This window comes from Oculina patagonica, chromosome 6 (assembly GCF_052425735.1).
Source record: "Oculina patagonica isolate OP01 chromosome 6, crgOcupat, whole genome shotgun sequence".
In the NCBI taxonomy this organism is placed as follows: domain Eukaryota; kingdom Metazoa; phylum Cnidaria; class Anthozoa; order Scleractinia; family Oculinidae; genus Oculina; species Oculina patagonica.
In genome coordinates this window covers 10,355,113-10,643,470 of record NC_135763.1, presented here as the reverse complement: position 1 = coordinate 10,643,470, position 288,358 = coordinate 10,355,113, and the positions used below count along the sequence as shown (strand labels likewise).

The following is a 288,358-nucleotide window of genomic DNA, read 5'->3' as shown; positions in this document are numbered from 1 at the left end:
AACTCGAAAGGAAGCAACTATTTCGATTAAAGGCAAGCGTCAAAGTTTACCATTTTTAACCAAGCCAAAGTATATAAGTCGCAAAGCGCCCATCCGTCGCGACTGACAAATACAGCATTTCCTCAGCGAAAATAAAAAAAAAATGCTTCAACTGAAAGACGTTTGAATTCTTCCATGATATGTTCGAACAACAATGCCCAGGATAAACCTTCTACTCACACTAACTTCATGCAAAAAGTTGATATCTCGAAGAGATCTTTGATCATAATGAGCATGCCATTAACCCTTCAACCTGTTTGTGAGATCAACATGGAATTTTTCCTAGTAGATTTAACACTTACATATATAAGGTACTTGAAATTGGTAAGGAGAATTAAAAACTAAAGCTTGGAACTCAAAGGCACAATGTAAAATGAGAATACCAAACGACAGACGTCTTTTTTCGTTCTTTATTCTTCTCTTGCTCGAGCGAGAGGCGGCTCAGATTAAATCGATCGACCAAAAAATTCCATACTGATGACCTTACTCTAGAGAAAGCCATGTATTGTCTCTGACTAGTTGTAACTGACACGCGATAATTCAAAACCATGCAAAATCTCGAGCGGGCGATAAATTTATCTCGCGAAAAAAGACGTCTGTCAAGGCTGGCAAGAGGACCAAGACCCTATAGCGTATCGTTCCATCTTAAGGCCATAAGTTTTTTATTGTGCACTTTGTGCACTTGCTGAGTTTATAGGTACTTGGACAGTACCCGGGGTACCATTTTCAGTACTGCCAACGGCACCACCATGTATATTGCGAACACAAGGGCAGCAGGCTGTGATGACATTCCAGTAGCCTTTACGGTACTTCTTCATGGTGAGACCATACAGCACCGGATTGACGCAGCTGTTGAAGAACACCAGCAAGACACTCACGTTCATCCAGGTGGTTCCCTGTGTGGCATGGCCAAGGATGAACAACAGGTACGTCACCTGGTTAGGCGTCCAGCACAGCATCAACGTCAACGTAGCAATGGCGGCAACCTTGGTGATCTTCTTGCGCAGAGCGTCGCCATGTTCACGTCCCACTTCAGACCCCGTCTTCATTTTGTAAATGACGTGCAGGTACAAACCAGCGATGATTGAGAATGGAATGATACTCTTCATCAGAAATCCAACCACGCCGGTCACTTTCAAATTAGCGCCTTTTCCATAAGAGCACCGTTTACCCGCGGGATTCTCGGGATGAATGCGCACCGCTGGTGAAGAACCCATGATGGTGACAATGGCCAAGATGTAGCAAGCCATGACGCCTATCACTGCACGTTTGGTGTTAATTTTGTGCATGTACTGAGATGGTCTAACTACAGCAAGCCAACGCTCGAACGTGAGAAGGACACACAGGTTCATGGACGCCAGACCAATCATAAAGAGGGCCATGCGACCATAAAGCACCTGGCAATACAGCCATAGGGCAGAGGTACTCTTAGGCTCAGGAATGGTAATTGCGAACGTGTACCCTGGGCATAGGAACAGGAATATTGCCGTTATCACATCTGTGAGCGCAAGAGCGAAGATGATAACAGTGTAAGGCTTCTTGAACAACACTTTCCTCTGACTGTAAAGAAACAGGCAGAGGATTGAGTTGCCGACAAACGCAACAACAGCTATGATCCAATAGGCGACTTGCTTCAGTGTGCCAAGGGTTACTGCTTGATTGGAACTGCTGGTTGGCGACAGAGGAAGTGACGTGTTGTTATTGGACGCCATACTTTCTTCCAGACAGCAGTTAGATTAGATGTTTTGGTGTTTGTTTGTTTTTTTCAAGAATCTGAGCAGAAACTACACGGCAATAAGACTTCTTCCTTTGACCAACTAAGATCTTGACAACTTTTACTGTTACTCGGGCTCTTTTTCTTTCCCACAGTTTCGTTGACTTTTGCTTGGTTTGGTTTTGTTAAGTATGGAATTTTGTCACAGGAAGGTTCAGTTCACTCGTCTTTAAAAGTAAACTACTCCAACTCTTTCCTCCAAGTTACATGCACTTGTTTCTGTTTATTAAATGCAGTTGGTTCAATCCTGAAAGAAAAGTAGTTACTATAAATTAGGCTCTCGAAACCATTGAATTGAAAAGGGTTATCGTAACCTTCCGATTATTAGCTCCCTCCACCCCCTAGATAGCCCCCCCCCCCTCCCTCAAAAAAATCGAGTTTTCTTCCTCGTTGCCGCCACGTTGATTTTGTAACCACGTTTCGTTGTTCCACCGGCATTGATTCCTGGGAGCCAGGCCTCCTATCAGTAGATTACCCCTGACTTTGATATTTTTTTCAGGAAACGCATCCGACCGTCAAAAGGAGAAAAAAATGGATAGCCTTAAGGCGCGTTTACACGACAGAGAAATTTGGGTACGGACCTGTCACAAAAAGGGTCCGGACCTTACCACTTTTGTAGAGAAACAGTCAAGCGCTAAATTGTCACACGGAAAAATAATGTCGCTATAATATTTCCCACTGTTTGGTAAAGCAAAATAAATCGCCTTCAAAACATTTCTAGAATCGTTTAGATATCGATCCAGGCAGACGGCTCTTCAGGGTGCATTTTTTTCTTGAAATCAAAGTCCTTTAAGCTGGGCAATTCTTTGTTATATTTCTTTAAAAGAGGTTCGGCGTGCTGTGATGTTGAAAGACTGAAACGTGACAAAGAAATTGTTAATTGTCTGTTATCGTTTTAATTTTTTTAAAAAAAATAATCATACCTCTATAAAAGATTGTTATTGATATGGAAATTAGCTTCGTCTAAATTACAGAAATTTGGCTAAAAAAAATGTCCCTGAGAAATTTCCTAAAAAGTACTCCCGCCGTTTTCAGTAAATCACAACACTGCTAATGAAAACACAAATTTTCCTGTCGTTTATAAACTCAATTTTTCAAAAATGGTGAAAAAATTTACCTCAAGTATTTTTTTAGGCTACAATTGTAATTGATGTGTATTCATATGATCATTTTCATCTGACGTCACTACTACAGCGCTGGTATTAATCTTCACGAGTTGCAGATATCATAACAACAATATTCATGCACATTCGATAGAGTCGTTGTCTGTAATGCTTTGTGTTGATTTTGACATTTTTGATGAGACCCCGGTTGCGTTTTTAAAGTAATTCAGGGAACATTTTTCCGTATTATTCTCAAAATTTCCTGGCACTCCTTATATAAACATTTTCAAAAAAAATGATTAAAAGGATATTTTTTCCCGGCTGGCGAGGTTATCGCTGTTGGTAGCATGAAAACGAAAACCTGTAAGCGAAACCTTTTTTTCAGATGTGCTACAATATTTCTGATACAACACCATTTTAAAATTTCTGAGATTATTATCCATTTCCGAAGTGAAAATGCTAATTTTCTTTATATTTTACCGTCCTTTTTTTGTCCTGCATTATGGTTTATAGTCAGAGTTGAGGAAAACGACGTTTTGTCTTTTGATATGTTCAAAATCTGTTTATGGTCTTTCTTTTAGCTTCGAAAGAATTAAAGAATCAACGTTGATAAAAAAGAAGCGATGTTTTTGCAGGTACAGGGCCGTAACCAGACCTTTGCCATAGCCGAGGCAAGATCTTGCTAGTGGGTTCTGGGCGGCATGCCCTCCAGAAAATTTTGAAATCTAGAAGCTATAAATATCTTTTAAAGACATTTTTCATGAGGTATTTCTTGAGAAAAATCAATCTTGTTCAATTGGGGATTATTTTGCCAACAAAACATATTTTCTTTTTGGGTAAAAATTAAGACCAGGCAAGTGCCTCGTCTTGCCTCTTGCTAGTTACGGAGTCGTTACGGCTCTGAGCCTGGTATCAGAAGATTTAAAGAAGGTATATCATTTGGCCGATCATCAAGTCTTGTCTTTCGATTTCTCAGCTCAGTCCCTTTTATCTTCGGAAAGCTTTGAACACGAAAAAAAGCCAAGTGAGTCTTTGGAGTCTTCTACTGAGACACTCGCTTATAGCAACGCCCTGTGACGTGCATTGGACTTTCGTAGCATAGTCAGAGTAATAGAAGTCTTGTTCCTCATTTGTGTTCTTCTATTTTTGCAATCTTCCTAACCCCAGTTTTGTAATTTTAAACTTGTGACTTGAAATTAGTATAAATTATATGTGAAAATCGTCACCAAGACTGTAAAGTGTCGTGCGGTCAAATGAAACAAGTCTACAGCCCACGGCAAAAAAGGTAAGGACTTAACGAAAATCTTTAAGGGATATAAAAGCATCATAATAAAACGAGGAAGACAGTACGGCCTATGAACATTTAACTCATATCAGCAGATTAAAGGGACCGCGTCACGGATTTTAGCCAAAATTAGGCATAGGAAATGACCATCAAATTCGTTTAAACATATAACATAGCCTCTTAAAACAGTGAATGAATATTTAAATAACACACCAAATGCAAAAGAAGATACGGATAGCCAAAAGTGTCGAAGATTGAAACGGATTGCGATATGGGTTTTTAAAATTTGGTCTGGCGGGACAGTTTTCAAAGTTAATTTTGTCTGCTTGTAATTTTAAATTTAACGCCCGAGACGGACACATTTGGCTGCAATGAAGCTTTGGTTTTGTCATTTAGAATCATAAATTAATTTCTTTGCAAACATTTACTTTCATAGCGATAATTTGACAAAATGTAATAACATTAAACTAGCCTAGCCGTGAAAAAGTCTCTTTAACAGTGAAGTAAACTTTCTTTAGTTACTTCAGTTAGTCTAAGGGTATTTACCAGATGCCGTTTTCCTTCCTTTAAAACTTGCTTAAAATTTCTGCCTCCCTTTCTCCTCTACACACTCAGTTCTGACTTGATGTATGTGAAGGTCTGCGTAGGTGGAACTCAAGTATTTTGAAATAACCAGACTGAAATCTTTTTGAAATATAGCCTCCGTGCATTTTTGAAAAAAATGATTTATGATGCGGAAGATTAAGACATAAACTGGACCTAAAACTTTTAATAGCACCGTTCATATCATGCCAGGCACAATCAGACGTAAATTCATCAATTATGGTATTCAAATTCATAATAAGAAAGCGATCAGACGTAACATCAATCTCCTAAACTTCAATTTGATAGAATTGTTTAGCATCACAAAGCCAGAAAAAATGAAAAAAAATTGCACCTAAAGGGAGCATTAAATAGATGGATTTTAGTTGTTGTCTTTCTTTTGAAACATTTCTAAAAAGGGAGACTCAAGCTTTGAATAGGTCTTTAGGCCTTGCGATTCATTGAGAAATAATTATCTGTCAATATTTCCTGTTTTAAAATTTCGAGAGCATCGCAGCACGTAAGCTACTTCATTTTCGTTACAACAGCATCACAACTGTGGATCACGTTTCGATTTAAAGCTCAAAATATTATTTATTCCAGCTGACTGTCTTTAAATGTTTTCTGATGCTAATTCCTAGGATTTGATTTTTGCCAATCACCTGTCTGCTCGATCAAAGTTTAAGAAGGACTTCGATTAAAATATTAATGTTTGTTGCTTTGACAGAGGTAATGGTTTTTTTTTCACTTTGTGCTCAATCTGCAGTTCATATGTATACACAATCTGTAAGCTGTCTGCTCAACAGCTTACTGATCATTGTGGCGATCAAAGTTTAAGAAGGACTTCCATAGGCGTACGGGCTGGGGGGGCAGGGGGGGGCTGCAGCCCCCCCCCCTCCCAAATTTTGGGCAACTCAGATTTTTTGGGCAGCAAGAGAAATTTGGGCAAAGCCCGTTTTAAAAGAAGTTTTTTCTTCGAAGAGATAGTTATTTTCTATTTTAACCTGAAGTCAGCTAGTTAAAGCAGTTAAATTCACATGAGGCAGTGGTTTCTTAGCACAGTGGTTTCTTAGGGGTCATGTGTTGATATACATAATATTATTTGTAATTTTTTTTACTGTTGGGCACTGTACTGCAAATATCTGTCACAGTTAAACACATGATAAAGAAAGCTTCTCCGCGTTGCCAAATTTTACAAAATCGACGGCGAGATTCTGGAAGCCGAGCAGAAAATGCGCGCGAGTTTTCGTCGTGTGCGCGGATTAGACTACATGACTGTTTCAGAAATGCTGGAGGCAATGCAAGAGAATGATCTATTTGATAAGTTTTCAGAGTTTCCTTACGTGGTTCATATCCATGTAGTGATACCTGCTACGTACATCGTGTTCTGCAGAACGATCATTCAGTGCGTTGCACAGATTGAAAACTTACCTCCGCAGCACCTGACGGGGTGACAACGTGTAGTAAGGCCAATAAGGCCAAGTAAAATTACAAAACAAATGTTTCTCGTCCCCTCCCGCTTCATCTTTTTGGGGCCGCCTCTCTTTTGTTATTATTTGTTTTTGGAAAAGGTAGAACGATCAAAAACTTTCACTTTGTACGGAGTAAGATATGGCTTTTGTCTGCGTTTAAATACAAATTAAGACCAAAACTTTAAATACTTGTTACGCTGGTCCGTACTGGATAGGTCAAATACCTTGCAGGATTTATTTTGGAAGTTCGCTTTTGGCCTGGAGAATTTCACGATGGAGGAAAAAACATCGACATTCGAACAACACAGGTATGGAATGCAACAAAATAATAAAAAATTAAAATATACCAAAAAATGGACGACGACAGACGAGAAACATTTTTTTTTTACTTGGCCTAAATTATTACTTGTAATCACACTTGTATTAGCATTTGATGGGCATATTCCAACTCTGTAGTCAACAATGACATGGATTGTATTGTTAATATCTTCGGCCGTCGAAATAGTAGGGACAGCTATTTCTTTTAACGTGTTTTATGAGCTCATATGATAGATTATTATGTAAGAATTTTTCACTTCATTTGTAAGCCTATGTTAGTGCATCGTATGACCCTCGTTTCTTCTCGACTGTTTCGTAAAAATTTGGGCAACTTGCGAAATTTTTTTGGGCAAATGTCTCGCCGCCCCCCCTGGCAAAAATTGCCCGTACGCCTATGAGGACTTCGATTAAAATATATTAATGTTTGTTGCTTTAACAAAGATAATGGTTTTTTCACTTTGTGCTCAATCTGCAGATCATATGTATAATCTGTACAATCTGTAAGCTGTCTGCTCAACAGCTTACTGATCCGGCATTGTAGCGATCAAAGTTTAAGAAGGACTTCAATTAAAATATTAATGTTTGTTGCTTTAACAAAGATAATGGTTTTTTCACTTTGTGCTCAATCTGCAGCTCATATGTATACACAATCTGCAAGCTGTCTGCTCAACAGCTTACTGATCCGGCATTGTAGCGATCAAAGTTTAAGAAGGACTTCGATTAAAATATTAATGTTTGTTGCTTTAACAAAGATAATGGTTTTTTCACTTTGTGCTCAATCTGCAGTTCATATGTATACACAATCTGTAAGCTGTCTGCTCAACAGCTTACTGATCCAGCATTGTAACGATCAAAGTTTAAGAAGGACTTCGATTAAAATATTAATGTTTGTTGCTTTAACAAAGATAATGGTTTTTTCACTTTGTGCTCAATCTGCAGTTCATATGTATACACAATCTGCAAGCTGTCTGCTCAACAGCTTACTGATCCGGCATTGTAGCGATCAAAGTTTAAGAAGGACTTCGATTAAAATATTAATGTTTGTTGCTTTGACAGAGGTAATGGTTTTTTCACTTTGTGCTCAATCTGCAGTTCATATGGATACACAATCTGTAAGCTGTCTGCTCAACAGCTTACTGATCCGGCATTGTAGCGATCAAAGTTTAAGAAGGACTTCAATTAAAATATTAATGTTTGTTGCTTTGACAGAGGTAATGGTTTTTTCACTTTGTGCTCAATCTGCAGTTCATATGGATACACAATCTGTAAGCTGTCTGCTCAACAGCTTACTGATCCGGCATTGTAGCAATCAAAGTTTAAGAAGGACTTCAATTAAAATATTAATGTTTGTTGCTTTGACAGAGGTAATGGTTTTTTCACTTTGTGCTCAATCTGCAGTTCATATGGATACACAATCTGTAAGCTGTCTGCTCAACAGCTTACTGATCCGGCATTGTAGCGATCAAAGTTTAAGAAGGACTTCGATTAAAATATAAATGTTTGTTGCTTTGACAGAGGTAATGGTTTTTTTCACTTTGTGCTCAATCTGCAGTTCATATGTGTACACAATTTGTTACTTTTTTATTAACATGTAAATATATATTGATAGGAATGTATTAGTTTTCTAGTTATCCCCAGAGTTGAGTTATACCTATTGTTATAATAGCAAGAATATCCTGATTTGTTGTAAAAACTCGTGAAGAAGGTCCATTTCACATTCAAAATCACCAGACCGGCCGGCCAGTTCTGTCTAATGGGAAGTGCCCGAAGTTTAAAGGTTAAATCGCCGTGCGCTTTGTAGAAACTTCAAAATGTATCAGTTCTCGCTAGCATACCTTCAACATTTGCTTCAGTGTATTCCAATGTATCTTGGCTGCTAGAAAAGTCCTTCGTGCGTTTGAAAATCTGCAAACTTATTTGAAATTCAGTTTTCAATCACCGCCTTGCTTATGGAAGAAATAATACGTGTGCCTACTATAAAAATATACCCCGATGCACTTAGCGGAGAATTCATTAGGAAGGATGCCGAAAGAATCCGAGACAATGAGCACTAAAACATTTATTTTAAAGCTTCCATGCGGTAGCAACACGAAATGCACTTTACGGAAACAAAAGGACTTATTCAGTTGTTATACCTACCGCGCGCGTAATCAGGAAACTGCGTGTCAATTTGGGCTGTTGTCTAAAGCGTTTTTAGATAATGGTCGAAGCTGGGTAATGCATTATGAATATAGTAAAACTTGCTAAATTCGCGCGTGAAAGCCAACTAACAATTGCGTTTTTCGCTGCCGTCAATAATTAATAATAATGGCGACTGCCAAAAAACTCTCGCGACTGACAAAACTGTGGCCCTCGGTTTGCTGATCGAAGTGGAATTTAGAAGTGTTGGTTTTTTTTGGAGGGAGGAAAACTGGACAACCCAACAAACTCCGGACACGAACCCGGGGCTCACTGGTGGGAAGCGAGCGCTCTCACCACTGTGCCATCCCTGCTCCTATTGAAAAACAGAAATCGATTTCGAAATCTACCAATTCAAACCGACAAAGGAGTTCTTTTGAGCCTTGCAAAATATATGACTTGTGCAGATATAAAAAACATAAATATCACCATTTCATGTTTACTTTTACTTTGTAATGATAAGTTATTTAACGCTTAAATTTTCGAATCAAGTTAAACAAAAAAGAAATCCATTAAAGTAACAGCACCCACGGTACAATAGTTAAATGCTATGTTATTGAGTGATGTATTTAACACTCAAAACAGGGAAACAAGTTGAAAATATGCGCATCGAAGTAAATTCGAGATGTTTGGGAATCCATATTGAACCACTGCATCAAGTGTTCTATTTAACAAATCGACCACATTTTCCATGGTCTACACTCCTATAGACCATAGAAATGACGTCAGAAAATGTTCAAAACTCAAGTGGAACCACGAGGCGTTAGCCGAGTGGTTTCACTGCAAAGTTTAGGACATTTGTGGCGTCATTTCTATGGTCTATTAGAGTGTAGACCATGGAAAAATGTGGTCGATTTGTTTTATACCATAACAAACTCGAACAAGTATTTATCAAAAGCGATGCCTGAGTGAGCGTAAAGAAACTTTGCCGGTGGGACGTAAAGATTCCGGAAGATTCCGGTCCGACGCGTAAAAACGACAATGATACAAAAGAAGATGAACAAGAATTCAAAGAATAACAATTTTAATTACCTTTTCCTCTCTCGTTGAGTGTGTGCCTATCGCTTGAAGCGAGCAAGATTATTTTTATTTCTGAAGATCTTGTTAGCACTCGTTCACTGAACATCGACAGTCTCTGAGTCTCCTGCCGGTTCGCTAGCACCGTTCTTCTCAGTTAGACCAAAAATTCAAAAGCCTGGTCAATTTTCTTTCGATAGATCACCTAACTAGAAGTCCAATCCTGAATTCCGAAAAAAAATACCCTTATGTGCCCTTGATTCAAACAAAACACGATAAAATTCGCTTTCATTCATGGAGACCAAACTTATACATCTTTCAGCCCGCGCGTGTGCGCGCGTGGTGATCTGACGTCACTTTCATGGTCTATACTCTCATCGACCATAACTTTGGACCAATCAGCGCGCGAGAATTCTCTAGGTTATGGTATAATTATCTCTTTCCAAGCGCCATCATGGTAGTGAACTTATTAAACAAGAAGCTTGAGAAGCTTAAAATCGGCCGGTTAATAATTAACTATCCGCTTTGACTTGAAGGCAGGGTTCAGTACAGCAAAAACAACGAAACAGTTACTTAAGTAACACTCAGTCCGACTGGGTTTGCGTAAGTCACACGGTTTGCATGAGCTGTATTAGTGTGCATAACATAATATCTAGAATGTTGTCAAGACTGCATTACTACTTAATGACATAATGGTCTAAATTTATTAATGTATTTCGCACAATACCAATAAATGATTGACTCGACGACTAGAAAATATAAATTTTTAACACTTAGCAATAATTTAAGGCGGGTTTCACCTGAAGGCCGTACGCTTTTCGGTATTTTCCAGCCATTATACTTTGATGAGACAGTACTACAACTCTTTATCGGGTAACTACTAGTCAAGAAAATGATCACAACTTGTTGACCATTGATTGGACATTTGTTTCATAACATTACTGTAATAGCAATTGTTGAAGAATTGTAGTACTGACCCAAAGTATAAGGACTGGGAAATACTGAAACCCATTTTGCAGGACCTCTCTGGATACCAGCCACTGTGCTGAATGGGCCACCATTTCATAAATAAAGTTTTACCTCCACTTACCTTACCTTACCTAACCTAACAACCACCTTAAGGTGGGGTTCTACCTGAATTTAAATGAAATTTTAAGAGGTTTAAATAAAGAAGGGATTGAATAAAAAAAATGGAAACATCATAAAACAGTTGACCCACATGCAAGAGCACTCCAGGTTGTCTAACTTCAAATTCTAATTTCAAAATCACATTAAATTTTTAATATTTCTTTTTTGTCTTAATTTTACTAAACCTTTTAGAAAAACTATCACCTCTCAAACATCCCCAAAAATGACCCAAAAATTTACAAAATACCTCAATACATAGATATATGGAATGAGTGAAGCTTTCTTGGATTCCTTGAACCGCGAACGAGGTCTGGTGGGCGGGGAGAGAGAGAGCCTGGGAACGAGGTTGATTTTCCCTCCCTTTCCCTCTCCTTAGCCTTTCACCCTACCAGTATATAATAAAGAAGCGTTAAAGCTTTTCATAATTGCAAATCAGGGCTGTCAATAATTTTTCAAGTAGACGTCTTGACTTGGAAAGTAAGCGGCAGGGTACTTTTCGAGCGCCATAGGCGCGAGCCCCTAGGGGCCTTGCCCCCACCAGAAAAAAATGGAAATATTCTTGGTTTTCACATGACGACATCAAAATTCTAAAATCCAGATATCTCGAGATACCTAACGTCCTTAATATATATCTTATTGAAGGTTTTCAGCTCGATAGCATCCGCCGTCTTTAAGATATAACATTTTAAATTTCGGAGTTTCGCGCCACACGATATCAAAATGGCCGCCTGAAGGCTGTCACGTATACTTGTTATTCGGGGTTCCACTGCAGTTGCGGTTTTACGAGAAGTGTTTATGTGAATGTTTACGTGTTCATGAAGGTCAACTGACCGCTTTTTATAGCGGAAGTAAATGCCAGATGTTTTCATTGATTTCTGGCGGCCATGTTGGAGCCCCTTCACACGAACTACAACAATGCGTCTCCACACTGTGCTCTCTAATTTTGTGTGGAACATCTTGACGGATAACTCAAGTACGGAATACCGTACGGAATTGAAACTATCTTTGACTATCTAGTAATTTTCCATAACCTGTAATATTCTTGTATTTTTGGACTCAATGGCGTTGGATTTATTTTTTAGTAGCGCGTGACAGTATGGTTACGGCATTTTTCATTCAATGTTTGTATACATTTGCTGCCCGTTTAAGTATCCTTTTTTCTTGGTTTTTCGTTAGTAGACGTACTAATCTGTACCAAGCAATTAGAGAGTAAGGGAAATTTGCCTTAGGGATAAAAGGGTAGCAAATATTTCGTGCACAATATTTTCACGTCTATAAATACTTCAAGCAGTTGAATGAAAACCCGTTTTCTTCTTATCAATGAGAACCACTTTCAAATAATTAATACATGAAAAATAACAATCAGATCAGAAGGAAGGAAGGAAGGAACCTTTTGAATTATTTGAAGACTTCCAAAGCCGTGACATTGTGCATCCAAGCCGCGATAAAATTTAATTAAAACAACAATGGGCGTCAAAAGTCCTTGAGACAGTTGGATGAAATTGATACTAATTTAAAATTCCCGTTTTTTCACCTTTAATCTGCTGCCGCTTCTAAACCATTCCCCCTCCCCCTTTTTCAATGTTGTAATCAAACGAGGCAAGTCTTGCAGATAACAAATACAACATTGTTTCGGGGGAAGGGGGTTACATTGAAGGGGTGAGGGGTAAAATTTGTCCAAGGTACTTTTCCAAGTATTTTCACCGATTATTTTCGCGCATTTTAGAACTGCGATCGCCTTGTGTGACGGTGTCACGCAACTGGTACGTAAAACGTCACATGCCCGTGACTCTGACGGCTTTTCACGTTATTATTGACGATATTATTCATTTAATCGCGTAAAAATGCATGCAATTGAATGGAATCGCAACTATCCGTGATTGTTCAACAAACAGCTTGTCAATAACATGCGAAAAACGGCTTCTTTGCTCGAAATGAACGGGTAACCACGAGTAACCACGGGTAACCAAAATAATTGAGAAACAAGATACTCTTATTCCTTTTAATTTGTTTGGTTACCCGTGGTTACCCGTGGTAACCCGTTATGTTATATATCAGAAAAATGCGCCTAGTCCACCGAACATTGTATTTCCATGGATTCTTAGTTTGCACTTATAATTATTGCAAAAAGCTAGATTTCCCTTTCAGACAATGGGCGTCAAAAGTCCTTGAGACAGTTGGATGAAATTGATACTAATTTAAAATTCCCGTTTTTTCACCTTTAATCTGCTGCCGCTTCTAAACCACTCCCCCTCCCCCCTTTTCAATGTTGTACTCAAACGAGGCAAGTCTTGCAGATAACAAATACAACATTGTTTCGGGGGAAGGGGGTTACATTGAAGGGGTGAGGGGTAAAATTTGTCCAAGGTACTTTTCCAAGTATTTTCACCGATTATTTTCGCGCATTTTAGAACTGCGATCGCCTTGTGTGACGGTGTCACGCAACTGGTACGTAAAACGTCACATGCCCGTGACTCTGACGGCTTTTCACGTTATTATTGACGATATTATTCATTTAATCGCGTAAAAATGCATGCAATTGAATGGAATCGCAACTATCCGTGATTGTTCAACAAACAGCTTGTCAATAACATGCGAAAAACGGCTTCTTTGCTCGAAATGAACGGGTAACCACGAGTAACCACGGGTAACCAAAATAATTGAGAAACAAGATACTCTTATTCCTTTTAATTTGTTTGGTTACCCGTGGTTACCCGTGGTAACCCGTTATGTTATATATCAGAAAAATGCGCCTAGTCCACCGAACATTGTATTTCCATGGATTCTTAGTTTGCACTTATAATTATTGCAAAAAGCTAGATTTCCCTTTCAGACAATGGGCGTCAAAAGTCCTTGAGACAGTTGGATGAAATTGATACTAATTTAAAATTCCCGTTTTTTCACCTTTAATCTGCTGCCGCTTCTAAACCACTCCCCCTCCCCTCTTTTCAATGTTGTACCCAAACGAGGCAAGTCTTGCAGATAACAAATACAACATTGTTTCGGGGGAAGGGGGTTATATTGAAGGGGTGAGGGGTAAAATTTGTCCAAGGTACTCAAAAAGTGCAGACTGTCTCAACACTTTTGGCGCTCATTGAACATCAATTATTCAAAGTTTCCATTTTTAAGTCCATTTTTTCAATTGATAGATTTACCCATCTTGTGAAAAATACCATTCAAGTTCCAACCAATACTGTACATTGCCAATGTTTTGCTGAAGTCTTCAAAAGTGTCTTATTAACCAAATCTAAAATATTTCCAAAACATGCTGTGTAAACATTCTACTCTTTGCGACAGGTGACTTTGACGGCCAACTGTGCGGAAATGAAAATCGACACACTTCTTGCTAAATAAAAAACAGTTTTAACGTGGAGTCCGCCTCAAAAAATGTACCGCCAGATCACACCGCTATTTGTAAAAACCAGCAAAGCGTCTAGTTTGCCTCAAAAACATTGCGTGACATGAATGACGTTACCTCTTTTATTTACAAAAATAGCTTCAACTTGTCAAAGCAACTACAGTTTCACAATGGTGAATTGCCTAAAGGCTGTCACGTATGCTTAAAAAAATGCCTCATCCTGTGATTTTTAACAATCTGGACAGTTGACACGTTCTTGAAGGAGAACTGTCCGCTTTTTATAGCAGAAGTGAATGCTAGATGTTTTCATTGATTTCCGGCGGCCATGTTGGAGCCCCTTCACACGGGCCATACTGTGCCCTCTGAATTTGCGTGAAACATTTTGACAAGTAACTCGAGTATGGATTACCGTACAGACCTGAGACTTGGACACGTAGGTTATCTAGTAATTTTCTACAACCTGTAATATTCTTGATTTTTTTGACACAATAGTATGGATTTACTTTTTAACAGCGCGTGACAGTAGCGTTACTGGCGTGACAGTGAAAACCAGCAATATGACATTTTCGTTAGTGATTATATTAAGGGCCTGATTACATGAGCCGGGCTGGCTCGGTTTGCCGAGATCTCGGCACGTCTGTTAAACGCAACAAAAATCAACTTCGCAATTACATGACAACCGGGCCAGCCCGGTTAGCCGAGATCTCGGTATCGCGATGCCGGGATCTCGGCTAGCCGGGCTGAAAATTTTCCATGTAATCGCGTTAACCGGGCCAGCCCGGCTAAGCGGGCCAGCATTAATTTTCTCTTCCGAGCACAATATCCGACGAAAAAATCAATGCTTCTTCTTCTAAATAGGATGTAGAGGTAACGTAACCCATCCAGCTGCATAAGTGCAAAAAATTAACCACCAAATTGCCGGAAAAAGGTGATTAAGATCATTCGTGCTCTGCAAACCGGGCCAGCCCGGCTAACCGGGCTCATGTAATACCGGGCTGAAAGTCATCTCGGCAAACCGAGCCAGCCCGGCTCATGTAATCAGGCCCTAAGGGAGTGACTTCTGCAACGCAGCACCCTCAAGCTCAATAGTTGTTAGCAAAGTAACTCAAACAATACCTCATGCATATGTAAGCTAACACAACAGAATGCAAACAGAAAAAGGAACAAAATGAAAAATTGAAGTTAAGTCAGAGTAACTTGAGGCTGAACTAGGCTTAGAAATTGGCCTTACCGAGGATGAACTTTGTTAAAATGTTATGCATAAAAATTTTTGGTAGACGTTTTACTGACATGTTCAGGTGAAGGACAAAACTCCTCCTTTGAGTTAGTTTAAGGTTTGAGGCTAGGGCATACCCCTCTTGGTAATTTTTTTTTATTTAGTATTTTGGGGGGAAGGGAAAGTCAATCAAAAGGGGGGAAACAAATCCCTTTTCGTTCTTAAATGTCTTTGTGGTCGGTGTTATAATCATGATTTGTTTGGCGTTGTATTCAAAAAGTGCTAAATAGTTCTTGAAAAAACAGGGAGACGTTTCGGGAAAACCCCTTCATCAATCTCAAATGAGCCATTGATAAAATCAAACGTATGTTACTATTTGCGGGCGCAATATCGTGTATGTGCTTAAACATGTTGCGCGCGCGAGCCTTAGCAAAAAGAGAAACTAATAAAAATGAAACTCAATGTTCAAACACCCTAGGGGGTAGTGTTTTCAGCTGGAAGATCAGTCGTTTCTCTTCGCGTTGTCGTTCTGCCGTTAGCACTAATTAGAATTTTTTGAATACATTATTTACACGAATTGAAAGTCAAAGTGCTACACTGCATCACTTTATTTATCTTCTAAATCTATTTATTATCATTATCGTTTCCCTTGTGTAGGTATAAGGGAATGCCAAGGAAATCTTTGAAGAAATGCTTTTTGTTCGTTTTTAAGAAGGAGTGCAGAGTCATCATTTTCTGTCTGAAAATGGTTAGCAAATGGCTAGCAATAGTCCTGCAAAGGAAAATTGTGAGAAAAAATTCCTGCAAGCAGTTCAACGTCCAAAAAATTCCTGCAAGCAAACTAAACCAAAGAATAATATCAAAACGCAACTTCAAGCAGTTTTAATGTACATATCAACAATATAACCTACTCTTCTATCAGTTTAATTAATTTTAGCATTTCGCATGTATTGATGCTTTTAGTCAGGAAATAACCCGTTTGAAAAAGCAGATCCTTGAATCAGGTCATTACAGCTGATCTCCTTTCATTTGTGGAAAGCCTTATTTCAAATGTCCAAAAAATTTAAAATAATAGAATTTTACTATAACAAATCTTCAACTGAATCTTTCTTTTGAGACAATATCATTATTAAACAAGACAGTGAAACAAGGCCACCCACATAACATTTATATCTTGTCTGTATGGTACTTAAAATTCATTATATCTGATCTCTCTTTTTGTATGTCCCCAGACACACTTTAAATGTTAAGATTTAATAAATTCAATGCGCATTGGTGGTTCACCAAGATAATCGAGCATCGTAAATCCTGTCCACGACCAACACACTTGTGGTTTTTTTTTAACGTTGGAAGCAAATCTGGCAGTCTGTCGATTAGACAAATATTCTTTATCTACGACCGAGAAAACAACACCGTATGGCCACCGAACATCTCGTACTATAAAGAATGGTGTCGTCCAATACAAGAAAGTTGAAAGGATAATTAGTGGCAGGCCAACACGGACTCCCCCCGTGGTTTGTTGTTGCGACGCAATATAGCATTTATTTAAATTTTCGCTCTAACGAGCATGTCCTTGAGAGATTTACCTCTCTTAAAAGATATCTTCGGAGGCCTTGTGAATATATTTTTCAGCAACGACTGATTTTGTATTAAACACCAGTTTTCCATTAATATTCGTTTAAGTTCGCGTACTGCTGGGTGGTATGTAGTCACAAATGGCAGTATTTTCCTGTCAGTTTTTTTTTATTGTTGTTTTGTTGGAGTGCCGAATGCATGTCTACTGGCGAAGTTGACTCCTGCTAGAGACCTCTCTATAAAGTCATTTGGATAGCCACGCGCTATAAGGCGCAATATGAAGTTAGAGAGGCTATCTTCAAATTTTGTTTTTGAAGAGTTTGTTCTAAGTAGCCATGTTGCTTCGCCTTTTATTTTAATTATAAGAAAGCCTCTTTTAACACCCGGTGGGTGACACGAGCTCAAAGTGGAAAGGAAAGGCCGTTTAACAACAAAACAGCTTTGTCACGGCACTCAGCTTGATGTCACATACGACGGAAAACTCAAATATTCAAATTGCTCTGTTTTAAAAACGAATGACACTATCGATCTGGAAATTTGCAAAAATATATATTTTTAGTTTATCTTTCGCCTAATGACAACGAAAATTTAGCAGGCCTAGTGAAGTTTGATTTCAGAATTTTATGACGTAACATGAAAACCAAGAATTGGAATATTTCTGTCGGCTTAAAGTGTGTCTTGATTTCTAGGATAGATTCTGTGTTAAATCTATCTCCTTTATAAACTACTGGGTCCAGGAAAATTAATTCGTTCTGTGAAATTTCAGCTGTAAATTTAATTGTGGGGTGGAATTTGTTGGCTTGTTCAATGGGCGTGATGATAAAGGGAAAAAACGTCATCAATGTATCGTTTTCATTTTCTTGGTTTGATTTTGCTTTGGCGAATAAGTCTTGTTTCAATGTCTGCCATAAAGATGTTGGTAAATGCAACTGCCAATTTTGTACCCATGTCAGTTCCATGAGTTTGGAGATAGTTATCGCCATTAAATTGGAAATAATTTTCCTTTAAGTTTAAACCAAGCATTTCCTTCAGGAAGTGGGTTGGGATAGGAGGGTTGTTATTGTGAAACGTTTCGTATGCTTTGCATACTATTTCCATTCCCTCTTCATGTGGTATATAAGTGTACAAGCTGGTTACATCCATAGATACTAGAATTGTATTCTGCTGTATCTTTGTTTTTTCCACAAAGTTGATAAAGTCCGTAGTATTCTTGGTATAGGATTGTTGTTTTTAAGCAATTGATTGGAGTAATCTACCAACGAAAGATGAGATTCTTTCAGTTGGGCCCTTACACCCGGAGATGATTGGTCTTCCCACCGGTTTCGGCTTGTGGATTTTTGTGAGGGCGTAGAATACTGGTATTCTAGGTGGGGAGGGCGTTTGTAAAAGCCATAATTTTTCTTGTCATGTCATCTATGTGTTGACCTCTGTCGGAAAAAATTCGCTTATTAGTTATTAAAATCTGCTGTTCATTAAAATCCACGTAATCCACCGACATAACCACAACTAAAAAAAGGCTGAAATAAAACATCGCTTTGCTATACGGACGCCTTAATTAACCTTCTAAGAACCTGTTTAATTTCGTAAATATGACAAACCTGTCTTTTATCACTCATGGATGAGTTGATGAGCAAACATCACCTGTGCAGAAAGGAAAATTAAGGGAAAGAGGAAGACGAAAATGTCAGTAAACTTGACATAAACATCCGTTGTTAAAGCCACAACTAAACTAGTGCAAGACGTAATAAACTAACTCAAGAAAATTGAAAAGAATTCTGAAGTTTTCAATTAGAAACAAAATCTCCTTTCTTTCTATGTCGGAATGAAAAAAGAAATATTTTTCTATTCTGAAACAAAATTTGCTTAATTGCATCCCCACTGTTACTATGTATTTTCGGTTGTTATGGAGCAAAAGCTTTCGTCGTTCTGGAATAAAAAACGTCCGTGAGAAACCTGTAATTTCAATTCTTCTGGAGCAAAAAAGCGGGAGTTTTAATTTCAAGACCATTTTATTTAAGAGAAAATTAAGTCAGAGACATTTAATCACGCATTAAACGTGTAACTGTTACAGTTGGAATTAACAGAACGCTAGGTTTTTGCTGTTCTTGCCTTTGAAAGTTTTTCTCGGAACGAAAATTTCAGTCCTAGATCTGTTGTTGAAATATAAATACTTCTTTACATCCAAATTTGCATTCCACAAAAAATTACCGACATAGCAGTAAATTAAACTCTAAAATAAAACGTCACTTTGTTATACTGACGCCTTAATTAGTACCTAATTTAAAGAACCCGTTTATATTAATTTCGTAAATATGACAAACTTGTCTTTTAACACTCACGGATGAGTTGATGAGGAAACATCACCTGTGCAGAAAGGTAAACTGAGGGAAAGCGGAAGACGAAACTGTCAGTAAACTTGACATAAACATCCGTTATTTAAGCCATAACCGAACTAGTGCAAAATTGAAAAGAACTCTTAAGTTTTTATTTAGAAAAACCCATCATCGCATTTGTTGTTTTCTTAAGTCACGAATCTTCTTTCTATCACTATGTCAGAATGAAAATATATTTTTTTTTTTTCTATTCTAAAACAAAGTATACTTAATTGCATAATCACTGTTTCTATGTATTTTCGGTTGTTATGGAGCAAAAACTTCGGTTGCCGGTTCTGAAAGAAAAACATTATGAGGAAAACCTGTAATTTCAATTCTTCTGGAATGAGAAAGGGGGATTTATTTAAGGGAACATTATTTGAGAGACGTTTAATCACACAATAAACGTCTAACTGTTAAAGTTGGAATAAACAGAACGCTAGGTCTTTGCTGTACTTGCCTTTGAGTCATTAGTCAGAGAGAAAAAAGAAAAGAAATGTTTTTCTAATCTGAAACAAATTATGCTCAATTACACCACCACTGTTTATTTACTTTCTAATATTTGTTTTCGTGTTGTCTGCTCCATTTAATAATTCATCAGGAGTAATAGACTTCCCCTGCGAGAGGTAAACAATAACCGCCCACTTTTTGTGAAGAATCGCACAACACAGTTTATCGCCGTACGAAGAACTCTTCAAGAGATAACCTCCAAGAGAAGACAAGATGGGCCGTCCCTTCCCTGCACTTTCTTTGCTGTTCGTAACAGTTCTTTGGGGAGGCTGGCTTCACTGCTCCACGGTTGCCGACTGCCATCGTAAGTATTTTTTCCATTTATCGACTTCATCCAAGCTTAGTTTAAGGTTACACTTAGAACAGCTTTCCAACTAGCTGATACGAAATACCCTTAGGTTAAATTCTTTACCGAAAAATAAAATCAAAAGTTCGCTGAATTAGTTCGCTGAGGGCGAATGTTGGTTTACATTGTGATAATTTGGCTTTCGTACGTTTACAAAATTCAATTTGTGTACATTATACAATATAACGTTCTTCCCAAAAAATTGTCTTAGCTTCCTCGTTATATCTACAATAAAAATCGGCTTGCAACTGGTCGTCGATGTGAGCTCAAAATTCGTTGCGACTGAAAAAGGTTTTAGTGAACGCTCCGGAACTTTCTCGTTGAGACCACCGCGGAGTTATTCGCCGTGTTGAATTCTAACAGCCAGAGGATCCACTGTTTTTGATTCCACTAAAACAAAGGCCTGCGAAGGTAGAGGTTCCTTTAAAATACTCTTCGACAAAAACAAGTTTTTAATTTCACAGTAATCATACAAGAACTTTTTAAATTGAAGAGACCTCGAACATTTTTTTTAATATGTAAGACGAATAATCAAGTGATGAGCGGTTCATTAAAAAAATCCGATAATACGGGATGTTGCTTAAACATTTTCCTCACTGTTTTTACTTTTACTGTTGTTCGACTATTGTGCGAACGTTGAACTAAAAATTTCAGTAATCTAACAGCTTACACGCGTTTTTTCGGCACGTTTTATCTGCAACTGATTTCGATTTAAAGAAAAGCCCCAGCAACAAGAAATAATGCCTAAATATTGATTTCGGTAGCTTCAATGTTTAGGCAGACTGAATTCGAATGCTAAATATTACGTTCGATAACTCAAGGAAAGCAATGGGCTGTGTGGAGGTGAAATTAACATGATTAATGCAGGTTAAAATACGCCATAAACTTCTGTTTCACTCTTCTTTTACGAACTGCCATTTAAGATGTACCCAAATTAGAATTTGTTTTTAAGAGTCGTGTCTGATTCTATCGGAAATATTTGGTAAAGCTCTGGCGTCAGTTGAGTCGCTTGAAAACAAAATCTACCAAAAGAACGCGTGGAGACGCCTTATACCTTTTAATTCTACAATGGAAAAGACGATGCAATTGTTTAAATTCGAAATGTGCGTCCGTTTGAGAGCAGAAAATTTTTGTTTCTAGTGAGAGAAGGTGTTAGTTCTTCAAAGACAGCCCAACCGACTAAGTTAAGTTAATTTTAATGACGTATAACTAAATAAGTCAGTATTTTTGAGTAATTCCGAGAGTACGACATTCAGCGCAATTCAACAGAAAAGAAAACGATTGATGTCGTTTTTTCGGTTTTCAGTACATTTTCATTTTTTCTTTCTATCGACCTAGAATAAGAAGTAGCTCAATGGGAGAAATGATAAGTGAGACAACGCCTTTGTTTGCATTTAATCATTCTGCCCTGAAAACAAGTTCTCAACTTTCGACAAGTGTAAAACGTATTAATGAAAATATAGTTTCATTCCTCTCTCTTAAGGAGTTCTTTTAAAACACTGACATGCAACCTATCTTGAGAAAGCGAGCGGTTTTCTAGGCTGGTTCGACAGCAAATTGTCGAATCTGGTTATTCCATGGAACACCATATTTTTCATCAAATTAAAGCCAAGCTGCAGGTGTCCATCAACAAAGTGTCCATTAACAAAGTTCGCAATGAAAATAGTTCTTTCTTTTATATTCCTAAAAAGCTTAGAGAAATTGCTATTTTATTCCAACGAATTCGAATTTTGTCTTTGTTCAACCTTTTCCTGAATTTTGTTCATACTTTTGATAATTGATAATAGGCCAATTCTGTCAATCACAGGTGTGATAACAGATCAAATTGGACTCCGCTCATTTGTATTACCATATTTCAATTCGAAAAAGAGCTAACGCTCTCGAAATGTCTTACTTAGCTTTTATTATTAGAAATTTAGATTTAAGAAAGAAATTTGCAATCTTTCAAGTGCGGTCGCTTTAAAAAAATGTACTGGTTAATAAGAAAATTCTCAGGCCGGCTATGTTAAATGTTACAATCAAATCCCGTTTTACCCGTTTTCGATGCGAAATATTTTGCCTCGCTCACCAAAAACCCTCCATGGCTTTAGTGTTTAGAGAGTCATTTCGGTGTCTGCATAGAGTTTTTAACAATTACACATTCAATATTCAGCTCGTCGTGCCAGGGCAGGTTTGCCGGCACCATAGAAGCGCTAGAAGCTAGCAAATACTCTGGAAAACTTCCAAGATCGAAGGCGCCAGCCAGATAAAATGAGCATTCTTGTTTTAAGGCTTCAAACTCAACATTGATTTGCAAATTTAAGACATTTCAAGACCCTTTTTAAGGAAGAAAAAAAGTGAAATTTCCTGTTGGGTCTTGCTCTGGACTCCGAGTCGATGCATTCACTTATTAAACTTGTAACTTAAATTTAAATTAAACTTGTACTTGTACTCGGAATTTTTTTCCGAGTTTTTCAGTTAATGCAAAATTTATCATGCTATATTTCTACATAAAGACTCACTTGGGCAACTAATAAATTGATTTTAATTTTCAGGTCGCCCTATCAGGACAAAAGTAGCCATGGCCAGGGATACTGAAGGTAACTGGCTCCTTTTTCAGTGCCCTTAATTAAAGAAAACGGATATTTTTTCACTGTAAGGGCGTCCTTTGAGTCATATAATGAATCCTTTATTGACATAGCTTGTTCGGTCAAAATGGCGGGACATTGGGCTCGTTCTTGTTTTGCGTGTTGGACCTCGTCTTCGTATGTTGTATTTTAACTCTCCCTACTGACTCGACAAAATACAGCACAACCAATTATACAGCGACAAATGGAAGTACTAGAATAAAACTGAATATTGGAAAACAAAGTGATATAAGTAGGGACGCGTAAAAATTAAATTGACGCGTAAAAGCATACGTAAATACACGAAGTCATATTTTACACTACCAAATACATTAATTTATTGGTAAATTAGCTATCTTTGTTATATATTTGTGTTCCTAACAACTATTATTTGTATAATTTGCAGGACTCTGCCGTCGTCTTTATTTTGTCACAAAGATTGATGGGCACGCTCTACAGGGTCACGTTTTTAAGAACCTTTCACTATTTGTGGTACCGGAAATGCGTAGTGTCTGTACTCATGAATGCCTTATGGAGCCCGTGTGTGTATCCATGAACATCGGTCCACCAATTAAAGACGAATTTATCTGCGAACTTAGCTATTCAGACCACCTGTTGCACCCTAACGATGTTAAACCACGAGAAGGCTTCATGTATCTAGGCACTGAGGTGATATATTTACATTCAATCGACAATATATTCGTTTCTGAATTTGATTCAGTTCCTTAAGCAAATTTTAGATATAAAAGTGAAGCGCTGGGGCAAAATGAATTTATAACTAGAACTAAAGCGTTGTCCTTTTATTCTCAACAGAACCCATGCTTCCATAACCCATGTCATCACGATTCCTGCTGTCTGAACGGATTTACAGACAAAGGATATCTCTGTGAATGTCAAGCTGGTTACACAGGAAAACAATGTGAAAACGGTAAGGCCAACGGCGCTTACGAGTAGAATTATTACGCATGCTTTATTTGTTTCGTGTGAATTATGAAAGGACCGTTTTCTTTTTCTGGCTTTTTGGGAGACCGGACAAATTGCGCAGGTATCTATAACATAAATACCGTATTTATTCGATTTAACGCCTCCCTCGAATAAACGCCGCATCATGATGCGGCCTTTACTCCAATAATAGAGCCATAAAGCAAATCCAGTAACAATCAAGCTTGAGCAAGCCTTAAAATATATTCCTTGATTGTAACAATGTTTAAGATATTGAAGATGACTTTTTAAGACAAGCACTAAAACATTTCTCTGTTTTTAAAATTCAAATGTTCAGTTACCATACTATTGTTAGTAAGAAATAAATTGAATTTTAAATAAACGCCACCCTCGTATAAACGCTTCCCTCGAATAAACGCCGCACTCGAATCACGAAAAAATTTACTAAACGCCGTCGCGTTTAATCGAATAAATACGGTAAATGACTTTTAAACGTCACGCTTTATAAACACATCTTCTAACAGCTTCCATGATGATTGATTCTAGAGCCAGCTTTTTGAAAATTCAGCCTAGATGCTTACTTTAGCGGCTATACAATCGAACAGGCCTTTAATATTCACCAAAAGTATAAAAATTAAAAAGGCGCTCCAGAACCTTTTATATTAATATAATTAAAAAAGTATGTCTGTTTGCGAAGCAACTAGGGATTATGCGGAAACAGATTCAGACGTTTTAATAATTTCCACGAGTGGCTCAGGCGCAAGTAAAAGTTAATAGAAAAACGCCTGCAATTCACCATTTTTGTCTAGATATCGACGAGTGTACAATGAAGATAGACAACTGCACTGGGAACGCCATATGCAATAATACTGAAGGATCTTTCGACTGTTTGTGCAAGCCTGGTTTTTCGGGAGACGGGATAAATTGTGCAGGTATAAATGACATACCTAAATTATTTTTAAACGTCACGCTTTATATTCTTCGATAAGACACTGAGACACATCTTCAAACGCTTTCATGAAGATTAATTTTAGAGCCACCGTCTTGGAAATTAAGCCTTTCTGCTTACTTTGGCGGCTATACAATCGGACAGGACTTTTTTATTATTCACTCAAAGTATAAAAATTAAAAGGGCTCTTTACAGTCTTTTTCATCAATATAACTAAAGAAATATGTCTGTTTGCGAAGCAACTATAGGGATTATGCGGAAACAGGTCGGATGTTTTTGTAATTTCCACGAGTCGCTCAGGCACTAGCAAAAGTTAAAGAAAAACGCCTTCTGTTAAATATAATGATGATAAAATTGGTACCGATGATGAAATATTGAATGAGCGCAAGTACAAATTCAACCTACTTATCTGCAATTCACCATTTTTGTTTAGATATCGACGAGTGTGCTATGAAAATAGACAATTGCAGCCAGAACGCCAAGTGTAATAATACTGAAGGATCTTTCAACTGCTCGTGCAAGCCTGGTTTTTCGGGAGACGGAATCAATTGCGCAGGTATCTATAACATACCTAAATGATTTTTAAACGTCACGCTTTATATTCTTAGATATCACACATCCTCTAGCAGCTTTCATGATGATTAATTCTAGAGCAAACCTTCTTGGAAATTCAGCCTTTCTGCTTACTTTGGCGGCCATGCAATGGAGCAGGCCTTGTTTAACTATTCACTTGAAGAATAAAATTTAAAGGGCTTTTTAGAGTCTTTTTTTTTATCAATATCATTGAAGAAATAAGTGTGTTTGTGAAACAATTATGGATTATGCGGAAACAGATCGGATGTTTTTGCAATTTCCACGAGTGGCTCAGGCACTAGCAAAAGTTATAGAAAAACGCCTTCTGTTAAATATAATGATGATAAATTTGGTACCGATGATGAAATATTGAATGAGCGCAAGTACAAATTCAACCTACTTATCTGAAACTCACCATTTTTGTTTAGATATCGACGAGTGTGCTATGAAAATAGACAATTGCAGCCAGAACGCCATGTGCAATAATACTGAAGGATCTTTCAACTGTTCGTGCAAGCCTGGTTTTTCGGGAGACGGGATAAATTGTGCAGGTATCTATAACATACCTAAATTATATTTAAACGTCACGCTTTATATTCTTAGATATCACACATCCTCTAGCAGCTTTCATGATGATTAATTCTAGAGCCACCATCTTGGAAATCCAGCCTAGCAGCTAACTTTGGCGGCCATACAATCAAACAGGCCTTTTTACTATTAACTTGAAGTTTAAAATTAAAGGGAATTTCAGAGTCTTGTCGATCAATAGAATTAAAGAAATATGTCTGTTTGTAAAACAATTAGGGTTTACGTGGAAACAGGTCGGACGTTTTAGAAATTTACACGAGTGGCTAAGGCACAAGTCAAAGTTATAGAATAACGCATTCTTTTAAATAAAATAATGATAAAATTGGTAACGATAATGAAATATCAAGAGAGAACCTACTTACCTGCAATTCACTATTTTTGTTTAGATATCGACGAGTGTACAATGAAGATAGACAACTGCAGTGAGAACGCCATGTGTAATAATACTGAAGGATCTTTCAATTGCTCGTGCAAGCCTGGTTTTTTGGGAGACGGGATAAATTGTGCAGGTATCTATAACATACCTAAATGATTTTTAAACGTCACGCTTTATTATCTTAGATATCACACATCCTCTAGCAGCTTTCATGATGATTGATTCAAGAGCAAACCTTCTTGGAAATTCAGCCTTTCTGCTTACTTTGGCGGCCATGCAATGGAGCAGGCCTTGTTTAACTATTCACTTGAAGAATAAAATTTAAAAGGCTTTTTAGAGTCTTTTTTTATCAATATCATTGAAGAAATATGTGTGTTTGTGAAACAATTATGGATTATGCGGAAACAGATCGGATGTTTTTGCAATTTCCACGAGTGGCTCAGGCACTAGCAAAAGTTATAGAAAAACGCCTTCTGTTAAATATAATGATGATAAATTTGGTACCGATGATGAAATATTGAATGAGCGCAAGTACAAATTCAACCTACTTATCTGAAATTCACCATTTTTGTTTAGATATCGACGAGTGTGCTATGAAAATAGACAATTGCAGCCAGAACGCCATGTGCAATAATACTGAAGGATCTTTCAACTGTTCGTGCAAGCCTGGTTTTTTCGGAGACGGGATAAATTGTGCAGGTATCTATAACATACCTAAATTATATTTAAACGTCACGCTTTATTTTCTTCGATTAGACACATCTTCTAACAGCTATCGTGATGATTGATTCTAGAGCCGCCATCTTGGAAATTCAGCCTAGCAGCTAACTTTGGCGGCCATACAATCAAACAGGCCTTTTTACTATTAACTTGAAGTTTAAAATTAAAGGGAATTTCAGAGTCTTGTCGATCAATAGAATTAAAGAAATATGTCTGTTTGTAAAACAATTAGGGTTTACGTGGAAACAGGTCGGACGTTTTAGAAATTTACACGAGTGGCTAAGGCACAAGTCAAAGTTATGGAATAACGCCTTCTTTTAAATAAAATAATGATAAAATTGGTAACGATAATAAAATATCAAGAGAGAACCTAATTACCTGCAATTCACTATTTTTGTTTAGATATCGACGAGTGTGCTATGAAGATAGACAACTGCAGTGAGAACGCCAAGTGCAATAACACTGAAGGATCTTTCAACTGTACGTGCAAGCCTGGTTTTTCGGGAGACGGCATTTATTGCACAGGTATTAATAACATACCTAAATGATTTTCAAACTTCACGCTTAATATATTCTTCGATAACACGCATCTTCTAACACGCATCTTCTGATGACTGATTCTAGGACAACCATCTTGGAAATTCGGCCTGTCTGTTTGCGAAGCAACTATAGGGATTATGCGGAAACAGATCGGATGTTTTTGTAATTTCCACGAGTGGCTCAGGCACTAGCAAAAGTTATAGAAAAACGCCTTCTGTTAAATATAATGATGATAAATTTGGTACCGATGATGAAATATTGAATGAGCGCAAGTACAAATTCAACCTACTTATCTGCAATTCACCATTTTTGTTTAGATGTCGACGAGTGTGCTATGAAAATAGACAATTGCAGCCAGAACGCCAAGTGTAATAATACTGAAGGATCTTTCAACTGCTCGTGCAAGCCTGGTTTTTCGGGAGACGGAATCAATTGCGCAGGTATCTATAACATACCTAAATGATTTTTAAACGTCACGCTTTATATTCTTAGATATCACACATCCTCTAGCAGCTTTCATGATGATTGATTCTAGAGCAAACCTTCTTGGAAATTCAGCCTTTCTGCTTACTTTGCCGGCCATGCAATGGAGCAGGCCTTGTTTAACTATTCACTTGAAGAATAAAATTAAAGGGCTTTTTAGAGTCTTTTTTTATCAATATCATTGAAGAAATATGTGTGTTTGTGAAACAATTATGGATTATGCGGAAACAGATCGGATGTTTTTGCAATTTCCACGAGTGGCTCAGGCACTAGCAAAAGTTATAGAAAAACGCCTTCTGTTAAATATAATGATGATAAATTTGGTACCGATGATGAAATATTGAATGAGCGCAAGTACAAATTCAACCTACTTATCTGAAATTCACCATTTTTGTTTAGATATCGATGAGTGTGCTATGAAAATAGACAATTGCAGCCAGAACGCCATGTGCAATAATACTGAAGGATCTTTCAACTGTTCGTGCAAGCCTGGTTTTTTCGGAGACGGGATAAATTGTGCAGGTATCTATAACATACCTAAATTATATTTAAACGTCACGCTTTATTTTTTCGATTAGACACATCTTCTAACAGCTATCGTGATGATTGATTCTAGAGCCGCCATCTTGGAAATTCAGCCTAGCAGCTAACTTTGGCGGCTATACAATCGAACAGCCTTTTTACTATTAACTTTAAGTTTAAAATTAAAGGGAATTTCAGAGTATTGTTGATCAATAGAATTAAAGAAATATGTCTGTTTGTAAAACAATTAAGGATTACGTGGAAACAGGTCGGAGGTTTTAGTTATTAACACGAGTGACTCAGGCACAAGTAAAAGTTATAGAATAACGGCTTCTGTCAAAAAAATAATGATAAAATTGGTAACGATAATGAAATATTGAATGAGCGCAGGTACAAATCAAACCTACCTATCTGAAATTCACTATTTTTGTTTAGATATCGACGAGTGTGCTATGAAGATAGACAACTGCAGTGAGAACGCCAAGTGCAATAACACTGAAGGATCTTTCAACTGTACGTGCAAGCCTGGTTTTTCGGGAGACGGCATTTATTGCACAGGTATTAATAACATACCTAAATGATTTTCAAACTTCACGCTTAATATATTCTTCGATAACACGCATCTTCTAACACGCATCTTCTGATGACTGATTCTAGGACAACCATCTTGGAAATTCAGCCTTTCTGCTTACTTTGGTGGTTATACAATTGAACAGGCCTTTTTTTACTATTCATTCAAAGCAAAAAAATATATATAAAAGGGCGCTCCAAAGCTTTTTTTTTTTATTAATATAATTAAAGAAATATGTCTGTTTGTGAAGCATCTAGGGATTATACCGAAACAGATCGTGTAATATCCAATGTAACATCAGGTTGCGCATGTGCATAAACATCCTTGACGGTGCTACGTGTTTACAGATGTAGTCAGCACAAATGTTGTTTATTAAAGCATTTATTCAGACAAAGACTCGCGGTTATTACACTGGCGAAGAGGAAAAACACGCTCGACGAAGCACCAGTAGCAGAGAAGAAAGCAAGAGAAACCTTGCAAGAGAGGTTTGAAGCCCAGCGAGAGAGGCAAGCAAGAAAAATACTGCAACGACGAAAGGAGATATTCGAAGAGGTGCCTGAAGGTGAAGCAGTGACATGATGTTCACCCTTGGTGGTTCAACCAAAGCCGAAGTTCAACGCTGCAGACAAGGAAAAACTTGATCCGCACATGGACGGAGCTAGCGTGGACCTCAGGGTACCCAACCAATTCATGGAGAGACACAGGATCACCGGAGACTGAATGTTGAGGACTTTATGTACAAATTTCATGACTGTACTGTCTTCTCCAAGCTTGACATGATGCAGGGATACCACCAACTCCTGCTCGATACAGAATTCAGGAAGATTGCTACTTTCAGCACATGTTGGGGGAACATGCGACCGAAACGTCTGATCTTTGGAGCAAAAGCATCACAAGATCTCTTTGATGAAGCCATCTACCGAATATTTTGAGACATACCTAAGTGCCTCAACCACCGGGATGATATCCTGCTAGGAGGAAGAAACATGGAGGAGCACAACAAGACGTTGGAAGCAGTTCTGCAGAGAGCAGTGGAGTTTGGAGTCAAGTTCAACCCTGACAAGTGCCAGTTTGGAGTCGAGGAGATAGAATTCTATGGACACAAGTTCACAAAGGATGGGCTAAAACTAGACCCAGAGAAAATTAGAGCTGTAAAAGAAAGCAGCCCACCAGAATCAAAAGAAGCTGCGAGACTCCCAAGATATGCATCACTAACCGCACCCTTGCGAAAGCTGACCCATAAAGACGCAAAGTTCAATTGGGGAGCAGAAGAAAACGAAGCATTTAAGAAGCTGAAGGCAAGCATAACAAGTGAAAGCACAGTGACATACTTCAACCCAGCTAAACCAATCGTTGTGAGAGTGGAAGCCAGCTACCATGAAGGACCCTCAGCTTGATTATTTCAGGAGACAGGCAGCGGTCTCCAGCCAGTCCACTTCAATAGTCGCACTATGACTGACAGAGAGAAAAGATACAGCCAGACAGAGAAAGATGCCCTGTCAGTACGTTGGGCAAAGAAATGGTTCAGCAATTACCTCCTTGGAGCACCAAAATTCAAGATCATCACAGCTCATAAGCCACTTTTTCCACTGTTTAACAAGGCGACCATGCGACTCCCACCAAGAAACGAGAAGTGGGTTATGGGAATGCAAGATGTCGACTTTGAGCTAATCTATGAACCTGGAAAGGACGATGCAGATCCAATCGAATTCCTATCAAGACACCCACTGCCAGAGAAAGGAAAGAATGCTGTAGAGAGAGTAAACAAGTACGTCGTGACAGCTGAACATGCTGTTGCTGCTTAACAAGTCAGAGCAGATTGCTAATCTCAACGGCAGAAATTGCAGCACAGCTATTCAAGAAATGCTGACAGGCTACCGCTCAACATCACACCCTTCCACGGGAGTAACACCATATCACCATATCCTCATGAACAGACAGGTCAGAACCGAATAAGACCATCAAATGAGAGAGGGTAGTGCATCAAATGAGAGAGGGTAGTAAGAATGCTCGTGACACGGCCATTAATGAGAGGGATGAGAAATACAAAGAAAAGGGCAAACAGAATGCTGAGAACAGGAACACCAAGGAAAACAACTTCATTGTAGGAGACCATGTACTGTTGAAGCAAAAGAAGAGGAACAAACAGTCCACAGCTTATGAACCAGCATTCTACATTGTAACTCGAACCGACGGATCAAGCATTGCAGCACGAAGGATCACGGATGGACGGGAAGTGTATGGAGATGCAAGCCAGTTCAAGATTGCTAACGCGTTAACCCAGGACAATGCCAGCGAAGAAAGGGACAACCAGGAAAAGGAACCAACCTCAGAGGATTGGAGAGAGAAAATCCTGTTTAATGCCAACCCCCAGTCAGTCCAAGAGCAGACCATCACTAGCACAGAGGAGTTCATTACTAGCACTGCTGAAACCAGCAGCAGCGACAAACCAGCAGCTGTAACCAGACCAAGGCGCGATCGGAGACAAACCAGACTATCTGAAAGACTACGTTACCTAAAAAAAGTGGAAACATGGAATGTAGAGACATTTTCTATTCAAGCTTAGAACATTGAACATTTAGGACATTGTTTTCTAGTTGAGTTTATTTTTTCTTAAGAAAGAGACTGTCTCCGAACAAAGGGAGAAATGTAATATCCAATGTAATATCAGGTTGCGCATGCAAATAACATCCTTGTAGACACCCCTCTGTAACAGACCTGGTGACACCTAATTTTCCACCAGGTTTTCAACATCATACATGCAAAACTCTGTGACCCAGTATGCAATAAACTTAGCGGGGTAATCGTGCACAATTTTCCACACCGATGTCGCCTAACGGCTGTAGATGACACCGTCGTTTTTTTCGCATTGTACGTAAACAACTGAAGTAATGTACTCTTTGTATCCTGCTCTTACACGGAGAAAAGTAGCAATGGAGAAACAGAATCGAATAAAGGCATCGACCTTTTTTTATAAGAAGTCCTTTTTGCGATCCCCGAGCGTTCTTTGTATCGAACCGCACTACCGTTACCGACAATGAGCCAATGAGTCACCCTACTATTACACTGTCAGTTCGCACTTGGACTTGAATTAGTCAACGGGAATATATTCCCAAAATCCTCTGAAATTTTCGCACGTTTTTATCCATCAGAGTATCATACACGACACACAATGCATGCAGAAGCGATGACGAACCAAAGAACAAATTCCGCCGACCGCCTTATGATATAAGGCGATGGACTGACGTTATCGCCTTAAAATGATTACACTGCCTTTAGATCAGTAGATGCATGTTACTTTTCCAGTTCTTAGCAGGCCTGTAGGTAGGATTTAAAACGACGGTTCTTCAGAGCGCCAAAGATCTTAAAGATGCAATCGTGTGAGCGCCGAAGATATAAGCTACTGGGGGTCCAGGGGGCATGCCTCCCCGGGAAATTTTTGAAAAATTAGACAGGCCGAAATCACATTTCGTGCGTTTTAAAGGGAATTTCATATACAACTAGGTAGCTTAAAGTAAATAAAAAAACCATGATTATTACTAGACCTTTTCATTTAAATTCAAAGCTCCTTATTTTTGGAAGGGGAGCGCGCTTCACCAGGCAACCACTTAAATTCCCTAAACCGCGCGTCGAAGGACTTTGAGAAAGTCTAGGTAAATGTTAATTCAGCAAGATATTCGAAATATTTCAAAGAAATTGGAAGAACGTTTCGTGGGATCATTTTCTCGACTCCCTAGTTTGAACGTCTCTCAAGCCCTGCTAATCTGAATACAAGTTTAATTTATTATCAAAAGAGCCTAGCACCAAGAGACAGTTTAGGCGCCCCTATTAAAATTTAAATTGTGTCGCCCGTTTACCGTTAAAGTTGCGAAATGTTTAAAATGCCGGCCCTTATTCGTTGATCCATTTATTAGGGGGTCAAGGCATAAAAAAATCAAAAAAAGAAAACTGTTTGCTTATATCTTTTACAGGTCGAATAAATTGTCTCTTTCTTCGGATTTAGCGAGCAATGAAAAATACGTATTAATAACTGCTGTCCTCCAGCTAGGCATCAAAAGTTTCTTGAAGTTTCATGCAGGTGAAAGCTACACAAAGTAATATTTCGACAGTACTTACAATTTGAGGCAGCTTAATTAAAAATTACCGTAATACACCACTTAAATGATCTTGAATGTACTTGAATAACTCGCGTAGTTTTTACATCACATTGTGCCGGCGGGCTGCAAAGTTAAACACGATATTTTATACATCAAACGCCTCTTAAACTGCTCGAGGCTGCTTAATCGACGGAAAAAAGCCGCTTAATACTCACCAAGAGTTATGTCGGTCAAGCTGATTATCTTCTGCGTAGTTATTCGATAAAACGCCGTAGAAAGCCGGATCAAAAATACTTCCACACATTTATTTTGGTCCGCGCGCGCTGTTCAAATCATGCACTCTGAATCATTCACAAGCTCGTGTTACATACAGAAAAGGAAACCGATATGTTTTGTTTCTTCAGTGACGTGCATGACAGCAGAACAAGCGACAAAAACAATAGACAAAAGTTAACAATTGCTAATATTTACATCAAGTTATAGTCAATTATTAAATCATCTTTTTGCCGCGTGTCAGGAGAAAGATTTTGGTTGATTTTTCCTGACCAGGTAAGCAAAATTCTTCACCGGGGAGAAATAAAATTGACCAGGAATTTTTCAGATAATCACCAGGGACCAGGGAGGTCAAATTTCCACCAGGGAGGGCAAAATAACCCACCAGGTCGGGTTTCACCAGGTCTGTTACAGAGGGGTGTTTGTAGTGCCACGTGTTTACAGATGTAGTCAGCACAATTGTTGTTTATTAAAGCATTTATGCAGACAAAGACTCGCGGTTTTTACAGATCGGACGTTTAGGTAATTTCCACGAGTGGCTCAGACACTAGCAAAAGTTATAGAAAAACGATTAGACACATCTTCAAACGCTTTCATGATGATTGATTTCGGAAATTAAGCCTTTCTGCTTACTTTGGCGGCTATACAATCGAACAGACCTTTAATATTCATCCAAAGTATAAAAATTAAAAGGGCGCTCCAGAACCTTTTATATTAATATAGGGTCAATATAATTAAAGAAGTATGTCTGTTTGTGAAGCAACTAGGGATTATGCGGGAACAGATAAGACGTTTTAATAATTTCCACGATTGGCTCAGGCACAAGTAAAAGTTACAGAAAAAAACGCCTGCAATTCGCCATTTTTGTTTAGATATCGACGAATGTGCAATGAAGATAGACAACTGCACTGGGAACGCCATATGTAATAATACTGAAGGATCTTTTAATTGTTCGTGCAAGCCTGGTTTTTCGGGAGACGGGATGAATTGCACAGGTAACTATAACATGCCTAAATGATTTTTAAACGTCACGCTTATTTTCTTCCAAAACACACATCTTCTAACAGCTATCCTGATAATTGATTCTTAAGTCACCATCTTAAAAATTCAGCCTAGCTGCTTACTTTGGAGGCCATGCAATGGAGCAGGCCTTTTTTACTATTCAAGTAAAGTATAAAATTTAAAGGGCTTTTCAGAGCCTTTTTTATCGATATAATTAAAGAAATATGCCTGTTTGTAAAACAATAGGGGATTATGCAAAAACAGATCAGACGATTTAGTAATTTCCGCGAGTGGCTCAGGCACAAGAAAAAATTATAGAAAAACGCCTTCTGTTAATTACAATAATGATATAATTGGTAACGATAATGAACTATTGAATGAGCGCGAGTAAAAATCAAACCTAGCTATGTGAAATTCACCCTTTTTGTTTAGATATCGACGAGTGTGCTATGAAGATAGACAACTGCAGTGAGAACGCCATGTGTAATAATACCAAAGGATCTTTCAGTTGTTCTTGCAAGCCTGGTTTTTCGGGAGACGGGATAAATTGTGCAGGTATCAATAACAAACCTAAATGATTATTAAACTTCACGCGTTTTTCTTCAATAACACACATCTTTTAACAGCTATCTCGATAATTGATGCTCAAGCCACCATCTTAAAAATTCAGCCTAGCTGCTTAATTTGGCGGCCATGCAATCGAACAGGCCTTTTCAAACTATTCACTTGGTGTATACAATTTAAAGAGCTATTCAAAGGATATTTTAGTTAGAAAGTTAAATCAATCTAAACTTGAGCAAATGTGATACACAGCCCGGTATCAGGTACTAACCCCAGCGAAGTATTTGTTTCGTGCGGACTTAGTAAGAAAATAAGGCAATTTCGGTTCATGTAGCATTCCTTTTCTGAGTGCTACTGCGATTAAGCTAAGTTCTCTTATTTTCTTTCGCGCCGCATAATTAAAGAACAAATAAGAACACCGCAAAAGCAGTGTGATGACAGGTTAAGGAGACTGGTATGGAGAAGGTTGATATATGAAGTAAAACGAGTAAAATTATTGTACATGCTTTCTTTGTTTTACGTGAATTGCGAAAGGCCCGTTTTCATTTTCTTTTTAAAAAAAAATGAAATTAGTTAACAAGAAATTTCTCTTTAACTTTTAGAAGTACCTTAAAAGGTATCTTCTAAGAAAGAGCCAGGCTGTCTACTATGGCAGCTACACAATCGTCCGCTCCACGGACTGACAAAACTGCCCGGAGCTCTGTAGCAATGCAAAAGATAGGTTTAGGCCACACTGCGCGTCTATGTGACGGATATGAACTCTCAGCCGGGGCGCCGTTTAACGGACTGATAAACGGACTCCCCAGAGTTTACGAAGATTTCCGACCATTTTCATCATTTAATCTCTTATACTTAAGCCTTGCAACGGTAACCATCTCGTTTACTTAATGTTAGTAACAAAACCGAATAATCCTCAATAAGAAATAACTTTAAGATATATTCACTTTTTTGTCGATCCTTCAATATCCGTACAAGAAATCAAGACAGGCAGGTAAAAGCTTGTATTTAACCTTGTTTTCTTTATTACCCAGCGTTCAGCGCGTTCTTTACAAATCTCGGTGCGAGTGGAAGATATGGTCCAACATCACTTGGTAGTCACTACACAGGACAGGATCATGACGGTCAGGTGACTCTGTCCAGCGGTATCCAACAGTGGACTGTGCCGTACAGTGGTGACTACACGATAGAAGCACTAGGAGCAGCAGGGGGCTACGATACATTCAGTGCTCAGTACCGAGGAAGAGGAGTAAGAATGATTGGAACATTCAGTTTATACCAAGGGGAGATCATCCAAATACTTGTTGGCCAAGAAGGAGGAATCAACAGTAAATCTTATAGTTCTGGAGGCGGTGGCGGTACATTTGTAGTGAGAGGAAGCAGCACGTCTTTGATAATAGCTGGAGGTGGAGGTGGCATCTCGACAATAGGGTCAAGACATGCAGGATGTGATGCCAGCACGAGCACAACAGGGAATCCTGGGTACCAGTCATGGTCAGGGGGGAGCAATGGACATGGCGCACAGGTTGCTGATGATAGTGTTTCAGGTAACAATATATTATGTGATCAGTTTCACTTCAGCAAAATCAGTTATTACAGCAGACATAATCTGGCTCATTACAAACAATTAACAATTATTGGATGAGGTTGAGCATGATAGCGATAATTATCAAGGCCAAAGTTTGTGTTATCTGCCGAAGCCGAAGGCTGAGGCGGATAACACAAACTGAGGCCTTGATAATTATCGCTATCATGCGAAAACCGAATCCAATAATTGTTTTATTATGCACATTCCTGAGCTGCACTTGTAAAGACAAGAGCGCGCACAAAAACTATTGTCTGTAGGTGTGACGTCACTTCTACATATGTAAAATCTAATGTCTGTAGGTATGACGTAAGAAAAACAGCAAGCAAGAATTAGCTGCGTGCTTATAGCCAATCAAAATCAAGCTGGTGACACCAATGTATAATAATAATTATTATCATGTTAGTGAAAGTGTACTCATCACTCAAGTATGTGCAATTCCAATCTCCAGGCTTAGGTACCCACAAGCTTAGTAGTGGACAGCTGTTTCGACCAACTTTCTCTCGTTATCCTCAAACGCAGAGCTGGCGACTCCTATGTAGGGCGAAACAACTGTTCACTGCTAGGCTTGTGGGAACCTCAGTCCGGAAATGAGCAAATGTACAAACTTGAGAGTTGTGAGCCTATTTTCACTAATATGATATGCTTTTCTTCACCCTCTTTACATCCTTTCAAAATCCTTTTCACCTTTCTTTGTAGTTCAAACCGTTTACTATAATAGTTACTTACAGTCAAACCTTCCGTAAGTGACCACCCCACATGACAAGCCTGAAGGTCAGACCACAAGGGGTTTAAATGTTTTCAGACTGTTCGCGCTTTGTGTCATTTCGGAGGCTTACACATGTAATCTAAGAGATTTTGGTGCTTCCTGTGCAGTTTCGAAGTCGTATAATAGCAACGTTACGATAAAACAATAGTCACTCGTGAACATCGGATGTGAGAAATAAAATTATCCACAGGTAACAACAAACTTAAATTCATCGTCACATCGAGGTTGTAATGCATCTTATTACCTATTTGGCGCTTTAAGTGGACCTGGCCGCTTACCAAAGGTAGTCGCAGTCGTAAAAAGACAGGTTTCGAATGAGATGATTTGAAAAGTAAAATTTTCGTATTTTCTAAAAATGGCCGCTTACGACAAAAGCTCGCTTACCAGAGATGGGTGCGCAAAGAGGTTCGACGGTGTGTGCATCATGTCTAATTTTGTTGCTCATGCATGATAACAAGCGTTTTCGTATTAAACAGAAAAGAAAGAGATTTTAAGAATTGTAAATTAAAAAGTTTAAGGCATCGTCTTTTTCCTTAACGCTAGCGTGCGAACTTCTATAGCGATGATGTCATTCTCAGCAACAGGTTGTTTGACAGTATTTCGTCGTTGTATCCAGGCGACGCTATGACGACAAAGAAATATTCCGCCTTGCTATTCCCGTCCTGGTCGAGTGTTTGCTCTTTAATTTTATGCGGCGCAGTACAGAAAGCGGTATCATGCATGCAAAAGTGTAAACGATTAAAACATTTGGTAATCAATAATGGGACGATTAGAAAGGAAGGAGAGACTCATCTCATGTTAGCGATCTGTCAATATGTGAATAGTAATAATGCATATTCGTTTGAAAGCATGGTTATTTCGATTCGAAGCATGCGGTTTGTCCTTGCCCCACGTTACAACTAGGAAATGTTGCAAGAGCGCAATTGTCGATTTTGCGTTGATTCCTTCAACATTTGTATTTTCAGTACTTATATAATAACTTGCCTTTAAAATATTTAGTGAATAAAGCATTATGATAACCGGTCAGATTTCGGCAGGGAAAATGATTGTTACGGATTTTTTAAAACAAATACTGAAGACAAGAATATTCTACACTCAACCTCAGCCGCGTACACAACAAAAGTTGTACAACCTGTATATGCACCCGATTTCTGTTGTGGATTGAGCGGTATAAGTAGCCTTTGGGAAGAAATGGAGCATTTTAATAGAAGAAGAAACATTAGCAGCTAGTACCAACTATATGTTAAGTAGATCTTGAATTTTTCAAAGTCGATCCGTCGTCAATGCCAAGAAAAAGTGTTTTCAATCTTAAATTTGAACAGTACGATTACAATTTTATATACAAATCTTGTTTGCTGGTCCGGGCCTACCCCGTTTTTATTCAAACACTCTCGGCAAGGCCCGATTGAGCGAACATTGTTCGTACCTACCCCCTGACTTTTTTTAGGAAAGAACAGCCCTCCCCACCCCCACTCTTTTTTGACCACTTCCGGATCACCATTGGTAGCTGGGTCCCAGGGGGGTACTCGGGGTTTCAAGTGACGGGGATGATCGAAGGATTTTTTTGGGTTTGAATTTTTCGATTCCGGGATTTTTTCGGGTAGGAAAATTTGGCAAGTATTTTTTTTGATTTGAGTAGGGATGTTTTTGGGTATTCAAAACAATCTGAAGATTTGTTGTAGTGCCTTAGCTGTGTAGTTCTGTGAATAAAGTACAAACAATCGTGTTTTGCTGTTGATTTTTGAGGGGTCAATTTTTGATCTAGGGATTTTTTTGGGTTATGTTGGAAACCCTAGGGATTTTTTTGGGTCTTGATTTTTGCTCCCATTCGATCATCCCCGTCACTTAAAATCCCGAGTACCCCCCCTGGGAGCTGGGTGTGAAAATAGAAACTGTTTTCTTGAATACAGTCTGGTTTATATATAAATTATATTTTTACCTTATTTTGTCCAAATTCACTTATCCTGCATCCCTTCCTTCTTTTTCATAAAAGTTTAAAAAAATCATTTATTAAATATTCAGCACTGAATTGATAACATTATTATATTGCGTCTGAAACGTGCTAATAAGATACTGAAATAATAGCGCTAAAACAAAGCTTTCAGATATAATGCTCCTTAAATATAAATATTGGACAGAGTCAAATCTTCACATTTTTCAGGTGGCGGCGGTGGCGGTTTTTACTCCAGCGGAAGAAGTGGAAAGAATTTTGGTGGTACCGTGGGAACAGGCGGAGAAGGCGGTAAGGGCTTTCTTCAGGGAGGAGTGGGTGGAAGAGCCGAGTATAACAATGCTGACGGAGGATTTGGCGGTGGTGGTGGTGCTTATGGAGGCGGAGGAGGTGGTGGAGGCGGAGGATACTCTGGTGGAAGCAGTGGAGATAATGATTTTGACTCCTGTGGAGGAGGGGGAGGATCTTACAACATCGGAAAATATCAGCAAAATGAATGTTGTTATAAAACATCCGGTCATGGTCAGGTCACCATTACATTTCTGCAGTAAACTTAAAACCACGTGCCACAACAAATAAATCACACTAGTTACTATTATGAGATGTTGTCATCAATTTCATATTCAAATGTAACGGATAGCGCGAAACTTATTATGTGCTATATTTAGCGCAAAATGAAAACGTCTGCATGTTCAAAATTATTAAAAGAGTGCCAAGCGTTCATTTCGGATAAAGTAAAGTAGTGAGGTATTCTAAATAGTTTATAGTGCGAATGGATTCGAAAATTGAAAGATGCGTTTCGACCTCAAGATGGAAAATTGTTCCCGCATATCTTTAACCATAGTTAATAGAGGGAAATGGTTAGGAATCCCGACAAAGTTCTTTGTTGTATGTTTTTGTTCGCTATTTTGGGGGTTGACCCTGCACAAAACCTGAGAAAATACAATAGGTGGTTACGTGTGTTCATGTAACTTACCAATAAAAACATTGCGATTACGTAATTCATGCATAGTGTATGAGCGCAAAACAAAAGATGTGCAGGGTCGTGGACCTTCCAACATAAATCTTGGCCTCTTTGTTTACTCCTTTGATGTTTGCCGGGCTTCCTAACCATTTCCCTATAATAACTATGCTTTAACACAATGTTTTTTTTAAATATAATAATTACTTCACGCTATCCGTTGATCATTAGCTATCACTAGTGCTACACTTCTGCTTAATGACCTACAGCTTTTAGTATTATTATATATAGAAGCCTCGAAAGTAAAAATGTAGAAAACGAACAGCTGAACTAAAAACGACTCATAGAGCATTGATCATTACCAGGCGTAGAATCAGACAAATTTAGAAACCAAACAAATTGAAAAATACCCCCATTCATAGTTTACTTACACGTTCAGTTCGTTTTAATAATAATAATAATAATAATACTTTATTTATATAGCGTTATTTCTATCTCTAACCAATAGCGCTTTACAAGTTATTTACAATTAAAAATTACATATCTATATTAAAAAGTTACAATTTGTATATAATAAAAAGAATAAAAGATCAATAAAAGAATTAAAACGAATAAAAAGACTAACTAAACAAGCGTTAATGATCCCGACAATCGAGAAATCTATTCAGTCTAATTTGTGAATGTGAGATTTTCTCTCCAATCTACTCATGTTCGATTTCATTTTATGCTAGCTAGAGTTTTGGAGAACATTATGAGCTGCGCCGTTCCATTTTTCATTCCGCTGGATGAGTTTATGCCCAGTTGTGGCGCGTTCTTGTTAATAAATTGTAATTACATTGACTCTCAGTTGTTTGTTTACATCTAAACAGTGTAACACCTCGCTTGTAATGTTTGTTGTGATATGAACTGGGCAAACGGGAATGTCTATCATTCATGTTATCTAGCCTGGCGGACGTATAAGATAAATCAAAGATCTCTTCGAGATATCGACTTTTTTGCATGAAGTTAGTATGAGTAGAAGGTTTATCCTGGGCATTGTTGTTCGAACATATCATGTAATATATCAAACACGAGAGGCAGTGTTTCATCGGGATATCCAAACACCAAGAAGAGAGTTGAAAATACGACGCGCAGCGGAGTAATTTTGACGAAATTCGAGGTGTTTGGATAGCTGATGAAACACTGTCTCGAGTGTTTGATATATCTTCTCAATCGAAACAAAAACTACGGAGTAAATGGAGAAATAAAATCGTAAAAATCTATGCTAATTAAGATGGGGTTTCCAAACCACCGTCACGGTTATAACTTTCTTTGTTTTAACTTGATGAATTATTAATGAGTTTGAGAAGGAAGAATTCAAACGTCTGTCAGTTCAAGCATTTTTTTTTTATTTTCGCGGAGGAAATGCTGTATTTGTCAGTCGCGACGGCTGGGCGCTTTGCGATTCATATACTTTGGCTTGGTTAAAAATGGTAAACTTTGACGCTTGCCTTTATTTGAAATAGTTGTTTCCTTTCGAGTTAGAAAGATTTCTACTCGACTTAAGGTCGCGCAGGACCCTTGCAATCATTAGTATGTATTTATTTTAAGAGATGCACGAACTGCCGGACGACTGAAGCCGACAACAAACGAAATATTCATGAGAATGTTTGTTTTTAAACTCTTTTGTACAAGTAATTACTAGTAATTGTTCTCAGCTTTGTGCCACGTGCGCTGGAACATAAGGAATTATAATAATTAGATTCACAGCTTTGAATATATCACACGTTGTTGTAAACATTGACTCGGAAGGTCTTCGGAAGCCTCAAAACCTGCAATTTTGTGTCCAAGTTTTCTCCGCCGATATAGAATTTCAAGAGTTGATTCGCGAGGAACATAAACTTGGTGAACTCTATTGTGCTATGACTAGAGCGAATTTTTAAATTTCCTTCTCAAAATGAAGATAGCACGTTTCAAAGTTTAGATTTCACATTTTTGCTCTCTTAGAAGTCATTAACTTGTAGCAGTTTTTGAAATCGAAAATTTCGTTCTAGCCATAGCACAAAAGAGGTTATGATTTACCACTAAGCTATATAATCAATTTGGTGCGCTGTTCTAGCTGAAAACTTGGACACAAAATCGCATTATCTGCAGTTAAACATTTAAGGGCTTGTAACATCACAGACAACGGTCATATCTCAGTAAAAGGACAATCGTGATGTAATTCCATCATCCCCGAATATCCTCGTTAAATTTTAGAGGAATCGATGTTCAAAATGTAGTGAATTAAAGCTTTGCAAGATAGCACTCCGTCAAGAAATTTGCCTAACGAATTTATTAATGAGCCAGGGTCCCGCGCGACCTTAACCGAAAAGGAAAAGGTATTTTTTTACATATATTTTAACGTTAACTTCAGTATAGCCAAAGAAAGGGCAAGCTAGCGATAAGAGCCACATTACTCTTAGACTCAATTTATAAGGGGTTGTATGGCAATGAAATAATTTGTTTTACTATACGATGTATAAATTCGAACGTTTCATGAATAAAATTGACTTACACTGTTGCTGTGTCGTGTTCTTTCTTGTCAGGGAAACGATGTTGGCCAGTTTGATCGCCCAGCTGACGTCACATACATTGATGATGACGAGATTCTGGTGGCAGATGAATTGAATCACCGAATACAGCAGATTAATCGGTGAGGGTAAGAGGCGGAATGAGTTTGCGGAATGGCATGTGGCATGAGTTGCGGAATGGCATAATTATGCGGAATGTAACTTACGCGGAATGATTCATTGACATAAATTATACTAAAAAGCGCGCCAAATTTTAAAAGAGAAGCCGCCTTATTAAATACTGCTGGCTCAAACAATCAAGGACTGAGCAGTATGGACGAGGAAACTTCCATAGAACATCGTTGTAAAGATCATTTTACCGTTCAAATCACCGATTTACGCCGAACAGAAGCAGAGAAATTATTTTCGCTATTTGCCGTGACGCTTCCGAGGACTTGAATTATCGACTAGCTGGCGTTGGCTGAGTACAGTGTGAGTAGTTCTGTTAACATGAATGAAAACTCTCGTCTATTTGCCTCAAAATACAGAACGATATTCGTTGTAAAGCTACGTACTTCAAGGCAAGACACACAACTGTCAAGTTTTACCCATTTGAAGAGAAGTTTTAAAAAAGACAACGCATTTAAATAAATGAAAGCAAGTGACGTGTTGTTACTTGCCCGCGAAATAATGTGTGACCGTGTCACTGCCTTGTTCCAGGAATCGTTTCTTTCTAAATCAAAACTTGCTAGGGGTGGGAAAAAGCTAGTAGTTTCATTGAAGACAACTACTTTTGGTATATTTCTAGCTTTTTATTACAGCGATGAAAAGATCGTGACACGGCTTTTCCGCTGGTGTGACACTATTTACACCGCAGTGGATTTTATCGATGTGCGTCTCGTGATCTTTGCGGTAAAATAAAATGTATGTTTAGCGAATGATTTTCTTTTCCTAAGAGAAAGCCAAGTATTTACAACAAGTAGGCAGTGATAATTACTCGCCGGATTCCTTATCTGCCTTATCGGTAAATCTGCAATGCGAGCTAGATTTGAAATACGATAGCTTGTTTTTACCGTGCAGTGACTATAGTCACTATATGAAAGTTTCGCTCTACTCGATCGGCGGTCGGTTGCCGCTTTTCAGTTAATGTTCAAGTCTTCCACTGAGTTTATATAGTCTTCATAATAGGAGGCGAAAACCGGGAGCGTTGCGTCATTTCAGCCCGAGCGGCTGCGAAGGAGACTAACGAAAAGCAGGGCTAGTAGACTTCTAATGAAACAAATACGCCGTAGTGTTCGAAATCTCTCTGCTTTGTACCCTCTAATTACTGAAGCTGAGATGACATCCGCCAAAACTGGACTTTCTGTCGATGTTTTGTTTAACTTATACAGTATTAATGAATATTAATACAAACTGATGTATCCGAGGCATTTTTCGGTTCGTATAAAGATCTACGGTCGGTTGCTTTTCCGTCGCTGTTTTTATCTTTTGACTAAAAGCGATAAACCGTCCACAGAATGGGAAATCCTTAGCATTGGGAAAACACTGGCCGCCGTGAAGAACATCATACGACTCTATGCTATCTTTAATCGATTGTCGGTAAGCCCGCAGTATTTAATAAGGCGGCTGCTCTTTAAAAATTGGCGCGCTCTTCAGTAAAATTTATGTCAATGAGTCATTCCGCGTAAATTACATTCCGCATAATTATGCCATTCCGCAAGTCATGCCACATGCCATTCCGCAAACTCATTCCGCCTTCTACCCTCACCGCAGATTAATGTACAGACAGGGAAATGAGTGAAAAGGTTTGGAAAGCTTGGAACAGGAGACGGAGAGTTTAGGAGTCCAGCCAGTGTTTGCATGGATGATAAAGGACACGTTGATGTGGCCGAGTACAGCAACAACAGAATTCAGGTCTTAACAAATAGTCCGGCGGCTTAGCTCCTGAATTGTGCGATTTTTGATACAAGCACCAAACTTTGCAGGATTACAAGCATTCGCATACTAATCAATTCTTGATATAGTGCCAACGCCAATTTCCTATTTTCAGCTAGTAAACAGCAATGAAATTTTCAGCCGAGAGGCCCCCTGCCCCCCTCCCCACAAAGTATTTCTTCTTGTATTTTTATAAACCTTTTATTGTTGATTTTTATTCATAAATACAGATATCAATGCTTTTAATTAGGCTTACAATTGTTATTTTTTACCATCTGTTTGATACCAACAATTTAATAGGAAATTATTGCATGGAAAAAGATTTTTCGTTCCCCGCCCTCTGCTCCCTCGCGTCTTTCGTTTTGCGCTAGCGTCCAGGTCTCTCGATCGGTGAACCGTTCGCTAACAGAAGAAAAAAAGGAAAATAGAGGGCTGTGAACAGTCTAAATTACAGCATTTCATTCTAAATTTTATACGTGCGACTTGGTATCACTAATTGGCATAATAGTATTTGTCTATAAACCAGGACAAACAAATATTTCACGAAATTTCATTGATTTTAACCCTATCCAGACTGGGAGGGACGGAACGTGCCCTCGCTGACTTTGAACGCTTATAACTTTTTCAAGATTCAACCAAACGCTACCAAACTTTGCGAGTTTATCTAAAGTTTATCTGGAAATAATTTGGTAGGGTGAGTTGTTGTGTCAGGAACTTGACGTCACCATAGCAACGGCATTTTGACAGGCATGTTTTCCCAATTTTGTGATTTTCGTGTTTCTATTAATGAAAAATAATTTTAATGCAATTATTTTCATCCTTTTACGGTTTTTAAGCACAGTTTTTTTTTTATTTTGAGTACTTTACAGTAATTTTGGGCGGTTTTATGACGTTTTGGAAAAAAATTGAAATCCAAGATGGCGGATCCAAAATGGCGGCTGTTTTAACATTATGATGTAATTGTCAAGTCATGTGACGTCATCTTTAAATGTGACGTATACCAAAAGATACGAGTTTGAACATACTATATATTCCCTAAGTTTCATTGTGATTGCTGAAATATTCTGGAAGTTACGGAGGTCTGAAAAGATCCAAAAAAGCCCGGTCTGAATAGGGTTAATAAATTAAGGTTTCCATGGAAACCGGTGTTTTTCGGGCTTGGCACTATATCTGAAAAAGTTTCTGTTGGTGACGACTTTCATTGTGCCAAGTTTCATGCTTGTATCAAAAAGTGCACAATTCAAGTAAAATTTCGAGCTAAGCCGCCGGACTAAAACGATGGTGCATCTGTGTTAAAATTTGGACATAGCGGCCCAGAAAAACTGGACAAACCTCTCGGTTGTGTTCATCACAAAAACACTTTCATTGTATCTGATAGCAACAATAACTGTTTGAAAGTTTTTGACGGTTCGGGGAGATTTTTGTACGAGATTGGAGAAGAAGGCGGGGCAGATGGGCAGTTTAAAGAACCTTTGGGCTTGTGTAGACAAATATGACAATCTTCTAGTATGTGACAGACTCAATGGTCGGATTCAACAATTTACAGCGGATGGTACTTTCACTGGAAAGACAGCTATTAATCTAAAACTAAAGTGGCCCTGGGGAATAACCACAATGTCAGATGATCTCATTTTGATCACCGACTTCATAAGGAAAGAAGTATGTATAATGAATTAGATAAACAGATGCATAGCGAAATTAAAAAAAAAAACAGCAAAAATAAACCTTTACTACGCTGTGGGACTTGTCTGGCTTCTTAAACGAACTTCAGTTGTTATGTTGTTTCGTTTAAATGCAAGGCCCAGGTCAAACGACGAACTTCACATGAGAGGAACTAAATTACAGTCTTGTCTAAATTTGTTTATTAAGTTTATTTCATGCAAAGATCGACGTTTGTCCCACAGTCAATCTTCACACGTTCTTTCGTCTAAAGCAGACGGATGGAACTTGTTGGTCGATCTTAGTTCAGTCAGACGAACTCAACTGAGTCAAATGTCGAATTTATCATTGAACGATCGCTCCAGCAGTTTTATTTTCTTATCATTGAATATAGAATCTAATAAACACAGTTACACCACTTGCGTTTAAACAAATTCAAAATCGGCCAGTGGCAGTGTCTAGATCAGTTGATCATAAGCCCAACGATTCCATTTAACTCTCAATTTGTAGTTTCACATTGTAGGGAACTTCTAGTCAACTAGCTATTTTTGACTTCCTTAACCGAAAAGGAAAAGGTATTTTTTTATATATATTTTAACGTTAACTTGTAACGCGCGCTACCTAGCCCGCGCGCAGCATTATTTGATTAAATAATAGATAGGAGTCTACGCGCGCTCTGATTGGCTAAAAACCTATGTTTTATCAGAGTATAAAACATAGAAAAATCATGTTTTATTGTTTTTCGTCAGCTTTCCTCGAGTGCTTCGCGCGTCGTTGACTGTTCGTTGGCTATAACCACTCGTATCCAACAAGGGCGAATGGAATAATTGTTTTATTAAATTCCTTTTTAAGTATAAATCCACTGGACATTTCATTTTGATGTAAACGAAGTGAGGCGGGAAAAATTGTGGCGCGGTGTCCACTGCTTGAGTTGAATGAAACTCGCAAGGAAAGCGAGCGAGAGAGTTTTCTTTCGAAGATTTTCTTCGACAATCTCCTCTTAAATCGTCTATTCATGCTGGAACTTGATTGTGACAACAATTTAAAAGGTTTACGGGAATATCCGAAGCAATAGCTTTTCTGGAAATTATACGCCTTGTTCAAGTCGAACGAAGCAAGGGACGGATGTCATCGAGACTACTATATTATGCTGAGACGAAATTGCACTCGGTGCAGTCGGTGAAGTTTACCGAAGTTCAAAAAGACAAGATCAAGATTAAAAGGTAACAAACTTACCTGAAATGCTTAGCCTTATTTTACGTCGAATACTGAATGAAATTGTGTCAGTTTTCTAGTCTTCCCGTAAACTATTTTCTGCTTTTCATCTTTGTTTACTCGCTCTTGTTGTACATATTTTTAATTAAACTTTTCACTCGCGGTGTCTAAAATCTGTATCATAAAGCAAAGAAAGAAGCCTAAGCCATGTTTTATACTGTCATAAAACACTCCGGGCATTTGAGAACACTCGAGAAATGTAGAAAACATTCGCCTGCGGCTCATGTTTTCTACATTTCCCTAGTGTTCTCAAATGAACGTCGTGTTTTATGACAGTATAAAACATGGCTTAGGCTTCTTTATTTGTTAATTATAATATAGATAGGAGTCTAAAATGCCCGTCGTGTTTTATGACAGTATAAAACATGGCTTAGGCTTCTTTATTTGTTAAGTAATAGTAGCGTCTCACGCCAGCTTACGCGTATTTGTGTAACGGTTTAAACCGCCTTTCATCAGTTGCCCTGATGAAGTGTTTTTAATAAACACGAAATATCGGCAAAGTCGACTTTCCAGTTTTTATGACACATATATTTTTTTTCTGGATTCTATATCGCGACAGAGGATGTTGTTGATTAATTTTAACGTTAACTTCAGTATAGCCAAAGAAAGGCCAAGCTAACGATAAGAGCCACATTACTCTTAGACTCAATTTATAAGGGTTTGTATGGCAATGAAATAATTTGTTTTACTATACGATGTATAAATTCGAACGTTTTATGAATAAAATTGACTTACACTGTTGCTGTGTCGTGTTCTTTCTTGTTTGCCAGCTCTTCGGGCCAATTTGAAGTGATTTTGATGAGTTAAAACTTTTCGTAATTTTGAACAAGTGTACTTTATTTAATATTCCCAAGGCTGAAACCATTATCATTGTCAAATGTGACCCGTAAATGATAAGATTTACATTATGGAACATTACCAGTTGAATTAATTTCAATAAATACACAAAAACAATATTAAGCTGAGCAAATTGCATTTGAGGGCTTTATTTGCATTATTTTTGACAGAAACTGCAGCCATATTTAGTAACGTACCCCGATTTTTCAGAGCAGTCGTAAAACTGTCGTAAAACTAAAATTAGAATTACTACATCTGGCCAAATAAAACGAATGCTAATATCTCAATGAGCCAATCAAAACGCGAGGCAAAAAAATGCAACCAGTGCCCTCCGCGAGAAAACGCGCGCATTTTTTTGAGACACTTTCAATCAAATATATTTTTTTTTTTTGGCGAGGAAAATTGGCCAATTTTTATGTGATAAATATATTTGTTGACAAAAAAATGCGTTAGCTTTTATGTGACAAATAAAGTTGTCACATACGAAAATTGCTCGAGTTGACGACTCGTCACATAAAATGTAGCAAATATTGCGTTAGCATACGTGGTTCCCAATCTCCCAATCTCTCACTGGGTACAGTGCGTGAGTATCTTCGTGCTTATCTCTGCTGTCCAACGTCATTACTGGCGTTCTAATTTTTGAACTGCTGACAAATACCGTAAAATTCCGGTTATAAGCGACTCCGCTTATAAGCCCCCCCCCCCCCCGGTTATAGGCCCATCTACCTGGAAACAAAAAAATACATCCGATTATAAGCCCCCCCGATATAAGCCCCCCTCTGCCGGTTGACAGTATTGAACAAGGCTAAATGTTGCTTTATTATGCGTTTTTAACTTAAAAACGTATTTCAATCAACAGTCCCGTGGCTCGTTTCGAAACGTTTTTTTTCATTCCGCGTATAAGCCCTCCCAGATATAAGCCCCTCCGCTTATAGGCCCACCCAAAACCCCTTACGAAGTTGTATAAGCCCAGGGCTTATAACCGGAATTTTACGGTATTTGTTGTGTCATCTACACGATCAAATATACTTGTTTCATAAAATAATTGCCGGTGTAAACCCGACTGAAGGCAAACTGCTTCCAACTTTTCAACTAGGTAAAAACCTTGTTATGTTGATTGGTCTAAGCGCGATGCACACCTTTTATGAGCCAATCATAGAGCTCGACAAACCCATTAAAAACATAACTAACGCACATCAGTCAATAAAAAAACTGCTCTATCCTCCAAAATAACCAATCTATCGTAGGCATAAAGATGGCGACTGGTACATTTACCTATAACTCTTAGCTCACTTATAACCTAAAACGCTTATAACAACGCAGATATAAGATCTAAAACCTTCAAAACTGGCATGCAAAATGTTGTTATTCAGTCCGAAAAAATATGGCTTTTTAGGTTCCTTTTGGCTGTGTTAGGTTGGCAAGGCACTGTGGTAAAATGTACAGCCGCCATCGTTTTTCTTACGGTGGATTACAATTAAGTCCGGCATGTCTTGTTCGTTGCTTCTTTTTTATATAAAAAATCGTAATAAAATTAAATGTGCATTCCTGCATGTTCTTTCAGTTCTTTTCACCAAGAAATCTTTTTATCGTACTTGTACATTTCTTTTTTCTAGTTCCCAAACAAATTTGTCATGCGCTTTTTACATGAGCCGCTGGCTCGGGTAGAGAGGGCAACCTCATCCCGCGCCATGACATTAATAAATTGATTGATTGATTTTTCGTCCAGATATCACAGATGAAACATTTTCAGTTGGCATGTTTGTTTATAATGCATCATTTCAAGCGTTACTTCTATGTTTTTGAGGAAAACTATTTTTCCTCTTTCAAATAATACAAAACAATGAACTTGGTACACTGACTTCTGCTTGCCTATCTAAATTCAATAACTAATAACTAATAATTTCTTCACAGCATATTTTTAAATATTGAATAATTTCTCATTTCTTATATCATAGCCTATACATATGAATTGCAAAAATGTAACCTAACTAATGATTAAAATTTCCAGAGAAAGAGAGCATTTTTCTTCCTCTTCAAATTGGCCTGAATGTTTCCAGGTACACTTTAAACTCCGTCTGTCATTTACATCCACTCTGCATTTTGATGGCGGTTAGTTTCTTCTTCAGCGGTAGTGACGAATGGTCTTGTCAATTTTCGATTTCAAAGTCTATAAGAAAAGTAGTACATTTATGATTAAACAGAGTATGACCTCAAAGTAAACCAGGGCTATTATTAAGGGCCGTAGCCCGTACCACCTGTTACGGCTAAGTTCACTTGATGTTACAGGTGAATAAATGAAATAAAAATAAATAAATTGCTATATAAATTTAGAGTCGAAGCCACATCAGCTCTAGCTGGTTTTCATGCTGGTCCTTTTTTCAGGTCGAACTGGAATTTGGAAATGTTGGTTTTTCAGAGGATGGAAAACCGGAGAACGCAGAGAAAAACCCTCGAAGCAAGGCGAGAACCAACAACAAACTCAACCCACATTTGATAGGGGGGGATCCCGGGGAAATTGGGGGGGGGGGGGCGCTTTTTCCCCTTTGCCTCCCCCCCCCCCCCCCATAAATTTGGTTACCCCCTTTAAATGATACAAAAAAGTGCTAAGGACCCGAGCATTAAAAAATAACAAAAAAAAATACAGGTGAAGATGTCGATTCAGTGGTGTTATGCTACTTCAGTGTAATGGCTGCTTAAAAACTTAAGTGACATGGCCCTGTAACCAACAGTACCAAGAGATAGCAAACCAAAAAAAAGACTAACGACAGCTCAGATGGATGACAACAATACTGTGGTAATGACCTGCCAAAATAGTAAATGAATATTGCGGGGACATGCAAACGGACATCCTCCTCCTTTACAAAACGGTTGTTTCACAACAGTTTATGACTTCTTTCTCCCTTAAAGAAAAACAACCAACCTCAAGCTCTGACTTGTTTTTCGAAACAATCTCATATGTAGGAGCCGCAAGGTCAATAGTTGAACCCTCATCCTAGAAAAAGGAATCATTGCTTAAGACAATAATTTAAACATTAAATCAGTTAAAAAGGCAAAATTCAACCATAAATAAAAAATCATCGATATACCGAGACAAAAACGTAACAAAACTCACGCGCAAATACGACCGTAAAACTTCAATAATACCCCCCACCCCCCAAAAATCCTAGACGCAAGAGCTATTTTGATAATTATCCCCACCCCTCTCTCCCTTCCACCCGTTTTAGCCAAAAGTCCCTTCGATTATATGCAGTTTCTTGGTGTTGCGAATGCTGTGATCATCAAATAAGGTTAAACAAAGGATACAAAAAACACCAATACATACATACATACAAATTTTATTAACCCATCCCTGACGAGGCTATTCAAAGTCATTTGCATAGTACTTTATTATGCATGCAGGTCATAAGTCCCGTGGAAATGGCTAATTATCCCCATGGCTCTCTCCCATTGGTGTAGCGGTGCAATATTAACCGTTCCCTTCAGCGTGCACCTCAGTTCTAGGTCTTTCGACGGTAAAACACCACGACTACAGTTCAAATGTCGCGCCCCGCCCTCCCTCCCTTAGCGATCTGTGTTCGGTGCATCAACTTCCAGCGGAGCGTATATTTTGTCTTCGGGCGTATGTACCTTGTTTTTGTTTCTTCCGCGTTTGCTGTTGACCGCTTTGTATTCCAGAACGCCCGAAGAAAAAAAATCCCCCGCTCCGCCGGTGACACTCTGTGTCGCTTATGGCTTCACCGGAGTTTCGCTCTCCATATCTTAGCCATATAACAATGACAGCAGAAATAATATACCGTATTTACTCGAATAGCGCCGCGGCGCTTTTTAATTTCGCGCCTCGTGCGGCGCTTTTCGGGGCGGCGCTTATTTGGGGCGGCGCTTATTGCGCCACAAGATCTGACCTTTTACAGGAATTGAAAATAGCGTCTTTTGATTGTCAGTATTCGTTTCTTGCTGGGGGTGGTGCTAGCTGTCCTTGCATGTCCGCGGCCCTCACCATTACAGAACTACGATTGTAAGAATGTTGGATAGAAAAACTAATGGGCGAGCGGTTAAACAATCACTTTTGATGGAAGAAATGTCAGGTTGTTGGTATTGTGGACTGTAGCGTTGTTTTGTTAAACGAAATTCCTCGAATAGCGCCGCATCGGGACGCGGCGCTTACTTTTTGTCCCAAATGCGGCGCTTATTCGAGGGCGGCGCTTATTCGGGGGCGGCGCTTATTCAGCAAATACGGTGGTACTTTTCAGAGTTAAATAAATACATATACTTAAACCTATAAATACATATTATAAATATACTATGAATATAATAAAAATTAAAATTAATTAACATAAGAATTCCGTTAAAAGTAGACGCTTCAAGAATTGTTTAAATTCTCTCTTGGATTGGCAAAGTTTAAGTTTGGGTGTTGGAGAGTTCCAAAGACTACCAACCTGATAGTAAAAGGTTTTCTGTCCACTAGCAGATCTGAAAAGTGGGATATCAAGAGCTTGTGCGTTTCTAGTAGAGCGCATTGACACGTCGGAGCGTTTAATGAACTGCTCAGTCAAGTAACCTGGGGCACTCCCTGTCATGCACTTAAAGCACATGATTGCTTGACGATAGTAAAGTTGGTCTCTGACTGGAAGCCATTAACTACAGCACAATAAATAAATACCTTATTGTTACTTATTTTCGCGGGACTTAATTTTCGCGATTTTCGCGATTTTCAAAAAATCGCGAAATTAAAGACCCGCGAAAATTTATTTTAAACGTTTTCTATTGTATTTTTTATGTAATTACGTATTTTTGGTCAAATCGCGAAAATTACCTATCATCAGTCTCCTATTGGAGAGTTGGTTTGTCTTTTGTCGTTTAACAAACTTCCAATCTTACGGTTACCACACAGCTACAACTGCGAGTCTTTACCTTATGGGAGTCTTGTTTGATGATAAGTGCATTTGTTGCAATAAAAGGAAACCCCGTAATGTTCTCGTACAAACAACTCCATCTTAGTTTCCAACCGAGCCAAAACTTTCTTTGGTACAAATTTAGTATCCGCCTGCAAAAGGTTACACAAGACCATTAATTGATAAGCTTTGTACTTCTAAATGTGCGTCCTCGCCATCTATAGCCAACATAATATAACTTCCTGATGTTTCAGCTATTCACTGAGTATTCAACAAATTTAATCATTATTTTAAGTGAAATGGTGACTTGAATAAAGTGAAACTAAATGAAGAAGCGTTCTCAAGTCAAATACAGTGGAACCCCGATATAACGATCTTCGATATAACGATATTCCCGATATAACGATGAATATGTTATGTCCCGGTAATAGTAAAATGTATGGGACGGAACCCCGATATAACGATTCCTCGATATAACGATATAATTTTACTGCCCCCTTGGCATATCGTTATATCGGGGTTCCACTGTACTCGGAAAAAGATTTTCCGAGTTCCCCCAACGGGAGTCGAACCCATGACCTTATTCTGGAAGGTCGTGGGTTCGACTCCCGTTGGGGGAACTCGGAAAATCTTTTTTCTGAGTATTTGACTTGAGTACGCTTCTTCTTTTATTTTCACTTTATCCAGGTCACCATTCCACTTAACATTTATTCACATTTATCATTTCGACATATTGAGCCTTGCAGCTATGGCAGGACATGCGTCACACGTAAGAACCTAGTATATGACCTCGCTCACCACGAGTCTCCCATAGCTCAGTGGTTAGAGTGTCCTACCGGTATTCTGGAAGGTCATGGGTTCGACTCCCATTGGGGGAACTCGGAAAATCGTTTTCGAGTATTTGACTTGAGAACGCTTCTTCATTTATTTTGAAATCATTATTGCTTGGTTTTCTGTACTGAAGGTATGATTTTAAGCTAAAAAGAGACGACGATTTACAAACCTGTCAGTCAAAAGGATAACTACACTCGAGTCTTCTTCCGTAATGCTCATGTGGTCAACATAGACATCATCAAGTGAATCTAAGCTCTGGTGGAGTGAATAGGTGGCAATCAATTCTTTTTTTTTCCAATAAAAAAGCTTTATTGGTGTCAGTGCTTACAGTACAAGAAAACAATAAACCAACTAGTCCAGACCCTGAACTCTCCCTTCCGCGCGCCCCCTACAGGGGCCGAACCCAGGCGCGCGAAGAGAGAGTGCAGAGTAACTTGCATGACAATCAATTCAGGTGAACAAATTTGTCACACAACAAAGAAATGTCTCTTGCTCACTCACAAGCTTTATTGCTGCATCAAACTCTACACCAACAATTACTTAAACAAATCAATTTAGCAGAGTGTAGTCCAGTTAAAAGGGAGAATTTCTTGTAAGCGAAACCAACAAATAGTTTTCTAAAACAACGTTTGTAAAGTAAACATTTCTCAATTTTTTTTCTTAATAGCTGTAAGGGAGTGCAGTTCCAAATATTTATTCCTACAGTATCACTAACTTTAACCAAAATGCCAACTGTATATTGCATAATTAAGGCAAAAATAACAACTGGACTACGAGCCCGAGATTTCTATGAGGGAATAGTCAACGAGGCACAGTCAAGTGACTATCGCTCAAAGAATACGATAGCCTGAATTTCAGACATCCCTCTGTGGTCGCCTACTCCCCAGAAGAGACGTCTGAACACATCTGGCCCTAATGCCGTCCGGTGACGTCACTACCCGAAAACCGGGTAGTGATTTTAATTGGTTGATTTAAAAATTATTTGCATAATTATGTGAAATTATGACTAAATTTTACGCGGGAGGATTGTAATTTGAAAACGTTTGCAAAGAGTTCCCAGAAATGAATTTATAAGTAATTTACCTTGAGTTTTTTACCTACGGATGAAGAATAGTAATGGAAACCGGTAGGTTTTAAGTTGGAGACATTCGTCGCTTCGACATGCAGTGTTTTGCCAAATTTATACGTATTCTTGTTTTGTCAACAAAGCCGCTCGACGCTTATGTCCTGCAGCCTCGATGAGCCAGTGATTTCTGAACTCAGTGACCACGGTCAAGAAGGATATTTTTGTATTGAATTCCGTTTCTTGATGCCTCTGTAACCGTCTAAATTGATTCATTTAAGTACTCACGAGTGTGTTGTATTTGTCCGCTGCGTTACATTATATTTTGATCGCTAGATAAAGCAAATCAGTTAAATCGGATCCGTAAACGAATATAGCCTACATCCATTTGTCTCAAGTTTTCAACAGTTTACTATTAAAACATATTTATACCCTGTAATCCTTTATTGAAGCTTTTTTTCTTTCACAAATTCATGGCCTCGACAGAAACTTTTCCGCATGAATTAAACCAAAGTGTAGTGACGTCACCGGACGGCATTAGGGCCAGATGTGTTCAGACGTCCCTTCTGGGGAGTAGGCGACCACAGAGGGATGTCTGAAATTCAGGCTAAGAATACGAGGGCGAGTAGTTTAATTGTCTTAGTAGACACTAAAAAGGATTTACTCTTTTAAACTTTTTATCCCTTTAAGAGAGCAACGTGCACGATGAGATTCGCGGATTTCCAACAGAACCCTAAAACAAAATTAGGATACAAGAACACCCAAAATAAACCTTTACATTCTCACCTTCAAGATTCCATTGCCTTTAGCGTCATGTTCTGAAAACGGCTTCAGAGGCTTAAGAAAAATGCAAGAAAAACTCAAATTACTATCGGAATGTTTTAAAATTAAAATTAAACTTTGCTTTTCCGTTGACACGATTAACGATGTATACTTCCGATTTTCATCTTCCTTTTTTAATTTTTCAACACATTTCGTCATTTGATCATCCGTTCTTCTCTGCGGCTTCAACAATCTATTTTTCATTTCATTCATTTTTGTCCACACTATTTTGGAGGGGTTATTTTTTCAAAGACCAACCTTTATTTGTCAGACACATTGAAAGATATCTCTAACGTGAATCTGAAAGGCCCCAATCTATTTCACCCATCATATATAACATTATCAGCTTTCTCGTGTTGCTTTCTTTACCATATTAGGAGCTGTATAGCGAGGAAGTCTCATCCGGCAAGCGATGTCCTCGCCGTTCTGTTCAGCTGACCTGCAAAACAAACCAAGAAGACAGCAGTCATTCTCCGACAAAAACATTTCTTTGACATCTACGTTACAGCCAACCTTTATGTAACTTCAGAAACATAGAAACAACAAGCGGGTAGAACGGCGGTCTTCGGTCAACATTCGCGGGTAACAGTGCACTGGTACCTTCTGACGTCACAGATGTATGCAATGTTGCCCGCTCAGAGACTTTTGGCGGGGAACATTTTTATCGTTAGATGTAATGTGATCTCGAAGTAGTCAATGAGAACGCGCGATCTTTGGGAAGAAATAACAGCTATATAACACAGTAAGGAGAATTCAAATTTAGAGCTTTGGGCTTATAGGGTTATGGTTATAATCTTACAACATTATCGATTCCTTTAAATTCAGCGTTCGGGAACGGCATTGTCAAATAGTTGGTCCGTCGGTCTTTCGGTCCGTCGATAGAGCCCTCCGTCCGTCGGTTGCCTGGTCGGTCCATCTGTCAAACCGTTGGCACCTCGGTCAGTCAGTCAGTCACTCAGTCGGTCAATCAATCACACGCTTGTGTGTAAAAAAATCACAATTGAAAACATTTTACCTTCTCACTCCATCAAGTGTAAAGCTGACCATGTCAATAACTCCTCCTGCTGGATGTGTAAGCAGTCCAAGCAGACCTTTTCCGATTCCCTTGAAGAACCCCTCCACACCCTCAGAACGAGCGCCTAGCAAGCAAAAACAACACAAACAACATTTGAGGAGAAAACTGTGCACCATTTTATTTAATAGTAATAATAGTACTTAAAGATGAATTACAGTCCGTACTGCGCAATCTCGGCTGCAATGTTTATGTGAGCCTCACAAACAAAGCAAAACTAAAAAACGTGACAAACACCTGTTTCTTCTTATTCGCCGATTCCTTGCGAACAAAAAAACAAGTGAGACCTGACGCTATTTCCCGACGTTCAGCTCATCGAAGTTCTGAACGAAGCGAACTGTAATGGCGGACTAAAAACTTCATGTATGCTGTCACCGAAGTGTAACGTTCCGAATTCAAAACAAAACGTAAACAAACCCCGAGTCTGCGCAGTACGGACTGGAAATCAGCTTTAAGTAGAGCTGGCAGTTTCCCTATGATCGATTGAGTCTATTATATGATCATAACCAAGTTCGGTTGTAAAGTGTGATTGTTAAAAAGTAAAGTCTGCGTCGTGCCAAGTGGCCCATACCACCGGAGCTTATCCCCTTCTCTTTACCATTAAGAGACTACAACAATTTCTGCTTTCCTTAGATGGCATGCTAGTCCATCACAAGGGTTACCCCCCCCCCCCCCTGCATTAGGTTCGCCGGTACCCATTTATACACCTAGGTGGAGAGAAGCACTATGAGAGTGAAATGTCTTGTCCAAGAACACAACACAGTGACCCCTGCCAGGGCTTGAACCCGGACCACAAGAACCGAAGTCCAGCGCGCTAACCATTAGCCCCCGAAAAGTGCGACTGAGGTCATGTTAAGTAAACGTACCTTCCACAGGTTTGACTACTACACCAGTCACTCCAAAGAAGAGACCCTGCAATGACATGCATTCAAATCAAACGGCACTCATGGAAACTTGATTCCTGGTGTCCTTTTTCACCAGTTCATATACAGTTGCCAGTTTTCCTCATTCGCATCAAATCAGCGAATGTCAATAACAAAAGATCAACAAGGTCAACTTACCATAAACAGACTCTTTCCTCCCATTATCAGTCCTTGACCGATGCCCTGAGGCCCTCTGTGCATGCGCAGTCGTCTCCGCTATAGGAAAAAAGGAAACATAGCTGGTTTGAGGGACGTCTCCCGTAAATGCTGCCAGAGGGATCAGGTCAATATATGATATACAGCTAATTCGAAAAAGGTTGTCGGAAAAAAGCACAAAAGCGCACGCGAAAAGACCGAAAAGTGGTCTGGGTATTCACTTGAATTTTGCATATTGGCATAAAGTTTGTATTTTTGCACGTGACAATTTTGTTTTTTTCTCTCAGGGGGGCCTTTTTCTGAAGCTTTACTTTTACTGTCGCATATCTTTGAGTTTTGAAAAAATTCTTTTAAAACTCAGCGTGGCTAGAAGTACCCTGTTTCCACATGTCTGAAGAAAAAGAAAACGTGCAAATTCGCGTTTGTTATCGTATTAGTATCCAGCACGTGTAGCAGCTCACAACTTCTACCCATTCTGCCTTTCGGTCTTGTCGAGTGCGCTTTTGTACTTTTTCCGACAACCTTTCTCGAATTAGCTGTAACTTAAACCTGATTACGGCTAAACTATTGATTATTTATTTGCTTGTTTGTTTGTTAATTTGTTTCTGTTTGTTTATTTCTCTTAGAGTATATATGTTAAGCTGAAGGGGCTACTTGACGAAGTAATAAAAAAGGTCAGAGGGAGCACATAGTAAAAAACATGGACGGGGAAAGATCGAGCTGCCTTGAGGGAAACTACGTTTAAGTCATATCTTGTCAAGACCAGAGCGCTTTCCAGTAGTATGAAAAACCCTGTAAGAGGTTTTTATCAACTGGAACGGAACCATTTTTCGACAAAGGAAATGGAAGGCGACCAATGTGTACCATTTGTCAGAGTTGACTTTTTCTCGACATACTTTTGCGAAACAACCCGTATATTCCATCGAGGAGTATGGAGCTAGTTTGACCAAGCAAATGGTACAGTGCTATTCCGATCCTTTCAGTAAAAACGAAAAAAGGATACTTTTCTGGTGGTAATATTTTTTTCCAAAAAAATAACAAGAAGGACCATTCTATTTTATTTCCTACAAAAACCGTTTTTCTAAGCGCTCTGAGCTTCTCCTACTTATCTTAATGCTTTTGGCGAGAATGATTAATGGCTTTGGACTTTACCGCAGTCATTAGAAGAACACTTTACTTGGACTTAACCAAGTTACATACCATCTGAAAATTCGAGTCAAATGAAAGCGTAGCTACTGCTTGTCCCAACGAGCCAGTGATACGAGAAAACGCTCCTGCGGTGCCACCTTAAAGGAACAAATTAAAAACAGTCAAAAGTTACCACTGACAAATAGCACACTTGTCACGAACATGGAAAAATAGGCAGCGAGAGATATAATTATGTGACAGTATCGATAAACACATGCTTCAAAGATAAAACTTTACTCAGATATCAATTCATTTACTGGCTCTTTCATAGGGTCGTGCATTGAACTAGTTTAATTAGTTAGCAAAATTAATTAAACTACAGTATCTAACTAAAATAATTAACAATACATGATTATACAAAAAAATAAAAAACTATCCTTAATTAACTATCATTAAATCAGGTGAAATTAAAGACATGATATAAAAGAGCTAAGAGTGGACTGTAGAACAGAACCGCGATATTAAAAACTTCGTTTGTGCAGGAATCGAATAACAAGGTAACTAATAGTTTGAAAAAGATTATTCAACATGACTCGAGCTATGGGATAAAGAAAAAATCTGAGTCCCCGACAATCAACCCATGGCCTCCCAGATACCCGCGTATGGGCGCTCTAACCGTAAAGTCTGAGCTACGAGGAGACTCGTTGTGAGCTGGGCCATTTACTAGGTTGATATATGACACGCGTCCTGCATACTGCTACACATCTTGATGGGATTCTCGACATTGCAGATCCCCCCAGCAGTATGCAAGACGCGTGTCCCATATATCAACCTAGGCACTTGAGAGTAAATGGCCCAGCTCACAACGAGTCTCTCGTAGCTCAGTTGGTTAGAGCGCCCAACCGGTATCTGGGAGGCCATGGGTTCGATTCCCGTCGGGGACTCAGATTTTTTTCTTTGTCCCACGCTCGTGTCATTGAATTTCTTCACTATTTATCACCGAGCTTGAAATTACCATCTTTATATTTCTAAGGTACTATTATTTTGAAGAGACCATAGGAGACCTAAGCTATGCGATAAAAATAAACCTACAATATCTTTTGGCTCCCAGTACGTATAAACATTCAATAATAGCCTTCTAATATACCTATTACGTGTCCCAACAAACTCTTCACACCACGAGCTACTCCTTCAGCAAACCCGCCAGGTCCTGCAATGATACCCTGAGAGAGAAATAATGAAAAAGGGTTTATATACAATACTGTGCAAAAGTAATGTAAAAGAATTTTGTCTAACTTCGTAATTTGTTCCCACGAAATTTCAAGGTGGGAGGATTCGAATCACCTAAAAACGAAAGTTGGACGAAATTTCGCTAATCCACGCATTATAACACGTATCAACAATAAACAACTATTTCATCAATCGCAAATGGAAATTTTTAGCGTGTACCTCACAGCATCAGTAAATAAACAATTTGATCAGTTGCCTCGTGCCCGCAAATAACAAGATTTTTATCCATTTTATGATGGAAGCTTCATATTTTATACTTCTGTTATGAAGCTAAATACCTTCGCTAAAATTTTTTATCAAAGGGCGTATTGGCAAGCTAAGATTAGCCGACACACCTTTCCTGTTTTCCCAGAAATTCTACATTCAGAAAAATACCTACCTGTGAACTTGTTTTTGTCTTTCTTGCGACCTTGACTACTACTTTCCTTAATTAGAACCAAGGCAAACTTTGCCTTAAAAATAGTCGTATTTTTCTAGTTTCGATTGGTTAATCTAGGCTTGCCTTAGGATTTAGTCAGCTGCATACGCTTGGGATGTGCATCCGAGTACTTTGTTTCTAGCCACCTGGCTAAGGCTTGGCTGTCATCCCGAGCGTACCCTAAGATGCCATAAAAGCTTGCACATTGTAGATTTAGTTTAGCTTAGCTTTGCTTGCTTGCTAGCTTGTTAGTTGGCCAGATTGCTTAAGAAGAAGATTAAAGATTCTCGTTACCTTTCGTATTCAAGCGAGTGCTCTTCTACACTTAATAATAATAATAAAAACTTTATTTATCCTGAGGGCCAATCAGTGATATTTGATCACTGGTTCTGGGATCAGCATAGGTAAAATACATCTATTCTTAAATTGTGAAGGTTATAGTAGAAGGTTCATTCACAAAAAGTCAAAAGATTACATCTAAACTCAAAAAAACCAAGGCATCACCTCTCACCTGGTAAGGCTCGTAGAAAAAGTCTCTCACTCCCTCGCCAATCCCGTGAATCAGTGCGTACGGGTTACCAAGCACATCAAGACCCAGTACAAGGACATAGACCTGCCGAACACCCTGCGAGAGAGACATTAAGTTCAGAATACCAAATCTTTTTTTGATTTTCACATAATTTACAGTAACTTCTGCGAATTTAGTGGCACATCAAAATAATAGACCATTTCCGAGTTTCTCTTTGCCTCTGTTTTAAAACGAGTCTACGTGCGAAACCATTCATATGAAAATGAGTTTCACCGTCAGGTCCATTTTCATGCAAATCAAACTCATTTTCATTTCAATGGTTTTGCACGTATACTCGTTATGAAACAGAGGCAAAGGGTAACTCGGAAATAGCCCATTGTCACCACGTCCGCATGGCAATAGAATGGCATTCATTGCTAGCTGTTAACTGTAATTCTTGTTATTAAGATAAGATATGTAATATCCATTTTAGTCGCATGAACCAAATACATTTGTCTGGAGTGAAAAGAGTATATGCTATTCGTAGATATTAGCTACAGAAAAAGAAAACGTGCGGTACCGTACAGATAGTCCAACTATTGTTACAAAAAAACAACTAGGAAACAAATAGTATAAAAAGGTAACGACTGTTATGCCATTTGCTATTTTGCGGCTTCAAGTATCCTGATTTGTTAAAAATCTTATGTTTCTGTAAATAAGAAGACTAAGAATTTAATAAAATAAACATGAATAATACTGGCACAAGATTTACCTGCATAGTATAATGTCGCCTGATCTGAGCAACAAGATTCTCTTGAGTCAAAAATACACTGACGCGTTCAAAATATGCCATCCTGCAAGAACAAATAATACGCTATTTACAAAGGCAAAGGCACCGGAAGGTTGGTACGCGAGTAACGCTTTGCAGGGTTGTAACCAGGTATATTTTTTAATTGCTGATCCCAAATTTTAGCTCTAAATTTTGTTTCTGATCCCCAAAATGTGGCAACATTTAATCCCTGATTCCATTCTGATCCCATCTGATTGGCCGATCCGGATCCCATGACTTGTGACCCGGGATCCCGGGTCTATGATCCCGATCCCGAGGCTGTGATCCCGATCCCAAGGCTGTGATCCCTCGTCCCATTTACCTGGTTACGACCCTGGATTTGAGAGGTGTCTGCTTACGTATTTGGCATAGGCAGACTCTATAAGAAGCCGTGTTGACTTCAATGTTCTTACTTTAATTGTGCATCGTTAATGTCTGTTAGTGTTGCCCCGATGGAATCAACGAAGAAGTCCAACAGGTCCTGAGCAAAAGCCTGGTCTTCATCCTCTTCGTCAAACGAAGACGCCAGTGAAAAACTGAGATTGATCTAACGAAGAACAATCCCGAAATTAGTACGTCCACCGACATTAAATAAATGTTCATCACTCGGCTAGTAACAGCATAAAGTAGACAGAACAACAAGAAATGAGAAGGCCCAATCGAAAACAGAGATGGCCATTTTCTTATAACGGGTATATCGGTATTGCGGAAACTGTTGTTGGTTAGCTATTGTGCTGTTGTTCAGGTATTCTTTATTGCCTTTTGAATCATTTGTTTTATGTCACTTGGTGATCAAACCATCGCCAACATCAAGAAACTGCTCCCTTTATAGCCTCAGTCAACACAGGCCACAAGTGTTCTGTCGACACAGATATTAAGCCACGCTGGTTATATTAAATGAGATAATGGCTAAATCACACAAGTGACAAACGACAGACCATTTTGTATTTAGCTATTCAAACACATTAACTTCTGTATTATCTATTTATTTTTAAAATGTAACTTCTTATTCTATGAAATTATATTATTCCAAACGGGGGTTTCTTTCTCCTACGAAGATTATTCAGAGGAAATCTCAAAGGTCTCATTTACTAATTATAAGCGGATATAAAACTGAACATTGAAATCACCAACACAACCCTCTTCGCGGCGACTATTTTAGACAATCTACAACTATCGAAATAAGGGAAATGGTCAAAACTATTGTACTCAGACAGGACCCACCACTCTGCAAAAAGACAGGTGGTCTCTTTACGTACACCCCCCCCCCCCCCCCCCTAATAGATGGTGTCTTGTTTGTATAGCCCCCACTCTATCAGGAGTAAAAACTAACAAAAATATTCAAACCTCCTTGTGCCATTTCTCCAGCAAGGCAAGCTTCATGCAAACCTCATATGAAAGTCTCAACTCAAACTTAAATGCCAATAAATTTTGTCCATTTGGCTTACCAGACAAATGGTATCTTGCATAGCCCCCCTACCCCTACACAAGGTGGGACTTCGCCGTGTACACTTGTTATAACCACTTCCCTAATGCCATGCCATAAAGGAGAGACAATGTATTACGATCGGAAAATAAAACCAGCATACCTTGAGTGGGGACAAATGAAAGTACTCTAGAAAAACTTTTTGCGTCTCCAGTGCAGCCTGCAGTCAAAACATTCAATTGCATGTTAGACCAATACTCTTTTATTTTTATTTTATACTGTAACTATGGTTGGTTAACTACGAAAAGTATGAACTAGTATCACTGAGGTACAAGCGCAATAAAACGAGACATACTTTGACTGCCTCTGTTTCCCTCAATGGCACGGCGACTCGTTTCATGTCTTCTTCAAAATAGTTTTCCTAAATGAAGTCAAAATATATATACTAATAATTGGTACTTTCGTGTGTTTTTTTTTCAAGCACTGAAATAAGAAGCCCAAGGGTCAAGAAAGAAATACAGTTTAAAAAAACCGATAACCAGAATGCACAACTACACGACTGTGGCGACAAACAAAACCAAATAAACAATTATACATTGCACATGCTCTTTTCTGTACCACATCAATTAATTGTGGCATGAACCACGACATAATACCTCCTCCAGAAGTTCTTTCTGTTGGCTGAAAAAGCTAGTCATGGATATAATCAATCCCTTGTCAATTTTAACATTCATCTCCTGAACCAACGCCTTGGCATACCTAAGAGGAAAAACAAGACGAAGACCATTCAAAATTGAACACTTCTACTGGGAAGCTACATATGTTCATTGCTTAATTGTTAAGTTAAGTTTGTCTCGTGTCGATCTTCTGATCAACAACGGCTTTTTAGAGGTCAAGGTCAGCCCAGGCATATTTTACATAGGTTTATTCAGTTTTGATATTCGTTTCGTCTTTTGCTTTTCCATGGTAGTCATGTTTCGGTCTCTTGCTGCCTTGGTTGGCCCCGCGGTTTAAGTGTGATATGCTCTTCGCTGTTCTTCGCGATGTACTCCCCTGTTGGTTGTCTGGTTTTGGTGTAGCGCTCGTCTTGTTCCTGCGACCAGGAATCCAAATTCTCACTTTAGGTATTTAGCTGGTCCCTTGGCTTTTGTCTGATCAGTTGTCGGCCGATGTTGATCATAGAAGAAAAAGTCCTGAGAAAACGGTGCAGTACAGTACCCTAAAACACTTCCTCTTCAGCAACTGTAAACAATTTTTTGAAAGCAAGAGTAAAATGTGCCACTTTGTACTTACTTGATGTGATACATGCCCTCTTTTGGAACTTGGTGGTAAATCACTGACACCTCGATAAAAGGCTTGAACCCTGAAAGAAGGGAGTTTGTACAGTTTGAATGCTGTCGTCGAGCAGCTTCATTATAATTCAATGTAAATAGAAGGCATACGGATGGTTCTTTGAAGACTGGCCTAGTTGTTCTGCATACCCAAAATTTTGTGCCGAATTTTTTAATTCATACGAAACGGAACAACAAGGTAGTCTTGCACTGGATAATGTTTAAATTGTAGGAGCCTATCCATGACCTCGTGGATAAACAAATAAAAAAGTCTTGATCGCGTTTTATTCTGTTATAAAACACGCAAGGAAGTGACGAGAATACGAAAGAAGTGTAGGGTGAAACACGAGCCGCATTTCTCCCCCTTTTTTCGACTTTTTTTCTTGTTTACAAGCAAAAGGAAGGAGAATAGCGGTTAAGTTAAGTAATCTCGAACCACATTCTTGTTAACTCTCAAGGGACTGTTTTAATTTCTCAAGGGAATACTTCCCGCTATGGGTGATAAGAAAGCGTGAATTGTAAAGTGTCACTCTAAATTAAAGTTGTGCTTCAGCACTTCCGTTCTTGTAGAAAAAACGTGACTTGTCAAATTAACAAACGTTATATAACAATTAAAAACGTGAGTAGCCCAAATCTTACGTGACACAACCAATTAAGAATGTGAGGGGTTCAGCGCTCTAAGGCAACGAAGTTTAAAACGATTAAGAACGCAATTTGTACTGGTACAAGTCTTCAGGCGCTTATATTAATTTAACCTAAAACGATTAACAACGCAAATTTGTACTGGCACAAGTCTTTCAAACACTAAAACGTTGCTAATAGTTAACCAAAGGAAACTCATTTCGTGACAATTGATTATTTCTGCTGAGTTGCACAATTTAGAATTGCAACATTCAATGCAGGTGTGAAGTGATATTTACAAGTTTTTTTGTAGCCTGTTGTGAAATTACTTCCGGCGGAAGCAGTAAACACTAAAAGTTTTTGCTTGTGTTCAGAACTTAATGCATCGCCAGTAGAAAAAAAACAGCAACTGTATTACTGGAAATGTAGTCGTTAGAAATGGCATGTGTAGCCGTAAGGTAAAGAATAACGCGAGGAGAAGCGGCTTTTGCAGTAATATCCAAACGAAAATTTACTCCTAAATGTGGGGTTAAGATTGCGTGACGAGACAAAAGGTAACTCTGTCGTGCGTAACCTTTATCGGGAACCCTGCATTAAGCCGAGTAGAAATCTTTCTAACTCGAAAGGAAACAACTATTTCGATTAAAGGCAAGCGTCAAAGTTAACCATTTTTAACCAAGCCAAAGTATATGAGTCGCAAAGCGCCAAGCCGTCGCGACTGACAAATACAGCATTTCCTCCGCGAAAATAAAAAAAAAATGCTTGAACTGAAAGACGTTTGAATTCTTCTTCTATGATATGTTCGAACAACAATGCCCAGGATTAACCTTCTACTCATACTAACTTTATGCAAAAAAAGTCGATATCTCGAAGAGATCTTTGATTTTCCGTGCTCTCGTTACCTCATTGAATGCTTTATTTAACAATTAGACCACGAGCCCGAGTTTTCTATGAGTTTTCTATTTCTATAGTTTACGTACCAGACTTTTGAATGACGGAGGCTGGAAGTGGAGATGGATAAAGGGCAACAGGAAAAACTGTACCAATCTGCTGATTATCGATCTGAAAGTAAATGAACAGTTTTGGATTACTTTGGAGACGAGGAGCATTACAACTAAAAACGAACTCCACTGAAGGTACACTTGTAGTTTCAATAAACAAATTAGCTGCAGCTTGGCTCGCCTGGTTTTCCTCTCGAAATCGTCAGATACAGACAACCCTAGTACGCATCTCCTGTGGTACGCTGCAGCACAAAATCAGCAAAGGCAGACATGTTTTACCTGAATACGGTGCATTTTACAATGTAAACTGTGGTAATGGTCCGAGCTTGTGTAGTTTAACCACAGAGCGGGTTCAAAAAGTCTTCGAATGGCACCTCTATAAGGACGAGTCATACTCATCGAGTTGAAGTTAACCTGTAGAAAGTAAATAAACGAGCTCGATATTTTGAGTTTTATTACATTCAAATTGAAAGAAACCTCAAAATGATAATGGTTTTCTAATGTAGAAATACACCAAAAAGAAGTACAATGAATGAAGAGAAGGGAGTTGGCCTTCTCTCAGGGCGACTGTAAGCATTTTTGGGTAGAGAAGAGGGAGTTGGGCCTCCTCTCCGACTGGAGGGACTCGGCCTTTACTAACCTAATTCCAGGGGGAAGAGATTGGAGAGAGTTGGGCATCCGAAAATTAAGTCTATGGGGGCAAGAGTGAAAGAAACTTCAAAATAATAGTTTTCTAATGTAGAAAAACACCAAAAAATAATAATAAACCACAATTAAACAAGAATGGTTACATCCCTAAAGTGCTTAACACTCAAATCAATTTGTTTGCTCACCTCCCTGTCTTCCAAAGCGACTTCCCCAGCATTATTTCTCCACGCATCTTCTAACCAAGTTGACCACTCTAGATTGAGGGTCTTCCATCTTCCAGGGGATCTCTCTACTTGCCACACTGACGACGAGCTGTGGCGGCAACAATTTACAATAAGAAATAGAGAACACTTTCCCTCTTTTAATATAGTAAAAGTTTGAAAGAAAACACCAAAGTTTGGTCTCATCCTTGGTGTAAGAACCTTTGAAACTCACTGTTGACATGAAACAACAGCCAAGATTACAAAAAACCTTCATATAATTCCGAGCAGGAAACCAATGGCTCCAAAACAAAAAATACAGGTTCCTACACCGAGGTAAACCCTCTTGGGAAGTGTTTAAACAGCCTTTCCAAGTTCTCCTGAACTTACACAAGGGTTCTCGACTTGATAGAAATACGAAGAAAAGTTTTAAAGGGAACCTCCACTCTTACGGCAAGTTAACGTTGAATTGTTTGAAATAATGTCCAGTAAATTTCAAATTTTACAGGACATGGGAAAAGTATCATTTAAAAGCAACAAAAAGTGGAAAAGATGATTGCTTTTAAATGTCCCGCGCGCCGCTATTTTGGATTTTATGACGTGTTATGGTTGCCCAATTGTTTCACACAATAGATCATCTGCTTTATAACAATAGAGGGAACCTTTACACGTCATAAAATCCAAAATAAAAAAAATGGCGGCGCGCGGGAAATTTAAAAGCGATAATCTTATCCACTTTTTGTTGCTATTAAATTTTGTTTCTCATTGTCCTCGTAAAATTTGGAATTTAGGCATTATTTCAAACAATTCAGCCTCAACTTGTCGTAAGAGTGGAGGTTCCCTTAAATATATTTGTTTAGAAATTACTGCGAGGAAACAAACCGAAAGATTACTTCCTTATTGCTTAATAATTTAAGAGCCTTAGAACATGCAACACTTATAATAGGCCCAGGCCAAACGTCGGACCTCACGAGACTAACTTAATCTAAATTGCAGTTTTGGTCGACCCAAACAGGTAAAGCTCGACCGTTACGTCAAACGTCGAACATAATTCGTCGAACCGACGGTCGAACCAAAATCAGAGCAGCACGATCGAATATTTCGAGGCTAAAAATACATTAACATACAAATTGAAAATTTATTAATTAAGTGCCATTCATGAAAAGATCGACGTTTGTCCCACAGTCGATCTTCACACGTTCTATCCATTTGAAGAAGACGGATAGAACGTGTTGGTCGATCTTAATTCAATGGGACGAACTCAACTGAGTCAAACATCGAACTTATTATGAAATTAATTCGCTCAGCTTAGTTCGTTTCATGTCAAGTTCGACGTTTGGCCCGGGCCTTAGAATCACAGACCTGGCCAAGGTAATGTATGCTACTTCATCGGGTTTGCTGTTGACTAGCGACAAACCAACTCCATCCAGTGACATGAACACCTCCATGTTGACAATCTCATAGTCACAACACTAGAAGTAAAAAAAGATAACAATGAACTGTCAACAAAACTGTCAAAGTACTTTGTTACTTGAGTTCCCAGTGCAGGGCCACCAAGTGTTGACTGACCTATGATGTTTTAGGAAGCTTCTCTGTTTGTTAGAGATGAACAATTTCATGAGGTTAGATTTTATCACCTGAACAAATTGCTGAGAACAAATTATGACCAAGTAAATTTTATTTGGAAACTCTGTAACATGTGAACAGATCTTGCACCAACCTTACGAGCAAGGCAAGAAAGACTCTCATCATCGGCAAATATCAGCACTCTCTGAAGGCCGTCCATTACGGACACCCAGTGTATAGTTTTCTTAACCCTGTGGTACATCGGCCCATCAACATTATCTAACAAATCCTGATCCATTCCCTCGGGTACAGCGTATGATGACCCACAATGCAGTCCACATGTGGTGTCTCTGCCTTCCAACTGCTTCCGGTCATCTTTGACTGGAGGAGAACTCTCATCTAGCTCCACTCGAATTTCACCAAAATCGTCCTGTAATTAAAATAAATGCACGATTGGTTTTAGATTCGCTTTTAAAAAAGCGAAACTAAAACCAAATTGGACGAAAAAGTGCTTATTTTGATTAGTTGTAATGAAAATATTTTAACAGGATCCTCCGTTCACAGAGGTGGTTTTCAAATATAAAACCATCTAAAATATAAAACAATGTAAAAAAAAAGGTCTAAAAGGTCTATTTCAACACTTTTAAAAAAAAATTGTTCACTAACAGAATTTAAGTCGATCAAGAGATTTGAAGTTACAATGTCTTCAGGAAAGGAATTCCATTCTATAACTAGCTGTTGTTAGTAAGAAAAAATTTAAACCATCCTGATGGGCTTTCTGGGTTCCCTTTGTGTTACGTTGCAAGTATACCTCCGCGGGAATATTAACCAAGTTACACGTGAGTCTATATGAGAAGAATAGCTCCGTTACTCTTCCTCGTGATTCAAGATTTTCCCTTTGAAGATCATGTCTTTACACTTCGTTACCTTGTTTACTGGAGCTTCAATTGGCTTATCTATTCCCGTGTAGGGTTTCCAGAGGAGTTTTCTGACACCTAAAGGGTCATCCCATGTGTAGAGGATCATTTGCTTGGAATCTAGAACCGTGACTTGTCCAGAGTCTCTGCAAATCATACGCACAAAGTCAGAAGGAAAGGAACCTCGAAGAACAGTCATGAATGCACTGTGATAGTATTTCCATGTTATGTTATGCTTCCGTGAAGAGAGTGAAACCTAAAAAGTGCAAACAAAACCTGACAAGACATGTTATCAAGAATTCTCTTTTCACGAAGTAGAAAGTAGTTAACCTTATTGAGAAAGATATTGTTCAGTCAGTGACACAAGCTACTCGGAAAAAATTCTGAATTCTCCCACCAGGAGTCGAACTTATGATCTTTCACACACCGGTCGGACGCATTACCACTGAGCTACAGGAGACTTTAGGGACCTAGGCCATATAGCTAGGTTCAAAGTTATATGGTTCAGTACACGAAAGGTCATAGATTCGACTCCTGTTGGGAGAACTTGAAACCGTTTCCGAGTAGCTTGTGTCACTGACAGAATAATACCTTTCTCGTTTTCCTTCTTTATTCTTCTTTAGTTTCCATAGTATATTTTTCCCTCCTAAATGGTACGAAGAATGCACTCAAGCCCCGACCAAAAATTCACGGTGAGTAACAGGCGATATTCAAAGCAACATCATAACAAATAATATACTAAAAACCTTTTTATAATAATTTTTTTACAGAAAGCTTTTAGTCATTTCGAAGCTTTTAAGCTAAAACCGCATCGCTGTCTGGAGTTCTCATACAGCCGTACTTACTTCTGATGAAACCGGATTGGAATGTTGTCACACAGGTTTTCAATCCTGATCGTAGCAATTCCAGGGGAGTAGGGTGTTACCACAATAGTTGTTACAGCGTCTTCAACTTCGCCATGAACGTCAACAGTGAGGGCCTGTAGCTCGGGAATCCGCAGAACTGTTGTGTGTGACGAGTTGAAATTGAACGGCTTTGAGATCACGTTTGACATGGTTGGTTTCAAAACGATAGAACTGGACTTGTCATTGGGCCAAAATGGTTTGCTCTACAGATGAATTAGAAATCAGATGTTATTTTCGATTTTTGCTAGGAATTGCGTGGTGGTCTAATGATTAGTGCGCTGGACACAAGATCGAGTGGTCCGGGTTCGAGCCCTGGTCATCGTTTTATTGGGCGACACTTACCTTTCATATTGCCTCTCTCCACCCAGGTGTATAAATGGGCACAGGCAATTTAATGCTGGGGGTAGCCCTGCGATGGACAAGCATCCCACCCAGGGGAAGTCGGAATACTCCTTTCGCTTATGCTACGGAAACCGGGATAAGCTCCGGCTGTATGGGCCACTTGGCTCGGACACAGACTTTACCTTACCTAGGAATCGATAAAACCACAACAACCGGAAAGGAAAGTCAACGTGACAGTAAAGTTTCCTCTGCTGAAATGCAACACGCGAACCATTTTAAAAGCCACCGCGCCGTCAAAGGTTTTGTAGCAAAATAAGACTTGCTTAGGAAATCCTTTAAATATCTTTTTATATCTGATTACTCACCTCCCCTGGCTCCACAACAAACCACAAAGCATTTTTGCGCCTGTTTTCAATAAAAGACACCGAGATCTAGGAAAAAATATCACCAAGAATGTTAGTTAGAACGAAACACAATGATAGGTCACGGCTTAAAGCTACTTGAGATTTACGTCAAGGGTAAAGTTTTAATTCACAATGAAAACAAACAACCAAACAAACTTACCTCTGTATTGTTGATGATGACGTATTTTGGAGTCAGCGTCACAATCTTCGTCAGTCCGGTTCTTGACATTTCAATTTGCAGAATAAACTGGCGAACAAATGGGGGAAGAAAGAGATGAAAGAAGAGAAATGAAAGAAAATGGAATCCGAGATGAGATGGCTCGTACCGACACCTGTCATCTTACCTCAAACTTCATGGAATCGCCAGCTTTGCACGTCACTTTTCCAGAATCCCCAACAGCATCTAAAGAAAACTTGCTCGACCAAGGTTGTCCCGGTAGTCTCAGCTTGGCCTACCAGATGTAATGGAACAATTAAAAATTCCTGAGAATAATATTATAAAAGATTCTTCTGAAGAATCGTCAAAGTATACATTTCTGTCCACTGTACTTGACACTGTAACCAGCCCCCCCCCCCCCCCCCCCTCAAAAACAATCCCGAAAATATGCCCTCCCGAATATACAGTTGAACCCCGCTATTTCGAATCGTCAAGGGAAACCAAAAATAGTTTGAAATAGCCGATAGTTAATAACTGAAGGGCAAATCCAAGGGAAATGGGTTTTAGCTCGAAATAACGGGGAATTTGAAAATAACTGAGTTCGAATTAGCGGGGTCTAACTGTTAATCCATGGGCCGCTTAGATTTGGTTATATGTCTTAAAGAAAGATGTATCTTTTCCGATTATAAGCCCCATATTGTTGAGCTAGTTTGTATTTTACGTTGTTAAAGATTGCTCAGAACGACTGTGGAACTTGTTTTTGGTTTCATATCGGTATGGTTAAAGAGCAGTGGCGGATCCAGACATTCAGGTAAGTTGGGGGGGGGGGGATCATCCAGACCCCGGAATGAGGGGGAGGCCCACTCTCAAAATAATTTTTCTTGGTCCTTACGGTCCTTTGTTTGGCCCAAAAATAAGGTGTGGCCCGGGCCCCTCCCCAAATTGTTTAAACTCAAATATCCATCCGAAAATAAGATCGCACCCCCTCCCCTCCGTATATAAGTCCTCCCCGAAATTAACGATGAGCAAGCGTTAGCCCAGCGCTTACAGTATTTTCGAATTTCACGGTATGTAAGACATCGACAATAAACTTAACAAACTTACCTTTCTGTAAGACCTTCCAATGAAATTGAAAAGAAGTGGATGTTTTTCCACAGCTGACTGCTGGTAAACTTGCTTAGTTTTTGACACCTGTGTCAAACAAATTTTAAAAAAGACAGAAGCTCGTGGCACTTTTAAAATATACAAGAAACAATCAGTGAAAGTGTACAAACCACAACATAGAGAAATTTCCAACTTTTGGTCTGGTTTTCGTTTGCTCAACTTTCAGTTGTCAGACGTGTTCCAACCAATCAGGGCAAAGAAGCTAAATCCCATCCAATCAGGAACAGAAATCGTCATCTGATGCGCGTTTTCCCGCGTTGACGGTGTTTACATGCTTCGTTTGTGTTCTGATTGGTTCACAGCCTTATTCGCGAGTGTTATTATTGGCCAGTGATAACTTTGATTTTAATCTTACGAAGTCATAAAAATGTAAACAACCTTTGATGTATTACTTACCCTGTACTCAACGTGTAATCCTGTTTTGTTGATGAGCCAGTATGGAGAGTAGATAAACAGTTCTCTTGTTCCAGATTGATGCATTGTTACTACTCCTAGAGACTGATAAAGAAATGATAACATTTGTTTTCGTATAGTTTTGTTTTTCACTCGACACTTCGTAGTCTGTAGTTAAACAAGGAAGTCGCAAAATGCTGCGGCCTCGCCTTTTACAGCTTTTTACAAATGTAAATTGCATCTTAGATAGCATGCCCAACTTACAACTTGTTTTGTTATTTCCTCCTGAGATTGCATTGGCAATTCTAGGAATTTGTAACGTTCTTTTCTCACCGCCAAATGTCCAATCCAGTTGACTTCTTTGTAACCTGTAAGCTACACAACAGAGAAACAAAACAACAGTTTTAAAAGGCTCTTGTCAAAAGCGATCAAACTAAAACTAAATTTCTATATCGCTGCTACATTTGTTAAGTGGTGCATTGAGCTTTCTCGCTTGTCTGACTAACTGACTGACTGATGGCCGGACGGACGGACGGACGGACGGACGGACGGACGGACGACGGACGGACGGACGGACGGATTATCAAATGGACCGACGGAAACCGACTGACTGACTGATGGATGGACCGACGGACGTACAGACTGACCGACTGATTGTTTTTACTAGTTAATACTGCAGTACCGTTATGGTTATTTGGCAGGAATCTCCTGGACACTGATTGACAAAAGGCACTTTATCTCCAGGAAGAACAAATTTATCCTCACCACCTTTATCCTGTTAAATAAAAAGAAAAATCAATTCCGGCAGGTCGATCAAGATTAAGGTCATAAGTTTGAACGAAGATGGATTTTTGATAGAAATTTACTCACGAGTCTCGCACGGATTTGAGTATTTTACACACGAGTGAAGTATACTTACCTGGGTTGAGAGTACTAGCTCAAAAGGAAGTTTATTGTGCAGCACTAGGGGAGGGTACAGGTGGATCACGTGATGGGGAGAGTCAGTTGGCAATTTGCTGAAGTTGTCTGCCTGACACAGAGCCTAAAAAACAAAAAAACATGAAATGACAAGTGACAATGAAGACCATGCGTTTAAGGAAATCTCTCTTTCTATATACTTCTTTTTGCTTTATAGCTGATATTATTAAAAACTAGCAATGGTATATTGCAATTCCTGCATTTTGATTGGTTAACAGACAATGGTATACGAGCTCATATACCATTGACACAAATATGGTAGCCGATACTCGTCCACAAAAACAGCTCGGGAGCTCAAATATTGCAATTCTTTGGGAGTTTATAATAAAACAATTATTCCACTCGCGCTTGTTGCATATAAGATCGTTATAGCCAACTCGGCGCTACATTGTATGCGCCTCGTTGACAATCTACCATCTTATATCCAACGCGCGCTCGTGGAATAATTGTTAAGTATACAAGCCATAAAGGGAAACGTCACAGCAATAAAAAATGTTTAAAAACAACATTCAAACGTGTCGAGATTATAATCGTTTGTGTTACATGTGATTACGATAAATGAGCAATCAAAATCAATATCGAAATTACCTTATAAAGGACACAACAGTATTTTCTGTAGAACGTACAGGTTAATTAAAATGATCAAGTCAAATCGCAGTCTTCCGACGCTAAAGTAAAGACCAAAAAGACCGTGATTGTCTCAAAATCAGCAATAGCGAGATAGAGCGATTTTCGATTGAGTGTCGTGAAACCAAAACCAAAGTACTCACCCTGGCCAATCATAAAGGACACAGGCAATCCAGTAAACCAATCAAAACTCGATGCAAATTCATGTAGTCGGCACGAAGCGCGGGAAAGCGTGTGTGAGCGAGTGACGATTGGTTTTGGTTTTACTTCTGATTGGTTGAGAACGTAATGCGATTTTTTTGAACCAATCACTCAACATAGTAATGCAAAACGAAAGTAACTGCGGATTATTTTCGACAAGAGGAACTCGCAGTGTGGGCTTAACGTAAAACCATTTCTTGGGACGAACGTTGGTAGTCTGTAGGGGAAATTTTTATTCCTTATTACTCCGCTGGCCGGCCTCACTCCTCGCTCGTGCGTCCCATCCGCCCCTTCCCGCAGTCCCTCCTTGCTCTCCCGCCTCTTCTCCCCCCCGGCACACTCCTGTCCCTTCGGCCGCCCCCCATTTTGCTCCTCTCCGCCCCTCAGCCTGCGCCCGTCCGCTGCAGTCGCTCCGCACCTCGCTTAGACCTCCCTCTCTCTTCTGCTCTCCCTCTTTCGGTATTTTTGGGGTATCGATCTTTTTCAGCAGACCGTTCTCCTCAACGCGACCAACTGCCCCGCCCGCCTCGCGCTCTCCCCCTTTCCTCCCCGGCCCTTGGGTTGTGCTTGCGTTGTGGTCTCTGGCGTGTTTTTCCGCTGATTTCATGCTGCGATGTTCTACTTCGAATACGTGTTGCGAAAATTTCATGTAATAAGGTAGCTCGGGACTTGCAATGATAAACCTTCTTTTACAATGTTGAGATAATTTCAACAAAACCAGGAGTATTCACGAAAAGATCAGAGGGAACTGTGCATATACGGTTTTTATACCTTGATGAAGAAAGCAGACGAATGCTGTGAATCCTTCACCGAAGAACAAGCCAACACACAAGAGGGTTCTTCCTTGGTAAACGTGCTCCAGGATAGCGCCGAAGATGATATATTATAGCTAAAGGAGAATAAGTCGTGAATTGAATTAGACAAGCTGTACCCTACAGGCATCAGCTCCATATCGCTGCAGTACGAAGTTCCTACACGTTCTTTAACTAAATTACGCAGTATGTTCTTTATTATGGCCACTCAAATGCAGAAAAATGTGTCCCACCTTTGACACTCATTAATATGATTTGCTTTGATTTATGATTCGCCTGGGTTTATTACGCTGTAAATCATAAATAAAACAAAATACTCGATTGTGATTAGTTCTTAACACGACCTATTTTTCACCAAATTGGAGCGCAAGCACTTAAGGTGTCCAATAACAAAATTCGCGTGCTGCGCTTACGCTTCATTTAATTCCTTCTTGTGACTTAACACTCCTATACAATCCTTTAGATTCATTGTCATAGTTAACTGGGAGTCTGGCCGCTCGGCAGCGGAGAGCATTCTAGCACATGTTTAACCCTCGTGGTTCAATGGCTAGTTCTTAACCTTCCCCCCCCCCCCCCCCCCCCCCCCCCTCCACTACCACCACTGGATTTACCAGGGTTCCTTTCCAGGTAAGTCTATTACATTTCTCCACTGAGAAATCAGTGTGGCAAGTGCCAGGAGGTTGACGGTTGCCATGGTAATCCTTGCATTTGCAATTTGCCTGTTTTCATTTTTCTGGTCACCCAGGTCACTTGCACTGAGGTGGCACCTACTCTCCAAACTTTGCTTATCGACAAGTTAAAGGGGCCGTGTCACGGATTTTAGCCAAACTTAGGCACAATAAATGACAATCAAATTCGTTTAAATATAAAAAAAAATAACCTCTTAAAACAGTGAAGGAATATTGAAATAACACACCAAATGCAAAACAAGGTGCGGATGGCCAAAGTGTTGAAGATTGAAACGGATTGATATGGGTTTTTGAAATATGGTCCTTGTCTGCTTGTAACTTTAAATTATTACGCCAGGGGACACATTTGACTGCAATAAAGCTATGGTTTTGTCATTTAGAATCATAGAATTAATTTCTTTGCAAACATTTAGTTTCATAGCGAATATTTGACAAAATTTAATAACATAAAATTAACTTAGCCGTGACACAGTCCCTTTCAGTTATGATCAGTTGGTAACAGGACTTCGTTTCGTCCAATTCCTCTCGGAACTATGGTTGTCTCCTAACCTAAGTTTCTAAACTGGGAAATCAAATGTATCGTATCAAGCTCCGGGCTGCACTTACTTGGCATCACTGGGTTTCACGTAAAGCTGATCATTGTATGCTTCATATAAAGGAACGTTCTGCACACCAGACGATTCAACAGTAAAGAGTTTCACATTATGCTCTTCATTAGAGTCCGACGATTCTTTCCGCCGCACGAAAAGGTCCACAGGAACTTGAAGGTGATTTTGAACCTGAAATATTGTTGGACACATATATTGTTTATCAAACAATAGGCCTTACGCATGATAACGTCATAAGCTCAAAATTCACCACCAAGCCTCGTTTACGCAAATTATTCGCATCCTTTCGCCACCTTCATGCAGTTTTCACGTGGGTATTCTTTTCATCTTTGCTGCTTTGGGATTTCGTTCATGATAATATTTACAAGTTTGCACTTTGAAAGCGAGGCTTGGTGGTGAAACAAGCCAGGTTGACGTAAACATGCATTAGGGCTATTAAGGTCATTGCCCTGTATTGCATTGCGCATCCTTACTGCGCAGTATTTTACGCGTAATAAGCGCGCGCACATAAACAAAATGGCGGCTTTTTTCTATGACGCTTAGTCCGCTACAAAAATAGATCGTCTCTTTCTCGTAAACGAGTATGGTGACCTATCAATTTTTTCTCAGATTTTGGATGCAGCGATCAAGTTTTTTCTGTCAAACGAAAACAGATCAATTCCTATGTTTGAAAAATAGATTATCATTGGAAATGTGTACTTTGCCAGTACTCGCAAGGGAATTATTTTAAAAGGAATTATGTGGTATATACAAGGTCTTCCTGCTCCTAAACGAAGAGTTTGGTCAAAGATCTATGTTCAGTTCTATTTCGGGGCAATGACCTTAAGGATTTACACCACGAATTACATTAATTTAAAAACTCTCTCAAAATTATGACTGTCAGCCTTTAGGCGAGTGCAACCAACAAATTTCTCCTCACCATAACAACACTTAACCAAAAGAAAAGGTTACGAGAATTAACAAAATGATCACCAAAGCTTTGATCTTTTAACAAATTCTTCCAACTAATACCATAGGAAAATGGATGAAAATCAGTCAGTAGAATTTGTATGTGGATATTGGGGTTAAAGGGTTAATTGCTTGAACTTTCAGACGATTACTCATTTATTATACAACTGAGAAAATAATGACGCGTGCACATCAATTTGCCTGCTTTCAGCTAATGACAATGAAGTAATTCTCTCAGTCTTCTAACAAGGTTATTCATTTATCCATTAGCAAAAGGTACTTGTAAGATAAATTTGACATCTTACCTGAAGTGGCGACCGAATTGTGACTGTCTTACGACCATTTTTAATTTCTACCTGAACGGCAAGGTACCAGTTATGATTTGCCTGTGAAACACCAAATAGTAGGGTCAAAAGTCGAGAGTATTGTCAACAATAACTTAAGTCATTTTTAATCCAACTTTACACATAGAAGCATGGGGTGAACGAATTTTGTAGCGAGAGCCAAATGTTATTGAGACCCAGCTCTTGGGGAAATTAAAATATTAGTATTAAAATGCAATTGTATTAGCCAAGGGACTGAAAGACACGGAACAAGCATGAAGTACACTGTGCCAACAGCAATTCCACACCGACATTTCAAAATTCTGCGCAAAAGCTCATAACATCTCTCAATGGTGTAAAAATACATTGTCTCAATTTTCTGTGATATTTGACATCTTGGGTCCTGTCCAATCAGACAACACCATACTAGGCATTCTGACAAATTGAAATATTATCTCTCTTGTCATGAAAATGGACAAAGCTCAGTGAAACACAATTTTGAATAGGCCATTTCTGAGTTACCCTTTGCCTCCATTTCGAAACGAGTCTACGTGCGAAACCATTCATATGAAAATGAGTTTCACCTACGGGTCCATTTTCATCCAAATCAAGCTCATTTTCATTTGAATGGTTTCGCACGTAGACTCGTTTTGAAACAGAGGCAAAGGGTAACTCGGAAATGGCCTATTGAACGTATTCCTCCATTCATACTAAAGGAAAAGGTAATTACCTCACGGAGCACGGCATCCTTTGGAGACAGTTTATGCAAATACGATCCTGAGCGTGCAATGGAGATGGATGACACATTGTAAAATCCATCAACCTAAGAATAAAGATAATTAAAAGAAACATATGAAAAATGAATTGTCAATCATTCAAAGAAGCGGCGTTACGTAATATTGCACCTTACAAAGTTGAGCCCGAACGCGAAATCTTTCAAGTTCTCTTTGCGCAATAGTCTCAAACGTCTCTATTGTAACATACTTTCCGTGGAAGGTTTGTCATCATCGGTTTGCTTTAAGTTGTACCTTAAAATGCTGATCATAACTGGACTATTAAGCACTTAAAACCAAAATTAAGGGTGTTTTAACAGGTTATATTGTTGCTATGGGAACCAGTGACGTCAAGAAAATAACCACAACATATTCACCAATGATGGCAAACATTGGGCATTTTTTGATACCATTATTGTAGCATCAATTGATAAAGATTTGTGATACTGACCAGTCAAAATATAAGAGCTGGAAAGTGCTAAAAAACGATACCAGCCACCTTAAGAGAGTTAACTACATTAGGTGTAAATCCTACGGTAGAATGTGGTAACTTCCTAAATCAGATAATAGGGCTAGTAAAGGAGAAATAGAACTCACTGTCAGAGAGATAATGTTGTCGTCGTCCATATCAGCATCAGGTCCTATTATTTCACTGTCTTTGTCGTTGTTCTCTGCAGCGTGACGTGGTGCAACAATTCCACCAAACAGAGAACCGATATTGGCTATGGTATGACCCACTTGAGTTTCTGCAAGACCTGAAGGTATTAAAGGACCGTGTCACAGTTTTTGGCCGAACTTGGGAATAGGAAATGACCATTAAATTTGTTTAAAAATATAAACGTCTTAAAACAGCGAAAGAACATTTCAATAACACAGCAAATTTAAAAGAAGGCACGGATGTAAAATAATGACGCCCGGGAGACACATTTGGCTGCAATGAAGCTATGGTTTTTTCAGTTCGAATCACAGAACTAATTTCTTTACAACATTTAGTTTCATAGCAAATATTTGACAAAATTTATAACATATAGTTAAAGAAGCCGTGACATTGTCCCTTTAAACGAAAAACTGTCTCTTTTGTTTTATACATGATTACTCTGACTACATATATTCCAGACATTGGTGTTCGTATAACATCCGAAACGCTATCGGACACGCAGATGAAGTGTAACGTCGGGTTAACTATATTTAAGTCTCACGTCAGGGTTATACCTCATTTCGAAAACGAGGTTCTTCGAGCAGATCGAATTGTTGACAGGGACCGTAACGATAGATCGGTTACGAATTTGACTCATGTATTTCTTTTAACCGTGAGTATAAAAAACAAAACTAGGCTCGTTTTAAGTAGAAACCTTTATCTCGTTATGTGAGATGACAATTTTCAGGTGGCTAAACGCCTACGAAAGTGGTTTGAAACATACATTGAGAACTAAGCGAGTACCAACATTTATTTTGTAAAAAAGCCATAAAAGTAAGACGGCATTGAGCCACATTGAAGCTTGTACGACCGTTATGGAAAATATAGCCCATTATTATTCAACACATCCGCCTGCCCAATATGGTCAAATGTTCACGTCGTCTCCGTCTCAGATTCCTGCGATTCGTAGGCGTCGTCCTCTGTGCGCTGCAACAGTTTTTTTTTCTCTGTGTTTCGTTGACGTGATAATACAATATCCTGCTCAATCTCGGTCTCTGACCCCCGCCTCGGCCTCGTCGGCTAAGTTCAGGCGAATTCCCCGAGGATAATTGTTAATATGAACCTCACCCAAGTTCAATAACATCTTCGTGCTTCCTAGGCGCTGGCAGCCATAAAAATGCAGCTGTTTTGTGCTTCTTGACTTTCGACGGTATTGTGAAGCACACGATTGAGGCTGGATTACCTAACTTTACGTTTCTTCACTTACCAGCAGTGGAATGAGGATCATCTCTCTCTTCAAGTTCTTCTGGAGGTGGACGGGCACTCAACATTTCTGCATCGTTGCTCGTCTTTGTAACAATGGCTTCATCTTCCGGTATCTGATCTACGCTACGACTTGAAGGTGACTCAGGGCGTCGAGGAGGCATTACAGTCTTCCCATTAGTCCCTACGCCTGACTCTAGAGAATAGCTCTTCTTAAGACATTTTGTCTTGCCTAGGTGTTCACCAATTTGGAAGAGGGCCGGATTCTGTAGAGAGAGCTTCCGTTGTCTGATGGCTTCCAGGGATATTGGCTCTGAAGAAGCTCGTTTTCTTCTTATTTTGTGCAGTTTTTCTCTGAGGTGGTTAAAAAGAGGCTCAGACAAGATACGCTTAAGGTCCAAAGGTGAAGATTTTTGTCTGTTACCCAGGTCTACTGCGACATCTGCAAGGCTGTGCTGTCTGACAGAAGGCCGCTTTGGAATTTTCTGTCGAACCGTTAGTTGATCACCATCTGAGACCTGATGACACGAAAACAAAAAAAAATGTCAAACAATTAATTAAAAAATCACGAAAAAGGCAAACTTGTAGGCATTAAACACAAAAAAAAAATGTATAGTTACATTGCAAACGTTTGAGTAAAACAAACAGCTTAATGTAATATATTCATAAAAAATAAAAAATAAAGCTTCACCTGATAAATCGTTTAAATACATTTGCAATGTAAGCGTTTATAAAAAATACTCTTACGTAGCAATTAACCTGCACAAAACTTTCTATTTACAATAACCAAAACTGACGTGTTTCTATCAGTTTTGACGTAATAAACTGTTCGCATGTTTAAGTGGATAATGGAACATTCTCTGTGTGGAGAGTATAGGCATTCTACGAAAGGGGTTTGAGTATTGCACTATTTCATGCACGCGTACAATTGACACGTCCAGTGTGCATGGTGTGAGTTGTTGTGAATCATATATACGTTCCTTAAAGCCCGGGGCAAACGAAGATGAGAGTTGACGAAAGTTCAAACTCTCGCTCTCCTTGGCATGAAACTCTCATGCGCTCTCATCGACTTTGAACGTGCTCAAATTTTCACGAGACATGAGAGTTTGACGGCTCTCGTTCTCGTTTGGTCCGGTTGATGATGTCGGAGACTGACAAACTCCAGGAGTCAACTCCCATCCTCGTTTAGTTCGGGATAAAATGAATGTCAGGTAAAAATCATTTCAAATTAGTTTGATTTGAATTTTTCTTTATTCCAGATTTATTATTATTATCATTTAACCAATAAAAGTAAATATATAAAACAATCTCTACACCACGACAAGATACAAGTTTTATTAGTTCGTCGCCTAGAAGAAAGAATGTAAGTCTACCCAATTGGTGCCCCTCCATACTCAGTGACGTACCTGAAGTTTAGCGCTTACTGTCACTGATGAATGAACTCCAAGCTAAAACAAAAGGTACACAAATCAGTAACGAATACGGAAAGTACCAAATGTACAACAAAAAAGCAAAGATGGTCAAAGCCATCATTGTCGTTGTCTGGAATTGTTCTGGCGGCTTTCCTTGTCGTTTTCGTTTTTCTTTTCGTTGTCGTTGTTCTTCTTGTCGTTGTTGTTGTCAGTGAGGTGAAAGTCCCGATTCAATTAATGACGTCAATTTTTAGTTGAGTGTTGTAAAACCAGACCAATGTATTCACCCTGGCCAATCACAAAGGACACACATCATCTAGTGAGCCAATCAATTCTCTAAACAGACATGCACCAAGCGGGAAGCGCGGGAAAGCGTACGCGATCGAGTCACAATTGGTTTTAGTTTAAATCGTGATTGGTCAAAAAAAGTCGCGTCAGTTTTTAAATCAATCACAAAGCGTAGTAATGCAAACCCAAAGTATGCGTGAATTACTTTCTACACTCCAGTGAAAATCGCTGTAATGCGACTTGTAGGTCTAGTAACGCAAACAAAATATCGTTACAGGGCAAAACAGTCCAGCTTCCCGGTTAGAGATGATTCATCTTTCTCTTCCCATTCTTTTGATTGTCTTAACGGCGACTCATTCTCGGTGATTTCGTCGCTCCGTGAGTGGTCCTGCGACGATTTCCCACTTTTCTTCTCCTCTCTTTTGTTTCGGGTGGCCCGAGCATTGAGGATCATGTTGACATTTGGGTGCGTTCATTCAGGCCGAATTCCCCGTCCTGTCGCGTGCGCGACACAATCCCATCTCATGGTCGCCGTGACTTCATTCATCAGTGGATTGCTGAACTCATTTTCCTCGTGGCGCTGAGCTGGTGACTGTAAAGGACGTGGAAGTGGTGTGGAATTGATATCACACTTTCGTATTTGTTAAGCGACAAACCCTGCATCACCAAGCCAAGACAAAAAAAAAAACGATATAAAGGGAAACGTTGACGAAACTGAGATCGGACATGTGAAATTTTACTACTTTCTTAGTCCAGCTTTTCACATCTTACCTACCTCATTATGAATAGCAAATGTTGGCCCTGGAACTGTTCTAAGCTTCTTACTTCTATCCACTGTCCATAGCTACGCAAAACAAATAAAACAAACAATGATACCACAGTTGGTTATAAAAAAAAGCTACAATTTGTCTGAATCTAACATTCAAACTGACATTAGCCTAAGAGAAACAATGAGCCTGAAAGAAAGGAAACAATTCAGAAAGAAACGTGAAATACAGTACGCCAATGGTACTTTTTTCAGTTATCTGAAATGAAAGTAGCGTTAAGACGCCCCATACGGTATCATTCAGCAAAATACAGCCTAAATTTGTGAAGAAAAAAAATAGCAATCGAATTCAAAACTTTGGTGGCCGCGTGGTACATGGCAACACTCTACTATAATACCTCGCTCAGTTCAGTTAGGATCTGTATAGCTTTCGGGGTAACAGTCAGCTGCATGACATCATGTGAATTGATGACTATATAAGTGGCTTGCGTCTGTCTATCGCGGTCTGCAGCGTCGACTTCATCCGGTGGTGCATCTACAGAGTCTAGACCATGCTCGCTTTTGGCGGAGGGGTCTATGAATGCTCTTTGCGTTGACTGGACAAAGGTGGTCAAAGCCCCTTCATAGTCAAGATCATCTTCATCGTCAGATGTGGTGCCAGTTGGATAGTAGCGCCGCTTTTGTCTCTTTCCTGGCCTGCAATGAGAGATCAGTTATTTCCCCTTAAAAGTATTTACACGGTTATTTTTTTTCTGTCTGAAGTCACCGATCGTGCCCTTCACGGCCTGGCCAAATGGAGTTGCAAGTAGTAGCAAGTTGAACATGTGTAAATACTTGTGTTGAGTGGCCAAACCGACTCGTAAGTTATCTAGCAAGGGAACGCAAAGTTGTCTAAAAAGCCATTTCAAGATACCGCACCCGCTGCAATCCAGTACTTGAAGTAAAGAACATTACTCCCATTGGGTGGTAATCAACTTCCGCCGACTAGCGCACAAGTTTTGATACCGGCCAAAGTAAACGCAAGTCATCGCAAAAAACAAGTGCACGCAAGTTGTGGCCAAAAACAGTAGCAGGTCCAAACAAATGCATAGCCTGCGCATACTTGTGACTCCGTTTGGCCAAGCCTTTAAGTCTAAGCCACGCTTTCAAGTTTAGGGTTAGCAGGTTTAACCTCTCAATCTCGTAGGGAAACGGCTTTTCAGTTACGGGGTCTCTACGGGTTAACGAAAAATTGAAGATGAAATCTGAGTCGATAACCCATTCAGACACATGTTCAGCGGTGAATCGTACTATCGGCTTTCCCACAGAATGAGATCAATCCATCATTACTCTCCTTTTCACAAAGACCACTATGGAAAGCGATTATATGATCCTCCATACGACTAACCCATAACGGTACGTACAGCAACTCACGTAAAGCACTATAGGACGAAAAGTATCAGCATAACCCACTGACCGGGCATTAGGCAAACTGGGAATTTGATTGGCTACGCAAGAGCGGTCTAATTTTCGATAGCCTGCCTTAGAGCGACGCGCAAGTAAAATTGCCGAAATCGCAAATAAATACTACAAAAGAAATCCCACTTTGACATAACTTTTTGTTAAATAGATCGATCTCTGGATTATGCTTAGACCATTTCCGAGTTACCCTTTGCCTCTGTCTCAAAACGAGCCTACGTGCGAAACCATTCATATGAAAATGAGTTTCACCTACAGGCCCATTTTCACGCAAATCAAACTCATTTTCATTTGAATTGTTTCGCACGTAGACTCGTTTTGAAACAGAGGCAAAGGGTAACTCGGAAATGGCCTATTGAACAGCTCGTTAACTCTTACCATCCACGCCTTCCAGAACACCTTAACGAAGACAATCGCTGAGATCGTCTGAAGGAAGACCTTTTTTGAGCAAGAGAGCGCAAACCAGAATCGGTAACATCTCCAGATCGCGAAGCATCTGTTTTGTCTCGAGGAGGACCATCACACGATTCCACGTCTTTTGGAGAGAAGCTTGATACATAACCTTCAGCCAGAAAAAGCTAAAGAGGAAACATTCGCTACTTTAGAAACTAGAAGGGGCCTTTACTTTAACAACCTTAAATGTACTCTTGCACTTACATAAAAACATTGATACAAAGATAAAATTAAACAAAGTAAGAGTACTGGCTGCCTGGAATAACCATAAGGGCTAGTGGAGCCAGGCAGCCAGTTGACACCGTTACTGTTATTGCACCGTTACTGGGTGCAATTAAGAAGGGGGAAGCCCTATTGCCCCCAGCGACTGCGAAATAAAACTTGTCCCAGGTTTATAGTTTCTTTAGTGGGATTTGATTTTATATACTTACAGCGTTTTCAATTAACGTTGTCAGATCAAAGCTTAAAGCTTAAAGACAAGACCGAATGGTGGTCTGGGTATTCACTGGAATTTTGCATATTGGTCTATAGGGAATGTACAAGTTTGTATTTTGCACGTGAAGAATTCATGAATTTGTTTTCCTCTCAGGAGGTCTTTTTTCTGTAGCTTTACTTTCACTGTAGAGTGGCTTTAAGTTTTGAAAAGTCTTAAAGTTTCTTGTTAGAACATGTCTGCAGAGAAAGAATAAGTGCAAATTCGCGTTTGTCATGTCATTATTTTCTATTAGTATTTAACATGTGCAGTTGCTCTCTTCTTCTACCCATACAACTTTTCGGTCCTGTCTTTAAGTTTTGGTCGGGGAAACGTTTATTGAAATATATGTATCACAATGACCACTTTTGGCCGTTTATTTCTGGTAAACGAGGAGTATAGATAGTTAATTGGTAATTACTGTGGGAATAAGCGTTTACCTTAAGTTGTACTTCCCACATAGTCTTCTCGTCCTCGACCATTACCGGCTCCAGCAATGGTTCCCAGGCCGCCAGACACTCATTGTAGTAAGAAACTTGCACAGCTACATCTGCTTCTACTTTGAGCTAATTTAAAAACAAAATCGAATCCCAGCAAGTCTTAACAACAAACATCAACTCTGAACTGGAAAATATTTCCTTGATTTACCATGAAGAAAATAACCTTTCGTTTGAAGATAATTTTCTGAGAATTTGACGGCCTTCACACGACAAACTAAAGTTGGCAAACTCAAGTTGGTGTGTGTGAATGAAACAACAACAGTTGGCAAACAAGTTGGTGAGAATAGAGACAAGTTCTATTTTGTCGCCAACAGTTGGCCAACTTGTTTGCCGTTGTTGCGTCGTTCACACACACCAACTTGAGTTTGCCAACACGAGTTGGCCAATAGTTTGTCGTGTGAAGGCCGCTTTATCTCACTTTGGGTGTATTGGAAAACCCTCATCTTCGAGTTTCGTTTTTGTTGGATTTGCTATTATGCATACCATCACGTTACCTGCGCTGCCCAATCAGATACTTTTGCGGAAACGAAAGAACGAACCAACAGCAAAGGAACATGGGCACCTTCAATCTCGTTCACCAAAACCACTTGAACTTCTTTTGTTGTTAAACTCAGCTAATGACGAAAAAAAATGACGTTGGATAAATGATGTTATAGATAGTTGTGTAAATAAATATGCACCTCGATTTACACTTTGACTGAGCTAGGTAACATAGGTAAAAAGTCTGCGTTGAAGCCTAGTGGCCCATCAGGGCGGATCTTATCCCACTTTCAGTAGCATGAAGCGACTAGGAGTATTTCTACTCCTCCCTGGATGGGATGCTAGTCTATCGCAGGGTTACCCAAGTACTATGAGAGAAAAGCGTCTTGCCCAAGAACACAACGCAGTGACGTCAGCCAAGGCTCGAGCTGGACCGTCAGAGTCCGGCGCACTAACTTTTAGACCACAGCGTTTCGCAAGGGGAGGATTGTTATTAAAGTAAAAGTGTTATTCCAAGCTTGAGAATAGAAGTCCAAACATTAACATGTTTTACCTTATCACCAGTTGATTTCCGTGTCACCAACTTGGGTTTGGAATCTTCAGTTGCTATAAACGAAATATTGTGAGATATGTGTCATTAGTTTATAAACAAAACAGAACTTCGTTTTGTATTTTAATTTAGCGTGGCTTGGAAAAATTATCATGCAAAAAATTGAACAAATGGCACATAATAAGCATATTACCTTTTTTCTTATACCAATATTCGGCCGAGGCTGATTTAGTATCCCACAAGTCAGTTGGAGCAGCTATGACCTCTTGTCCTGTTGTCTGAACACTTTCGTCAACCTTAACAATGTACAAAAAGAAATATGTTGGTTTAGGTAAGTTTAAATGTGATTTGGTTTTCTGAGTTCTAAATTTGATTGATAATGAGGGAAAAACCCTAAATTACCTTTCACAGTACACGTGCATCCTTCCACCAAGGAAGGGTCAATTAATTTTTAGGGAAATCCAACGAAAATGGCAGTGGTAGGCTGCTATATACCAGTTTCCCATTCAGGAGAAGTTGCACGCTACGAAACCGGTATTACCGGCTAACCAGTGGTTAACTTTTGTAGCATAGTACTCATAAATGCGGGAAGGTCAATTTACCCAAGTCATTTTGGTGCAATTTCTTTTGCAATTACCACTGCGATTTTTGTCGCCCTAGCGCTGCAACCAGCTGTAATTTCAATACGATATCGCTAGAATTTCTATGAAACGCGGGACCCCCGGGGATATTAAAGTGAAATTACTATCGAATCGCACTGAAATCGCAGCTGGTTTACACGGTTTTCCAATTTGCAACTAACGGGCGGTAAAAATCGCACTGGAAAACTCAATCACAGACACGTGACAATTATTAGTGAAGGACGACGAAGCTTTGATATCGTAAGGCAGTATGTCCCACACAGTTGATGCCGCCATCGAAAACGAACGGCCCCCATAGCCTTTTAGATTAAATCAAATCATAATGCAGGTCAAAGGGACAAACCAACCTTTTGCTGTCCAGTTAGCGCTGTAACTACATTACTAACAGTGGTCAGGAGTCCAGGAGAGAAGTCAAACACCATCTCCTCTAATGTTATAGCAATGTCCTGACCACCTTCACTAGTAGCAGGTGTTAAGTACTTGAACGTTAGGGAACAAGGATTCAAAACCTGAAAGAAACATTTACTTGTTATTGATCGCCAAACTATATAAAAATTGCTTTATTTCGCGGGACTTAATTTTCAAAAAAGCGCGAAATTAAGACCCGTCCGCGAGAAAAAAGTTATCGCGAAATTGAAAATACTGCCCTAAGAAGACTTATCGTTAATGATGACCTGTGCAGTAAAATGTAGCAAAAAAAAAAAAAAACATGTTAACCAGAGTCTACTTCCTTGTGAATGCAGATTAGCGAAATTTAGTTCCTTTCAACGATATCGCAAAATTTAAGCCCCACAAAGATAAGATAAACAGAAAAAATGTCCACCTGGATAAAAAACCAAACAAACCCCTGCTTATATTCAGCAAAAATTGTGACTGGTCATTCTGCAAATGACTGGAGAATAAAGTGTTCTCTATGTCCAATTCACAACACAATTCATGAAATGTAAATTTCTAAGTTACCTTGTAAGATGTCCTCTTCACATCAGGAAACTGCGAAGCTTGCATTTGGAGATTTGTCAGATTTGCAGAAAGCACCTGCTTCACGTCTTCCAAGTTGAAATTAAACTCCACCTCCGCCTAAATTTACGAAAATGTTAGTTTTCTTTTTTTTTCTTTTATAAATGAAAGAACGCGCCAAAATACAGTACTTTACTTATAAGCACTGTTTTACTCCTTTCATAAATCTATAAATCTATCACAATTACCCGCGAAAAGAAATGTGCTAATAATAAATAACATATATCTTATTCAACATATAAAGTAGCAAACTTATAGCAAGCACAGAATTGTAACTAACACAGCCAAGATAAAGCGAATTATTATAATTAGATATAATAATAATAGAAGGCTTAAAATATCCCATTCTAACATTAGCGGACATCTCAGTTAAAGAAGGTAGCTAACAAACAAGACTTTTTTTATTCTTGGCTACATTCACGGCCCTTGCAACAAAATTCAATAGAGAAATGCTAAGAAAAAAAAGTGTTAATAAGCTGCATACTGTTAGAACGATCCATCTGCATTTATAGCAAAGCATGTTCATTTATTTTCACAGTAGTTCATACTTGAATTTATATGTTTAGTTTCTTACTTTTTTAGTCTGCTGCGTCGGCAGGCAAGCCAAACACTTTGTTGATTACCAACTCGAAGCTGATAAAGGTAAATACATCGTCATATTGAATTTGGAAAGCTATCGTTTCAAGTATTAGCCCTTCACTTGTCCTTCGTCATAGCAAAGTTATGGAGCGCTAACAAACAAAACGTCAGTTTCCCAAATTCGGTATGACGACTGGTTTACCTTTATCGACTTCTGGTTAATTGGGGGGGGGGTTTTGGGCGGGGGGGGGGGGGGGAAAGAGGGGGGGGGTTTTTTTTTTTTTTTTTTTTTTTTTTTTTTTTTTTTTTCTGCTTTTTTTTTTTTTTTTTTTTTTTTTTTTTTAAATAAAAATTTAAACCAAAAAATTTTTTTTTTTTTTTATTTTTTTTTTTTTATTTTTTCGAATTCTTAAGATTTGTTGTTATTGTTTTGTATTCTGTCTGATGTATTTTGTCCGTTATAGAAAATAACCAAGTTCGCGACGCCCTGCGAGTCACGTATTACTAGTTTATTTCAACTTACCTGGACAATAAGTGCCTCGCTATCGCTCCTTGTGGCATCTGACAGTAAGACAATGTCTGGCTCCTTTACCACGCCATGAACAGAAATCTTCATCTGGCTCCCTTGAGCAGGCAATGGTGCAGCATCTACCTGGCTGAAAGTCCTAGTTGCAGCGATAACTTTACTTTCAAGCCTATGCAATGTCCCATCTCCGTCCCCTATAGCAGGATCAGAGACTCGAACAGGGGCAGTATCGAGCGATGTTTGGCTGGCGGTTGTAACATGATGCTGTTGCTGATTATGCAAGTCGGATGTTTGGGTGGTGAAGAACTCCAGTAAGGGTAGTAGAAACGGAAAGTTTACAAAGATTGTAGCATTTTGTAAGGAGATGTCGACTGAGAACAAAGAACAACAACTGTAAAAATAATACTTACTTTGAAGCAATATATTAAACACGAGAGACAGCATTTTATCAGTTTTCCAAACACCGAGAAAAAAGGTGCGCAACTTAGTATTTTTGACGAAATTCGATGAGTTTGGCTTTGCGGTGGTCAACACATTCTCAAGTGTTTAAGATCACTGAGAAAAGTAACAGGTTCTACTACCTGATACAAATTTATTTTTAAAGAACTGTCAAAACTAATAACAAACCTTTCATCTCCCCTGAGGGCAACTGGCAGAAAACTATGTCACACATTTCTTTGGAAGAAGATTTTGTAACACTGGCATATGTCGCCATTTTCTTGTCGATTAACCTTTGGGCAAAAATGAAAATATTATATCAGTCACATAAAGGACGCGAACCTATGACAGAAGAATCTGTTTCACACTCACCATATAAAAATGCCGAACTTCATGAGCAAATTCTTAACCAAGCAAACCTTTTTCAAAAGCATTTGTTTCACACTTACCTTGGAAAGGCAGAAATTGTTCCTTTTCTAACGTCTTCGACCACACAGCCATTCAGCATACAATGAATCTGAACAGAGCTGTCACTGGGCAAGACAACAGTCACCACACTTTTGTCCACTTCACACAAACATAACCTTGTCGCTGGTTCGCAAAACGACGACTGGGAATCAAAAGGATCCTGCAAAAGTTAAACACATTAAATGTACCTCGCAGTAATCTTTAACAACACTTAAACAAGAAATATACATTGCTATAAAATTAGAAGAGATTTCTTGGTCCTTATTGACTTCAAGTCTCCTTTTAAAGTGACTCCTAACAGTACTGTCATGATTAAACAGATATAGTAAAGTCATCAGAGTTACCAGAGTGTCAAGCAAAATTATTTTTAACGTGAATTTGAGTGGGTGGCTTTTACAGAGACAGCCTCTTAAAAAAGCAAGCACAACTACTTTAAGAAAAACGGTGAAGTGTCACGGTATATAACATACTTCCAACTCTGTCACTCATTTGCTGTGTCCGTAAAAAAATAATCAACAATTCTATCACAAACACATTGTTCAGTATCTTAATAACTAGCTAGGAAGGCATGCTGCCTTGGGACCTTCACCGTCACGTCCAGTAACAGTGAAAAGACGTCAAGATGCTTAACAGCAAAGAAAGAGTTGTGGGCAACATGCCTATCATAATAGCTTATAAAACACATCTCTTTACCTTGGGACCTTGTGTGACCCTACAATACTTTGTTGTAAAATTAAATGCTCTATATCATTGCATATAACATACCAGTGTTCTCTCGTTACTGTATAGAGTAAGACTCGCTCCAACAAGATCAAATGAGAATACCATCTGATCCCACACTGTAACGGCAGCTTCTTCAGGTGCGCCAGGTTCTATAAAGAAAGACCACCCGATAATCGTGTGTAACGTGGTTTACTGAAAAAAGCAGTTATACTTCCTTTATAAAAGAACAATAATAGTGTCAATACTATGCAGTAAAATTTAAGTCTCCACATAAGTTCCACTACCAACATGGCGGCTGGAAACAGCTGCAGGGTTTAGATTTCAGTAATAGGGTGAAGTAGGTGGGAACCACGCGGGAGGTCCCTCCACACATTCACTCTTCGGCATCTTCTTCCGGGCCGTTTTCTCTGACTCTTTCTATCACTATGGACATTCCAACTGATATTTTTTACTTCAAACTTTCCGGGAATGCATCTCGTCACACTTCTTTGCTGTTCGGTCTCGCTAGTCTCTTTTTTGTTGTTTTTTTCCCTCCCACTGCTATTGTAGTGTCAATGAAAGATTAAAATAAATTCGCGCTCCAAATAGAAAACAAAAACAAAACAATCACACCTGCTGAAGTATTAGATGCATTGGTAGGTTCAATGTGTTCTGTTTGCTCCTCCGCCATGTTTTGAGATGGTTGCTTTTCCTCTAAAAAAACGAACGACATCGGAAGTTTACTTTTTGTTTATCTTCACAACAAATAAATGGATGATCACTCAGTTAATACTCCTTATATTAATTACAACAAACACGCGTTTTTACCTTCCATCACAAAAAAACTATCAGATTCTTTTAGATTTTCTTGGAAAAGTGTGGCGAGAACGTGATAATCTTGTTGTCCCAGGTTCATCTATAGGGGGGAAAAGAAAGAAAAATAACAGAATTCAGACATTTGATGCAACAGCCCCGAACTTAACTTTTAAAACATTGCCAGAAAAAACACAACAGTGCAACATTCACTTGAATGCATACGTGACTGGACAAAAAAGGAAAAAAAAAAAAAGGTAGGGAAAAAGAATGCGTAAAAGGGGTAGATAGATAAAAAAGAAATAATGTGTTGAAAAGAGCGAATCCATATTTGTTCGGGTGAACTCGTCAACAGTTTGTCATACACCAGGACAGAAAGCTCTAAATGAAAGTTTCTACGGTATGTAGTTCTAGGAAGTCGTTAAGTAGTACTCCTTTGCCAAACGGAGGGCCAAATTTAAGGAATTTAAAAGTCTGATCGCGCTGACATAATTCCATATTTTCGTTTTAAAAGCAATATTAAAGACAGTAGTCACAAAAAGTGGTATAAAAAATACCTTAACAAAGTCCAAGGTGGCGGAGCATTCTAGAATAGGGACGTCTTGGCAAGAAGTCAACAGTGAACGTTTTATGTTCGCATCAAGTTTTATTGGCTCGATGAGATGCCGCTTGATAACAGCAGATGAACTCAAATCCATGACACCTCTACAACCAGATAGAATAGATAAGAAAAACATCTGTTATTCTCTGAGAAACATTCCTAACTTGTTCACTGGTATAGTGTGATCGTCGGGTGAGAGTTGTTTTGAACAGAAATGTTCTTGGTGACTGACGAAAGAAAGTCATCTAAAGCGTCGAGTGAAAATTGTTTGTCAGTCAATGTTGTTGCAGAATTCTGGTCTTTAAAGCCTAAAAAGTATTCCAGTAGAGACTACCAATCCGGTATGTTGGTTTTATTCCACTACTTGAATCTATTAACTCCAATTTCCTTAAGGCCTCGGATGAAAAACACCTCCAGGTCCTAACCATCCTACCTCGTTAGTTGCACTGATTGTAGGGACAATTCCATGACATCAAATACAGTCTCCCTGTTGTCGTGTTCATTTGGCAATGGGAGAAGATCAAATTCATTCTGAAGATCCAGATGTCCCAGATCAACAAGAAGCATGTCCACCGAGTGCGAGTGGCGTGGAATTATAATGAGTGGAGCACTGATGGCCACTTGCAACCCAATGCGGGTTCCTTGGCTTTGTAGTGACTCTATCTGTAGAAATGGCAATTCAAATTGTTAGGAAAATGTTCCTATGGTTGGAGAGATTCAGCCACAGTTTGTACAGCATAGCAAGTTAGTCAGAGACTTCAATGAAGTGATAGATGCAAATTCAGACGACGTGACATAACACTAGGGGAAACACTGCAAGTTTGGAGACCGTAGATGCTTATGATAGCGATGCGACAAACATAAGAATAAGAATGAGGATGAGGAGAAGGAAGAGCAAAAGGAAGAAATGGAGGAAGAGGATGTGGACGAGGATAAGGATTAAGATGAGAATGAATAAGTGAATGAGGATGAGGACGAGGATGTGGATAAGAATAAGGACCACGATTTGGACAAATATGAAGATGTTCAAGATGAGGACGAGGATGAGGATGAGAATAAGGATGTGGATAGGGATGAAGCTGAAAATGAGGGTGTGGTGGAGGAAAAGAATGCAGGTGAGGACTATGATGTCGATAAGAATAAGGAAAGGGATAAGGAGAAGATAAAATGATGATGGGAGGAGGTTAAAGATGAGGTTGAAGATAAAGTTGAAGACGAGGACGAGGATGTAGGCTGAGGTGAGGACGAGGATGAGGATAAAGATGACGGCGATAAATATAAGATTGTCATTAAGGACAAGGATTTGGATGAGGATGAGCGAGGGGATAAGGGAAGGATGTGGATGAAGATAAAGATGGGGTGCGAATAAAGATTAGGATCAGGATGTCAGTAAAGATGAGGATGAAGACGAGGATGTGGTTTATTTGGTTTATTTATTTTTTGCCACACAAACAAAAAAATAGAAAAACAAGAAAAAACGGACAATAGTAAGAAAAGGCGAGGGAACGGGGCGCGGCCCCAAGAAGGTACTGAGTAAGAAGTAGCTTAGTTCACAGTGAGGGCGAATTCAGGTGGAAGGAAAAAGGGCCGAGAAGAGAAGCGGAAGCCGCTAGCGGGAGTGCGTAAAACGATGGATGAGTGAGTGATTATCTCAATTGAGGGGAATGCGTAAGAGAACATAAACAAGAGCAAAAGAAATCTGAAATGTGGAGAACATGAAGATGAGAATGCAGATAAATAACAACGAGTAAGGGGATGGGGATGAGGATGGGAATAGGGGGAGGAAGAGGATAAAGATGACAACAGGGTTTGAGATGAGGACGAGGCTAGGTATAAGAATGGGGATGGATATAAGGGATAGAGGAGGAGGAAAAGGAGGAGAAGGAGCAGGAGGACCAAGAAGCGGCTAAGGGGGAGAATGACAACGATGAGGATGGCAGTGACGATTGGTATGAAGGTGAGAAAGAAGATAAGGAGGAGGATGTAGACGAGGCGGCCGAGGATGAGGAGGAAGACGGGATGAGGCTGAGGATCTGGATAAGGATAAAAATGAAGATGTGGACGAGGATAAGAAAAGGGATGAGGAATGACATGAGGGTGAGTAAGAGAGTGTTGGGTTTGTGTAAAAAGGATGTGGACAATAAAGAGATAGAAGATGAGGATGAGGAAGAGAAACAGTGTACGCGAGGACGAGGTCGATGATGAAGATCATAGGACTACAAGGCAATAATACAGAAATTAATACAACATTTACCTGTTCAGTTGCCGCTCTTTGTGCAGTTGCCTTCACATATTCAGTTGATTGAGGACTTGTTAAGGGCTCGACAAATTGCTTTTGAAAGATGAGAAATCAACAGAATGCTAAGCATTTAAAAACATGTCAACAGTTTCAGAGCAATGTATACCTTCTAGCACGGTTAGAATTTCAGGATGATCGTTTATAAAACAAAGATACAAAAACCATCTCGATGACAGAAACATATTCTTCAAAGCTAGCAACACTCACCAACAATTCAGTAATGAATCGATACAGGAAGACAATGTTTATCTTGCCAATGTTCAACTCAAGGTTTCCATCGGGTCTTGTAAGGTCAGTAGTGCTTGGCTCATTTATCTTTGGTTGGTTTGTATTGTTGAAGTATTTGAACTGAAAGGAAGATATTTTTCCAAACAAAGGTAACGTAAGTGGTAACTTATATCCGTGTTTTGTTGCTTTAAATATATTCAAGAGACAATTACAAGAAAGTTTTGCATCAAGTATGGCAACACATCTAAGGCCTATAACCCTATACGCGAGTTAAGTTTTTAATAAATATAAATACGTAACGATTCTGGAAAAATACGTTCCAAGACTAAAGATCTTTCTTTTCATAGCGGAATTTATTCAGGTCACTCAATTTATCATACAGTGACCTGAATGATGAACAATATAAGCGAAACAAAAAAAAAAATAAAAAAAAAGAAAAAAAAAAAAGTGAACGTCTAAGAAAAACTCTCCTTGTAAGCATGAAATTTTACACGCAAAACCCAAATCTACTTTCCTTTAATTAATTCGCATCCATTGGTCAACTTGTGTCTATTCTTACCTCCAAGTCAAAGACATTTTCATTCTCCACAGAGATAATCTGACAACACAAACCAGAAAAGATACTAAACAATATGTATGTAAAGACCTCAAACAATAATAATTACATACCATCGAGACCATGAATGGTTCACTTGCGACAATGGCTGAATAACACACCGACACTTATTGAGCAGTGTAGGTAATACGTTTTAAGGTAAAAGTTAAAGAATTCATTTGATTTAAAATTGAAAAAAAAAATGCCCAGGAAACGAATTCTACTTTGAATTTGGTATTACACAAATTTGACAAAAAATGTCTACAAAAGCCTTTCTTGAGCAAGTAACCTTGACCTCAAAAATGACGATTTTAATTTCATTTACTGATGAGTCGGTTAATTTTTTTTTCTAGAGCACATGAACAAAAAATGCCACGCTCGACTATGTCAACTCTCCTCTGTGGACTATGTTGTCCAACAGATGAACCACGAGGCTCACACTGACCAATCACGCAATGAGAAAGGTCAACAATCTCTACAAATCTAAGCTGCTTGCGCGAAATGCCAAAAGATTTCAATTCACGTCATTAAAATTATACTTTACCTTTGGATAATACGAATTGGCATTAAGATCGACGACTGATAGATCATTCTGCCTGTAACAAAACAATAGCGAAGACTTGTCTCTCTATTTTGTCGCTTACAATGACTCCTCTGATCCCTCGAAACTTCCTTTGCGGGCCGTCGCAGCCCAACACGTATTGCTCTGGTGCACTGACTTTTGTTACCTCAAGTGTTACATCCTAAAGTGTGATTGTGCATTATGTTATGGGGCGTCTTTTTTTGGTGTGTCCCTTTTTAATTTACCAGACAACATTTCGCAATGCCTTTTTTTTCTCGGCAACAGCACACAAATTCAAATGTCAAACCACAACAAAACCTAATCACTTTTAATCCCTTGTAATCGCTTCTCGCTTTCCAAAAGGACAATAGAAAGAGCTCTACAGTCTATTAACAGTGCACCAACCAAACTCACCTGGACTTTAAAACAAGTCCACCTTCCCATAAAAGTAACTCTGCTGTCAGACCTACACAACAGACGTTTGTTAGGTTTGATAAACTATCCTTACAAAAAAATACAGTCATTTAATGCTGGAAGCATACACTCTCTCTGTAACAGATTGTCTGCATGGCTTGAAGTTGAAATCACACTTAAGGTAGCCCCTACAAGCATGGTCAGTTATGGTCTAAACTTACTTTAAAGTAGTTATTGCATTTACAGCATATATACTTCTTTATACTTGTCATTCATCCGTCAGGTGTTGTCATTCATCCGATAGGTGTTTTAAAGGGCCACTTGGTCACACTAGTAAAGTCTTAAGTGCGAAATGGTACCATGAAACGCAAATAGTGATCCACTAATGACGACAGTGGTTAAAATAACTGGAGGTATCTTCATTAAATTTGGTTAACAACGTAAATTGACTTGCCTTCACAGACTAAGCTGAGGCTGATGGATATTTGTATCCTGCATATTACAGCGTGTTTGTTTGCTTCAATCACTGCGGGTAGTTAATTTGACCAAGCAAGATATTTCCCAATTACATGTAAGTTCACATACCTCGGACCTTGATATCAGCCAAATTCTTGTGGGAGTGTCTCACAAGAATATCCACTTCTGACAGCGCTGCCTCGACTTTGAGACTAACAGTGCTTTGTGCCTTTTGACCTGTTTCTGGGCTGCTTTGACTGTCTAACGTTGGAACACTTGATGTGTCTCCAAGACTGAAATGTAACAAGTTGATTCCTATAAGTATTTACGTGACCTTTGACATTAACTCAACAGTTAACTTTATCCAATAGTCTTTACAGTTAATGTGGTTCTGACTTGACAGGTCTTTGGGTGAAACACTAGTTTAAAATCATTCAACATGCTCCATGTAACGGGCATTATGTTCTTCTTCACGTGGTACTGTTGTTTTGTTAGTGTTTTGAATAGGAAAAAAGTGGGGTTTTGTGGGGGGGGGGTGTTTCTATTCAAGTGTGGACATGGCCGCTCTCGGGAGTGAGAAGCTGACTTGACAAAAGTGAAAAAAAACCCAAAATCAAACTTGATTTAACATCAGATTTTAACGAGCACCATTTTTCTGACAGAACATGCTCAATGATTTCTCTCTGCGATAACTCTAAGAACGTAGTGTTACCTGGAAATAAGAGCAAGGCCATGCAATTGCAAATCCATCAATGCTTTATGCAAGCAGTCGATTTTCAGCTTAGAAAAAGTCACTTTTATTTGCTGCTCTATGGTGCAGAATGTTGATTCAAATTCTGGACATCTGGGATCCACCTAAAGAAAGAAAATATTATCAATGTTTTAAAAAGGATAAAGCCAGCGTCAGCCCGAGCTGTAATTCTACTAACATGGCCTAAATGATTCTTTAACATATTGTCATCATTTCTTATTAAAGGAAAAAATTACCAAAAGCCAAGGAAGGTGACTAAGTATTAATCAAAATTGTTTTGTACATCGTTTATTTCATGGAAAATCATTTAACGATACTCACCCTTTTGTATGAAACTGAAATAAGATCTGCATGCCGGGAAGAAGACAACAGTCTTACTGGTGCGCCATTTACGTCTAAATAAGAAAAAAAAAAACAAGCTTAACGCAGATTGATGAAAATATGATCGAACAAGCTACAGCTTACAAACCAAGTAACATTTCAACAAAAACACAGAAAGAAATATCCTGAAGCCATGAAAATTAATCTTTATTAATCGCTAAAAATTATACTAATAGCACTTCAAAACAGAACCTCCGGATGTGCCTTGCATGTACTCAGAATGACAAAATAGACGGAAGGAGTTGATTTCTATATGTTTTAAAATTTGCGAAATCTATACATTGCTGACAAGTCCACCTTTTTGGCACCACATTTTATTTTACCACTGTATGGCTTGACACAAATAAAATCTGCTTTTTGAGGCAGGTATAGATAAAGATCAATTATGATCAATAAGTGATACCACAAAGTTTCTTTTTCAATTTGTGCCTAAAACATTTACATGGGAATGTTAAATGGACGTTTTGGCAATCTTTTTATTTTCACGTCAGCAACAATCCAAGAGACTGTACCTTCATTTAGATGATCAAGTAATTCAATTGTCCCAAGTTTTGCAGATGCATTAAGAATCCATGTTTCCATTGTAACAGTGGCGCTCATGTTGTTTGTCTCAAGAACCAAATAAGGCTTAGGAACTCCATCGACAATTTTGGGAGAACTTATCAGAACCTGGAGGGAAAAATCGGTCTTGCATTAGTAAGCACGGTACAGCAACAACAGATCTATAAATGTAATCTAGCCTAGACAAATACCATAATACAACTCAGTTAACAAAATAAAAAGGAACGAACAGGAATGATCCAAATTGGCTAGGATGAAGACGGATCACAAACGACGAGCTTGAAAACAATATTAGAGTAGAAATTTCAAAATGCAAAGGACTTTTCTTCCATGACATATCTACGAACAAAATATTTTTCAAAATGATTTGTCAGTTAACAAACTGTGGAAGCAATTTTCAGCTTAAAAAAAATACACCAACCTTGCTTATAGTAAAGTGGCATTTAACATTTGGTACTTCTTCCATGGACTTGGCATCTGTCTTGTCCAAAGAATCTTAAAGGCAAACACCCACACGTTTCTTAACATTGTTCACAACAAATTCCGCAGAATTGAACCATTATTTTTAACTGAGGCAACACCAATTCAAGGCACTCCATATCATAAGAAAGCGTTAAGACTGTGTTTGAGACAAGTAGCCCCTCAGGTAAGCGCATTTATGGAAAGGCAGGGTTCCTTTGAAATTAGAAAAACTCGGACGCATTCCTTGACACACGTGACTGTTATACAAAGATGTTTTTCTCACACATTGGGAGCATTTCTGTATTTATTATTTAAAGTTTGAGCAACTCTTGAACAATTCTTTTGTCTTCAGGTTTCACGCTGTTTCTATTCATTCAGTATCAATTACTATGAATGCATCCCTGAGCGGAGTCCCAATTATCTAGAATGGCAAACAAAATACAGCATAATACCGGTAACTCAAACTCTGAGGGAAACAAAAAAACAGTTCGAGTTAGCGGGGTTTCCAGTTATCGGAGTCGATTGGATATCTAATTTGCCAAGTTAATAATATTGATAGTTTACTGATTTTTCCGCACTTCAGTATTAAGTACAGTGCAAATTAGAAACTGTAACACGATTATTTATTCTTATGATAAGAACGGGAAATGACCATGAAATACGTCATCTGTTCGCTGCACTAATAAAAATCAAATTGGTGTAGTGTTAATTTTAGTGTTTAAATCCGATTGCATGACAAGAAGAGATAATGGGATATTTCAATGGGCATCCGTGGCGAGTTGCAAAAAGCAAAGTTCGCTCCCTCGTCCCCAGGCGCCGATTGGCCGAGCGTTGAGGCGGTAAGGCGGGAAAACAGGGAGCGCAGGGGTTGATAGTTAGGGATCGAGCCGCCTGCATCAGGCCCAGAACACCAAGCGAACCGTGCTTGTCAGTCCCACAATGCCAAGCGAACCGTGCACGACAACGGAGGAGGACGCCTGGGGACGAAACAGCAGAGTTCGAGTTATCGCGGTAAAATTTTGATTAAAGGAAACGAACTTTAGCTCGGGTTAGCGGGGGAGTTCGAGTTATCCGAGTTCAAGTTACCGGGGTTCTACTGTACATACAATGGAAAGGAAGCAAACATTACATACCTGTCTCTGGAGCTACCTGTGTCTCCTGCTGCTCCTGTTGTGGCATTACATCCGCTTTAGGAACAGATTGAAGTTCTGTTTGAACAAATGTTTAAGAGCCAAATTACTCAAATTGCACGTTCAAGTTGCTTACGTATCAATGACTGTACTACTGTCTGGTGCACGAGTAGAGACTGAACTAAAGACGGCACTGTTTTATAACTGGCAAAATGCGGAATGAAAGCCATGTGTTTTGATTTGCAGTGATGGTATGTTCCTAACATTTAGTCAGCCAATTTTTTAAGTAACATACAGATGTAGACAACTGTAACTGAATCCTTGCTGGATGCTCGTAGCCATTTTTCCTTTCCTTTTACGTCCTGCATCCATAGTAAAGAAAATTATTTAATGTTGCTGTATTGTGAGAAATGAATGCCATAAAACAGCTGAATCTCGATAAATCGTCCCTTCAAGGGGAGTGAAAATGGCTCAAGTTGTCGGGAACTTCGAGTTGTCGAGGCTGCAATTAGCAAAATAAAAGACCTGGAGAACAAAAGGTAAGAGGTAGTGGGAAGTTTGAGTTACAGTCAACTCTCGTTATAGCGGACACGCTCGGGGCGTCGTTTAGTGTCCGTTATAGCGAGAGTCCGTAATAGCGGGAGTCATTTCCAGTCAAACCTCTTTCGCCGGGGATCTGGATTTTGTCCGTAATAGCGGGATGTCCGCAAGGCGAGAGTTGACTGTATCGGGATTCTTTTGGATTTTCCTTACCACCTATCACCTTTTTAAGTCATATTATTAAAACAACAATCAACAGCCAAGTTACTAACAAGCATTTTTCCACTTGTTACAAGTGATAATGCAATACCGTAGAATTCCGGTTATAAGCCCTGGGCTTATACAACTTCGTAAGGGGTTTTGGGTGGGCTTATAAGCGGAGGGGCTTATATCCGGGAGGGCTTATAAGCGGAATGAAAAAATCGTTTCGAAAAGAGCCACGGGAGTGTTGATCGAAATACCTTTTTTAAGTTAAAAACGCATAATAAAGCAACATTTAGCCCTGTTCAGTACGGTCATCCGGTAGAGGGGGCTTATATCCGGGGGGGCTTATAATCGGATGTATTTTTTTGTTTCGAGATAGATGGGCCTATAACCCGAGGGGCTTATAAGCGGGGGGGCTTATAACCGGAATTTTACGGTATGCATCAAGACGATACTTGCCATGCTGGCCCTCCAACAAGTTGTCATTCAAAACCATCATCAACATCTGGAAATCATTGACTCCTAAATTTATCTGTGAAATAATTGTAATGAAAAATATGGTAACATTTCTCATAAAAGAAAATGCAACAACAAATGCTCAAAGGCATTGAATGCAGAAGGAAATGAAAAGCACGGGGTATTCCTGACGAACAGTGGCGAGGGGGGAGAGGGGGCGCTCAGCGCTCTTGAAAATAATTTTTCTCGGCTCTTGGGGCCTTAATTTGGTCCTAAAACAAGGTGGGGGGCCTGGCCCCCCGGGGCCCTTCCCTAAATCCGCCACTGAACAGTATGGTAAAATAGCATGCAAGGTACTTTTTAGATATTTGTAGGACACCATGCGCTTCCTCGGACGTGAAGAAAGCGCTTCCTTGAACTTTGAACTTTATTGAACTTTGTTTTCCATGAATGGTTACAAAATTCCTTGCCCCCGCACTAGTAAAGACAACTAATCGAGACGGGGGCAAGGGTTAAAATCAAAACGAAGTTTACACACTACAATACAGAAAATGAGAAAAAGAAATATAAACAAAAGATAAATTAATTAATTAATTAATTAATTAATTAATAAGTGAAAAGTAAACTAACAATATTATAAATTACACACACACACGAAAAGCTATAAGGTAATAAATAATAACTAGGTACGATATACGATTGTTACTGTTTTTTGCAACATGCATAGTGTGTACGCATTAACACAGTCGCCATAAACGCAGCAAAAATAAAAGCACAAAACAGGTGACATGCATACCTTGAACAACTCCAAATTCCCCTCGACTTCAATTAGAGGAAGGTTACTCTTCTCTAAGTTCAGTCGTCTCTTTACAATCACACTCAACTCAACTGGTTCAATCAGATATTCACTAAGGTGTTTCTCTTCTTCAGAATTGCTACATAACAGAAAAATCAATAAGTAAAACAGTGTCCTTTGAACGTTCATGTTGCTACGATTACCAGACTGGGCGCATTTTATGAGGTCAAGGTTTAATAAGTCCACGTTTCAAGCAACCAGGAGTATTTTAACCCCCCCCCCCCCCCCCCCCCCCCCCCCAAATCAATTTGATGTTAGTCCATTGCACATTTAAATCGATGGTAACCTGCCCAGGGCTCGAGCTCGGACCACTCGATCCGGAGTTTACACACCATACCACCATGCTTTTTTTTATTGAATGAAATACAAACATTTAAAGTAAATCGACACACACACACAAAAAAAAATACAGGAAAAAAAGTATATAAAAAATTAAAGGAATAAAAGTACAACAAAGGAAAGGAAAATTACAAGTTCACTTGTTTACATGAATATTTAAAAACAATATATTATATATTTAGTGCCTACCTCTCTTACTTAATTAACGCTAACTGAACTTTAATTTAGAAAAAAAAAACTGTAATTAATAACAAAGATTAAATAAGTTCTGGACAAAAAAGAGAAGCAATTGTCCCTTACTCTGATACCACCATGCTTCCTTCTTTAACAATTACCGTATTTATTCGATTAAACGCCGCGGCGTTTAACAAATTTTTCGTGTTTCGAGTGCGGCGTTTATACGAGGGCGGCATTTATTTAAAATTCAATTTATTTCTTGCTAATAAAAGTATGCATGGTAACTGATCAATTGAACTTTTAAAAGAGAAAATGTTTTATTGCTTGTCTCAAAGGGCATTAACAATAACTTAAAACATTGTTACAATCGAGGAAAACAACTTTTAGGACTTGCCTAAACTTGATTACTACTGTATTTGCTGTTTAACCTTATTATTGGAATGATGCGACGTTTATTCGAGGGCAGCGTTTGTTATATTAATTTTCTGCCCTTATGTGCGGCGTTCATTCGAGAGAGGCGTTTAATCGAATAAATACGGTAACTTTCAGACTTTTCAACTACTCTTTAAAAACACATGCATTTTAATCTTGTAATAAAATCACACTTGACAATGACACAATGTTCGGCATACCCTGAAACTTGAAATGAACTTAGTCTCACATCCATGCGGTCAATAAGGCCATATTGGGACGAGCTGACTATGGAATTACTGATATGCAACTGACCGAGGTCTGCAATGAGCTTCTCGCTCGATCTTGAATTGCAGGGGACGATAATTTGTGGTGCCTTTACGGAAATATTCAATCCAATCTTTGCGCCCTGTTTGTGGATGTGCTGAACCTATAAAGCAAACAACACCAACATAACTAGCGAATACAGGGTCTTTGATTGTCAACAATTGAAAGGGCTTTGTCACGAATTCTACCAGATTTTTGAAGGAAACCTAAATGTAATAGTCCACTTTCATTACAAATTGCTATATAAGAGTAATGACACTGTTAACGAGCATATTTGTCTTCGGATGGCTCGGAAAGATATGGATTGCAACTTGAACAATTAAGGCTTAACTTTTCAAGTTGTTTCCGCGCGTCTTCAAAGAATCAATATTCATAGCCGTAGCTTGATTTCTATCCGCAAATTAAGGTTATATCTTCCGTTAGATGTTCAAAGATGATGATTTTCATGGGTTAAGTTGCCTATCACTAATTTCAAAACAAATCTGCGAAATCCCCGTGACGTAGCTCCCTTATATATGATACTCACTGCACTGTTGTGAGCTGACGATATTTCTGTCATTGGCGATGTGAAAGGGCCTGCATTTCTCGACTAAGCAAAGAGCAATGCCAGCAAAACCCTAGCAGGTTTAACGAAGCCAGATAAGTCACTAGATAAGAAACAGACAAAGAGCTTCGCAAAGAGCTTCGCAAGTAGTAGGAGTAGTAGCAGTGACTTTGCAAGTTCAATGATGCCGGACAAGTAAGGGAGAATAAAGAGCTGTCACGACTCAGTGTGAGTGGGAATGCATCCCCCTTGCAAGTTTAACCAAGCAAACACGTAAATAATGAAGAGGTTTAAGCAACTTAGGAGGTTAATAGGCAAAGAACAAAGCAGAAACCAGAGAAGTGCAAATACAAATCTTCCAGACTTGAAGAAGGCATAAGTGATGGTAGACTGGCTTAACTTGGGTATAATAATAATAATAATCTTGAATATGTAATATCATTACTCATCAATCAATCAATGAAACGCATACAGTTGGCAAGGCATGAAGACAGCTACAGAAACAACATAGTTTAATGCAGTACACTGTTGAATAAAATGGCATCCATTTCCTCGTAAATTTCCTATTTCTAAATCCACACTTAAGACAATATGCCCGAAAAAATTAACAGTTCGGTATACAAATGAACTGGAAGACAGTGATATTCAGGCTTATCTTATGCCAAATAAGTCTTTATCGCTGCTACCAATACCAGACAGGAATGCGTTTAAAAAGAACATTGCTCAAATTTATTTCAAAAGTAAGGCCAGATGTAATTATTGCCTTAAGTTAATTTAGAAATCTTCCGTTGGGCTATTTACACCTCTAGAACCAACGCACTTACCTGGTTCAAAACAACTTTCTGTGTAACTTCTTGGGCGTATGCAACTGTTTCCGGACTGACAAGAGCTTGAAGGAAATTCTTAAAATGACGCAAGCAACAGTTGAAAAGAGTAATTGCAAACAAAGCTAATAATTATGGCTGCACATTGAAACTGTACCAAGCACTTGAACTGCACCAAGCACTAACAAGAATAACAAGTTTGGTAGCAAGTGAACAGTGTTGTACAATGCAACATAGCACCTAAAATTATTGATATTCAAGTTCTCAAATATGAAAAAATAGTAAAAATACACTCACCTGAAGATGGGCCATGAAATACCCAAGGAAGACAAATCGAAGCTTTCCAAGTTTTACATCGATAGAGAAATCTAGCGCTGTCGGATCCTGATCCGCGAAGGCACCTTGCAAAGACTTGTTGAAGATTGTTACCTTGGGGCAAAATACAAGAGAAATCTGTAGACATATGCTACATTCAACAAAATTACTGGATTCTGATTTTAGTTGCCCAGGGCACCCATTTTTTAACAGCTCTTGCTGACGGGTTTACCCTAGTTAAATATATTCAATTAATTCGAAACTGTACTACACAAGAGTGCCTATTACTCTTTTTTTTGAAGTAGACACGAAGTTTTCCGAAGGTTTTATAATTTGGCCAAGACGTTTCCAAAATTGACCCGAAGTAGTCCGAAGAATTCAAGCCTACCGTTGCAAATGGTCATGATTTGTAGTACGGTTATAAGCTCGAAATAAAGGCTCTTGTAATATTGAGAACTTTCAAAACTCGTACTTGTTAATCACAAATAATACTCGAGGTCAAAACAACTCACCTTGCAGTCAAAAACTGTGTTATCTGCCAGATCTAAAATCTTTTAAAGGAATAGAATGCATACAGATTACATTTGAATTCGGTAAAATGGTGTTCGCAAAATTGTGTTATTACTACAAAGCAATGTAACCAACTGAGAAAATTACACAATAAGTTTTACCACTAATAGAAACTGAAAACAAACACGACGCTATAAGGTCAAGCTGCCACTGTACGAGACTTATCTGACGTAAAGTAAACAAAGCCAACGATTTCGCTCTTACTTGAGGATATAACGTTTCTTCTGTGAGATCTTCAATACCTAAGTCCTCCAACCTGACAGACAAAGGGTTCGCTTTAGTTCTGATTTTGAACAGAGTTAAAACTTGCAACATTATGGATATCAAATATACGATGAAGTAAAATTAAAATACTACAATGGCTTACCTAAGGACAAAATTAGGAATTTAAGCAAGCCACAACAGCAACGGCAACGGCTAACCGCCGACCGGTTAGCTCAGTTCGTAGTGCGCCGGACTACCTAACTAATGAGTTTGTTGTTGGTTCTCGCCTTGCTCCGAGGGTTTTTCTCCGGGTTCTCCGGTTTTCCTCCCTCCAGAAAAACCAACACTTCCAAATTCCAATTCGACCTGGACAGAGGACCCGCATGAAAACCAGCTAGCGCTGATGTGGCTTCCTCTCTAAATATAGTAATTTATTTTATTTATTTATTTATTTAATTGCCATCGATTGGTATCGATTGATCGAATGGATTTCCGATGATCGATTATAATCAATTGATCAGGCCGGGAAGAAAGGTATAAATAAACAGGTAGATCATATGTCTGGACCGTTGCACGGTCGCGAAGTAGAAATCTTTGATTGTTGTAGAGAGGCAGCTACTAATTAGTTCGATGACACACTACAGAAAAAACACACTACAAAAAAAAATATCTTTACATTTCCATTTACACTTACTTGGTTGTAATGTTTGTCTCAGCAGTAAACACATCTATCTTAACATCAAGCCCTGCGAGTGAATCATAAACACAATCATTATTACTATAACATATCCTAAGTGGATAACACAAACACAGAAACAACTGTGAAAGATGAAATATTCAGCATGTCGCGAGCATGGGACAAAGAAAATCTGAGTCCCCGACAGGAATTGAACCCATGACCTCCCAGATACCGGGCGGACGCTCTAGCCACTGAGCCACGAGAACTTATGGTGAGCAAGGTTGTTAACTGTTGTTAAGCCAAATATTTAATGAAAAATGAAAAAAAAATACCTGTCACAACCACCTTTCCAACATGGCGATCCATAGAACTAAGAATGACAGTTACTTCTTCTACTTGTGCAACAATTTTGAAGCTGACCGCGTCAGAATCAGTGTCTGGTTTCTCGTCTGTACTTTTGCTCCTCATTAGCCCTACCATAAGCAATTAAAACAGCAAATACAATTAGAGCAGTTTTCAATTGAGTGTCGTAAAACCAAAACCATAGTAATTACTCTGGCCAATCATAAAGGCCACAGACAATCCAGTGAACCAATCAAAACTCGAAGCAAATACATGTAGCCGACACGAAGCGCGGGAAAACGTGCGCGAGCGAGTCACGATTGGTTTTGGTTTTAGTTCTGATTGGCTGAGAAAGTGGCGCGAGATTTTTAAGCCAATCACTAAGCGTAGCAATGCAAAACCAAAGCAAACGCAATAAACTTTCGACACTCAAGTGAAAACCGCTCTAAAACATCAAATGCAATTATAAGGTTGTGTGCACCAGTTTTGTTGTTAGTGTGGGAGAATTTTGTGTGCTAGAAAACAAAGTGTCCCTTAAGCAAATCTCCCCTGCAGCATAATTCATTCTGGTAGCTTGCTGGATAGCAACGAACAATTTCGAATTTTACGAATAAACAAAACAAAAGAACAGTTTGAACAGTTAACTGGTATGAATCCCTTGATTATGAAAGTCAACTCACAACGTTTATTTAAAACTGTTTAGGGAAAACTTTTTATATAAACTGGTCTGAAAAACCATTTATAGTTTAGCCTTTTTGCTGTGAAATACCGTTAATTAATTTCACCAGATTTTCGGGGGGTTTTTAAAAGAAAAACTTATTTTGTATTTTTTTCCTGTAGAAGCTATTACCTTTTGTAACAACAGAGCTGTCAGGTTGATCTTCTTCTGTAATTGTCTCCAACAATCGTTGAGGAACAGCTGCCCACTCAGGTTTACCACCAGTGCTACGAATGAATTAAGAATTCCAAAGCCATAAACTTCTGCATTACACCCGAAATTGATAAGGTGGTATATTTGAAGTCTTTATAGCCTTTAGCAATTAAACGTTTTAACTACTTCACTGTTTAGCTTGTCTTATTGCATAATCGGGGATATTGCAAAGTGCCTTCAAAAATCTTTGAGTGACGTCATTATCATCACTGAAGGCATTCTTGCACATCGAGCAAAATATATAATGTGCATTACCTCCTTAAGTAAATGAAGTTATTTCTTTCATTTCTGAGTTCATTAAAGTTGAAGTATCTTCCTACGCGATACCAAACAGCATTTTTGTTTTAATTTCGTGAAAGGAATGCACCTAAGAAGCCTTTGAGGTTACCTTTGAAATAGATTGAGCACAAACATTTGAAAACTTGCTATGGCCTCTTGTTTGGCAGTCAATTTCAAAGAGCTGAACTTCATTTCTACCAGCTGCTCGATGGAGTGAAACTTTCCCTTAAACTCTGGGCCTGTGGGGTCAGCCTAAAACATCAAACCAAAAAAAGAATAATTAAGAAGGAATTGCGTTGTTCACTAGGAAGCACATTAATGTACAATTGCCATAAAACCTTGAGAAGTTAACAAACGTGATGTTAGTGAAAATAAAAACACTTGTTACAACAGACGAAACGGTCGAGGAACGGTGTCTATGACATGTTCGTACAGCAACAATTACACGAGGGAATAAAATTGGAAATATTGAGGAAGAAATGTTATTTTAAATTTAAGGGTGCTTTCCAGTAGTCTGAGGACTGACCGTCCAGTCTGGTAGTTTTGAATGTGAAATGGGCCTTTTCCGCGAGATTTTCCCACAAATCCACCACAACAGTGTATAGTGTTTACGCATTGACTGATTTGACAGGAGAAATCTGACTAGCAACGGAATTCCTTTCTCGAATATACCGGTCTGGCCGGCATGTTCTGACTAATGGAAGGCGCCCTAAGTTATCATTGTAGGTATTGAAAGCAGGCTTTTAACCACCAGTTTAAGAGCAAACTGTTGTCAGCCCAGTATTTCATTTATTAATAAACAGCAGGAATCCCTCTACGATGTTTTTTTGGTCGACATTCTCAGTTTGTCCTTTTCTGCTGTGGCCAAAGTAATTGATTGTAAACATCGTCTTCCTCGGCTTTATTGTGTGCTCGTACCTTCGGACACGTTCATTTGAATCTTTGGTCGCCCATCTGGTCGTGGTATCGTGTTCGTTCTCCGGTGGCGCAGCTCCTCGTGAGATTCGATTGAACCTCAAAAATTCATTCTCCGCCAACTTATTCCTCTATTTATTCCACAAAAAACAGAGAATGTACACACGAAATCCTCCAAGTGAGAACTTCATGTCACTGTGACGAATTCCACTGCATGACTAATATGAGGCATTAAAGAATGCTCTTATTGTTCTTTAGAGCTTACCTTGACGTAATTGATGGTAATCCAATCATTTGTTGCAGAGGAGGTCAGAACGCAAAGGTTTGAGCCATCAATATCTGCATTTATAGGAACAAGAAGTATCTTACTTAATGAAGAAATTATTGCCCCGCAGGGTTTTGGCCCGGGCCCCCGAGGGGCATCATGCCGCGTGCGGCTGTGTTCCCTCTCGGTCGCGCCCGCAGTGGTCGGTGTCGACTCGGTCTGCGCGTCACGGTTGCACGTGGCACGTCACGGTGGCGTGGGGGGGGGAGGGGGGGGGCTCTCCCGGCATGTGTGGCCGGTCAGGGTGAACTGTGCGGGTCGGGGCCTCCGGCCTGCGTTCGGTGGCTCGGTTCCTTCCTTTTGTCTTTCTGCGTGACGGCCTGTCCCTGGGGCCTCTTGTCGGTCCCTCCGACGATTTCGGAGCGGCATCAGGCGTCTCGGGCATTGTGATTCCTCCGGCGGCGTGCTGGGGTTCGCATCCTTTTCTGTGTCTTCTCGTGTCCCTTCCCATTTTTGGCCTCATATCGTCGTTCTGTTCCTCGCTGAGTCGCTCTGAGTGGTGTCGCCGGCCCATTCCGCGGTCCCGGCCACGCATCGGGTCCGTCCCCGGTAGCGACGGACTTTTCTGGTCTGCGGCTGCGGTCCCCCACCACCACTGCGATGTCGTGCTGTTGCGTCTGTTTTGATTCCGTTCATAATTTCTCCTGTCTCTTCTGATGTGAGGATGGCGCGATCATCGTTGAACTTCGGGGGCACCTGTGTCAGCTATTTCTAGTTAAGTTTATTGTTACTCCGTCACCTCTACTAACTATGGTTAATTGTAGAACAAATATGTTTTGTATATATCTTGCAAAATTCATTCAAAAGAAATCAAAACCGTGTTGGTGGCTTAGATATCTGATCTTACTTAGCATTTTTTTTTCTTCATCTACTCCTAAGATAAAGTTTCAATTGAGAAGAGATCTCAAAACTTGAGATGGTGTTTTGTTGGATTTTAAAAGACCTCGAAATTCGTCAAAAATACTCCGTTGCTTGTCGAATTTCCAGGTCTCTTCGGTGTTTGGACATTTAATGATACATAGTGTTTTGTGTTTGATAATAAGTTCATACCTATTGATGAAAAGGCACCAATAAACAACAGAGGATAGTTAAACTGTTGGTTGCGCTTTATAGCGAGATGTTTGCGAACATAGAAAATAAAACTTGACATCAATTTCCATCAAATATCGGTCCTAAACTATCACAGCACAATCATTTTTTAATTAAAACCGGCGAACTACCTTTCCAGTGGTTATCAAGCATCTGAATAAACCCAAGTTTAACTTCAGCGTGAATGTCCCACGAATGAACAATCAAATGTGCTCCAAGATCTCTTATCTCCAGAATCAGATACGGATCATCACTCGTAGACTGTTCACTTGCCTTGTCCACTGTGATAAGAAGCTGAAAAAAGACCACGCTTTTATTAAAGGGGCAGTGTCACCAACATTTAGTTCTTCTTGAAAATTCAATGAAGGTGTTAGTATTAATTGGAAAACCACTAATAGTGGCCTGGCCTTGCTAATATGTACTGTACTAGTCATGAAAATTGTTAAACAGTGGTTTGGTTACGGACTGGTATGAAAAAGTGGTCTAAACCTTGAAAAAGTCGGGCCGAAATTTTTAAGTTTGACATGGAAGAAAATTTCACAAAAAACATTTATCACGGTTTATTCACATCTTTAAGAATGAATTTCTGCCTTCTTTTGTTGTTCAAAGGTTACTTTGTTGATCAGTGAGTGCTCCCTCATAATTCTAGTATAGTTTACACAAAAACGTAGAAGACTTTTCGTGACACTGTCCCTCTATTCCATCCTTATACTTTATATATCTAATATTTTTCCACCATGAGAACATAATAACAAGGCCATTAGGAAAAAATCTTCAACTTGTACTCATCTGCTTCAAGATGAACTTTTATGACGCCCTCTAAAAATAAAGGTTGAGTTATCCAACCAGATTTTGCTAGCCCGTTGATGCTCAGATTAACACGAATCCATTGTATATGTACCTTTTCAATTGTAAAATCTCCTGCTAATTTGATCTTGTCAACGTCGTGGGTCTCCTTAACAACAGCCTGGTCATCTTCAGCACTGCAAAAAAACAACAAATACAATGTAAACATTATAAAGCAGAGAAGGTCACATTAACACTTAGCAATTGACGAGAACTGAAATGATGCCACTTAAACACAGAAACTGTTTGAATGCTTCCCGATTGTATTAATTAGTCTGTTGGTACAACAGTACATAACATGCAAAGCTATCCAAAATTGTCCGACACACTGATAAATAAAAACACTCAGATTTGGTATTGTCAGTTACGTACCAAAAGCCGCAAAAAAATACTAGAAAAACTCGCAGTTAAAAAAATGAAGCAACATTCTTCTGTTTTTCCGCCTAAATTTCATTTTAAAGAAGAAATTTGTTGAACAATTTGGCTATAAACAATTGATTGCAAACAATCAATGCGTAGTTTACAAATTTGAGTGTAATCTGTGCGACGCAGATTATGTCGGTACACCACCCGACATTTACACCAACGCATCAACGAACACAAATACTCTGCAATCGGGAAACACCTGGAGAAACATGGTCTATCGAAGGCTGATTTGGACGAGAAACAATTCTCTGTTTTAAAAAATGCAGATCAAAGTTTGATTGTTTAATTTTTCAAATGTTGTTCATTAGAGAATTGAACCCTCAGCTAAATACTCAGAAAAACTCTATTTGCGCAAAACTCTTTACGTGACTGCATGCGAATACCTTATTACATCATCATGACATTTTTTTTTTTACTTTTTATCCGTGTCTCTTAGGAATTTCTTATACATTTATAGTCGTACCTAATTTCTTATTCATTTTTGACTTGATAATGACGTTAAGCGAACGTCGAAACGTCGTCGCCTTTTTTAAAACGTTTTTAACCAAGATGGTTATAAATTTTTCTATTTTATCGCAATGTTTTGTAGTCGAATTAGTTAGAATTAGTTATCGCACACACCGTTCCTCTGGAAGATTCTCTTCTGTGTCATACCAAACATCTTCATCTGTAATGAAGGAATGACGAGATATTAATCACAGGTGTACAACAGAGGCCCCTTTAATACAAATGCGTTTCCGTTTATGCATTTTCGCATATCCTCCACCAGGGCCGTAGCTAGCAAGTGGCAAGACGAGGCACTTGCCACGTCTAGATTTTAAACCAATATTTTTTTAAAAAATACGTTGAGGTGGGAAAATGATCCCCAGTTGAACATGATTGATTTTTCTGATTTTCGTGAAAATGCTGAAAATAGTTTCTCAGAGCTTCTAGACTTTAAAATTTTCTCTCTAGGCCCCGCTAGCGGCTCGTGCCTTCGACACCCACAACTTATGCCTCGTCTATGCCAGAATTCTGGTCAAGACCCTGACTTCCACACTAATATGATAAAAACACTCATGGTTTTTATCGCAGTCGCATACGTTTGAAACGCTGTTCAGAGTGGGAAGATTAAGAAATGGAGCGCTATCGTATCATTGTCGACGGGAAGCGGGGACTTTGGTAAACGCTGTGTTTTCGATTATATCATTGTGGAGGATAGGCGAAATAACATCGACAACAACGCATCAGGGAAAAAAAAACAAATCCTTGTTAACGAGACATGGCTAAAACGGTATCAGCCACAAATACCAAGTACTTTATATCCAAAAGAGAAATTGTTGTGGTTTTCAAAGATACGCGAATTCTGAAGTTCAACACCCAACCAACGCTTGCGCTTTTCGCTGCCGTCATTCATTATTATGAAGACAGCCAACGAAAAACAGAAACAAACAATGTAAATCGAAATCAACCAATCACAACTAACATATGTAACCTTTTGGCCCGGTTGGTAAACTGCTGTTTCCCAAGAGGTCTGCTAAGAAGATTGGCGGCAGCAAAAAGCGCAAACTGTACGCGTCGGCTGAGGTTTGAATTTCTGAGTTCGCAATTACCACATGCATCAAGATTTTTTTTTTTGCGTATTTTGCTTCGGTCTCTAAATATTGATCTGTTGTTTGTCTGAAAGCGAAGTGACTATTGCTATACTGGGCATGATCTTTTAACTCCCACTTACACCTACCTTCAGTACTGTGTAGACGTGCCACCATTACATTATTAAACAAGGCTTGAAGATCGCTTGCCTCCTCTAAAGAAAGAGTAGAGGAGCTATGTTTCCACTCATTCTGTTGAGAGGCAATTACAATTGAAATAAGTCATAGATCGGGCTCCAATTTTCCCGGTGGGTATGCGAAATAAGCCTCAGTATTCTTGTGAGTCTGAGTGACAGCAAGAACCCGGCGTGCCAAATCGATGGAATTCGATAATCGATAAAATCGATTGTAATCGATAATAATCGATAGCAATTAATAGCAATTAAAATCGATGAACCAAAGAGTTGCGAGTATCGATTTTCATCGATTTTCATCAATTGTCATCGATTTTTATCGATTATATCGATTTTCAGTTGCAATCGTTTAATAATTATTTTAGATACGTTTTCGCTAGGCATTGGCAATTGAGTCTAACCTATTGTACTTTTTCCTCTTCACAAAAAGTGATCTGTTGTGCAATTGCTGCTTTTCCTCTAAATGTGTAAAAATTACGAAACACTTGACTTCTTCAATTAAGAAGAGACCCGGCCATTTCCCCATTTTCCACGTATAGACTGACTTCACTCCGGGCTTAACTATCAAAGGTTCGCAGGAGCTTTCACTGGTATCCAACTCTACCGAAAACTCTATCAAAATAACAACACTCTTGGGCAATGCTAGCTCTTTTTATTTTGTTTAATCATGAAAAGGCGATTTAAATTCCATCAGAATGGGCACTCGTGCTAGCCCTTCACAATAGCCTCTATTATTAGTACGTTCATTTCGTGCTTTGTTTGACTCGCAGAACTTCGATTTGACTAACTTAGTGAAAGGATGCATAACGTATCGCCTTACAAATGTTGCAAGAATTGATAAATGGTTCATTGATTTATTATAACTGATAATAATCAATAAAATCGATTAAAATCGATACAATTAAGAGGACGTGAATTGTGAGTATCGATTTTCATCGATTAATGGAACCAATCGATATTAATCGATTGATTTTTATCGACTATATTGATTATATCGATTGGTTTCCGATGATCGATTTTCATCGATTGGACAGGCCGGGCAAGAAATACTTAAAGGGGCAGTATCACAAGAGACCAGTTTACACAAGCGATTTTTGTCGCGCAACTCAATGCAGTTTTTGTCGCGCCGAAGTTGCATCAAGTTTCGAACAGGTTCGAAACTCCTGCGACTCGCTGCGATTTTATTGCCTCTAGTTTTCACGCGTGCAAACTCGCGGCCATTGCCAAAGTTGCATGAAGTCGCTGCGATATCGCGGCGACATGATGCAACTTCGACGCGACAAAAATTGCATTGAGTTGCGCGACAAAAATCGCCTGTGTAAACGGGCCTTTTTAGGTTTCTGTGTAAACTTTGCTAAAATTATGAGGGTACATAACCTTTGAACAACAACAAAAAGGCATAAATTAATTCTTCAAGGTGTAAATTAACGCAATCAATCGTTTTTAAGTGATTTTCTTCCAAGTAACACTGTCAATCTTGAAAATGTCGGCCTGACTGTTTCAATTTTTAGGCAATTGATGGCAGTATGTGGTACGGTGAAGTTGAAACGCCTTGCACTGACTCCCACTTAAAATCTTTGAAAAAAAAGTCATTTGACAGAAGGCAATGAAAATTGATAAAATATCGCAGTAAACGCAATCAATCGTTTTTAAGTGATTTTCTTCCAAGCAACACTGTCAATCTTGAAAACATCGGCCCGACCTTTTCAAGTTTTAGGCCACAACTGTCCTATCTGTCCGTAGCCAAACCACCTTTTAACAATAAGTGGATTTGCAATTAATACCAACACGTTTATTGCATCTTCAAGTAGCACGAAATCATGGTGATACCGTCCCTTTAAGTGGGGGCAAGTGAAACTGAAATTTAGTGGCCCACTGGGCAAGTGGATTCCAATTTTTTTCCTTCCCTGTGAGAACCATTAAAGGGTCAAGTTGCTTTACCTTCGAAAGGACGTCAGCCCGCTTTTCCTCCAATAAGGAAGGTTGTTGCACTCCAAAGGGCAGATGATCTAAGAACTTTGAAAACATTTGTTCATTGTAATAAGTGGCAATGTAAATGATTCGAAAACAAAACAGCGAAGATACGGCAAAGCTACGGAGACTTTAATGCACAAAGGCCGACAAAATAAAAATAAGCTCTCATACCTTCATCAACTTCTTGAATTTTTCATCCGATAGCTTGAGATGTACAGATGGCAGAACTGATGATATTTTAAATCTAATTGACAAAATCACAAAAATTAGCATTCCAAAAATCCCACTTTAGAACAAATTTAATACATACTAGACAGTAAAACATATTTCTTGCTCAAAAAATATGTGACATGTTACAAGGAGGCAGCGTCAAGGAGGCAGCGTGCATGGCCTAGTGGTTAAGGGCGCTGGACTCGTAAACTGGAGGTCTTAGGTTCAAATCCACCCCCCTGCCAGTAGATGGATTTGTGTTCGGTGGTCCCGAATTCAACTCCTCTGCGCTTTGTAAATAGCCAACTGGTCAGTCTCCTGCGAGTTGGGATTTTTAACAAGTTTCTGTTTGATTTACAGTATTTGTTTCCTAAGATTTACAGTGTCAGTGGATGAGCCACTTTGATTTCCATTTTTCATCATTTATCATCATCATCATCATAATTATTATTATTATTGTTATTATTATTATTATTATTATTATTATTATTATTATTATTATTATTATTATTGCTATTTGTTTTAAGTTATATTGTTGATATATTTAAAATAATACTTGACTCGCGAACAAAAGAAGCTGTTTACTTACTGTGGCAATTCTGAGTTATCAGAAGTTATGCTTTTCTGTAACTGAAGTTTTAAGGCAATTGATGGCAGTATGTGGTACGGTGAAGTTGAAACGCCTTGCACTGACTCCCAGTTAAAACCTTCGAAAAAGAATTATTTTACAGATATCAGTAAAGATCGGTAAAACATCGCAGTGAACTGGTCACTACATAGTAATTAGTATTAATGTTATTGGCCGTTTGTGTGCTAGAGACGTTAAAGCCGTCTGAGACGTTAAAGCTGTCTCGAGACGACATTAACTTCTAGTACAAAAACGGTAAATAAGACGGTCGCCTTTAACGTCTGATGGCTTTAACGTCTTTTCGTGAGAGCGTCTGAACGTCCAGACGCTCTTATCGGACAGGACGTCGTTAACTTGTATAAAAACAGTAAATAAGACAGACGCCTTTAACGTCTGATGGCTTTAACGCCTTCGTGTCCAGTGTCCTCCGAGTGTAGAACTTTGTCTTTTTTTTTTCTGAAAAGCTGTCTACTAAATGCGTCCCGTTTTTATACCAGACGCCTTAAACGTCTTTGGCGGTAAAGACGTCTAGGCGACCTTATCGTCTCTAGCATAAAAACGGTCATTCTTTATTATGAGTTTACCTGTTTTCTGTTAGAGCTATCTAACACTGATGCAACTTACTGTATTTGTTTTGTAACGGGGCAATAACTTTTGCAAGATCATCAACCAACTCCGTCTCAGCTACTTACTCTTGTCAAAAATCATAACTTGAACATCATCCAAAGTCACCTCGAACTTGTCATAGAACATTTCCTCTAACTCGTGATCTGAAGCTTTCTAAAAGATGCAGTAAAACAATAAATAAATCAAACGCTGTCCATATTAATAACTGTGTTCTCCTTGAAAACTGTGTGTGGGATACAAGTTCAAACTGGCTATAATTCATCAAATATATTGTTGTGCATAGTTGTGTGGATAGTCCATGTCGACAAAGTAAAACATCAGGACTATTTATACGAGAAAAAATAAGAAGCGCCTTAAATAAGCCACAGCCTAAATATCAACACGTAAACTGGGCGTATGAATGGCACAAAATCCACCCTTGCGACTAAAACAAGGCGCATCTTAAACAGGGCGTGGGTTATTTTGGACTACGGTTTTCAACTGGTGTTCTTTTCCTCCCAAGCTGAAACGTTTGCACTCATAAGGTTTCTCTCCCGAGTGTGTTCTTTTATGTTCCCTTAGCTTTCCTGCTTGATTAAAACGTTTCTCACACTGGTTGCATTCATAGGGCCACGTCAAGGGCTTCTCTCCTGTGTGAGTCTTTTTATGTTGCTTTAGATTTCCTGCCTGATTAAAACGTTTCAACTGGTGTTCTTTTTTTCAACTGGTGTTCGTATAAACGGGTCATGGTGACTCATGGACTTGTTTGCGTCTCAACGAAGACGCACACTGGCCGTATAAATGGTACAAAATCTCACTTCGCGACTAAAACATGGCTCTTATTCGCATCTTATTTTTCTGATAGGTCTCTAAAGAAGGAATAGTCATTTCACTAAAAGCATGCTTCAAGAACTTTCCATTAAACCTTACATTACACACAGTTACTCTGCTTCAACTTCAACATATTCACATAATTTGCCTGATACGTACTCTTACACTTGCGTCCCGAGAGGCCAAATTACTGACCACCTTGAGATGCCCCAAGTCAACTGCCAAAACACTCCCATCCCTAAAAGAACGCACAAAAGAACAGACATTACATCAATCAATACCTATCTTTATTCTGTTTGGTTGGCTAAAAAAAATGCGCTCTCGGTATAGTGGAGCACAATTTTATTACAATGTTGTGAAAGTCGATTTACAGTCACTTGCAGAAATCATTGCATTGTGGCGATTTAGTAGTTGTTAAAATTACTGATCTTATGGTGAATCTGTTGGCTGTCAGCTGGTTACCATCATCCAGATGGTGCAATCTAGACATCTACACGGCTTATTTATATACACAGTTTACGGGACATATACACGGCTAATCTGTTTCACCCTTTTGATTAAAGGGGGTTTAAAGGAACTGTGTAACGGATTTGAGTCAAATTTAGGCACGGGAAATGGCCATCAAATTCGGTGAAATATTAAAAATTACAGTGAAGGAATATTTCAGTAAAGTGAAGAACATCAAAACAGATTGCGATATAGGTTTTTGACATACTTTTGGGCTCAGTGTTCAAACAGTTTTCAAAGTTAATCTCGTTTGCTTGTAAAAAGTACAGGAGAAACATTTGGTTGTCATGAAGCTATGGTTTTGTCACTTAGATCCATACAAGTAATTTCATTTAAATAGTTTCATAGCGAGTATTTGGCAAAAGTTAATAAAATATACTTAACTCAGCCGTAACACAATTTCTTTAAGGCTCGTTGAACAATACATACCTTTGCAAAGTTCCGTATTCAGGAATGACAACGAAAGGTGACCTCACATCCACGTCAAGGTATGTCACCTTTAAAAATAAGAAAGCAAACTTGACATTTAATACTACTATACCGTGTGCGAATTGTAACACCTAAATTTCTCTGAGATAAATGCGAATACAAAATGAACAAAAATGCAAGATTTTTCTCGAGTTCATGTACAACGCACAGAATTTTACAACCCATGAAATTGTGGTGTGCAGTACCTCAATACTTTGGAACTGAAATTATTTTACTGGAGGTAATGAGCAATCAAATGTATCTCTTATCAGAAATAATCACTAAGTCATTCCGATAATCTGAAACAAGCACATGTTTATTTTATTGTCTAACCTCATGTTGAGCAATTGCGTACTCTAAACCTGCTCTGGTCCACATTTTCAATTGCTGGAGCTTGTTGGCTGCTGCCACCTCAAGTCTAAATTTACATGATTAAAAATTTGATAGAAGGTTTTATATATAACCAGACAGACAGACAGACAGGCAGTTGTCACAGATGTCAAGGGCAAGCGGGGATGGCGCAGTGGTGAGAGCGCTCGCCTCCCACCAATGTGGCCCGGGTTCGATTCCAGGACCCAGCATCATGTGTGGGTTGGGTTTGTTGTTGGTTCTCATCCTTGCTCCGAGGGTTCTCCACAAAAATCAACACTTACAAATTCCAATTCGATCGGGAATCCGAGGGCCACAAGTTTGTCAGTCACAAGACTGTTATGTACAACCCGCATGAAATAATGCCACTGAATATAACCACGAAGATGGACATTAGTTTATGCACAAAACATCTACCTATTGACATAACATCTTGACTACTTGACTTACGGTGATGGAAATTTCACAAATATCGTAATAATAGATTCTTGAGATTAATCAAGGAATTAAACGGCGAAAACCATGTAGGGACTTTTTCTGAGACGCATTTCAGAACAGGGCTCGAGACTAACTTTTTGGCTAACTAGCCAAGTGGCTAGTGACAGCTTTGATTTCACTAGCCAAAACGTATTTTCTACTAGCCATAATTTTAAGCATAGTTCTTTTTAGGGTTTAGGATGAAAACAATGTCCGATAATGTTGAAACCTTTAGCCGTAAAATGTTCCTTAAATCTTCACGGTTTTTTTTTTTCCTTAAAAATTGGGCTTTGTTCTTCACTATAAAAATTGTACATGTACATGCGTTTTTGTCAACTAGAATTTTGTTTAAAGCTTCACATTCTATAATGTCAACAGTTTACTTGTTAGTATAATTATTCTCTGAGAGACGATTTTAATAAGTGCGGTTTCTTGCCACTAATGCCTGATTTTTTCACTAGCCGTTTTGGCTAGTGAAAGGCCAAAAGCTACTACCCAAAACTGCATTTTTACTAGCCATTGGCTAGTTGGCTACCGTTAGTCTCGAGCCCTGTCAGAAGAATATATCAAAACCAAAACTATGAATCTACCATTACCATAACGAAGATATAGATACACTATACATCACAAGAACTTTATCCAATATCAAAATAAAAAGAACAATACTTTACTCGTGTGTTCAATGCAAAACACACACATGGGAGTTACCGGTTGTGGCACAACTTGCAAAAAAAACCGCTCGGGCTCGCCTGGCTCGCTGGCTCGCCAGCCTCGCCTCGCTATTTTTTGCAAGTTGTGTCCACAACCGGTAACTCTCATGTGTGTGGGGGTCGCAATGCCAAAACTCTCATGTGTGTGGGGCCCGCAAGGCCAGCCCTTTTGTGTGCGGGGCTCGCAAGGCCAACCCTGTGCTAGGAATAAATATCAATTGAACAAATATTTTTAAGGTATATACACCGAAAAATGGCTGCCGCAAGATATTCGTCAGAAGTTTTGCAAGCTATGATGGAGGAAAACCTCCGTGAATTTCAAGAAAACCCCCAAAGAAATTTAACTTTTTTATTGGCCCACACCGATTTTAACGAATGGCTCCGTGTATGGAAAATGAACATACCGGAAGCTAACGAAAACAACAAAGATCTTTACACTTTTGCAAGAAAAAACAAAAAAAAGTTTTATGAGCTTTTGGTAAGCGAAATTGATGACTTACAAAATTTAAAAGCAAGCTTTGGACTTGAAGTCAAATTTTCAAAAAAAATAGACGGTGAGACGCAACACATGGAACACTATTTCAGAGAAAGTGAACCACACCTTTTTTTAAAAAACGACAAAGACCAAATAAAAAAAGAGTTTGACAAATTTATTGACAAAGCAAAGGGAGAAATTGAGGGTTGGTCAGAGAACGGCTCTGGGTGGGCCATTGAAAGAATAACAAATGCGTACATCAACGTTGCGCGTTATCAGCCATTGAGAGGAGGAACTTATTTGCCTTTGCCCCCAAAGTTGGCAAACAAGAAAGCAATTATTAACGTGCAAAACAGAGATAACCAATGCCTAAAATGGGCTTTGAGAGCTGCATTATTTCCTCCAAGAGATGGGAAAAATCCACAAAGAACAAGCAGATACCCAGTTGACGACGGCATTAACTACAATGGAATCAATTTTCCAACTCCACTAAAGCAGATTGACAGGCTTGAGGCGCAAAATAAAAACCTTGCAATAAATGTGCTTGGGTGGGACTCAGAAGACGAATGTGTGATACCTTTAAGATTAAGCGAAAAAGAAAATAGCATTCCCCGTATATTTCTTATGTTGATTGAGTCAGGATTAACACAGCACTACTGTTTTATAAAAAGAGTAAGTGCTTTGTTACATGACCAAACCGGAGATCAGCATAAAAAACACTTTTGCATGATGTGCTTGACAGGTTTTACAAGAGAAGACTTGCTCGAAAAGCACAAAAAATATTGCAATGGCGCTAAAGGCAGACCAACAAGAATCGAAATGCCGGAGAAGGGGAAAAACACTCTTTCTTTTAAAAACTACCACAAACAAATGAAAGCGCCTTACCAAATTTACGCCGACTTGGAGGCACTGCTAAGGCCAATAGAAGGGTGTAAACGCGAAACGGCCGAGGAGCGCCAGAAAAGAAAAGACCTTGGTGAAGAAGTGAAAGACATGAAGCCGAGTTACACAGACAAAAGAGAACAGCACGAGGCATGCGGATTTGCTTACACAGTTGTAAGGAGTGATGGTGAACACGAAAAAACATTTGTGTACAGAGGACAAAACGCCGTTGAAGTATTTTTGAACTGTCTTTTAAGTGAAGAAAGAAAAATAAGATATGAATTGTCAAAGCCAAAACCTCTTGTGATGACGGCAAAAGACTGGGTAAACTTCAAAAATGCAACCAATTGCCACATTTGCGAAGAAACGCTAATGAAACAAAACTTTTTGGACTCTTTGCCAGTTTGGATTGGAAACAAAAAGGAGCTTAATTACTTTGGGCAGATGCACAAAAAATGTTATTACAGAAAGGAAAAAGAGGTAAAAAACCTGGATACCGAAACCCACTATAAGCTAAAAAAGCTTGAAAAAGAAACACACAAATTAGCAGCGAAAAACCAAAAAAACTGCTTAGCGTGCCACAAGCCGCTTATCCAGCCGAACTACAAGGATGTGGTAAAAGACCATTGCCACATAACAGGCAAGTTTCGAGGAGCCGCACACAACATTTGTAACTTTATGATGCGATTAGATCCGAAAAAGGTCCAAATACCAGTTGCATTTCACAACCTGAGGGGTTATGATGCGCACCATTTAATGCAGTCAATTTCAAAGATTTCAAAAGAGGCACAGAAAGAAGTAAAATGTGTTGCAAACAACATGGAAAAATACATCACATTTTCACTTGGCAAACTGCGTTTTATAGACAGCTTAAACTTTCTTAAAGGAAGTCTTGATTCACTTGTAAAAGCGATGCCGAAGGAGGAATTAAATATAACAAAATCTAATTCAACACAGTCGTCTGATGAAAGTTTTGAACTTCTTTGCAAAAAGGGAATCTATCCTTACGAATACATGGACTCATGGGAAAGATTTAGCGAAACAAGTTTGCCTGAAAAAGAAAAGTTTTACAGCAAACTTAATGATGAGAACATAACGGATAAAGAGTACGAACACGCGCAAAACGTGTGGGAAACCTTTGGCTGCCAGACCCTGGGCGACTACCACGATTTGTACGTTAAGACTGACGTGACCCTGTTAGCCGACGTCTTTGAAAGCTTCCGAAAACTCTGTCTTGAGAAGTACGGGTTGGATCCCGCGAATTATTACACGACGCCAGGCCTTGCTTGGGACGCACTCTTGAAAAAGACAGGCGTGGAGCTTGAGTTACTTACAGACTATGAAATGCATCTTTTTGTCGAAAGGGGAATAAGAGGCGGGATTTCGATGGTAAGCAAGAGGTATGCAAAGGCGAACAACCCTTATGTTGAGGGATTTGACCCGAGCCAGCCAAAAAAATACATAACGTACCTCGATGCGAATAACCTTTACGGGTGGGCAATGAGCAAGCCGCTTCCAAAAAGTGGATTTAGATGGAAAAAGGTTATGCCAACAGAAAAAGAAATAACGACAAAAAAAGAGTATGCAAAAGCTGGATGGATTTTAGAGGTGGACTTGGAATACCCGAAAGAGCTGCATGACGCCCACAACAGCTATCCATTAGCACCAGAGAAAAAGAAAATAAACAAAGAAATGTTTTCGCCTTACCAAAACAAAACAATAAAAAATCTTGATTTGCACCCGCCAGACACCGAAAAGCTTGTTTCAACTCTTGAAGACAAAACCAATTACGTCGTGCATTACCGAAACTTGCAGTTTTATCTAAAACAGGGAATGAAACTCAAAAAAGTGCACAGGGTCTTAGAGTTTGAACAAGAGGCGTGGATGGAGCCGTACATCCGGATGAACACAGAATTCCGAAAAGAAGCGAAAAGCGTCTTTGAAAAGAACTTTTACAAGCTAATGAATAACTCAGTTTTTGGAAAAACAATGGAAAACTTGAGAAACCGTGTAGACATAAGAATAGTGCGCAGCGACGAAAAAAAGAAAATAAGAAAATTAGTTGCAAGCCCATTGTATTCAAGGCATGTGATGTTTTCAAACGATCTGGTTGGAATAGACATGCGAAAAAGTAAGCTTTTTCTTAATAAACCGGTCTACACAGGCATGACCATCCTTGACGTAAGCAAGCTATGCATGTATGACTTCTTTTACAACCATCTGAAAAAGGAGTACGGAGAGCGTTGCGAGCTTTTGTATACAGACACAGACAGCCTTTTGCTTGAGATAGAAACAGAAGACGTTTACGCGGACATGGCAAAAAACATTGACAAGTACGACACAAGCGACTACCCAGAAGAGCATTCACTTCATTCAAACGAAAACAAAAAGGTGTTGGGAAAAATGAAAGACGAATGCGCAGGAAAACTAATTTCAGAGTGTGTTTGTTTGAGGCCAAAAATGTATTCAATAATGACAGAAGACAAAAAAAATATAAAAAAAGCAAAGGGGGTAAAAGAGTGTGTGACAAAGAATAAGATAGATCATGAAAACTTCAAAGATACACTTTTTCAAAACAAGGAAAGCTTTCACGAAATGCACATGCTAAGAAGCTTTAAGCATGAGTTGTGTTCGATAGTGGTGAACAAAAAATCGCTATCCTCCTTTGACTCAAAGCGATGGATATGCGAAGACGGAATAAACACGCTCGCATACGGGTATAAGTTTTGCGAAACAAAGCCTACATAAACATAACGTTTAGAGCTTTTCTGAGCCCAAGGGGCTCAAGCACTAAGTGCTTGGTGGTAACTGTGTATTTGGAGGAATAACAAGCAATTCTTCACGCACGAAGCCGCGCTTTGGACCATCGGGCAAGTAATAAAGAACTGGCTGATTAGGTTTAGTAACAGACCTTTCAATGCTGTAGACTTTTAATGACCAAATCGGATCTGTAGCCCTTTTTACGCCGCCTTCCAGCTCGCCAGGTTGGTAGAGATAGCGCACATTAACGAGAGAGGGTATTTTTTTTCTTTCTTGCCAACAGGCCTTGTATATTTTGAGGACGGTTTGGACGAAACAGCCTTTTCTTTGATTGCAGTAGCAGGTTTTTTTCCAGTAAGACTGGTAACTTCGTTGTTCAGAGCGGTAACAACTTCGGGAAGCCTTTTTACCCACGCTGTCGACCGCTGGCCAGATGGCAGGTTCATCTCGACACCGTACTGATAACCAAACAGGCGCCCTGCCAGTGTTTGATTAAAACGTTCAACAATAGCTTGATCTCTGTGAATGTTAACACGCCCGCGTCTAATATAGGTTTTGTGATTTTCCATTTCTTTAGTAACAGCTCCCATGAATTCGCGACCAGGGTCAACTTGAAGCATCTGTGGCCATTTTAGTGCACTTCGCCTGTAAATTGTCTGAAAACCTTTTGCAACCTCAGTTGAATCTTTGGAGGACAAAGGCTCGGCCTCTTTGAAACGGCTGGCAACGTCAACAACAGTCAGCGCGTATTTGTAAACTTTTCGCCCTCGCGGCAGTTTGTCGTGTGGCAGAAAAAGAAGGTCCGCCTGGTGGACCGCGTTAGGGGTAGAAACATCGAATTTTGGGCGAGGAACGTATCGTGGTGCCGGAAGGTAGATCTGCCAAAGGGCCTGCTTAACTAGCCACTTTTTTGCGGCATCTTCGGAAACCTTGGCCACCTCGGCTAATTTTTTTATCGCTGCAATTCCCTTCCAGTAGCCCTGGGGGCTATAGTAGACTTTCGAGATCTTTGCATCCATGCGTATACAAGAAAAAAAAGAAACGTTTAAAGAAACCGAAAGGCAGCGTACCCAAGAGCAAGAGCGCCTGCGCCAACGAACATCAGTTCACCTTGTTTCTGCTGCTCGCTTGGCTGATAAAAATCAGAGAACTTGGGTTCTTTCGGAGGAATCATTTGTTTGTCAGGATGTGCCTGGTTGTAGAGTTTGAAAGCGTAGTCTGTGTTCGTAAAGTTCTGTTTCGCTTGCTGTTTGATCTCATTGTTGGTTTCGATCCAGTCGAGAAGCTTCGTGCGGTCGCGAGAGTACTTCGCGTAAGCTGCCTGGTAAGCCTCGAGAGCTTTGTCGTGTCTTTCTTTTTCTTTCAAAGCGGCGTCATCTCCGCCACCCAAAGCTCGAGCAAGATAGTTGCCGCCAATGAAAGCAGCAGCGTTCAAGATAGCTCCGCCAGCCATAATCGCTACGCTTGCCATTGTGTGTTTTTGTTCTTATATTATGATATTTTTTTTTAATTGGTGGGGAGAATTTTCTGGTCCTCGAGATACTGTTTAAGTGCAACGCTGCCAGCCATGACGGCTGTGAACTTTACATAGTTCATAAAACTGCTGCTTGGGTCGGATGTGAAGTTTTCTTTTACAACTTTTTTGGCAGCCCAGCCGATTCCGGCGGCGAGACCTGTAATGGTGGCGGCATCCATGAGCGTTTTCACGAGCTTGTTGTCGGACATGGCGGTTCAGTATAAAATAATAAAAAATATTCAATTGAAAAATTTTTTTGTTTATTCTTCACCGTTTTGCGAAGCAAAGTTTGCAACTTCTTCACCAGATTCAACTTCTTTTGTTTTTTTTATACCTCTTTTAAAAATTGTATCCTCATCCTTTTGCACCCGAATAGCGGTTTTAACGCAAGTTTTGGAAAATTCAAACCAAAGTAATGCAATACCAGCCATAGCTGCACCTTTAACAAGGTTGTCAAGAATAAAACCAAGGGACATTGTCGGTATAATAAATGAAAAATAAATGTTCAAAAGAAATTTTTTAATCCATCGGACGGATTCCTCTTTGTTTGCGAGGTCTAATGGCATTTTGGATTGTCGAAGGCGTGTCTGAAGAACGCGTTGCAACCCTTCCAATACTTTCTGCTGTAACTGGTGTGTCATCAGTTATAAGAGTTGGCGGAGCTTTAAATGTTGGACTTCTTTTTTCGTTGACAAAGGCTTTGATGTCTTCGCGTTTCACATAAGTTGTAACGATTGCACCGCCGATACCAAGCAAAGATATCCATTGATTTGTGGTGAGACCGCTTGATTGCGGCTGAGCCTCGGGCGGAGCTGGTTCCGTTACGGCCGGTGGTGTTACATTTCGCTTTGCAGCCGCAGATTTCTTTTCCTTTTCTTTTGCAATTATTGCAGCAGCCTCAACAGCAGCTTTTTTCTGTGCTTCACGAGCCTGTTTTGTTTTTTCAGCTGCAAGCTTGCCAGCAGCAACTCGCTTTGGATTTTTGGCAGGCTTTGTTGCTGGAGTTGTTGAAGTAACTTGTTTCTGTTCTTCTTGAGCGATCGGAGTTTGTTCGAGCTCGGCCATAATATAATTAGAAAAAAATAATATTTAAATGAACAATGCTCAGCAAACTTTTTTGCTAAGCAATTGCTAAGCATTGTTCAGTAATTACTTAGCATTTTCTTAGCATTGCTCAGAAAAATCTTCAGTAGTTGGTGTTTCAGCGCCATGGCGCTGGGACTCAAGAGTCCCTTTGGTTTGCAACTTTGTCGGGACCCCTTGGGCGTCTTTGACGCGTGCTGCGCACGTCCCCGCGCCTGGCGCGGCTTCGTTTAAATCAATGTGCTTTGTTGTGATGAGCGCAGCATTTGCAACGGCAAGAAAGCGGCCGCATTTCAAAGCCAGACCGCCTGCCAAAGTGGACAGCTCTTTGCTGATGATGTAGTCGTTTTTGAGTTCCTTCTGATAATCATTGACGTCCTTGATATTTACGGCCATACCAACGACTTTAGTAACAAGAAAAATAAAGCTGTCAATCAAGCTGTCGGTTGTTTTGGATCCAACGTATGCCTCATATCTCTTTAAGTACTTTTCAACTTCTTTATCTGTCAAGCGCTTCACCTGCTCGTGTGTCAGTTGCACACCGATTGCTTCTTTGGCTTTTCCTGTTGAAACAAGGATTGCAAGCTGTTCACGCAAAGCAGGAATGTCAGGGCCTTGAATGAGTGCCATAGCGCTTTCTGTACTTTCTGGTTCAGCTCCTAGCAGTTCCATTACGGAAGCTAATTCTTGTTCACTTGCAGCGCCCTTGACGCTCTCGGGAGGAGAAGTTGCGAACGGGTCAGCCATTTATTACTCTAAAAAATATGTTCAATAAGAAAATTTTGTGCCGTAAGGGTGGCGATGAGAAATGACAAGATGCGAAAACTTATTTTTTTTTAGCTTTAAAATGATTTCTTTGTAATCCTCATTGGCAAGTTCGCCAGCGTAATCCTCAAAGATTGCCTTCGTGGTCTTGGCAGAGGGGGTGTAAAAGAAAACGATTGCCGCAACATTTTCGCGGAATGAGGATGTTATGCTTGTCAATTTTTGAGTTAACACCCATATGCTCAAGCCTGCGTGGCGAGCAGAGAAAGCAAGATTCACCAACTCCCCTGTTCTTCCTTTTACATCTTTCGAAGCAGCACAGTCGTCGAGGATGATAAGCGTGTTCGTACCCTCAAAAAGAAATCTTGAAAGCCTTAACCAAGATTCCACCTCGTGCTGCTCGCAAATGAAAACAAAAAATCGAATATCTTCCTCAGCAAAGCGATAATAAGTCTTGTTGTGCTCGAAAGTCGGGCAGATGAGCACGATGTAGTCAAACTTGCCTCGGAAAGGGCCACAAAGCTGATTGACCACGTATCTTGTTTTTCCTGAGTTCGTTGGTCCCACAATGAGGGCGTTGAAGGGTATATTGGCAGGATCCATCTTCGTTCGTATATGTACCTAAGGTACACTTTTTCAAAGAAAAAATTATAAAAGCACAGATTCTAACTGCCTGCCAAGTATATTCATTTGGGCGTCGCTGATTACGTAAATGTGGCAGTTCAAATTACCTGAGCCGCTTGCTTTCCTCTCTAGCTCAAGCTGGACACCGTCCTTTGTGTTCACAAGGCGCGTGCCGCTTCCGTGCATCGAGTGGTCAGCCATGGAACGCAGATCAATAAGAAGGCCAAACTTGTCTTCTGTGTAAAACTTTTGCAGAGTCATGTGCTGCGTTTTATTTTTTTCTTTCATGTAGAATCTTTTAACTTCTCCCCAAATGTCCATTCCTTCGATGCCGTTGTTGTACAGCATGTTTGGCGAGCCGTTGACAGTGATGCTTACTTTTGTAAGGTCCGGGTTAATGTACTTTTCCGAGCTCCTTGCACCTTTGTTATATTGCTCAATAAATAGGAGCAAGATACCTTTCATGGACCTCCTCTGCGGGTTGACCCTTAGATTAAGACGTGTGTCGGAGCCTTTTGCAAAAGTCACCACTTTAACACGCTGGATGTGGTCGTAAGCGAACTCTTTGCCGCCCGAATAAGCGCTGAACGCTTCATCTGCAATTTCCTTGCTTCTTATCATCTCGTACTCCAGCTGGATGTTTGTCAACTTGTATTTCAGTTTTGTTGTATCTGAGCCTCTGACCACATGTTCGGCTGCCGCGAGCTTCAGTTCGAACACAAGATCGTTGTATAGTGCCTGAGGATAAAATGCCCCATGGTCAGTTAAAATCTGGTGATCCAGACGGATGCGGTATTTATTACCATATAGCTCATTCAGCTTTTTTTCTGCTTCGACTCCTGAAGTTTTCTTATCGCCAGCATTTGAGCGAATTTTGTTAAGGTCCTCGCTCTGAATGCCCTCTGGCACCCTGTCGTCGCGCTCCTCCTGCGAAAGGAAAAAATCCTCAAATATTTTGTAGATGCCATAGCCAACCGTGTCCTGCACGACGGTGCCTTCGTACTTTACAACAAAATCGTCGACCAGAGCTCGGCTGACGTTGTCAACCAGAAAGTTGTTGGCATGGCCTCCGCTCAAGTCGATGTTGAAGCGCAGCGCCAGCGAGCCAGGCACAATGACCTCGTTTTCGTTCAGCTTGGGCACTGAAACATACAACGTTTCCTCTGGATTGGCTTCTGTGCGGTCAAAAGTGATTCGTTTTACCGCGCGCTCGGCTTTCAGTGCGCCGAGTATTTTCTCTGTGCGTCCCGGTCGAAGGTTTTCTTGAACAGCAGCCATCTCTCGATTGGTTTTATTGTTAAATTGAAAAGTTTAATTTAAAAATATATATATATAAATTAAGCGATGGCAACAGGTGGTGGTGATTTTGGATTCGAGGACCCTGATTTGGACCAAGATCTTGACCACAACAGTGATAACGATGATGAAGAGGAACAAGAGGTCGACACAACCCGACCATTTCAGCCCGGGGAGGCATCCACACCCTACCATGGGGGTGAACAACATGAAATGCAAACGATGCAGCACGAACAGAGCGGGCTGCCAGACACATCCTACGAAGAAACACCTTTTTTGGGAAGCTTTATTCATCAAGATGACAAACCGGCAATGATTGACAGAGCTAAAGATTTTATCAAAAGAAAATTCCCCAAAGTGAACTTCGCAAAATTAGGCCCAATAGGTTTTAGCAAAAAGAGTGGCAATGAAACTACAATTGTATCCTTTGGATCAAAAGGTGGCGAGACCGAAATTTTCAAAAAAGACGGAACTGGCCTTCTCAAAAAATTCACAAACAAGTTTAAAGCCCCCCTTGGGCCAGAAGCGGAATCTCTGATTGCTCAAGACAATGAAGAAATAAGAGAAATGAGACCAAGATTAAGAGAAGCTGAAAGTCAAATACAACAGGCAGAAACAATTGACATGCAGAAAGAAAAAGCCACCCAAGAAGTAGAAGATTTCAGAATAAGAATCGAGCGAATAGATGCCAAGATGGAACAACTTGGGTCAAATGTTGAAAATGAATCAGAATTGCGCAGACTTAAGCAACTGAAAAAAAATCTTGAAAAGGATTTTGAAAACAAAAAAAAAGAAGTTGCTGCTCTTGAAAAACAAGCTAAGCAGAAGGCAGAAGAACAAACACGAGTCGACCAACTAAGGGCAAGCCTCGCTGCCATAGAGAGCAGAAGAAACACTTTGCAAGAAAGGCTCAACGACACAAGAGCGTTGGATGATCTAAAAGAGAAAGAAGCCAAGCTGAAGCAACAAAACGAGGAAGATCAAGCTGTTATAGAGGATGAGAATGCCTCCCCCACTGACAAACAAGCCGCGGAAGAAAGAGTTGCGGAAAGAACCGAGGAGCTCGGGCGTTTACAAACGCAGATTGCAGAAAGAGAAAGGGCGCTTCCACTTCGTGAGAGGATCAAAGAGATCTTCAAAAAACATGGCGTGACATTAACAGCAATACTTCTGGCTGCTGGTGTCACGATTGGTTCTGTTATTGGAGCCATTACAAACGCGTTGAAGGCAACCGGCAAAGCGTTGGGGAAAGGCCTAAGTGATATTGGCTCAAAGGTAGCATCAGCTCTGCCTGGTCTCATTGGTTCGATTGCGAAATTTCTTTTCAAAACCGCTGGTCAAGTAATTGGATTTCTTGCAGAGCACACCTGGCTGCTTATCCTTGCTGTGGTTGCTTTTCTTGTTGAAAAATACATCAAAAAGAGACGTTAACGCATAAGGGTGTAGAGCAAAGCTGCTGCTCCAACCGCGCCAACAGCAACAGTTGCTTTGTTTATTTCGTGTGAATCATTGGCTACGGCCTTCGTAGCTTTAGCGCTTTGCGCGTTGCTAGCTGGTGTTTCAGCAGCGCTTGCGGCGGGTGCCTGATTTTTTTTTGCTGTGGCGCTCTTGTGTATAGGATTTGAAGGGTGGCTGTTTGGTGGGTTGATTTTTGATTTTCCTCCGGCCATCAGTTTAAGAGCTGCTTTTTTTGTAGCTTTATTAACCTCATCATTCACTCCTAATTTCATCCCAACAACAGCCTGCTTAAGCTGGTTATTGTAACCAACAACGCTTTCTGTGTTTATCACCATACGAGCGGGCATCAGCCAGGCACCTGGGCAGACTGCAAGGTTAAGCCGAACCTTAGCTTCGTCGATGGCTAGTTGGTATCTTTGGACCGACTTTGCCAGATCAGGTTGCCTTATAGCGTCTTCAACCAACACGAGGAACTCACTTTGCGCTTCCTTTGCACGGCCGCCTGTTCCAAGTATGCTACTTCGAACGTTCACCTGCGAACCGAGAATACAGTAGACAAAAGCCTCTATCGACTGGTTTACTCTCGACAAACCTGCCTGAGTAAGCCCTTCAGTGCCGTTAGGACAAAACCAGTCTGCCTGTGCATATGCAGCGTCGTCTGGCTCGATGTATTGAATCAAGTTACCTTTGCTTGCAGTTCCACCTTCATCCGAAAATTTATCGTAATCGGGGTATTTTGCTCCAGTTTTGTTTGGTCCAATGTTAGTAATCCAGATATAAACGTTACCAAGTCCGTGGTTTGCGCCTGTTGTGAAACGGAAATCGCTTGACGGGTCGACACCGAACTCAGCGCATATTCTTTTGTAAGAAGCCACGTCGTACTTGTTGTCGAACTGGCTAAAAGTGGGGTCGCCTGGCAAGGCGCTTACGCTCTGAATTCCCCCCATCTGAAACAATATTCGCCTTATCGTGAAATAAACGTGAAAAAGATAAAAATTACGCACAATCGGTGGCAAGCTAAGAGCTGAGTGCTCTTCATCGAAAATATCTCGACTTATACCGCAGCCTGTTGTCGCGCACCATACCGCAAAGTTAAGTTGCTGTGGCCAATAGGCCATATTTTGGCTAGCAAGCCACCTTTTTGACTCTTTTCCTGATGTATGCTTCAGTTTTGTTTTTTGAAAAATCTCTCTTAATTTCGTTGTGAAATATTGGTCTGGTGTGACGTAGATGTTTATTTGGCTGTTAAATATTTTTTTCAAACTTGGTGCGGCTTCGTGAAATCCAACAGCTGGAATTGGCAAAGATGAGCCTTTTGCGCCGCTTGGTGACAGCTGTTGTGGAAAACCGCCTGAAATTTGATTCACCCCCAGTGCTTTTTTCATCTCTGGGCTCCAATATTTGCTGTCAGAGCCAAAAACATTTATCAAATGGCCTTGCCCTGCCTTGTAATAAATGTCTGCCGTTGCTGTGTGGTTGTACGCGAACTCAACCTGTGCAACAAATTTTGTTCGGTCAGCGTTTGGATATTTTGCAAGAAAAGGTTTCCATGCATTGTCTTTTGCCGCTTTAGAAATTGTAGTTGCTTCTGGGGTTTTCATCCACTTCATAAAACCTCTTGTTTTTGCATCCATGGTCCTCTTTTATATTAAACATTTTTTATTTTTATTTAATATAAAAATGGTTGTGCTGACTGTTACCACAAAAGAAAATCCGAACACTGTTTATTTTGACCAGCCTATTCCAAAACCAAGCTATATCCGGCTTTTAAGTTGTTCTCTTTACAACAGCTGGAATAGTTTGGAAAAGGATGGAATAGTTTTTTATAAACAAGTGAACAAGGAAGAGAAGGCGCGTTATATAAGGCAAGGAAACTTCTCACTCGATGACATTGGGAGTATTTTTGAAAAAGGATTTCCAGAGAAAAACATGTTTTCTGTAACAAAAGGCATTGCAGGTCGTTCATTGATAATAAAAGCAAAAGAGCCCAATTTAAAAGCTTTTGGACTGAACGAAAGTCTTATTAAGTTCTTTAATTTGCCTGGGTTTGAGAATTACGCAAGTATTGAAAAGGAATTTTTTGAAACAATTGAGGTAAATAATGTTTCAAATCCTAAAAATTACTTCATCAACTGTGACCTTATCGACAAGCAACAAAGCTTGCTAAATGGTAAGCCATCAAGCCTTTTAGCGTTTTTTGACATACGTGGAAAACCGTATGAAAAAGTTTATTACCAAAATACACATTTTAACGTCTTGCGCGACGTTTCTGCTGAAGAAAATGTATCATCTCTGACTCTTTCGATTAGAGATGAGAATGGAAAGCCATTCGATTTTAACGGCACAAATCTTACATATGAGTTGGAATTGAATTAAATTAAATACAAAAATAACTTTTATGTATACGAGACCATGTCATCTGCTAATGTTCTCCCGAGTGCCCCTGCTTATGGTGATCGCGAAGAAACACAACTTTATCCAAGCCTCCCAACAAATGCCGAGAATTTTCGGCTGACTGAAATAAGTAAAATTGAAAAAGAAATATCCGCTGAAGCTGAGCATTACAGGCTTGTGTTAAAAAAATATAAAAAAGTCCGGAAAGTTATTCACTATTCCGTGGTCTGTCTTGGCGCCGTGACGGCAGCTCTGTCTTCTGGAGCTGTTGCCACTTCACTTACTGGTGTTGGAATTGTTATCGGCGTTCCTGTTGCAGCAGTAGCAGGTATATCTGGCGCAGCTTCCACTGGCCTGTCAGTTATCAACAAAAAGCTTGAACGTAAAGTTAATAAGCACTCAAGAATCCTCGCTCTGGCTGTTGCAAAACATGACTCGATAAACAGCTCTGTCTCACAAGCTCTGAATGATAATCTTGTTTCTGACAAAGAGTTTCAACTGATCACACGAGAAATGCAAAATTATCGCCAACTTAAAGATACTTTACGCTCAAACTTTGCAAAAAAACAAACAAATTCACTCCAGCCAGACATCGGAAAAATTCGGGAAGAAATCAAGAGAGAAGAACGCAAAAGATTGGAAAAAAAACTTCTCGAAAGTGCCACCGACATTTCGAAATAAAATTTCAGTCCAATAAAACATTTTTTCATTTTATAAAAGAATGATTGTCTGCGCTCATCTTGTCGTTTACTTTGTGTTTGAATATTTCACGCCCGAGTGTCAAAAAAATATTCGATACATAACCCGCGATGTTGTTAATTGCCTGAACGAGGCAAAATAAAAGGTTACAGCGCACTTAAAGTGACTTTCAGCCGAGTCGAAAGGATTAAATCTGAGTGTGCAAAAAATACAATTAAGTTGAAGCGAACAGCGAGAAATTGCGTGACCCACAGCGGCATGCAAATTTTTTTGTGTGTTTGCGTGCGTGGGTGTACAAAGTCGGGGTATTACCCGAATGATATTTTTAGACGGTGTAATATCATGACTCATCGCCAATGACAAACACCGGCTGTGGTGTTTGTCAAATTCCCTCTCTACGACTGTTTTAATCAGGAGTCTTTTCTTTCAATTTCTGATCTTTTGCAAGTTGATTATCGAATTTTTTGCTTTAGCCGTTTAAAGCTTGATTAACACATCGGCTTGTTTACAATCATGTCGCTTTAGAATATTCTGGACTTCCGGTACGTCACACACACATGCCAAACATGCCGATTCGCCATTGATTTTCAGCGTTTTTAAAAAAATTTTTTTTTCGTGAAAAAAAAAATCACAAGCGAACAGGAATGTGTGGTGCGATTTGGAATGTCCTTTCTATTGTGCGATTTGGAATGTGCTGTATAAGCAAAAATAATTTTACACAGGATTTTTTTTTTCAATTGTCTGGTTGTTAAAACAGTTCAATTTAATATGATCTATCTTATAAAATATTATTTTTTTGGCTTTTAGGTTCCAAAATTTGGTTATGGTGTTTGCTTAAAAAATACATCCCTGACGCCATTTCTATTTATCGGTTTATATTCTAAAAATGCACCCATGACGGCATTTCTATAACTGAGCTCTGTCCTCTAAAAACTCCTAAAAAAAAAAACAATTAGATTACGTCAAGGGGGTTTTCCGTTTCTTGACAGCAATACACCCACGCAATCAAAGTCATTGTTGTGACTTTCTGTGTTGCTGCAATAATTTATGCACTCACCGGAGCGTGCAAGTCTTGTTTAGCTTGTTAAAACGTTTGCGACAACACTGCTGTCTAATTTTTTTAATTTTTCAATCAGCTCGTCTGTTAAAAAGATTGTTATTTGTTTTTCATTTTCTTTAGTTTTTTTGTAGGTTGTAAACGCTTTTCCATGAGATCTTTTCAAGTTTTTCTTTACACTCAAGTTAATTTCTCCAGTTCTCCCTCTTCCCATCTTCGTTTACTCAATAAGAGCATTTGTTCAATAGGAATTGTTTCTGGCACAGCAATTAAAGGTTGGTTGTAATTTAATACAATGGCGCCATACAACGATTGGTACACTGTCGGGTCCGGCGAATCTGCTTCAGGAAGTTAGGAATGTGAAAGCCACTCACATTTTCCTCCTTTCACACAAAAGGGCTGGCCTTGCGGGCCCCACACACATGAGAGTTTTGGCATTGCGACCCCCACACACATGAGAGTTACCGGTTGTGGACACAACTTGCAAAAAATAGCGAGGCGAGGCTGGCGAGCCAGCGAGCCAGGCGAGCCCGAGCGGTTTTTTTTGCAAGTTGTGCCACAACCGGTAACTCTCATGTGTGTAAAACAGTTACCTATGCGTTTCATTTAGTGCAGTAACCAAAGACAAAGATACATTCACTTACTCTTGAAGCTTGGTGTTTTCTGGCATGTGGAAGAATGCAACAATTTTATCAATGGTGTGCTATTAGAAGAAAAAAAAAGACAAAAAATGAAAAACAGTAATAGTCTTTGTCTAACCAAACCAGCAAAAATCTTCTTTCAGTGGAATAGCTAGTCTTTATCCAAACGGGGTTTGATATTTCATAAAGGTACAAAACTACAAAAAAAGCAGAAGTTTAAAAACAATTGATGGCATACATAATTTTATGCATAACTTACTGAATCATAGATTGCCTCAATGGGTTCCACCTTCAAGGATACTGCATAGTCTGCATTGAGTTCAAGAGGCTTAGTTTCCAATGTACACTCTATTAAAGCTGTACCAAGCCCTAAATTAAACGAAAAAAGGAACGGTCGCCAATTTCCAAGGACTGTCACAACAAAAAAGGCAGTAAAGTGTTTTTACTGAGCATTCCCACTCACTGTTAAGAGACGTTTTGGATGAAACAAGACACGGCTTGTTTACTTTGTCGTCTTCTGAAGAGCCAAGCATCTTAAATTTGTTAATCTTGGCATGAAACCTTGTTACAAAAACAAAATCAAATTACAGTGTGAATGGAATGGAATTCATTCTCTTTTATATATTTAGAGTTCATAAAGTTTTGTATTGGTAATCGTATGAATAAGAGTGTAAATAAAGAATGACATTACGAGTTAAATATTTGAAAATTCTCAAGATAAGGTGAGTTCATTTTGAAAAAAAAATAAACTTTCACTAGTAGTGTTAATTCTTAATTGCTCGGTGCTTTTAACACCTCGGTACACGTGCAAAGATATCGCCTAGGAGTGGAGATTGCCGACTTATTGTCAATAATAAAAACTATAATAATTGTACCTCGATCTTGTCTACGATTAGAAGAGACCAAGATCTGGACAAGACTTTTACTAGGTTGCCCATATGATGTGAAGGTGCTTTGATGTGGAATGTCGGTAAGTATGTAGAAATCTCATGGTAATTTAGGAAAAAGTCGAAATTTGGACAAGATTTCGGCGAGGTAAATAAGTTCTTCTTTGATAAAAGACATTACGAAAAGATATTGCTGCCTTATGTAGTGTTTCATGCTGCTTTAAGCAAATTTGTTGCACCATTGCCCACAAACTTGCAGAGACGGTCCCAATTAAGGTCTTGGTGAATTAGACGAAACTTCGTCAACCTGGAACAGATAAATTCCCAACTGCAATTTGACAAAATTTCGTCCAATTTTTTAAACGTTCACATAAATGTTGTACCAAGTTCACGGTTTTGGCAAATTTGACAAAATTTCGACAAAATTGCCAAACTAGAAATTTGTAATAAAGATAAGATGTTCTACATGACACGAGCATGGGAGAAAGAAAAATTCTGAGTCCCCGACGGGAATCGAACCCATGGCCTCCCAGATACCGGTTGGGCGCTCTAACCAACTGAGCTACGAGAGACTCGTTGTGAGCTGGGCCATTTTACTAGGTTGATATGTGACACGCGTCCTGCATACTGCTAGGATCAGCAATGTCGAATTCATCAAGTTTTGTAGTAAATAATAAAGATGGTAAATTTTAAGCTCGGTAATAAATAATAAAGATAAGATGTTCTACATGACACGAGCATGGGACAAAGAAAAATTCTGAGTCCCCGACGGAAATTTACCATCTTTATTATTTACTACAAAACTTGATGAATTAGACATTGCTGATCCTAGCAGTATGCAGGACGCGTGTCACATATCAACCTAGTAAAATGGCCCAGCTCACAACGAGTCTCTCGTAGCTCAGTTGGTTAGAGCGCCCAACCGGTATCTGGGAGGCCATGGGTTCGATTCCCGTCGGGGACTCAGAATTTTTCTTTGTCCCATGCTCGTGTCATGTAGAACATCTTATCTTTATTATTTATTACCGAGCTTAAAATTTACCATCTTTATTATTTACTACAAACTTTGATGAATTCGACATTGCTGATCCTAGCAGTATGCAGGACGCGTGTCACATATCAACCTAGTAAAATGGGCCAGCTCACAATGAGTCTCTCGTAGCTCAGTTGGTTAGAGCGCCCAACCGGTATCTGGGAGGCCATGGGTTCGATTCCCGTCGGGGACTCAGAATTTTTCTTTGTCCCATGCTCGTGTCATGTAGAACATCTTATCTTTATTATTTATTACCGAGCTTAAAATTTACCATCTTTATTATTTACTACAAAACTTGATGAATTCGACATTGCTGATCCTAGCAGTATGCAGGACGCGTGTCACATATCAACCTAGTAAAATGGCCCAGCTCACAACGAGTCTCTCGTAGCTCAGTTGGTTAGAGCGCCCAACCGGTATCTGGGAGGCCATGGGTTCGATTCCCGTCGGGGACTCAGAATTTTTTCTTTGTCCCATGCTCGTGTCATGTAGAACATCTTATCTTTATTATTTATTACCGAGCTTAAAATTTACCATCTTTATTATTTACTAGAAATTTGTAGTTTCAACAGCTGCGACTAATTTGACTAATTTTCCGATTTTGGCGAAATGTTCTTAAATTAGTAACATTTGAACGGTTTTATTACTTGGACAAGATTGACACTTTAGCCGGGCAAAATAATTACAACAAATCCACATGTTTAAGATTTTTGGCCGTTTTGGAGCCTTTCACTTTCATCGGGCCGTTAAAGCAAATTTATTTGCACTAGCTGCAATTTGCAAATACCTTTAAATCTGACATTTTAGCAACTTCGCCCTTTTCGTCAAACAATGTTTTTTGTCAAGTTGGCCAATTTTGTTATAGTGGTCATTTCTTAACATATGATATGGCAGACACAGTGCGTGTATTACCGCAATCATTGTGAGAAGTACGCCGAGGATTGTAGCATGTTAATCTCACGGTAAGTTACGCTAGAGGACTTAGCATCTTGCATCGCAACAAAGTCTCCAAACAAGTTGGCCAAACACTGTTAACATAACCTAGTGTAACTTCACCTTTTATAGCCTGTTCCAGGCGTTCGGTTAGTTGGGAAGCGGTGCGAGGAACGGCGAGCGAGAAAAGGGCGAGGGGACTAAGGAGAGGGGGCTCGTTCTTCTCCCCGCCACCCACTCTTAATTTTTTTTTTTCGCTCGCCATTTTTCGCGCTTCCCAACTAACCGAACGCCTGGAATAGGCTACACCTTTAAGTAAAAGTAACTCATTTAGCTTACTCACCGAAAAGCTCCCTGAGCTGGTCTGTGTTCCAAAGTTGCCTCAAATCCTTCTGTGTCAAGCTGAGCTATTTCACTAAAAAAAAAATTAACATAACAAGCTTGAGACAATAAGGAACAATAAGTATACTGATGCAATTACAGCAAGCTTGTAAAGTTTATTTCAACTAGTTGCATGGCTTTAATGAAAACAATTGTTGCAAAATAACCAACAAGGGTATTACTCACCTATTCTTTGTGTCAAAGAGTACTAAGGTACATCTGTCGAGGTTGAATGTTATTCTTGACTTTATGAACTGCAGTGAATGAATAAAAATTAAAAAATATTTAAAAACATTGGAGCTATAAATCTGTAAGTGAAAACGAACAAAAAGCACTGGCCAAACGGTAACGCAAGTGGACGAAAGTGGACGCAAGTAGACGTGAGTTCAACTTGCGTACAGACTTCCGTTGGGTGGCCGAGCGGACATGCAAGTTTAGTCGCAAGTCCACGCAAGTTTGAAAAAAAGTCATTTAAAATGCTACGAGGTGCAATTCAGTATTTGAAGTAAACTGCAAAAAATGCGTTGACTTGCGATGGGTGGCCAAACGGTGAAAAAATTACGTTAACTTAACAGCAAATTTGATCTGCAAAAAATGCAATAGAATAACACAACGGAAAACAAATGTAAAATTTATATAGACCAAATAGATAAGTAAGATTGTGAAGGGTTATATTTTACATGTACATTAGTGCCATTATAGAAACACAAAAAGACAGAATCTTTATGTATTAGAAGTCCTAAGCGGGAAAAATTACTGCACATGTTTTAACACATTTTTTAGAATACTAGGATTTTTAAACATATGGCTGTGAGTAAATTTTAAACACCTATCGGCAGTTGAAAACAGTTGATCTTAGACAGCACTGATTGGATTTTTTGCAGAAATAAAGATTTTATTATCTAAGAAGCAATACAGGGCAATTGTGTTCTTCTCACCTCCGTGGGGTATTTCACTCGTACACTTTCGTTGTAGTCGATAGCTTTATACAGCTTATCTTTTTCCTCGGCGGGAAGTGCTGCAACTGACAGATTTGACCAAAGTTCTTTTTCTGTACAAAATACAAAACAGTTAATGTAAATGCAATTTTGTTTACCCATGTAACACGGAAGCGCTGTCAAGAGCAACAATCCTCGACAAAACTAGTTGAGACAAACACATATCACATACTTTTCGGCAATGTCTTGACTTACGAACGGATAAAAAATAGTCTATCCCCTCTCCCCCTAGGCCCTGCTCAATGTTGTTTCATGGGGTTTACAATTCACCCAGCTTTGGGCTCCTACTTGGTGTAGAAGCACAGAACACGTCACAATAGAACAATGCCTCGCAAACCTATTGTTTTTATTTTATTCCTCGTTCTTTCGTTCTTTTGTTCTCTAATGTTATAGGTGAACTGTGTCTTCTACACGAAGTAAGAGCCCAGCTTTGTTTTAAAAAAAAACACAAAAACATTGGCAACAACGAAACCGGGGAGGCGGGAATGAGCTGTGGTACCTAAATTGTGGAAATTTGGCCAAGTGTCTCAACAGTTTTGTCCAGGATTGTAGTTCTTGAGTGTAGGGTCATAGAGATCGAATTGGAATTTGGAAGTATTGGCTTTTGTGGAGGGATGAAAATTGGAGAACCCAGAGAAGATTCTTGGAGCAAGGATAAGAACAGACAAGAAACGCAGTAATGAATCAATCAGTAAATAATCCTCAAATGTTACACAAATTTCAAAAACAAGCACATCTTTCAAACATCAATTGTTTCGTTTTAAAGAAACATAATCAAACAAAGCCATTTTATTAGCAAAAGAGGATGGATAACAATGGTAAAAATGCAGATCAATTTACAACTTGAGCAAACTTAAAAGCCTAACAACTCAAATTTTCACATTTGTTAATTTTCAGAAAACTCACTCTAAAATATCTTGAGACAAGAACTCCCAAAACAAATTGTTTTCTATATTTATTAGTTAGCAAAAGAGGTGACAAAATCTTACATTACAGCTAATTATAAAAGGTTGGAGTTAAACCCAATAGCAGTGCTCTTTTTATGTACCTTATTCTCACTTAATTTCGCGAGTACTAAATTTCGCGATTTTCGCGATTTTGAAAAATTTGCGAAATTTAATACTCGCGAAATATAGGACAGGCGAAGTTTAAAATCGCGAAATTTAATATGGTACTGAAAATATAAAAAACAATGAAACTCGATGTGTTTTATCATAGTTATTCCAACATGTCTGTCCTAAACATGTCATGTTTAGGAGTTTTTTTGTTGAATTTTGTCCATTAGTTATCTCCCACTCTATCAGTTGCACTGTTCGAACTGTTCTCTTTTCTCTTCAAAATCTCGCTCTTGCAGTCGTAGATAAACCTATCAGGTAATCAGACTGTTGAACACCTTATGTTTTGTTACGTGTATATTGCTTTGCTTGTTGTTTTTACGATGACTTTGTTTCGAGGTCAAAGCTTCATATTGAAGAATAGATAAAAATCGCGAAATTTAATACACTCCAATTGTACCTTCCTCTCAAAATCGCGAAATTATGTACTCGCGAAATAGGGCTCTTGATTTCTCGCGAAATTTAGTAAGAATAAGGTAACACAATGCATTCACGCACCTTGCTTGTCTTTATCCATAATTCCTTCATAGTCAGTAGCGCTTCCAGAACCAATACCCAGCCACAACCACCAGGGTTTTGACTTGTGTTTTTTGCTTGGATTGAACCTTTCGCTGGGAGGAACCTGGTTAAAATTGGTAATGATACATTACACCACAACTAAAAATAGGAAATATAAAGGTAATCACAAGAAAACAACTGCAGTCCGTTGTAAGTTTGAATATAGTTTGAGTACTCTGAGTTCCAAGTTAGACCCCACTCAGATCGGACAACAAAACATGTAACGCTGAATAACTCTTAAGAGAAAACGGGCAAAGTTTGCCATGACAAAAAAAAATAAGTGAAACAAAAAATCGAAATATTGTCTCCATGAAAAGAAAAAGACATCAAAACGAGCTAAGACTTTTTATCATTGGGGAGGGGGTGAATAGAACAAACTTTGTAAATTTGTATTTTTATATAGTTTTAATGTGTAAGTAGTTAACGGATATAATAATATTGTTATTTATATTTTACTTATTTTATTTTTATTTTTTAATATATATTTCACTTGTTTCTCGAAAAAACTAGCTTGTCTTAGCTATATTAAATTCGAGGATAAATAAAGTTTTATGTATATGTATATGTAACGACTGCTTTAACTATTATTAACACTTTTATTTATCAGGTGCCTTCTGCAGCTGCTATCCGTCCATTAAGTGATCTCACTCGACCACCCAACCCATGGAGACATGAAAATAGGCCAGACCACAACACCAGGGCCTACATCCCCTACTCTTTGTGAACAATAGATGTAGGTTCTTTAAATTCCCTTACACAAACTGGCGAAGTCTGGTTACCATGGTTACAATGAATATATATTTATTGTTACCGATCAAAAAGATATCAATTTAATACTAACAATATTTTACGATTTCCATGAAAACTGTTATGACATCACAAACAATTTCAAACTGAAACTGAATCAACAGTTGCACTGCATAAACACTATGATTTTTCCTACGATATTACAGTACTTAAAGTACTTCAAATTCTCATGTTAAACTACCTCTAATTCTGCTTGTCTCCGTGCAATCAAAATACTTGGAATATCAAGTTTATCCTCCAGTGACTAAAAGAAAGAGGATTGAGAAATAATCAGGCAACCAGTTTTGATTAATGACACTTTCTTTGGAGAGTAGAAGATTAAAGCAATTCCTTATACCAGTACCTGGATGCTGGTTGACACATATGACTCTTCATCTTCACTCAAACCCTTCAACTTTCTTTTCCAAAGTTCTTTGTACAAATTATACTTTTTCCTAAAAAGAGAAAAATGGACAATTGTTTTCAAAGCTTTATTCATGGTTAGCTTCAGAGAATAGAAGTACACCCAAAAGAAACAGACGGACTACTGAGTTCTCCCAAACAAACTTGCATGTTTGCACAAGATTGTGAAAACACAAAGCGGTCATCTTCTCTAGCTTGAATGTAAAAAAAAACAGGAGGTTATAACCAAACACACAAACTACCTGCAACCTCATGCAAAACAGGTCGACGTGCCAACACAAGTTGAATATTTACCAAGGTTTGCACTTTAAGAACATTCGTACTAAAATCTTCCAACATTGCAATTTTTCTTAAATTTTCACCAATGCTTGTTCACGAGCTACTTTTGTCAGAAATGTAAAAAATGGGGGTCACCGAATTCATTTCCGCGATACGCCTATCTTAAAGGTGGCGCTCGTTTAGATAAACTTGACTTCGTCACTCGATATGACCTCTGCGACTTCTTGCAACAAAAAATTTGAAATGAATTTATGCAGGCCAACTTTCTTTGTGCAAATTTGTTTGATTGGGTCTATTGAACAAATGTATTTTACTTTTAGAGACTCTTAGAGAAAACCTTGTGTTTAACAGTCGGATTTGCAAACGTTCAAATCAGCAAAATGCTGCAAAATGTAACTGATCAATCGCACGCGAAAAGAGAAAATGAAAAAATCATAACTTTCAAATTTGGCTCATTTTCTGTTAATCGTTAGAGATTTATCCAAAAATTATATAAATCCCGAAAAAAAATGGGGATCACCGACAATTTAAGGGAAGAAACTGCAAGCGAAGTTAAACCACCACCCTATATGTAAACTAAGTGTGCAGTAGGATGCACATAAACGTTTATATCGCGAATGTCCTTAAAATATTTTTCAACGTTGACTGGACAAGGGTGCATGTTGGAAGCTTGCACATTGCTCTTAGTTTGGAACTGAACTACTCGCCCTCATTTCTTATATATAAATAATTTAACCAGACTGCGCCTCGTTGGCAATTCGATTCGCTCACAGTTAACTCAGGCGCATTGTCTAATTTTTAAATAGAAACAATTAAGATAGTTTGGGAGAACTCGAAAAAGTACACCTTCGTACGTCATTTTTCGTTCTCCCAGACTTCCACTCGTGTTTTTATATAGTGTAACTTGATAAAAACAGGGAAAACGTTTTTTTTTTTTTTTTAATGTTAAAACGTTTTACAGAATTTGAATAGCACTTTCCACCAAAGATTGTCTCAAATTGTTTGCACACGAAGTTGTCTGACAACCAGTGACCTCGTAATCTCCTCATCACTACAGTTGAATTCCGATAACTCGAACCTTCAAGGGAAATCGAAAATAGTTCGAATTATCGGGAGTTCGAGTTATCGAGAGTAAAATTAGTAAGAAAATGGCCTAAAGGGGAATTAAAAAAGGTCGTGTTAGCGGGAGGTTCGAGTTATTGAGGGTTTGAGTTATCGGGATTCGACTGTACATAGATTACAACCAATATCAGCTTCCATTTAAGTCTGGTTATAATTTTAAAATCGCCGTCCATGTTATATGATCAAAAATCTGCAATATTAAATAATGATAAAAATAACTCTTGTGATCTTTTCGTAACGTTCATGTAAACACCTTAGATATTGTGAGCTTTTTCATCTGGTTTAGCTCCTCGCAATCGTAGACAGACAAATCAGATGCACTACCATTCTTATCTATAAATGGCTTATACAAACATCATGAGGTCGACTGATCCTTAACAACGGCAAGGAAGACTTGGCAGGAGAAACTAAAACTACTTCGCTAGTCTGTACCTGTGTTCCTTTATGCGTCTCCATGACCAGCATCTAATTTTCTCCTCGCAAATTGCCGTGTATGCGTATTTCCACCTGCAAATTTTATTTTAAGTTTAATATTTAGTACCATACACTGTACTTGGAAGATATATATCTATTTAAAAAAAGGCTTTTTGTTAAAGTTTAGTTTCAACCTTATTTATAGAGAAGTTGACGCAATGGAATAATGGATTGAAAATGTATTGATATAGCTGTGATTCATTCTTGGGTGTTGAATGGTAAGAGTGGTTTTCTTTCGAGTGTCATAAAGCCAAAACTAAAGTAATCACTCTAGCCAACCACAAAAGACACATACAATCCAATGAACCAATCAAAATTTGAAGCAAATACATGTAGCAAACGTGAAGTGCGGGAAAACGCGCATGAGCGAGGCACAATCAGTTTGGTTTTACGTCTGACTAGATGAAAAAGGGGCGCGAGATTTTTAAACCAATAGCTACATGTGCAAGTGTGGTAATGCAAACCAAAACAAATGCGAATTACCTTTTAATAACAGTAATATTAACTATGTTTAAGTTTACCATGCAGTTGGGTCCACTCTGACTGGCAATGTTGGTTGATATTTCTGGTAGAGTTGATTGACAGCCATCAACTCAAATGATTCAATCAAATCCATCACGTTGTGAAACTACAAGCAGTATATATATAGCGAGATAAGTTTTTAGAATAAAATGCAAGTACAAAATTTCCTTTATTTCTATGAAACTTTACTGAAAACAGTTTACTTACGGGCACATTTGCAAACGCTTTCAGAAAGGATGTGGACCTTGTAAGTGGCCTAACTCGCTACGAGTCTCCCTGTAGAGGGCCAGGAGCGTCATAAGTTCGACTCCTATTCGGTAATCAGATTATTTTGTCCCATACTCGTGACAGCAGAATTTATATCTTTCTCGACTTCAAAAACATTTTAGATCAAGCCAAAGGCATAACTACACACCAGTGTCAACATACTTAGGAATGGAATTTTTTCTAGTTTGACGGAGCAATATCATGTACCGTACAAGTACATAAATGTGAAGAACAAGGGGTCTGAAGGCACGTGAACAAGAAAAAAATTATTCCAGTCTCAAGAATCGGGTAAAATTTAATTGTCACCACTTCTGGTCTGGAAAAACTAATAAAAAGACATCGTTCTGAAATGATCAATATATTGTACACATCATTTCCTTTCTTAGTTCATTTTACTTACCTGGTTCTGTGAGAATGCCAATGACAGCTCCTGCTGTAACACCTCGATTAAAAGCTGATTAAGCAAATATATATACATTATGGTAACAATTAGCATAACTAAGTGATGTATAGCTATCTTAAAATGACCAGTTTATCTCATGGTAGTATACTGCCTACAGCCAAGCCAGTGCAATGTGCAGATACTGTGTACGGCATTTATCACTCTGTGTTAAACTTTGTTAACCTTGTTAAAAGTGCAATTTCAGATAGAACTTGTTGAGACACACCTATACACATAGCTTGCATGGCACTTGGTAGAAACTACCCTGAAAATTAATATTTCCCAACTTCCCGCCGCAGTAATGTTAACCTTCAAACTCAAGCAAAATTGAGGGAGAGAAAAAAATGAATAATGAGATTTCAATGAAAACTTGGCTTTTATTGATGATAATCTAGATGTTACATGAAAGTTCTCTCCTTGAGTATCAAAAGAGTTCCTTAATTTGATCCAGTTAACAACTAAAACAAAATGCCAATTGCTTTTAAAACCTACTGACACTAAGTTTAAAGTTATCCGTCGTTTACCTTTGGTGTATCAAGCACTATTTCTGATGATTGGTCCATAATGACATGGCACTCTGCAGACAAGGGCTTCAAAACTATCCGGAAAAATAATTAACACAATCACTGCAGATGCTAACCTTTTATTTAAAAGTTTAATAAACACACTTCCTCAATGAATTTATAAGGCGGTGCTAGATACATGATACATACTGAATTCATAATCAGATGGAGTGCTTCCTTTGCTCGAAACACCACGACTCATTCGATCCTGCAAAAACAATTACAGCAATGATAATTAAAACTAAAAACATGTTTTCACAAGTTTTACTGGTTCAAACACTGTTTAATCACGGTCAGCGTTAAGATAACAGCTTAAAATGCTTTGCACTGGCTGCGCCTTCTGATTGGCTAAAAAAAGTGAGTGACATGCGTTGACCAATCAAAGCAGAATTTAAGTCACCAAGAATTCTTGAATTTGTATTGAAGATTTTGCCTAAAGAAGTGTTTTGTTATTAAGCCATATGAACCATATTATTAGCTCATGGAAATCATTTAAAAGCAAAAAGCAACAATCCCCACTAATTTCTATTTTTTGTGTGTGTTTTGAGATTTACATCAATTCACAATTCGAGAATCTAATTCATTAAATGTTATACCTGTAATTAATCATTTACCTTCCAAGAATATTGTGTGCCAAAAAACTGGGCTGCCTTCAGATTGGTGTTCCAGTACACAGACAAGCAGTCAAGACTCACTATCTATAAATTGACAAAGTTTTAAACTATCAGCTGTTGGCTTACAGATATGCTGCATTTCTAATAAATTTCAGAAATAGCAATAACATCTAGAGATTAAAAACTGAACATTCTGTTGGAATCATTGACCACGGTACAATTGTAAACAGGCGTGGCAGCATGTGATTTTCATGTAATACGTACAAGACCCAAGATTAATCATCAACCACGCTGGATGATGAACAACTTAACAACAGTTAGCCTGAATGGCAACATGAATCAAGTGACAAGCCGTTCATTATTTGTACCAATCACAAGATTCTGAAGATACATGAGATACTAAGGATTCCCTGCTTTGACTGAGACTAAGCTTTCCAAGACTCTGAGACAACATTTTTCTCATTTCAAGACTATGTGGCAACATTCCTTGTAACATTCTCTATGTAAACAGTCTTGGATAAAATAATTAGTTCTGATCTGAATGAAAACACCCATTTTTTTTTAAAAATTCCTCTTTCCCCTAATTTAAATGCATACCTTGTATATTGTCTTTGTTGATGCATCCACAACACACTCCTGCCACAATTCATTTGTTGTCTAAAACAATATGAGGATTACTTATTAAGAATCACTTAAGAATGGTAGCCTTATGAGGGGTATTGAATGATCTTTGCTCGCATGCGAGCATGCGAGCATGGCGTTTTCCTTTGCGAGCATGAGCATTGACAAATGTTAGCCTTGCGAGCAACAAGCACTTTCAAAAAGCTACCTTCACTTAAAACCAAGCATGCAAGCACTTGTTAAAATATGCCACCCTGAGCATACCGCCCCACTAAACCCACTAAAATTTTCGAGATTCCAAGCAGAACCCCTTTTTTGCGAGAACTACAAAATTTTGATGGACCATTCATGACCCCTCTTATGGGTGTTGTGTTAGTCTCCAGATCAACTGGTCAAGTGGCCCAGGATCATTGTGCTGTACTTAGGTTAGGACACGTGACTCTCACAGTGATTCTCTTCATACAGGAGCATGTACGGAACATGCTAGGTACCCACAACCAGTTAGCCTAAAGACAACCTCACAAAATGTTGGGGATAACCTGTCACGAATAAGTAATCCATCTGGACGGAGTTAAAGGGACTATGTCACAGACTTAACCAGAATTGGAACCGCCAAAATTTGTATTTGTGTTGCATGAAACCTAAAAATAATGGCACATTTTTACTAAAAATGGCTATATTAGAGCATTAAGTCTTTTAACTAGGATCTTTGGCTGCGCATGCCTCGGATGGAAACGGATTGCAATTTGAAAACGTTAGGCAAACGTTTTCAAATTGTTTCTGCGCGTCTTAAAAAATGGATATTGTTTGCTGTAGCTTGATTTCTATCCGCAAATTAAGGTTATATCTTCCTTTAGATGTTCAAAGATAATGTTTTTATGGATTAGTTGCCTACCACTTATTTCAGAACAGTTTTGAATAAAAAACTGTGAAATCCCCGTGACATAGTCTCTTTAAGCGAGGGGTAATGCATCTTATTACAAAGTCCTATTTTCTTCGTTCCACGAAAACTGAGGATAAACCTTCCACTAATGGCAAAGGAGTTATTCCAAACTTGTATCAGGGGGTAAAAAAAACTGGCAGCAACAGTTTCAAATATTTTGCAATAAAAGTCCTGTAGCTCACCTCAGCTGAGAGATTTTGAAGAGTAAACCCCACAGCAAATGGGGTATCTGGAGATGTTACCTGTCAGAAAAACGCTGGCAATAAGTCTGACTATAAAATTCTCTCTATATTTTATCTTTTTCCTCTTCTTCTTCCACGTAACTTACCTCCTTCAATAGTGAAGATTCTCGTGAGTATTAAAATAAACAACTACTTAACAAAATAAATAAATACTATTCAAATTAAAGAAAGGCTTAAATGCTATGAATAAAAATAGATACAAAAAAAAGTCAAAGTCAGCATCGTTTGCTTAGCGCTTGATCAGACGGCAGGCATTTCTTAAAGGGCGTCAAGTTTGGTGCATTAACTGTTTCATTGGCCAGGCTGTTCCATTCTCGTATCGTTCTCGGGAAAAATGAGTACATGTGGTAGTCCATGGCAATCAAGCCTTCATGAATTTTATACATCATGCAGAGTCTAAGTGTCTGTCTCCTAGTTTGAAGGGAAGTCCAGCCGAGCTCATATAGCGTGTCCCCTACGCTATAGATGTGTTGTTGTATCTGCCAAGGACAAATCTCGCTGCCCGACGCTGCACCATCTCGAGCTTATAGATGTTTCCCTGTGTGTATGGATCCCAAACGGTGCAGGCATACTCGAGGGTAGGTCGGACCAGTGTTTTGTAGGCAGTGGACTTGAGTGCAGTAGAGTTAATCTTTAGATTCCTTTTCAGGAATCCAAGAGTTCTATTAGCTTTACTTGTGATGTTGTCGATGTTTTTGTTCCATCTTAGGTCTGATGCTATAGTAACTCCAAGGTATTTGGCTGCGTCGGCCGTTGCCAATGTCTTACCATGGAGAATATAGTCATTTTGTAACATAGCACGCTTGCTTCCTACTCTAAGTACTTCACACTTGTCTGGATGGAACTCCATTTTTCATAGGGTTTCCCATTCGGCTGACTTGTCTAGGTCTCTTTGGAGAACTTGGGTGTCACTGTCTGAGTGAATGGTCAGGTAGATCGACAATGGTGTCATCAGCAAATAGTCTGATGTTAGAGACAAGGGATTCAGGTAAGTCATTTATAAAAAAGAGGAATAAGCATGGACCCAAGACAGAACCTTGTGGTGCACCAGAGAGTACTTCAGTGTCGTCCGATGATTCTCCTTCAGGGACAACTCTCTGCGTTCTGCCAGTTAGGAAGGATTGGACCCAATTGTTTGTCCTGCCACCAATTCCATAATACTTTAGCTTGGTAACAAGACGAGGATGGCTTTGATGGTGCACTTCCTTGAACTAAAATAACTGTTAAGGCAAAAGACTGTGCATAAAGCCAAAAGTGCCCTGAAGAAGAACAGCAGAGGAATACCAGAAGGGATAAGCCAAAACAGTGGTTTGGTAGCTACAGAGAAGCTTTATTGATCAGTGGCATGCATGTATCCTTGTAAATAAGTTAAAGACCTAAGTAATATAATTTTAAATGAAAAACAGTCAAATTACACAGCTGTACTTGATACATTCAATGCTAATTATACAGCCCTAAAGCTAATCTAACTTTACAATGGAGCCTATACTACACATACCTTATCTTCATAACGAAAGTGAATGTTCTTTACTGATATCTATAAAATAAAATTAATACACAGAGCGCTGAATATTGCACTTTAATATCATGAAATTCGACTTCATTTACAAGATACGAGGTTGTTTATCTATGTTAAGTCAAATGGAGTCTATTCTCTGAGATTACCTTTCATGCAGTTTTAACTTACCTTTAGGTTTTTTACAACTTGTGCCACAAATTTGTCAACAAAGGAATCTGAACCATCTGCAGCATCGTTTGTCTCTCCTAAATAAAATGCCACAAGTATTAACTTCTTTTCTTTTTGGGTAGATGATGGAACCTTAGTAAGTTCATTAAAACTATACACAGTTTTACAACATGGTTCATGCTGATTCTACAACATTGCAGTTTTTTCTATATTTTTCACAGTATTTGATGCAAGTAAAGGGTTCAAGGAGTGTCAACCCTTGTAGACACAATGTAGACACAAGCTTGCAAAAATTATAACGAAAACAAGTTGCACAATCACTTGCATCATCTCCTGGGTGATTGCCGTTTTTTTTTAGAGGCAGGAGTTCCCATTTTAGTGTATACTACCAAAAGAAACATTTGTTTTCCTTCCCATGTCCCCAACAATGATCATTGAGGGTTTCTTCTCTAGACCTGGACAGCGAACCATTAATTGCAAAAAAAAACTTCCAGACAATTTGGTTGAAAAATCAAATGGTTTGAAAAATTTTGGAAAGTTTGACAAAAAAACATGAATATTAAATGGCGGTCAGCTAATTTATACCACCATACAAGGTCATTGCTGTTATATTGTCTGTCTTCGTTTTGTTCCTTTTGTTTTTTAGGAAATAATGTATTCTTGTTACTTGGACTTAACCCGTGTGAAAATTTCATGTTCTATAATCCATTTGGATTCCACAATGCGCCAGGCACATTTCAGCGACTTATTGGTTGGCCCACCGCCAACAACAACAGTTCTTAAACAGTTTCAGGTAAACAATTCCATGTATTGGCGGGGTATTAATAACCAGAAAAACTGAATTGCTATTAAAACAGAAACTCTCAATAAATTTGTTGCAAACAATTTAACCCTGAAAACATGAACTAATTCGGCAGCTGTTTTTTGTGACTGCTGAACGTTTCGGACTTTCCATCAAAAGTAGTGTGATAATGACATTTTTAATACATTTATTTGAGTGAGGACTGTTATAAAATAACCATTACTATGTATGAAGCGAGACAAATTGTAAGCCAAATTTCTTTGAAACAAAATAAAATTTAGGTACCAGTAGCTGTAGGATAGAACTACCCCAATATTACATGCATGTAAACTGTGTAGAACATGCAGTTTACATGTGTTTTGTGCGTATGTTGGTGCTGGAACGCATGCAAGCTGTACTGCGCCTTCTTTACAGCTTTTAAGGCACTGTTAACATATTCATAACATAATTCTTTCATAAATAAATTCCTATGCAATCCCCACTGCAAGTTATTTAGTTAGACTGAGCTAACCTTCAGAAGCAGTTATGTCCGTTTCTCCCATTCTCTGTTCAATCTGAGCAAGTCGTTTTCTTTTGGCAGCAATTTCAGATTCTTTTGCCCTCTCAGGGTCATATTTTCTGTCTATGGAGAAAAACAAACAGAGAATATGGCAAAAAAGATTCATCCATTTTTTTTAACCAATGAACTAGTGTTATTCTTATTAACCTTAAGATGGCCAATAGTATACAACATGTTAATTAAGTGTTACAGTAATAATAACATGAGTGTACCTGTAAGGTAATTTGCCATGATTTTTCTATATTTATTAGCTGTCATCTTTATCACCAATTGTAAAATTCATTAAATATTCATGCGGGTGCAAGCCAATCCCAGTACCATATTCAGATCACATGTACACAACTGTAAACCCCAATACAAATCAAACAATAGAATTAACTTTTGATACAAACTCCTGCTCAGCTAATTAGTATTCATTAACTTTTGATACAGATCTGTACTGATTCGCATAACAATACTTTGCATTCAATTTATTGTTTTCATTTCACAAGTAGAATAAAATATGAGCGGGAGATCTGTATGGGCGTTTACAATGGCTCGCCTATCGGCTCGCCATTGTAAACGCCCATACAGATCTCCCGCTCATATTTTATCTACTACTTAAAAAGCAGGCTTGCTTGACAGCCTAGTGCAGCTGTTACCTTACCTCGTATCGGTCCTGCCAGCAAATACACATCATGAACTGTTATGTTAAATGGTTCAGAATACAGGTTGGTCCATGGAATTGTCAAAGAGATTTTACCTGTAATTTGAAAGAGTACTGGGTGTTGAGTTGTAAATGTTTATACTACTATTTTAAATAAACAAGTAGGCGTTATTTGTCTAAAGGCAGCATGTGTATTTCTTCTTCACCTCCCACTTTAAATAACTATGCTAATTGCAGGAGGTGGTAAAGCATTGTAAAATTCTTCAGTGAAATAAAGGCTTTGTTTACACAGACACAGTTTCAAATCAACTTGGTTTCATGACTTTAACACTGCATCAAAAACGACACAGTTTCAAAATAGTTACACGAAACCTATCTAACCATTTTCCAAGTGTTTTGGAATGTGGGTGTCTACGCAAGCGCTGCACTCCATGTGAGGTTCACCATGTTTAATACTCTTGACAAACCAGCTTATTTTGTGCCCAAACAGTAACCGTTTTCAAATCGATGCGAATTCACCATTTACCGGACCAATGAAGACAATTTATCATTTTGAAAACGCTCCACTTTTTACAGCCATGTAAGCAAAAGGTGCAATCGCACCAATCTTTGGTGAGCCCCTCCTGCCTCAAAGTACAAATTAAGAGTTCCAAAAACTGACCCTTTTCAGAAGGAATGTGTTCTTTTTGTGGAGAAAGGTGACATCATTTGTCTAGTACAGTGGAACCCCGATATAACGATCTTCGATATAACGATATTCCCGATATAAAGATGAATATGTTATGTCCCGGCAATAGTAAAATGTATGGGACGAAACCCCGATATAACGATTCCTCGATATAACGATATAATTTTACTGCCCCCTTGGCATATCGTTATATCGGGGTTCCACTGTAACGGCTACTGGTTACTATTCACATGTGCATAGGTTTATACTATGGCCCTTATTACTGTATCATGACAGCAGTCTATTGGCCCATCAGTGAATACTCTTCAAGAGTGAAATCTATCTTGTACTCGGCTGGTTATTCAGACTTATTCAGGGCATGATTTCCAGATTGCTGCGGCCACAGCTGCAGTCTCCTAGGCATCCTGACCCTACGCTGTTGAACTATGAGAACCAGGTGGGTGCCATGTGAATTGCTGTATAGGATGTGGCCTTCCAGCCATGAGCTCACCTCCTTAAGTTGCTCCCCAACTTGGTGGTCATCAATTCAGGCAGTCACCGTTCAAACTATAGTCACCATGCCCACTCCAACTGACAAACAAGGAATCCGCAGATTCCTAGGAGCCATCAACTATCTCAGTAAGTTCTGCCCACAGTTCAGCAGCGTCACTCAACCTCTACGCAACCTCACCAGAGAGGACACACCATTTTTATGATCAACAAAACACCAACAAGCCTTTGATGAAGTAAAAGCTCTCGCCACCTCCGCACCATGCCTGGCATACTATGATGTTAATGCACCAGTTGTCCTTCAAGTGGACGCTTCAAACTATGGTCTTGGAGCAACACTCCTGTAGCGTAGCAAACAACACGGTGACAGCACCCTTGACGAGTCTTCCTTACAACACATCGCATACAGCTCCAAGAGCCTAATCCCAACCGCGCAGCGTTATGCTCAGATTGAAAAAAATGCCTGGCCATAGTTGAAACCTTCAACAAATTTGACCAGTGGCTTCTGCGAAAAACAAACATCACCATCCACACTGACCACCAACCCCTTCAATCAAACTTCCAGAAGGACCTGGCCTCAGCACCGAAACGCCTGCAGAAGATGACGCTTTTCCTACAATGTGACAATTTAATTTTACTGTGGTGTACAGAAAAGGTTCTTCATTACACATACAGTAAACACCCGCGTGTAAGAACCTACAATTTTCTAAGTTTGGCAAAATAGGTTCTTGTATTTGAGGGTAGTTATTGGTAATTAAGCTAAGTAGGTTCTTAATAAGGTTCTTAATTTCTAAGGAGGAGCCTTAGTTTTTGATTGTACGAGAAGAAAAAAAATGGGTTTGGTCCTTCATTATGCAGCATTTATTCATAACTGTATTGCTTCAAGCCTCATGCAAGGTCCAAAGAAGACAATTACAGTCTATGTAAATCTGTCTTTTCTTTATTTGTAAATAAAGTTTGGGATGTTCTGTTAAAAATGTTCATAAAAATTTTCTATAACCCACATATAAGAACCTGCTGAAATTTGCTTGGCTAAACAGGTTCTTATATTTTGGGGTATTAAAATGGCAAATTTCTGCCAGCAGGTTCTTAAACCACTAGGTTCTTACACGCGGGTGTTTACTGTAGCAGACACCCTGTCCAGAGCCCCATGTCAAGAAGCAGCCGCAACTCCCTCCATACCTGAAACCTTTCAAGCTTTTCGCGCGCATCTTTCTCACTTGGACCCCTCCTCGCCAGCCCTAACTGACATAACTCGTGAACAGCTACAAAAAGCCACAGCATCATGCTGAGACATGCAACTGCTAGAACAGTACATTGTCTATGGTTGGGCACCAACTAAAGAGCACCTACCCCACCAACTTCAGGCCTTCTGGCATTTTCGTGAAGAACTCAGTGTTGCAGATGGTTTCCTCCTCAAATCTACTCATGCCATCGTCCCTACTTCCCTGCGACCAAGCATGCTGAGCAAAATCCACCAGTCCCACAGAGGCGCCGAATACTGTCTTCGTTTTGCTAGAGAAGCAGTTATTTGGCCAACCATGTCTAAAGACATAGAAACATATTGTCAGACATACCCTACCTGTGTGCAGTATGGAATGCAAGCCACCACTGAGCTTATGCTCTCACATTCTAGCTACCCCCACACTGTCTTGGCAATTTGTCTCAGTAGATATATTCGAGTTTGAACATAAGCAGTACTTGGTCACAGTGGACCATTTCAGCGATTTCTATGAATTGGACCTGCTGATCAACACTCAATCCACCACCATTGTTGAAATCACCAAAGCCCACTTTGCCCGCCACAGCATACCGCTGCGTTGTCTCACAGACAATGGCCCTCAGTTCATCTCAAACGAACATAAGAAATTTGCCCAAATGCATGGTGGGTTTGAACACATCACATCCTCACCCTACTGGTCTCACAGCAACGGCAAAGATGAGGCAGCAGTACATGATGCCAATCTACTCTAAGAAGTCCCACGATGTCTACCTGGCTCTACTCAACATATGGAAATATACACTTCTTGTGGCTACTCCTTCTCCCCAGCCCTGAGGTTAATGAGCAGATGTACTCGCTCTACACTGCCACTTTCAGAAAACCTGCTCAAACTCGAACCTGCAGATCCTTTAACAGCCAGCTCGGAAATCACTCTCTGCAGAGAAGCCTCTAACGCTCAATATGACAAGTACGCACAACCTACCCTGATGCCACTACCATTCGGCTCCCATGCTTATGCAAATCCTCGCTCATCTTAACGGGAGGCTCCTGGCTCTATGGTCGGGTCATCGACAATCCATCGCCACGTTCATATAACATAGACACAGGCAATGTCATCCTCCACCGAAACACGGCCCAATTGCGACCAGCAGCACCTCCACGGAATATCCCTCTGCAGTCTCCACCATTGCCATCCTTTCAGCCTTCCCTACCAGGAACATCGGCCAATCCTACTGCCACCACTCCACTCCACATACGCCCGATCAGCCACCAGCAGCAGTCTCCCCTCAAGCTGAATGGCACACCCCTTTGCCCGCCACGGAGTCTATACCACAGCTCCTAGAGCAGCAAACAAGTGAGAGCTCTCCTGGTGCTGACCCACAGACCCCAGAGATGCATCAATCTACCAGATCAGGAAGGCCAATCCGAAAGCCAAAGAAGTTTTAGGACTTTGTCCTTTACTAGAAAGCATAGACAACTGAATTGTTCCACACAAAAACAGTGCTTAGGCTACCTCACAGGAGGAACATAATTATTACAAGTGTTTTATTTTCATATCTCTGAGACACTGGTTTGCATTTGTGTCAAATTTCAGAGACGTTCTTTATATGCATTTTTTGTTTCAGAGAGGGGGGTGTCACGTTACTGTTGTGTTACTCACTATTTGATTATGTCATGTTTTCTAGAGTTTTCAGATGAACTCATGCTCGTGTCAGTTCTAGGGAATAAAATAGTCAATATGGCCTTCGGTGTGTCTTCGTTATTCATCGACTCAGCACAGCATAACACACCCGGATTTATAAATGGGTACTGGCAAACTAATGCTGGGGAGAAACCCTGCAATGGACTAGCATCCCATCCAGGGGAAAGCAGCATCTTTTTAATCCTTTAACTACATTTTAAGTGTACTTGTATATTACAGTCTGGAATGCAGTCTATTGCTTCCCACAAGTCAACAAATACATAAATGGCAGCTTCACTGAATTGTACAACAATTTGTGAGCTAATTATATAACCATAACTTAATTAGTAATAATTTGATGAAATAATATAATAATTCAATGCAATCTAACAATTTCACTGGTAGGTGATAACAAACTCTTTATAAAGCAATGAATATTATTAATAATTATGTCAATTATGTCAATAATGCCCTTCATTAGCAGGCCTTAGGAAGTTCCAGGGCTCGAAATAATGGCCGGTCATCGGACAATGTCCGGACCGATTGGGGAGTTGACCGGTCAACCTTTTGTCTTGCCGGTCATGTTGACTGGTCACATTCGATTATATTGAAAATGAAATAAATTAAAAATGTCCATGCTGTTCAGTAATTATCAGTATGTAGCGAGTCGCCATGTATTGCCTAACTTTGAACTGAAATGCTGGGTGAATTGCATACGATAATAATGATATGTAACGTGTTATGGGTTAGTCTTACAAACAGTGTATCTAATACACTTAAGCTTATTTTCATTTCGCAGCTTTAATTTATTTTTATTGTTGACAATGAGTGCTTTAAAGTGCTCTAAGTTTTATGCAACGACTTTTTTGGAAATATATGATGTCAGTTTTGGTTCAGGGGCCCTTGCCCCTCTTATTTCCCTCTTACTTCAAGCCCTGGGAACAGACACATAACCTAAGTATGCAGTGCATGCATTTACTGAGAAGTACTTACCAACATAACCATGGGTCACCTCCACTGGAAGATGAAAACCATCCTTCAAAACAACATTGAACAACAGAATAAGTTACTATGCAGTGAAAAAAAAAACTAAGTGAATCGTTAATGCAAAAATAATTGTTATTCCCTTAGAAGTCATACAACTTGTAAAGAATGAAAGAAGCTACACAGGTTTGTGTCACTTAAAAAAACAAGAAAAGGTTCTGATATGTCAAGTACATAAAGCCATCATTTATTTTTCAGAGGAGCACACAATTCCTGACCCCATAGATTTAAATTGGATCAATTTAGGTTCCTGGGAAACTGCTCACCTACCCCTCCCCAAACCTAACATTTTGCCCAAAGCGATAAGTAAGGGTTAATGTTAGGTTTGGGGAGGGGTAGGTGAGAAGTTTCCCAGAAACCTAAATTGATCCTTTAAATTTATATTGTCAAACTATAAAAAAAAGTACAAAATATTGATGTCGAACTATATGAACCATACACCATCTACAAACATAGGGTGCATAGCAGGGACCTTCAGATCAAAACTCTGGTTCTGCCCAATTAGATTTTCCCTTGCATTTGCATTTTTCTTTTGTTTTTACAGTGAAAAGAGGTTGAATTTTGATTTCATTTGGATGTTGCCATCACTTCCTATCTCTAGCATTTTCTAGGAATTAAAGGTGCTGTATTAAACTCCTTAAGTATAATCTTATGGGTTCTTTCTCTGTTAAAACTCACCAATGCATCATCTCTTAATTCAAGATCTGTAAGAACAACATTTCCTGAACAGAAGGAAAAATATTAAACTGTGATAAGTAACCACCCATTTTCACTGTTAAACTGTAGTTCCCTACATATATAACCCCCCCCCCCCTGACTATGTTGTAAAAGAGCATTTCCCCAATTCCTCAAACTGACTTTTGTTTCCCTTGGAGCTTCAATAAATAAGGGAGAAGCCACAAGCCAAGCAGCCCACACTGCCGGAGCTTATCCCGGTTTCCGTAGCATTAAGAGGCTAGGAATATTTCTACTCCCCCCTGAATGGGATGCTAGTCCTTGCAGGGTTCCCACCTCCCCCCCCCCCAGCATTATGTCACCGGTACCCATTTATACACCTGGGTGGAGAGAGGCACCATGAGAGTAAAGTTTCTTGCCCAAGAACACAACACAAGTGACCCCGGCCGGGGCTCGAACTCGGACCGCTCGATCCGGAGTCCGGCGCTCTAACCATTAGGCCACCACGCCTCCCATAAATAAGGATTCCATTGTAATTCCTACTACATTATTACATAAAAATTTCCCCACAGTAAATAGGAAATCCAGGTTTTCTCTTACCCCTTAAAGGCACAATGTCACAGATTTTAACAGATTTTTGAACAGCCAAATTTATATTATTTTGTGTCGTAGGAAACTTACAAATAATGGTCCATTTTAATTAACAATAACGCTATTTTAGAGCACTAACACTGTTTTAAAAGTGTTTGGCTGCGGATGGCCCTGATGGAAATGGATTGCAATTTGAAAACGTTAGCCAACGATTTCAAGTTGTTTGAGCGTGCCTTCAAAAATATCGATATTTATAGCCGAAATGTGATTTCTATCCCCAAATAAAAGTTATATCTTCAGTTAAATGTTCAAAGATAATGTTTTTCATGGACCAACACAACTCCTCAGAGGACACTAGTAAGGCCTGGTTCACACTAGCGACATAAAGAAAAGTTGGTCTTTTCCTTTGCTGTTATGCTTATGTCATTATGTTCCAACTATGTCATTTCGGTTATGTTATGTTGTTCACACTGGTGACATAAAACATCAACATAAGGTGTTTTTTGCATTTGCGTTACCTTGCTGTTATGTCACTAGTGTGAACCAGGCCTAACTGTTTATTAGCACTAACAGCAAAAGAAATTCTCTTCAAATAATTACATTACTGATACTCACAGCTACAATAATACATCTAATGACCTATATACATTTCCACTGCTTGTATACAGTGCTACATGTTAATTTAAATTAATTCAAAAGACAAACCCTTAACGCAATTTAATTGAATGAAAACTTATTATAATTGCTGCCTAAAAATCAGCACGGTTCAATAATTCTCGACAACAAAAATAAAATGTAACGCAATACCACTCATAAGTCACGCTTTATGCCTGCAAATATGAGCTTATACGAACAAAGCAAAATATAAACAAACAATGCAAATTCTCATGTATCTACCGCTACCAGGAAAACTGATCATTACATAGAAAACTGTACGTCTGTTAAAGCTTTATCCGAGAACGAATGAGCTCTCGTTGTAAAACCATTTTCTACGTGTCACCTATTTGCCACGGACGTGCGTGACGGCTCACAGTACGGCTCAATTTCAGTAATTTGCGCAATCCCTCCTTCAACGATTAACAAATGTGTAAAGAAGAAACATATAGTAGCTACATTATTTGTTTTGTTTCGTGTTTGATTTGTTATGATATAACTGATATTAGCTTAATCGTGCGTTGTCTTACCTTTCAAAATGCCAAGATTGAGATTCGAGCTGTCTAGATCCTTGATGTATTTTCCAAGAATTCCATTTAGAATGGACGCAACGAGGGACTCGAACATCTTTCCACTCGATAATTTAGCTACAGTGGTGAAGCAGCAATATTCCTTTCACAGACAAGCTCGATTGTTTGGCAGTATGGGAGCGGTACGTGTTGTATTGTCAAACAAATTATTTACGTTGTTCTCAGCCTTACATGGTTTCTCTTGACATCGACAACGCGAGACGATGGTCTCGCTCAGTCCTTCCATTAATCGAGGCGCTGAATATTTGCATTGTCTGTACAAAGCCGAAATGACGGACCAGTATGCTGCGTTTGCTAGAAAGCAACTGCACTGCCCAACATCGAAATGAATCGCTGACAACAAACAACGTATTCCTTGCACAGATGAAATCGAACTGCGGGCGAATCCCGGAACGCGGCCTGCAAAAGAAAAGACTGGGTCGAGTTGTTTTGAATGGGAGCGAGGCTTCGCGTTGCTTCGCGCGTGGTTCTATCAATGACGTCAGATCGTCAAAGCTCGAAAATTTGACGATCAGACGTCAGATCACAGATAACTTGCTGGCCGATACAGTAAAATGGCTCAATAAACTTTTAAGATGACGAATTTCAGGTTTGAAGATCGCTATAAAAAACTTAATGTTGATCGAATGCTCATAAATCGGCCAGTGGCCTATATATAGCTAGTGGATGATGACGTCAGATCGTCAAACTTTTAGAGATTTAACGATCTGAATTAATCTGACGTCAGAAAACTGCTGGCCGATATGACGCGGCTCAAAAAACTTCCAAGATGGCGGAATTTGAAACGCAATTTTCAGGTCTGTTAAAAGATCGCTGAACAAAACTTTAAGCGGTAGCCCATTGATCTCAAATGCGTATACCGGAGCGCCCCTTTAAATGATCAAGGGGCCATAGGCACGTATGGCCCCGTTTTGATTTGACTGTTTCTCTACAAGTGGTCGTCAGGTCCAGATCAATTTTTTGACGGGTCCGTACCCAAATTTTTCTGTCGTGTAAACGCGCCTCGACCGTTCGGTGGTTCTGTTCGAGATATATTGAAGGTCCTTTAAAATATCTCAATGTCAGTTCTCCCAACCCTTTTGTTAAACTCCAACTCGTGAAATCGAATTCCTTCTCTTTGATATACCTACAGCCTGAAAACGATATCCCTTTGAAAGGAGCCTCCCCGTATTGTCCACTCAAGAAGTACCCCTCCCCCTGGGTACAATTCCAAGAACCTTCTTCTCAGTAGGGTTAACCTGAGATCATGCCCTTCCTCCCTAATTGTCACTCCGGGGAAAGAGTCTTTTTTTCCCTCTCCCTTTCGAAAAAGAAAAAAGAACGGCTGATCGCAGGTTAAGTAGGATTCGAGAGACTGGCATTGAGAACTACAGTGGAACTCCGGAAACTCAAACTCTGAAGGAAAACAAGAAACAGTTCGAGTTAGCGGGGATGATTTGAGCTATCGGAGTCGTATGAAAATTCAATTTGCCATCTTAATAATTGATAGTTTATTGATTTTTCAGTATACAGTTCGAATACAGTACAGTGCAAATTAAACTATCTCGTCAGAAACTGTATGCATTAGAGTGAATTCGTGTAACCCGTTTTTATATGTAAATGCGCCGTGTAATATTTAAATGAGCTGTACAGGAAAACAGAAAATTGCGGACAAATCGTAATTATTTGCATGTGGAAGTCAGGTTAAAATTCAAGCATTTACCAATATGTAATCAAAGGCTCTTCGAGCAACCTCATGGTAATTTGGTAATTCGATGAAGTGCCGACCTTCGCATTTTTTTCTAAATAAGTGTCCAATAAAGTAATTCAATCTCATTTTATTTGCGTTTGAATGGCTTATTTTTCCACATGAGTTGCGTCATTGATGGTTCGTGCTCTCAGGTTTCGTAGCGCTATTCAGTTTTCACCACAAAAATATTTACCGGTTAGTGTATTACCTTTGATCATTTTTAGCGTTAAGTAAATTTGTTTTGTGAATATCTATACTTATTTGTCAGCACGTATAGCGTTATTTTTGAGCAGCGGATAAAATTCGAGAGAAAGATACGCCCGAGCACTTCGTGTTTCTGCTCGACTCAAAAAGATGAAAAACAGATGACGTGACACGAGGTGACGTCACGCGAAACAGAAACGTGCTGTGGATTCAAGCTGTGGATGTGGTGTTAACTACAACATGTCACATGGCGAGCGTAATAATTTTTTAACCGTAACTACGTGTAACTCACAGCTGCTATCAGTAATGTCACAATTTCACTTAATTTGCCTTTCAATGTTTTCTTGCGTGAATGGGTCATTGATAGTTTTTTTTTCTTCAAATAAGCGTTCAATAATGTGCCTTTGAATGTTTTATTTTTCCATGGGAATTGTGTCATTGATGGTTCGTGCTCTCAGGCTTCGTAGCGCGAATTCTATTTCATCACAAAAGTGTAACCTTTGATCCATTTAGCATTAGGTAAATTTGTTTTGTGGATATGTTTACTTTTCTGTCAGCACGTATAGCGTTATTTTGAGCAGCGAATAAAACTTGAGAAAGATGCGCGTTTCTGCACGACTCAAAAAGATGAAAAACGGATGACGTGACACGAAGATAATGTGACGCGAAACAAAATCGTGCAGCATGAATGTTGTGTTTACAATAAAGACGCGGTAACTGCATGTAGCTTATAGCTGCTATCAGTTATGTCACAATCTCACTTCATTTGCGTTTGAATGTTTTCTGAGGTGAATGGGTCATTGATAGAGTATGCTCTACGGCTTCGTAGAGCGAATTCTATTCTCTTTTATCACCAGAGGATAAGTGTAATTGATCCTCTTTCGATTTGTTTTGTAAAAATTCAACCTTGTTCCCTGAAAGAGAGAGACCCTGGGAATGAGGTTATAGGATAATTTGTTTTTGATTGACATGTGCTGAATGGCGTTTTAAACAACCTTTCTGTCAGCACGTTAATGCATGAATTAATTGCGGTTTAATATCAGAATGGAGTGACGGAAACACGTCACTTCAAGTTCGCGAATCATCACTACACCTCATTACCATTCGGTAAAAACGGGGCTTAAAATTTATCATGCCTTGAATTGTCTTGCGATTTTAGACAAACATTTTATATTCAACATCCCGTAAAGAATCGATAAAGAAAAACAAATTAAACTTGACTGTAACACAATTCTGCGCGAGCAATCCAATGGGGAGCTTAAGCAAATCACGATGACAAACAACTTTTGTTTAGCAAACAAAAGATTTAATGAGCAGGAAAATAGCTGTGCACGTGTTCTATTACTCTTGGCAAATTTCTTTCTCATCTTCTGAAAAACAACAATGTGAAATGACTAAATCCTGCGTGATTTGAACCAGACCGCTAATTTTCGATTTAGGTTGAACATGTTCTTGAAGTGCTTAAAGAAAGACACGTCCTGTTTATACTTATTTTCTGTATAACTATTAAAGTGATTTCTTTGAGGTTTTCTGACCACTCGTGTATTGTTTTATACACGGATCCAGAGTTTCAGACTTCCGGTCCAAATTCAAAAGAAAAGTGAGACTCATTAAGTCAGGCTATTGTGTTTTGCGATGTTTAACAATGGTCTGACTTAATGAGTACTCACGTTTCCTTTGAAACATTAGAATATTATACGACTCATTAACATATAAAAAACGGGTTACACGAATTCACTCTATTCTTACGATAAAATCAGGAAATGATGTCAAATACGTGATTTGTTCGTTGCACTAAGAAAAACTTGTTACTGTAGTTAAGTGTTTTTAAACGGATTTAAAAATCCGATTACTGTTAATTATCTAATAAACGCCTGGGGCGTCTTTAAAATTTTAGGGGCGCTTGGAGGGGCGTTAAATAGATATGATCATTTGTATGATGCGTTTATTTTACTTCAAAATAAGACGCAGAGCAAAATAGATAACAGAGAGTTTGTGAGTAGGAGACTAATCTATTCTGCGCTAATTCAAAGCCAGGAGATGTCGTTCATTAGATACGAAGCGTTTATTTGAGAGTTGGTGTTTATTACATCATTTACGGTACACGACAAGAAGGATAATTAGAGGAATATTTCAATGGGTTTCTCAAAAAAAATTAGAAGAATATTTCAATGGGTTTCGTAGCGAATTGCAATAACCAGAATAAGAGTTCGAGTTAGCGGGGGCTGACTCGCCCCCAGTCGTCTCTTATGCGAAAATTGCAAGACGCGAAGGATGATGGATGATCCTATGATTCCCTCCGTGTTTTTCCGTCGACTCAATACGGACTCAAAAGACGACTGGGGACGAGTCAGTAGCGGGGGAGTTCGAGTTATCTGAGTTCGAGTTCGGGGTTCTACAATGTACTGCACAAGGTTGCACCCCGGGTGGCACCTCAGCAGAGGCTCTAGGGTGGAAATTCTAGTCCTAAATGAAAACCACAACACACCAAAATACAACTCCGGGGAGAGACAAGTTTATTTACATAATTCCCATCAACTAAGTCTGTACTAGACTGCACAGTATAATTACTTGAACAGACTGCAGTAACCGATGTCCAAATCCAAAATGGCGGCTTGTCCGGACCAGCCGCCATCTTGGACATGTACGCCGAGTAGAACCCGGGGAAGAGAATTACAGAATCACACAACGATTACATATACTTTGAAAGAACTGACAATTTCGAAGCCTGGAATGGGTTTCATACAAAATATGATCGTCGAACTATATAATTTAATGACAAAAACCTTCACCTAAATATCCCTAACAGAAACAAATACTATTTTCCTATTAAGCTTTTTAATCTCGTCGCTACAGTACAATCACAATGTTGTCAGTTTGTCGGCGTCGTTTTTGTCGTTAGTTTGACTAAAGCCAGGTAGAAGACCAAGAGATATAAAACACGCGAACTCTATTCACAAAATGTTCTTTAGGTTTTTTAACATTTGCGTTACAAATGTTTCTTTTATCCGCTCGTTGGAGCGAGCTGAAAGAGAAAACGCCGTATAATTAACACGCACCCATTAAAGACCAGTACATACATACTGGCTGTGTATAAACTTTATACATACAAAATTTCTGAAAAACAGTACAGAAATATAGAAAAATAGGCTGGTATGATTTGTTCAGTATAAAAGTTTTGTTTTTTTCGTTTACAAATTGGCGCGTTAGAATCGCTACTGGGCAAAATAAGGTTTCTTGTTTACATCTATAACGGTTCTACTTTTTACATGTCGTTTTGAAAAAAAGAATTCCCCAAGGAATTTATGAACGGTACGGTAAATCTTCACTGATACACAACAAAAATGACTGAATATCAAACTGGTGATTTTAGTGTTTTGTTGTTCTTTGCGTCTAGGACTCAAACGCACCAAACCATCTCTTGGCTAGACAAAGAGATATTTTTTTTACGTTCTGTAATGTTTTTGATCGGGCTTTATTCTTTTATCTAACCAAGAGTTAATATTTCTATCCGGTTTTAAACCATTAGGCGTATGAAATTATTGCTAACATTCTATTAATTACTTTGCTGAAAGGAAAATTCCTAATCTCTCGCACGATATAATTAAAGTATTTTCATAATTATTAAATTCTGCAATCAGCAGTCATTGATAAAGTACAATTTTCTGACGCCAAAACAAAATAAATTTAAATGGATTTTTTTTTCTGTTTTCTTTTTTCCTACGTTTTGTGAGTTCATTATGAATGCAATTCCATAAATACTTATAACAATACACCACCAAAACTTGAATGGTTCACTGCAATTATTTTAGCCTGCAAAACTGCCTTTCTCCACTCATGAAAGAACTGTCCGCGTACGAGAGAAAGCCCTAGTGTAGCTTCTGGTCGCCAAGAAGCCTCTTTGGTTTTTAACTCGAGCAAATCGCGTACATAGTACCCTTCAGCACACCAAAATTATTTGTCACCATCAAGCGAGCCCGCGATAATTGCATTCTCCATGCTGACGTCATAACATCCGGGAAGTTTTTTGCAAGAGAGTTTTCTCAATGAACGTCATAATATCCGGGACGTTTTCACAATGGAATTTCCAAAGCTGTACTCGTACCCTCTCGCACTATTGGTGTCATAAACATGTGACGATGATGATTATGATGACTTGGTTCACCAAACACAGCTGCCGTGCAAAGAAAACGGTGGTTTTGCAGGCTAATTATTTATCGACTGCTCATCAAGAACTTATAAACAAGGTTCTTTGTATTTTACGCGTACAAAAATTCAATTACAAAAGGACGGCCGCTAGAAAAACTGTCAGGCCTAAATTTTATTTAGGTGACTTTTTCGTCGTTCTTCGCTGAGCCAGCAGCGAAGCATGAACTGGTTTGAGGCGCTTGTTGTCGGGGGAAGAGAGCGCGGAAAAGGTGGCCTTGACTGCTTCCTTGATTCTTGACACGCTGCTGACTTGGTGGAGTCTGTGCTGAGGAAGCTGGAAGCGGCTCACAACCCACGGGTGTTGAAGAACCTGAAACGGAGCACAGAACGGAAGGTTAGCGTACAATAAAAGCAAGCTTGTGAGCAGAGTCTAACACAGACAAATCGAAAAATATATTGTGGTATAACAGAGCGGTTTTCCAATTGAGTGTCGAAAGCAATTCGCGTTTGCTTTGGTTTTGCATTTTTACGCTTAGTGATTGGTTTAAAAAAACTCGCGCCACTTTCCCAGCCAATCAGAAGTAAAACCAAAACTAATGGTGAATCGCGCACACACGTTTTCCCGCGCTTCGCACCGGCTACATGTATTTGCTTCGAGTTTTGATTGGTTCACTGAATTGTCGATTTGCTTCGTGATTGGCCAGAGTAATTACTTTGGTTTTGGTTTTACGATAACAATTCATAATAAAAATAATTCATTTCTAGAACAGCTCAATTGAACCTTGAAAGCTGCCCTAATGGCAAATAAATATCAACAAGTAAACGGTACAGTCAGCGAAAACAATCAGCAAAGTCCCCGAAAATTTAGTTTCCAAAAAAAAAACAGATCGGCTTAAGAACCATTTTATTTCATAAACGGTACAGTGTTCTGTTCTATTACTGGAAATTTTACCCCATGGGTGCAAAATCACCGATACTCGATGGTCCAGCCTGGACGCCAGGCACTAGGGAGAAGTCAAAAAGTTTTTTCTTAAAAGTACCCAAATATTGTCTAGTTTTGCGAAACGTTTCGGCAATGTCCCCTTCTGCAGTCGCCAAAGTATCTCACAGAATCTCTCTAATTTATCTAGTTTTAATAATGAATAGATAATAATAATATTTAGTTCGCCCTTACCTGTTTCGCTGTTAGTCTCAGTCTTGGATTGACGTGAAGCATTTGTCTCACCAAGTCCTAAAATAGCAATCAAAAGAACGTCAAGGGAGAAAAAGAAAGTAACAATGAAACCTTTCACATTTCATTGCTTTTTACTTCAACAAATTCGAAGTAAGGTTTACAAGCGAATTGTAGAAAGTAGGGAATTCAACCAGTTTTTTCTATGGACAAGGTGACTACAACAGAGGTTCGAAACTCACAAAGGAGTTGGTTTAGGCGGAATATGAGCATAAAAGTATATGTAATCGTCGATAAATGCAAGGAAAAGGGACTTGATTAAACTCTGAACTCTCCTCAACAACATTCTAAATATATCGAAAATAGTATTGAGAATTTCGATGCTCATATAAGGACTTATGATGTAATGGTTACCTTTGCAACGTCTGATATACTGTCCCATGCTCCGCCCACAAGTGAATACTTCCCTTCACCTATTCTCGACAAGATAACTGTCGCAGAATCTTCAGGGCCGACAGCAAATGGCGTTTGTCTGATAATAAGAGACGAGAAGGGACTTTAAGTTATACAAAATTCTTTCCAAAAAATAGGACAGCATGTTTTCTTACACTACATTGAAGGGGCTGATTTTTACTTACTGGGGGAGAAGATCCACTAGGGGAACTTCACTTGTCTGGAGAGTGACCATTCAAACCCAGTCAGTGTCACGGAAACCCTAGTGTGCGGCCATCAAATGAAAGCTATTGAGCACTGCTTTCAAGCGGTACTGTTTATTATTATGTAAAAGGTGGTTCTAACATTTTACTATGTGGATTAAACCCTAGTGTGTGACCATGCACATTAAAGCTATTGAGCGGCACTTGCATGCACTCCTGCTTATTGTGTTGTTCAAGGTTGTTGGAACTTTTAAGTCTGTGGTTGAAACCCTAATGTGCGACCATTCAATTTAAAGCTATTGAGCAGTAGTTTCATGTGGTAATGTTTAGTCTGGTTTTCGAGGTGTTCCTAACTTTTAACTTTGTAGATGTTTGTCTATAAGCTTACACATAGAACACTCACCCTGCCAGCATAGTGTAAAGAAGCACACCAAGACTCCAGATATCACAAGCGGCATCGTAACCCTGTTTCTTTAGAACCTCAGGAGCCACGAAATTAGCCGTGTAACATGGCGTCATTAGCAGGCCATTTGTCGCTCTGATTTGCTTAGCAAACCCAAAGTCGACTATTCTTAGAGACTCTACGCTTCCACTGTCGTCTGCATACATGATGTTGCTTGGTTTCAAGTCCCTGTGGACAACCTGTACGAGATAATTAATTTGATATAATTTAACATAAATTAGCATGACCCCCCGGCACCCGGTATACAGACATGCGCTAGCTTCGACACCGATGGCACATGTTGCAAACTGTTTAACGTTCATTGTTCGCAATCCCTTTCAACCTCCCCCGATCAGCGCAATTTTCACGTGAGTGTCGAACATAATTCGCGTTCGCGTTGGTTTTGCATTGCTACGCTGAGTGATTGGTTTAAAAAACTCACACCACTTTCTCGACCAATCAGAGGTAAAGCAAAACCAATCGTGACTCGCTCACGCACGTTTTCCCACGCCTCGTGTCGACTAAACGAATTTGCTTCGAGTTTTGATTGGTTCACTGGATTATCTGTGTCCTGGGATTGGCCACAGTGATAACTTTGGTTTTAGTTTTACGACACTCAATCGAAAATCACTTTAAGCATCCTTATTCCTTTTTGGTTTCTTTAGTATTTTTCTACCTTAAGAAAACTATCATTTTGAGGTTTTGTTGGGCTTAAAACACTTTTTTCAAAAGATACAATCATCCAATATATCGTTCTAAAGCTCCATCAAGCTGAAGGGTTTTTTTGTGATACATGTACGTTAGCTTGCAGATTAGACGAATGAAAATTTTAACCTACCCCTTCCTCATGGAGGAAACTAAATGTGCTAGCCAGTGTGTACATAATCATGGCAGCTTCTCTTTCTGAAAGACTCTTGTGTTTAAGAATTCTGTCCAGAAGCTCCCCGCCTCTCATCAGCTCCATCACCATAAACATGTTTTTGCCATCATCGTACACCTAAGAAAAAAAGACAGATTTTACTGTGATGACAAAGCTAAAGGATCCAAATCTCACTCCTGTGAATTGATGTTGACACTGCCAAAGTACACAGAGTTGTTTTAAAACATAGACAAAGTGTTTCAGTACATTTTCTTTAACGACAAAGTGACGTGTACCTGTTGTGGTTCAATTTTTTCCTTGGTACAATTTGGTATTTTTCTTTGTTCTGGTGTATGGTAACATTATGATAATAAATGTAAAACAAGGCAAAAACCAAATTGTACCACAGGTAAAATTGAACCACAACATCCCAACTGCCTTCAGGAATATTTTTCAAACTAGCATACTCAGCACTGCACATAATCTAAAACTAGCAGCACTAATTTTGCCACTCATAGGAATTAAGCAATCCCGAACATATGTAATTTGTGATAACCACATTAGGCATGAAAATAAGAAAGACCTGGAGGATTCTGTAAGTTGTTAAGTATTCATGTAACATAAGCCTGAACTTACATCTCTGAGATGAATCACATTTTGATGGCTTCCATATCGTAAAAGGATCTGAAGAGAGAAATGCCGATTACTTGACAAAAGTCAAAAAAAGAATTTTGCAATACTCTAATTTTCCTTGATAAGTTTAATATGTAGATTGAAGTAAACAAAATTTAGAAACTTGTGATATTATATTGTGATTATAACTAGTGAGAACACGATACAAAATTGAATGAAGACAGAAATAAGTAATTTTGTATTGAAATCCTTACCTCAATTTCTTCAGTGGGATCTCTTTTACTCTTGTCTACAATCTGCAAAAATATAAAATCAGAATCAATTGAATTAAAAAATGATACTGATAATGATGATGACGATACTATAGCCCATGCATGAGTAAACAGGTACCTTATTACGTTAATTTCGCGAAATTAAAGTGACGCAAACAATAAGTGTCGCGAACATAACATAACGCGAAAATTAAGTGACTCACATGATGTCAATTATCAAAAAAAATAAGTTTAGTACCACTGAAGGAAGAAATTTTCAATGGAAATGGATGTTGTCGTCAATTGACTCGAACAATAGCTCATGCACGTACAAGCATGGCCTACTTGTAGACATTGTGGGAACTGCTCTGTTGTTGCTATTACCGAGATTTAGTGCTGCCCTTGCGTTTTTGTTAATTTTGACGTTATTGTTCCTTTAATGAAGATGCTTCATTTACAAGTTCAAGGGCATGTTAAATAATATTGCCACGGAAATGTAAATTGTGTCTTACTCAAAAACGCAAAATTAAACTGATTCAAAATACAAAATTTTTGTAAAATCGCGAAATTTAAGTGTCGCGAAATATGCTCACTTCCAAATCGCGAAATTAACGTGTCGCGAAAAATTTCATGTATTAAGGTAACATGTATTTCAACACCCTTCCGCTACCACATCCCAAACTTGAGTTTTCACTTACACAAAGTGCACGTACACCCATGCGATTTGAAAAAATTTGGACTACCTGGGCAGTGATGTAGCTAAGAAAACGGCACTAAGCCAGCTCATCAACAAGCCCAGCTGGCTCTTTAAACATTTACCCAGCCCTTTGCAACATCCCTGCCTGGGGAAAGTTACTTGAGAACAATGACATGCTTGCAAAACTCTCATACAACTTATCCTGGGTGGTTGGTGAATTTTTAAACTGATGTACATGTGCAATCACAAAATAACGATTCAGGAAAAAAAATCCTACCTTAACTGCATACTCTCCTCCTGACGCTTTGTGAACACATTTTCTACATACTGAGAATGAACCTCTTCCAATTTCCTGTGCAGGAAAGAAAAAAATGTTATAAAAAGACTGCAAAAAAAGACCCGCTGCAAGCTCCTTGTTTTACTACTTTACTACTCAGTGAAATCTCCTAGTTGATGGTTAACCCTTTGGAATTTTCACAGGTACAGTTTAGCACCATGTTGAGAAAAAGATTTTTAAATCTTCACAAATTTACATAAACACTATACACCTGTGACTTTGCCGAAACATACCAACTTGTGGTTTGTATCAAAATTAGCATTTACAGTGTATAACATGGCATTGCACAAGTTTTTTTAATGTACCGACTTACCTGCTTAATTTCGTATTCTTCAAGAATGGATGTTGTTCTAATCTGAAATATGCCACGGACTGGCTGTAAAACAGAACGATGAACAATTTAACATTAATAATTAGTTAATATCAAGCTTATTTTGAACTTATGCCTATTAATTAATTTTCCTTGTAAATTTATACCAGAAGATTAAGATGGTTTGGCCATGTCAGTTGAATGGGTTGTTCCACGATCAGGAAAGACTTCCTAAAGCTTTATTGGAAATTATGGAGGCCTGAGAATGCCAAGCAAAGAAGGGGGAGGTGTCACAATCGGTGGAGAGACATCGTGGAGCTGGATGCCAACTTAGCTGGAATGGATCAAGATCTGGAGTCCATGGCAGCAGACAGAGCACAATGGTGGGACATGCTCGCACTATGGGTGTCATAACACTGTGTTGTTTAGAATGATGATTGATGATGATGATGAGATGATGATGATGATGATGATGAAGGTGCATTTATAACAAATTAAAAGTTACTGTTTCCATCTTTAGTCTTACTTTATGGTCTGTTTCCATTTTGTCTGATCCATTAGATGCTACTTGTGATGACTCTTCCTGTTAACAGATAGCAAAGAAAATAAAAATATATGCATTATTTCTTTCACGCCTTGTATGTGCTGTGGTTAAGTTCTTCCTTTTTTCAACTTTTTTCAAACCAGTTTTGACTTTTATTTCCCTTTGTTTCAGATCATGATAATGAATATGAGACAACGAAAAAAATTTAAACTGATTTGAAAAATTTTAAACCAAAGATGAATATATGCCATAACTTGTGTGTTGTGGTTCAATTTTACCTTTGCTACAAATTATTTGGTATTTTCCTAGATGTTCTGGCGTATGGACAAAGAAAATTACCAAATTGTACCAAGGGTAAAACTAAACCACAACATATGTACACAGGCTACAAAATTATTTGACTGCAATAATCAAAGAACTACACGAACATGCAAGTATCAGGGACGGCGGAGCAATTTTCCAAGTGGGGGGGCTGACTAGTGACTTGAAGTGGGGGGGGGGGGCTTAACAGACTTTTCTCTTAGTAAGTCTTTATTTTTTCGGATAAAAAGCCCCCCAGCCCCCCCCCCCCGGGCTCTGCCATGCCTGAGTATACAAAGCCAAAGGGTGAAAGAGATCTTGGATAACACAGGCAAGTAAATTATATGTATTTCAATATTTCAATTATTAGAAGGATGTATTTCTTTTTTACTCTTTTCACACCCAAAACATACAAGAACCAAGGAGGAGATCTCATATGAGAAACTTAAGCTGATTATTTGTGCTTGTTCATAACCCTTGCTCTTTGACTCCTCCCAAAGTAGAATAAGCTGTAGCTTACTTGTACAAGAACAGGGTCCACAAAACTGAATCCTCTGAAAAGCTGGTGACAAGTTGCACTTGGGGGGACAGCAGGAGAATCTACATAAAGCAATAAAAATCAGTCAACGTACACATCAACAAAAATAAATGAATAAATAAATACATACATATAGCTAAATACAGTGTACAACTGAAAATGGACTCATTTTGCCTGGCTACTAGTAGCTAGCATGCAAGAACATTTTTCCTTTGAATTTTACTATATGTCACAATTTGCTTGTTAAACTAATTATAATGACATTTAAATACCTTGTGGTGTTTTAGACGTGAATTCAGGATCAAAATAAAATGCGTCATCTGCTCTTCCAGCAGCTGGCTTGAAAGGCGGCTTTAGTTCCTTTTTCATTAATCTCTGTTGTACACAAATATAACATACAATTTTTTAGGAACAAAATTTACAAATCCTGAGAAATGCAACCAGAAAGATCAAATGAATGAATTAAAGACAAAATAATTTACTATGTACCTCCCAGTCAATGGATGAAAAGAACACATGCGCCTTGATGTCTTCAATACCATTCTCACCAACACCTGAAAACAATTTCCAAAATGCACCATTAGAAAATGCACCTTGACTTGCCAATATCCAACCATCTTGACCTCACATTTGGTTAATAACTCACATTATTTTGTTAGTTGACAGACTTTTCACACTTACTTACCTAATCTGTTCGTAGGATTTCTTTTGAAAAGCATTCTCAGCAGACTTTGCGCATCTGGTGATAAGAACTGAGGCATACCAAGCTTCGCTCTGTTATTTAAAAGAATAGAATAAAAAGTTAATTGAACACCAGCAACATAATTATCTCACTTCAACACTTAATAAATATAATTTAAATGTATATTAATTAATATTCATTTTATCAGCAGCAACACTTTATGGTACCACATTTCAACAATTGGATGCATAATCCTAAAACAAAGAATATTTAATTCACTAATTGCATTAAATTACTTACTTTAAGATCATATTCATTGTATCCTTTCTGTCTTTGCCTTGAAATGGCAGAGCCCCTGTCAACATCTCATACTGAAATTGCAAAAAGGAATGCCAAGGTTAAGGGGTGTGTGTTATGAGCCTACCAGTATTATTAGTAACAGGATACTTTGAAAACATAACTACAGTAACAGACACCTCACCCGGTATTGGTCCCGTCTTTGCCATTTTTCAGTCATTTTCCTGTAACTAAGCTTACAATAAGATGGACACCCCTCTATGACAGACAGATGGAGCCAGTCTCAGCAGTGTCCATCTCAGAAAGAGTTGACTGTATGTCATACATTTAAACAATCATAAAACATAGGTAAGTTAACTGACCATGAGGACTCCATAAGACCACCAGTCAGCAGCTTGTGTGTGACCTCTTCTGTTGACCACCTGAAAGTAGAAGGAAGAAAACAGATATTTATAAAAATTCTGAGCACAAAATTAGTACATTTTCGGATCAATCAGTCATGTATTTATTTTGCATGAGGCTATATATGTAAACTAGTGGTAACCACAGGTTAGAAAGTGCGGGCCTCAATGCAGTTAAGAGAAGGTACTGGGAGGGAAGTGTTTTTAAATCACTGGACAAAAGAAAATTATTCCGAGTAAGGTCGAGTAACGCGTCACGCTTAAGTCACGAATGTTTTTTATCGTTTCCTATTGCCGCGAACCAATCAGAGTTGTTTTTTTGATTGACAGTTTTGCGAAGTGTAGTCAAGCACGCGGTGTGAATTGAGATGTGATTTTCCTCCGTCGGCAAACTCGCTGTGTTGTCAGTGTAATAAGGAATTTCTCGAGAATAACCGTTGTTGGAATCATTCGCTTTGCCGTAGTTTGTCTGTGATACAATCACAGCAGATCTTCTCAAAAGCAACACCTATAAAACAACGTCTGCAAAACGTAATGTCTGCAAGACAGAAGCCTCGATCTAATGTGACAAACTGTTGATTTTTCGCATTCTTATCGCTCTTGGAGACAAGATTGTTCTCTTCCGGTGTTACGACAAACTGTCGTGATTGACACATTTTTTGCATTCCGATCGTTCTTAGTGGAAGAACAAAATTTTCAACTTCCGGTTTGCAGATAGCCTTTATAAACGTGGCACGCACGCGTAATACGCAATCCGCTGGTCACTGTCAAGATTAGGGTTGCGGGCCTCTCTTGGGCCCGCAACAAAGGCAGTTTACTCTCTCGACTGATTACAACTGACATTGACTAACTTATTACATAGAGCAGGCATTCCTCAGGCATTTTATTAACAATAACTTATTTTTAATAATACTGCACATGGTTATGTTACTTAATTGTGTACTAAGCACTAACCACTAAGTAAACACAAAGGGAAAGATATTATAAAGGTTGAAAAGACGTTTACCTCTGGTGCCATGTATTCTACTGTTCCACAGAATGAATATGTCTTCTGGTCATATTCAGATTCCTTTGAAAGACCAAAGTCTACAATACAAAGCAAAGAAATGTAAACAAACAATCAAGCAAACAAACTTGAAAACTAACAATCCAGACATCTACCACTGACAACTTCTTGTTCAACATTTTTTCATCACTTCAAGCTCTAACTGTGAGCACTTCTCCTTTTATGTGGATCACACATCATTTATCATGCTCAGAAATCAACTCAATTTACTTCAGAAAAGGTTCATTAGGCTACACACAAATAAACATTTTCAAAGTGAGACTGGTCAAACATTGATTAACAATCTTTGACAATTATTTTGCTGTTAACGTCCAGAAATCTTTACTTGTACAAAATGTACATGGTATTACTCAATTTACTCATTCAGTGCATTAAATAACAATTTCTATTTTATTGGCACCCATTGTAGATTGAGAGATTTGTACTTAAAAAATCAAATAACACTTTCAAGAGACATTTTTGTAGACGACCAACCTGTTAAAGTAACATGACCAGATGCATCTAGAAGAATACTAAAAAACAACAAAGAGAATGAGACATTGAAATTAATACACAATACTTAATGGCACATTTTGCAACACAACTATAATGCATCTCTCATTCCTGAGATCTACAAACTGCCTGCATGAATAAATTATAACTAAATTTAATTAGTAAGAGTTGATCATGATTGGCTATAGTTGGGTCTCAGATCAAAACCAGGCAAATTAAAAGAAAACTTCTGATGATTTGGCAAGGGCTCACATCAATCAGTCATTGGAAAATTTTCCTTATCGACATCTTGCCTTTTAAAACTTATCAGGGAACTTGTTACTCCCTAATGTTCGGATGAAAGTACCAAACTTTGGTACTTCAGTGAGTGACCTATTACCAGTAAATTTTTGTTGGGTATGTGCTGCTGGCCTCTCAGAACCCCTACCCCATTATAGTCTTATTCTATGGCCAATTATAGACCCCGTCTTAGTCACTTTTGGGTAAATTTAATTTTTACGACCCCAACTTAGTCACTTTCTGGGAGCTGTTTGTCAAATATTAAACAACAGCAATAAATACGGTAACTTTTTTTCGGAAAATATTTCCGTTTATAAATCACAACTTGCCAGATTTTCGTACTCTCAAAATCCCGGAAAAGTGTGACCCCATTCTAGTCACCCTAAAAAAATGCTTGAAATGGCGAACCCATTGTAGTCAGTCCAGTCGTGAAAATGCGACCCCATCCAGTGGCACATCCCCATTAGCCCATTTATAGGAAGTGCCCCCCCCCCCCCCTATACTCAACCTGTGACATCTGTACTTGATCCCAATTTAGCCCGCATTATGTGTTAGCCTATTGGGTGTCGCATTAGGAAACAGTAGTACATGCAAGCCAGATAAACTAACATTAAATAAAACTCAAAAACAAGCACAGACATACTTTTCAGGTTTTAGATCTCTATAAATAATTCCTATTTTGTGAAGATGATCGAGGGCCAAAGCCAGCTCAGCCAAGTAAAATTTTACATCTTCTTCTGTGAACATTATCTGTTGGAAAAGGGCATAAATTATGTAGCATCAAAACTTCACCAAGACAAAATTAGAAAGGTAATCATATCTTTATCCTGGGCGGGGGGACTCCCATATGAAAGGGCGGGGTTGCTCGTTGCTTTTCATATGGGAGTTTCCCGGGGATGTTGATATACATGTATTGAAATAAATCATCTTTGATTTACAGGTATTATTAGTTGCCAAATTCTGGTTTACCTCTTTAGACAATCTTGTGAACAAATCACCTCCTCTCAGGAAATCAAGGATCAAGTAGACTTTGCCTTCTGTTTGGAAAGCTGGCAAACAAGAGAAAATATGTTATAAATTGCTGTCACATTACATTTTAAAAGAAAAAATATATAAGAAAGCACACACTGAAAAGTTGCACTTCCCTAAGCTGTTAACACAATGGTATCGGGAAATATAATTTATGTTTGGATTTAACCAAACTAAACGAGTAATTTTCCTTTTTTTTACTCAAAGTGTCTTCTAAATAAAGAAATTGAAAACATTTTTCTGTGTTTCCATCCAGTTTATAGAATCACTTATGAAAGTTTTGGAGAACTCCAAAAAGCTGCGGAAACACTTGCATCCACAAAAAAGCCCACAGCTTGTATATATATTTCTCAGAGCATTTCTCAATCTTCCAAACACTTTAACTTCCACTCATGTTTCTAAAACTCAATAGAAACACAGAAATTTCAATTTCGTTTATAAAAAAATCAGTCTCGTGTTTCAATTGTCTATACAAATTAAACACTTCAGAGTGATAAAAACATCTTAAAGTTTAAAATTCTTTATGTATAAGTAGTTTTAACCCACATAATTTCCCAAATAAATTATTTAAACTTAGTATTTTTTGAACAAAAAAAGAATTTATTACTGAACATGTCTTTATTTTGTGTGTCCTTTGTAAAACACAGGAACCATGTGGGAATATAAAGATTTGTAAATGACAACATACTCAATATATATACCCCATTTACGACAACAATCTAAACTTCTTTAGTATATAATCCAGGTAAAAGCTTTGCATTTTAAACAGAAAGAAAATTACCCAGTAAAACTAAAACTTCATAACAAAAATAGTTACACCCAGCATTACAACGAGTTATCCAGCCACATTTTTGTCTTAATTTTTACTCTAAGATCATTATCAGGATAATAATGGACTTATATTCTTACAGACATTTTACTTCAATCAATGTGAAGTGCATTTTGGTTTCGATAAAGCAAAATAAAAAAATTGTTATGATTGCACTCACCGTAGTGGAGTTTTACAATGAATGGATGTTGAACATCCACAAGGATATCTCTTTCTTTCTTAGTTCTCAAGCGATCGCGAACTGCAGGGAACAAAATGAGCAACAAACATAATAAGCATTCAAACCCCTTCAAAAAGGTCAACAAATTGAAATTACTGATATTATGCAAAATAGCAAATCTGATTGTAGTGAAAAGGATTTTCAAAAAAACAATACATATTGGCATTTAACAAGCTGAGTAATTCTGGTAATTCGATTTTTCCAATAGCGACTCCGTTCGATAGAGCGAAAGAAAAGAAGGCGAAAAAATTTTCGAATAAAATATCCAATATCAAAGATGTACATTTCATCTTCCTCTCACGCAAACTTGTAGCTTGGATAAGAACAACACTTCGTAAAACGAGTTTTCATGTACAAAAAAGTACACTCTATTGGAAACTGAAACGATTCAAAAATCGGGAACATACGGTAAAGTCAACATACGCAACAAATTGCATTTGAAGCTCACCTTTCAGCGTTGCCTTCTTGAGAACTTTCATGGCGTATAAATTTCCCGCATCAGCGTCGGTCAACTTGCGCACCAAAAATACCTAAAACAATACATTTAATAGCTTGTCATCTGTGCGAAAAGCGGTTTGCTGGTGGTTTACACAACGATGAATGAGGTTCAAACTGCAGGGCCATATACAAATAGCGGAGAGACGATAAATAAAGATTAATGCATAAAATGACCAGAATTGGGCAGATTAAACTTGACAAATGGTCGCGCGAACACAAGCGTTCCAAAGGGAGATTATGCATTTCACCTTGAACAGATGATGTTTAGACTTCAGCATGGGACCACATTAAAAAATTACCTTGCCAAAGGAACCTTGCCCAAGTACTTTGAGCAATTCAAACTGCGACGGATCGGCCTTCTGAAAGCCCTTCGAATTTGCAAATTCTTCGGATACATCGATGAGGGAAGACGTCTCTTCGATGGGCTGTGAACAGAAAAGAAAACAGTCAGCTTGCATAAAGCGACATTCGTCTCGACAAACACAGCAAAAGTTATTCATATTTTGCGATAAAAGTACGCTTACTCCATTTTTATTTTCGTCAGTCATTTCTTCGTCTGCAACCTAAGAGAGTGGGAATATTACATTTGCCCGTGTGAGCTTCGACCCTTGAACATAAAATCGAAATTGAAAATTCAAACTTCACTGCCAATTTGTCAGCGCGCAAAATCACCTCGCTCTCTTCATGAACTTTCATTTTCTGCCAAGGGTCGGCTAAATACGCCAAAGGCATGTTGAATTCCTCGGCGCTTTCCCACCAAAACCGTCTTCTTGCGTTCAAACGATATTCCACACTGTATGTCTCAAAACACAGTCTGGTTGTGCGAAATGCGACTTTCAGAACGAGGCTCTGCTAAGCCACGCCAAAAAATGCATTTCTCGTCTCTTTCACGACCGGAAGCGGAAATGGAACGAACGCTCTTATAGGTAGGAACAAAATGAGATCAGAGTCAACGCAAATCAACAGCGTTTGTTTATCATCTGACTAGCATCAGAGGTGAAGGATGTACGCAGGGAAATAGTTACATAAGCGTGGTCCATGACGAACAACACGAAATATTTTAATAATTATGGACGCGTAAAGAACTCAAATAATACTAAATTAAAATTATCAAACGTGGGCTTTTCGATCATGTATAGTGAAAATAAAATTCATTTAGAATGACTCCTTTTGTTAACATGAAAAGATATTTTAGTTTTGAAAGGAGAATTGACTAATATTAAAGATTAAACAAAACATGTCATCTTTAAATATACTTATGATTAATAACGCAATCGTATGTTATTGCGAAAATTCTTCAAAAATAAAATACAGAAGCTATGAAAGGTTTTTAAAGCGTTTACCAGCGAAATCGTATTGTCTTTGACTCGACTGATAACTTAAACCCTACCACTATAAAACTACATAATCATTTCGCTCCGACACGAGGATAACATTCGACTGATAGAGTGTTTCAATGTTTACCAACGAGTCACGGAATGGTGGGCTTCTCGTGCTGTGTTCGACCGGCAAAGCACGCCTAGTCAACCGATTTCACCTTCCCTTCGCCGATACTGTTTCAATTTCGCTTCTGAATGAAGTATTCACAAAGCAGGATTGTCGATAATCCAACATTAAATCGCCTTACTAAGACGAGCAAGCGATTCAACGCGCTTTCACATGTAGTCTAAACTTAGACACTGGGGAATAAAACCATACCTCCTTGTTCACCATCTCTCGACAATTTCCCCGAGTCTTTGATAGCTCTTGCTATTTTCCACAATAAATAAAACAACGATCGCACAAAGCAGATTCTTTTCTAAATGTCTGTAGACGCGAAGGACAGTCCAATATGACTTTACGATTCTGCGGCACGTAGGGTAGTATCGGTGAATGTTTATTTTAATGTCACACACTGAAATTTGCATAAGGAACATCTCGACACTTCCGGAACTTTCATTTGTCTTGCACGTGACGTCATCCATGTCAAGCCAAATCCCTTTTATGGACGCCCAATTTTGTTTCGTGGTTTCCGTGCTGTAGAACTTATTCACTGGATCATGGAAATATGCCAAGCTGTGTGTTTCTATGACTGCTTTGAATATACTAAAAGGGTAAATATATCTATTTCTCGGATAAACAGCATCGCAACTCCTGGTCTATTTATAGCGTTGACAACATTTGCACTCAAGCCCGTTTTCAAGGGAACCAAGAAACATTCAGCGGGTTTCGAAAAGGAAATTGAAAGGCGTTTCAGTTACATTTACACATAAAAGGCGATAATTTCCGATATTTTTTTTATCTTAGGCGGGTGGGAAAAAAGTAAAAGCTTTTAAAAATAAATCAGTTCGCGTTGGAGAACTTTTTCAGCAAAAAAAACTGCGCGATCGTAACTAAACAATACAATGCAAAAAAAGAGACAAGCTACCGAAGAACACTCAGATAATTTTAAAATCCCTGACAGCATAAATTTTGTCGTAAAAATAGTGACCCCTATAGTCCATACAAAGTCTGCTGTCTTCAGTGTAGCTAAGGTTCAGTGCACGAGATATAGAGGTCACGAGATATAGAGCAGAAGCGCCACTTAAGAGAATCTTTAAATATACACATACAAGGCCTTGAATTGAGGGTGTTGAAACTGGTGCTTGCACTCGAGAGATTAGCCGGCGAGAACAGATCATCTTTCGCCTGTTGTCACAGAAATATAGCCTGCGAAAACCTGCGATCAGGCGTTTTTTTTCCCTTGTAGTGGGGAGGGAGGGCATGATTTCAGGTAAAGCCTGCGAGAGTTATCTTCACAGCCATCTAATCTAAAGAGAACGGAAAGGGAAATGGAGACTGCAGGTGAAAACCATTGTCAACAAAAATATATATATTCATATGACGCGTTTTTTGGCTAATAACGTGTAAATATAGCTGGAAGGAAAATGATTAAACTTGTCGCCAACTCGTGACAGGCTACAGGCCTTTTTCCTGCTCGAGGGACGAAGTACAAATTCACCACCGCACAAGTTAACCGCGTTGTTAGATTTGTCGCATTTTTCACATTTTTATCGGGATTAACTTCTAAGTATTGGCGCTCACAGTCCAAAAGAATAAAGCGTGTTGAAGTGTGTGACTTCCCGACGTTTCCGTTTATTTCAGACAGAGCTCCTAATAGTCAGCGATTGGCGCCAGGCAGCGGAAATGATACTAGATTTTTACTTTTACTATACCTACCACTGGTAAAATTACTTACTGAATGCTATTGAAACTATTTAATTGATTTCAGTCGCATGGAAAAATATATCATGTTTTATACTCTGCCGATCAAAGGCTTTCTTAGTCCTAACTGCCCGTAACCGATATAGCTAGGTACAATGTGTGGTTAATATCTACTGAAGCAACTAAATTGTTCAATGGTTTTGTTGTTTATGTTGTTGTTGTTGCAATTGTTGTTAGCGAGTTGCGCAAAAATTGCCAAATTTAGTGCTCGCTAAAATTTGTCTCCATCAAATTTAATACTCGTTTCATATAAGTACCCCCCCCCCCTCCAAACCCCAACGGGGAAACAAAATTTTAACGCATAGTCGACTTGAAAATGATCGTTCAATTTCAAGTGAAAACGAACGTGAATTTGCAAGGACCACCGTGACAAAATAGAAGTACCGGATCCCCTCACTGTAGAGGATCTAATCAGCTATAACTAAATAACGAATAAAGAAAAAATCGCAAGGCCCGATTCAATTTGGAATTTCAATACAGTCCCAAACCGTTGAATTGGCCTTGCAATTTCAAGTGAGTTTGTTCTTTCATAGCTTTATGTTCATAAAAAAAAACTGGTTTACACGATATCATTAACTTTTTTAAAAAAAAATAAATTAAATAAGTCTCTTTATCTTCCTCTGAAAAAAAAATCGCTTAAATTAGTAGCTGCTAATAATAGTAACCTTAAAGTGTTTAGATAACACTATTTCACCTGCTGCTATTAGTTAGGGTGTGAAAAATTTATCACTATTTCCGGGTAACGAGAGCTTGAAGAGCCACTAAAAAGCTCATTTTCACTTCTTGCAAGATTCGAGCAATCCGTCCGTGTTCGCAGGCTATGATCGAGGAAGTTTCTTGAAAGTCTTGAAAGAAAGACCGCTTTCGTCAGTAGAGGAAAAAGAAAGACAGAAAACCTTTGGAACTAACCTATTATCTTTTGTTCAACGCATTTGGTTCGTTGGTTAATTCATCGAACGCGAGTTAGCCTGCTTTGCAGGCGCCGTAGTTTCGAGAGCGCGTATGGGAAACGCGAAAGGCGCGAGGGGGCCACCGCCCACTCTTTTAAACGCGCTAAAAAAACGTACACAGACGCCTGCTACGCAGGTTAAAAGCGAGTGGAAACTAAAAAGCCGATCAAACTTCTCAGCTTTTTTCGTACTCCCTGTTCTTCGTGCTGCTCCCGACGCTCCCGACTATTGCCCGAGCGCCTTGGGGCAGGCTATACTTTGGGACCGCAACCAGGGTATACAGTGAACTCGATCTAGGGCGGACACGTCCACACTCAAAATTTAAAATGTCCACTTTATGTGTCCGCCTCCCGGCGGTCCGCCTTTATTCAGTGGACAGTGTATAAAAGCTGACCCGTCCCCAGTCGTCTTTTGAGTCCGTCTTGAGTCAAAAAGGATGAGTCAGGTATAAAAGTACCTGTCACGCTTACTCAGTCAGTGTTACCAGATTCGTGACCTTGACACGCCAAGACGTAATAAAAGGCGGCCAGACAATAACGGTGTTCGGGGGTGTGATAAGAGGACGTGGGCGCGCTACGAACAATGACTAACATGGTACGTGCCGCTATAGTTCATCTAGCCGAGGGCGTAAATGACACACACATTGAAATGAACTAAATGAATTAACTCTCTGGATAGATCTAGCGTCGATTTCGTTCGCATTTAACTGGGAACATGATAGCAACACACTATGTTAGCTGTGTTTAGCGCTTTGATCGCGTTTTATCTCAAATTGCCAGCAAAACCGCCTTTGAAACACAGGCAAAGTAAACGGCCATCGAAAGTTCCAGAAACCGTCCCCACCCTCCACTCCCCACTAAATTGTGCATGACAAAGTTAGTCAAGGGAGTCGAAGCGTGACGTATGCGCGTACCAGAATATTAACTTCGCTTTTTGTTTACGTGCTTTCAGTAAAATGCCCGTCGTGTTATTGGGAAATTTGAGACGTGAGTAATTTTTCGATTGCAACATCGGCTTTTGTTTAACCACTCTTTCTGAAGTGCGATTTTTTTTTTCATTTTCAAGATTTCCACTCCCACAGAATAGAAAACAAAATCGGTTCCGTCGGTCAGCCTAAAGGTTCAGTTATTTATTCTAAAAATACAAATAGGTGAAATTAATATTTCTTAAGAATTGTATCTTCTGGATGGTTAGAAGAAAGGAGGTATGCACGGGCTACAATTGTACGAGAAACCACGAGTTGGATCTGTTACAAACGATGTTTAGTCATGTTTAGTGAATCAAATCAGCAAAGAATTGCCTGTTGTTTTTGTTTTTATTAACATGCGTTCCGGTAAAAATACTTCCCGCAATTATTGACGCCAAAAGGGTGCTCCATTAAAAACAAAATCAAACGGAAATGTCGGAAAATCGCACACTTCAACAAGCTTAGTGACTATTGAATATTAGCGCAACTATTTGTGTGTTAATCCCACAGCCAAATTATTAAATCTCCTCAGTTATTTGAAACCGAAATTCAGAAATGTACCCAAGTTATCATGACTAGCAAGAGATCCAATCAATGAAATTTTCTCAGGAGGGTCCAGGAGCTATCATAAAGAAATTCGAAAAAGAACGCCTGATCGCAGATTTGAGTCAGATCACATCTGATCGTGACAAAAAATAAGAAAGGAAACTGAAGGAAAAGTTTAAGCCACGATATCACAGCTAACGTACCTTAGTTCAATAAGTTGATATCGTTTTTTCTTTACTATTGCCCGATGTTTAGATGTCGTTAAACATCTTGATCAGGCTTTTGTGCTGGATTATAGTTTTGATTCGCTGTATGCTCGATACAGTAATAGCCTGACTCGGTCCTGCCGCTGTAGGAAAGTCTATTGAATTCTTTAATTTCCTTACGCTCAGAAAGTCGACAAACTCGAGCTTGGCAACTCGGTCTAACCTATTGGACCGACTTGTGTGCCAAGATGAACCAGGTTCCAATTTTCCCCGCAGACGAAACCGTTTACCGTTATTATTTCTCTCTGTTTTGCAAGTAATACCAGTTAAATACACCCCCCCCCCCCCCCGTACCCCTCTCCCATCTTAAACGCCCGTAAAATTACGCGACTGTGAAAACAGAGTCGAGTCGAACTGCGTGCATGGAAAGTAAGTTTCTTTCAATCATAACATGCCGTTGTTTATTACGGGATTAAAAATAATCTGTGTGAGGATTAGATAATTCTCAATTATATCATGATCACGAGTTCGATTTTTCTTCATATGCTTTAGTTTGTAGAATACACTAATCCGTGGGAGAGATACTGACAACTTAATTCCTTTTGACCTACAATGGAACATAATAACAGGCAAATTGGGCACTGAAAAATAGGCAGTATTTAAAACGGACGCCGTTTTCCCACTATATAAACAATGAGACTTTTAAAGTTAGAGGGATTATCCGGTAATATTACTTCAATTGCCTCTTGTGAAGCACTTTATTCAATAACATCACGTCTATCTGAAGTACATACGTGTTTTTTGTTATTTCTCCCTCTTATATATGTAGTATGTTTGTTTTTATTTACTTTACTCCCCACTTAGTAAAATTAACGAGTTGACGTGAGTTTTTTTTCCGTGCCTCACTTCCGGCTAATTGACGTCATAACAAGTAGATCAGCGGGGTGTTGCTACAAGAGACACACTAAGACCACTAAAGCTCACTATCAATTTGTGTTTTAAAATAACAGTTTACCACACCGCCATCAGGTTTATGTTTTACTTATGTTGAACAAAGCACGAAAGAAATAAGCTATCACAAATGGCTAACTGTAGACTTATTTAATAAACTGGCTAACAGTCATGATTTTTAGCATAATTTCGCGTTTGGACTTTTGAGAGCATAATGACGCAAAACGCTCTATATTTACAAGTATCCATGGTGAGCATAAGTGCCGAGCAAAATTGGTCATTTAATTACGAGGAAACATGCCGGGAAACAGAGTGGTAGCCTAGGAATCTTTACAATTTACTTTTCTAGATATTTACAAACGCCTTTTTCTATGATTTTATCCATCCGCTATTCAGTGTGATAGTGAATTTAAAGTTTTTTATTTTACAGAAGATTTTTCAAATAAACAGCCCTGAGTTATTTAAAATATGGTACGTTAATCGTGGTTAATCTTTTAAAGTGCCTATGAGGCGGGCCGGGGCCGCCGCGGCCCGCGCAAGCCCGCGGCCCCCTCCGCTCCCCCGTGTGTCACCCTCGGTGGGGGTGGCGCCCGGGGCCACCACGTGGGGCGCGGCCCTTTCTTCTGGGGCCATCTTGGCCTCGGTTCCTCTCTGCTTTAAGTGAGTCTATATTGTTCAAGTTTTTATTGCGGACCATGTTTATAATACCGGAAACACGCAATCACAGCTTGTTGGCGTAAAAAGGACTTGCACCTGAGACTCGCGTGTCACTACGTCAATGTAAGTTACTTCTTTTGGAGTTTTAGTAAAATATTTCCTTTTACGACCGGAAAAAAAAACACACGGAATAGGCAATATGGCTTGTTTAAAATAAACTTGAATTTAGAAAAACTTTGACATAGTATTTTGGATAAAACAGTTGTGCCAGTAAAAAGAAGGTAGGCATGGGGGTACTGGATTCTTAAAGGGACTATGTCAAGGGGATTTCGAAGATTTTTGGTCTAAACTGTTCTGAAATAAGTGGCAGGCAACTTAACCCATGAAAAACATTAACTTTGAACATCTAAAAGAAGATATAACCTTAATTTGGGGATATAAATCAAACTTCGGGAGTATAAATTTAATATCGACTTTTTTTTTAAGACGTAGCCTAACAGTATTTTAAGTTGCAATCCATTTCCATCAAAGCCATCCGCAGCCAAACGGGGTTGTAAACAGTTTCACAGTGCTCTAATATTTCTAATATAGCAATTGTAAATAAAAATGGACCACTATTTTTAGGTTTCCTCCGACAGAAAAAAATATAAATTTTGGCTGTTCAAAAATCTGTTTAAATCCGGGACATAGACCATTTAAAAAGGGCTGTCTGATACGGGACAGCAATCAAATCATGCATTTATGACCAGTAAAGCGGCCTTCACACGACAAACTAAGTACTAAGGGCGCGTTCGTTTGGGAATATTCTGTAATAAGAAAAAATTCGGAATATATTCCGGCTACTTCTGTTCCTGGGAGCAGAATAGCCAAATGGAAATCCAAGTATGCTAGAATATAGGAAGAACACCCAAACGAACGCTAATTCGCATGATTCCAATTATTCTTATTCCGGATTGATCCTAAACGAACGCGCCCTACAATTGGCAAACTCCTGTTGGCAAACTCAAATTAGTGTGTGAACGACAAAGTAATCATGCATTTGCTTGAAACTACCATTTTTGGAAACGTTCACTCTCTAAACATTAGCTTCTTATTGCGTTTAGTGGTTGAGGTATGAGCATTTAAATTTTTCATTCGTCCAAAACAAGCCATCTTATTTTGCGTCAATTTGTAGTGACAAAATTACGGTCCAAAAGTTTACCCTTGCGTGGGCTGTAAGTGTAATCCTTCCCTCCTGGCATCAGTTCCTTCCAAGCAACCTTAGAAAATAATGCTTGGTCATAACTTTGAAGGAGAATGCCTTATATAGAAGAATTTATTTCGTTTACACATTTCTTTCGAAACGCATCAAAATGAACCTTTCTTTTTGCGCAACTGATTTAACAAATTTGATTTCATGCGGTTATTTTCAGTACATCCCTTAAAAATGACTGAATATGTCGTCGTATTAGGTCGTTTAAGTTCATATGAATCTGGAAGGGATATTTTGATGTATTGTTCGACATGTTTCGAACCACGAACATGGCTCAAAAAGTCCACAAAGAGATCAGGAAATAAAGACGGAGAAAAACGACAGACCAATGTCACAATTCGCCCAGTTTTCCTGGTAAATCATGTCGGCTCCGTTTCGAAACCAAACCTCTAATCGCGTATGATGATAGTGGAGTACAAATGTTTGGACTTCAGCATGGGAGGGTCGACCAGTTGTGAAAATCTACATGCGGGAAGACACGGACCATTAGTTCTCGGTCAGAACTACAGAAGTCATGTTAGAAGGTCTGGATATGATTGGGTGCTGGAAATGAAATAATTGAACTGAAAACTCGGTTGCAGCCTTCAAATCAGCCCTGGCCGCCCACCAGTGACAACCAAAGACCATTTTAATTTTAATTTTCCTTTTATATTTATTTCACTTACACATGTAGATCGCACTATTTTTCGACACCTGCACCACACTTTATTTGCGCGATGGAAAACCTTGGCAAAACCTTATATTCATCAATAAATAAATCGCATTTATTTACTCACAAATTTTCTTCGATTTCCCAGGTAGCTTCAGGTATCAGTTAAAATTTCAGCCATTTCTCAGCTATCAGTAAATTTTGCAGATCTCAATTTCAGTTATCAGTTGAAAAACGGGTCACTGTTCAGCTGACACAAGATCAAGTGAGGTCACTTTTCACTATGCTCCACGGAGCTTGACTAGGTGTTTCCCAGCAAAGCTTTATACCGGATGCTCTACCCCAAGGTCTAAAACATCACCCTTTTATTTTCATTTTTCCCGGAGAAGGTAACCCTTTCACCTAAATCGTACCACTTTCACCTAAATTAGACACACTGCTTCCGTTAAAATATCGTGGAAATCAGTCCTGGGCGCTTTCTATCCAACTAATAATACTGGTTTGAAATTCCGGGTATTCCGTGTGGCGAATGGAACAGTATTTTCTGGTTAGTGCTCACGTTCCAAGTTTTGCTCGAATTGGAAGCGCCCTTGACTATGTGGACACGTTCGATTCTGGCTCGAAAAAACTGGGCCCGAGCAGAATGGTCGAATGGAAGGGAATTTTCCAGTTGTTTCGGTTTTTCTGAATTTTTAGGACAACCTCGCGAAGTTGTCGTAAAATTGCGGAACTTTATTCCGGGAAATTTATATTCCATTCCCATCCCAACCAAGAATATCCGGAATTTTTGGTTGAATGGAGAGCGCCCCCTTTTCGGGCGCTTTGGGCGAAGCTATCTAATTCCGAAACTGATTGGGATCGTATTTTCGACGACAGCAGTCGAGCTATTGAGGTCTGCTTCCCCAGGCCCAAGTCCAGTCCCTAAACTCTCCCTTCCCCTGCCCTACATGAAGCGCAGGGAAGGGAGAGTCCGGGGACTGTCTGTCCCCAGCTGAAGTACCTGAATCTTCTGTCAACTTTAATCCTTAACAGCGGCTGTCGCTACGAACGTTATCTCATTGGCCCGTTTTGGTCATGTGATATTAGAATTTGGCGGGGAATACGCACGCCATCTTGTTCGATCTGATTGTCAGCTCGAGTTTACCACGAGGGGAAATTATTTTCACTCTTTGTCATGTCGGGATCGCCGAAAGAAAATGGTACGGATATAAAAAGATTAATTTGTTGTGATCGTACAAGATAAGAAGCTTGATGTTTGTTTTGTTTCTGTTTAAGAACCTTTCGACGACGCGGTCGAAGAAAGGATTATCAATGAAGAATACAAAATCTGGAAAAAGAACACACCGTTTTTGTACGATTTGGTGATGACCCATGCTCTGGAATGGCCAAGCCTTACTGTACAGTGGCTACCTGACGTTACAAAGTAAGTGTGTTTAGTTCAATTGATTTTGTTAGCTTGTAAGCTTGAATCGATCGAAGAATATGATCAATCTTGCTATTTTTGTTGGTTTCAATTTGAATACTGCATGTATACCACTGTACAATTTCGTGGGAGTTTTTGTACCCTTGTGTCGCTGTTGTTCGTAAATAAATTTCTGGGGATTTAGCTCTTTTAATTATCAAAGTTTAGAATAATACTTTCGAGTAATAGTATTGTACATACAATAATTATCTTACGATTAATTTGCAAAAATAAGTTCATATAAACGCTTTGAAAATTAAGCTTATGAGCTTGAAAATGAGTTACAGTTTGAGTTAATTGTGCGACTGGATTGCCTTCATTCAAATAGAAAAAGATTCGATACGTAAAAAAGCTTCGGTGTTGTTTTTTGTGGCAAGTTTGCATTTCCGGTTACAAAACCTGGTTTTGCTGTGTGCAGTAAATAAACAGTATAAAACTTAACATAAGCTTATTACACCTAAGATTACTTTGCTTACTTTGCAGGCCAGAAGGAAAGGATTATTCTGTACATAGAATCATTCTTGGGACCCACACGTATGTCACACACTATTGTTATGATGTTCTAATATTAGTAGCATCTGCCCCTCTTTAAATCACCTGATGGATTTCTGCGGATAACTCTGCAACCTGGATGTTTGACGTGAAATCAATAAAACTCTATCAAGGCAGGCAAAAACTGGCCATTCTGTTTCAGTTGAGATGCTACAGTGGAACTCCAATTTCTTGAACCTGCAAAAGAAACAAAACGTGATTTGAAAAATCGGGGAGTTCCAGAAATTGAAAGCAAAATAGCAACTTTTCGAGTGCGAGAGGGGAAATAACTTTTGGTTCTACAAGTAGTAATCAAGAGGCTCTGAAAAATCGTGGGTCCGTGAAATCCTGATTCCACTGTAGATACATCTTCATTTACTCGGCTTCAGGATTTTTTTTTCTGTGGTCTTGGGTTTTTTTTTTTTTCAATTTACCAGGACCAGGCAGGGTGGGTTTTAAGGTTAGGTTTTACTAGGTCCGTTTACAGATGAGTGTATAAAAATTTCAATATGATGTCTGAAATGTTGGGTAACTGATATTGAGTCTTCACCACAATAACCTGTTGAAAAATTAAAAAGGATTTTTTTCTTGTGTGCAGGCAAGTAAATGTAACTTATGCTATCCTTACAGTACCACTCAAATGTAAGTTGACAGTCTCGACTCGATCCTTGAGACTTGATACTCGAGACTCGATCCTTGCATCTCAAAGTTCGAGGGTCTTGAGGATCGAGAAACAAGGTGGTCTCGAATATTCATAACTTGAAAGGCTTTCGAGGAAACAATTTATTTCTCGAGGAAAGAATAAAAGCCGCTTGCACCTCATGTACAAGTGTTTCGCGTCCATCTTCAGGACATGAAATATAAACTTTCCCCCACATGTAACATTCGACAGTACGATATATTCGCGCTGATCGTAATTCCGTTTACTTACCTAAAAGTACTGACACATACTCATCCTTGAAAGCCGTGATCGACGAATTAAATTTAGAAAAGGACGCGAAAAGAACCTGTAGTTCAAACTTGTGCTCTCCCGTGTCAATGTTTGAACCTGCCGCCGTAAGTGCATGTTTTCAACCACAAAGATATTTCAGTTATTAGTTTTCAAGTTCATCCTGAGTTTTCGCAAATAAATCTACAAATTTAATTTCTATCACAAAATGTTCTGTAATTCAGCATCTGAAGCATTTGATGCGAAAACGATGTAATTGCGACGAATCTTATAAGCTGAGCCGTAGAATAGCACTGCAACACAAAATCACGCAACAATAATTCAAAACATTTAGTGGTATCGTGTCTAGCTCGAAATTCCGACTAAAAAGAAACATGTTTTATTTATTTTGTTTAACTCGTTTACTAAGTAAATCTATACTTCGAAACCTCAAACTTTCTTCATTACAAAGTGGTAAATGAAGCCAAAACATCAATGAACTTCGAATATGATTATAAATGTAAACAAACAATTCAACGTTGCATTGAAACTAAATTTGCATAGCGCAGAAAATCATATGTTTGATATGTTTTTAAAAAACTTCTTGAATGAAATTTGTCTAAATTAATGTCAGAGATAATGCATTGAAGAAATCGAGTCTAATCATCTTGGTTTTTAGGAATAGTGAGTGATCTAAACAATTATGTCTGCGCCGCTAAAAAAATGGCAAAATTTGTATATGTCAGAAGTAATTTGAAACCTATGAAAAACACAATCAATGTAAACATTGCCGCACGAAAGTATATATTTTCTACATTCACGTAACTGCAGAAAACAATTTTTAGGCAAACGTGACACAACACATGTGTATCATATAATCCATGTTTACATTAAAATTGGCGGTGTATTAAATTTTCGATTCTCAAGCGCGTGTTGCCAAAGGATGAGTTGCCTGCATGCCGGCTTTGACTGAGACTTTTTCAAAACCCGTTCCCAGTAGTTAAGTCATCTGGCAGAAAACGGCTTGCCCGGTTCTCTCGACTTTGTCTTTCACTATCGCAACTTTGTCGTTCATTTATCAAATAGTGTCAAGTGTAGTGTCGTCACTACTATCGTGACTTTGTCGCTCATTTATCGAATAGTGTCAAGTGAAGTGTTGTCACTCACTTTCGTGACTTTGTCGCTCATTTATCGATTAGTGTCAAGTCTGGCTTCGGCGGTGTACAACACTCGAAAGTGCGGCCCGCTTGAGCAATTTTATTCTCGAGGAATCATTCAAGCGACAAGCTCATAATTTTTCTCAACTCGAGACTCGAAACTCAAAATTTTCAAGTTTCGAGGATCGAGGCTCGAGGGACTGTCAACTTACATTTGAGCGGTACTGTATAAATTATTTTCAGGTCTGATGAGCAGAATCACTTGGTTATAGCAAGTGTTCAGGTTCCTAATGATGATACTCAGCTTGACACAAGCCACTACGACAGTGAAAAAGGAGGTAACATTGCTGTTTGACCCATTCTCTATGCTAAATCAATGGCTTAACTCTTTCCTGGTCAAAACAGCTCTTAATTATTAAATAGATGCCTGTTTTCATTTATTTACTGGGCAGACGGGGCACAAGACTCCATTTAAAATTGTGACTGAGATGTGGGTAGGAAATTAATGTTTTAACACAAACTACTCAAAGGCACCAGAGTTTTATGTTTTGGACATGGTTGAAATTTATTTTACATCAAACCTTTGAAGGGTACCAAGATGGCTCTATCAACCACCTTCTTGTACAGGTTTACTTTAAATACCCTGCAATACAGGTGTGGTCCTTGCACAGTGTAGCACAGTCTGTGCTATGACATTTTTGAAAACGAAAGAACCAAAGGAGTGAAATTTTATTGTTTATATATATCACATGGAAATGCACCATGGTAAACATGCCTTCTCTGTTACTTTGTTTTATTCACAGAATTTGGAGGATTTGGCTCTGTCAGCGGAAAAATAGAAATAGAAATTAAGATCAACCATGAAGGTGAAGTCAACAGGTAAAAAACTTAATCGGGGGTTTTGATAACATTTGCAGTAAGCAGCTGGTTTGAGTAGAAAAACTAAATGTTTGAAAGAATCTTTCTTTAGGGAAGGGGTCATAACAAGTGTGCTCGACAAGGACCCACCTTGTGTAGGGGAAGGGGGGCTATGCAAGATACCACCTGTCTGGTAAGCCAAATGGACAAAATTAAAAAATTAAAAATTTGAGTTGAGACTTTCATATTAGGTGTGCATGTAGCTTGTCCTGCTGGAGAAATGGCACAAGGAGGTTTTAATCTTTTTCTTAGTTTCTACTCCTGATAGAGTGGGGGCTATACAAACAAGACACCATCTTTGAAGGTGGGGTACATGAAGAGACCACCCATCCTTTTGCAGAGTGGTGGGTCCTGTCTGAGTACAATAGTTTTGACCATTTCCCTTAATTACTTCAATTTAGGGAAAAAAAGAAGCCAACTTGATGAGTGAGGTAGAGTGTGTAGCTGATGCTTTTCAACAACCATGGGGGCTTATTAAAAGCACTGTTTAGTCCAGCCAACTTAATTATTCTTCTTCCCTCAGTGTTAACTAAACTATTTTAGCTTTGAGCTATTTTTGAAATTAAATTAATAGTCTTTTTAAATATATACATACTTATTGTTTATTCTAGAGCTCGGTATATGCCACAAAATCCTTGTATTATTGCAACAAAGACCCCGACAGCAGATGTTCTTGTTTTTGACTACACTAAGCACCCTTCAAAACCAGGTATGATTCTCATGCTTTGACTACCACTGTACGAAATGTGTAGGGCAAATGTAGGGCAATTTAAAATGTAAGGCAGTTCCAAGTTGCCTTTTTCCTCTGTGTCAAAACGGGTCTTTGTTCGAAAACATTCATATGAAAATGCGTGTCACCTGCACATTGATTTTCATGCAGTTCAAAACTCATTTTCATAGGAAAAGTTTTACATGAGGACTCATTTTTTTTAAAACAGGAGCAAAATGTAACTTGGAAATGGCCTAGTAAATATGGCAGTTGGTGCTTTGCCTTTAGAAACATGGTTTTAGTTTTAAACAAAGTATTAAATCACTTGAACTAAAAGAGTGTACTTTACTGAGGAAACTAATATCAGCATAACTGCAATACAGTTGGTCAGTGGCAGATGGTCAGTCGGTCAGTCAATCGCGATTTCGTTAGGTAACGTTCGTTTCCCCTGGAGGTTTGAGAAATTGTAATTCTACTGTGCTCTAAATAATTTTGAACTATTTATTTACGTTGCACAACTGTGTGTCATCTTGTAGTGTTTCTTACAGTTTGTATTGTTTAATCGTTAGACCCTAATGGTGAATGCCGCCCTGATATCAGACTCAAGGGCCACACTAAAGAAGGTTATGGCTTGTCTTGGAATCCAAATCTGAATGGCAATCTTTTGAGTGCTTCTGATGACTATGTAAGTCAGTATAAATTGCAACTATATACCTGCCAACTTTTTCTGGGTCAAAGGCGTGAGATTTTTATCCTGAGAGTGCCAGGATTTCCGAAGACAATACGACAATGTCCGAAGTTTTCCGAAGACGTCCGAAGTATTCCGAAGACGTTCCGAACATCTCCCGATCCCAGTGCGTGGACATGTTTTGCTAAACACGACCTCGTTCCCAATGCTTTTTTTCGTCAAAACTCTGTCATTTCGGGGAAGGTATCGCCATTAACTCATTTTACATGGAGTTTTATTTTCTCACACTGGTTTGAGATTACATTTTTTGGAAAATGTGTCGTTTTTGGTTGTAATAACTCACATTTTTCGACTAGGCGTGAGAAATTGGTTCGTAAGCGTGAGTTGGCGTGAGATCAAAGTTTTCAACTCGTAGGCGTGAGACTCACGCCCAAGGCGTGAGAGTTGGCAGGTATACAACTATGACAAAAATATTTACACATAGGTGGTACAGTGCAACATTAATGGGTGTTTTGTACCAAAACAGTCACATGATCAAAAATCTGCCATGCTGGATAGCAAGCTTAATGCACTAGGAGCAGTGTACAAACGTTAGTAAGCTGTATTAATGTGGCTTCTTTCTTCTACAGACTGTGTGTCTTTGGGATATAAGCAACATTGCAAAGGTACAAATCAATAACATTACACGTACACAGTGTTCTTGTGTCTGTTACATTTGTGAATTATTTTGATTTATATTGACATCTTATTATATTTCTACTAACAAAACTTCTTTTGTTGAAATAGGAGGCAAAAACAATGGAAGCAGTGCGGATATTCAATGGACACACAGCTGTTGTCGAGGTATCTCAATGAGGGCAGAGTTTGCATTTGTTTACCTTTGGTAGCTGATTAAGCACAGGTGCTAACGGACCATGCCAAGCATTCAAAAATTACAAACAAATATTTCAAATTAAACATAACAAGGTTAAAAATCGCAACTGCCAAAAGGCGAACCAGTTGGCTATTTACAAGCATGGCCGAGAAGTTGAACTGGGGTCTACTGTGAAACAACTCCTGGTAGAAGTCAGAAGGAGACTTTAACCCTCTACCTCCATGCCCTAACCACTCAGCCATGCTGACTCCTCAGTGTGATAATTTCCTTCTGCTGTATCAGAGTCAAATAAATTTATCCACCTTTTTTTCTTTCTTTTTTTTCCATTACAGGATGTATCATGGCATCTTTTACATGAGAGTTTATTTGGATCAGTAGCCGACGACCACAAGCTTATGATGTGAGTATGATAGGGAATAAAGTTAATAATGACAAAGTCTTCTTTTGCATTTTCAGTGATTGGGAGAGAAATGCAGAGAAAGCTTTGTTTCCTTTTCCATATTTATGTCAAGTTAGGTGGCTACTTGTGTTTGAAGCTGGTATCAGACAGGTTATTTGATTATTATCATACATAAAGCTAGAAGCTACCTGTATGAGCTTTTATTTTTAAATGTTTGCCAGGTCATATATTGTAACAGCTTTATTTAGCCTCTCTATGAAACTATGTGACAGTGTAAGTAGTCAGTGCAGTTCACAGCCAAATAAATATCTCAACTGTTTAAATTCATGAAAAGCAAACTGTTGTTGAAAGAATAACAAGGAAAATTTAGGATTGTTTGAATTTGTTTTCAATGTTGTGCTGTTTGTTCTGGACCCCACAATTGAATCTTGACTTCAATCTTGAGATCTTTGTTTTTCCATGGTAATCATCGTGCCTTCAATTTCTTCGGAAAGACCCATAGAGGGGCTCTCCATACCCCCACCCCCACCCCCCCCCCCCCCAAAAAAAAAAAAAAAAAAAAAACTGGAAGTTCAGATTTTTTATTTATTTCCCTGTCTTTTAGGGGACTAATGAATGATTTCAACATAACTTTACATTTATTCCCCCAGTTGGGACACACGTTCAACCAGCAGCTCCAAAGCAACACACACAGTCGATGCCCACACCGCTGAAGTGAGTGCAATAAACTTTAAGTACCTTCTGTATCCCGCAACATTTAAAGAAACGATATTTAGTATGTGTGGTGAAATTGATTATATTCATGTTATTTTTCGTAGGTAAACTGTTTGTCATTTAACCCATACAGTGAGTTCATTCTTGCAACAGGATCTGCAGACAAGGTGATAATAGTAATTTAAATTACCTGTAGGGCAGTTTCTAAAATCCAGTTGCAATTACTATTAATAACAAACAGAGAAACAGTGTTTACGGGAATATCGAGACACAAAAAAGATGGTTTCTTCAATCATATAGTAGACCTAATACACCATTTTAATAAGTCAAGGAACCATTTTGAATTTTATTTTTCCACAAATGACGTCATTAATAAAATATTCAAAATGACACCTTGGCCTATTACAATGGTAGATACTCTATTTTAATACCTCGAGGCACAAATGAATATTTCATTAACGACGTCATTCGCGGAAAGTTAAATATTCAAAATGGCGTCTTGACTTATTAAAATAGTGTATAGCAGTAAGATGTTTCTTGGCAAGTTACATGACAGTAACTGAAGATAACAGTGATCTTATCACATTCTCGTTGTATTGCCTGATAAATTACAAGTGAAAAAATCCATGCCGATGACATAGGATTGCAACAATCAGTAAACCCTCTCTGATTGGTCCTACTCAGTTGTAATTTTCCATATCAATAAAAAAAATTAATCAATCAGAGGTACTACAGGGTTCCTTGTACAGCAATACAACAATGTACATCGTCATTATGAAATTTCCATGAATGATGAAAATGAGCGTGCGATATTATACTTACCTGAGAAAGAGTTACAATTTTTCGATGTTGTGTTGAACAAATCTGTTCTGATCTGAAATCTTCACTAACTTGTTTTATTTGATTTTTTTCTACTCGTTAGACTGTTGCATTGTGGGATTTGAGGAATCTCAAACTTAAGCTGCATTCATTTGAATCGCACAAAGACGAAATATTCCAGGTATGTTGAAAAATGATACCATGACACACTGGTTGGTATGCCTGTTTAATTTCTGGGGAGGTAGTGAAAAAAATAAAAAAATAAATGGGAGAACATTTCTGCTAAATATACAGAGTTTGTTCAAGTTTTGTGGTAAACACTTACAACAGAATTGATATTGGGATTAAAGGAAGTTGTGATTGAAAAACAGTACAATAATAATAATTATTTTCTCTCGCCACTCAGGTTAATCCCATCCAAGGGAAGTAGCAGTTCTTAAAACTAATAGCTGTTACATGTATGAAAACTGGAGCTATAGCTATAAAGCAATGCCAATGATATATTCAGAAAGCGTTTCAAAAAAATCATGTCAATGCAAACATTTTTTTTTTTTTTTTTTTTAAAAATTAAAAAAAAAAAAAAAACAGGTCCAGTGGTCTCCACACAATGAGACAATCCTAGCTTCCAGCGGCACAGACAGAAGACTTCATGTATGGGACTTAAGGTAATTTGTCTTATAATTTGTCTTATAACTTAGAATGCAGCTACTTGAACCAAGCCACTTGGATTCAACAGAAATAACCAATCAAAATGTTAATTGAGAACATAGGATAGTGACTTTTTTCGTAAGAAGATGGCGACATCAAGAAGAGCCACTATGTGGAAGATGCCACCATAAATTCCTATTTAATTTATTTTTATTTTTATATATTTTATTTAAACCAACCAATATCATTGAAGAATGCATAACTAACACAAAAAAAAAAAAAAATACAACATTATTTGCAGTACATGCATTTTGATTGTTGCTGGCTTATATTGTTCACATCAATGAGCTAACCGTGCCTGGTTTATGTAATGTTTAATAAATGAGCAGCAGTGTTTTATCAAGTTTAAAACATGAGGCGCAGCCGAGTGTTTTAGACTTGATAAAACACGAACTGCGAATTTTTTGAATGGCTTAAAAAATTTTCTGATTTAGATCAACTCATTCTTGCACTAATATTTAGATTTGGGGTAAATTTGGCCTAGAAAACTGGACGTAAAGTTTAGCCGTGTCTTTATCAGATATAAAGGAGAAGCCACGAGGCAAGCGGCCCACACTGCCGAAGCTTATCCCGGTTTCCGTAGCATTAAGCGGCTAGGAATATTTCTACTCCCCCCTGAATGGGATGCTAGTCCATTGCAGCGTTCCCCCCCAGCATTATGTCGCCGGTACCCATTTATACACCTGGGTGGAGAGAGGCACTATGGGAGTAAAGTGTCTTGCCCAAGAACACAACACAAGTGACCCCGGCCAGGGCTCGAACTCGGACCGCTCGATCCGGAGTCCGGCGCACTAACCATTAGGCCACCGCGCCTCCCAGTATATAAATATAAAGACACTCATTAAACATTAATTTCTTTTGTATTTTATTTATGAATTATTAATGAATATTTTAAAACAATTTAATTTTAGTCTAGATATACAAAATTTATTAATAAACAAAGTTTGTTTAATTGGTAGCAAAATTGGTGAGGAACAGTCATCAGAAGATGCTGAAGATGGACCTCCAGAACTTCTGGTATGCAATGCTTTGTTGTTAATCATTGATTGTACAGCCTTTGAGAAAGTGAGACTCTTTACATTTTTAGCTCATAGATGACATAGGCATGCCATGAGATTTAGTAATGGACCTCAATGGCACTCACTCACTCCATCCTGTTAAACAATTACCGGTGATTTATGCATTAAACCTGGATTCATCCAGTTTATCCATGAGCTTATCCATGGAGCCAAGAAAGAGCTCTTAATATTATTAAATAGCATTCCTAGTGTACAGTTGACTTTAGAACCACATCAAGTCATCTGATTGGGCGGAATGCAAAAGAAAAAGGGCAAGATATTATCACCATCAGTTGGTTTAAACCTCACTAGTTATCAGTGTTGCTTTGTAACAATGTCTTGCCAGACAATGCCATTATAGAAGGAATGTTGATATGTCCGGAAGTCATGTTGATCACTGCATGGCTCTGATCTGGCATTTCTTCTAACTTGTTTTTTGTTTGTTTTCTTTATGACATTTTAGGCTGAAAATATTTATAACAACGAAGAACTTGATCCATGAGTTTATCCAGTTTATCCAAGACCCTTTGATTTAAAGAAAAGTGCATTGTATGGCACATTTTTATTCCTTTCAAATATAGTACAAACTGTTTTTTTCTTTTTAAATTGTTTTAGTTCATTCACGGTGGTCACACAGCCAAAATCTCAGACTTTTCTTGGAATCCAAATGAGCCGTGGGTATTGTGCAGTGTCTCCGAGGACAATATCATGCAAGTGTGGCAAATGGTAAGAAGTAATAGACCTTTTTAGCTATGAATGAAATTGCCCATTTCAGGTCATGTGATACTCTCTAGAGAGTTGTTCTTTTGTCCATCTGGAAATTACCTAATTACATGAACTTTTCGCGACACGTTAATTTCGCGATTTTGAGGTGCACGTATTTCGCAACACTTAAATATTGCGATTTTGCAAAAAATTTGTATTTTGAATCACTTTAATTTCACGTTTTTGAGTGAGAGACAATTTACATTTTCTTGGCAATATATTTTGACATGCCTTTGAATTATATAAAACGACTTCATCAAAGGAACAATAACGTCAAAATTAACAAAAACACAGAGGGGGACTTAATATCGGCAATAGCAACAACAAGGCAGTTCTCACAATGTCTACAAGTGAGTCAATTGACGACAACATCCATTTACATTGATTACTGACATGCGAGTCACTTAATATTCGCGTCATGTTATGTTCGCGACACTTATTGTTCGCGTCACTTTAATTTCGCGATTTTTTTTAGAATCGCGAAATTCGCGAAATTAAAGTGAAATTTCATGTAATAAGTTATTCATTCATATTTTCTATTTGGATTTGTAAAAATTTGAAAGAAATAATTCTCAAGGGTAACATTCATGGTCTGAAATTGGAAAAGCAAACAAACAAAGCTAAAGAGGTCTATAAATCAGAAAATACTAGTATCATTTGTTTTCTTTGCCACCGTCTATGGACAGGTTGCAACTTCAAAAATATTTACATCAAGGAAATTGTTTACTTTATTTTAGTTGGATCATGATTGATAGTAATTAACATGTATGCACAAGTGGTGAATTGATCTGTTCTAATGTCAACAGAGACAACAAATACAGCTTTAGCGCACTCAGTCTTGCAGAGCATTTTCTAAATATTACACGTAATGCAGGCTTTTAAAAATGCTGTGAAATTTTTGTGATACTCTGACAGTAAAAATCTGTCCTCAGATTTCTCCATAAAAATTTTTAGTCAGTCTCCTGTTATAAACAATTACCTCATTATAGGAATATAATGAAGCATTTTAACAACGCGAACAAAATTAATGCATAATAAAATTAACGGGAATTTAAGAAAAGTTCTGGTTATCTGCTTATAGTAGATGTGTTTACATAAATAGAATAAATGCGAATTTTTGAAATTTGCGTTAATAACATGTATCGTTAATTTCCTATAATAAGGTAGTATATATATAGATGACTTTATTTATACACGGAAGTTCCTCTCAGTTACAAGCAAAATATTCTATTTACAAATATAAGAATTACTATCTGTAAGCAGTAGTTCTTTCCTGTGGCATGGCGTCTTTGGAGCCAAGAAAGAGCTTTTAATATTATTAGATAGCATTCCTAGTGTACAGTTGACTTTAGAACCACATCAAGTCATCTGATTGGGCGGAATGCAAAAGAAAAAGGGCAAGATATTATCACCATCAGTTGGTTTAAACCTCACTAGTTATCAGTGTTGCTTTGTAACAATGTCTTGCCAGACAATGCAATTGTAGAAGGGATGTCGATATGTCCCGAAGCCATGTTCATCGCTACATGGCTCTGATCTGGCATTTCTTCTAACTTGTTTTTTGTTTGTTTTCTTTATGACATTTTAGGCCGAAAATATTTATAACGACGAAGAACTTGACACTCCTGCATCAGAGCTAGAACCTGGAGCATCATAAAACCTGTCGTTTAAAAAGCTGGTCAATTAATATATCATCTTGAAGGAGTCTAAGAGCCTTAAACACTGATAATGGATCTTAGTTTCATGAAAAGTACTTGTAACTATCACTGCTGTTTTTTTTTTTCTTCAAGAGCAAACAACAGTTCTCTCTTTGATGTAGGTACAGGCTGCTTAGAGTTGTTCAGTACTGGTAATACCTTGTTGTGTTTACTGTAAATTCCATTGTCGTAACCACTGTCCATGTAGTTTGGAATTCCGCAACAAAATAAACCTGTAAGCATTTTGCTATTTCACTCCAGGATTGTTCTAAAGTGGAGAGCAAAAATTGATAGGGAAGAAAAATGGCTTCCAGATCTTTCTAGCATTGTTTACACCCAGCTTGAAAGAGGAGGGAGGTAGAAAGAGGGAATGCTAAGAGAGTACAACCAAATTCTCTTTACTTCCCTGTATACAATTGGGTTGACTGTTGTAAGAAGAATTCAGCTTTAAATCAGTACCTTCATTCCCACAGCCCGCTTAGTCGTTTGTCAGGTCAACATATTGTACAGAAGTTGTTTTCATTGAAAAGTAACGGTTTAACTCTTAACGAATCTTCGTGGAGTTCTGCTTAAGTATTTTCTGTTGTGGAAATAGTGATTGTAATAGTAGTACTGTTAAATATTTTTTTAGGGGAGTAGTGTAGTGTAGGCATACTTAAATCTGATGGTCACTCAGACAGAAACTGTACCATAGTTTGACTTTTATTAGTATGCAATTACAGCTGCAATAAAAAGAAGCTTCATAATTACGTGTTAAATGTGTTGTTTAAAGGGACTTGAAAATGCAATAAAAGTGTTGGTATTAATTGGAAATCCACTAATAGTGGCCTGGCCTTGCTGAAACCCACTGTACTAGTCATGAAAATTGTCAAAAGGGTGGTTTGGCTACTGACGGAAAGGGCAGTAGTGGCCCAAAACGTAAAAATGTTGGGCCGACGTTTTCAAGTTTGACAGTGTTACTTGGAAGAAAATCACTTAAAAAACCATTGTTTTCGTCTATTCACGCCTTGGAGAATAAATTTACATCTTTCGTTTGTTGTTCAACGGTTATCTTGTTGATCACTAAGTGCATCCTCATAATTCTATCATAGTTTACATAAAAACGAAGGAAACTCGAACTTTGTAGAGCACTGTCATTTTTAGTTTCCATTGATGATACTTGTCAGACTTGTTCATTTTTGAGCTACAAAACCAAGTGATTTTAATCAACGATTAATCACGTACTCAAAATACGTTTTACAACTGAAAATATAATGTAACGACAGCAAATATCAGCGGAAAAACCAGACCAGGTACGTTTCCTCTACTGACACAAATTGGTGTCTTCAGCGGGGGCAGCCGTAGCGTCAACTATCTCTTGTTCATTTACGGTATTTATACAATACCTTTTACAACTGAAAATATAGCGTGACGATAACAAATACCAGCGGAAAACTCAGACCAGGTAGGTTTCCTCCACTAACACATGTTGGTTTCTTGTCTTCGTTGTCCACAAAAGTGATTCTGTTTTCCGTTCCTGTCATAATGGGAGATTTAGCCTTGAAATAGTTCATCATCACGAGATCGTCAGTGATGTTACCAACTTGATGAGACAGTTTCTTCTCTTTGATAACACTAAGCCCCGCTCCACCTCGGGCCATGTAGGACGAGAGAATCACTTTGTACACGGTGGACTGGGCCAGTGGTTGGTAGGAAGGGAAATTGCAGGAAGCACAACGGACCTGGATTTCCACCACTCTGTTGCCTGAAGGCTTTTTCATGTCATACTTTATTTGGAGCCCTGGAAGGCAAAGCAAAAATTACTATAAAAGATGCTCTGATACCTGACTTCGTTAGTATGAGCCAATGCCGATATCCTTTACCAAATAACCGGTACTGCGATACCAAGAAAATACTGAAAAATAGGGTTACAAGCGAGAAATCTCGATGCTTTTAATACTTTTTCGGTTCTGCACGTGACTTGAGCTTGCGGTCTTATGGTCAGCACCTTATGTTTATAAATTTGATTTTGAAGTCCGGCCAGGGCTTTGGATATACGGTATCTATATAAGGTATCTTTTTTTAAGAGGATATATTCTGTTACCTTTACCAATATTGAAAGCTAACCATAAACAGGCTAACCGAAGTGCTATTTAGGCTAACCGGAGTGAATAGTAGGCTAACCGGAGTGAACTTTTCACTCGGGTTAGCCTACCACACACTCCGGTTAGCCTACTATTCACTCTGGTTAGCCTAAATAGCACTTCGGTTAGCCTGTTTACGGTTAGCTTTCAATAGTGGTAAAGGTAACACAGTATATTCTCTTAGTCTGCATTCTGCATTCTGCGTTCTGCATTCTGCAGACACCGGTTTTTTACTAAGGTATTCGTATTTTTTTGCCAAACGTTTCAGGTATAGGGTATTTGATTACAATTCTTTTAGGAATTTCTTTTAAGGTAAACATTTATCCCACAAAAGAAAGAATCTCACAGGATTGGTATTCAAACAAAAAAATACAAAGAATCTGACAAGGAATGCAAAGAAAAGCCACAGTGCTTCAAGACACGTGACACGAGGCAAAACCTGATGAATGATCATTTCCAGCAGTGCGCTGTCATTTGTTTGGTCAAACCGCTAAGCCAATGATGTCATAATAACGATATCGTAAAAAAAAAGGCCAGTATCGTGTCGGTCTCGTATCGTTTTGAAACATTGGACTGGACTCATCCTTAGACTTTCTTAACTCCCTACAGTCGTTAGGCAACAATTCACTGTCATTTAACCTTTCCTTTGAAAACAGCTACTTCAGGTAAAGCCTGGTGTTCACTAGCGACGCAAGCACAAGCACAAGCATAACAGCTCTGACTTACCGTGAAAACGGCTTTGACCTAAGCATAAGCACAAGCGCAAGGATCAATATTTTTCCTTTTCTTGTGCTTGCGCTTGTGCTTACGTTGATCGTAAGGCCGTTTTCACGTTTCAGGTTTCCCTGTGGTCGACATCCACTCTAAGCTAATACCTAATTCTTAGGTATTTTTCGTTTTATTGTATATAGTCTTATTAAGTATTTTTAATCTTAGTTAGGACCTTTCTGAAAACCACTGTATAGTGAATGAAGGTTTCCTAATAAAAGATTATTATTATTAAGCTACTAAATTAAGATCAGAAGTACCTGAAACTTGCAGAAATGACGCACTGGGGCTGGTTTTGTCATACAGTGAAGCTACTTGTTCAAAAACTTGGATGAGATCCTCGCCTTTCAGTTCTACAATGTCGACCGTGTTTTTGTACGGGAAACTGTTCGCTATATGACCAAATGTGATGTTATCTGCAAAAGAAGCAGTAGGAGAAAAAATAGTGGAGTTACGAGCAATGTCGGCTGAATATATTTAAAGAACGTCACAAGTTATGAATCTAAAAAAAAAATCAGCCCTAAGGCCCCGCCACACTGACCCGGGTTAATTTGAAAACGCACCTTTTTTTACCCGGATAGGCCAACCGTCCACACCGAAACGGCGTATTTGGTCACCGAAAACGGAGCTTTTTAAAAAAAACGCTCTCCAAAGTGGGTATCGTTTTCAAATTTACCCGGGTTAATGTGGACGGAAAACATTTTACCCGGCGTTTTCACATTTCTCCGTTTTCAAATTTACCCGGGTCATTGTGGACGGGACCTAACTTTTTAAGTTCGTCTATCATAATCCTTGTCGTTTTTCAGTCTTAATTGTACGAAATTAAAGGAAACCGATCAGAGTCCGTTTTCCTGGTGGTCAACACCAGGAACGCGGACTCCGATTTTTTACATGCGCAGTGTGCTCCAATTCATTCTGGACTCTATTCTTGTCCCCAGAGGCCGCCCTCTGGGGACGAGAATGGACCTTGCCAGTGTACGCGTTCTTTGTGCTGATCAAAAGAATGGGAACAAAATTGAAGCCGGGAAACCTTAAAGTAATAGTTAACAAAAATATTAGCAAGGAAAAGACTTTTTAGCAAGATAAATTTAAAACCTTTCAACCCTGGATTAGTGTTAATCGGCTTTAGAACAACCCAGCCCAGGAACTAAAAACTGTTGTACTATAAAGTGAACGATTCGTGTTTCTCAGAACGATGTTCACGCAAATTTTAATCCTAAAGGGAAGTGATAATACTTAGAGAAATGATGCGATATAGACAGAACTGAGAAGAGGACACTTCCGTGCAAATTTAATCCTGACCATAGCGAATGCAAGTCCTGGCCAAACGGAATCGCGTTTAAGTAGACGAAATCTTGCGTCGACAGCTAATTGCCAGTTTCCCTTATAAGACACGCCTGCAGGTAATGCCGTCATGGTAGTCGCATTCAGTGTTTCCCAGTCTCACGCTTATTTTGCTGAATACAACTACCACGATTCCCTGCAGGCGCGTTTCATAGAGGGAACTGGCCATTTTGAGTCCGTTTAACCAAGCCTTTACCTCGTACCTATATACTTTTAGCGCACAGTACCTTTTGCGTTGACGAAAATTGATGACGTAATGCTCCCACTGTTCTGAATTGCAACACTAGCGGTCGTCCATTGCGATTCACTGGCAGATTGTTTAGCGTAGTGGAACACAAACGCATCTGTGACAACATTTCCCAAATTACATTCTTGAAGCATACATTCTGGTTTTCTTGCATCAAGGAAGACATAGCTGGTACCCACTTGGACCTGAATGATAAACGTTTTATTTTCATTTTTTGCATTTATAACAAAACATCAATTTGTATTGCTGCCGTAACTTAAGCTCACGCTGCTATTTTTTTTAGCAGCAAAAGCAATTACGCTATTCCTCGTTTTTTTTTCTGGGGGGCAGTGTACATGATACCAGAATGACTTTCATTCCGAAACGAGTTTTATTCTCGAATGAAGTTCGTTCTGCATTCACATGACTACTGGCTCGGCCTAAGACGTTTACGCGTGCGCGGTTTTCGCTCAAGGTCTAAAACAAAACCCCCGGGGGGGGGGGGGGTACTCCCATATATGGGCTATATAGGTATGTGCCGCGGTATAGGGTATGGTTTTTGAGGTTCTCGGTCCTTAAATAGGGTATCATTTTTGCTCCTTTTGGAAACGTGTTCCCGGTGCGATCCTTAGATAGGGTACCTAAATTCTGTCAGCTAAAATAAACGCCCAGCTAAACGAAAAAAAAGATACATCTTAAAACTGAACTATCTGTATTACAATTTTAACGAGCAATTTGACCACAGGGCTGCTCTTTGAGCTCAACAGAAAGGACAGTTAAACTGTGGCCTCCGTGCCGTTTTGTGAGATGTGGTTGAATCTCAGGAACGAAGTTCGTTACGTGATACCGGATTGAGATGTCACTCCAGAACAAAAAATTTCATTCCGGAATGAAAACCGCAGTAAACTCATTCCGGAATGACTTGTGCGGAAATGAAATATCTCAGTAGCATTTAAACAGATCCCGAGAAATATATGGGGATGGAATGAAAGTCATTCCGGTATCATGTAAACAGCCGCTGATTCGAGTTTTGTTTATTATTTGCACATGAATTTATTGTCATTACTTTGGTATCCAGCGAGAGCATTGAATGGAAAGGAAAGGAATGTAAAGAAAGTCACTCGTTCACCTCTGACAGTTTGGCCACCTCAGTTTTCATCTGTTAAACCTGTTGAAGAACTGTTGGATCTTTCTTTATTGAATTGTTCAATATTATAGGATTCCCACTCCACTTGGTCACTTGCCCGTTATCGTCAAAATCGACTTTCAGATGTCCTAGGTATTTACCATAAGCAAAGGCCTGAACAACCAACACCTTGTTATCTGGGTTGCTGTCCGGGGTAATAACCAAGGGATACGGGCCATACGGCTTTTCAGTGGACGGAGGTGTGCCTAAAATGATGTGCAGCGGAAAAAGAAAACAAGATAATCTTACTTTGCTTAAGTAAATAAGTGAATGTGTGTCCAGCAGTAGCAATGAAATATATATATGATAGATGCAAGTGCGGCCATACTACTGTAAACCTGAAATTTTTTTTTAGGTTTACAGTAGTATGGACGCACTTGCATCTATCATATAGCTAAAGTAAATATTTACTTCTTATTAACCGAGCGTGAGAACCATACTGGACGAATATCGCACGAGGCCTTTCTGGGCGAGGTCCGTACAAGACAGGCAGTGAGGGCAACATTCCCCAGTACGGTCTCGAGCGAATTACGGGAAAAGCCGGCGTCAACTATTAGCCAATCGAAGCAAGTGTTATATCTCAGCAAGCTTCGGTCATATAGCAAAAAAAATAAAACATAACAAGTTGCAGGGGCTAAAACATGAAAGAAGAACAAAGCTTTGCTTTATCTGTTAGTATTTGGTGCCATTAATTATCACAGGCCACCAACACCTTTACAGACTCATAAACTTTGTCGTATTCCTTATTTTTTAGTGCGTTATCACAGGACACCCATCTACGCGCTTATCGTATGTGATTCAACTAGCTGAACAAGCGACGTTCGCGATGGCGCTCATGTAAATTTCTTTTAATTTGTTACAGCTACAAAGCGAGTGGGTTTCCTGTGCCATCACCTGTGTACAGGAAGGTATTTGTGTGGCCTCCCACAACAATGTCGACTCCATCGACCACTTTGGCAATTTTCTTGTCCATGTCTATACCAGCGTGTCCAACGGCAATAATCTTATTGATGTTCAGCTTCTTGAGCTCGCCCACAGCGCTTCTAACGGATTCTACCTCGGGTAGGAACTTAACGTTGGGTCCTGGATCAGGCTTAGATAACCTAAAATTTGAAAACAAAGAATGCATCTGTGAAACATTCTCGGCGTATATTGTACCCCACAAGACCGGTAAAACAGGTTCCATGTAGTTCTCTTATTTCTCCCGACTGCGAGAAAAAAAAAATTAAAGGTGAAAAGTCAAGATGAAAACGTTGGAAAGTCAACATGTTGGAAAATTTTAGTGTATGGTATCGCCGTGCAATTTACTCGTCATTTAATACTGCAAGACTCGTAAAAATATACAAGCATACTACATCCTATAAAAATGTCTAATAAGAGATACGTTTTCAAAGAATCAATGGAAAACCATGTATAAAAACAAATGCTCATTTAAAAGCTAGCACAAGACTTACATTGGAGTATTCTGCAGTACATATCCCACAAGTCCAATTTTTTCGCCTCCGACATCAAGAACTTTCCACTTGACGAACAAGGGAGGTGACTTGGGCCACTTAGGCTCCTGGGTAACGTCCAGATTTGAAACCACTACTGAGAAGTTCAGTCGGCTTAGGAATGAAACAAGGTTGTCAACACCGTCATCAAACTCGTGATTTCCAAGGGTCTGACGAAACAAGGACGAAATAAAATTGTTTTTAGTTTTCTCTAATTAAGGGACTAGGTCACGGTTTTTTAGGTACAGCTGTAACTCTATTTTCGTTAAATAAGAGCTTAAAACTTTAAATTGGTAGAGCAAAAGTCTTTTACTGGCAAAATAATGGCCACATAACAAACACGGATGATTTTCGAGCACTGTAAATGACACTTTCATACAAATTGAGATAAACTTGAAAAAAGTCGGGCCGACGTTGTTCAAGTTTACCCGAATGCAATCCGTTTTAATCTTCTCGAAGTTTGCCCATCCATGGCCCTTTTTGCCCTTTCTGTGTTTCTTTTGAGTTCTTCTACAGTTTTAAGCCGTTATTGTGATATTTCAGTTAATTCTATGAACAGTGTGTCAGTGCCGAAATTGCCTAAAATTGCGTGACATAACCCCGATAAAAGGAGATGTGCAATTCTACATTTCCTTAGGTCCAGGTCATGGATATCGGAAGTTCTTCTCGCGCGCATGGGACAAAAAGAAGAAAACATAATTCCTTAATGTAAGATGTAGGATTCAAACCTATTTTTAGACTCGAGCAATATTACATTGGATTTAGCCATTGACCGCCTCCAGCATTCAGGAAATTAATATACAGGATGTGGGGTGGGGAATTTCAAAGGTCTTTTTCTAGAAGTAGATGGTCCGAAAATGTACGTTTTTCTAAACAGGTAACGAAGGACCCGTGAACGCAAGTCACGAATGGGGTTCCACCAACGTTTAGTTAGGGTGCAAGGTGGAAGGAAAACACCATTACGTTCAAGTCAGCGTACAATACCGCCAAGTTTGCAAAGGCTTTATATTTATAGCCTTGTGGATAAGAGAGCCAATGAGCAGGCAATGGTTCACGCGGAAACTCGTACTCTCCTCAGGCTACCCGCAGACGGCTGTGTCGCCGGGAGGCCAACCGCTGACCGAGGAGTCTGAGGTTGGATCACGCTTAGCGTGGTTGACGCGCGACAAAATGATCGCAACTCGTGCGTGAGATCACGCAAGCCATTATCTAACGTTTCTCGAGTGTTCTTGAGGGTGAATCACAAAACTAGCAATAGTTCTCACTAAAACTGTGCCACTTGCAAATTTCCTGTTACATGTAAGACTTGAAGGATTCAAACCCATTTTTAGACTCGAGCAATATTACATTGTTGGACTTCGGACTTGACCATTTTCTCATGATATCTGATTACAATTAAATCAACATAATTATATATAATTACGAATATGCCGCGTCATGGCCGTTATTTTATTGATATTTAACAAATGTTGCCGTCAACAAACTAGAAAACCTAAAACTCGACAAAAATATCGAATTTCATACACAAATGTGCTTTTGAGAGATCTTTATAATGTGGTTTCGGTTATCATTTTGTTTTAGTTTTACTATTATTGTCAGTTGATGATGTCATATTACGTACGTGGGATGAAGGCTAATTTTCAAGGTTGGTATTGATGCTTCCATGACGGGAATAAATAATGAAATCGCAATTTGTATGTTGGAAAACTTGAGTTGTCCACTATTTAAAAAGGCGCGCCACTGGTTTAAAACGAAAGAAAACTGCTACAATCCTGAACACAGTTACCTTCTGAGGGAAAATGTTAAAACGACTTGACACACAGGCAAAAGTGGAAGGTTCAAACCCCCCCCCCCCAAGACAAGACAACATAAATGTCACTTTGGTGATGAAGTACAGTAAAGAGATCACGGCGAGTAGACAGGTACTTTCGGCGGTAAGTCCTTTCTTTACTGCAATTCTTAACAGCGATATGAGGGAGAATAGAGAAGGAACCATTCGTCTGGAGCACATTACCGACACAGTTATGAGGGATGTACTAGAATTTATGCAGTCTGGTAGAGTCGAGATAACTGCAACAAATGTACAAGACCTCATCGAGGCGGCGGAGTATTTTTGCTTCTTCCAAAACTGAAAGCCATCGCTGGGAAATTCTTAGAACAGAACTTATCAACTTCAAACTGGATATCGGTTTATTATTTCGCCGAGAAATACCAGTGCGAAGACCGCGTGATCACTCAAGCCAGGAACCTTATCTTGTCAAACTTTGAATTTTTGGCGGAATCCGAAGATTTTCCCAATTTGGAAAGCCAGCAAGTGGCGCAGTGGATTTCCAGTGATGAATTAGCTGTTAGTTCAGAGAATAACGTCATCAAAGTCATATTTAAGTGGATTGAACAAAATAAGAAGGAGCGAAAAGGAAAGTTGGAAGAATTATTTCGTCACGTGCGGCTGGCTTTTGCGTCGCGTGACTATTTGAAAAGGGATGTCGTGACCAACAAACTTGTAAAAGAGAATTCAAGTTGTTTGAATCTCGTAAGGGAAGCTATAAAGGCACATCATTCTGCCACAGATAATGATTTTCCGCAGTCGCCTAGAAACTGGCAGGATACACACCTAGTTGTTTTAGCAGGCAATGAAACCTTGTGTTACGATCCCGTTAAAGAAAAGTGGTATCGATTGGCTTGCTCACGGACGGGCGAGCTTTTTGCCGTTACAAATTTGGGTAACCTGTTGTCATTTAATGGTAAACTGTTCGCATTTCCGAGTCGTAATGGACCACCTAAATCATTATACATCGCCCAAATATATGATCCTTTCTGTAATGGATGGGTTTCATTGCAGTGGGAATCAAATCATTCTCATGCAATGGCAAGGCTAACGGCCGTAGCAGAAAAAGAAATTTATGCTTTTGACAGCACATGGACCAGGACCATTAGGCCAGATAGGGAGTGTTACATAAGGAAATACGATGTTGAATCAAATTCATGGGAGCATGTTTCAGCGTTGTTACTTGATGAGGGACGTATCGGAACTCAAGGAGCGTGTGTAGTGGCTTTGGACAATTGTCTGTATATGTTTGGTGGGGGCATGTACAATGGCGACCATAACACAGTAAAACCCATCGAATACGCTGCCAAGTATGACATCATTAGAAAGAGATGGGAAAGAATTGCGAGCATGCAGCAGGCTAGGTACGATGCTTGTAGTACGGCCGCCCGTGGAAGGATTTTCATTGCCGGTGGTGTAATTGTTGAATTTGAATATCGTTACTATCGTGGACCAACTGTTGCCACCAAAACTTGTGAAGTGTACAACGTCTCTACAAACGAATGGCAGTTTATAGCAAGTCTGCATGCACCTAGATGGGGTGGCAGTATGGTCTATTTGAAAGGGGCACTGTACGTTGTGGGTGGGGCTCTCTTTCGCGACCGCCTTGACTCTGAAGAGGTATTATTTGTCGAAAGCTATGACTTCAAGTGGAACACGTGGAGACCGAAGACGAAAATACCGATTAAAAATTGGAACAATATTACATGCAAAGGTTCTACGCTAAAAGTTGACAAAAGAGTACTCAAGAAACCAATCACCGAGCCACTATGCCTTAAAAAGCTGTAAACATTCCATGGAGAAATCATAGGATATCCCACGAAGAGGAAAAACGCTACAGGTCTTAGTAAACTCTATTTAGCAATCTTTTTGACCAAGGAAAGAGAAATTGGGAGGAGGGAGCAAGAAACCTCTCCTAGCCCCATTTTCCTCGCGTATTCTGCCATCCCAGGAGCCAACTGTATTCCTTAAAATTCAGGAGAGCGGGCGAGTTTTCACAGACTTTGAGCCACGAAGGCTAGGGTTAGACTGACGTAAAAATTTCAAAGGAAACAAATCAATATTACCGTATTTCCTCGAATATTAAAAAGCTTTTTCTCGATTTACCGCCCTTGAATAACGAGCCTCCCTTTTTCGCCAGAATCAATGTCGAGCTAAATATTTAGCCAGGGATTTAGACACTGCGGAAAACTAGTCAAAGAAAGCAAATCAAAGAACAAATAGAAACCTGCATTTAGTGTATTTGATGTAGTTATTTCGTGGTTAATGGAATAATAAAACAAAGTATTGACCGTACGAATTCCAGCGACCCTCAAAATTTTGCAGTGCTCTTCAATTTGGCTTTAGCTCGGAATGCTCGCAAAATTTTAGTACGTGCTCGTTTGCTCGTGCTCGCATATTTTTACAAGTGCTCTAAGGAGGCCGGGCATAGGCCGGGCATTTGAACTTAGCTGAGACTTTCTGTTCAAATGCCCAACCCTAGAGCACTTGTGGATGTTCAAAAGAATCACTAAACTTCAGTAAAATGTTGTAAGAAAGTCCATTAAAACGGTCTAAAGTCCCCACTACGGTGTCAAATCCCCTGTCCATGCCCGGCCCCCGTCCCCCCCCCCCCCCGGCGGGTTAAGCGAAACCGCACAAATATCACACTTACCATGGCGTCGTATCGAAGCTCGTTCATAAACCTCCTCGTGGCGTTGCCGCGGTAAACATTGTACCACAATGTACCTGTAAACACATCTCCACCAGACACTAGCAGCACGTTTTTCTCTTGAGATCGGATTTGGTTGATCATAGTTGCTTTTCGTGCCATTCCACCGAAACATTTCCCTGCTTGTGCATCTTTGGGGTAGCACATAAAGCCATAGGAATCTGTTTCTTCAAATCGCGCGTGGTTGTCGTTCGTGTGCAGAAGTATAAGCGAAAAACCCTGTACCATGGAGAATACAAAGGAAAACAGGAGCACTGAGATCACTGCTTTAACTGGCATTAGCTCCATATCGATCGCAATATCCAACAGGATCCAACAGCAACGACGCAGACTGTTGTATGTGTTACAAGATTGGAGACGATGTCACGCCACGATGATTGCACAATGCCGGCCTACAAGTATGCGCGCCATAAATTTCAATAGAAAAAGAGACAAAAAGCTTGTAGACCCTTGTAATACAAAGACGAGCGGCAGGATAATAAGATGCAATGCACATAATAAGATAAAAGAAAACATTAAAGTCTAGCACAATTGCGTCGTCTAGCTCATTTAAGTTTTAAAACTCAATGTTGGACCAAGAGTGTTTTGTCCTATAAAGGCAGGAATATCTATTAAACTATGTACGTTCATGTCTTTCGTTCTCTTCATACACGATAGATTTGATAAAAATAAAAGAAAACGAAAACAAACTCTTTGTAAGACGTCATTTGTTATTGAAATGTTTAGCACATTCATTTAATCCTTTCACTGCTAACGCGCATTGATTTAGGTGCTATTTGGAGGCGCGGCCATTGAACCACTTGTGGATGACAATTTACACGTCAGTGGATTTTTGTGATAAGCAGCCGATAAAGCTATGATTGACCTTTCTACAGGACTTTTCATTTTGAATATCGGCCGCATTCTGACAGAACTAATAAAAGAACGAACGAAGCCCAAGATCGATCTGTTTTTGGTGCAAAATCGGTGCTTAAACCGGCCAATACGCCTGTAATTGTTCAGGGTTTTCCAATGATTACGTATGGACCGTTTTCGGCCAGAAGAAAGGATATGAAGAGTAGAAAGTAAGTCCAAATTTTGGCTTACGCGCATGCATCAAAGTGAAAAATTGTACATTTTTACATGGAATCTTTATCACAATGTTGCTGTAGTGTAAACTCAAAGTGCTTTCCTAGCAAAGTTAAGAGAAATTCAGGATCATAGCACCAAAAATTCGGTTTAACGGTTAAAAAAACGCGTTTTTTTTTTCGAAAATTCAGGAGTGAAAGGGTTAACAAACATTTACAAAGTGTTTTAGCTCTGAAAATTAATGGAGCATTGATCGGACTCGTGATCATAAGCGAGCCATAAGCCAAGTTTTCACTAGCGACGCAAGCACAAGGATAACAGTTCTTGTTTCACACAAATTACGCGTAAAATTCTGCGCATCAAGATTGCGCAATACAATACAGGGCAATGACCTTAAAAAACGGGAAAATATTTTACGATCCGATATGATAGTTTGTTCTTGTGCACATGCAAAATGAGTGAGCCATATAAATGGATATAACTTTTTTCCTCGAGTTCTGTCTCGACTGCATGCGCATGAATTTCAGCGTTTTATCAGGCGAGAAAATTCGTTAACAAGTTTAATTAGCAAGAGAAGATAAAGAATAAAATGCCAGAATTGAGGTAAAATTAAAATGAAACACTTCTGCAGCGACTGTGCTGGGGAACGTCATCATGTCCTCTCAGTCTAAAGAATAGCGCTTCTTATTACCTTATTGGTACTTTATTTCGCGGGTATTTAATTTCGCGATTTTCTCAATTCTAAAAAAATCGCGAAATTAAAGACCCGTGAAATGTATTTTTAACGTTTTTTTTGACAAATTTGCAATATTTCTAACGTATTTTTTGGCCAAATCGCAAAAATAAAACCCTGCGAAATACTGTCTCGCCAAAATCGCGAAATTAAGTACCCACGATTTGAAGTACCGAGTTGTTAATTAAATTAAATATAACTTTTCCTGGAAGTATAATATATTAGTGATGAGACAAGAGCGATTGGCATTACTAGAGAAAAAGTTATTAATTCAATTTCCTCCCTGCGTCGATTCAAAGCCTTATCACTAATTTAGTTCACTTGCAGGTGGATTTAACACAATGACATTTACACGGCAGCTGAGAGGAATGCTTAGTGACAATATATTCATAAAGTTGAATAATTTACCACAAAGTCGTTTTGCGTTACTGCAGCCTATATATGCAACGGACACACTTGTAAATTAGGAGTTGTGGCACAAACCGTGACAACTCGCTCGGCTCGCCCTGGCTCGCCTCGCTCCTTGTCACGGTTTGTGTCCACAACTCCTAATTTACAAGTGTGCGCGGAACGCAAGACGCCTTTCTTACCCCCCCTCGCGAAACGAGTTGCAAAAAAAGACGTTTAATCCCAGAAAACTTAAGAAAGCTGCAATCTTTATGCAAAGCATGGTTAAAACTAACAAAAAAATCGGGAAAGCAGGCGTGGAAATGGTAAAAAAAAGGAGGAAAATGTGAGTGGCTTTCACATTCCTAACTTCCTGAAGCAGATTCGCCGGACCCGACAGTGTACCAATCGTTGTATGGCGCCATTGTATTAAATTACAACCAACCTTTAATTGCTGTGCCAGAAACAATTCCAATTGAACAAATGCTCTTATTGAGTAAACGAAGATGGGAAGAGGGAGAACTGGAGAAATTAACTTGTCTGTAAAGAAAAACTTGAAAAGATCTAGTGGAAAAGCTTTTACAACATACAAAAAAACTAAGGAAAATGAAAAACAAATAACAATCTTTTTAACAGACGAGCTGATTGAAAAATTAAAAAAAATTAGACAGCAGTGTTGTCGCAAACGTTTTAACAAGCTAAACAAAGCTTGCACGCTCCGGTGAGTGCATAAATTAAGTTTTCCGCGTATTGCTGCCTCGATGTTGTTGATCTTTTTCAGGCTTTTTTTTTTCTTGCAATACAGATTCTTTGGTAACTGTTTGTGTTGCCACTTCTTCCAAAAAATTGATAAACTCGAGGATTGTGAAGTAAAACACGTTCTGTTGGCGTTTGGCTCGTCATTCTTTATGATATCCAGGTGTTAGCTTGATTTATATACAGAGTAAAGAAAATGACATCATTAAGCTATTTTTAGTGACAATGACTCACAATTGGCCGTCACGTGCATTAAATCAAAAGAACAATAGTTGTGCACGTGTAAAACAATAGATTTTACATTCCTGAGTGCTTAGAACTCAGATTTTAAGCACACAGGAATGAAAACAACTTACAAAAGTCTAAAAATATCATTCGGGTAATACCCCGACTTTGTACGCCCACGCACGCAAACACAAAAAAAATTTGCATGCCGCTGTGGGTCACGCAATTTCTCGCTGTTCGCTTCAACTTAATTGTATTTTTTGCACACTCAGATTTAATCCTTTCGACTCGGCTGAAAGTGACTTTAAGTGCGCTGTAACATTTTATTTTGCCTCGTTCAGGCAATTAACAACATCGCGGGTTATGTCTCGAACATTTTTTTGCAACTCGAACGACAATGCTTCCATCACAAAGTAAACAACAAGATGAGCGCAGACAATCATTCTTTCATTAAATGAAAAAATGTTCTATTGGACTGAAATTTTATTTCGAAATGTCGGTGGTGCTTTCGAGAAGTTTTTTTTTTCATTTTTTGTCTTTCTGCTTTCATGATCTCTTGTCGTATTTTTTCGATGTCTGGCTGTGAATTTGTTTGTTTGTGTGCAAAGCTTGAACGTAAAGTCTCTTTAAGTTGACGATATTTCTGCATTTCTCGTAAGATCAGTTGAAACTCTTTGTCAGAAACAAGATTATCATTCAGAGCTTGTGAGACAGAGCTGTTTATCGAGTCATGTTTTGCAACAGCCAGAGCGAGGATTCTTGAGTGCTTATTAACTTTACGTTCAAGCTTTTTGTTGATAACTGACAGGCCAGTGGAAGCTGCGCCAGATACAGCTGCTACTGCTGCAACAGGCGCGCCGATAACAATTCCAACACCAGTAAGTGAAGTCGCAACAGCTCCAGAAGACAGAGCTGCCGTCACGGCGCCAAGACAGACCACGGAATAGTGAATAACTTTCCGGACTTTTTTATATTTTTTTAACACAAGCCTGTAATGCTCAGCTTCAGCGGATATTTCTTTTTCAATTTTACTTATTTCAGTCAGCCGAAAATTCTCGGCATTTGTTGGGAGGCTTGGATAAAGTTGTGTTTCTTCGCGATCACCATAAGCAGGGGCACTCGGGAGAACATTAGCAGATGACATGGTCTCGTATACATAAAAGTTATTTTTGTATTTAATTTAATTCAATTCCAACTCATATGTAAGATTTGAGCCGTTAAAATCGAATGGATTCCCATTCTCATCTCTAATCGAAAGAGTCAGAGATGTCACTTGTGCATCAGCCATAACGTCACGCAAGACATTGGGCTGTTCACTTTTGTAATTTATGTTTTCGTAAGACTTTCCACGGATGTCGAAACAAGCTAAAACAGAAGATGGTTTACCATTAAAGAGATTCTGTTCTCTGTCAACTAAATCGCAATGAATGAAATAAGTTGTGGGAGAATTTAATCTTTTTATATAAGTTATAGTTCCCAAATGCCCCACATTATCGTTCCCAAGTAGTAAATTAGACATACTTTTATTGAGAATTATTTTTTTTTTCTTTTCATTTTTAATTACAAGCGGTGTACCAACATCTGTGGTCGTTTCAATATCATGTTCAGCCAATTTCTTTTTAAATAAGCTCACCAACATTTCGAGTGTGTAATAATCAGCTGCAAAGGGAACAGTTACCGTATTTTCTTTTGTATCTTTTTCATCTTTTACAAGGATTGTTCCATCTTCTTTTAGATTGAACCAAGTAGGTATATGAGATGACAGGAGCCGGATGTGGCTCGGTTTTGGAATAGGATAATCGAAATTCACAGTATGAGGATTTTCTGTTGTGGTGACAGTGAGCACAACCATCTTTATAATTATCTTTTAAAAAATAAATCTTTAATATAAAATGGCGCCGCCTATTCCGAGAGCTGATGACATTTCTCAATCAATTTTTCTTGATTCTAAAGAAAGAGATTTTATGAAGTGGATGAAAACCCCAGAAGCAACTACAATTTCTAAAGCGGCAAAAGACAATGCATGGAAACCTTTTCTTGCAAAATATCCAAACGCTGACCGAACAAAATTTGTTGCACAGGTTGAGTTCGCGTACAACCACACAGCAACGGCAGACATTTATTACAAGGCAGGGCAAGGCCATTTGATAAATGTTTTTGGCTCTGACAGCAAATATTGGAGCCCAGAGATGAAAAAAGCACTAGGGGTGAATCAAATTTCAGGCGGTTTTCCACAACAGCTGTCACCAAGCGGCGCAAAAGGCTCATCTTTGCCAATTCCCGCGGTTGGATTTCACGAAGCCGCACCGAGTTTGAAAAAAATATTTAACAGCCAAATCAACATCTACGTCACACCAGATCAATATTTCACAACGAAATTAAGAGAGATTTTTCAAAAAACAAAACTGAAGCATACATCAGGAAAAGAGTCAAAAAGGTGGCTTGCTAGCCAAAATATGGTCTATTGGCCACAGCAACTTAACTTTGCGGTATGGTGCGCGACAACAGGCTGCGGTATAAGTCGAGATATTTTCGATGAAGAGCACTCATCTCTTAGCTTGCCACCGATTGTGCGTAATTTTTATCTTTTTCACGTTTATTTCACGATAAGGCGAATATTGTTTCAGATGGGGGGAATTCAGAGCGTAAGCGCCTTGCCAGGCGACCCCACTTTTAGCCAGTTCGACAACAAGTACGACGTGGCTTCTTACAAAAGAATATGCGCTGAGTTCGGTGTCGACCCGTCAAGCGATTTCCGTTTCACAACAGGCGCAAACCACGGACTTGGTAACGTTTATATCTGGATTACTAACATTGGACCAAACAAAACTGGAGCAAAATACCCCGATTACGATAAATTTTCGGATGAAGGTGGAACTGCAAGCAAAGGTAACTTGATTCAATACATCGAGCCAGACGACGCTGCATATGCACAGGCAGACTGGTTTTGTCCTAACGGCACTGAAGGGCTTACTCAGGCAGGTTTGTCGAGAGTAAACCAGTCGATAGAGGCTTTTGTCTACTGTATTCTCGGTTCGCAGGTGAACGTTCGAAGTAGCATACTTGGCACAGGCGGCCGTGCAAAGGAAGCGCAAAGTGAGTTCCTCGTGTTGGTTGAAGACGCTATAAGGCAACCTGATCTGGCAAAGTCGGTCCAAAGATACCAACTAGCCATCGACGAAGCTAAGGTTCGGCTTAACCTTGCAGTCTGCCCAGGTGCCTGGCTGATGCCCGCTCGTATGGTGATAAACACAGAAAGCGTTGTTGGTTACAATAACCAGCTTAAGCAGGCTGTTGTTGGGATGAAATTAGGAGTGAATGATGAGGTTAATAAAGCTACAAAAAAAGCAGCTCTTAAACTGATGGCGGGAGGAAAATCAAAAATCAACCCACCAAACAGCCACCCTTCAAATCCTATACACAAGAGCGCCACAGCAAAAAAAAATTGGACACCCGCCGCAAGCGCTGCTGAAACACCAGCTAGGGACCTTTACGGTCCCCGTCCAAAGGACGGCAACGCGCAAAGCGCCAAAGCTACGAAGGCCGTAGCCAATGATTCACACGAAATAAACAAAGCAACTGTCGCTGTTGGCGCGGTTGGAGCAGCAGCTTTGCTCTACACCCTTATGCGTTAACGTCTCTTTTTGATGTATTTTTCAACAAGAAAAGCAACCACAGCAAGGATAAGCAGCCAGGTGTGCTCTGCAAGAAATCCAATTACTTGACCAGCGGTTTTGAAAAGAAATTTCGCAATCGAGCCAATGAGACCAGGCAGAGCTGATGCTACCTTTGAGCCAATATCACTTAGGCCTTTTCCCAACGCTTTGCCGGTGGCCTTCAACGCGTTTGTAATGGCTCCAATAACAGAACCAATCGTGACACCAGCAGCCAGAAGTATTGCTGTTAATGTCACGCCATGTTTTTTGAAGATCTCTTTGATCCTCTCACGAAGTGGAAGCGCTCTTTCTCTTTCGGCAATCTGCGTTTGCAAGCGTCCAAGTTCCTCGGTTCTTTCCGCAACTCTTTCTTCCGCGGCTTGTTTGTCAGTGGGGGAGGCATTCTCATCCTCAATAATTTTTTTGTCTTCCTCGTTTTGGCGCTTGAGCTCATCTTCTTGCTCTTTAAGATCATCCAAAGCTCTTGTGTCGTTGAGCCTTTCTTGAAAAGTGTTTCTTTCGCTCTCTTTGGCAGCGAGGCTTGCCCTTAGTTGGTCGACTCGTGTTTGTTCTTTTGCCTTCTGCTTAGCTTGTTTTTCAAGAGCAGCAACTTCTTTTTTTGCGTTTTCAAAATCCTTTTCAAGATTTTTTTTTAGTTGATTAAGTCTGCGCAATTCTGATTCATTTTCAACATTTGACCCAAGTTGACCCATCTTGGCATTTGTTCGCTCGATTCTTATTCTGAGATCTTGTACTTCTTGAGCAGCTTTTTCTCTTTCTGATGCGATTTTTTGGGCCTCTTGAAGTTGTTTTTCAGCTTCTCTTAATCTTTGGCGTTCATCTCTTATGCTCTCATTGTCTTGAGCAATAAGATCTTCAGCTGACGGTCCAAGTTCATCTTTGAAGCTGTCTAAAAAGTTTTTCATGAAGCCTGACTCATTATCTTTTAGAATCTTGTACTCGCCTTTTTTAGTTCCTATAGCAACAATTTTCCCCTCATTTTTCCCAGTGCCTCTTCTAATTCTAATTTTTTCAAAATTTGCTTTGGGGAATTTGCCTTTTATCGTGTCTACAGCTTTTTTAAGTTTTTGCCGCAAAAAACTTTCTTTTTGAAGATCACTTATCGAAGGGGTTCTTTCAAGAAAAGGTGTTTCGTCGTAGGATGTATCTGGCAGCCCGCTCTGTTCGTGCTGCATCGTTTGCATTTCATGTTGTTCACCCCCATGGTAGGGTGTGGATGCCTCCCCGGGCTGAAATGGTCGGGTTGTGTCGACCTCTTGTCCCTCTTCATCATCGTTATCACTGTTGTGGTCAAGATCTTTGTCCAAATCAGGGTCCTCGAATCCAAAATCATCACCACCTGTTGCCATCGCTTAATTTATATATATATATTTTCAAATTAAACTTTTCAATTTAACAATAAAACCAATCGAGAGATGGCTGCTGTTCAAGAAAACCTTCGACCGGGACGCACAGAGAAAATACTCGGCGCACTGAAAGCCGAGCGCGCGGTAAAACGAATCACTTTTGACCGCACAGAAGCCAATCCAGAGGAAACGTTGTATGTTTCAGTGCCCAAGCTGAACGAAAACGAGGTCATTGTGCCCGGCTCGCTGGCGCTGCGCTTCAACATCGACTTGAGCGGAGGCCATGCCAACAACTTTCTGGTTGACAACGTCAGCCGAGCTCTGGTCGACGATTTTGTTGTAAAGTACGAAGGCACCGTCGTGCAGGACACGGTTGGCTATGGCATCTACAAAATATTTGAGGATTTTTTCCTTTCGCAGGAGGAGCGCGACGACAGTGTGCCAGAGGGCATTCAGAGCGAGGACCTTAACAAAATTCGCTCAAATGCTGGCGATAAGAAAGCTTCAGGTGTGGACGCAGAAAAAAAGCTGAATGAGATATATGGAAATAAATACCGCATCCGCCTGGATCACCAGATTTTAACTGACCATGGGGCATTTTATCCTCAGGCACTATACAACAATCTTGTGTTCGAACTGAAGCTCGCGGCAGCCGAACATGTGGTCAGAGGCTCAGATACAACAAAACTAAAATACAAGTTGACAAACATCCAGCTGGAGTACGAGATGATAAGAAGCAAGGAAATTGCAGATGAAGCGTTCAGCGCTTATTCGGGCGGCAAAGAGTTCGCTTACGACCACATCCAGCGTGTTAAAGTGGTGACTTTTGCAAAAGGCTCCGACACACGTCTGAATCTAAGGGTCAACCCGCAGAGGAGGTCCATGAAAGGTATCTTGCTCCTATTTATTGAGCAATATAACAAAGGTGCAAGGAGCTCGGAAAAGTACATTAACCCGGACCTTACAAAAGTAAGCATCACTGTCAACGGCTCGCCAAACATGCTGTACAACAACGGCATCGAAGGAATGGACATTTGGGGAGAAGTTAAAAGATTCTACATGAAAGAAAAAAATAAAACGCAGCACATGACTCTGCAAAAGTTTTACACAGAAGACAAGTTTGGCCTTCTTATTGATCTGCGTTCCATGGCTGACCACTCGATGCACGGAAGCGGCACGCGCCTTGTGAACACAAAGGACGGTGTCCAGCTTGAGCTAGAGAGGAAAGCAAGCGGCTCAGGTAATTTGAACTGCCACATTTACGTAATCAGCGACGCCCAAATGAATATACTTGGCAGGCAGTTAGAATCTGTGCTTTTATAATTTTTTCTTTGAAAAAGTGTACCTTAGGTACATATACGAACGAAGATGGATCCTGCCAATATACCCTTCAACGCCCTCATTGTGGGACCAACGAACTCAGGAAAAACAAGATACGTGGTCAATCAGCTTTGTGGCCCTTTCCGAGGCAAGTTTGACTACATCGTGCTCATCTGCCCGACTTTCGAGCACAACAAGACTTATTATCGCTTTGCTGAGGAAGATATTCGATTTTTTGTTTTCATTTGCGAGCAGCACGAGGTGGAATCTTGGTTAAGGCTTTCAAGATTTCTTTTTGAGGGTACGAACACGCTTATCATCCTCGACGACTGTGCTGCTTCGAAAGATGTAAAAGGAAGAACAGGGGAGTTGGTGAATCTTGCTTTCTCTGCTCGCCACGCAGGCTTGAGCATATGGGTGTTAACTCAAAAATTGACAAGCATAACATCCTCATTCCGCGAAAATGTTGCGGCAATCGTTTTCTTTTACACCCCCTCTGCCAAGACCACGAAGGCAATCTTTGAGGATTACGCTGGCGAACTTGCCAATGAGGATTACAAAGAAATCATTTTAAAGCTAAAAAAAAATAAGTTTTCGCATCTTGTCATTTCTCATCGCCACCCTTACGGCACAAAATTTTCTTATTGAACATATTTTTTAGAGTAATAAATGGCTGACCCGTTCGCAACTTCTCCTCCCGAGAGCGTCAAGGGCGCTGCAAGTGAACAAGAATTAGCTTCCGTAATGGAACTGCTAGGAGCTGAACCAGAAAGTACAGAAAGCGGTATGGCACTCATTCAAGGCCCTGACATTCCTGCTTTGCGTGAACAGCTTGCAATCCTTGTTTCAACAGGAAAAGCCAAAGAAGCAATCGGTGTGCAACTGACACACGAGCAGGTGAAGCGCTTGACAGATAAAGAAGTTGAAAAGTACTTAAAGAGATATGAGGCATACGTTGGATCCAAAACAACCGACAGCTTGATTGACAGCTTTATTTTTCTTGTTACTAAAGTCGTTGGTATGGCCGTAAATATCAAGGACGTCAATGATTATCAGAAGGAACTCAAAAACGACTACATCATCAGCAAAGAGCTGTCCACTTTGGCAGGCGGTCTGGCTTTGAAATGCGGCCGCTTTCTTGCCGTTGCAAATGCTGCGCTCATCACAACAAAGCACATTGATTTAAACGAAGCCGCGCCAGGCGCGGGGACGTGCGCAGCACGCGTCAAAGACGCCCAAGGGGTCCCGACAAAGTTGCAAACCAAAGGGACTCTTGAGTCCCAGCGCCATGGCGCTGAAACACCAACTACTGAAGATTTTTCTGAGCAATGCTAAGAAAATGCTAAGTAATTACTGAACAATGCTTAGCAATTGCTTAGCAAAAAAGTTTGCTGAGCATTGTTCATTTAAATATTATTTTTTTCTCATTATATTATGGCCGAGCTCGAACAAACTCCGATCGCTCAAGAAGAACAGAAACAAGTTACTTCAACAACTCCAGCAACAAAGCCTGCCAAAAATCCAAAGCGAGTTGCTGCTGGCAAGCTTGCAGCTGAAAAAACAAAACAGGCTCGTGAAGCACAGAAAAAAGCTGCTGTTGAGGCTGCTGCAATAATTGCAAAAGAAAAGGAAAAGAAATCTGCGGCTGCAAAGCGAAATGTAACACCACCGGCCGTAACGGAACCAGCTCCGCCCGAGGCTCAGCCGCAATCAAGCGGTCTCACCACAAATCAATGGATATCTTTGCTTGGTATCGGCGTTGCAATCGTTACAACTTATGTGAAACGCGAAGACATAAAAGCCTTTATAAACGAAAAAAGAAGTCCAACATTTAAAGCTCCGCCAACTCTTATAACTGATGACACACCAGTTACAGCAGAAATTATTGGAAGGGTTGCAACGCGTTCTTCAGACACGCGCCAAACGGGCTCTAGAATTCCGCAACCAACAAACCAAAATGGCTCAAAAAGAGGAATCCGTCCGATGGATTAAAAAAATTATTAAATAATTTTCATTTAAACATTCGATTTTTTAAAGTATACCAAACACGATGACCGACACGAAGACATGCACTATGCCTGACCCAATGGATTTTGGAAACTTTATTTTGTTGGGTCTCTGTGCCGAGTTCTTTGGGAAATTCTTCGAAAAAGATGAGGCACGAGCAACAGCTGCTTTGGAAGGGACAAAAGCCTCTTTTAACCAGCTGAAACCAGAAGAATTAAAAAATTTTATTGCTATTGATGAAAAAACTGTGGAAAGTTTAAACATGCAGTTTGAGGATTTAATAAAACTTGAAAAAGAGTATGAAAAAATAGAAAATGAAGAAAAAAGAAAAGAGAAGATTGAAGAAGCAAGAAGTTTGATGTGTGCTGAAATGAAAAAAATCTTTTATTCCATGTTGCATGATGTGTTTGACCAACTAAAGTTTTAAAGAAAGTGATTTCTGTTTTACTTTCTGACTTCAGCAATTAACTTTTTTTTTATTAGAACTCTTTGATGAAATTAAAAGAATTCAAAAAATTATTTTTCAATTTAAATATTTATTTTTATTTTATAACAAACACCATGTCTGACAACAAACTCGTAAAAACACTCATGGATGCCGCGACTCTCACTGGCCTTGCCGCCGGAATCGGCTGGGCTGCCAAAAAAGTTGTAAAAGAAAACTTCACATCCGACCCAAGCAGCAGTTTTATGAACTATGTAAAGTTCACAGCCGTCATGGCTGGCAGCGTTGCACTTAAACAGTATCTCGAGGACCAGAAAATTCTCCCCACCAATTAAAAAAAAATATCATAATATAAGAACAAAAACACACAATGGCAAGCGTAGCGATTATGGCTGGCGGAGCTATCTTGAACGCTGCTGCTTTCATTGGCGGCAACTATCTTGCTCGAGCTTTGGGTGGCGGAGATGACGCCGCTTTGAAAGAAAAAGAAAGACACGACAAAGCTCTCGAGGCTTACCAGGCAGCTTACGCGAAGTACTCTCGCGACCGCACGAAGCTTCTCGACTGGATCGAAACCAACAATGAGATCAAACAGCAAGCGAAACAAAACTTCACGAACACAGACTACGCTTTCAAACTCTACAACCAGGCACATCCTGACAAACAAATGATTCCTCCGAAAGAACCCAAGTTCTCTGATTTCTATCAGCCAAGTGAGCAGCAGAAACAAGGTGAACTGATGTTCGTTGGCGCTGGCGCGCTTGCACTTGGGTACGCTGCCTTTCGGTTTCTTTAAACGTTTCTTTTTTTTCTTGTATACGCATGGATGCAAAGATTTTTGCGGAGCAAAACTTTTCGAAGAAAATCTCGAAAGTCTACTATAGCCCCCAGGGCTATTGGAAGGGAATTGCTGCGATAAAAAAATTAGCCGAGGCTGCCAAGGTTTCCGAAGATGCCGCAAAAAAGTGGCTAGTTAAGCAGGCCCTTTGGCAGATCTACCTTCCGGCACCACGATACGTTCCTCGCCCAAAATTCGATGTTTCTTCTCCAAACGCGGTCCACCAGGCGGACCTTCTTTTTCTGCCACACGACAAACTGCCGCGAGGGCGAAAAGTTTACAAATACGCGCTGACTGTTGTTGACGTTGCCAGCCGTTTCAAAGAGGCCGAGCCTTTGACCTCCAAAGATTCAACTGAGGTTGCAAAAGGTTTTCAGACAATTTACAGGCGAAGTGCACTAAAATGGCCACAGATGCTGCAAGTTGACCCTGGTCGCGAATTCATGGGATCTGTTACTAAAGAAATGGAAAATCACAAAACCTATATTAGACGCGGGCGTGTTAACATTCACAGAGATCAAGCTATTGTTGAACGTTTTAATCAAACACTGGCAGGGCGCCTGTTTGGCTATCAGTACGGTGTCGAGATGACCCTGCCATCTGGCCAGCGGTCGACAGCGTGGGTAAAAAAGGCTACCCGAAGTTGTTGCCGCTCTGAACAACGAAGTAACCAGTCTTACTGAAAAAAAACCTGCTACTGCAATCAAAGAAAAGGCTGTTTCTTCCAAACCGTCCTCAAAATATACAAGGCCTGTTGGCAAGAAAGAAAAAAAAACTCCCCTCTCTCGTTAATGTGCGCTTTCTCTACCAACCTGGCGAGCTGGAAGGCGGCGTAAAAAGGGCTACAGATCCGATTTGGTCATTAAAAGTCTACAGCATTGAAAGGTCTGTTACTAAACCTAATCAGCCAGTGCTTTATTACTTGCACGATGGTCCAAAGCGCGGCTTCGTGCGTGAAGAATTGCTTGTTATTCCTCCAAATACACAGTTACCACCAAGCACTTAGTGCTTGAGCCCCTTGGGCTCAGAAAAGCTATAAACGTTCTGTTTCGCAAAACTTATACCCGTAAGCATTTGTATGTATCCCATCATCCGCTATACATCGCTTTGAGTCAAAAGGCGACAGCGAGACTTTGTTGAGATGCATTCCGTAAATCTCATGACCCTCGCTTCTAAGTATGTTCATTCCATGCCACAACTGCTTTGTTCCAAAAAGCGTTTCCTTATACTGTTCATGTTCAATTTGCTTCTTTATCACACACTTTTTTACCCCCTTTGCCTTTTTTATATTTTTTTTGTCTTCTGTCATTATTGAATACATTTTTGGCCTCAAACAAACACACTCTGAAATTAGTTTTCCTGCGCATTCGTCTTTCATTTTTCCCAACACCTTTTTGTTTTCGTTTGAATAAAGTGAATGCTCTTTTGGGTAGTCGCTTGTGTCATAATTGTCAATGTTTTTTGCCATGTCCGCGTAAACGTCTTCTGTTTCTATCTCAAGCAAAAGGCTGTCTGTGTCTGTATACAAAAGCTCGCAACGCTCCCCGTACTCCTTTTTCAGATGGTTGTAAAAGAAGTCATACATGCATAGCTTGCTTACGTCAAGGATGGTCATGCCTGTGTAGACCGGTTTATTAAGAAAAAGCCTGCTTTTTCGCATGTCTATTCCAACTAGATCGTTTGAAAACATTACATGCCTTGAATACAATGGGCTTGCAACTAATTTTCTTATTTTCTTTGTTTCGTCGCTTCGCGCTATTCTTATGTCTACACGGTTTCTCAGGTTTTCCATTGTTTTTCCAAAAACCGAGTTATTCATTAGCTTGTAAAAGTTCTTTTCAAAGTCGTTCTTTGCTTTTTTTCTGAATTCTGTGTTCATCCGGATGTAGGGCTCCATCCAGCATTCCTGTTCAAACTCTAAGACCCTGTGCACTTTTTTGAGTTTCATTCCCTGTTTTAAATAAAACTGCAAGTTTCGGTAATGCACGACGTAATTGCTTTTGTCTTCGAGAGTCAATACAAGCTTTTCGCTTTCTGGCAGTTTTAAATCAAGATTTTTTATTATTTTCTTTTGGTAAGGTGAAAACATTTCTTTGTTTATTTTCTTTTTCTCTGGCGCTAATGGATAGCTGTTTTGGGCGTCATGCAGCTCTTTCGGGTATTCTAAGTCCACCTCTAAAATCCATCCAGCTTTTGCAAACTCTTTTTTCGTCATTATTTCTTTTTCTGTCGGCATAACCTTTTTCCATCTAAAACCACTTTTTTGGGAGCGGCTTGCTCATTGCCCACCCGTAAAGGTTATTCGCATCGAGGTAAATTATGTATTTTTTTGGCTGGCTCGGGTCAAATCCCTCAACATAAGGGTTGTTCGCCTTTGCATATCTCTTGCTTACCATCGAAATTCCGCCTCTTAATCCCCTTTCAACAAAAAGATGCATTTCATAGTCCGTAAGTAACTCAAGCTCCACGCCTGTCTTTTTCAAAAGTGCGTCCCAAGAAAGGCCTGGCGTCGTGTAATAATTCGCGGGATCTAACCCGTACTTCTCAAGACAGATTTTTCGGAAGTTTTCAAAAACGTCAGCCAACAGAGAAACGTCTGTCTTAACGTACAAATCGTGGTAGTCGCCCAGGGTCTGGCAGCCAAAGGTTTCCCACACGTTTTGCGCGTGTTTGTACTCTTCATCCGTTATGTTCTCATCATTAAGTTTGCTGTAAAACTTTTCTTTTTCAGGAAAACTTGTTTCGCTAAATCTTTCCCATGAGTCCATGTATTCGTAAGGATAGATTCCCTTTTTGCAAAGAAGTTCAAAACTTTCATCAGACTGTGTTGAAATAGATTTTGTTATATTTAATGACTCCTTCGGTGTCGCTGTTACAAGTGAATCAAGACTTCCTTGAAGAAAGTTTAAGCTGTCAATAAAACGCAGTCCGCCAAATGAAAATGTGATGTATTTTTCCATGTTGTTTGCGACACATTTTACCTCTTTCTGTGCCTCTTTTGAAATCTTTGACATTGCCTGCATTAAATGGTGCGCATCATAGCCCCTTAGGTTGTGAAATACAACTGGTATTTGGACATTTTTTGGATTTATTCTCATCATCAAGTTACAAATGTTGTGCGCGGCTCCTCGAAACTTCCCTGTTATGTGGCAGTGGTCCTTTACCACATCTTTGTAGTTCGGCTGGATAAGCGGCTTGTGGCACTTCAAACATTTTTTTTGGTTTTTTGCGGCCACTATGTGTGTGTTTTGTGTCAGCTTTTTTAGCTCATAGTGGTGTTCGGTACCAAGGCTTTGCTCCGCTTTTTTCGTGCTGTAATAACATTTTTTGTGAAGCTGCCCAAAGTAATTAAGTTCACCATAATACCCAATCCAAACCGGCAACGAGTCTAAAAAGTTTTGTTTTATCAGCGTTTTTTCGCAAATGTGGCAATCGGTTGCATTTTTGAATTTTTCCCAGTCTTCCGAAGTCATCACAAGGGGCTCTGGCTTTGACAATTCTGTTCTTATTTTTTTCTCTTCGCTTAAAATGCAGTTCAAAAAAACTTCAACGGCGTTTTCTCCTCTGTAAACAAAAGGCTTTTCGTGTTTGCCGTCGCTCCTCACGGCCGTGTAAGAAAATCCGCACGCCTCGTGCTGTTCCGTTTTGTCCGTGTAGCTTTTTGGCTTCAGCTCCTCAATGTCTTCCCCTTGCTCTTTTCTCTTCTTGCGGTCCTCGGGCGTTTCGCGTTTGCATCCTTGCATCTTTCTCAGCAATGCCTCAAAGTCGGCGTAAATTACAAAAGGCGCTTTCATTTGTTTTTGATAGTTTTTAAAAGAAAGAGTGTTTTTCCCCTCTTCCGGCATTTCGATTCTTGTTGGCCTGCCGTTAACTCCATTGCAATATTTTTCGTGCTTTTCGAGCAAGTCTGCTCTTGTAAAACCGGTCAAGCACATCATGCAAAAGTGTTTTTTGTTGTGTGATTTAGTCTGATCGTAAAGCAGAGCGCTTACTTTTTTTTACAAAACAGTAGTGCTGAATTAATCCTGACTCAATTAACATAAGGTTTATACGGGAAATGCTATTTTCTTTTTTGCTTGTTCTGAGAGGTATCACACAGTCGTCTTCCCATCCAAACACATTTATTGCAAGGTTGTTGTTTTGCGCCTCAAGCCTGTCAATCTGCTTTAGAGGCGTTGGAAAATCGATTCCATTGTAGTTTATTCCGTCGTCAACTGGGTATCTGCTTGTTCTTTGCGGATTTTTCCCATCTCTTGGCGGAAATAATGCAGCTCTCAAAGCCCATTTCAAACATTCGTTATCCCTGTTTTGCACGTTAATAACTGCTTTTTTGTTTGCCAATTTTGGTGGTAAAGGCAGATAACTCCCCCCTCTCAATGGCTGATAACGCGCGACATTGATATACGCCATTTCTATTCTTTCAATTTTCCACCCCGAGCCCTTCTCTGACCAAGCCTCAATTTCTCCCTTTGCTTTTTCGATAAATCTGACAAACTCTTTTTCGATTTCTTCTTTGGTGTTTTTAGAAAACACGTGCGGTTCTCTTTCACTGAAATAGTGGTTCATGTGTTGCGTAACTCCGTCTCTTTGTATCGAAAATTTAACTTCAAGTCCAAAGCTTGCTTTTAAGCTTCGTAAGTCATCAATTTCGCTTACTAAAAGATCATAAAACTTTTTCTTGTTTTTTCTTGCAAAAATGTAAAGATCTTTGTTGTTTTCGTTAGCTTCCGGTATGTTCATTTTCCATACACGGAGCCATTCGTTAAAATCGGTGTGGGCGAGTGAAAAAGACAAATTTCTTTGGGGGTTTCTTTGAAATTCACGGAGGTTTTCCTCCATCATAGCTTGCAAAACTTCTGACGAATATCTTGCGGCAGCCATCTGTTGCATATACTAAAGAAAAATATTTGTTCAATTGAAAAATAAATCTAGCACACAGGTGGCGCTCTCTGTTGCTGCGGGCCGTTAGAGGTGCCGCCAACGCCTTTTTTGCAACTCGTTTCGCGAGGGGGGTAAGAAAGGCGTCTTGCGTTCCGCGCACACTTGTAAATTAGGAGTTGTGGACACAAATTGTGACAAGGAGCGAGGCGAGCCAGGGCGAGCCGAGCGAGTTGTCACGGTTTGTGCCACAACTCCTAATTTACAAGTGTGTAACGGAGAAGTCAATTTGTTCTATTTGTCCCGGGATATTAACACATTAACGCTGTAAAAAGGTAAGGATTTTTAATTTGAAAATGTGGCAAAGTCAACTCGGTGTGAAGCCAAAGTAACTGGGGTCGTAGTTCACCACGCAAAACCGCACTTCGTTACTAAGTTACGGACGAACAATTATAGTTACTTCTAAAAGTGGGATCCGGCGGAAAGCGCGATATTTCATCTATTAGCGACTGATATAGAAATGAATCTCTCATTCAAACTGGCCTACACGATAAAACCCGTCGCTTAACCCGTCATTTATGTCAAAAATGCAAAAATGGCACGAATAACTCAAGTCTAATTACGCCTAACCATGGACTTTCGCTATAAACACTATTGACTTTTAAAATATTTACTATTTTCTTTGTAGAGCTACAAGCTTTCATAAACTGTTCTATAGCTTATGATGTTAATTCCAGTACCCTTAAGCTTGTACACTCCTAGGATGGGGTACGGTGGAGAGAGACATTGTGATAGTATAAAGTGTCTTGAACAAGAACACAATACAATGACCCCAGGCAGGGCTATTGATCCGCAGTTTCAAAAATTTTCGTTTGGGATTCTTGTCTGCATACGAGCCTTGTGGCCCATCAGGCCGGAGCTTATCCCGGTTTCCCTTACATGAAGCGACTAGGAGTATTTCTACTCCTCCCTGGATGTGATACTACAATCTTGGACAAAAGTAGTTGACACATACGCATTTAACGCATTTTTCACAAATGACTTGACTTGCAAGCGGGTTAAAAATCCCCCCTTGAAAAAGGGGGGGGGAAAAACAACCTGGCTAAATAAGGGAAATTTGCTAAGTGTTTCAACAGATTTGTCCAAGATTGTAGTCCATCGCAGGGTTACCCCCCAGCAGTAAATTCGCCAGTACCTAAGTGGAGAGAGGCATTATCAGAGTAAAGTGTCTTGCCCAAGAATATAACACAATGACCCCGGCAACGGCTCCAACCCGGACTGTTCGTTTCCTTGTTCAAATCCCAGGGGGGGTACTCCGGAATCAAAGTGACGGGGATGATCGAATGGAGGCAAAACTCAGGACCCAAAAAAATCCCTAAGTCTTCCGACATTACCCAAAAAAATCCCTGGACCAAAAAAAACGCCCAAAAAAATCCCTAGTCAAATTACCCCTAAATTGCCAAGGCCGCGCCAAGGCACTTTAGTTTGATTTTAATACCCAAAAAAATCCCCTAAGTCACCCAAAAAAATACCTGCCAAATTCTCCTACCCAAAAAAATCCCGGAATCGAAAATTTCGACCCCAAAAAAATCCTTCGCACATCCCCGTCACTTGGATCCCGGAGTACCCCCCTGGGGTTCAAATTTTGCGGTGATTTTTGTAAGCGGGCCTTTAATTTCGCGATTTTTTTACAGCAAATTTTAAGACCCGCGAAATTAAGTACCAATAAGGTATTTTTAATTTTCCCAAGGAATCCACTGTCTATCAGTAAAAGCAACATGGAAAGCCGATTGACTCCAACAAGTCCTCGCTCTCCGGCGACATCACCGCGATCAAGTTCTTCGACAAACAACCTACAATCTGAAGTGTTGAGAACCAAGCTATTAAAAAGTCGTTTGTCGCAATGGAAGAAGCAGACTGCTACTGGAGATCCCGTGTCACCAACTATGAAAATATCGTAAGTCTCTTGTCTGTACTCTCTACACCTCCCCCCCCCGGTCCATGGGAATGGGAAGGGGTGGTGGCGTTTGCCGGTGTTCACTTTAAACACCCCTCTGTAGCAGACCCAGTGGAATCTTTATCTTCACCGGGCTTTCAGGAAAAAGTCACCGGGTTTGCCAATTTCCCACTGGGTCGGCTTATTTGGACTCGTTTTTAAAGAGGTTTCTTCGACAAAAGTCACACGGCACAGTCACTGCGGAAACATAAAAATAGGCGAGTAAAATAAAAATATTCGCTGGGTAACGGGGAGACTAAATTTCTACTGGGTAGGGGAAAATAATCCACTATCCACTGGGACTGGTACAGAGGGGTGTCTTTAACAACTTCCCAACCAGCTCATGCCACGTTTTCCGCTTCTCAACCGTCCTCTAGGAGTCAACGAACTCCAGGCCTATCCACTGCTTATGGTCATTTACACGGCTGTGCCTATATAAAAGATGGATGTTCATGTTCATCTCAATTCACTTCTAAGCACCACTCGCCGAAGACCGTCAATCGTTTAAAACGTAGCACTTAACTAAAAAAAAAAAAAAGATCAACGAGAGTCACTTACTTCAGTTGGTGGGTGTTCAGATTGTCGTGCTAAATCGAGTCATTTATAAAAGTCAAAGGGGGACTTTGACAAGGGCTTTGAAGTGATGTAAATAAGGACAAGAAAAATGAATGCATATCGAGATAAAGAAAGATTTGGTAATATTGACAGGTAACTTTAAAATGCTTCTTTATGCGACGTGAAAATTGAGCAGAGTTTTTCCCACAAACGTGAATTTGCAAGGACCTTTAGAGTCATTCTTTGTAAGACCCTGAAGAAGGAAGGCCGTGCCTTCCGAAATATTGGAATTTCAATACAGCCCCAAACCGTTCAATCGGCCTTGCAATTTTTTCTTTTTCCCACAAACTTTATTTTTCGCGCGAGCGCGCTTTACCTGGCCGAGGAGAGTACTGGGACGAGTTTCCTTCGGTTGACGTGACAACAAAGCTTTGCTTTCATTGACAAAGATCAACTTTTGTCTTTAAAAATCCTCGAAATTTAGGCAAATATGGCCTCCAAGGCGATGAAAAAGAAAGAATCCAGAGAGAGGGTTGCTTCTGCGGCTAGAACTATACCAGAGTAAGTGAACTTGATTTGTATTTTAGTTTGTGACAGTCGAAATTCGCGCTCAAATGGCGCGTCTGCGAGAGAACAGCGAAGCTCTGGCCGACGATCATGTCCATTTCTGAGTAGATTATTTTATTTATTTTATAGCGTTGAAATATATATTTTTTGTTGTTCAAAAATGTAACCATCGATAGAATTTCGCTTTAATGCAAATTGAAGCTCCGTTACTGCTTTTGTAGACGGCATAAAATAAGATTTTGTTGACACTGACCATGCAGCATGGCGGATGATCTCGCTACAACCACTGCCAGACACAATATGGCTATGTCAAGTTTTTTTGCCGATTTAATTGTTCATTACGAGCCCCAACTCTAATAAAAACCTAGAACAAAGCTTTGACAATGTTAATTATGCTTTTAGTTAAGAAATAAAAGCAAATCGCGAGGATTATACAGTGTAATTTCATTCACATTACAAGCTTGTGTAAGTTTACATGCTCAAAATGAGTCCCCGTTGGGACTGCAGGTTTGTCGCCGTGATATCACAGGTTGGAAGGCCAAAACCGCTCTGAAAACTCACATACAGCTTTAATAGCGTCCCTTCGTGTTTCCTTTGCATGAAATATTGGTTTTAGAGTTCATTTGAGTGTCTGGTTGCGTTTTGTGACGTCCGGTCGCTAATTATAGGTTGTGGTTGAATTCCTTGGAGTGAAACGAGAACTTTGAGCCCTCCCGGACCGTTTCCATGAGAACAATAATGAAATGAAAGTAGACAAAAGGACCATCGTTTTAATAGTGATCGTAAGAGAATTTGGCGCGTTGACCAATGTGTCTTGTTGAGACAGCCTTGATAATTTAGCTTGCAAACAAACCGGTGGAAGTTTGTAAAAGCTAATTTCAAGTTTGGCAATTGTTCACCGGGCTCTCGCGCTTGAATTTATAAAGATGAGTTCTAAAGGACAAACCCCATGGAAAGACTTGAGGCTTGCAACGGTGTCCTCCGCCAAATTTAGGCAAGTTGAAATCCTTTCATTGCTGCTAGTAGAACAGAATTAACACCTGATGATTTCAATTGAATTTAGTTAACCTGTGTAAGCTTACATGTAAGTTTCATTTTCAAATGTCATGTGTCACGGATAAAGTATTTAGATGTTTTTTTCGGAGGGATCAGTGCATTTCTAGTACTAATCTTTGAAGGCAGCAAGGATTAACTTAAAAGAAAACATGTCGAAAACAAGAATCTACGAAACCATAAGGTTTCCTTATAAAGTAGCACAAATTATACAAATTCCGTGAACCGAACGCTAATCGATTGTAAAGCTTCTAGATTTCATGCGGATTTAGGCACAAAAGATTCGTACACACAGTTTGATCAAGTGTAATGTTTACAGCTAAGGTATCTTTTACGTTTTTTAACAACAAAACTTTTGTCTTATCGACAAAAGTGTTAATTTTATAAGAGAGCTTTTAAAGTTTGTAGAATGAACTTTGAAATCTGCATATTTATTGCATTTTACAAATGTCTATGAAAAATATTTGCTTTGGAATATTTTCATTTCGTGTCCAAACTGGTGACATGTTTGGATTTAGTTGAAATAACAGCCTATGACAAAGGCTCGAAATACAATAGAACCTATATCACTGCTTTATTGTTTACCTTAAAGCTTTGTGACAAAGCAAACAAAAAACACTTCTTAACTCAATATGTACATGAAAATTTTTGGTTATGTGTGAAACAAAATTAAATGGGACATATTTTTTTTCTAAAATGGTCTAACATTTCCTTAAAAAATTTGTGAGCTTTTATAATATATTTACCGGTATTGCTTTAACAACTCTTTAGTTTGAGGCTTGATTTGTGTATTCAGTTACCCGTAGGGATATAAGTGTAAACTTCTGAAAGAGACTTAAAATGCAGAAACCTTTAGTACAGTAATATTCTAGAACAGTATTATGTGGAAACACTGGCTCAACATTGTAGTTTTCACTTGTTACTTCTCATAATGAGAGCTTGCATTTTCCCAAATAATGTCTATTCTTTTCGCTTACTGGCAATCAAATGCAATTATTTCTATGGAGCACCTTGCTAACAGTTAATTATTTTTTTAGCATTCAATATGATTTCAAGGTGTTTCAATTCCCAAATGATTTTTCTTTGTATTCTGTAGTTCTCTCTGTTTTTTTTTTTTTTAATGCTGTTGATTAACAGGGACCAACAGAGAGTTATTGTTCATGTACAATGATAAACAAGTGACCTGTTTTGAAAAATTGGGTACAGACAATCTGTGAGCCAGCAAGCTATGCAAGCCATTTTGTTAGCCTTTATAACACATTGGTTAGCCTAAATAGCACTCTGGTTAGCCTTTAGTTAGTTTAGGTACTGTAGCTTGCGGTTAGCCTTTTATTGGGATAATTTTTGGCTCGCATGGCTTGCTGACTTGCACTGTGTCCCAACTCAGTAAATTTTGTAATATTATTTTTACATCAAATTATGCCAAAAAATTAATTCGCTAAATTAAAAAGACCCTGTTAACACTGTATATAGGCAAGCAATAATTCAGTAAATGAGTCTTTTGTTTTCAAGTTTGCTTTTGACGAACACATAAATTTGTGTTCCATGCACAGTTCAAAACACATCAATGATGGAAAATTAACGATCTCTATAGCTTAATTAATTTATAACATTTAGCTATTTTGGCCTCCTCTTTTTGCACCAATGTACATGGTGCATGTTGTGGTTTAAATTAATCTTTCAAACCAGTTTGATTTTTATTGTGTCTAGTGTAAAGTGCAGACACAATGCTATAAAGCTAACATTTTGGGTAAGTGCTTAATATACGGCAAATTATGACGTCATACCTACCAAGTTACACTGAGGTTTCTCTTACATGTCAGCGTACACGAAGTATTTTGCGGTATTGTTCTCTGGGTAATAGTAATCGATAATCACTTGTTATAATTGCTTTGTAACTCGACGTAAACAACCGATGACAACGTCCTTCATTCCAGTTTCTAAATTAGCACCAATCTACTTGGTGTACAGGTACTTCCACTAGAAGGGATGATTGTCCATTCCTCAATGGCTACCCCTCAGTATTGTCCTTGGGACAATTACAGGAGTACTGTTCAGTGACAAATCTTTTTGCGTTAAGAACTCATTGTTTAATTGTCGGAGCCGGCTCTTCTCCCCCAAAACAATGTTGAGATATTGTCTCAGGGTATAAATTGATGGATAGAAATCAACATAATTTGAATTAGGGGGAGGGGAAGGGACGTACAATGTCAGTTTTTCGTCAAATTGGTTAAATGTCCCAAGACTTTTGTCAAGGATTGTAGTTTTTAACAAATGTTTTGACAACTAAAGAATTTTTCCTATTGGCGAGGTTACATGTTTTGTTGTCATAAAATATATGTTTTTTGCGACTTTTTTTGCTTGTTTACAAGCGAAAATAGGAGAATAGCAGTTATGTGGGGCAAAATTTGGAACATTCTTGTCTACTCTCAAGGGACTTTTTTAATTTCTCAAGGGAATATTTTAATTTCTCAAGGGATTACTTTCCGCTGTGGGTGATCACGCGATCTCGTGGAAAAAACGTGACTTGTCACATTTACAAACGTTATATAACAATGTTAAAAGTGACATGTCAGCTTTCTTATCTCGACGCACGTGTGTCTGAAAGGCGATCTATAAAAAGCGTCGCACAAACAATGGATTGCGTAACTAAAACACGAATAAATAGCCACTAGCACTTACATCGTTTAAAAATTACAAACGTCAAAAATAAACCATACCAAAAAACTTGCTCTTTTCAAAGATATTATTGAAGTTAAAACAAATGCAAGAGATGGGGGCTTCTTTTAAGGCTTCTTTTTTAGGCCAAATTTGGTCGCTACAAGCGCCCATTCTATTTCGTCATCAGCCTAGGTCGTTAGGGACGTGACCTCGCGTTGACAGCAATGTTGCATGAATCGGCTTTACAACATGCGATCGTATCTACGCAGTTCGAGTGGAATTCCAGTCAAAGACAGCAAAATTCCTTTGTATTTCATCTTCAAATATAATTCGATAGCATTCACTGTATATATGGCTTTTGTTTAATCCTTCTTAAGCCCACGAAGAAGCTGTCTTGATATCCGACCCTCGCATAGACTGTCCACAGCCCTCTATTTTTCGTGTTTTTCGATCGATAAGCGCTCGGTGATAACGGCGAGAGACTTGGACGCCAGCACAAAACAGAAGAAGCAAGAGGGTGGGGGCGGGGAGCGAAAAAACGCCTGACTCGTCCCCAGTCGTCTTCATACAGCAAGCGGCAAATATACAGCGGAGGGAGAGATTGCCGCGTGCTATATGAAGACGACTGGGGACGAGTCAGAAAAAACGCAGCTTGAGTGTATCGATTTGTTTACGCAATGTTTTCTCCGACAGTAGTCGGAAATATCCGTATTTTTTTCGTGCTCTTTCGTGGAGCAATCGTAACGATACGGCCTTGAACACATTGAACAGCGGTCTACCTATAACAATTCAAATATGGCGTCACAAAAACAAAGCGTCGAACGCATATTTTGCTGTTTCATTTGCTAATTTCGCTGCCGTAATCGACTGCCTCGAAAGGTCCTTGCAATTTTAAAGTATAGAATTGTCAGATCTCGGTGAAATTTGCACTGTTTATTTGTGTAATGTTGAGGAATATGTGTATAAATACCCGGCGCGGACGAGCCATTTTTGACAAAATTATATGGCTGCATTTCCTCCGCGAAGATAGGAAATTGTTAAACTAAACTACAAAGCAACCGTAATGATAAGTTCGAAGAACAATACACAGGATAAACCTTCGACTCATACTTCATGCAAAAAAAGTCGGTATCTCGAAGAGACTTTGATTTACAAATTAATTTTGATAACTTGCTTCACACACCGGCTTTTAGTTATAAATAACTTGTATTGACAATGTACCTGTACACATGTACATGTGAATTAATTCCTAAAATTGTGAGATGCTAAAATCTCTTTCTGCAAAAAAATATTGGATCTGCATGGGTTTTGAATGTGAGACAAGCCAGTGTTTGCTCAGAGCTTATTCTTAAGAAAATGTTGTAATACAAGATTAGTCTTTTTAACTGTTAATCGGACTAACAACTGTCTGGTTTTGATATTAACTAATTAAATGCATTCCATACAGTGTATACATGTACTACTGGTGAATAATAATCTAAAAAGCTCAACAACACAGACTGAGGGCCCCCATTTGAAGGCATAAATTTGATTTTTCAAAATTGCACAGGTTACTGTACCATGTAGTAATTACTTACATGATAAGGATTTAATCCATCTTGCATCAGAGTCTTGTAGGAGACATATGCAAATTGTCTTCAATGTCAACATTTCTTAAACTAATTTCTAAATAGTTGAGTTGCTAAGATACAGTCAATGTACAGTTAACAGTAGTTTTATTTGCTAAGCATCAGTGTCTTCAAGAATCCCTGTATCAAACAAGATTGCGTATTTGTAAGTCAGTTTTTAAGCAAGATGGCTAGTACTTTGCTTAATCCTGGCAACACTAGAACACGAAGGTGATACTTAATTGCTTCTTTTTCTTGTTCATTGTTGTTATTTTACATTGCTGCTTTATATATTGGCCAGGGTAATTTTGTTGTTTAGTATAACTTCCTGAATTACCAGCCAGATCACTTAATAGATTAGTAAAATGAACACATACATACATAATGTAGTCTACATTTGGATTGATATTTTTTTGAAACAAGAAATCTGATCAATGTAGAAAGCTGATGTTAACTATAGCACCAGACAACTTTACCTTCTCTGAGCAATAAAAATATCTACACGCCTAAGGTAAGAGAAGTAGTGAAACACTCCGGTGCTTCCCAATCAGCAGCTCCAATCCTACAACTATTGTCAGAAGTGTTGGCACGATTACCAAATTAATTCCTTCTCTCCCCCCTCCCCTTCTCAATGTTGAGCTCCCGAACATATTGCACAGACAATCCTTAGCCACAATGGGTTCACAGACAATCCTTAGCCACAATGGGTTCAACATTGAAAGGGGGAGAGGGGCTCTTAAAATGTTTGTATGCACCATTGAGAAAGTTTAAGCGTCAAGTTTATGCATATTTTATCTTCCTAGCGTAAGCGTTCCAACTTCTTCTGACTAGGGTTGTAGATCCAGCCCGGAAGTCATCAGGAGGAACCATGGCAGACAGTTTCAGCCCCTACACCTCGATTGCCTTCTGCCATGGCGGGGCCCCTCGCTAAGGAGGCTTCACAAGAGCTGGTGCTGACTGGTTTCTTTAAACGTGCAACCTTCTGCTAACTCGGAACTTTATGAGCTATTTTATTTTTCATTTTAGGCAATCGATGGCACCTAGTGTAGTTGGATCACTGAATGAAAAAGATGAGAAAAGTAAGAAGGCTAAGCAACCAATAGTGATTTGGCCTGAATGGACTGAACAGGACATTGCCCAGGAAAAATGGGTAAGGCAATGGATTTACTATTGTTATTTAAAGATTAATTATATTCATGGTTTGTACCAAGTTTAATAGAACAACTGTAACACGTGCATGTTGGCCCAAAAGGTAAAATAAAAATAGCCAATTCAGTTGTGGGACAACTATAGTCATTGCTGGTTTGAGATTTTATCATGACTGTCAAGACACACTATGTATAGATCTTCTTCTATAATTTTTTTGTCATTCATTTGTAGCCCTGCTGTGGATGAATGCAGTTCTATTGTGTACCTATACTGTAGATCATGTTACTCACCAAAATACAAGTTAACCAGTTATATTATTTTGCCTGCAATTTATCCTGGACTGTTGTAAGTTGTGTATCATTAACAATGATATTTAACATTATGTTGTTTTAGGACACAGCACACAAAGCAAAAGAAAAAGAAAAGGGAAAAAGCCCAAATCCAGTAAGTTAACTGATCAGTGTTTCATTCGCGACAGGACTTCATATTTTAATATCTGACTTTGGTGACATGAAAATGACCGTTGAAAATGACCATTGAATGGTCGAAACATTGTTCTGTATTGTTGTTAACTTTTATTACAAGTGATATGATTTACATCTTTTTAAACTTGCACCTTTAACCTTGGCTGTTTCAGCACCCTTATGAAGATCCTGAAGGAAGGACAGATTTACCAGCTTCCATAAAATGCAATGTGGATCACTGGAAGAGGCCTGTCGAGTTTATACTAGAAAAGGTACATAATTTTATATGCCATAAGCTGATTCCTGTTTAATTTAGTTTGAGGAACAAATAATTGTTAGAGATATGTTAAAAGCAATATCAGTCAAAGCGATCATGAAGAATATTTTATTCCTGTTGCTTAAAGTGTATATGACGCGAAATTTTTATCGACTTTTTTCTTCCGTTGATATGCTTAAATAAAGGATTCATAGTTAAAATTTGTCCAAAAACAACTTTTCCGTCATTTTTTGCCTCCGAAATGTCACACTCTCAGCCATCTTGAAAATTCATCAAACAAGTAGACGTCACAAAGGTTACCTGACGTACCTTTTGGCCGCGCGCGGCTAAGACAAAAGGTATGTCACATCACCTTTGTGACGTCTACTTGTTTGATGAATTTTCAAGATGGCTGAGAGTGCGACATTTCGGAGGCAAAAAAAATGACGGAAAATTTTTTTTTGCACAAATTATTTTAACTATCAATCCTTTATTTAAGCATATCAACGAAAGAAAAAAGCCAATAAAAGATTTTCTGTCATATACACTTTAAGATCTTTGTTTATTAATTTTGTATTTTTTTTCCCCGCAGTCACCAGTTGTTGTAGACCCAAAGAGCCTGACAGAGGGAATAGACTTGCTGTCTGTAAATGATCATTTGACAAACAGTGAGGTATGGTTAATTACATGTATAATGTACAGTTACAGTAGTTTCTGTCTTAAGATTGACTAATTGTAAACAAAGATGAAGACTGGTATTAAACTTCCAACGTCAAAGTGTGGATCTCAAAATTGTAATGTGAAAAAGTTTGAAATTTAGATTGGGGTGGGGGGGGGGGGGAGAGAGACAGGCATGCCTCTCCTCCCCAAAAAAAGGTTCCAAAAAGTTATTATGGGGTGTATCTCACAAGACAGGGGTCATGACCCTAATACACTGATGTAGGTTAGTCAAGTCTCCTGGAGAAGTGAGATATGTTAACATAACCATCAGAAGTAGCATGGACATCTAATAGCTAATTGTTACCTTACTTTGATCTATTTTCGCAGTTACTTCGTTGGATCATTGGTCAGGTGACATGCCTATGGAAGCAACATTTCAAGGTGGAACCAGTTGAGACTGTCAAAGGCACAAAAGACATGAAGGAGAGCAACAAAGGAGACAAAGAGAAGGACAAGGAAAAGGATAAAGACCGAGAGAAGGACAAGGATGCATTGTTAGAAGACAACACTTGGAAACCTTGGGGTCACATCTGGCCAAAAGAGAAGACAAAAGGAAGTCCTCTGCCTGTCTACAACCCTGGTGGAAAATACTGTGTTAGGTTATTCTGGATGGTAAGTTACTGAAAACCAAAAAAGACAATGTTTTGCATGAGCTTCTGAACTTGTTTGTTCTCAAAAGGCACTCAAATACGGTTCCATCCACATACTATCAAGTTAGTTTCACCTCACGCAGCATAAATAGAGGATAATACATGGTTGCGCGGAGATATGAAATTTATCTTCGAGTGTTCAATTTGATAGCTCACGAGTGAGCGCAGTGAACGAGTGAGTTATCGGTTTTTGAATACGAGAAGATAAATTTCATAGCAACCATGTATTATTCTGTTTATTATATAAACATACTAATTACGATGTTTTTGACGATTTTCCGAAGATTTCTGACCATTTTCCAAAGAATTCTGAATATTTTGAAAATGTTGTCCGAAGGGTGGACGAATGATTCCGAACATTTTCCAAACTTTTCCGAAATTTCCCGAAGATTGCAGAGGAAGATCTGAAGATGTTTCGACTTAACATCGATTAATTGATTTGCTACCACTCGCTATACCACTGCAGTTTACAGATTTAAAAGTTAGTGCCACCCAGTACATCATTATAAACAGTATGTACCACATTGACAGCATAAGATTCAGCGACACCACATGAAAGTATACTCAGCTTTCATTTAATAAAAAAATTAGTGGTCACACACCTGTACCAGGGCTTCATCCACAGACCTAACAGAGCTCTACAATGTAACACCACCTAGTACAAGTTTTCAGTATAAAAGCAATGGTTCAGTTGAATTCTAAAGTTAAACTTACACTTTGTTGATTTAGGGTACTTGGCGGAAAGTGACAGTTGATGACTGGATGCCATTTGATGAGGACGGCAAACTTCTCTTACCAGCCACGCCCAATGAACATGAACTTTGGCCTATGTTACTCTCTAAAGCACTTATAAAAGTCGCTTCATTAGAGTGAGTATAAACCTTTTTACAATTAATTTTGTTCTCTGAATTCTTAAAATGTAAAGTAGTACTTTAAATTAACTTTGAGAGTACAAGATGGTTCATTTCTTACCTCAGTACTGCTTTTTGTGACATTTCTATAAAGATCATTTTGTTAATGAAGATGAATTGTTCAAAAATGACAAGAGCAAGGGACAAAGAAAAATATATCCGAGTCCCTGACGGAAATCAAAACCCATGGCCTCCCAGATACCCATTGGGCGCTCAAACCAACTGAGCTACGAGAGACTAATGGTGTGCTGGCCATTGACTAGGTTGTTATGTGACATGTGCAGGCATCCTGCATACCGCTCGGATCAGCAATGTTGAAATCATCAATTGTGTTGTAAATAATAAAGATGGTAAAATAATATAGATTTAATAATAATCATTTTGTTCTTTTTTTCATTCAGTTATGCTGGTGGTTATAATGCAAGCGAGTTTGGTGACTTTACAGTGGTTCATGCTTTGACGGGATGGTTGCCGGAAATTATCCCTTTAAGGTAACTTACAAGTTCTTAAAGTCTTAACTTGCGAGCAAAGCAAATTTAAAGTTTTCTTTCAAGTTGCCAAGAATATGTAACAAAAAAATAAGCTGGTGCCCTTTTTTTCTCTTGAAGGTGCGGCAATACTGTTGAAATCTGGAAACTTCTTCTCCAAGCCTTGCCACGTTGGAAATTAGAGAACACACCGCCACCAGAAGAGAAGAAACAGCCAAATATGGAGGGAAAGAATAAAAAAGATGATAAGGACAAGGAGAGAAAATCTACCAAGTCTGACAAAGGACAAGAGAAAGCTGACAGAGACAACAAGAACAAAGATAAAGATAAAGACAAAGGTATTGGCTGTTATGTTGTTAAGATGTGCACTATGCTAGAAATATCAAGAGTCCTTACCCATGCCTACCACACCTTTCCACCCATGCCTGGAGCATTGGTGTGGGGTGTGGTGGGGGGTGGTGGTAGGGTGACTTCCATGTAAAAATGGCAGGAGTGCTAGTCAGAAACTTTTCACAACTTTCACGAGGATACCAGAATCTGGTTTCATGGGTGTAGGTCAAATTCGTTTTTGCTATCCTTAAAAATTCTTACATGGGAACCCCACCCCCTCCCCCCCCCTTCAAGACCCTTAAGCTGTACATGCACCTGTACATGTAGCTGCATTTATCCTTATAACTTCAGTGTAACTGCACCCATGACATACCTACACCCACACCCAGAGCTGTACATGCACCCTGTTCCCACATTTGCACATTTGTCAAAATGACAAATGGCATCCTTCTTCTTCTTCTTCGTGATCTTCCCTTAGGCTATAGTTATGTACTTACAGCGTGCAAAGAAGTTAGTGTCTGCTAGCCTGCGGGTAGTGGATTTTGCAGTTGTTATGTGTACAAAATTATATTCAGACCAACACAGGTCCAGCTGTCCGTCTTAGAGAGGTGTCCGTTTTATAGGGAGTTTAGTTACAGTAAAATGACTGAAAAGCGACAGGGATGGGACTTACACCAGGTGTCTGTCTTAAAGAGGTGTCCGTAAAGAGAGAGTTGACTGTATAGTTTCCATGCAGCACTGTAATGTAATTGCTGTGCTTTGATTTACTTCAGGCACACCAGCTGCTAATCCCGTGGAAGTCCCCAAGGAGCCGGAATTTGTTATCTTTGCCAGCTACTCCCATCCTCCAAATACACCAATGAGACATTCTGTTCTTAAAGAAATGGTTAGTATGTTATTTAAAATTTGTACTTTTCCAGTACTCTAATAACTTATTTCTTATTTATTTAACTGCAGACCAGTTGCTCTTATTTTTTTTGGATGTAAGTTAGTGAAGCAAAGTTTTCAATCACTCAGAAGATGAGAATGAGAAATTTTAGAAGAGACCCTTCTTGTTAAAGCTGTTACACAAGAATGATGTTATATTTAACATAAAAAGGATTTAATTGCAGATTTAATTCCTATTTTCTGCTCAGTAGCAGTGTTTTAAATAAGCACCAATGGCTGACAAAAAGTGTCAGCTACTTTGCTCTTTACCCAGAGAAGTCGACTATGATTCTTTCAAACAGACAGTTACTCTACTCAAACCAGCTGCTCGCTTTAAATTTTTTTGAAATCCCTGCAGGTAGGCTGGCAGTGCACTGTAACTAGGTTGTGCTGGGTATAAAAAGATTTGACTGCTCTATATCTGGGCCTTAATCAGTAAACATTAGTTATTGCAACCAATGAAACTGACAGGTTTGAAAAGCCAAATCATTAGCTAAAACAACTGTGCTGTATTCCTTGCAGGCTGATGCATCTGAAAAACTGAGGCAGTCTGGTCTGTCCCATAACCACCCTCATACTGTCATGTTAACGACAGCAAGGGACTGTCCCCTGGTTCCTCCTCCACCCCCTGTGCAGATCCCTCGGTGGAAGCTCATTCGGCAGAAGAAGAAGAAGCAGCCAGTAGAGCCAGCACTGACTCCTCCTGAGCCACCAAAGGATCCCCAGTTCTTGGAAATTGTGTCTCCATTTCTTAACCACAAAGTCAGCCCCATTCCTGTTAGCAGAGCAAGGTATGGCTAAACCTTATGAACAGGGAATTAGTACCTAAACAAACTTTTGTGTTGTGTAGTGTTGAAAGGCAAGTCAAAACGTAGTGAAAATCGAATGAGCACGGCATTAATCAGTCAGTGGTGCAAGCTACTTGAAATAAAAACAACAGCCATTGAACCCTTAAGCTTGGTTCACACATGCTATGTGAATGCAAAATGCAAACATAAATGCAAGGAAAATACATGATGAACTAGCACAATGCAATTGCAAGCACAAATGTAAGCACAAGGAATGGATTGCCTCTGCATAATTTACCTTCCAAGCATACAAGGCTTCAGTGTATGACCTTTCTATAATGCAGTTTATAATCAGCGAATTGAAAAAACTTGGAACAATGATGCATCTTTCAACATGGATACAAAATAAAATACAATATAAATAAATGTACATGTACTGTTTCCCATGAAAACTAAAATGTTTTAAATCGCACTTCAAAAGAGACACATAGTTTCATAAGATTGCTAGAATAAGTTAATATAGCTATATGTACATTGAGAAAGCAAACAAATATTTTTGTTTTTCTTAAGAACCCCTGTCAGGTGGCTGAAATTCCGTCCTGAGAAGCCAATGGGTGAAATACTGGAAGAAGGTGACAAAGGTGATGAAGAAAAGAAGGAGGATGGGGAGGGAGAGGAAGGAACAGAAAAGCCAGCTACTGAGAAGAAAGAAGGGGGTACTGAAGAAACTGCAGCCATTAAAGAGGTACAGTGTAAATATTGCTTAACATAATTATTTACATGTTCAAGTCAGGGTCTAGTCTAGGCAATTATGCTCAAAAGTCAGACTTTGTATAGTTTAGTTTGTTCAGTAATTTTTAAGTCATAGCTGTTTCATTGCATTAAATTGTAGTCATGACAAGAGAACTAGATAAGAACCTAGTCTTCTAGAATGCAGATGATGTGATTAACATGTTTTGTTCTTGTGTTGTATATATACTATTTGTACTCGACAGAGTGTAGCTAGCTAGAGTTAGTGTTGTTTCAGTTAGAAAAAGTTAAAATTATTTTGACTTTATTTATTAAGGATGACAAACCCAAGACCCCAACTCCAAGGCTGGAAGGTGAAGAGACCAAACCAGACCATGACAAAGAAAGAGAACAACTTAAGGAAAGCAAAGATAGTCGTGAAAGCCTTAAGGAACGACCAACTACCAAGGATTCTCTGAAGGCAAAAGAGAGAGAAAAGTCAGCAAAAAGTGAGAGAGGAGAAAAAGATAAGTTACCCAAATCTGCCGACAATAAGAGTAGATCAGGAAGCAAGCTGAGTGTGATTGATAAACCTGAACGAAACAAGTCTGGTGGGCTGTCACCAAAAGGGAGAAGAATGTCTAGGATGGAAAAACCTGGAGACTTGGCCCTAAAAAGTAAGAAACAGTTTTATTTGTACTATAGTTCACCACCATAGGCGTACGGGCCGGGGGGGGGGGGGGCAGGGGGGGCTGCAGCCCCCCCAAATTTTGGGCAACTCAGATTTTTTGGGCAGCAAGAGAAATTTGGGCAAAGCCCGTTTTAAAAGAAGTTTTTTCTTCGAAGAGATATATGTTTTCTATTTTAACTTGAAGTCAGCGAGTTAAAGCAGTTGAATTCACATGAGGCAGTGGTTTCTTAGCACAGTGGTTTCTTAGGGGTCATGTGTTGATTAGCCTGCGTTGCAGACGAACAAAATATTGTTATTTGTAATTTTTTTTACTGTTGGGCACTGTACTGCAAATATCTGTCACAGTTAAACACATGATAAAGAAAGCTTCTCCGCGTTGCTAAATTTTAAAAAATCGACGGCGAGATTCTGGAAGCCGAGCAGAAAACTAATGCGCGCGAGTTTTCGTCGTGTGTGCGGATTAGGCAACATGACTGTTTCAGAAATGCTGGAGGCAATGCAAGAGAATGATCTATTTGATAAGTTTTCAGAGTTTCCTTACGTGGTTCATATCCATGCAGTGTTCTGCAGAACGATCATTCAGTGCGTTGCACAGATTAAAAACTTACCTCCGCAGCACCTGACGGGGTGACAACGTGTAGTAAGGCCAATAAGGCCAAGTAAAATTACAAAACAAATGTTTCTCGTCCCCTCCCGCTTCATTTTTTTGGGGCCGCCTCTCTTTTGTTATTATTTGTTTTTGGAAAAGGTAGAACGATCAAAAACTTTCACTTTGTACGGAGTAAGATATGGCTTTTGTCTGCGTTAAAATACAAATTAAGGCCAAAACTTTAAATATTTGTTACGCTGGTCCGTACTGGATAGGTCAAATACCTTGCAGGATTTATTTTGGAAGTTCGCTTTTGGCCTGGAGATTTTGATGATGGAGAAAAAAACATCGATATTCGAACAACACAGGTATGGAATGCAACAAAATAATAAATAATTAAAATATACCAAAAAATGCGCCCGCATGCTCTCTTTTTTATAGAAATCCGGACGAGAAACATTTTTTTTACTTGGCCTAAATTATTACTTGTAATCACACTTGTATTAGCATTTGATGGGCATATTCCAACTCTGTAGTCAACAATGACATGGATCGTATTGTTAATATCTTCGGCCGTCGAAATGGTAGGGACAGCTATTTCTTTTAACGTGTTTTATGAGCTCATGATAGATTATTATGTAAGAATTTTTCACTTCATTTGTAAGCCTATGTTAGTGCATCGTATGACCCTCGTTTCTTCTCGACTGTTTCGTAAAAATTTGGGCAACTTGCGAAATTTTTTTGGGCAAATGTCTCGCCGCCCCCCTGACAAAAAATTGCCCGTACGCCTATGTTCACCACAAGTTATTTATCAACATGCTTCAAAATACTGTTAATTATCCCCTTAGCTTGTTTATTTGGCTCTTTGGTGGCCTTAATTATTTTTGCAAAGACGTATTTTTAACGGGGGTTTTTACCAGAAAAAAAAGGTTGAAAAGGATGTTTTTGTGAAAGTTGTAGGTGCCAATGAGAATTCTGCACATATGGTATACATACACTCACTTGCAAAACTCTCTGAACATTATGTTATCATCCTTATCCATCCTTGTTAGACCATGGGATGCATAAGGCCTCTACAGTCTCTCTCCAGTGGGAACGGTCTTGTGCTGCCTTTTGGATTTTTGAGTCAGGTGCATGGACTTAAGTTCTTACTCAGCTGACCTTTTCCAATATAGCCCCCCCCCCCCCAACAAAAAAAGAACATTACAATAACAACAACAACAAAACCAAACAGTTGTTAACTGAACATCATCCTGACATAGAATGAGAACAAGGTCTTTTGTATAGTTAATCATATTTTTTTATAACTTGTTGTAGCTCCTCCAGAGTCAAGACGAATGTCAAGGGTAGACAAAGGAGTGAAAGTTGAAATAGAAAGAGAATCATTGCACAAAGTTGACATTATTCGTGAAGATGAATGCCCTGTGCTTGATCTTCCCACTTGTGCTGTTAATGAGGGAGACAAGACTCCGGGTGAGGCTACAGATGGAGAAACGACAGAAGAGAAGACTGAAGGAGATAAGACTGAAGAAGGCGACAAGGCTAAAGAAGATAGCAACAAAGAGAAGAAAATCTGGATGGAGTATGCTGACTTCTGCAAATGCTTTAGGTCAGAAAATCTTGAGCTCTCTCACTCCCATAATAGAACCTACTGTGGTTCTAACTCTGTGGAAGAAACCCTAGTTTGTGACCATTCAAATGAAACCTTTTGGGTAGTACTTGCGTGTGATGCTGTTTATTATGCTGTTCAAGATGGTTCTAACTTTTTAAAGTCTGTGGATAAAGCCCTAGTGTATGGCCATTTAATTTAAATGAAAGCTACTGAGCAGTACTCTCATGCTGGTCAAGGTGGTTCTAACTTTTTAAAGTCTGTGGATAAAGCCCTAGTTTATGACCATTTAATTTAAATGAAAGCTACTGAGCAGTACTTCCATGTGGCACTATTTATTATGCTGTATGAGGTGGTACTAAACTTAATGTCTGTGGACAAAATCATAGTGTGCCCATTCAAATGAAAGCTTATGTTTGCAGTATTCTCAAGTGATGGTGTTTTTTTTACAGATATTTTTCCAAAACAATTGAAATTGGGGACTTTCTTATTGAAATTTTGAAAATTTTTTACTCTTTCATCCTGAAGAATGGCATTGGTAAATCTTTCTGACAGAATGACTTAAGAGATTTAAGCATTAGCCAAGTGGTTTGGAAATGTAGAATTTGTGAGTACTCATATCTAACATGATAAGTGGAAGCTTAGGAATACATGTAGTATGCACTTTTGGCTCTTGTTTTTTACCTTATTTTTGTTTCTTGCAGACATTTGTATATATTCCACAAACCTAACACATACAATTATTCCAAGGGAAACTCTGAGTTAAAGGTAAGAAACAAACCAAAAATAATTGACCTTTGTTTGTTATTTCTTAAAACATGGGGATGGGAATTTTTACTTGAAATCCCATTTGCGTTATCCTTTTGTCTAAAAAATAGACCTTTTGCATGATTACATGTATGTCAGTCAAAATTCACCCCCAGCCTTGTTTACATGAAATTCTTCTCAAATCTCTTTTTGAAAGTGATGTTTCTTCTTTCCATTTCATCTTTTTCTTTCCCCTTGTTGATGCTAATTTCAGCTACTATCTAACTTGAAAGCAGACCACTTCAACATTTCAATGATTAATACTTTTATCTATTTGGCTAATGTGCTAATATGTTCTTTGATCATGTAAAAATTTCTTTGTAATCATTTAGCTGTCACAAAATGTCATTTAAATACATATACCCATAAACTGTTTTGTTGTTGTTGTTGTTGTTTTTAACTTTGCTAACCAATCATTGTATTTGTTAGTGCCTGTACAGACATGTTTTTATTTAATAATTCTTAGACTAAAAATAAATTTCTCAGTAATCTAACGATTCATAACATTTTAACTCACTAACTCATCTTTAATCTCTTTTGTTCTTGTCCTCTCATGTTAAAAAAGTGTTGCCCTTCTCTAAACGAATCTTTACCTTCAGAGCCAGAGATAACTTGTACAAGCCCTTCAGAGGTACTTGTATCTTCCTATTACAGCTCTGTTATCTTCTAGTCCTCCCCTGTCCTTGATATCCTCAGCTTTCAAAAGATCCAAGAGATCAGACTGTGGCAGTGATTCTACACCTCAGTCTGTGAGTCTAATCTTTTTGCTGCATTTCATTGGAACTGCCTCTAATATCACTTTGAGCCAAGAGAAAATATTTTCTCTTCTTTGAGCTCAACACTGTCCATTCTTTTAGAAAGAGCTTTATCCACTCTGCATCTGAGCTAACTTTCTATTATCTGTCTGTAAATTTCTGTAAACTTTTCTTTTTGAAACTTAATGTTGACCTGCTATTGTAACTGCAGTAGTTTAAATCTAACAATTCCAACCACTAGTTTCAAGCGACGCTATTGTAATTACTCACCTCTGAGATTGAATGAATAAAAACTGCATGTACGGTAAATAAAATAAAAGTGTCTATGCTCGGGCCTAGTCACCCGTGGGTACTTCCTATAGTGGACTATACAGGAAGGCTCTGCCCTAAAGGGGTACTTTACATTTCAGTCTTTGCGTGCTGGAGGTATATATAAGGGTAGGAATTTCACGAGTTGAAGCATGGGGAAGACCCTTTCAAAATATCTAAAACAGATGCTCCTTTCATTGAATTCATTTTACTCAGGTGAAAAGTTGAGAAAAGGGAGGCAATATTCCGACTGCAGAAAATGATATACAGAGGGGTAAGGTTTTGGCCTTGAGGTGGAGTCTCCCTGTAAAAACTTTGTTGAGTACCACAACTTTGGGGTAGAGGGGGGCTAGTCATCCACTTACCAGGAGATTATCCTGGTCTCCCCCCTCCTCGGCCCCCGGTGGGATGCTTTTCCGTTGTAGGCTCTCCCCACCGTTTGGTCAGTTTTCTCTTACTTACATACTAACACACTAACCCATAATAATTATCGTCAGAGGTGGGTGTTCATTCCAATCAACTTGCATCATCATCATGGGTCAGTGACATCTGATAGGAAGATGTCTTCTGTAATGGGACGTAGGCCTAAAAGACGAGACAGTGAAATGTCTTTGTTATCTGTGAGTCTTTTTCATCCAACATCACTGATTATCACAATTCACCACATTAATTGGTTGTTTCATTGCACTTGTGTAATGTCAGAGCTTCTAAATTCAACTTCACCAAACTCACTGTTTTCCACCAAGCACCATATAAATCTACTAACATTAAAACATGTTTAGATTGACCGCAAGTAAAGAATTTTACTACAGTGTACTGTAAAATCCCCGGTGGATATAACAAACCCCTTTATATCAAAGGCCCATTATTACGAATGATTTTCTTCAGCCCGGCCAAAGTTACTATTAGTAAAAAGTGTCTAACTACAGGGAAAGAGAACCCGGAACAGTCAACTCTTGTTATAGCGGACACGCTCGGGGTGTCGTTTAGTGTCCGCTATACAGTCAACTCTCGTTATAGCGGACACGCTCGGGGTGTCGTTTAGTGTCCGCTATAGCGAAAGTCCGTAAAAGCGAGAGTCATTTCCAGTCAAACCCCTTTTGCCGGGGATCTGTATTTGTCCGTAATAGCGAGTGTTCGCAATAGCGGGGTGTCCGCAAGGCGAGAGTTGACTGTATATCGAACCACCGTTAGAATGAACACGTGTTTCCTCAGTCCCTTTCGGGAACTTCGTTATATCGGGTTTCAAGGTAACATTTTACCGTGTACTTAACGGGGTGAATGGTATGTAATTAAGAAGACATTTGACACTATTCTTAGGATCAGGTTTTTATTAAGGAGCAATAACTATGGCTCCCATCCCGTCATGTGGGTGCAAAACTGGTAGTTATGCACAAGGCAAAGGCTTGAGGTGATCACTTGCACCATGTATCGTAAAATATAAAAAGAAAGAAGTTGTTAACAAACTGCAGTGGTACATGGTGCTGAAGGTCACGCAACGCTTCTCTTCACTAGCGTTACTTAGTGGGGGGAAGTGTTGCGTGAAGACCCAAATTACAGCTTCAGAAGAGACTTTGACTTAGGGAATGTGTAGACATTTAGAACTTACATCTAGAATTTGACTACTTTTCCTGAGTCGATTGTCTGCACTAGTCTACGAAGCCCACACAAGAGTAACAAATACATTGATCATAATCACGTATTCTGAAAGTTAGCATAAATCATTTCTCCTAGAATGTTGCCATGACCAGCCATGTTGGTAAAAAGTCAGGTCTCATACCAGCTTCATCGGTCACAGCAACCACGCCTGCTCCTGGCAAGGCCACAGCGCTCAGCCCCTCCCCGTACTATGGGTCGTACGGGGGACAAGCTCAGAACCAAGACCCTCCCCCACCGTTCCTGTTTGTTGACAGTTTAAAGCCTATAGAGATCGTGGTGAGCTTCACTGCGTTTTCCAAATGGCTGGAGCCGCCACAGCCTATTGTTAGAGAGAGAGACAAGGAGAAGGAAAAAGATTCTAATAGTGTTGTAACAGGTGAGAGCTGGGGTTCGTACCAACCTCGTTCCCAGGGTGTCTCGGAGAGAGTGACCCTGGGTACGAGGTTGGGTTTGTACGAGTCATGGAAACCCTGAAAAGTCATGGAAGTTAAGAATTTCGTTTTTCAGGACTGAAAAGTCATGAAATTTAAGTGTGGGCACGAAAATTACATCGATTGAACAAAATAAGTTAGGCAGTTCGTTTGCTTGTTTGTTTTGTGAAGAGAAATGTAAAAAACGTGTCCGTACTTAAGTTAAGGTTTTGAAAATGTCCGAAAATGGTGAAATTTTTGTCACGGAAGCTTATGAGCGCGTGTTCGTCACAGTTTGGAATGTCAACGGGGTAGAACAAGGGAAACGGTTATAAAACGGCAGGGAGACGTTTTAGCGTGCCAGCAACACACATAGTAATTCGCCTTGTTAACAGTGTTACTAGACTGATTTTTCGTTTCTTCTTTGTTCAGACCCAAAGGAAGCCGTACAGATCGAAGAAAAGCCCGTGCCACCCACCCCAGGCCTACTTGTTGCTGAGCCATACTCCTGGAAGAGCCTGGTGACTGGTCAACCCATTCTGCGGATTCGCACTACAGGCACGAAAGCTGCTGTACTCGTTCTGTCACCAGGGTATGTTCAGTTACAACTGATCCACTGTAAAAAGGCGCGTATTATCTACTTTGGTCACAAAACAATTCGGCCTGGGTAGGGACGCACGCTTAATTTTTTCCCGCTCAGAGACGACTGAAAATGCTCTGTCTCTGATTGGCTATTACTTGGGCGGGAACACGTGAAAATTCCAAACCAATTAGCAACAATACAACGACTTTGGTGGAGCTACGTCATCAGTGTGGATCCTTAGGATCAACGCGTCTTCTCAAGGCGGGAAATTAAGGTTATTCTCCAGTACTGCATTGCGCATCCCTACTGTGCATAATTTCACGCGTGTTTAGCGCGTGCACATTACAAAATGGCGGCTTTTTCTTTACGGCCGGACTTCGCCAGAGAGGTAAATCGTCATTTTCTCGAAAACAAGTACGGTGACCTATCATTTTTTTCTGTTGTTTTGAAGTGAGTAGTAACCTTCTTTCTGTAGAATAAATAAAGGCCGATTATCATTGTAGAATAAGAAACAATCGTCAGAAACGTGAATTTAGCAGGCAATCGTGACTATAATCATAAGGATTTTTTAGGGATTTGTTGGGTATAAACAAGGTGCTGTTGCGCCTAAACGAGCATGGGTAGCCCCAATTTATTTCAAAATTTAAGTTCCTACAACATAAACAATCAATAGGTAAAGTTTGACAAAAAACTCAGTGCAGGTTCTATTTCAGTGGAATGACCTTAAGCGCTGGAAAAGAGACTTGGCGTTTATTAAGAGTAGAGAGTAGACACTCTTAGTTTAACACTGTTTTACGCGACAGCATTGTAATAATCATAAATAAAATAAAATAAATGGTGTTTATAGTGGCCATGCACTTAGCTTCATATCTCTACGAGATAGCTAGTTTACAGGCATGCCACTGAAACAGAGGAAACAAATATTTTTAAATGAACATAACAAGGTTAAAAATCCCAACTGGCAGGAGGCAGACCAGTTGGCTATATACAAAGCGTGGTCGAGGATTTGAACTCGGGACAACCGAGATACAAATCCAGCTAGTGGCCAGGGCAGGTCTTGAACCGGGGACCTCCGGATTACAACACCAGCGCCCTAAACCACTCGGCCACGCTTGCCTCCTTAAACAATAACAATAATAATAGTAATAGTAATAACGAATAATGACTTGCTATTTCTCCTTGCTCCTCTGCAGACGTCATGTGCTGAGGTTTCTAATCCAGTCCCCTCACGGTTATCATGTGGAGATGGCTTCCCAGACGCCATTTGTGTATGGTGATGAGGACACTGTCATGGCATGTCTGACCAAGGTATTCCACGTACAGTCGAATCCCGATAACTCGAACCTTCAAGGGAAATCGAAAAAGGTTCGAGATATCGGGAGTTCGAGTTATCGAGGCTAAAATTAGTAAGAAAATGACCTGAAGGGGAATCGAACAAGGTTCGAGTTAGCGGGATTCAACTGTATAACTAACGTATGCCCAAGTTAGTGAGGTTAGTGAAGGGCCAATATCTAGGTCTCTAAAAAATGTATTTAGGTAAAACAACAAGTTTAAAAATATGGGATGAAGTCAAGGTACAGTAAAATGCCGGTGATAACCCCCCTCCCCCCCTCGCCCTCCTGCCCTGCCCCGCATATAAGCCCTCCGCCGTCCAACTTCTCCATATGAACTTACTAACGTCATCATAGAGCACTGTAAGTAAAACGGAAATGGGAAATGAGTAGAGTGCAGAACAAAACGTCTCATTAGAGCGGCTTTCTTACAATACAATGTATGCTCATCAAAGCGTTCGAGTCGTTTCTTGTCAGTTTATTTCCAAACGATTTTTAAGCCCTTCTCCCTTTCTCCCGGATATAAGCTCTCCCAAAACCCGTTACGAAGTTGTATAAGCCCAAGGCTAAAAACTGGCATTTTGGGCACGAACGTTTGAGAAAAAAGGTCGGTTGCGAGGAAGTAATTAGATACTGGTTTTCTGGGAAGGGGAAACGCGGAGATATCTCTCGTTTCAGTTTGACCAAGTTTTTTCTCTTCTGATTTCAGCATACAAACTAGGAAGGTCTCCAGTGCTTACATTGCTCTGCTGTGTTTTTCATTGTTCTTCATTGTTCCAACATTGTTCCAACATTGTTCTAACATTGTTCTAACATTGTTCCAACATTGTTCTTCGGTGCTAACATATGTTCGTCATACCTTTCACAGGAGAGCTGCCGTTTCCTGGAGCATGCCATGAATGTGTTTCAGTCGGTTGGGGGCCTTGTTGCGTCGTTCGCTGATCCTCCAGCAGACAGGAAGTTTGATCTTGATCTTGGACTCAAGGATCAACCAAAAGACATTCAAGATCAGCATTATAAGGTAATCATGCGAAGGTTTGGTTTAAACTGCAAAACAGTCTGCTTAAAACCCGTGAACATTGAAGTAAATGCACGACCGAGGTAGAGAAAGACGTCTCCAGTACCCCCATTCACCTTCGTCACACTCGGATTTTTCGCCAGATTCTGTGTGGATTTTTTTTTTGGTCTACTGAATCAGTTTCGAATCCTTTTCTGTTGATTATTAGTAGAAACTCAGTCGTATTCCACTGGAAATCCGCGAATCCGATTGGTCTCTCATTGTTTTATATTCGCTGATAATAATATGATAAAACACAATCGCGCGCGCGATGCTTAGAAAGGGTAAATTATTCTTGATTTTTTAGCTTAAAATGCATCAAATTGTAGATTTTGGACTACAATCCTTTAGAGTGTCTACTAAAACAATGAGACTAGTCGCCCTCGTTTTCTATGAACGATAGTCAACTCGGCTGCGCTCTTTATAGAAAACTTGGGCTCGTAGTCTTATTGTTAGATGTTAAATTTCTCCATACAAAATCACAACAGTACCAAGCAGACAAACGACGAGAATCGAGAAAAAAAAAATTCTCAACCAGGGAATTTTTTTTATTTCCAACCAAATTATTGGGAGAGCGCGGTGTTAAAAGGGCTGTTACTTTGATAAAGCATATCTATAAACGTGGTCATTTCCTTTCCTTTCTCAGAAATTTCTCGCTTTTATCCGTTTACTTCCAGTTTCAGAATTTACGACAACATCAGTATCATTGTTAGACAATCTTTACATGGAATGATTACGTTTTCTTGCCAGGTTTTCATGAAATGCCTCCTCAAGAGTGTCAGGTTTCATCTCGCTGACTCGTACGATTTAGCGATGCACTTCGCGTGGAAAGCCTTCCAGTTCCAGGCCTCTCTCTGCCTGCATCAGCGGGTCGGTCACAGGCCCCTGTCAGCAGCAGAGATCACGAGGATTGGTTCAATGACGAACAAGCGGCGCATCAAGAGCGCATCCGCTGTACCACCCACTTGGGTCGATCGTACCTCTAATAATGAAGAGGAAACCGCTGCAACTAAGATCCAGGCCACCTTCAGGGGTTACTTCCTCAGGAAACTGGCGCGAGGTTACGTGAAAGGTTAGTATCCTGCCAGCGTTGATTTCATAGCTAGTCTTTTTATAGCAAGCGCGCGAAAATGTAACCGGCGGTAAACGCGGGAAAATGTTAACTGGCGGCACCTAAGCGCGGGAAAACCAGGTAACGGAAGTCATAATTGCTTTGGTCTTTCACGTGATTGGCCAAAAAGACAGTTCATTTGCCCTGATTGGTTTAGAATGCTCAACGTATTTATTTGGTAACCAATAATTGAATTTTAGAGTTCGTGCAACGTAAACACAAATTAGGTTTCTGTTGAAGATAATTGGAAATCCATTGAAAAGTTAAGTTTCCCACTGATTTTGACTCGTTCTCGAAAACTGAAAAGGCGATTGTTTGCTTTTCAGTACATCAGTAAATCAATTTTGAAGAGTTCGTCGACTGAAGATATTTTAACGGCATCAAACTCTTGTGCAAACACGCGCCATGTTTCACCTATGAAGTGGCTTGCTCGCTCTAGTTTGACCTTTTACGGATTATTCACAGTCGCTTTCACTAATTATTCCACAGGTACCGAAGAACATCAGAAAGTGTCAGAACTTTTATCAAAGACTTGGAGTGTCATTGAACCTAACCTGGAGGGATTTGCCATTCAGATCTTCAGACTCATGTTCAAACGTGACCCAGGCCTGTTCCCGCTGTTCCCCTTCTTCAAGGATGAGTGGAGCCGTGTGGCGTACACTGATTACAATGGGGGGTACCCTGAGCAGCCGCCTCAGTCATGGTTTGTGGTATTCAGGTGAGAGGGGACGTCATATGTTATTTTAATCCAGGTACTTAGCGCCCGGCTTACGTTGAAATTTTGCAGAAATCTCTTCCGTGTAATTCTTTTAAGAAATTACCTTCCATTCCATTCCTGCACTGCGATTATCAATTGAGTAAGGAACGAGGGAAGTTTGGAGACAAAGGTATGGCATTAAAACTGCGTTGTTTTCAAAGCCTGGAACTGTTTACCTGTGCTTATCAGAAAGTCTGAGTCCCGTTCTGAATTCAAAAGACTTTGTAAGGCTTATTTTTATCAACTAGATACTAAATTAACTTAAATTTTTTTCTTTTGTTTTTATTATTTCTATCATTACTATTAGATTTATATTTAAATTTTCTGGGTTTTCTGGGTGACCATTTGTAAGGAACTTGTTCCTGTTTTTGGTCTTCCCCTCGGCCTTGTATAGTATGTATGTTTTGACAACTGGCCCAGTTTCTAGTGGTAACTTGTCTATCGTTGACGTCAGTAGCAACAAAGCGCGTGAAATGTGGAGAGATGAACTGACTGATTTGAGGGTCTCGATGGGGTGGTGGCTTTTACGGTTAACGGTTAAAATTTTGGCTGTTTTACGGTTAACGGTTATTTTTTTTTCCATTACGGTTAACAGAAGTTAAAAATTAAGTTTCATTGTTTTAAAAGTTAAAAATAATTTTCCATTATTGAAAACATATTTTTGGTCTTAGGACCATTCTGGGACAATGATGTGACCTTGTCTGTTGTATTTAAAATAGCTGACCGATTTTTTACGGTTAACATATTTTACGGCTAAGGTTTAAAACTTTCCAATTTTTACGCCTAAGGGCTAAATTTTTTGCCGTTTCACGGCTCACGGTTAACCCCATTGAGACCCTCTGACTTTGCTTCGTTCACTCGGCTGGGTTCATTTGAACAACATGGAGTATCAAATGAAAGCTAGTCGAATACTGTAATAATACACATCTGCCACAGAGAGAATATTTTCTTGAAATAGCGTTTTTCTTCTTGTTCCATCTACAGGGAAGTGTTCTTTGTTGACGAGCCAGTGCTAATGGTCCCTAAATTGTATGTCAATTTGCCGACATGTTTGTTGCGAGTTGTGGACAATGACTCGGGTGAAGAATTAACAAGAGTCTTCCAGAAAGTGGCACCAAATAACCTGAAAAAGAACAAGGTAGGCTTTTTGGTTTCCCTTAAAACTACGAAAAGAAAATTCCACTAATCATTTTACCCATCGAAATAGCTAAAAATAACATTTCTTTATCGCATCTTCGACAAGATGTACAGTGGTTTTTTTTTTTCATTTAGAATAACACAGTTAAGCATGCATAAACAATAACAGAAAGGGTTTTTTTCCAGAAACAGAAGTGTCTGATCTTGAGCCTCACTGAAAAAATATGTATTCATCAATTCAAACCTCATTGTTTTGGTCCAATTTTTACCAGATATTTAGTTAGCTACACTTCCGTTGGCCGTTTTTTTTTAGAAGACAAGCCATTTTCGGCTATATCAATTTGTAATGGTGTCTCAAATGAAAAGTGTAAGAATTTCATGTGGTGTACACTTTTCCCCGCTACAATAAACTTCAACTCCAGCATAGTCGTACCAGAAAAAAATAACAAGTTTTTTAACGGTTTTTTTTTTTTTTCATTTTCAGCGTGGTTACACATTCGTTGCTGAAGCAAGAACTCCAAATGCTATTCTGCCTCCAGGCAAGTTCCGCTTGCGTGTGATTGGTTCCACGGAGCCCTTACCCTACCCTGGACGGGAAGGAGTCAACAGTCACTTTGTAAACAAAGAGATCAGGGATTACTACATCCCGAACAAGTACAATATCATTTTTAGGTGAGGTGTTGTTGTCTAATTGTTCGAAATATTGGTTCAATTATTTCAAGTACACTATATCAGGTCGAACATTCAGAATTTTCTTTTTGGGGGTTTTATACTGCAAAGTTCTTTTCTAATGTTTGTCCTTAAATGGTCACATTTGGCCAGTCACAACAAACGCAAATAACACTGTTAACCAATCAGGACCTGGAATAAAACATGTTACTGTTGCCAAGCGCGGGAAAACGTACAACCTTTCCCACCGGAATGCGGGCCGGGGCGAAAGCCAAGTCAAGCCGTTTTGCATGTCTGTCCTGATTGGTTAAATCAAAATTAATTACACGTGTTTTTTTAAAACGAATCACTGACGATACATGCCAAACGGAAGCAAAAAACAGCTCTGTTATACTATTTTTTAAGCGCCCAGATCTTGAATCATTGTTCATTGTGCCTGTACGAATTGCTGAAGATGTACAATGTACTACCATGTGGCTGTTTGGTATGTCACGTTTAGGTACACAGTTAAGGTGCAGGAGGATCACATGGTCAGCCTTCAGCTTGGGACCTCTAAGCCAGACGTTTACATCAAATTACAGGTAAAGGATGATGAGAATTCGGGCGGAATATTTTGCAAATGGTCTAGTCAAAACCTGGCTCCCATTGCGTTTCGGACTGACTGTTGCTATGTTAATCAGCGAGTCAGTATTCTTACTGACTTTACAATCACAAAACAACGTGCCCTTTGACGATGCTTTTTTAAAATTCGTGGCCCAATAAGACACGCCATTTTGTTCGGCAATGTATCCCATAAAAACCGCCGGCACACTCAATCCTTTAAGACGAAATTGAAATTTCGACCGAGAATACTGTAATTCTCCCTTCACCCCCCGCCCCGCTTTCCCCCTTTCCATCACTGGCCAAAGCTAAGGTTGTGAAGTGTCGCATAATTTTACCAACTTCAATTTTAGTTGTTTTTATCAAAGTTCATCTTTCAGACACGATGCTAACAAATAGGAAATTGACCATTGACACTTGAACCTCTTTTGCAGCTGTGTTTTTTAACTAGCTACCAAGAAGCTGATCATTGCTTGTTGTTGACTTGTATCACACAGATCTCACTGATGATTGAATTGGATTTTTAGTTAACTTATAGTAAGTGTGTGCTTTTTCTCTTTATCAGATTTTGGATCACGAACAGGAGGTGTGTAGTACGACTGGCAAAAGCCACGCAGTGATTCCCGCTTTCACTTTCTTCCGTGACCGTACAGGCGATGAAGACGAAAAACAGGGAAAACGAGGTGAGAATACAAGCTACGCTGCATAGAGCAGTTTTCAATTGAGTGTCGTAAAACCAAAACCAAAGTTATTACTCTGGCCAATCACAAAGGACACAGACAATCCAGTGAACCAATCAAAACTCGAACCAAATACATGTAGCCGGCACGAAGCGCAGGAAAACGTGCGCGAGCGAGTCACGATTGGTTTTGGTTTTAGTTCTGATTGGCTGAGAAAGTGGCGCGAGATTTTTAAGCCAATCACTAAGCGTAGCAATGCAAAACCAAAGCAAACGCAATTAACTTTCGACACTTAAGTGAAAACCGCTCTAGAAGTTTGTCTCAGCAACTTTTCCTGTTGAACTGTCACGGGACAGGTTAATCATCATTCAATGTCAACACCTTTGTAGGCAGACAATCAACTAGAAGGAAGAAAACAGGCTATTTGGCAACTTCGAGAGAACAGAAATTTCTCAAGGTCCAAGATCGGACGTACGTTTGTATCCTAGCGAGTTCCAGACGTGGCACTTGAAGGGGACGATGTTGACTTGCTAAGCGTAATAACTGGCACGCGATGCATGCAGAAGCGATGGCGTTTCACGAGGGGTCTTACATAATTTTGAGGAAAACTTAAAGTAAATAATAGTAGCTGACACCTTGTGTGTCGAAATGACTGTTATCCAACTGCATCTTACATTTTTTTAACATAAGAAGCAATGTTAGTGATTGTATAAATAGTATAGTCCGAGGATCTGATGGAATTTAAATAAATGAAGTTGTTTAATATGAATTCACAGACCAAGGATGCAAATAATACATTTTCTTCGTAGATTTGCTCAATTGAACAACAGTAATACTTTATTTTATATTTTTATTATTTATTTAGATTTCCCTATGTTGTCTCAACAAAGATTGCGTTATACCACAGGCGTCCCAAACTCACGATTCGAGAAATCGATCGAATAGACGATTTATGAAATCATATGAATGATTTATGCGAGCGTATGAATGATTTATGTAAGCGTACGAGTGAGTTATTTTTAGCGCATCGAGTGGGACGTGACTGCTTGAAGTCGCGCGGTGTTGTGTTATAATTTAGACCGTTGGAGATTTGAGCACTCTATAAGACTTTGTATGGAGTTTAAAATAACACGGAATAAAAGCGCTCGACGAAATAAAATTGTAAATTTTTTTCAATGAAATAAAGAAAATAATTGTAAATTTTTTTCAATGAAATAAAGAAAATGTACTCACCTTTCTTGAATCCTGTTGTCCTTTTGGGCTATTTCATCGTTTTGGGGGGTTTTCAGGTTCTAGTCGTGCCCTTCATAAGACGAACCTGAAAACCCCCAAAAAACGAGGAAATAGCCCAAAAGGACAACAGGATTCAAGAAAGGTGAGTACATTTTCTTTATTTCATTGAAAAAAATAAAATTTTATTTCGTCGAGCGCTTTTATTCCGCGTTATTTTAAACTCCATACAAAGTCTTATAGAGTGCTCAAATCTCCAACGGTCTAAATTGTAACACAACACCGCGCGACTTCAAGCAGTCACGTCCCACTCGATGCGCTAAAAATAACTCACTCGTACGCTTACATAAATCATTCATACGCTCGCATAAATCATTCATATGATTTCATAAATCGTTTATTCGATCGATTTCTCGAATCGTGAGTTTGGGACGCCTGTGGTTATACTGCAGTGTGATATCACGGATAAACGACATACGATACGCGCGAGCAAGCTTTTTAAGGTCAAACGGTCTCTTGCTCACAGCGGCCCTTTGTATTTTAAGAATTAGAAATTTCTGCCAACTCAATCTAATAGATTCCATCATATATAATAATACATTGTAGTTTTCCATTCTAACTGCACAGAAGTATTTTGCTTTTGTGTTTTACGCGGCGATTTCTTGTTAAGTTAAACTTGATTTCTGTTCGATCGGGCCAAACAGACAAAACGAACCGATCGTGCGATGGCATAAAAGCGATGTCACGCCATCGCTTAAAAATAAAATCTTTACTTTCAATTGATGAAGGGCTGAGCCCGAAACGTATGGAACTTTGAACCGTTTTAAAAAGGCACTTTCTACTCATTTTGTGAGAACTTTATTTTACTTTGTAAAAATGAGTAGGCCGCCTCCCGTGTACCTTGCCCAGTTACGTGTCATTAACTTTTTACCTGTTCCTTACGATCTGACGAAAGTAAAAATATACTAAAGAGAAAAAACATTCGAAAAAGCAGTAATAAGAACAGCGTCTTCAACTGTACAAAACCTAGACATAGAAGACGCCATATTTTTCTTTTAAGCAACTCTTTATGGCAACTTTTCAAATTCAAGTAATGCCAGAGAAGACTCTGGGGATGAGATAATCTGAAATTCAGCCGTCCTCTCGACCCAACCCCCCAACGAAGGGGCGCGGGGGGTTGGGTCGAGAGGACGGCTGAATTTCAGACAAGGGATGAGATTGAACCATATTGTTTTTGTTTCCAGGCTCTCGACCTCCTACCTCGTCCCACCCCCGTTCGGCCAAAAGGCCTCCATCGGGCAGCCGTAAAGCAGTAGCATCGCCTGTGCAGGGCAAGGGTGGAAAGAAGAGTGGCAAGGAATCCAGTAACTCCTCCCGGCCAGGATCATCGGTGAGTGACCTGGTACCAATGTTGTGTGCGTATCGTACGTGATACTATGTTAGCTATTGACGCGACATGTAGCTGTTTGGTGCGCGCTACTTAGCCACGCTAAGTCACATAAGCTACTGAGTCACATCGTGCGAGTGTCACGTACTTTTCATAAACCGTGCGTGAAAAAACATTCACAGGGGTCTAAATTATATCGTGAACTTGGATAACATATGAGCAGCAGATCTTTATTTCTACCGGTGAATGGACTAAGGTATAAATTAAGACTTATGTGGATTAATCTTGCAATTAGCACATCTGTGCACTTTAAGTTATGGGAAAATTAACTGTTTAGCTTTCTTTAGCAGAAAGGTTCCCGTCCTCTTCTCTGCGATGATTCAGAAGATAAAGAAGACGAGGAGACTGAAGTCGACACAGAACCGGAAGTCAAGGTTTGTTGTACATATAAACTGTACGCGGCCAGCTTATAACTAGTTTGGTCATTTTACGTCTACTCTTTATTTCCCATGAAATGCCGTTTGTTCCTCCAATGAATTGCTTCCTTTTGAGCTTTTATAGCGGTTTTCACTTGAGTGTCGAAAGTAAATTGCGTTTGCATTGGTTTTGCATTACTACGCTTAGTGATTGGCTTAAAAATCTCGCGCAACTTTCTTAGCCAATCAGGAGTAAAACCAAAACCAATCGTGACTCGCTCACGCACGTTTTCCCGCGCTTCGTGTCAGCTACATGTATTTGCTTCGAGTTTTGATTGGTTTACTAAATTGTCTGTGTCCTTTGTGATTGGCCAGAGTAATAACTTTGGTTTTGGTTTTACGACACTCAATTGAAAACTGCTCTAGTTTAGTCAGTAGTGGAATAGGAAATTGGTTTCAGTGGTCATAGGTTGAAATCTCTCATTCACAAACACTTTAATTTTTTTGACAACCTCACATCATAAACACTGTCACTGTCTCTCTTTCTTACGAGAAACTGAGCACCAATGCTCTCAGATATACCTTGCATCTCTGCGCACCTTCACGAATTTCCTAAAACTGCCGTGTGTCCAGTGCATTTCAGCACGATTTCCAATTTTGACTCATTGTTCTTCTTGATGTTTTAGATACACAAGTACATTATTCAGGCCCAGGTCTTGCGCGACAGTTGGCCCTTGTCCAAGAGTGCCTGGGAGTTCGTAGCCATGCTCAAGAGCCTGGATCGACTGGACATAGAAGGTAATTTATCTGTTTCTATCACTGAATGTGTCAGCTTTATGTGGCACTGTACAACCATTGAGCAGTACCTTTAAGTGGTGCTGTTAACTAAGCTGGTCAAGGTGGTTCTTACTTTTAAGTCTGGATGAAGCGATGCCCAAGTGTGTGACCATTCAAATGAAAGCTATTCTTGGTTTTCATGTTACGTCATAAAATTCTGAAATCAAAATTCACTAGGCCTGCTAAATTTTTGTTGTCATTAGGCGAAAGATAAACTAAAAATATATATTTTTGCAAATTTCCAGATCGATAGTGTCATTCGTTTTTAAAACAGAGCATTTTGAATATTTGAGTTCTCCGTCGTATGTGACATCAAGCTGAGTGCCGTGACAAAGCTGTTTTGTTTGAAAAAAGGCCTTTCCTTTCCATTTTGTGCAGAATGAACATTTCAGATATAATAAGTGGTGTTTATGTGAAAGTGTACTAGCTCTTAAGCCAAGGATGGCCGCTGTTGTAAACAGAATTGAGTTCCAGATGGTTTCTCTGACATCACGGCGGCCATTACTGTGTCCCTCAGCAGGACACAGTCATGGAGGCTCCATACTAAGCTTTATAAATTTGCGTGGAAAGGTTCGGAAAATAACTCGTGAACGGTACACCGCACAGACCTGAAACTTGGAGAAATTGTTTATCTATTATCATCTATAATATTTGAAATTCATCGCTTCTGTAGTTGAATGGTTTCGAATTTATTTTTTGATTGCGTGACAGTAAAACCAGCAATTGAGCAGTACTTACATGTGGTACTGTTTATTATGCTGTCTGATAAGGTGGTTCTAACTTTTAAGTCTGTGGATGAAACCCTAGTGTATGACCATTCAAATGAAAGCTATTGAGCAGCATTTAATTTCACGCTGGATTTTTTTTCAATATTTTTTAAATTTACCTTGTAAACTTTTCTTTTAAGTTGAACCTGGGGAAGGAATCTTGACGGTGAAATGATCAGTCTAAAATAGGAAAAAAGGAAAAGAAAGAGTAAACAGCCTGCTAAAAAATATTTTTTATCTTCCCACTGAAAATCACATAGTAGCTAGTGTTAACGTTTTGTAACTTTGTTGTTTAGCTCCCGCAGAAAGTGCTCCTCGAGGTGACAAGCTATCGGCAAGTGTGTCCAAAGGCAAGAAAAGTAAAGAGGGTAAAGAGAGTCGGTCAAGCAAAGGACAAGCTGGATCAAGACCCTCTTCGCAGGTAAGGGTTATTTTACAAAGTGATTAGTTTGTAAAGAAACTGTTGTGCTTCGTCGGTCGGTGGGCAAGTGAAACATTTACAATAGTTGAGTATCAACAAGAAGTTAATAAAGGTAATTTAACCGCCGTAGCGAGTTTTGAAAAGCTGATGTTTTGAGCGTTAAAGGCCCGGTAATACGGGCAACATTTTTGTTCAACTTGTCTCGCAACATTGTTGCATTGCAAGTTGAACGAGTTGTTGCCCGTATTACTACCGCGCGCTCAACTTGTCTCGCAACAAATTTTGGTGTTGCAAGTTGAAAAAATTGTTGCAAAAAGTAGAACTCGGTTCTACTTTGTGCAACATGTTGCTGCAACTTGCAACTTTGAAATTTGTTGCGAGACAAGTTGAGCGCGCGGTAGTAATACGGGCAACAACTCGTTCAACTTGCAATGCAACAATGTTGCGAGACAAGTTGAACAAAAATGTTGCCCGTATTATTACCGGGCCTTTAGCCCTGTCGGAGCACAAAAAGCGGGAACGCTCGGCGGCGAAGGGCTTACGGTCGAAACGTCATCTTTTCGAAATTCGTAATTTACCTTTATCAACTACTAGTAGGTAATCAACTAAAGGTTGTTTTGAGCTTTTAACGGTTATTTTATGTTGGTCGTGTTGTCTGAGGTACTGTGCTGATAATTTTCATGGAAAATTGAGTCAGTTTTAATGTTCAGATACATAAGTTTAATTGTTTTTGATATTTTCTGGATGAATAGGAACGTTCTTGAAAGTAAAGGACAGCTTTGTATTAAAAAATCGTCACATTTTGAATTGCACTCGTGTGGGCTTGTACATGTTAGCGGACATAAGATACAACTCATCCTCTTAGTTTTACCTCTTTTATTTGTTTTTAAGCAGCAACAATTTGACTCCAGCAAACCTAACTGGACTCTTAGGATCGTGTCTGATGCGAATGCGGTAAGTCTTGTCTGTTTCCTTGTGCTTTAAGATTACCAGTACGATTCCTAATCTTAAGGATGAACACTTTTATAGCTTTGACGTCTTCGACGCATTTTTTAGTGTTTTGAAGACACGCCGTGTTGTGCATAGGAATAGAATGATTTTCTAATGACTGTCAAAAAGCTAAACCAAAATATTTACAGCAAACGCAGGTAACGCAATGAACCAAAGCAATGGACCAATTGGAACAAGCTAAAAATGCTTCCGGTGCTAAGCGCGGGAAAACAGTCAACTAGTACCAAGCGCGGGAAAACAGTCATGCAGTGCTAAGGGCGGGGAAACAGTCAACCAGTGCCAAGCGCGGAAAAACAGTCATCTAGTAAAAAGCGCGGGAAAACAGTCAACCAGCGCCAAGCGCGGAAAACAGTTAACAAGCTCCAAGCGGGAAAACGCGTAAGCGAAGTCAAGAAGCGTGCTACTGGTTTTGTTTCTGATTGGTTAAAAAACAGTATGCCTGCTCCGATTGGTTAGAGCAAGTTGTACCACTTGTTTAAACCAGTCAAGTCGCTCGGTATAGGTCAAGCACACAAATATACTTTCGATAGTCACGGGAAAACCGATTTTGTGGAGTTTCTTATTTTTTTTCCCGTGGGAATTTGCTAATGACGGTCTCTTTGTTTTGTAGGAAGAGATCGAGGTAAAGAAAGACACAGAAAGACAGGATGAAATAAAGGCCATGAAGCTAGCGTGGGGAGCCGCTGAACCGGGAAGAGCCGCTAAGGTAAGACAGCTATTCCATATGAGGTAGTGCTTGCTAGCAGTTTCGTTTTGCAGTTTCATGGTGATGTCGCTCAAACCCAAAAAAATTTAAAAAAAAAAAAAAAAAAAAAAAAAAAAAACAAAGAAATAAAAAAAAAAAAAAAAAAAAAAAAAAAACCCAACCCAAAAAAATGAAAACAGCTTTAAAACCGGCTTAAAATAAAGGAAGGAACACATAAGGATAAAAAAAGTTTGTCCACTGACTAGGTGACCTCCCTTTGTCTGTGGAAGGTAGCCCTTGCCTTTTATTCTGACAATGTGCCCTGTTTTACTCGAAGGCTCAACAAAGCCGTCAGAAGTTCTTAAACGAGCATATGGTAAAAGTTGACAAAGACGCCATCGAGGAAGAAAACGGCGACGAGGAACAACCCGAAGAGAAGGACATTTCTTCCAGCGAAATACGTAAGTAGATGAGTTGGGAGATTTTATTTAATTCGCCGACTGTATGGAGTTTTCGTGGTCTTAAGTTCTAGCTAAACGAAGTCTCAAGTAGCATCTAAGCTCCCAGCTTGTGTCAACGTGAGTTTTCTTTTGGCAAGGACGTACTTGCTCGCGCTTTTGCTTGGTTGCGATGACTTGCGTTCAGTTTGATTGAGATGAAATTGGTATGCAAGTTGACGTAGGGTTTTTCATCGTTTCACCAGCCAACGCAAGTCAAAGCATGTTGATTACAAGTCCTTCGTTGATATAGCCAATTCGATGCAGACGATGACTTTTTGGAATTCAGTGTTTCTGCATTGAATTCATCATCACTGAGCCATTCCCTAGCATTGAAATGGCTTTTATTTGCCAACTTGCGTGTATAAGGTGCAATGCCCCCCCCCCCCCCCCCCCCAGTGCAAGTCTGTGCTCAAGTTCATATTTCAAGATTGGCAGTTCGAAAGTCCGAACCCTGCTGACTGTGTCGTTGAGTTATACTCCTGAGCAAGAGATTTTACCCTTGCAGTGCTTCTCTGTGCAACTCCAAAGTTTCACGTTCTTTGTCTTGTTACAGTCACGGTGACGTCACCAGTGCAATCGGAGGCAGACCAGGGAGAGTTAACTCTAGTACCACCCCCTAAGGAACCAGATCAGATCCTGCAGCCACTCTCTCAACCCAAGACCATCAGGTAAGACCGTAATATTTGTTTCACAAATCTGCGTGTGTGTTTTTTTAGCAAAACTCAGGTTTAGGTTATCCACTCTCCACACATTTTCGCTTCCTAGTATTTTCTTTTTGTTGAAGTTTCATTCGATTTTAATTAAGAACAGGTTGTATGTCACGAAATTGTCAACCTAAAACAGCGTGACCTAGCGTGACAAAATCCCCTAAATAGCGTGACTCAGTCTTTCCAATAGGCAGGAGGAATAGGCGCTCTTTTCCTATTGACAGGCAGGTCTTCTGGCTTGTCACGCAATGTTACCGCAATTGTGCGGCGAAGGAGGCTAATTAATTATTTCGTGACCATACGAAATATGAAGACACAACCCTCAAAATCCTATTGAAGTATAAAACGTTTTCCCGCTGTTTCGTTCCCAGATCACGAGGTGGTATTCCTGTGCTGTTAGACGAGGAAGAAGTTGAGCGACGACTTCTGGAGCGACGAGAAGTGGCGCGCGCTTTTAAAGCTCAGCGTAAAGAGGTGGAGAACAGGAGAGAGCAGGACAGACTGGACAGAAATGCTGCTAAAGAAAGGCAGTTACAGGAAGCTGAAGAACTGCAGGTAATGCCTGGAACGGTATACTCCTTTTATTAACAACTAGCAATGGTATATTGCAATTCCTGCTTTTGATTGGTTAACAGGCAATGGAATATGAGCTCATATACCATTGACCACAAATTGGTTGCAAAAACGCGTCAACGAAAACATCTGGGGGTCTCAAATATTGCAATTTTTTGGGCGTTTTTAATAAAACAATTATTCCACTCGCGCCTGTTGGATATGGATCGTTATAGCTACTCGGCACTCGCGCCTCGTTGGCAATCCACCATCTCATATCCAACGCGCGCTCGTGGAATAATTGTTAAATATCCCTTCCTCCCTCCTGCCTTCTCTCTCTCTCCTTTCTCCATCTTTTCCTTCCTTCCTCCCTCCTTTTCTCTGTCGCTCCCATTTTCACCTTCCTTCTTTCCCGCTCCTCCCTCCTCGCACACCTGATTGCTTCCTAACTCCATCTCTCCCGCTTTCCGTCTCAGCTTCTTCCTTCCTGCCTGCCTGCCTTCTCTACCCTCTCATTCTCTCTCTCCTTCATTACCTCATCCCTCACTCCTCCCTTCCTCTCCTTCCTCTCCCCATCCCTCCTTCCCTCCGTTCTTTCCTCTGTCGCTCCCATTTGCACTTTCCCTTCTTACCCCCCCCCCCTACCCCCTTCCTCCTTCTCACACTCCTACTCTCTTTCCTTTGCCAGGCCGCTTCGGATAAATGGCGAAGCGAAGTGAACCAGAGACGAGAAGCTTACAGACAGAAATTCTTAGAGGCGGAAAAACAGAAAGAGGAGGAACAAGCGGCCGAGGCAGCTAAAGAACGAGAACGGTCGCCATCGCCGAGTAAAAGTCGAAAGAGCGCTTCTACAGCCAAGGGAGGGAGAAAGACTCCCTCCAAGGGAAAGAAAAAGTGATAGCTTTAAATTGTAGCCATTAAGTATAAACATCCAAAATATCTCTAAATCGTACACACACAAAACAAACATATATTTATGGATCAAATCTGCCCGCCTTGGCGTCCAAAACATCTCATTATGAATTTGTCAAATAATTAATTTGTTTATTTTTCCCATTTGCGTGTTTCCGATTTGGAAGACACAGTATAATGCTGTTTTGACGCTCTAATTATTTTTGTACAGAACTAAGTTATATGTACAGGTTTTTCACGGCAATTCTTGTAAATAGATGTTTAGTAGTCTTACTGGAATAAAAGAATATCATTCTCATATCCGTGTCGTTTAACTCCTGTTTTTCAGAGGAGATTTTAAAATCTCGCCGCATGTTTTCATTTGTTTGGAGATTTTCCTTACATTCTGGCAATGTAGAAAGAAAAAAATTAAATTCGCTTTATTGAAGTGGCTATGTTTAATATAACAGGGGCTTTGTCACAGATTTTAACAGATTTTTCAACAGCCAAAATATATATTTGTGTCATAGGAAACCTGAAAATAATGGTCCATCTTAATTAGCAATTGCTATGTTAGAGAACTGAAACTGCTTACAAACGTCTTTGGCTGCGGATGGCTAGGATGGAAATGAATTGCAACTTGAAAAATTGAGGCTAAACTTTTCAAGTCGTTTCCGCGCGTATTGAAAAAAATCTATATTAATAGCAGTGATTTCCCTCCACAAATTAGGGTTTTTTCTGCTTTTAGATGTTCAAAGAAAGTAGAACTCGAAGGAAAAACAGAAAAGGCCAAAGGGGCATGAATGGACAAAACTGGAGAAGATTAAAACGGATTGCATTTGGCATGGCTTAACCCGACTGCTTTGAAGCTTATTAGTTTGTATAAAAATGTCATTCATTATGCTCGGAAATCACTTTTGTTTGTTATATGGCCGTGATTTTGCCAAGACTTTTGCCCTGCTAACTTAAAGTTATAGAGCTCAGAGTCAATCGCGATCTAACCCCTTTATGGTTGCTTAGTTAGATATTTACATTAACACCCGAGGAGTTGAATTCGGTACGATGTACAAAATCGGTTATCGACCAATTTAAAATAGCTCACAAATCTCGTCATAAAACCCCATACAGTTTCAAATTCTCCATCATCATTTCGTATTCTTCGTGTACCGTGGCATCGTCTCGCTCCATTCTCTTGCCTTCGACTCTGTTCATTTTGAATTTAAGACCCGCCAGGCGCTTCCAGCGATTAGCAGATGTACTTGTCGCTCTTGGCTCTTTTTCAACCCAAGCAGGCCTTACCACAGCCTCGTTACTTTTACTCTCTGACGTGTTAGAAGTTTGTTTGTCGTTGGGCGTGAAATCTTCCGTGAGAAGTGTGGAGAGGGATGGAGGTTTATTTTCAACGAGAAGTTGCGCTTGACTTTGCGAGGGCTCTACCGAGGAGGCGATCCGTTTTCTTATGAGATTTGGTCGGCTTTTTCGCGCGTCTTCACCGTCCTCCCACGCCCCAGCTTCATGCAATTGTGAAGGCGTTTCTCTAGAAGAAAATGTCTTTTGCTCGAATTCGTTTTGTGGTGGTTCTGAGCAGTTTTGTTCAGGGAAACTGTCGATGCAACTCTGACCATCAACTTCGTTGAAATCGTCATCATCATCGCTTCCGCTCCAACATACCTTTTTGATACTTTCATATCTTTCCATCGTCTGCCCGTGACGAGCAACTTTTCCGTTTTTCAAGCTCTGAAGTTTGTCTAGATCTTTAAAATCCAATCTTTTCTGATCTGATTTTTCCACATGATCTGGCGTACAAATGGCGTTATTCTGGGCTTCACGAACTGCAATAAAACTCTGTTCGCTCTCCATATCTGTGTTATCTAAGCAAGCTTGCCCTTCAATGGGTGCATTCTCTGCTATGGAAACAACATTACAACTTCCACAAATGAGAAAAAAATTTTGTCGTCTGCTCTTTGAAAGAGGACGCAATTGAAGTCTCGGTTTCCCTTTTTCGTTTTGTTTTTCCATTTTACATGCAGTTGCTGACAATTTAAGAAAAAAAATTGCGGCAAAAAATCAGTTTTCTGTTTTCAAAATAGCCTTAAGAATTTTTTTTAAAGCTCTTTGTGGCCCCAACGTGTAGTGGTTTGCTGGTAAAATGCCCTCCAAATTTACATTTATAAATCTATAAATTAGCGACAAAATCTTCAGATATCTCTTATGCATTGTGAAAAGACATCAGGCTACCGGTATTACCCAATCTGAATGCCATTTTATCGGGTGGACAATTAATTATCACGTTTGCCGAAACCCACGTCGATTTAATTGTCAGATGAAAAAGAAAAGGAACAAAACGATGGAAAGATTGATGACTAAATTTGAATGAGGGGATGACAGCATGCCCTGGAGTCATGGGCTTGACTAAGTTTTTGTTTTAATTATGGTCGTTTGACTCTCTAAACATCGCTTTGAATACTGTTTACCACACAACTATCTCAATTTTCATTTATTCGAGACACAAAACTGTATTTTTTTAGTTTTGAAAAACTAGACAACATTCAGTTTTTCTGACGAGCACTTGATAGTCTCGGTACCAAACGCTCTCAATTTCATCTTCTTTTTTAATTTTCATTCCTTTAAGTGACGCCACAGACTGTGTCAATACTCCTACTTTTTCCAAACAAAGAGAAGACAAGTCTGTCATTGTCAAAATCTCGGTGATGGTAACAGACCAAAGAATGCAGAATAATTGAGACGTCCACGAGCGGATGTATGTTTATAAGCGCGGCTATATCTGTGCCGGTCTTGTACAGGAAATATGAAAGACAATCTCGCTGACAAAAGTATAAAGCATGTGTTTCTTTGGTATTGCCGTGAAAGTGCCTAACCAATCCGAGGGAAGACATTGTCTTTTTAGCCAATCATCAGACGTAAAGCTAAACCCCGTCAAGATTTGGCTCACGCAATTATTCCCGCGCTTGTCATCTGTCACGTGCTTGTGCTTTGAGTTCTAATTGGTTTATTAATTACTCCTTGCAGCCGCAGTTAGTGGATCGGCGCTGATAAAAACGATAGAAATCAACTCGGATAAGCTAGGATGTAAAATTGCCTTTTTAGCATAGTCCTTTACTGTCAAATCTCGATTATATGAATTACACAAGAAGTTCATCCGTGCAAAAGAAAATGTCTAAAAAATTAGCAAACTACGGTTTTTTACAAGTACCAAAAAACAATTAACTCTGAATAAAGCTTATTTATAAAGAATTCTTGCATTTCTTCACACACTAAACATCGCTGATTGCCATGTTATCATATAGCTTCATATGGCATACTTTTTAAACTACTACTTAAAATTAACTTTCAGATTCAACTGTACGCCGACAGTTTTATTTTCTTACAAGTCTACAAACTTCTTCAAAATAAGGAGGCAAATCACCAGCAGAGTTCAGCTGTAATGCAAAGTGAGATCATTGCGAAAACACAAAATTGTTTCCAACAAAATAATACTGTAATTACTTTAACTCTATTAGACTGGAAATTCATTGCTTTTATACAAAAACCCTGTCAAATTTGCAGAAAAGATGTTCTAAAAACAACCTTTCTTGTGAAAAAAAAAACTGCTTCACATAGATTGCATTAGGCCATGTGCCATGTCACGTGACGTCACCAGGGCTCCATTTTTCAATGCATGTACCAGCCCTGCACGGTTATGCAGACTTTTCCTTTGTTGTTCTTCCCGCCAGAACTCACCAGATCGTCTCCGAACCACACGCGTAACTCCTGGCCGGAAGTAACGTAGTGTGGATATGACGAATCTCCAAAGATTAGTTCCGGTGAGTCGGGTTCCACTTCCGGTATGTCGTACCAGAGGGATTCTTTTTTACTTTTCAAAGACAGTTCCTTCGGGTAGAGAATGCCATTATTTTTTCCAGTTGTTATGACGACGTTGAACGGCATTCCACCGTGCACGGGATGACTTCGTGAGCAACCCCACTTTTCGTTGTACTGGGGCGAGCTGCTGTCACATGACGCGTGTCCAGTCACGTGCACCAACTTGATTGACATCAGAAAGCCTTCCATTGGTATCCCAACAGCTGCAAATTTGTTGCCTCGTGAACCAAAACAAACAACCTCTGTCAAGTTAAGCCATCGTTCTGTAAAATGTTAATGAAAAATAGTTATCGCTACAATCTTGGACAAAACTGTTGAGACAATTGTACTAATTCATGAAAAAATACCTTTCCCCATGTTTGAACATAGTTAGAACCTTAAAAAATCCTCTCTCCCTTTCCGATTCGACATGCGCTTTATACTAAATTTGCTGAAGACTTTAAGCAACATTGAACGAGGGGAGGGGAAAACAACAGTTTTTGAGGGGAATGTAGGGTTGATATTGTTTTCTGGAAGCTAATTTGGATTTGACTCAACAGTTTTTCTCCAAGATTGTAGGTCCATAGTTTCCGAAAAATTTTTGTTGTAAAGACCTCTTGTTGTTATTGTTTATTTTTGTGTGATTCCAACCTCTTGCTTCTTTCGCTGGTACTGATTCGTTGTTTGCTATTTGTAATAAGAGTTTAATATTACTGCAGTCTCAAACCATTCCGTCTGATTCTCCAAACATTATTTGTTTTCATTGGCCACTGTACGAAACGAACTTTTTCGTACATCGATAATAAGAAGAAAAGTTTCAAATGCCGTACTGCGAGGCACTAGAAAATTACAAGTGAAATAATAAAGAGGATGGAAAGTGCCAAAAAGGATTTTTAAAAAAGAAACCAAACGTTTCGGACAATAGCCCTTCTTCGGTGGTAAATAACGTTGCCCAAAAAAAGCGACAAAACTAGCATTAAAAATTAAAATAACATTCAAAGCCCAGCGCGCACGCAAAGAGCCGCGCGTGTAGTTTAAATGAATGCGAAGTTAATATTTATTCCGCGTGGTCGCACAGTGTCCAGTCTGAAGATCATTCGCATCTCCCGTCGGTTCCGGTGTACGTTGTTTCCAGAGCAAACTTACAAAGATTTTTTTTTTCATCTTTTTTGTATGTTAGTTCAGTCCAAGAATTTAGTGATGTCACCATGTGCCGCATTTAAGACCAATACGCTTTTGGAAACGTGACATTTTAACCGATCCTTGTTTGAACTGATGAAGTAAAAGATGATATGGAGTATAAACTGTAACCATTGCCGCTAAAATCATGGTGGCTAAGATTCCCAAATTTTTAAATGGCTGATATGTTACTTGATCAACAAACTTTGCGAGAACAGCAATAGATTTCGGAAGTTTATTTTCAAACTCATTAATTATTCACCAAGGTAAAACAAAGAAAATCATAACCGTGAAGGAGGTTTGTATACCCACTCTTAATTAGCATAGATATACGCACGTCGTATTTTCAACTCTCTTTTCGGTGTTTGGATATCCCGATGAAACACTGTCTCTCGTGTTCGATATATTACTTAAAGTTGGATAGCTGGACTTAAGTTCTTAAGTTAAGTTCACATTTCGATCAACGTTCTTGATTTTTCCGAAGACATGAACACCATTTTTTCTAAAAAAAGATTATTTTTTTTTATTCTATTATTAGTTGATTTATAATTAGTTGATTATTTTTTTCGTGCTGTTTTTGCAAAACTCCCGAACGCCCTACAGTTAGGAAAAATCGAGTTTGTTTTCATAAGGAATTCCGAAAATCGTGAAAAGTTCGAATTTGTTATTCTCATGGTTGGCATTTTCGACAGCGTTTTGAAAGAATTTTAAAACATCACTAATACTTTTATTTGTTCACGTCGGGTAAAAGAAAATGTGACCTGTCCCAATGAAAAAATTCAGTGGACTTGGATTGCGGAGAGTTTTGCTGTATAAATGTGGATTAATTGACCTTCTCTGAAACTCGGGTTTGAAATAAAAACTGTTATCTTTTGTGCCCGGAATACATTTTGCAATTAACGGAACTTTCATTAACCCCAGATGATTTAAAGGTACAACTGTCACGGGGTTTTTAATGCTTTTCGGTAAAAAGTACTAAAATTGGCGAATAGGTCTTCTCTTACATAAAATGCACCTAGCAGTACATCAAGATGGAGATATAAAGTTAATTGTTGTTGAAGGAAGAAGGGAGCCATAATAATTTTGAGGTGTTTTTCCAGTCCACAATTGGGACAAACCTTGAAAAAATCAGCCTGACCTTTTCAAGTTGAGATCTAAAGTTCCTGATGGCATCACAATAATATCACTTGTTTGCACGGTGATGTTTTAAAAAATTGGACCACTATTCGTAGTTTCTATATGTATTTAGGTCCTTGAGTTTTTGAAGTGAAACTGGTGACATTGTCCCTTTTAAAAATTGCTTACTTTGTACAATACTTTCTTGAAAACCGTTTCTTGTGTAAACTATTAGGGGCAAAACAATGGTAGGGCGGCATACCTTTTTGATATGAGCGGCAAAACTTCTGAAAGTCTTGAATAAAGACCATGCGTTCACTGACCAAAACTCGGTTCATGTTCTTCAAGACATGCGGTTGCAGCAAAGAGTACTTGGTTCCTTTGCATGAACACACAAAGCAAGCTGCTACAGCTAGAAAAGCGAGTAAACCTGAGATCTTCATGCTTCAGAGATGGGAAAATGTGACCACAAGCTTTAGAAAAACTCTGCTGGTGAATGATAGCGTTCTCTTAACTAAAAGGAATTGGCACAACTGCGTAGCAGGAGGAATGCTATGACATCAAACTTTTCGTATCGTGCTAAGAGCGCCTTTAATCTGTCCGAGAATGCAGGGGCAGCGAGTTCAAATTTTTTGCCAAAACTGGAATCCTGTAAATAACACATTAAAAATGAGTGGGCGGTCGTTTTAAAAGCATAATCTCCGCTCGCGCTTTGTTTTTGTAAATAGAAAATCCGATGCGGCATCTTTGAGATGTTTTGACTAAGCATAACTCGAACTTGATCGTTTAATTAACTTCTTCTTGTCTGTTACGTAACAATTCGAAGTACATACATTCTTTAATCGTAAATTGACTGTGCATTTATTGTCCATATTCACCCTTTTCCTGCAAACTCATCCACTGACATTTATCGAAACCCTGTAAAACACTTTTCCCCATTGGTCCTGTCGCAGAATGTAAACGATTAATGTATGAAAGAGAAAGCCAAATATGAGAGTTATTCAAGTCAAGTTTACAATGTTTAAAAGTCTGTTGTCAACCTTAGCCTCGAAAAGGACAAAATATGTTTTAATTGCAAAGTATCATACATTTTGAGAAACATACTCTGCCGGTCGTCGGGCCGCGCTGATCACCGTGTCTCGATATGTGACCCTAAGCATGCATGAAGATTTATCATCGGCTGATACTAAAAATAACAAGTTAAAAGAGCGCCTTTGAAGAATAAGAGGTTTAGATTTTGAAAACACTCTAATGTGCATTATTCGTTGAACTAATCATTTTACAGTGTTCTCAATAGTTTGTCGGCACTTTTACAAGATGTTCGCGGGTGTAATTAGTTCCAAAAATATAGCCATATTTTCCTAACAATCTTTTCTTTTGTGAAGGACTAAGCTTCTTATAAACAAAACGGGTTAAAGGTTCCAACTTCTCATCACTAAGAAGCCTTCGGTAGAATATTCACAGAATACGCTTTAATTAATTTTTGTTGCAAATTCGCGATTAACTGCGCTAATCTAAATAACCATTTAAAATAGAGAGGATAAAACTGATTAAACTTTGTTTTCTAATTCAAGTAAACCAGACGAACGCAACTAGCCGAAGTACTGACAAGGGAGGCAATAGCGCTGTCACTAAACCGGCGAAAAAGTTTCAATTATTTCCACGAATACCGTTTAAAAACATAAGAAAAATTATATTTTTGACGCAAATTCTCTGTCCAAGAGAATCTACGACTACCGTGGCACCGAGATCTTTATTTAAAAACGAGGCGAGTGATTTACTGTGTGAAATCGTTTTTCTAATTCTGGTATGCGAGGTTCAATGGCAGAGTGAAGGCATAATGTGTCGGTTTCAAGGAAAGGGCTTGCAAGCAAAAGCCGGGAAACAAGAAGATTAGCATATTGTTTTTAATCCGTTGACAGATCACGGTTGAACTTCTAAGTTTTTTTTACACTGATTCATACACAGAACCTTAATCTACACGCGTATCCCTCAATTTTTACAGCACCACGACCAAGCAATTTCAGCACGGCACTACCTAATTAGCGTGAAAAAAGCAATGGTACCAAGAAAAGAGAAAAGTAGGTAAAAGTCGTAAAAGGCAAGGAGGAGCCACTTTGCTATGAAGGAGAAAAGTAATGTGCTGGATTATGGTTAATGTAAGTAAAAAAGAGGAGAAGGGCAAGAGAAGAAGAAAGTAAATAAAAAAGAAAACATTGCGAACGATTTGTTATTTCGCGTTAACCTTTTGTAAAAGTGTGTGTCTGTTTTATTCATTTCAAACTTTCACCGGCTCTTTAGATTTCTTACACTGACTTGTTGCAAATATGTGTTAGCACCATAAATAAGGTACGATAAACGACGTAAACTGCAGACAGCAGGGTCAAATCCCGGGATGGGATGGGAGTACTCCCTATAGCTGGAACATAGGGGAGGCTGTGCCCGAAAGGGGTAGCTGTAGGAATCATGTTGTTTCTTACTTTCGCGGTAACTTAATTTCCCGAAAATGGAATGGGCATATTTGGTGGGACTTAAATTTCTCGATTTGGCCAAAAAAAAAATACATTAAAGGAACTAAATATCGCGAAAACTGTCAAAATACTGGTCTGTATTAACAAACAGTAAGTCTCAAAATTAATACAACTTATTTTAATTTTCCACAGCAATGGTTTCCAATGACACTGAACAAAACCATATAACAAAAAGAAACTTAAAACAGTTTAAAATCTTCCATAGTAACAAAGTAGAACTAGTTTGTCGACTGTACCAATATTATATGTTGTAAACTGACCGTAACGTTGATTAATTTTAGCGAATTATATTGAAGGGTGTTAAAGTTCGCGTCGTTCAATTACCGTTGTTACTTATTTTCGCGAGAACCTTTTTTTGCGGGTCTTTAATTTCGCGATTTTTTAAAAATCGCGAAAATCGCGAAAATTAGTCCTCCGAAAATAAGTAACAATAAGGTAAATAAAAGAATAGGGTTTTCACGCGTTGAAGTATATAGAAAAGGGTAAGTAAACAGTTATTTAGAGAATATATTTAGAGATTTTAAGAAAAGAGATGCAGAACCCTTCTGTGAAAGGAGTACTTTTTCTATCAAAGATATATGAAAAGGTTACCTTTTCTGTCAAAAATGGTATATAAAAGGGTAAAGGTTTGGACCGTGAGTTGCAGCCTTCCCGTATAAAACATCTGAGAGCCCCTGGGGGTCAAAATATCGATAGAAAAACATAGGACGATGTCATACCACAAACCGATCAGAACAGGGTTTTCCACAAACCAACCGGAACAGTCCTTGTTTTGACTGGAATATTTATGTTCTCTTAGTGAAAAGCCGAAATGAGGTTTCCATTTGCCGAAACGATGTATGTAAAACGATGAATGTAAAAGAGTTTCGGAAGCGCCAACTGGGGTAATTCGCATATCAGTCATTCCGGAAAATTCTGTTGATATAACGGTGTCTTTCTTGGCTACTTGTGATCCGAATGTTATTTAACTCTTTGCTCTTTTCCGCCATCCATCAAGTAATAAATGTGGAAAATGGGTCGATCGTCAAGGGCCTAAAGCTAATAACTACACGCTAGTAGGTCCAGGAACGGTCCTTTATTTTCCATTACCAATTAACAAGCGCACCAAACGAGCCACCGAAAGGTTTAACTGGTTATACAGCTTATAAAAACGGAAATTTCAAATATTGAGTTGATTTCCTTAATCTACTCTATTTCCGTTAGGATACCACACCGCATGCACAAGCTAAGAGACAATAAAGACTCGAAACATGGCGAGTAGTCTTTTTCCAAATATGTGTACTTCAGCATTCATCAGATTATGTTTTTAACACGTAACTCTTAGAGTGAAGAAACATTCTGCAATATTTCGTAATCTAACCTGTGCTTGAAATTCTAATGCTGCAATCATTGTTGCGTGCATTTTGAGTCAATTTTTTTTGCTTTGCAATAAAGACGTGTGTCTCCCGCATAGCTCACCCCAGCTGAGTTCTCAACACAATAGAGTTTGCGCAATTTCTGGTAGGCGAGAAAATTCTAACTTCAATCCCCCAAACACGCGCCACAATAAAAAGATGGTAGCAAGTTTGAATGTTTTTCTTTGTTTCAAGCAAGGTTAACACATTTACATGGGTGCTTGCAACTGTTTTTTAGCCTAAAGATGGCTGGTTTCATGAACGTTACCTGCATTTAACAGAACAAAGACCGATGCAAATACCCTGTACGCGGGGGCGAGTTCTTTCCATAAAATTCCAGGATAAACTAGTAGACACGTGCACTTAACGTACAGTATCATTGGGCTTTTAGCACGGCGCTAAGATCAAAAAGCAATGATAACCCGATTTCGTATAACAAGTTATAAAAGAGCTACGAATAGAGCATTAAAAATACCGACAAAATACCCGACATTAGAAAGAAAAGAAGATTTTAAATAAATGCTATCTTTTGATTTGACCTACTGTCAGTCAACATAACATTGTAAAGGACCACGCCTTTCTTGTGAAACAAGTCCTGTCGACCTACATCACTGTTAAAATCTGGCCAGAACTTCTTTGCGAAGGTGGGTCATACAATTAATTTAATTTGCCAACAACCTTTGGACATAAAAAGAGAGAATTGTGAGGCGTGTTTTTCGTGGTCTTTTGCCAGTAAATGTTATTTAATTGTTCTTTAATAAGTGTGCCAGCAGGGGTATTTTTTTTAAACGACATAACTTGTACGGAAGGGAAAATAACATATGTTGTTTGTTTCCATATTGTTCTAAGAAAACAAGGCATGTGCCAAATGATTTAAAAAATTTGCTTCCAGAACGCAGTAGATATTTAAAACACGTGTGTGCCTCTTTATACGTGTTTCTCGATTACGTGCAAGAAAAACAATAAATCCCACAAGAAAAACATGCTGGGAATGCCTGCACTTTAAATTTAACAAAAGTATGTTTTGCATAGCGCCCAATTCCTGTTTCTGAAGCCGCAATGTTTAAGAGAATCGTGGTCTATTTGAATAACCTCAATAGTACAAATACTTCGCAGCAGAATTTCGAAAAGTACTTTTCTGGTTCGCCGTGCACAAAGTAGAATTACACGGCAATTTATTGTTAAAGCTAAGAGGAAAGATGTATCCAAAGAATTTAACGTTTCGTAGTTTTAATACTTGCTGATTTCTTTTTCGTCGAAACATTGCCCGTGACTTTCAGTTGATTCGTTACAAAGTAATCAGTATTTTTAGCTAATAACCTTGGCGCTTTAGGCGTGAAATGCACTCAAAATAACGCCGCGTTTTATTTACCCCCCGTGCATTAATCCTCAGGGCAGACAAATCCGTTGTCATCCAATTTCAAAGGAAGCGTGAAAGCAGACGGATCTGCGTAGTTTGTCAACAGCCGATGAAAACATTTTAACAGCTCTAGGCGTAAATCGGGTTTTAAAAGCGCGCTGTTAATTCCCCCCGTTCATTCAACACTGATACTTGCGCCATATCAAGAGCCGGTGATCTAACGTTACGCGTTGCAGACGAAACCTTTACCAAATCAACATGGCGAGTTTAATACTGCTGTTGGGAGCGATTGTACCGCTGTTGTACCAAGGCTCGATGGCGAGTAATGGATGCTGTCACAGATTCTCCTCCCAACAAGAAGGACAACTGAGGAATTTACTTCAAGAAGAAGCAGGATCTCTGAGACAAGGAATGCAGATGATGTGCCCAAATATGCCAAGTAAGTTATTCACAAGAAACTAGACTTTCTCTTTCTCTGTTTGTTAGCCGTCTCAAACTTAGAAACCGCCATAGACCTGTAGAATGTTTTGTCATCTAAATTACAATTTTCGACATCAGTTTTTGGAAAAAGTTTATTTATTGCGTCATGACGAATTCGTCTTTTTATAAACCAGCTTATATAACACTGAACCGAAAAACCCGCCTCCCATTAAATGTCCTCATTACCGAAATTTCTCACCGTTAACGAGTCAAGTACAATAATTTTCTAACTGAAAAAGAATCAATCTACTAAGCTTTCGTAGCATGAGGCAATAATAATTTCAATAATAATTACGCGTTTCTGGAGGACTCTGAGCTTAACCCTTTCTTTAAACCCGGCTTGGACGCCAGATTCCAATAAGGAAGAAAAAATGCTTTTATAAAGATTTATTTGTATTGCGTTTTTGGCCGTTCAAACGAAAACTCTGACGGAACGCAAATTAAGTTATGTATTTGCAATCTTGTCAAATTATTACCTATTATATGCCATGGTACATAAATGTTTACACCATCGGGTTCCTGATTACTTGGATGACAAATTTCATTATAGGTCACAAGTCCACCAAAGACAACTTAGATCCATTAACAACAATGATCTTTTATTTACCACTCTGCCGGATTTCTACCGGCCAAAGGTCATTTGCCTTCCGGGGAGCGAAAACTTGGAATTCGCTTCCCGTGGAGTTAAGGACTATTGACTCAACGAAGATTTTTAAAACAAGACTTTCTAAATTACTTTTAAATTAACTTAGAACTATTCTATATATTTTTATTTTTTAATTTTCTAATTATGAATTTTTTTAACTTTCGTTTACTTGTATTTTAATTGTATTTTTTTTAACATTGCTGCTGAAAAACCCTTTTCAGGGAGCGCAATTAAATGTATGTATGTATGTTATATATATATACTACAGTAGGAACAAGAAAAATAAAGATTGGGCAAAAGGTGGAAATTACGACAGACGAACTTTAAAATAGGTAGCCCAGGATTTTTTAGATTCAGACGTGAGATGTTTAGTCAGACATAGCATGAACCAATCAATAAAATCTGGAAAAGTACAAAATGCAAAGGAAAAGTAAATGAGCTTTTTTAACTGGTACAATGAAACTTGTTTCCAGGTCAATGGCATAGACTTAACGTGACGAAAGCCTGCTTCGGTTCCAAGGATAACAACCCAGCTAAATTCACCATCACAAGAGAGGGCTTCGTGGCCGCTTTCAAAGTCGTACACATTGGGGGCCACGTGACTTGCGAGAAAGACGACTGTCACTCAAGTCACACAACGCATGGTTCATTCGAAAGCAAGTGGGGCTGCTCGACAAGTCACCCGTATGTCGGTACCACTCCTCTGGGTACATTCATCACCACCCCGTCCAAACGCATCTTGTTTCCGCGCGAGAAGTTCATCCGGGACAAGTCGATGTCCATGTGGTACGCACTCCCAGGATTCGAACCCGACTCCCAGTTTCTTGTATTCCACGACTTCTCCAACCCTGAATTTCTCCCCCATGGGCAAAAGCTTCAAGTGTGGTACGGAGAAGATCTGGCAGATGTTAGCGAGGCCGACAACGATGGACAAACATGCGTTGAAGTCTTTGCTTGGTATCTGTAAACGGAATGAGAACTTAATTTTGAACTTTAACTCTATCTATTAAGCGGTACCAGACGAATTTTATAAAACTTCTGTGGCAACTTCAGTCGTAAATCATCGTAAGTAATCCGAAGAATTCCGATTCTGCTCGAACAATCCGAAAGAGCGTAAGCAATTCGAAATTTGATCCATCGGCGGTTGCGTCGTGTCCCATTGGGTGCCCTTGGGTCCCTTCGGGTCCCCTCGCGACCGCTTTAAAAAACCGGGGATTCAGCCAATTCGGAGAGTGGATTTTGGTAGAAATGTTGTTTTGGTTTCCTAGACTGAACCATTCCGACAAAAGTTGCCACGAAGATACCAGCCTATATCAGTACTAAAGGTTTGATTCATACCTTGCTATTAAAATTTCTAAAAACGAAAAAAATATTTTCACACTATTTTTTCTAAATATATAATTAATTCTATAATGTACTTTAAACTTGATAAATGATAACATGGAGTCATCGAACTGCCGTTCGACTTTTATATTTCGCTGATTTTTATTCTCAACTCTTTAATTTTAGGATCAATTTGAATTTAAACGTGATCGCATCTCCGCTAGTAAGAGATTCAAACTGGTTTTAAGAAAAGTGTAAAATAGCACCTTGGGTGGAGACAAAATAAATAATCAAAAATAAAACTAGTTGACTTCTACATCTTAGTCGTAAATTAAACTCACTTTAGTTGATCAGCTTCTTACGTACAACTCTCATTATAATGTGATGATACGGTACCATAACTCCCACGCCTAACATAGATAAACTCATTGAGGAGCCCTGGGAACGAGGTTGCCAATACAAAAGGGATCTACAAAGATAGCTTTCATAGATGTGTCCTCGGACTCCTCGCGCGCTTAACTACCCAACGTTTGTTCCTACCTGTTTGTGACTTTAAGAGGGGACTTAACGTAGATTTGAGTGAAATTTATAGTAATTTATAAAAGGAATAAAAGGAAGAAAATTATTTTGGAACACCAACAGACAGTTGACCCCCACGCAAGAGCACTCCAGGTTGTCAGGGGACTGTCTGGTGTCCGTCTACTAATTTCAAACTTCAAATTCTAATTTTAAAACTACATCAAATCTTCAACATTTCTTATTTCTCTAAATTTTACAACTCCTTTTAGAAAAACTATCTCCCCCAAAAATCTCCAAAATTCACCCAAATATTTACGTAACACCTCTAAACGTATATTTATGGGACGAGGCGGCATAGGGTTTTTACATTGCTTAAAGTCTCGCCTTAAGCCCATTATCTTGTCACTAGAGGCACTTCGACCAAGCTATGTAAATAGCCAACAGATCTATCTAGATGATTTGCCTTTCGCTGAAATATTTGTTTTAAGGGCCACAATATGAACAAGTGCGTTTTGATTGCCCTATTTTTTATTCCAAAAAAAGAAAACAAACAAACAAACAAACACATGAATCAATTGTAGACAAATTCATTTCTTTTATTCCTTTGCCAATAATTTCTTTCAAATACTGCCATGTTTGATTTGTACAAAACTTACAAAAGAATAATAAAGCGTAGCACAGATCCCTAATAATGCTATCTCTTATCTTCGAAGCATTGATGAAAACTACTCTGTGTACCTAATATATCTACCTTAGAAAACTATTTCCTTTGTTTGAGGCTTTAAACCATTACAAAACTTCGCCCCCTAGTTAAGCTACTTTACTGTCACTCGACTATCACAGATAATATGCAATTTCACCAAGACTGAAGAGGTTTTGTTATTTCGCTTGCTACATTCTGTATAAACTGACGTGTAAAAAGTAGCTGCATTACGAAGTGGAGAATATTTTCAATTAAAAACGTTCAGAAGAAATGTTTCTTTGGAAGACAATTTTTCCAAGTAGCTTGCCCAGCTGAACCAAGTTTAGTTTCCAAGTTTTAGTTTCCATGGAGGGAAGGGGAGGGGGGCTTTCATGTTAAAGTAGCGGGGTGGCTTGTAGGAAAATTGAGTTTAGCCCCTAAAGAAGACCAATCTAGATGTGGGCGTGGCTCAAGCTTCATTTGACGCCTAAATGTAACCATTCTAGAAAAGAACACAAATAAGAGCTATATGGACTTTAAAGACGGTAAAGACATTGTCATCGAATGCTCTCATCTATGGTGTGAAATTTTTAAGATTTAATGTGAGATCGATATAAACTATCAATTCCCTTATTTCTTCGTATGCAACCTTTAAAGACACC

The 288,358-nt window shown here is 39.1% G+C and overlaps 10 protein-coding genes and 1 pseudogene across 21 annotated transcripts; 5 read left to right on the top strand and 6 right to left on the bottom strand.

The window, feature by feature from the left end:
• Positions 1-270: 270 nt before the first annotated feature.
• Positions 271-8,560, bottom strand: LOC144657772 (allatostatin-A receptor-like). 2 transcript variants are annotated; one of them, XM_078518124.1, is made up of 2 exons: positions 8,409-8,560; positions 271-2,060 (listed from the first exon to the last, which is right to left on the bottom strand). In XM_078518124.1, the coding sequence occupies exon 2, from the start codon at positions 1,749-1,751 to the stop codon at positions 702-704; it is 1,050 nt and encodes a 349-aa protein (XP_078374250.1). In that variant the 5' UTR covers positions 1,752-2,060; positions 8,409-8,560; the 3' UTR covers positions 271-701. The 2 variants fall into 2 exon arrangements, with proteins under 2 accessions (XP_078374250.1, XP_078374249.1); XM_078518123.1 differs by lacking the exon at positions 8,409-8,560 and adding an exon at positions 4,748-4,849.
• Positions 8,561-19,885: 11,325 nt separating this feature from the next.
• On the top strand, positions 19,886-40,611 carry LOC144656871 (uncharacterized). 3 transcript variants are annotated; one of them, XM_078517117.1, is made up of 17 exons: positions 19,886-20,231; positions 22,808-22,852; positions 23,286-23,548; positions 23,693-23,807; positions 24,631-24,753; positions 25,204-25,326; positions 25,772-25,894; positions 26,318-26,440; positions 26,884-27,006; positions 27,430-27,552; positions 27,885-28,007; positions 28,450-28,572; positions 29,008-29,130; positions 34,386-34,508; positions 34,948-35,070; positions 36,108-36,620; positions 39,589-40,611. In XM_078517117.1, exons 1-17 carry the CDS (start codon positions 20,141-20,143, stop codon positions 39,927-39,929), a joined length of 2,721 nt encoding a protein of 906 aa, XP_078373243.1. In that variant the 5' UTR covers positions 19,886-20,140; the 3' UTR covers positions 39,930-40,611. The 3 variants fall into 3 exon arrangements, with proteins under 3 accessions (XP_078373243.1, XP_078373245.1, XP_078373244.1); XM_078517119.1 differs by lacking the exon at positions 27,430-27,552 and having other exon boundaries at positions 39,589-40,610; XM_078517118.1 differs by lacking the exon at positions 28,450-28,572 and having other exon boundaries at positions 39,589-40,609.
• On the top strand, positions 30,932-31,662 carry LOC144656282 (uncharacterized; annotated as a pseudogene).
• An 8,084-nt stretch (positions 40,612-48,695) lies between the features above and the next one.
• LOC144657843 (intermembrane lipid transfer protein VPS13C-like) lies at positions 48,696-162,160 on the bottom strand. Its single transcript, XM_078518204.1, has 115 exons — positions 161,717-162,160; positions 159,945-159,988; positions 159,216-159,258; positions 154,143-154,238; positions 153,449-153,559; positions 152,136-152,212; positions 151,947-151,985; positions 150,389-150,448; positions 149,240-149,299; positions 148,643-148,726; positions 148,179-148,236; positions 147,990-148,063; positions 147,424-147,477; positions 146,756-146,862; positions 146,193-146,267; positions 144,301-144,391; positions 144,139-144,201; positions 143,091-143,214; positions 141,418-141,530; positions 140,666-140,733; positions 140,442-140,513; positions 137,709-137,806; positions 137,505-137,614; positions 137,249-137,307; positions 120,373-120,457; positions 120,001-120,068; positions 119,224-119,302; positions 118,320-118,407; positions 117,589-117,706; positions 116,961-117,033; positions 116,757-116,831; positions 114,771-114,873; positions 113,672-113,717; positions 112,680-112,761; positions 111,910-112,072; positions 110,630-110,703; positions 109,559-109,701; positions 109,090-109,184; positions 108,230-108,370; positions 107,913-107,964; positions 107,219-107,270; positions 106,957-106,995; positions 106,427-106,558; positions 106,130-106,207; positions 104,656-104,864; positions 103,448-103,586; positions 102,631-102,727; positions 101,455-101,529; positions 100,281-100,354; positions 99,811-99,967; positions 99,239-99,312; positions 98,879-99,021; positions 98,296-98,459; positions 97,711-97,762; positions 97,279-97,330; positions 96,699-96,737; positions 96,119-96,259; positions 95,867-95,944; positions 94,046-94,275; positions 93,569-93,716; positions 93,027-93,114; positions 92,832-92,912; positions 92,262-92,368; positions 91,478-91,656; positions 91,218-91,321; positions 90,588-90,961; positions 89,429-89,545; positions 88,816-88,977; positions 88,021-88,123; positions 87,831-87,883; positions 87,292-87,411; positions 86,738-86,863; positions 85,751-85,950; positions 84,313-84,610; positions 83,924-83,992; positions 82,855-82,896; positions 81,453-81,966; positions 80,146-80,294; positions 79,506-79,598; positions 78,758-78,838; positions 77,503-77,675; positions 76,167-76,284; positions 74,509-74,631; positions 74,272-74,364; positions 73,854-73,964; positions 73,593-73,694; positions 73,137-73,223; positions 72,220-72,327; positions 72,036-72,122; positions 71,837-71,902; positions 71,070-71,332; positions 70,235-70,370; positions 69,462-69,737; positions 69,104-69,213; positions 67,727-67,853; positions 67,173-67,307; positions 66,873-66,954; positions 65,234-65,303; positions 64,597-64,699; positions 64,296-64,361; positions 64,104-64,160; positions 62,928-63,061; positions 62,458-62,539; positions 61,689-61,802; positions 60,617-60,692; positions 59,542-59,627; positions 58,324-58,401; positions 58,129-58,174; positions 57,206-57,329; positions 56,560-56,629; positions 56,155-56,205; positions 54,475-54,560; positions 53,491-53,623; positions 51,500-51,571; positions 48,696-50,746 (listed from the first exon to the last, which is right to left on the bottom strand). Exons 1-115 carry the CDS (start codon positions 161,811-161,813, stop codon positions 50,702-50,704), a joined length of 12,285 nt encoding a protein of 4,094 aa, XP_078374330.1. The 5' UTR covers positions 161,814-162,160; the 3' UTR covers positions 48,696-50,701.
• Positions 162,161-166,202: 4,042 nt separating this feature from the next.
• On the bottom strand, positions 166,203-182,261 carry LOC144656122 (ribosomal protein S6 kinase alpha-2-like). Of its 3 annotated transcripts, none has more exons than XM_078516352.1 (25): positions 182,088-182,261; positions 180,914-180,952; positions 180,689-180,814; positions 180,340-180,421; positions 179,832-179,912; positions 178,783-178,862; positions 178,457-178,563; positions 177,517-177,554; positions 176,983-177,062; positions 175,938-175,997; positions 175,579-175,649; positions 175,282-175,370; positions 175,086-175,150; positions 174,869-174,971; positions 174,579-174,658; positions 173,741-173,797; positions 173,218-173,280; positions 172,845-172,919; positions 171,874-171,915; positions 171,623-171,670; positions 170,966-171,124; positions 170,089-170,327; positions 169,444-169,561; positions 169,033-169,089; positions 166,203-168,228 (listed from the first exon to the last, which is right to left on the bottom strand). In XM_078516352.1, exons 1-25 carry the CDS (start codon positions 182,100-182,102, stop codon positions 168,031-168,033), a joined length of 2,172 nt encoding a protein of 723 aa, XP_078372478.1. In that variant the 5' UTR covers positions 182,103-182,261; the 3' UTR covers positions 166,203-168,030. The 3 variants fall into 3 exon arrangements, with proteins under 3 accessions (XP_078372478.1, XP_078372477.1, XP_078372479.1); XM_078516351.1 differs by lacking the exon at positions 182,088-182,261 and adding an exon at positions 181,062-181,408; XM_078516353.1 differs by lacking the exon at positions 180,914-180,952.
• An 8,624-nt stretch (positions 182,262-190,885) lies between these two features.
• Positions 190,886-203,984, top strand: LOC144656126 (histone-binding protein RBBP7). The gene is made up of 17 exons (XM_078516356.1): positions 190,886-191,009; positions 191,086-191,233; positions 191,756-191,806; positions 194,132-194,226; positions 194,692-194,767; positions 195,418-195,515; positions 196,085-196,200; positions 196,833-196,868; positions 196,990-197,046; positions 197,410-197,477; positions 198,128-198,191; positions 198,296-198,358; positions 199,114-199,191; positions 199,599-199,675; positions 200,678-200,735; positions 201,392-201,502; positions 203,130-203,984. The coding sequence occupies exons 1-17, from the start codon at positions 190,985-190,987 to the stop codon at positions 203,196-203,198; spliced, it is 1,290 nt and encodes a 429-aa protein (XP_078372482.1). The 5' UTR covers positions 190,886-190,984; the 3' UTR covers positions 203,199-203,984.
• LOC144656123 (snake venom 5'-nucleotidase-like) lies at positions 203,923-215,854 on the bottom strand. The gene is given in 7 exon segments (XM_078516354.1): positions 203,923-205,018; positions 206,390-206,545; positions 207,701-207,905; positions 208,829-209,091; positions 209,780-209,988; positions 210,340-210,548; positions 214,860-215,854. Coding segments are annotated over 7 exon segments (1,779 nt in total). The 5' UTR covers positions 215,205-215,854; the 3' UTR covers positions 203,923-204,626.
• Positions 215,855-221,687: 5,833 nt separating this feature from the next.
• LOC144658711 (uncharacterized) lies at positions 221,688-223,227 on the bottom strand. Its single transcript, XM_078519185.1, has one exon. It carries the CDS (start codon positions 223,109-223,111, stop codon positions 221,717-221,719), a length of 1,395 nt encoding a protein of 464 aa, XP_078375311.1. The 5' UTR covers positions 223,112-223,227; the 3' UTR covers positions 221,688-221,716.
• Positions 223,228-235,567: 12,340 nt separating this feature from the next.
• LOC144656118 (androglobin-like) lies at positions 235,568-272,924 on the top strand. 6 transcript variants are annotated; one of them, XM_078516343.1, is made up of 35 exons: positions 235,568-235,708; positions 242,062-242,185; positions 242,578-242,628; positions 242,822-242,920; positions 243,497-243,577; positions 243,952-244,236; positions 245,004-245,143; positions 245,587-245,676; positions 245,794-246,011; positions 246,777-246,889; positions 247,453-247,721; positions 248,289-248,463; positions 248,785-249,124; positions 251,045-251,336; positions 252,041-252,104; positions 254,942-255,242; positions 255,709-255,868; positions 257,053-257,167; positions 258,059-258,211; positions 258,998-259,319; positions 259,848-260,076; positions 261,100-261,253; positions 261,737-261,924; positions 262,421-262,502; positions 263,087-263,204; positions 265,676-265,821; positions 266,169-266,252; positions 266,921-267,032; positions 268,135-268,259; positions 269,151-269,213; positions 269,881-269,976; positions 270,293-270,416; positions 271,009-271,123; positions 271,534-271,717; positions 272,403-272,924. In XM_078516343.1, exons 1-35 carry the CDS (start codon positions 235,638-235,640, stop codon positions 272,610-272,612), a joined length of 5,493 nt encoding a protein of 1,830 aa, XP_078372469.1. In that variant the 5' UTR covers positions 235,568-235,637; the 3' UTR covers positions 272,613-272,924. The 6 variants fall into 6 exon arrangements, with proteins under 6 accessions (XP_078372469.1, XP_078372470.1, XP_078372468.1 ...); XM_078516344.1 differs by having other exon boundaries at positions 266,166-266,252; positions 269,154-269,213; XM_078516342.1 differs by having other exon boundaries at positions 266,166-266,252.
• Positions 263,238-279,364, bottom strand: LOC144656129 (uncharacterized). Of its 2 annotated transcripts, XR_013571261.1 has the most exons (3): positions 279,024-279,364; positions 275,929-276,750; positions 263,238-263,521 (listed from the first exon to the last, which is right to left on the bottom strand). XR_013571261.1 is itself a non-coding variant. In XM_078516360.1 (2 exons), the coding sequence occupies exons 1-2, from the start codon at positions 279,202-279,204 to the stop codon at positions 276,278-276,280; spliced, it is 654 nt and encodes a 217-aa protein (XP_078372486.1). In that variant the 5' UTR covers positions 279,205-279,364; the 3' UTR covers positions 275,785-276,277. The 2 variants fall into 2 exon arrangements, 1 of the variants encoding a protein (XP_078372486.1); XM_078516360.1 differs by lacking the exon at positions 263,238-263,521 and having other exon boundaries at positions 275,785-276,750.
• Positions 279,365-284,028: 4,664 nt separating this feature from the next.
• LOC144656749 (uncharacterized) lies at positions 284,029-286,811 on the top strand. The gene is made up of 2 exons (XM_078516984.1): positions 284,029-284,485; positions 285,646-286,811. The coding sequence occupies exons 1-2, from the start codon at positions 284,305-284,307 to the stop codon at positions 286,137-286,139; spliced, it is 675 nt and encodes a 224-aa protein (XP_078373110.1). The 5' UTR covers positions 284,029-284,304; the 3' UTR covers positions 286,140-286,811.
• Positions 286,812-288,358: the final 1,547 nt, after the last annotated feature.

Coding starts and splice junctions, on each gene's coding strand:
- LOC144658711 (XM_078519185.1), bottom strand. CDS start 223,111: ATGGCAACAGGTGGTGATGATTTTGGATTCGAGGACCCTGATTTGGAC.
- LOC144656122 (XM_078516351.1), bottom strand. CDS start 181,121: ATGCCTTTGGCGTATTTAGCCGACCCTTGGCAGAAAATGAAAGTTCAT. Junction 179,913..180,339: donor CAAGAAGGCAACGCTGAAAG/GTGAGCTTCAAA, acceptor TGTTCCCTGCAG/TTCGCGATCGCTTGAGAACT. Junction 178,863..179,831: donor CATTGTAAAACTCCACTACG/GTGAGTGCAATC, acceptor CTTGTTTGCCAG/CTTTCCAAACAGAAGGCAAA.
- LOC144656129 (XM_078516360.1), bottom strand. CDS start 279,204: ATGAAGATCTCAGGTTTACTCGCTTTTCTAGCTGTAGCAGCTTGCTTT. Junction 276,751..279,023: donor TTGCCGCTCATATCAAAAAG/GTATGCCGCCCT, acceptor AACATTTTACAG/AACGATGGCTTAACTTGACA.
- LOC144657772 (XM_078518124.1), bottom strand. CDS start 1,751: ATGGCGTCCAATAACAACACGTCACTTCCTCTGTCGCCAACCAGCAGT.
- LOC144657843 (XM_078518204.1), bottom strand. CDS start 161,813: ATGTTCGAGTCCCTCGTTGCGTCCATTCTAAATGGAATTCTTGGAAAA. Junction 150,449..151,946: donor ACTTTCGTTATGAAGATAAG/GTATGTGTAGTA, acceptor TTTTTCTGACAG/GTAACATCTCCAGATACCCC. Junction 69,214..69,461: donor TTTCTTGCCTTGCTCGTAAG/GTTGGTGCAAGA, acceptor TTTTACTTCTAG/TGTTGTGACTATGAGATTGT.
- LOC144656749 (XM_078516984.1), top strand. CDS start 284,305: ATGGCGAGTTTAATACTGCTGTTGGGAGCGATTGTACCGCTGTTGTAC. Junction 284,486..285,645: donor GATGTGCCCAAATATGCCAA/GTAAGTTATTCA, acceptor ACTTGTTTCCAG/GTCAATGGCATAGACTTAAC.
- LOC144656118 (XM_078516342.1), top strand. CDS start 235,638: ATGGCCTCCAAGGCGATGAAAAAGAAAGAATCCAGAGAGAGGGTTGCT. Junction 255,243..255,708: donor TTCTAATAGTGTTGTAACAG/GTGAGAGCTGGG, acceptor TTCTTTGTTCAG/ACCCAAAGGAAGCCGTACAG. Junction 267,033..268,134: donor GGATCGACTGGACATAGAAG/GTAATTTATCTG, acceptor TTTGTTGTTTAG/CTCCCGCAGAAAGTGCTCCT.
- LOC144656126 (XM_078516356.1), top strand. CDS start 190,985: ATGTCGGGATCGCCGAAAGAAAATG. Junction 197,047..197,409: donor GACACACAGCTGTTGTCGAG/GTATCTCAATGA, acceptor TTTCCATTACAG/GATGTATCATGGCATCTTTT. Junction 198,192..198,295: donor TCGATGCCCACACCGCTGAA/GTGAGTGCAATA, acceptor TATTTTTCGTAG/GTAAACTGTTTGTCATTTAA.
- LOC144656871 (XM_078517117.1), top strand. CDS start 20,141: ATGGGCCGTCCCTTCCCTGCACTTTCTTTGCTGTTCGTAACAGTTCTT. Junction 20,232..22,807: donor CACGGTTGCCGACTGCCATC/GTAAGTATTTTT, acceptor TTTAATTTTCAG/GTCGCCCTATCAGGACAAAA. Junction 24,754..25,203: donor AGACGGGATAAATTGTGCAG/GTATAAATGACA, acceptor ATTTTTGTTTAG/ATATCGACGAGTGTGCTATG.